Below are 288,358 nucleotides of genomic sequence, written 5' to 3' on the forward strand. Positions count from 1 at the left end.
CGTGCTGGCGTTTGCTGCCTGTGGCAGCCCCCAGCGTGGCTGTTTTGGGCAAGGGCTGGCAGCCATGCGGGCTGGAAGCGTCCTGGGCACTGCTGGTGCCACAGGGAAGGGCTGCAGGGAGTAGGATGTGGCAGTGGGCAGGCACAGGGTGAGCACTGACATCACTTCTCCTCTCTCCCCATTATTTGAAGCCTGCAGAGAGGGCACCCAACCAGAGGCGTTGCTTTGAAGCTTTAGGCTAGTTTTACAGTATCTGAACGAATCTACCCGCCTCCCACACATGGCCTAGTGAACACCCAGAGGGGTTTAGCCCGTTCCTCAGGCGTCCATCATCATTTCGAGACATTTGAGGTCTCATTTAGAGAGGTGGATCTCCTGTAACCTTCTTGCAGCCAGCCTGCATGCTGACCAATCGACATTTTGTGGGGTGAGCCAGAGTGTATGCATTAAATCCTACATTAAAGCTCTGCTGATAGCATTATGCTTATTAAATAATACAAACATTTTTCCTGTTTGCCAAACAGTGGGGATCCCTAGTGCACACTGGGGAGGTATGAACTATAAAAGCCTCTATTCTTTTTTAATTAGACCATATCTAATTAAAATGATTGCCTGCCATTACTAGCATTTATAAAGTATTTTCCAAATCAGCATGACTCATGGGTCTGTATGGAGACAGATTGCACCGCAGCCTATTTGGGATGTGTTTGCCTTTGCCATGCAATTGTCCTTTATCATCACAGGCAGGCAGTGTTTGTCTGAATTATCACGTAGCGTGCGTTGCTAGCCTTCCTGGCCTCCGTGGTTTCTCTTTGTAACGAACTGATTAGCATATTTTGCATACATATGAAATCTGGGTTTGAGATCCAGTCTGGGGCTCTGAACGGACAAGTTAAGGCACAAGTGGAAGCAGGACTGTCTTTAGAAGATGCTGGTGGGGAATTTAACAGATGGAGATGACAGGGTACTTCAGTAGTCAGCTACCGAAATCAATTTGGAGACATTTTCTGCCCTTCTATTACTGTGAGTGGGAACAGGAGCCATTGCCTGTCCTTCAAGCAGCCCACTCCAGCTCAACCCTGGCTGAAGCAGAGACTGCTTCAGAGCGAAGAGAGGCCCCTGGCCATCACATGGCATAGGCTGCCATGCAGAAAGCCAGCCTGGAGGGATGGGCCATGGCCGTGGGCCGTGGTAGGCATCGCATCTCACGCTATGGAGAAATTAGGGAGGGGAACCAGCTGCTGGTGTCCGCAGGCAGCCGCTGCCTCCTGGCTTAGCCAGGCGAGGGACGTGGCACTGCTGGAGCCAGGATGGCCACCGGTGGCCGTCATGAGGACATAGGGTTCAGAGCAGCACTTCCAAAGGGGTCAGACACCCTTCTCCCGGGAGGTACACCTGCATCAAAGGATGGCGTGGGATGGAGCAGGATAAGGCCCGTGAGCATCTCTGCTCCCCACGGGAGGCAGGCAGCAGAGCAGGGCTTCAGCTGGGGGTCGGGCAGCTGCTCCCCTTCCCTGCAGACCCTGTGCATTCCCTCCCGTGTGCCCCTTGTCTGTCGGCTCCCGACACGTTGCTGCAGGGCTCTGGGTGCACAAGGTGGTGGGGGTCTGAGGGAAGAGGTGCAAGAGCAGGGTGCTGCATGGGGAGAAGGAACGGCAGTGGGAACTGCTCACTGAGCAAAGGGCTCAGCTCTGCAGGCGGGGAGTTGATGCTGGTGCTGGTGTCAGTGCAAGTTTTGCAATCACACTTGAGCTCCTGCTCTCTTTCGCTTTCACAGCTTGTAATTTTGGTGAGTTTTTCTTCCAAGGGTTATTACAGTATGTGAAACAGAGGTCTTTTGCTATTATTGCTTTTCCTTTAAGTCAATACAGCTGAAGTGATGCGTGAGAAGACAGAATTAGGTTAAAATTAAAATCTTACCATACAAATGTAAGTTTTTAATATAGGCTGCCCATTTGAGATTATTGCATCTTTATTCTGAATGCTGAACCTGATACAGAGTAAGATGTAATAGCTGCTCTGTGATCTGGTAATCTAAAAGGCGGTGTCTTAAAAAATAAGCAGTATTTTCAGCCTTATTTTGTAGGTGAGGAACTGGGACACAGAATCAAATTACTCCAATGTCATGCAGACTAGAAATTAAAATGTGTCTTGAATTTCCAGTTTCGTCTTAACCACAAAAACAAATTTTCTCTCTGAGTGGGGTAGTTTGTTCTGGATTTTAGAACATTTCTCAAACAGTCCCAAAATATCTTAAAGCTCTTGCTGTGGGTGCTCAGACAGCTAGCTTTATGGCTGCAGCTTCTTCTTCTCCCATCGCAGATCACAATATAAATTCTCTTGCCTCATGCAGGACAGTCTTGGCGAAGAGTACTTATTTTCTTCACTGTACCTTGAATTGCATTTGCATGCATAATCTAAATACTATAGTACTATTTCTGGTGCTACAACAATAACAAAAACGCCCTGCTTTTTCTCCTGCCAGCAAACACCTTGGTAATTAATGTGAATGCAATTATTTGTCAACTGCCACTTACACGGGCTTTTATGGGTCACTCTTGTGCTCTTTTTCTTTCCCTTTAATTACACGGTAAGGAAAGGAGAAGCTGAGGTTGTACTTGGGACAGGGCTGGCAGCGCCAGCTAACAAGGATGAGCTCTGGAGTCATGTTTTCCTGTTGCAGAAAACAAAACCAGTCGGTGATCTCATCGCTAGGCTGGGTCTTGCTGCCGTGACTGACAGCGCGGTCATCTCGGATCTGCTGCTCGAGCCGAGACCTCGCCAGGACTGTCGTAATGAAGCTGTGGATGAGCCACCTGGGCTGGCATTTCTGCTGTCTCCCACTGGAAGTTAGATTTACCTTCAGATTTAGGAACGCATTAATTGCACCTCTAGAGCTGAACACAGCATCCTTGGCAGACTGGGGCATGGGCAGCTCTTTTCACCCAGTTACTACAGCAGAAGGCATGGGGTTAGATTGCCCCCGTGCTATTTCAATTTCAGTAATTTGTTTCTAATTTCTTAATACAACAGCATTACTCTGGGCACCCTAAGTTCTCACAGGGAAAGAAATGGGAGGAGAGTGTTAAAATGAAATGAGCAGATAACAAGTTTATACTCGTTTCTTGTGCTCTTTCCCTCGAGCAATTGCAAGAGACAGGAAATTGAGCTAGACGGCCCTTCGGTCTGATCTGAAAAGGTCATTCGCCTGCTTGCATTTCACAAAAGCGAGCTACCTCACACAGGAGGCAGGGGTAGCACAGCTTCGTCCTGAGCTGAGCATGTGAACCCGCAGAGAACTCACACGCCAAAACACAAAAGCAAACGGAAAACCTGATTGTTTGGTGCAAGCTGGTCTCACCAGTTTTCAGGCTGCCCGAGCACCGTTTCCAGAACGAGCGTGCCCCTGATGGCAGAGGATTTCTCTCTCTCTCGGTGCCTGGTGCCCAGGCAGGGCGGTGGGCGCAGCGCTTCCAAAGGCAGGCGGCTCGCCTGGCACCGCTCCGCTGCTTCCCGGCAGCGCTGCAAACATGGAGCTGCCCGAGATCGAGCGGGCTTTGGCAAAACTGAGCCGCATCTGAAAGGGAAACGCTGCCAGAGCAGTTAAATATAGCCATATTCATTATTTCTGGCAGCTCCTGCAGCGTCAATTAAACAAGGATTTACATTCCCCAACGATTTTAGCATAATTTTTGCTTTCAATCTTCTTTAAGTCCTAACTATGCAATCTATTAGAAAATGGTTGCTTCCCCAAGTCATTTAAATTAATAGGTAGTAAAAATGAGTAAAAAAAAAAAGTTTCTGAAATATTTTTTTTCCCTTATGCTATGTGCTTTTAGCAAGTTCTTTTTAACTGGAATTGCACGTGCTACGTTTAATTTGGTTGCTTTTATTTACTGGCTGTTGGATTCTAGAGCAGCTTTCACCCTAGCTCTTTATTGTTCAGAACTAAGGTAGGAAAAAATGTGCTTTTTTATTGTTTTTGTTTTCCCAAGCCAGGGGCACGGCTGGACCACGGGTGGATGTTGCTGTGTGACCATCCATTGGCAGTGCCTGAGAAGCACAGCAGCAATTCAGTTTCCCGGAGGCAGACACGAGCTAGGCAGAGGTGCCTCACTGCGCTCACTTGCTAGTGCCATGGGCACTGCAGTGACAACTTTGCAGCAGTGGAGCTGGATTTTCACTTTTGTCCTCATGAATGCTGCAGCTCCCCAGCGTGTCATCGTCACTGCCCTGCACGGGCAGAAGTTGTACCGGTGTTACAGCCAAGCAGTGCCATTGTCTGTGCGTGAAAACCTTGTAAGCATTTCCATGGTGGAAAGAAATTGTGTCCAGCACCGGGACTGAAGGGATTTCCGTACTAGCATCCACCAGGGAATTCAGGATGGGGGAGCAAAGAAGGTGTTGAAAGCAAAAGGGCTGCTATGTTGTAGCATCGTTACGTTATACCGACACTGGAAGGTGATGTGGTGATCAATAAACACAGCCGAGGCGGCTCATTCTCTTTCCTTCCACGCGCTGTCTGCACTGAGCTGGCATTAATAGCAGCGAGCTTCCGATCTGGTCGGTGAGGAAAGCACGTCTCTGCAAGCAGGTCCAGCCGTGCAAAGGGCAGAGTAACTGAGCCGATGAGCGAAAGGAGCCCTCGAGCTGGCAGCCCAGTGATAGTGTTTGAGACAGTCTGACAGAGGTCACGGGGCAGAGCAGCACTGCTCCTGCCCCTGACGTTCTGCACTCACAAACACTTGTGTCTGTCAGCGTGCCAGGGGAAGGACAGGGCAGCCTTCCTGTGAAAAGCACCGCATCCTATGTACAATTGTACAAAACTTACATCTCCTGTGACTATGCAAAGTGTGTGTCCGCAGGTAAAAGCAGGTGTTTCACACTGGCTAATAAACACATTCCCAAGCTGTTACTTCATTGTCGTCTACACTGACCCCCCAAAATTCACACGGATGATAACATGCTTGTAAAAATGATCATGTTTGAGTCAGTAAAAGGAAAAGGATGCTGTGTGACATTGTAAAGTGCGCATTTGTGTGCTCTCACACCATAATAAACTAAATCTTCAAAGAATTTGTGCTACAGAAATAGTCACAATATCTTAGGAAGGGGCATCACATGCCTCTCCCCTGCTCACTAAGCACCAACATGCTCCTGGGTTATTTCTTTGTGGAAAATCTACAAACACAGCACTCATTTCCTTTGCAGGTATGCCTGCCACCCTTTGTTCTTACACAGCTTCTGCCGGCATCTAATGTGCTGCTGTCTCCTGAGGTGCACCTCCTTTATCTTTGTCAATAGATTCACTGAAATCTAGATGGCCGTTTCTTTATGTGCACCACGGGCTTTGCTTCATGAGTTTAGCTCTTGAGGGTGAGAGGCGTGGGCAGCCCGGGAGGTCTGGCTGCGCGCTGGCGTGACCACACTCAGTCCCTGCAGCCCCACAGCCAAAGGGCAGCACCCGGGGACCAGGTACAGCCCCGGCTTGGTCCTGAGTGACAATTGTCCCGACCTTGTGTCCTGCAGGTCTCCTCCTGCTGTGGGTTCAGGCCAGGCTGGCAAGCGGCAGCCCGTGCGCGTCCTGGGAAAGGTGTGGGAACCCGCGGGCAACGCGCAGGGGACACCCCGCCAAGGAGGATCTCACTGAGAAACGCTGCCTGTCCACAGCGTGTCCTCCTTCTGTAGAGCTGGGGCATGGCAATGTCGGGAGATTGGCCTTCTGAGAAAGCTGAAGGCAGTCAGCCTGTAAGACAGACGCCAGCATTTCCCCAGGACCCATGCAGCTACACGTTATGTGCCTGCGTTGTTCACTCACCTCTACCAGCTGTCTCTTGTTGATCTGGCCGTGCCTTTTTGGGAATGCTGATTGTCAGCGTGGAGATTTCTCTGGAGAAGATTTGCTGTGATTGTAGGACATCAGGAAACCTTTTTATTTTTTTATTTTTTTTCCTGTGGAAAGATGAGGAAATTTGGCAAACACTGAATAGCATGCTCCGATCATTTGGGAGTGCGACTTTGGGTTTGTTTCCTTTCCCTAAGCTATTTATGCAGCACACGTTTGAAAGCAAGCTGTGAGCATTATGTAAAGAAATCTGCTAGCAGGCAAGCTCCAGGAGGAGATCTAATATCTAATTTCAGGCAGGATCTGGCTGAAAGCAGATCACGGGAGGAATTGTTATACTACCCTGATTGACCCGAACCTGAAGCTTCCCAAGTCACAAAAAATTAGCGTTTAATGCTTGCATTTTCATGCTACATTTCTGCCGTGCTGAAAGGCATTTGCATGCATGGCACCAGACGAAACCCCCACTGTGTGATCTGAAATCATTTTTGTCATCAGCTGAGGAAACCCAGGTGAACATAAGGAGGGGCGAGGAGGCTGCCTGGAGCCTGCCAGCGCATTAATTGCCACGAACCGGGCTGCCCCGTCCTGCTGCTGGGCTGTGGCGAGGCAGAGGGAGAGGAGAGGGAGAGGAGAGGGGTCTGGTCACGTCTGCCCACTGCGGGGAACAGCAGTGAGTTTAAGTTCTGTGTCTCTGGCTGCAAATGCTTCACGTAGCCAGAGCATGAGCTTAACGCGGGGGGTGGGCAGCACGGTGCCCCGATGTCCCCCCGTGTCCTTGGGCTCGCTGCACGCTGCTCAGCTCTCGTGGTCCAGCAAAGTCAAAAGAAGTGAATGGTGAGGGCTGCTGTCACCTGCCTCATGTTCGCGTTGGCTCTGACGCTGTGAATAATGCATCCCCGCAGGCTGCCGTAGCCATCTCTCACAGCTAATGAAAAGCAACAGTGTCTCGTTTCAAAGAAATCAATATTTTTGCATAAACACTTAATTGTGACCTCAGCTGCGGTAAAGAAATTGGTCGTCCTCACGAGGCGTCCCCTCTCCACCCGGCAGGCAGGACGATCTGTCCCCAGGCTGCAGTTACATCCCCTGAGCCCGGGGGCTGCAGCCGGTGGTGACAAAGCCTCCGATGGCCTGCGCCGTGCCGACAGCTCCACGCTGGGAGCAGACCTGCAGGAATCGCTGTCCTGCCCGTGGAGACAGGGGGACTTGTGCTGTCTCCAAATACGCAGAGAATTTGACAACTGCTCGGGGTTTGCCTCAGCACTGGGGCTGGACAAAATTCAGTACTTTGTGCTTTCTCTGAGTGGATGCACTTTGGGAGATTTCTCACAAAGTCGCAGCTTTTATCTACCCGACTCAGAGCTGGCCCCGAGCTCTTTTCTCTCTGTCCCCTGCTGCTCGCCGTGTGTTGTGCTCGCTCCCCTCCCTGCAGCCAGGCGCCGACCCACTGCTTTGGCATCCCCCTTCGCTTTGGCCTCAGGAGAGCCTTGCAGCGTGTGACAAGTCAGAGGGTAATCCCCTGTGCCTATCTCTGACACCAGCTTTTGCTTCTCAGTTTTTGGAAAGTCCTTTTTGCATCTCACTTACTTCTTTTTTTGCCCAGCTTCTTGGACTCCCAGAGCTCTGGAAGAGCTGCAATGTCCTGCCCTGGAGCTCTCCTGGCCACGCGCCGCTGGGGCTGGGGACAGGTGGCAGGATCCTGTGGGACAGACATGGGGACAGGCGCCCTGAGCCCACATCCACCCGGCCTTACTGAGCAGAGGGCAGGCACACAGGTAGGGTGGCTGTAACCAGGAAGGAGGTTTTCATTCAGCAGCAGGGAGAGCTGGATTTCGCCTCAGACCGACACTTTTACCCATCTGCTTAAAACCTTGCTGTTTCCTAACAGCTGTTTCCAACATGTTTTTTTTTTTTTTTTCCCCTTTTAGAGTACTCATTATGTCGATCTTCCAGATTGTTTAAGGTGTCAAATGCAAGCGTGCTGTTCCAATAGCTAACACTTGCTATACGTTTGTGCTTGTTGGGTTGCTGGCTGGTTAGCAAGTTTGTTTTTCTTAGCTGTAATTGCAACCCGTCAGTGGCTTTATAGTCTCACCACAGCGTTATATCTGAGCTTAACTGCATTCCTGTCACTAATCCCAAATGGCCAGTTCTAAAGGGATATAGTGACTTAAACTCACGCCTAGTGTAACTACACAAATTGGCACTTTTCACCAGGGCTGAAGGTATCTCAGCATTCAGAGTGCCCCCAGCACACGCAGAGCAGGACAGGGACACAGCGGATGCAGGGCTGAGCAGCCACGGAGCTGCCTGTCCTCGAAGGTGTTGTGGGGATGCGCTCCCCCACCGGCCTCCCACATCCCCTCCTCGGCAGGAAAAACCTCCAAGAAACCCAGAGGAGTCCAAGAAACCCAGAGCTGGGGGAGGTTGCTGAGGGGGAACCGAGATTTCAGTAAAATGCCATGAGCAGCTTATCCTGAAAACGGGGAGAAAGTTCAGACCCTTGCTTTCGCAGGCGCTGAAATTCCAACACAAACTTAAACAAAGACACCTATTATACCCCAAGGAGTATTCTGGAGGTGTAGTTAATTCTAAATTAAACAGAAATGCGGGCCTCTTGCATGGGGAATGCTGCAACAGACTCACAGGCTCTACCAGCCTCTCCAGCCCTGCATTTTTGAGAGCTACCCATTGAAAAATGTGACATCCGAAAGGCCGCTGTGGCTCAGCAGTGGGCTAATCCGTTATCTCCTCAAATACCATCCAGCAGTTTGCAGTGAAGACAAGGAAGAGCCTTCAGACTATCACACTGTGCAATTTGAGGCTGACATCTGCTTAATTCTTTCCCTAAGTGCTTGCAATGGCTGGCGGAGAGCAGCAGAGAGGAGCCGCTCCTGGGCACGGCTGCTGGCCCCGGACCCGGCTGTTGCTGCAGGATTTGTATGCAGGGGCAGCAAAAGAAATGCTTTAAAGGGCAGTGAAAGGCCGTGCCAAACGTTTCCAGTCTTATTCCAATCCAGAAAGGGAGCTTTCTCACTGAGATCTGTGCAATCCAACTTTTCCACGCTCTAGTTTTGGAGAAAATTGTGTTAATGTGGTCATACTACTGGTTCTTTATTTTTAATTGCAGAGGAGAATGACACTGTAAGCATGGCATTGTACATGCCCATTTATTTTGTGCCCTTTCCTCTAAAATAAGTGAGTTTCTAAGTTCTCTCTCTTGCCTTTGGCCACCCAGAGGGGTTTCTCAGACTTGGGTTGGGATCTCAGAAACAGAAACTGCAGTCCAAGGCAGCCTTTGGGCAATTGAACAGCAGCCAAATAGGAGGTTATCCTTATCAGCTGTGCTAACAGGACAACGCATTTCAGTGCCCTGTACTCCTGCCTTTTCAGATTCATGTCAGACTCTTTGCATACTCGCCACCTGCAAATAGCAACTGGTGAATGATCAGAAGATCGCCAGCATCATTTGTGCTGTCTCCCACTGCAGGGAATGTCACAACCAGTGAAGGTAAGGGCACTGCTTATCAGTGTGCCACACACAGTGCAGAGTGATGCTGGATCAGTCAGTACAAACCATGTGTAGCAGCATTTATAACACAAGAATCATTTGGAGAAAAAACAAACAAAAAAAACCACTTTATTTTTCTATGAAGATGATGTGTTAAGCTAACAACTTTGCCTGCATCTGCCCTTTGGTGCCTCCCTGGGAAAAAGGGAAATAGGGAAAAGCCAACAACTCAAGTGCTGTAATCCTGCCTGTGTTTGTTTCTGAAACTTCACTGTAAATCCAAGGAAGCAGGTGATGTAGCTGCAGATACTTGTGAAAGCAATTAGCAGGTACAACTCTGCAGAATTTGGGCTTGGAGGGAAGGAGAACAGTATGTGATGGTAGCATTGGCTTCTGCTGCAGCTCTGGCAGCTTTTGCAGAGGACTGGTTCCTGCTGGCTGTACCTGTGTCCTTCTGTCGCTTGCTGGCACGTTGTTATTCCTTTGCTTTGTAATAGTTGGCATGAGTTCATCTAATTTGGATATGTAACCTTTTGATATCATATCATGGATTTTTTTAATTGCAATTAAAATTGTGCCAAGGTCCCGAGCAACAGGCATCCATGGAGGCTGAGGGAAGTGCTGGTACCCGGGTGCTGCGAGCTTTCCCTGTCTGAGCATTGTGTGCAAGATGTGGTGTCAGAAGAAGGGCTGGCTGCAGGAAATGTGGAAGAACAGAAACAGGAGGAAGGCTCGGTGGTGCCTGGGGAGAGCATTTTCTCAATTTTGTCTACTAAATCAACTCTGCAGTAGACAGAGCTGTTACGCCTCTGTCACTGGGCGGCCATACCTTTGTCTTTGGCTGATGTTTGTATTACCTTGTCATGCTCTTTAAGGCAGCTTGTGTTTATATGTTATTCCCTGTGCCTTCAGAATAACCTGTGTTGCTCCTTTTGGGGACAGTAATGGACCTTCACTCCTGCCTGAGTCCTGGTGCAGTGCTGAGGGCACTATAGTTTTATAGTGTAATAGTTTTACAGCTTGCCAGGCTTCAGTTGGACTTCAGGCGGGTAAATCCCAAATGCTTGATGTTGGCAGATGCCTGCCACTATTTCTAAGATGGTGAGAGCAGCACGTCGTGGTTCTGATGCTGTTCCACGTGGCAGTCCTGAACTGAAAGCTTTGTTTCTAAATCACCACTTCACATGGATAGCTTTATCTTGAGCAATATTTTTCAGCTGGGGTTGGGGAAGTTTTGATATCAGTGTAGTGGGTGGGAGTCGATGGCCGTGAGATAAAAGCCACTTTTTGGCTGGTGTTGGCACCGTGGGAGCGGGGTCTAACACTGATCTTGCGGAAATGGAAGCTCAACGCATTCAGAGGCCAGTTTTCAAGATGTGTATCTTGTTCTTGTGGTGGCTTATTCTTCTGAACTGTAGGCCAGGGTTAATGGCATCGATAAGGTGCAGGCCCTGGCCTCGTGCCCTTGTCCCAGGCAGTGCAAATGCAACCCCTAGGGACTGAACGAAGAGCCCCCGAATCCTTCAGCCTCTGCTGATCTGCAGTCTAGCACTGGCCCTGCTTCATTAGACGAGCGATGCCCAAGTACACTCGTTATGAGAGACTAACAAAGTAGGTAGCAGCGTGTCCTGAAATATTGATGCTCTTTATTCCTGAGGAGAGACAAGCACAGGAAACATTAGAGGTGAAGCTGCGCTGCCTACTGAAGTGTTTAGAAATACTTTGCCTGCTGACATCTCTAAAAATAAATTCTGCAGTTTTGCAGTTAAAAATCATTAATAATTTTGACTTGTGAGCATAAAAGGAAACTTTCATTTGCCAAACATAGATTAGTATGTAAATAAAGGTCTAACACGGTAGGTGGAATAACTGGAATACTGTCTTCGAGATGACACGTGACTGCCCTATTTACTAGAGCTGTTAGCACAGCATGAGATTAGACTAGTGGTAAATTTTGACTGCAGGATATGAAAAATTCAATTGCCTAATACTGTTAACTTTGAAATAATGTTCTATTAGCAATAGAGTTATAAACATTGCTTCAAATATTCTCTCGCTCTTTGAGTAGACATTTCATGCGTGGTGCTTTTCAGATTTTACCCAGCTTTAGGTAGAGATTTCTGTTTTCCTGGATCTTGTTGTATTCAGATGTCTTCCAGCAATTGATGCCTTCATCCAAAGCTGCAGGAAAATCTTTCTGGATTTGGGGTTCTGAATAAACTATGGAAACAAACCAAAACTATTTTTCCTTGCGTTAGGGCTTACTTCCTGGCAATCTGTGCACTCATACCTCAGTTATATGTACCTGAACACCTTGACCTTTCATAAAAATATCACTTTGTTTTCATCTGGGACTGTGAAAAGTACATTTGTCTACATCTCCTGCTATCTTTAGTGAAAAGAGGTGTTTTCACCATCCAGTAACCCTGTCATCTGATCTGATTTTGCATTTAAAAACATCATCAGACTGCTGAGAACAATTTATGGAAGATGAGCAATGGAGGTAAAATAGGGGGAGGGGTAAGAAATGGGAATATTGCTTAGAGGCATCAGTGAAGTCAGAGGAGATTGAGATGGACCTACTAAGACATAGGGAAGGTGACAACTTTCTTTACTGCTTCAAGTTGTTTGGATTCTTAAGACACCAGCCTTTTGATATTTTGGTTAAAAATGTTGTGAAGTATTACACAACGTATTTTTTTTTTCCAACTTTGTTTTCCTTATAGAGTTCATGACTGCATGTTGACAGTTACATTCCACCTTTTTCAGCTCAAACAGATGATGTATCATTGGTCCTTTTGTATGAATGGCTTTTAGAGAGGTGAAGTTTTGGTTTCTATAAATCAAATATTGTATATTAGGAATAGAACAACAGGTTCTGGGCCCATCGAAATCAAGCTTCTGTTGACTTCAGTGGAAAGCAGATCTCTGGCAGGGGAAGTAGAGTTGAAGGCAATGTCTCCAGATGATTGTTTGGTAGGTAGCTGTCAGGTCTAGGCAGCCCGTGTGACTCCTTTAACACTTCAACACTGACTGGTTTACATGGACCTTCCCTTGCATACTCATAGGTTTCTCAAACTTTCACATGCATTTAGAGTATCCAGGCAATTTTGTAATAAAACCAGTATCTCGGTGTTCATCTGGTGTCAGATGGCACTGACAATTCCTCCTAGTTCATAACTATCTACACGTTTACACATGTTGACTGACTGCATCTTTCAGGTCTCTACTGAGAAGTGAATTCAATACCAGCTCTTGTTCTGCTCAGCTCCACGCATCTCAGCTTATTGTTTTATTTGTTATTGGCTTTTGTTTTCAGCATTTCATTTAGTTTTCAAGTCACTCCGATTCTTTCCATGCAAACTTGAAATGGTCTTTGTAAAGCAATGTGTAGTGCTTTGCTGAAATTCAGATACTGATTTAGAATGCTTATTTTTCTGAATGTCTCTGATTACTGTAAGACTTCTCATGCTAACACAATTAATTAACAATCAATTAAAAGCAGCCCTGCTTTTCTTTCTGCCACAAAGTTTCCGCAGTAGTTCTGAGGCTGGAGCCGGTCACAGTTGGATACAGCCTGGTGCACCTGGGAGATCCTGATCCACATTCACATTCATTTAAGTGGCAGGCAAATTATTGAAGAGTGCTGGTCAGCGATCTTACCCTCGTTTACTTTTACTGCAAGATGAGCAGGCTACTTAAGAAACGCTGGACTCTGTCCACCTCCTGATTATTCACTTCCAGCCAAAAAGAGCGCGGTTCAAGGGAAGCTCCTGGCCAGGAGCCACGTTAGCCCGGCGCGTTTTCAAGCAGGATAACGATACAAGCGTCTGGGACAAAGGCTGTATATTTCTGTTCTCTTGCAAACTGCATGTAACTGAATTTTCTTACTAGTATAATTAAGTGGGTCTAATTGAGACATGCTGAGCATGAGCTCAGTGCTGGCTCAGCTGGCACGCCGGCATTTAGTACCCACAAACGAGGGCAGTGCTTCACTTCAGCTTGCCCAGCTTGCTCTGGGTTATTTAAAAATGCACTTGAGCTATCGTCAGAGGACAGGAAAACTTTAAGAGCCAGAAATGATAAAGCTTATAAAATTAATTGAGTTTCTCTCAATGAAGTAACAAGAAAGGAGCTGGAAAGTCGCCACCTTCACCGGATGCAGCACAGGGTAAAGAGTAAAAGCAACAAATGTATGATGTCTCCAGCAAGGAGACAGTTGTCTCTTGGAAGGAGAGAAAAAACATGCACGAGTTCTTTCTGGGTGCATTTTGTTGTACCAATCTTCAGACTTGCTGTTCTTTTAATAGAGTTTTTTTTTTTTTTTTTTTTTATTATTTTTATGTAGTTGACTGGAAGTGTTTTGAATGCAGGAATGCAAGTCCTTAATGTTGCTGGTTTTAAGAATCCGAAGATGAACTAATTCAGTGAGTGGTTTCCTGATGTGTTAAGGGGGGGAGGAGGGTATGTAAAATAACTTGAGCTTTTTTGAGCAATCTGAACTGAGACCTCCATGATAGGTTTGAGCATCAGTCTGTTCTAGTAGAGGGAATGGGCTGAGGTGACTTTTAAACTGGCCCCTCTATCCATCTGGAGCACCCTCCACCTGGGCAATTTTTGGAGTATGAGGAGAAAAACAGGATGCAAATAAGTCAAATTTCCAGTATGTCTTCAGCAGGTGGTTCACCTGAAGTACTTGATATTTTAGCTATGGTGTTGTTGTTTTTGCATATGTTAACAGCAAAAATTGTCAACGTAAAAGTAGCTCTTGGACCCAAACAAATGCAGGATTAATTCAAAAATCAAACACCCTTCAATAAATAATTGTGGGCAGTGTAGGATGGTGAGGAAGGTTGGGAGAAGTACTACAAGAGGAAAGGGAATGTGTACCTATCCCTCCACTTTGGTAGAGTGAGCCTCTGCTCTATCAAGGCTGTGCTGACCATGAATTTCACCTGTTTGCCCCTTTGCTCCTTTCAACCATGTAACTTTTGCAGAGAGATGGTTTTCTGGAGTTTATATGGAGACATGGATTCTTCTCCATGTGAGTCTCCAGTAAGTTTCAAGGTGTCATGATGGGTAAGCTAATGCTCAGTGCAGGACAGCCAGACACTAAACACAAATGCGTTTCCTCTGCTTCTGCACAGAAGTGGTTACCTGAGTGATGATTTTTATTATTCCCCTTTCAGTGCGTTCTTGTTGCCATTACTAAGCATGGCCAGCTACATAACCTTAATATATCTGGAGGAATGGCACTTGGTCGATATGTTTTTGTTCCTCTGCTGTGTGTTGTATTTTGAATGTAATTCAGTTCTTACGCTTCAGTATAACAGCCTATGACCTACAAACAATTTAAAACCCCAGAATAGGTTTATAAGACGTCTGCTTCCACATACTGCTTTTAAAGCCTACAAACTCTAGTGATAGGAAGCTCGGATTAAGGAGTGGTGGATTGCTCCTAATAAACCATGTAAAATGATTTTATCAATTTGATAAACTTGCCTGAAGTGTGCTTTTTTTTTTTTTTTTTTTCTGTTTATAAATCAGGATGGTGCTTGCTTTTCTGTATTTCTGCAAAAGCGTCCCAACAGCTTATGCTGCCTTGAGTGTGGTGCTGATCCTGGCTGCAGGCAGCTGATGTGGGGGTGTAGATAATGCAGATGTTTTTCTGTTTCTTTTATTTTTTTTTACTTTGCTGCCTTTTGTGTTGGCTTCAGGGTTACGAATGTCCTCAGACTGAGTGGGGATAGCTCCTGGGCACCACCAAATTTTTTATTCACGTGCCATTTTGTGTTTAACTTGTTGCAGATTAAAAAAAATAATAATCTTATTACGAGACAGTCCTTTGCTGTATTCTTGACCAAACTGCTCTGATGTTCATTCAGTTGGGCGGTGATAACCAAATGATCTCGGGTAGTTAACTTCAGTCCCTTTTGATGTCAGTGAGGAACTGAGTTGTCTCTAATTCTGCCTGGCTGTGGGCGGTCCGGCTCCGTGCCTCCTGTTGATGATTTGGGAGCTCACCTGCTGCCCAGGAGCTGCGGCACAGGCAGGCCTGGCTGAGGGAGCCACAGGAATCGGGGCAGGGGAGCTGCAGACACCACCCAGACTGGGGTCGTGCTCTCCAGGGTGTGGGTTACTCTGAAGGTTTGAAGCCCAGCTGCACCGCCACTGATACTTTGGATTGAAGATCCCTCTTCTTGCTCACACAAAACCCTCTTATTGCTACATCGGGTTTGTGTTGTGCTGAAGGGGGTTCCTGCTCTGACCAGCCTGTGTGGAGCAGCGGGGTGAGCTCCCTGTGCCCTGTCAGCGCTGGGGACATCTTTGGGAGCAGGTTGATGGCTCTGTGCCTCCTTCGTGAGGAACCAAACACTCCAAACCGGCCGTTGTGCCTCCTAATTAGCGGCAAGTCACACCTAGCTGATGTGTTGTCTGCTGGGTGACTGCGCAGGTGTCGTGGGTGGGGGATCCCACTGGTTCCTGTGCTTCTGGGGGGGAGGCTATGGCCTGGTGGGCAGACCTCCATGCCTGATCCTGGGTTTACAGCATGTTCTACTGGGGAAAACCACAGGATCATTAAGGTCAGAAAAGACCTCCAAGACCATCTGATCCAACCATCACCCTACCACCACTGTCCCTAAAAAGCATGTCCCTAAATACTACCTCTAACCTTTCCTTGAACACCCCCAGGGACAGTGACACCACCACCTCCCTGGGCAACCCGTCCCAATGCCTGACTGCTCTTTCTGAGAAGAAATGCCTCCTAATTTCCAACCTGAACCTCCCCTGGTGCAACTTGAGGCCATTCCCTCTAGTCCTGTCACTAGTGACTTGTGAGAAGAGGCCGACCCCCAGCTCCCACAGCTTCCTCTCAGGCAGTTGCAGAGAGCAATGAGGCCTCCCCTGAGCCTCCTCTTCTCCAGACTGAACACCCCCAGTTCCCTCAGCCGCCCCTCACAGGATTTATGTTCCAGAACCTTCCCCAGCTTCGTAGCCCTCCTCTGGACATACTCCAGGGCCTTGATTCTTGTAGTGAGGGGCCCAAAGCTGAAAAATGTACTGGAGGTGCAGCCTCCCCAGAGCTGGGTGCAGGGGGCTGATCCCCTCCCTGGCCCTGCTATTCCTGACACAAGCCAGGGTCCTGATGGAAATGCCTGAAGGACAGGGCTGTCACTCGCAGGAATGGTGAAGCAGCGTTTCAAAACACTGGAAACATGTGGATGGGCTGTTAGGCCTCAGCTTGTGAAATCCATTCCCAGAAATTGTACATTAATTCTTGGAGAAATTAAGAGCTTTTGTGGGGTTAGTTTTCTCAGAAAGCGCTGTCGGGCTCTTCAGGGAGGAAACACGAAAATGAGGGATAGCTGTGGATAATCACGGCTGTGTCGTGCTGTCGGAAGGTGTTCTCATACTGGATTGTTTTTTCCCTCAGAGCGGCACGTTAATAACACTTCAAGTGTTTTCTGGTTACGAAAAACAGCCTTTTTAACAGAAAAGGGAAGGTGCTTTGTACCCTGCTGACAGGCTCCTTTCGCAGAAGCCGCCCCCGGCGCTGCTGGCGGGGGGCAGCGCTGCCTTTTCCCCCGGGGCTGTGGGGGGGACCTGACCCCGTTTGGGGCCGCTCCCGGCCGCTGCCGAGCCCCGGCGCTGCCCCAGCGCCTCCCGCAGCCCGTGGGGGCGGCGGGGCCCGGGGCCGGGTGGGCTCCGCCCGGCGGGGGCGGCACCGGGGCGGAGCGGGGCGGCGGCAGCGGGCCGGCAGCGGGCCGGCAGCGGCGGGGTGGCCGCGGGGCGGCCGCAGCATGGCCGGGATGGAGCCGTGGAAGCAGTGCGGGCAGTGGCTGATCAGCTGCAAGGTGCTGCCGCCCAACCACCGGGTGACCTGGGACACGGCGCAGGTCTTCGACCTGGCGCAGACGCTGCGCGACGGCGTGCTGCTCTGCCAGCTGCTCAACAACCTGCGCGGCCACTCCATCAACCTCAAGGAGATCAACCTGCGCCCGCAGATGTCCCAGGTGCGGCCGGGGAGGGTTTTTTTTTGGGTGTGGGGGGAGCATCCCTGCTTCCTGTCCCCCCCCCCCCGATCCCTGGGGGCTGGCCCCGGGCTGTGCGCGCTGGGGGCGGCGGGGACGGGGCTCGGGGCTGCGGCACCGCGGGGGCGGCCTCGGGGCCTCCCCGGCACCGGCGGAGCGGATCCGAGCCGGGGGGCCCTGCCCTGGCTTTGGGCGCAGGGAGAGCCCCCGGGGAGCCTCGGTGAGGTAGCAGCGGTGCTGGGTCTGGGTGTCAGGACGGGCATCCCGGCTCCACGGGGAGCTGCTGGGCTTGGGCACACGGGGCTGGTACCCGAGCAGGGCGATGGGCGTGCAGGGGGTGAATCTGGGGAGTTCTCACCTGCCGTGAGCTGCTCCAGCCCCGGGAGGGAACCAGCGCTCGCTGAACGGTGCCAGAGCCTTGGGTTGTGTCTCTGTTATGGTGAGGCTGCTGCCGAAGTGACCCTTCTTCACCTGAGCTTGCAGAGCTATAACCTCCATATGAACTCTTGGAGGTGGCTTCCTGCCCTGTTTCTAAGGGACAAAAGGTGGCCTCACGGTATTACCCAGCGTTATTTGGATAGCTGATTGAATCCGCTGCAGTTAGAGCTTAATGCTCCTTGCCTGGGCCAACATCACTTAATTTTATTTTTGATGAATAAAAGCTGTGCCAGGCTGCTTCTGAGTATCGAAACGTTTTGTCTTCCTTGATTGGAGCAGGTTGAGAATTGTTAAGGTTCATATCTACTTCTCTGAGCTTGTAGTTGGAGATCTTGGATGATTTATGAGCTCGAACTTGAGCTCTGTATGTGCCCAGCGTGGACACTGACACTTCCCAGCCCCAACCACTGCTGCCTTGCCCGCTCAGTGCCCGAGGAACCTGCGGTGCTGCCAGCTGCTCTCACTGGGGTGCGTTTCTGCCCTGCGCTGCTTCCACCCTTGCAAACAGGGAGCTGTTGCTGGGTCAAAACCTGTAGTGGCTAAACCTACCCTCCTGTTACCTTCATCTTCTGTGAGATCGAGGTTTGTTGGTCTTTGTGAGGTTCTGGGGGGTTTAATGGAAGTCTCTTGGAGGAGGTACTTCTTGCTGGAAAGGATCATTCTGTGAGGATTTCAGATATTGTCATTAAAAATGCAGTAAGGCAAAATTCGGCAGGCTGCTTCTAGTTTGCTGCTGAGACTGTGAAGGCAGCTTAGCAATAACTTAGGCTGACTCTCAGAGGCTTTCAGATGATTAGTCTTGAGCTAGTTGGGGTGCGCAGAGCTGAGCCTTAGTGACTTTTGTCAGAATAACACCTGCCAATAGACTGACGTGTTTGGTGTACTGTAGGGTCTCAGGGGCACATAAAAACACTAGGTGATGCTCCACTGCTTGTGAGGCAGTGATTTATGGGCACACAGTGATTTATGGGCATGGGGTGCCAGGGCAGACGTGGCATTGGGATGCCGGTGGTCCCAGCCCCTGGTCGGGTAGCCTGCTCCAATGTCCTGCTGCGTCTGTGCTGCCTAGCTGAGCTGTTTGAGCCTCACGTGGCCCTTCTGTGCTGTCTTCTAAAATTGAGCTGTGGCTCCCCTCTGTCATGATCCGACGCTGTTTGTGCTGCGCAGCCTTCGAACGGTCAGGGGGTTCTTGCAGCAGTCCTTGGGCGATAAACCCAGAGAATGAGAGGTGGATGAGAGCTCCACGAATGGGTCTGGTGGGAGGTGGGCTGCCTGATTTGTGTCTCAGCTTGTGCTGCTGCTGCCGTTTATCAGGCCTGTCCCTGTGAACCAAGTTTTGGTGGCTCGGGGGCTGGTTCTGAGGCCGCCAGCACTGAAGGACAGGACGGCGCGGTGCTGCCCCGGGCAGGCCGGGAAGCAGGCGCCAGCTCTGCCGGGAGAGCCGAGTCTCCTCCGTTTCGTTACACGTTTATTTTGTTCCTGAGTGAATGTGGCAGATCAAATGTCTGTAATGCTCATCCGTGCTGCCCTGTACATCCTGGTAACGCATTAAAAGCTACACCAGGAGTGTGGAGGGGTTGTGCTTGCTGTCACTTCTGCAGAGGCTGCTTCTCGCCAGGGGGGCCTCGTGCGCTGGACCAGGAGCCCTGCTCAGCTGCTGTCGGTGCTCGGGGCAGGGGCAGAAACAGACTCCTGGTGCCCAGTATTGCTGCACAGACTCGTGCCTGACCTAAAGGCAGTGGGTATGGTCTGCTTTACGGGCTGGCCAACACGGGAACTGCATGTCTTGGTGCCACCACCAGCCATGCACTTTGTCACAGCTGTCCTCAGGGGTGGGCTGTTCGGTGCACCTGAAAGCCGTGGATTCAGCCCCTCTGCCTGCCTGGAGATAATGCCTGGGTGACAGGAGTGTCTGTGCTTCTAGATGGCAAAACAAGGGATTCGGGCGCTATTTGGATGTTGGCTGTTGCTGCCTGCGTTTCTGTGCTTGTGACAGTACGTTCGGTTCCTGCAAGTTGTCCTCTGAAGAACAAAGCTGATGGAGTCAGTTATGCAGAAAGCAAGCCCCAGATGCGAAAGCCTGAACCTTGCCTTCGTGAAGGACAGCAGGGTTGTTGCTGTGCTAATGAATCTCCCAGCGCTGGGTCTCCAGCTGAGCGCTGCCTTCTGCCTGAGACGCTGCCGTGGCACAGTGCGAGGTCGTGTGTGAAAAATGCCACGTGGGCTGTGTGTGGGAATGGGAGCTGCTGCCTTCAGGGACTTTCTCGTCCAGGTTTTTCACCACAACTGTGAAGAACGGCAGTGTGTGGCCTCTGGCAAGAGCTCTTGTGTCAGGGCTGCAGAGCACTTCACTGCCTGACCTCTGAAGGGCTGTAGCACCACGAGTTGTCATTTCCACCCAGTGTGCGCACAGTCAGCGAAGGGAATTCTGAAGACAGATCACAGAGTGTCTCCTGGGCTTGGAAACCAATTACAGGGGGGTCTGAGAGCTGGTAGTGGCATTGTGAAAGCCGTCTTACTGCAGGCATGCTCTTTACCATGTGAAGAGGGTTGAAACAGGTTGCTGAGATGTGAGCTGCTGCGTGTCGAAGCCCCGCACGAGTGCTGGGTGGCGGTGAGACGAGGATGGAGCTGTTCACTGCCGCCAGTCACTGTGCCCAGATGCCTCTTCGTGGGTAACGTGGGCTGGGGAAAACAGCAAAAATAGAAGTGATCCATAACAGAGAGCACTAATCCTAATGTTTCATCTTGATCATACAAGAACTTGAATAATTTATCAACAGAAATTTAAAACCTAAATCAGCGGATTACAGTGGATTTGCAGATGTCATCTGTTCAATGCTTATCTACTATCTTTAATACTTTGTAAACTCGTTTTGAAATGGTTTTTGCAAGGCATTTAGTTAGCTTATGAGAGATTGCTCAACAGGAAAACTGCACTTAGTGCAATACTGGCGAGGGAGTTCGCTAAAGGAGATGTTGACATAGGTTAAATATTAAAAATAACTATTTCCTATTATTCTAATAAAAATAAACAGAACATCCCTCGGTTTGTATTACAAGTTCAAATGTCTTCTAATTTTAGGGAGTTATTTGGTGTGACCGTGTGGCGCAGGGAAGTTCGCGATCCTTGTATCCGTGTGATGTTTTTGGGTGGCATCTGAGCATCGAGAAAAAGCCACTTGCTTTTTATTCCAAATGTTGGCATAGGAGAGCATGTCAAGTGTCGGGTATCAAACGTCGCTTACCACGTGTGGAGGAGCAAACTGGAAGCATCTCTTGACTCTGTGCCACCGGTTTGAGAGTTGTTCTGAAACTGCCAAACCTCTTGGGCTTGAGCTGGTTCCGTTTTTATGGGCGTAATAAGAGTGTGAGTAAAACAAAATAAACACCTTGGAGCTATTTAAAGCTGAATGTTCAGTGCAATTGGTTTCATTTTTTGAACTTTTCAACCTTGTCAATCTGTTCGCTTCCTTGCTGGTACCTCAGCCCACGTAATGCCTCTAACAGTTGACCTTATGTCAGTGATTCATCTGAAGGAGAGCTGTTATCCGTGGGGGATGTATGTTACACACATGATACACACGTGTGTCTTCTGCAGGTTGGACTTGGGAAATAAGCTATTTTAAACAAATACCTCCTCAAAGCAAAACCTTAACACGACCTCTGCTTCGTGCTAAGAAAAGCGACTGACAGCAAGCGAGTGACCCAGTTTTTGTAGGTGGTTCTGCTTACCTTGAGATGGAGAAAATAACATTGGAGAACTGCCACAGTATTTCTTGGTTCAGGTTGATTAGTTTTGGTTGCAGGGGGAAGGGAAGACTGCAGTTGTGCTATATTTGTGTTGTAAAGCTTATTTTGCATGCTATATTTATCGAAGAGGTATTACATGCAGAATATGCATCTCGCCAAGAGTTGCCTGAAATGTCACCTCCCGCACGAAGCTGTGGTGGGCTGGGAGCTGTGCAGTGCGTTCACAGGAACCATGTTCCTACTGGTTCCTCGGAGATGCCGTGGTGTTGGTTATCAGCAGGTAACTACTCAGTGTCGGTGGGGTGCTGCTCTGTCGGGGAGAAGCCAGGTTATTCCCTTGTGCGACAAAGGTGGGGTGCCTGTGGCAGTGGGAAGGGCTGTGTCGGAGACAGAAAGAGGAGAGGGAAGGGGCCTGTAAGAAGTAGGGGGAAAAAAATCAGAAGAAACTAGTATGCACTGGAGAGAAGGGTCAGGAAAAGCTGGGAGGTGGATCTGAAGGGGCATCAGCCTGTGGGATGCGTTGGGATGTTGAGAGAAGACTGAAGATAGGATTTAAGTTTTCTGCCTCGTTAAATACAGCTCCTGTGTGCAGGGACAGGGGGCTCGTGGCCGCACGCAGGCAGGGAGGTCCTGGCTCGTGCCCTGCGTTGCGTGGGGGCCTCTGAGTGCAGAGGAAGATGTGCTGGTTTGTTCGGTCACTGGCAGGCTTACCTTGAAGTGTATTTATTGCCTGATACTCCGCAAGGGGTCAGTTTTTGAACTGGCTCCTCCCAATGCTAAGTTTGTAGTTCTTTAAACAGAACACAACCAACACTTCCCCCCTGCACCAAAAACCTTTGATTTTTTTCTTAAATTTCCCTTCCTATTGCTCCAAAGCAGCATCGTAGTACTTCCATATTATTCCATAATATTCCACAATAGTGTTTCCCATTACCCTATACTGTGTTATTTCAGCACTTCAGAAATTGTTTCACAAGGAAAAGTATGAATTGATGTATACTTTGGCAAAATGTCTAGTATTTTTTTGTGCTTTCCAGTTTACTCAGCGTCATCTGGAGCTACCTTTCCTTTCCTCTTACTTGTCTTTGACAAGTTTAAGACTTCAGGCATTGTAAAATACCAGCTGTTTGTAACGGCTTGCAATATATAAAGTGTAATCTAAACTGTTATCTTTATCGTAATGTTCTGAATTTTTATGTTTCTGAGAAAGATATTCCCTCAAAGCTCAGTGAATGCTGCCGACTCCGGTTCAGTATCAGGTGAGAACATGCACTGCAGGCAAATGGAAGGGAACGACCCTTTCTTTCATCCTGTATTAAATGACAGCAGTGAATGTGTTGGTGACATGAAACACAGAAGGATTATTAACAGGATATTTGATTCTCTGTGTTTTCAGAACATGAAGCCTTAGTCACAAATTGTGTAATAGAGCAGTATCATCACAATTTGTATGAGAGCCACTCATTTAAAACGCTTGCAGACCTGCAAGTATGAACTAATGGAATTGGGGAAGTGACATTCAGCTGTCTTGTTTTATGATACAGGGATTTCAGACCTGGAAGTTACTGCTACTTCTAATCAGAATTTTGTTTTATATTTGGTTAGTCTGCCATTACCTATTTTTCTGCTACTTTTATCTTCTCTAAATATCACTTGAAAGATATTTCAGGTGATAGAGGGAACATGGTTTGGTGTCCTAAAGAAACAAACAACATGCGTATTTGAGGTAGGTGCTATAATAAGGTGTTATCTGAAAAACAAAACAAAAACCCAGCTCCACAACCAAAATGAAGTGTTTTTAAGGCATGTTTTTAACTGGTGAAGCTTAACACAGGATAAGTTGACTTGTATTGCCAAAATCCTTAGATATGCCATTTAATCCTTGATACGACCACATTTATTCATCCGTTTCAGTTCTGCAAGGCCATGCACGGAGTAATCTGTGCGTAGGGCACCGTGTGCCACTGGTGGCTTTCACATTCACATCACTTCGAGGCGAGAAGCAGCCTTACAGCCAGCTACAGCAGTCATTAGAGCTTGGCCCTGGCATCCTTTGGCTGTTGGAGCAGCCTGGTTTCACTGTCAGGTAGGAAACCTGGTGCTAAAACACTGCCCACACTCTAAGTTAATACAGTAATAACGCACAGGCTGTGAGGACGCTGTCAGTTTCTTCTGTTTGCTTAGTCTAGAAGTAAATTACACTTAAATACTCCAGGGATTGGCAGTGAATCCCCCCAGCTATTGCTCTCCATAGCCGTGGTGCCTTGTATCAGCGAAGGATGGCCGTGTTGCTTTTCCCCCTGAATTCCTCAGGGTGTGAGTGCCTCTGACTGTGGTGTGGGGTGGTTCAAGCAGGTAGAGGAGCACAGCGCTGCTGCACGGATGTGCCTGGCAGACTTCAGGCCTCTCTGGGTGGAGGTGCAGTGGTGACGTAGCCCTACTGTGAGCTGTAACTCGGGGTGAGCGCTGAGCGTCCTACTCAAATCTGTAGGAATTAGCTCAAGCTTTGAATGCCTTCATCTGGGAGAACAAGGGGGAAGCAGAGAACACCAGTGGGAACGTTGAAGCTGCTGCCTGCAGCTCCTTCAGCTCTCGGGCCAGCAGACAGGCTGGGAAGTGCCCCTGCATGCTGCTGCCTTTGGGCACCCGGTCAGTTGCTGTCTGCTTGGCTGAAGAAGAATTTCCTGCAGGCTTTGAGAACCTGATTTGTATTTAGGCAGATATTTTGAAAACCGCTTGGTGCTTCTTTGAGGCTTAAGTTCTGCATTTTGGAGAGCAGTGTTGGTTTTGCTAAATTGCACCCAGTTGAGTGAGGGAACATTTAAGTTTCACTTTCTTTTAGTGGTTTACCCTCTGGACAGAGTGAGGTGGTATTTCAGGTTGCATAGTGTACTTCTGAACTGGCAATTGCTTATTTAAAAAAATTTTTTTTTGAACAATCCTGTTGAGCCTTGATTTCCCACCTATTTCTCCTCTTGTCTTGCTTGTTGTGGGTCACTCCCAGGTTTTGGGAAGCTTGGCATGAAGTTACAGTGCTGGGCCTTGCCCAGGGAGCTTGCTGGGGATGGATGTCCTCACAGGGCTGGCTGTTCCAGGGTGTTCCTAGGGCATTTTAAGAAGCAGAGGCTACGTTCAGACATCAGGTGGGCTCTGACAGCTGTGTAGATGTCAGGAGATGTGATGGAGGCTGGGAGCCCTGAATGGGGCTCACCTGAGCCATTTTTGAGCACTATCTGGTCCCTCTTATGTCCTGCTGTGCTTTGTGTCCACCAGAAAGATGTGAACTGATGTCAGTTGCTGCAGGCAGCCATGAGCAAGTTATTCAGGGCCCGTGCTCAGTCGCGTTGCTGCTGTGCCTGGCAGCACTGCCTACGGTGGCGTGTTTCCTGTGGGCTGTGCCGAGGCCACAAGACTTCACCATGAAGTACTCTGAGCAGGTGGCAGCCTTTGTGAAAGCTGAGGTTTGACTCCACACTTCTTCCCTGCAGCGTCTTTGGGTGGTACTGCTGGTGAGATGGGCTCTGTCTTACGGCGTGCCGGCACCTACAGGCTGCAGGATTCACCAAAGCATTACAGAAGTGGCTCCAGTAATCCTGCTGTAATGCCTCTGCGCTTGTATCAGTCCTGTAGGTTCCCCTTCCTGCAGAAGAGCCTCCTAAGTTGATTGGCAGAGATGAAAGCCTTCAATGAGGACCTGAGCAGACATAAGGGGAGAGGGCACGGGCAGAGGCAGGAGCAGCTGAGCCGTGCTCCTGTGCCGGGCATCACCCAGAGCAGCAGCCTGGAGAGAGCCTCGGATCCGGCCCTGCCGAGCCGTAATTGAGCAGCTTCGCAGACCCCTGGGAAATCTGGTTAATTTATATGATCTATGGCTGCTTCTCTGAGAATTTAGGCTTCTGTAGCTTGCAAGCCCCATAGTGCATCATGTTGTTTCAAGGGCACAAAGCGTTAGCAATAGTAAATGGAACACGACTTGCTGCCTAGTGTTAGAAATATTTATTAAGGAATAAAAAAGCACTCTTGCAGTTCTGTGTGGGATTCCCAATTACAATGGCATAGGATTCCTGGATTTTTTTAAAGAAATGGTAAGTTGTTTGCCTTCTCCGAATGAGAGAAATATAAGAAAATAGCTGCTAAAAACAAAACAAACAAACCATCACACAACTGAAACGAGGAGTGCGTTTTGTACTGTTCTCCCTTAGCACCCCTTGATAGGCATGGGCTGGGAGGAGTAGGTCCTTTTTCTATCAGCAGCGTAATGATGGCCATGAAATCGTGTGGCCTGGGGTTAGCGGTGACCGAAGGGTGAAATGTTCCCCTTTAGGGCACAGCTGGTGTGCGGTAGGGTTTTTCTTGCACACCCACTGATGGTGGCTGCCGGTAGTTAAGGTCTTGGTCTTTCCTTCTCAGACCTCGGTTGCCATTTCTGTGCTGTGGGAGTTCAGGCCTGGGGAATTGTTCCCAAAAATTTTTGTTTGGAAATCCAGCTCCTGGGTGATGCATCATCTTAATTCTAGCGAGGAGTCGTGGTTTCGTTTCATGTTGTCTGTGAAACCCGTAGTGGAGCAGTTCTGCAAGAAAATTAAACCTCAGAAGGTTTTGCAGGAATGTCATCCCTGAGAGATGTTCTCTAAGCTATTTGGAAAAGAAATGCAGTACTCAGTTTTTCCTGTTTCATGCTGAGTATCATTAGAGTTTGACCTTAAAATTCAGTGTTTCAGTGAAGTCACATTGAAATTTGCACTTGAACATGCCTTTCATCTTGATCTGAAATAGCAGCAGATTTTGAAGTGTTAGGATTACTGTAGGATATCTCATTTCCCTGTCAGCTCTGCTAGTGATAACCTCTCCTCAATTTGCCTTGCTTTTCACGTTTTTCTCCGTTGACTCAGGCGGCTTGATCTCACTTATTGGAACCGGGTGCCCTGGCTGCTCTGTGATTACTAAGAGGCATTGCTCCGACAGGTCTGGTTGCTTTAGGGGGGGGATTTTTCCTTTCCTCTTGTCTCTGCTTCTCCCTCGCTTTGAGTCATCTCAGTCCTGCAGCTTTTTCTGCTCCCTCCGCCCTCGTGCTGGGCTGGTGCCTTCACCTTCTTCATTCGCCTTGCCCCCACCCGCCCGGGTGTTTTCTCGTCTCTCCGGTGCATCTGTTTCCTCTTTAGCTTCTTTCCTGATGCTTTTTCTTCCTTTCAGCTGGTTTCCCTGCCCTGTTGTCCTGCTGGCCTCATCTCCCCGCAGATCCTCCACAACCTGTTTCCTGCGTGCCCTCCGGATGCCGCTTCCCGCGTGGCTGCCGGGTGGGAGGGCTCGTGGCGGAGCCGAGCTCCTCTGTGAGCACAGGCGGGGTGTCCAACACACCAACACCAGGCCATACTTGAACAGAAGTCCCACGTTAGGCTGTTTGCAACTACTTTTCAGCAATTAGTTTTCATAAATGGTGATAACTGGTAAAAGGATAGCAATTTTCAACATTGCTGCTTCCTTCCCGTTGCAGCCAGAGGCTCCACCACATGAGTGTGTCCCCAAAATTGCTTCGTTTTTCCCACTTGCTCCAGACAATGGGGCAGAGCACTCCAGTGGGGGGTGATGAGGATGGAAGCCGGGGCTGGGAGTCTGCAAGGTGAATCGGGCACTGCTGCTGGGAGCTGTTCCTTCTGAAGGCAGCACCACGTGGCTCCTGCCGTCCCACCACGCTCGGGAGGTTTGTGCCACTGCAGCAGTGCTTGGGTCTTTTTTTTTTTTCTGGGTTTGTGTCCTGAGGGAGCAGTTGGGGCTGGGAACGATGGTTATTTTTAACCACTTTTCTTTTTTCAGATTGATTTTCTGTGTTGCTTGCAAGGCAGAAATTGCCAGTCCTGCTGGCCGGCATGCTCATCGCGCAGCTCTCGTGTTGGGCATCCATCTCCAGGGTTTCTTTTCCTTTCCCAGTAAGCTCTACTCACTCTTCAGGTGCTGGTAGAGGTGACAATTTTAGTTCTGCTTCCCAGGTTGGAGCTGGGAGCACTACTTGGAAAAATAAACAATAGAAAATAGTTTGAGGACTTTAATTGGCCTCCCTCTGGCTGAGGACTTTCTGAGCTGTCAAAGGATTTCCAACAGGGTGGTGTCCCTGAGGGATTACCTCGATGACTAATGGTAACTGTAAATCAGTAAACGGAGAAATCAGGTTAGATGGAAAGTTAAAAATAACTTCATTGGAGATCACTTAGAAGCTATATTCAGACCTCCGTTTGTTTCTTCAGGTTCGAAGCTTTTGTGGTAGTGATTTTTAACTAAGGAAGTTCCTTTAAAAATTGAAGTACTCTTTAATTTAATCCTGTTAGTTCCCAGCCATTATCGTGTCTCTGTAGTCACTTACCAATGTGTTTAGTCTCATAAGTTTCCGCCTGTGCATAAAGGCAGCGATGATGCTAATTGCCTTGTCTTGGGGGGATGCTATCGTGCGTGTCATCTACACTTTGACCTGTTCCACTGAATTCCTGATGCTGCTTCTGTGGGGTTTTCTCGGGTTTTCTGTCGAATACCCTTTTTCCTGTCTACAGAATGTTAAGAGTTGGCTATGAATTCATGAAGGTGTTTCTGTGCTTTGGGAAGTAACGCTGCACCTCGGCCTGTGCCTGAGCCTTTTGTGAAATAATGTGGATTTCAAGGTTGCTTATGTTTGCAGGCAGAAGTAAACTGAAGAACTCGAGTGACTGCAGGTGTGCTGTAGAGGTGCATCATTACCAGATACATGGTAGGTCTGCCCAGCAGGCAGACTGGGCAGTAACCTGACTTGGTGAAACAGAACTGGAGGTAGGACGATGCATTTGTTTACTGGTTCTCTGCAGGAGTCAAAAAGAAATCAGAAATCGGCCGCAGTGGCAAGGCATACAGGTGTTAACAGGGAACATCATTTGAATCAGAAGATGTAAGACTTGCTCTCTACTCTAGAGCTTGGATTGCCCTCAACTACTCACTTTCATAGCTCTGCTCTCAAGTAGCAGTCATGCTAATTGATCTCCCTATAAACGTGCTTTGAATGTTTCTCCAAGTCTTTAATAGGTTTAAAACTATTTCCTGCTACATAGGTCTTGTGATTCACAAAAAAGAAGTGCAATCATCTAGTGTTACACTTACTGTATTATTGCTTACATAGGCTCATAAATATTACCCCTACAATCCAATTGTTGTTTTAACTTGTGTTTTTGGTTTAAAAAAAAAAAAGTGTGAGAAGTTGCATGTCCTAGCTGTGGTAATGCTGCTGAAAATGGATGGGTGGATAAGAACTGCATGGACACTTTGTAAGCCCCCTGTTATCCTTAGAATAACTTTCCTGGTGAATTACAGAGAATGGACTTAGAGTAAATTCAGTTAGCTCATTGCTGGCAGCGTGTAACTTGACTGGGGTTCAGCATGTGAGGTGAACTTGTTTCCTTGAGCTGCAAAGGTTTTTAGAGCCTGCGGGAGAGCTTGTCGCGGAGACGTACCGAGATGCTGCGGCTTGTGACGGAGCTGCTAAGCCTGGGGTGTGCATCTCGAGCTGGGTTCTGGTAGACCCGTGAGTCACGTTTGGAGATCAGTCAGCACGGTCAGTTGTGTGTGGCACAGCACTGAGTCACAGCCTTGTGAGTTTCCAGTCCTTGGTGTAGAAAATACCCACGTGGCTGCCCCTATGGCTTCACTTAGAAATGAATGAGTGGTATAAATGTTCAATAACTAAGCTATATACTTCAGGTCCCTACCCTATTTTTGCCTTGTTTAAAAAAAAATAATAAAAAAAGAGCTGATGTGCTCTTTCTTAAACAGATGTTCAGAAGTAACACGTAACTGTTACAAATGGAGAAAGGCTAGTTTCTGAAAAAACACACACCACAATTGGGATTTCAATAAAAACTATGATACTGACACAGAACTAGCTGCAAGGGTCTATTCTAATTGTCTCGCCTCTTCACTGCCCGTGTTTCACATAGCCTCACTCCTGATTCATTCAAAACGATGTTACTAAATCACTTTTCTGTCTCATTGTTCACACTGTTTTCTTCACCGAACAGACAGGTTTGTTGCTACAAGGACTCCTCGCTGCTGCCCTGCTTATCTGGCTTCAGAGGGGAGAATTGGCCTTGCAGTTTTATCATGTCCACAGGTCTGAAAATAACTCTTACTCTCTCCCCTGTGCCGAGAACTATCTCCATACAGAGGCAGAGGAAAATCTGTCCTTGTTATAAATTCCCAGTTCCAAACTACCGATGCATTGATTTTGGCATTCTTTCTAATCTCCACCTGCTTGGTTGGCTCACCAACCTATCGTGCCTTTCAGAGGACAGGAGCTGGTCCAGGACCGTGCTGTATTTTATTTACTTTTTCTTCTATTTTGCTGACTAGTCTGTAGAATAGAACAACACCAAACAATCAGTTGCAAGCTTAGGCTTTCTGGACATTGTTATAGCTTAGCTCCAGTACTTGTTTTTAGTGTTAGATAAAAAGCAAACATCCAAAGGAATCACTTGTGTTTAAGTGATGTTCTGGTAGGCATTTAGTGAAGTGGTGCTGTTCAGAGGTCTGAAAGTATGTTACAGCAGCTGCTTGTATTGGATTTGAATGTGTTCTTTTGTGTAATAGCTAAAGAAAAAAACACACAAAACTGCCTACAGCTTGCAGGCAGGCAAATGCTTTCACTGACTCTACAATATGTTGCTGTGTTTTCCTTTTTGTATGCATCAGTGCCAAAACTAGTTACAGATTACGGCTCATGCAAACATTTTTTTAGCCATGACAAGAGTGACTGTTGGTGTTTGTGTGGTTCTGTGCAAATATGCAGTGTCTTCTCTGATTTTAGTGTGCTTTTTAAACTTAATTTTATTGATGTTATTAAGTTCAGGATGATGGGGATGCTTCTGGTTAAAAAAAAAAAGTTGATTTCTGCATCCTCCAAGCATATGTTGCTGCTAAAATAGTAAGTGGATTTGTTCTATCCATATAAGTGCCTTATGATTTTAATAGGCTTAATTAACTGAGTGCAGTAGGCAGGGTTCAGCCCCTTCGCCAGGTTCAGTAGAGCAGCAGCACGCTGCAAAGCGATTTCCTACAGTAGGACTTCTCAACTCCCCTCTGAGCAAGAAGGCTTCCAGCACCCATCTGCATATTCTTTGTAAATTGGAGGGAGAAAAATATAGGCAGGAAACTAATGGCAAGTGTTTATGCAGGCCTTCATTCGGGGATGGAGAATACCTACTGCAGGTGTTCCCGAGGAGGTCTCAGGAGCTTATTTTTTGGGAGGTCACCAGGACACCTGCAGCGACTGGGAGCCATTCAGCGGGAAGTCAATAGCTTGGAGGCTGGGATGGGTTCTGCAAATTGCTTTAGGGTGATCCTTAGCACAGTTCACCATCCCGTGACCCTGCAAGTACTGTGGCAGAACTCAAAGTGTGCTGTACATCTGTAACTGGGATTAGGGTTTGGGTGGAGTACTCTGTAGTTCTTCTCCTGAGATGGCTGCATAGCAGGAGTGAAGGCTGTCACTGCAGGCTGCCTGGGCCTACAAGGAGTTACTATTACGGTCACATTTGGCATGGAGCAGGGGCAGGTAAAGCAGGCTGCTCGCTGCCACTGATGTGCTCCACTTAAACTCCTGCTGTGGTGTAGCAAAGGGCTTGGGGTGACAGCCCAGGTAACCTTAGAGTGCACTCTGCTGCATGGATTTCGCTATATTTGCCCTGTTTTAGGTGATCTAACACCATTTTGTGCCCTGGAATTTTGATTTCAAATTCTTTGTTTTCATAAATATGCTTCGTCATGAAGCCATGCTTGTGGCTGTTTTACTTAGAGATGCTGGACTGCCATCCTTTGAAGAAGCCGTGGGCTGTTCATCAGTGGGTTTCGAAGGCTGCTGCCAGCGTGGTTCAGCCCTGAGATCAGATGGGCCGCATGTGGAAGTGACGGTTGAATTTCCATGACCGTTCACCCGTTTGCTGCTGCTGAGATTATCACAGCTGCTAATTCATCGTAGTGAAGTAGGTGTTTACGTGATCGATACATCTCCCACACAAGTTTGGGCTGCTTCAGTGATGCCTTTCACTTTGGCAGGCAGCTGGGGTAAGTTAAGCGGAGGCAGCCTGTTGGACAGCAGAGACCTCTGCCAGGACTTGGCTGAAGCATCTTACGCCAGGTTTACCTCTCGCTGCTTACCAGCATACTGAAGGAAGGAAACCTGCTGCTGGTTCGTAAGGGGTCAGCATATTTTAAGCTGGTTTTGTGATTGAATGTTGCCAATGGTAGAATTTGATCTAAACTTTATCAGTTCTCGCATGATAACTACTTTATATATATATATATATATTTTATATATATATGTATATATATATATATAAAAATATATATAAATTATATTTCACTTGGAATTCCTGAATTAAGAGGTTCACGTGTCACTGAAGAAGCAGAGCACAGTTTACGTAACACTGGCTGGATTTGAGAGTGACTCCACATGAAGAACATGGGTATAAATGCATTAGTTTCTACATTGTTAACGTCATATTTTAATTGACTTCTCTCGTTTTCTGGAAGCAGAGAACTATGAATGTGTTTGTGTCCTGTTTATGTCAATATCACAAGAACTGCAGCTGTGGACCAAACCACTGTTTTGTCTTGCTTGGTATCTTGTGATCATCTGGACCTGATTCTTCAGAGCAATAATCTGTTTTGGTAGACATCTGTGGAGGATGTAGCACCCCAGGGTTTTTGCAAAATGCATTTGTAGCAGCTTGTTTTGTGCCCAAAACATTCATTATGCTATTATGCATCATGGCCCATTATGCCACTGCAGTCTTCTGCTTAACCCGCAGCGTGCCTGCGTTGTGCAGTTGTGGCCTCCTGCTTTAACAAGGGCATAACATGACGGGAGCGGGGTGGAGAAGGGCAGCAGGGGTTTTGAAGGTATGAAATGCTTTCTGGTGAGGAACAGCTCAATAGAGAAGGAAGTTTTTTTTCAGCTTTGAGAAGTATCAAGGTAAGAGGAGATCGTGATGGATGTCTGAGGGAGGAAAGACAAAACTGTTTGTTGTCCCTTCCAGTATGGAAGGGGGAATCCAGTGGAAGCAGTAGGTAGCAAGTTCAAAACAAGCACTGGGAGATGCTTCTTCAGCAAACGGAGGTAGAATGTGTGGTCTGCTGGATCTTTCCTTTTTAGACTTCGGGTTGTGTGGTCTATGTAATGGCTTTTAAGTATTTCGGAAAAGCTCTGTCATTAACACTGCAAGTGTCTCTTAATGCTCGTCGGAGGTAATGCAGTACTATAAATGATCAGATTGAATAAGTCAGAAATCGCCCAAATGCCTTCTGTCCTCTCGAAGACTTTCTGTGGTGTTTTAAGATAAAGTATCAGAGTTTTAGATCGCTGTAATTATTTATGGAATAGATGGTATTATACATTTTTCCTCAGCGTAGGTTGAAATAAATATGTAATTTACTTAAATATCTGTGTTTCTGTAGTTAGTGCAGGCCATGAAGGCCCTGGGGTGACAAGGCCTGCCTGAGAACGTGTTCTGGGAGGCAGAGTGCGCTGGTTAACCACATGGGCTGCGCGCGGGGTGTGCTGCAGTCGTGTTGATGAAGAAGAGGAATTGGTGTGCAGTATTTCTGCTTCTAAAACCACTTTACCTGTCTGTGATATCTCAAGACGTTCGATGTAGAGTCTTACTGCCTCAGGCTTCCTGCTTTCCTGGTGCGATCAATTCAGCCTCGTCAGGTGTACGCTGACCCTGGCAGCAAGTTCTGCATTTGCTTGAGCTGTTGGGCTGTGGCAACCCCTAACGAGAGGGGATGGACAGTCCTGCACCTCCACTCGCTGGGGAAATGGCAGGGCAGGCTGCAAGTAAATGCAGGCTTGAGCTTGGTTCCCGTCTTGGTTCAAGGCTGGGTGTTGAGGCACTGGTACGGCACAGTGATGCTCAGTGTCCCTGCTGGGGGCAGAACCACAGCTGGAGCGTTTGGTGAATGAAGGCCACCTGTCTGCAGTCTTCTCATCTCACTAGAGAGTGGGAAGATTGGACGCATCTGGTGCCCATTGAAAAGCGTGTGTGAATCTGGGAATAGGAAAGCAGACTGGATTTGCTTTTAATAGATAACGCATTGCTACTGGGAAATGCTCAACTGCAATGCACGAGGTAATAGAGATTGCAGAAGGATCAGAACCACTCAGCCTGCTAAGTACAATGGTCAATATGTTAAAGCTCCAGAGAACATCACACAGGTGTACAAATGCAGTCAGTTTACTCAGTGAACACTGAGTTTTCACCTCCAATCCTGTAAGTTCACTGCTGGAATTTGTTTCTCAGAGATGCCTATTCCCACGGGTTTGTGGTTTGGGCTTCTCGACGTAGCTGTTCCACTTACGGGGCTGGCAGTCCGTGAAGTGCTCCCTGAGTATGTCAGAAAAGCCTGTCCGTGCTACAGAGAGCAGTAATAGACTACAAACCTGAAATGCTACACTAGCAAAAATAGAAAAGTGGATTCCTAAAATAGAGGACAGCCATGCTTGTTTTGGGGCATTTGTAGAGAGCTGTACTACACCTTTAAGGTCTGGCTAGGAGTTGATCCCGTTACCACAAGAGCTTGGAAAAGCGTACTCAGGCAATTCAAGAAAACACCGTATTTCACAAATCTCATGCCTTAACATGATTGACAGTGAGAATGTTGTTCTTCTGTATTGAAAATCATAGAATATGAGCTTATGTGGTCCGCCAGTAAGAAATGGAAGAGGGTAGGAGTTCTTTGGATTAGGTTCACCTCGAATAGACGCGCCCTAATTTAGGGAAGGTTGTTCAGTTGGGTCAAATTTCCGTGACCAATTCAGTATTGACAGTTTGAGACCTTTCAAAATAAACGTTGAATCCGTCATGTATAAAGTTTGGAAACAGTACTTAAAAGAGCACAAGCAAGTACATACTAATTTTAAAAATTATTAAAAAAAAAATAATAAATAAAAAATCTATACCTTGAGCCTTTCTAAAGGAATTTTGGTGACTGAGATCCAGGTATGGCCTTGTAGGCATGTCCAGGACAGGGGGGCCACAACTTTATCCTTAAAAGTAGACCCAATTCAGATGATGAGTTGAGTTGAACGAGGCTGATTCTTAGGAGTGTGGAAAGGCATAGATAGGTAAAGGGATTATTTTTCTGTAACGAAGCTGAAGTTAAGTGTAGATCTTCTTTGTGAATTCTGGGTGGGGACTTCTATATGAAAATCTTTTGCCACACCTTCTCAGGGCTTCTCACACCCCAAATTAATTTCCCTTCCACAAATAGAGGCAAAAAACCTCTTCTCGTGTTGTTATACTAATGCCAGAGACTTGTAAAAACAAAACAGTCATGAATAAAAGATATAAAGATGCAACGGAAACAGTATCTCAGTGTGCCAGGCCAGCAGTATGAAATGTGTTGGGGGCTCTCTTTACCCTCAGTGTGAAGATCTGTACTTCATACTGAGCTGTAAGCTTTTTCATGGGTTGTGTGGATGTTTTTTTTTTTTTTTTTTTTTTTATCATGAAAACATTGGTGGCAATTTGTTTGAGATGTTCCATCTGTTTTGCAGTTTTCCCATTTCAGGTAGGCTGTAGGTGACATATGTTTCTTCAACTAAGCTGAAGAGTGAATGATCAGAAACCTCATGTTAGAACCCAAAAAAAGGCATCTTAGCAGAAAGTAAGCACCCTTTGCAGTTCTGCCTCCACCAGAAGTGTTTCCCATGGCACGGTTTGAAATAAAATTCCCAGCACAGTGACCGCTATCTCACTGACAATGGCAGTTTTATAAATAGGTTTGCCTGAAGCATTTTAACACCAAAAAGTTAACATGCTGTTCCCTTATGTTAGGCTTTTATTTATTTTTTTCTCCCGTGGTTTAATTATTAGAGTCAAATCTCTTATACAGTGGGAACAACCACTTCACTCTTTTTTTTTTTTTTCAGTCTGTTTTGATTTCTTTTTTAACCTTTGTTTTCAGTGTGGCTCTTCCTTTCCTGTTCCTTTTCCTGTGGTACTCTCTTCATTTCCTTGCTGCTGTTTTTCTCCTATTCCTGTTCTTCTCAGGACAGTTCCGTGTTTCCTTTGTATTCCTGCCTTTTGGATTTGTTCATATAACACCGAGATACTTAGAGGAAGACATCTTAGGGATGCAGCTTCAGGACATTAGACGGATAGGGCTAGTCACTTGGAAAGGTAACTGAGCACAGAAAGCCCCTAGCTAACTGGTGTGCTTTGCATACTTAATACAGTATTCTAATTACTGCTCTTTTTGACAAGATACTGCAGGATAGACTTGTTAAGTCTTGCTAGCAGGGCGCAAAGGGCTCCCCCAAAATTGTTCTTTGCAACAGGATGCTGTCCTGAGCTCCCACCCCTGCCTCTCGCTAATTACACTGATTACTTGGGGAATTCCTGTATGTAGGGCTCTATGCTCAACAAATTGCTCTCTGCTTAGTGACTGTGTGCTTTCCCCAAGCTCTGTTATATTCCTCACCTTGCAACGGGCAAAAGAAAAGGCTTCTTTCTTCCCCCAGCCTGGTGATGCCTGTTCCAGTGTATGTGGTGGGACGTGGAAACTGTTGGCTGAATGGGATTCCGTGACCGTTTACTAGAAGTTGCCAATTTCATGGCTTGTAGGAGAGCTTGATTTAAAAAGCACAGATAATTTAAATGCTTCTTTGGCCTTGCTTTCAATCGGTGCTGTAGTGCCAGCATAGCTGAGGAGAGAGTCAGGAGTACAAGTCCTGATTTTTTTTTTTTCTTTTCCTGACCTCCCTTCACCCCATATCAGTACGAACAAAAGCTCAGCATCCTTTGTGCTTCCTCAGCTTTTTCAAGTTTCAATTTCCATTTTCCTTCTTTGAAGCACAGAGAAGAGCAAATGTACATTAAAAAAAATAAAAATCCTCCATACTCAAGCCAAAATGCAATAGACACAATTGAATAGTAGTCAGTTAGGAATTTTAAGGAGAGCTTTGCCATGAATATTTAATTACTACATTAACTGGGCAAATAAAGAACATGCTATTAATATTCATACTGTGTTAGCAGTGGTTCAAAGGAATTTAATATGTTTTATAGTTCATACAGCATCCTGTGTGTTGTGTAGGCCTTCAAAGAAAGCCTGCATCCAGTAAGGAGTAATGCTACAGATCTCCCTAGCTGCTCTGCCTGTAGGATTTCACACTGAAGCATCCTCTCCGAATTAAGGAATGCCTGCTGTTCTCTGCAAAGCACAACTCTAAGCAAAATTCTTCACCGTTACGTCGTGGCACCAGTCCTGCATGTTCTGCTACCCAGAAAATGATTCCTGCCTTAAGGGGCTATGTGAGCAGCTAATGCACAGGCTGTAAGCAGCTGAGATGCTGCTAACGAGCCTGCCTCTTCCAGAACTCCGTGTGCTGATTCCTGCAGCCTTATTAGCGTGTCTGCTTTGTAACAGAAATAAAAATATTTCTGAACAGTCCCTTCTGGAGGATGAAGGTTAGGAGTATTTAATACTTGGCTCGTTTGCTCCTGTTTACAGCTTTAAAAATATCGAATATCTGAACGATGGAGATGGTTTGCAAATCAAGAGGCCAAATGCAGAACTTAAAATTGAATTCCTTTGGTGTGAGTTGTGTGTTCTTCCTGTGTTTGTTGTTTTTCTTTTTTTTTTTTTTTTTTTTAAAGGTCATTTACAAGTTAATATTTTATCTAAGAGTCAGAGTAATACTCACTTATTACGTGGTTTTGTCGCACTCAAACCCAAGAAGCTCATGAGATGACCTTTTAGTTTTCATTAGCATACTGAAAGTAGGAGCACTCATCCTCTCCCATTGACATGGTCTTCACATTCCTTACGGCCCTGTGCATCACCTGCCTCAGCAGGACTTCAGCTCTAAAAGATCTGTGCAAGAAAAGTTGCACACAGACAATACAAATGTTAAACCTCTGTTCGTGACTTTAATATTGCTTTTCCTTCTTGCTGGCTCAGGAGAAGACATTAATAGATGCTGAATTAAGACTTCATCATTGGGTCCGTACTTCATTCACTGAGAATCCTTACAGCTATTTTTACTGCATATAGTGATAATTACCCCTGTTGGCAGAGCAGAACTAATCTAATCTGCTTTGGCTGCTGAAATCCGTGAAGGAGCCAGGAATGATTTCTGTGATGAATTGTTAACCCTGAGCATGCAGTTCTGCCAGTATCACAGCGGGCCACTGCTTTGTCTGAGTACCCAGTCATCGGATGGTGACAATGGTTTAAAAAAAAAAAAAAAAAGACATTTAATAGAGGTATAGCGTGCAGCTGTTTCGGTAACCCTGCTTTTGGGATGGGTCTGTCAGATGGCATCTGCTGGGAGACTGTCCAGCCTGGCTTGCAAAGAGCCTTTGCTATCAAAGATCAAATCTAGCTGTAAGTACCCAATTTTCTTCCTTTATTGGATACGGCTGAAAGAATTTTACTTTCTGTGTATATTCTCTGCAACAGGGTGGAAATAAAAATGAGATCTTTCTAGTTAATCTTTTCTCATCAGCATCCCCAAAAGTGGGCAGGAAAGGTGAGGAGCCTGTGCTCTGCGCTAAGCGCTGGGGTCTGGGAAGGGCATGGAGGTGTTCCAGCAGGGGTCTGGTCTGTTCCTCTGCTTTTCTGCTGCCTTCTCTTTTTGCTTAATTCTGCTTTCTCTAAGGCCATAAATAAGGACTGACAAAAAAAAGTCTCCCATCTTCACAAGCCTGTATGTGCTTTCTTGCACGCACCATTAGAATTGCACCAAATCAAAAACCAAAAGAAAAGACTGTTCCTTCTGAGGTGCAGGAGCTGAGGCCACATTTGCTCACCTGATTACTTCCCTTTTATATGCTTGCTTTGAATGTCTGGCCTTTCCTCAGCTGTTTTTGTAACTAATGGTTGCTGTTACCCAAGCTGTTGCCCTTTTGGGCTGCATGGCTGATGTGGCTGTATAGGCACAGGCCAGTAGCTGCAGCCATGCAGTTCATCACGTAGTGCTGACGGGCTGGAGGGGAAGCGTTCAGAAGTCTCTCTCATTGACAGGCCCCGCTCTTCCCAAAGGAAGAGTGGTAAGGTGGTTTGAGAGGGCGACTGGCTACCCCAAAATCCTCTTTTCCTGTGCTTTTACTTCTTTCATAGCTCCTACAGGGCCGCTGCTGAGTGAGTGGCCGCAGTGCTGGCGGTTATGGGGAGCCTCCTGCAGCCTGCGTAGAGCTGGGACTGCGGCATCACAAGGCCTGCAAAGTGTGGTGATGGAGGGGTAGCTGCGGGATGTCTGGAAGAGTAATGGTGCCTGTTTAAGAAGCAGTGGAATCTAGTTTGCCAGCTTATTTTTAAAAGGAGAGGAAAAAAAACACCTTCCCCCTGACATAGAGTAACAGTGGGCTGCTTTGTATTCCTGCCCGTTTGTAGCCGAGCGCCTCTTCAGGCTGTCTGAGGTGCTCGGACTTCTGTTGGGTCTGTGCTTAGTGTTTGGTCCTGGCTTGTCCTGCATGCTATGAATGGCTGTTGGTACGGGTACAAATATGAGGAAAGCTTGCTTCCTTGCTTATGGCAAAAGCCCTATAATAAAAGGAGAAATAAAGATGAATTTCTGTGTTTTCCACTCTTAGCAATTAAAAAAAGAAGTCGTAAGTGTGGATTAGAATTCTGCCCGCTCTAAATACTTGTCGTTTCTGGACCTGGGTTTTCACTTGCCTGACTGGTGTTGCTATGTTGGAATTTCATATAAATGTCTAACGGCAGAATTTGATCTTCAGAGCTCTTTGTGTTGGTCTCTGAACTCCCTTAGGAATACTTTTAGTACAAAAGGTATGTCTGGGTATGAATATGGTCTCTACCAACAGACCTTCCTTCCATTGAAGTACTTCATTGCTAAAACATATTTTCTGAGAAATACCTCTACCTCTATAGAAATAGAGGGAATAGGAAATTGATTTTTTTTCTTTTGCATTTCGTGTTTCACTTCATTAGAGGACTGGCTAGAGAAATCAGTCTTCCCTCTGGGCAGCTATAGTCCTGCCTGTGCTTTTTGTGTCTAATAAGTCATTTCTATTCAATTCCCTTTGTAAAGTCTTTCTATACATTTCTGTCAGCACCCATAACCATGCGCTGTGTTGGAAAGCCTGAAATAAATGCTGCTTTTTGTGTCGAGTAGCAAGCGTTACAGTAGCAAACAGCATGCTTTTTCTGTGGAACTAAGTATAATTTGGTTTGCCCACTCTTATCCAATTTAAGTTCTTACAAATACAGTACCAATTACATAAATCATATCTGTTGCTTTTTTTTTTTCTGGGTGGTAGATTTTTTTTGCAAACTTGTTCTTTGTTTCTTCAGTTCTATACATATTACCTTAATACCTCTTGCAAAATTAAATGCAGTGCAGAGCAGACCAGAGGCCGCTAAAACTGATCTGTTGCCTTAAATAACACAAGGGCTTATCAAAGGAGTGGTAACATCTCAGCAGCCCTGACAATGACAACATCACCCGTTTGTAGAAGTGTAAGTACCTGTGTGGTGGCGCACCCAGGGTGCTTTAGAAATATCTTGATAATCTGCACACATTTTGAAAGGAATTTTTTCCCCCTTGTCATATTAAACATATCTCGTGGCAATATTTCTCCAGCCTTGCTGCCAGATGAACATCCATTTCTGTGCGGGGGGTGGTGGGGTTGGCTGGAGCTATCCCCCGTTTCCACCTGTTTGCAGGGTCCTGGCCATCCCTATGGATGGTGATTTTTGATGGTGCGTCTCTGTGTGCACTCTTCTCTTGTGCTACACCTGAAGAAGAGACAGACGAGCTTTATTTTTCACTGGTGTACGTGTTTTGGGACTTGTGGCTTGAACCATCCTACTGCAATAATTTTGTTTAGCAATCCACATATTAAGATTCCTAGGTTGTGGTGTCCTAACATAGCAATGAACCCTTTGCAATGAACCCCTTTTTTAAAACAAACAAACAAACAAAAAACCGCTTTTTTTATAAGTATGTTTTTAAGTTACCTTCTACTGAAGAGGCACCAGTTCTTGAACTGAAAGACAACATTTCCTGTGGAGGAGACTTTCAGAGATGAGCGATGTCTAGCTCTCCTTGCATCTGTATGAGAACTGCTCGTCATGCCTTTGATCTCCCTGTGGTGTACCAAAGCATAATGTTTTTGTTTGAAAATGAAACACAAAAATGTAGTAGGTATCCAAATATCCTGAGGACTGTACATATAAGTGAGAGACTGCAGACTGATGCTGCCTTTTATTGCCAGCGTGAAGGGTTGTCTTCTGTAGAGCTTCCTCAGTTTTACGTGTGTGCACTTTTTTTTTTTAATTTGGAGGTTTCTTTTACTAATTTGCACTTCTTCATACAATAACCACAGTGATAAAAATCTTTGTTTTCATTGAGAAAATTGTTTCTGTAGATGATTGCAATATAACATTCTGGAAAATTTTCTGAAAGCTTTCTGAATAGTATAATTAAGTGACTTTTGGAAAATATAAGTAGCATATAACATGCTTTGTAAATATTTTATTTTCTCATATGCTTTATTCAAAAATATGTGCATATAATATGAACATAGCTTTAGTAGTCTGAGGTGCATTCAGGTAGCTACTGTGGTTAGCTTAATAGTTCAGAAATAAGCCTTTCATTTTCAGTTTTGCAAGAGCTAATTGATGGCTCATGAATCATGAGATGCTCAGCTAAACCCACTGAGGTTTCTTTGGACTAGCAGAGGTTGGTCTGTGTTGTCCGGAGGCCTGTTCTGGTGAAGGCACCGTTTGGCACGCTGTAATTGATGATGTGGTCCCATCCCAAGTGCAGGTAGATTTGACAAACGCGCAGTCTGTGGTTTCTGGATCCTACAAGAAATGCAATGTAACTGCCGTGTTGTCTTGGGGTTATTGAATATTAGATTAAAATTATGTCAAGCCTGTTTAACATATGATACATGATAAATGCAATTTGCCACCTAATGAATTGGTGAGTATTGAATACAAAACAAAATGGGGGGGTGGGAGGAGGACTGGAATCTTTTTTGGTTTTTCTGTTAGAACATACCTAAGGATTTCATTTCTTACTTGCAACGTAGGTGCTTTAACATTACCTAGCCCACTGTTTTTAAAGGCAAACTTTATTTCATGTAATTTGCTTTCCCATCTGTCTTCTGTTATAGGAGGCCTCTGTTAGGGAAACTTGAAGAAGTTTTGCAGGGTGGGAAGAGCATTTTGTTTGTGTGTACCTGCTGATGCGTTGAGCACTTCTTAGCTACAATAAAAGGCCAAATGCAGCTCCTGGAAATACCTGTGGTGAATCTAGGCCAGATTTCAGGCCCATGACAGCTCCCGTCTTTCCCTTAACTTTAGGTTTTCTTTAGAGGTAAACAACTTAATACAGCTGTGAGCTTTTTGTTGGGAAATGGCATCGCTAATGATCCTAAATTCAAAAATTTCTAGGTGCTAAAAAGGCAGCTGGGTGTTTTCAGTGAGGAGAGAAATTAGCAGCTGTGAGAATTTCACTGCAAGTAAATCAGTATTTAGGCTGAATCAGTACTCTGCATGGAGAAACCTCGTAGCCTTTGGCTTGTAAGAACGATAATAATAACAAAAAGAAAAGGATTGCTGTTCTGTACTCATCCTCTGGCACTTTCTGACAGGGCTAGGGTGGAAGGAGTGCAATGCCTTGTATCTGTTAGCAGGCTGTATCTCCTAACTGTGTAATTGTGACTTGGAAACTGTAATTCGTGTGAAAGCAGAGACACTGGTGATACTGACTGAGCAATCTAGGCACGTTTCCTCAAATTTTGGCAGGTGTCACTCAGGCCAGTGTGACTGCAGTGTGCTGACTGGGCAGCCGTGGCCGCAGCCCGGCACCAGCTGCCTGGAGCAGGTGTGGGCCTGTGGACGGCGCTGAGGGGAGCCCGGGCCGAGGTCCCAGCTCTGGTGGCCCTTTAGGCCCTGTGTGGATGTCATCAGTCTCACCAGGGCTCATCCTGCTTGCCTTCCTGTGAGCTCCAGCTCGTGTGGTGATGGCTTCTGTGGCACTTTGTGGGGAGCTTGGCTGTAGCCTTGTCCTCAGCCCCTGGAGTTGTCCACTCTTCGGGTTTCTCCTGTTGATCGGTGCTTTTACATGTATAATTTCTGAATCGGTCTGATCCACCAGGTGCCCTGCTTTTCCTGTACCTGGTGGGTTAGCTCCGTCTCAGACGTGAAGTCAGGCTCCCTGTTGCGTTGGTGTTTCGTTGTCTCAGGCTGAAGGCAAAGCAGTGACCCGTTTCGTATGACTGAGCAGTCTGGGTACTGCTTTGCACTCCGGATGTGTATGGTTGTGACACTTGTTCTGTATTAATTCCAAAAATACTGTTTTTATGTAAACAATGTGAAGTCGGAACTTGCAGCAATGCTATGATCAGTCGTAATGTAAACAATCCACATGTTACCAATCCACTACAATGTGGAGAGCTCCAGGAACTCCGCTCTAATAGCGAGCTGCTCTATAGGTACCTACCAAATGCATATTCACAGCACAGTGCTGTGTTATTTGAACTGCCATTGCTTATAAATACTGTGTTTTGCTTTGTACTCTACTGCATACAGGATCTGAAGGACTGGGCAATGACAGCTTTGTGGTGCTAATGCCCTTGTAAGCAGACAAAGGGGGAAACAGCCCTTGGTTCAGTACAGAAATCCAGGTGGTTTGAGGATATTACATTTCCAGTAGATAAATTGTAGAGTACTTTCAACTACAAATTTCATCTCCTCTTGTGGTCCACATGGAGAGTGTGTATTCATAATGTCTTTACTGTACTAAATTTGTATGTGTGATCAGTAGACATTCAAACTAGACTCTCACCTTAACAACTGAAGATACTGGATGTGTATGTAGAACAACTTCTTTGTATGAATAGCTTTATTAAGGTATAGCTTTATTTGAAACCCTGCAGTCTTACTTTCGTTCTACATTTTCTTGTCTGTCTAAAACTGAAAAGTAAGTCTGCTTGTAAAGTAACTTGTATCTAGTAGCATATTGCCATTTCTTTGTTTACGTAAAAAGAAAATTCTCCATTCAGAATTTGGTTAACACTTCTGAGTCTGAAGGGAATATTTGACTGAATTATGAAGTTCATAGCATAGTGGAAGTGCTGACTTAAAACAAACCAAACTAAAAATAATTGAGTTCATGCATTTTATAATATATTTGTGACCAAAGAGAGCATACACGTTTCTGATTGATTCACTTCATACTTAGCATTTTTATTTTCTTTCCCCTAGTTTCTTTGCTTGAAGAACATAAGGACCTTCCTTTCAGCATGTTGTGAAATATTTGGGATGAAGAAAAGTGAGCTTTTTGAAGCATTCGATTTGTTTGATGTAAGAGACTTTGGAAAGGTAAGCATTCTTTTATCATTATATCCTGAGTGGCACCCATGTTCTGCTGCTTGAGGATGGAAGACTTTTTTGGTAGATGTGGGGCAGAAATTGTAACTAAGGGATGGGCGTTCACTGGGGGAAGAACCACAGTGGGGAAGAATTAAGAAAGCAGAGGAATTAAATTGAAATTGGAGGTCTAATAAAGAGTAGAGGAAAATCCGTGGTGGAAATTTTTGAAGGTGTGAAAAGTAGAGAGAAATTAAACATGATTGAAAGATGCTGAGTTAAAAGTGGATGTGAAAAGTATGTGAAGATGGCAAAATGTGGGTGAGCACTACGTGGTGAAATCACTTCTGATTTAAAAAAAAAAAAAAAAAAAAAAAAAAGTGGAATCAAACCCTGGGCCTTTTCATTGTAAGACCATGTGATACACAGCATGTTTCTTCTGTCTCAAGCCCTTGAAATTTGTTCATGTATCTTCCCTTGCAATTTTGTTTGCTGCCAGTTGTTTTTTCAAGCTATTGGGTTTTCTAGCCGGCTGTAAAGCTCATGTACAGCTGTGGTAGGTTAATGTGACTATTCTAATTTACACAGCCATAAGTATAGTCTTCTCTAAACCTGTCACTAGTTATTCTATATATATATAAGATTTTTCCAGTATATTGTTCACAGCCTCCCACGTATCTGTTTGATCTGTCGTTGCCAGCATATGTTCAGTTCAACTTCGGTTTCTGCTTTTGAGTCATACGGTATCATTACCCTATTTCCACAGAAAATGATCTAGAATTTACCTGAGGTAGTAGCAAAAATAGTTATGTATTCAAATTTGTTATATTTCAAGCATTATTTCATTTTTTTTAAGGTATGGTACTTTCACTAACTTTTATGTGCTGCCCTTTTTGTAAGTAGATGCAGAGGTAAATCTGATCTAAGAGTGCTGGCATGAATCAGGGCTGCAGTGTGACTGAGTGTTTGACAAGGCTCAGTGAATAGTATTAACCCAAATATCCTTTTCTGAATCTTTTGTCAGGTTTTTGGTCCTTTTTCATTTTTTTTTTAAACAGATAAAGCTGGTAATCTCACTTGTTACTTCTGGATGTTGAATGTCTTTTGTCATAAATTATATTTAAAATAAAACATTTGTTAAAACGGTCTTTTTACAAATTTAGTACGTTTCTTATTTTAGAAAAAAAAGTCCTTTTGTGCAAGTAGCAGAGGAAATAGCTGGTTTTGACTGTCTTTGTGCAGTATCAATGCTTCATTCAGGTATTTAGTAAATCAGATATCTTAACGTTTGCATCAAATCTTTGACGTGTATGCCTAATGTCTTTTATTATTGTAGTTTCTAATTCATTGATTGTTTTCATGTTTCCTGCTACATGAATGTACCCAGCCTGTTTTTAAGCAGTCTGATTTTGAAGAAATATTTTGCAGTACAAATTATTGCTGTATAATTGAATACAAGTAAACAAGTTCTGAATTAAGGCTGAATTTAGCCCAGCACAAATGTTTCTGACACTCTTTACTTGTAGTTGTAACAGAGTTTATTTTAGAACATGTTTTTATGTAAGTAGAATAACTTGTTTAAAACAACAACAACAAAAAACAAGTCTTCCATCCAAGATATTTACCATTTCCAATCCCAAAGTAAAATTAGATCCAGAGACTTGAAGTTGTTCTGCTTCTGCTGCCACAATACAGCTTAAATGGACTTAGTATTCCTGGTACTGTTATTTTAGTATTATGGGTGGTGATGTGCTTGCTTGCAAGCAGTGTTTTTTGTAGTCTTGGCCTGTTCAGTGGCCATTGTCACCTTTCGTGCAGAGCTGCCAGGTAAAACTACAGCAACAAATTTGGAAGACATGGGTCTGTGGGATTCTTTAGCGAGATGAACTGTGTGTGAAGTAACAGCTGCTTGTGCAGAGGTGGAGATGACGAACTGAACAAGCCTGTGCAATCCTTCCAAAAGCTGTGCAGGGCACACCTCTGGGCGCATAATGGCTCTGCTGTTCAGCTGCTGGCATTACACGCTTGTGTGACTGCTTGCATGCAGGTGAAGGTTGCAGTGTGCAACAGGTCTGTTGATCTGTATTTTTTTTACTAGCCTCTGCAATAGCATTATGCTGAGTGAGTTCTATAATTTAAGTTACATGTTTGCACGGTTAGCTTGAGAGCATTTGAAGTGGCATGGGATTTCATTTCTCATAAAGTACCTCTTTGGAAATTCTGATTTGCCATTGCTAGTGTTGGGAATAAGCAAACTTAGTTTTCCAGTTGTTTTTTGCTTCTGAACTTTCCCCTTAATTATTATTTATTCCTGTGAATAACTGCTCAAATGTAGTCCTAAATCTCCAGCTTGCTTGAATTCGAGTTGCATATTGTACATATACAAAAGGCCAAAAAAGCAGCGCCCCAGATTCTTCCTGCTACTGCATGCAGCTAGCTAACTTTGCTGTTTCTAAAAATAATTCTTCAAACTGCTCTCCCTAACTATGCCCAAAATATGAATGATTACAGGCAAAAACAAATAACATAGGAAGGCTTAGAAAGCCTCTGAGACACAAGTTTCTCAGACTGTTGACCCAAATGGGTGTTGTTTGTGTGATTTCCACAGCTTCTGAAACATCTGAATACCCAGGGAGCCAGACAGGAGCTGTCTTGAGTTGTCAGAAGTTGGCAAGTACTTTTCAGTGCTGAGATGTAAATAAACTGTTGCTGAGGTGATGCGAAGCCTTACATAGTTGGTACTTTTAAAATTTCCAGTTAAATTTAAGTAGTTTTTTTTTAAACCCAGACACCTGAGTTTGTGATCTTAGGATAAAATTCTGCTTTATGACAGATTTTAATGAGTAAGCACACTAATGGGGGGAAGATGAGAAATGTGTCAACTGTAAATGAGCAATATGCTTTCAAGGAACTAAGGTTGAAATGGAAAAAACATGCCCTAGTGATCAAAATCATCTGTTTTTGAAATATATTTGTCAATTTTTTTTTTTTAAAACAGTGGAGCAAAGCCCTGTGCCATGGCGGTAGTAGCTGTATGCTGTCAATATAGTCATAGGCCTCTTACCAGCCTTGGGAAACACTGGTTACAAAATGTTTGACTATAATGGTGAAACTTATATTTAATAGCTCAGGGTAAATGAATTGCTTTCAGATATTATGTCAAAACATACGAAAATTTGACTTGAACTTTGTGCTCTGCTTTGGAGAGACTTTGATCTCTATGATTAGAGTGAAGGAAGGGTGTATGCAGTTACTTTTATGGAAAGTAGGGCTGAAGCAGCAGCATGTACAGAGTGAGGGACAGGTGAAGAAAGAGGGAAGCAGGCAATCCCACGAGGGTGACTTCAGTGCGTAAGTGCTGTGTAAGTATTGGCATCAGCTGTTTCAGCTGTTAAAGGATGAGGGTTTTCTTCTGTTTCAAATCTAGCACAGAATTTCTGTTTTGTAGACTGACAACTTGAAAAAGAGAGGGGATAAATCACATGGAAATGGAAAGGTTCTCAAACCATGCTTTCTGAGCGTAAAACCCCCATGTTTTGCCTTCAGTTCTGCATTGTTCATCTGTTCCCACTCAGTCACCTTTCTTTCAGTAAATCTCATTGTTGCTGCATTAAGTTCCTGACGGAGCACGAAATGCCCTCCCACGCATGCGGGGTGCCAGACAGTGTTTTCATTGCAAATTCCATGCTGGAGAGTCATTTTTCACTAGTACAGGGCTGTCAGGTTCTTCCTTTCTACCTGTGTGCCAGAATCAACAACCAAGGTTGGTGCCTGTTCTTTGGGCTCTGAGCCCTGCACGCCCCTCGAACAGTGTCTGCACTGTTGGGTGTGCCTCAACAAATTGTTGCTATCCCCGATGTCTGAAGGAAATTTCAGACTCATGCGTTGCAGAAATGGGAATTGGGATTAGATTTGGAGCTTGTTGATGTCAATAGGCGCTCGCTGGGCTCAGGAGCAGTATTGGAAGTCCTGTGGGGAAAAGGCTGTCCGGATATTGTCAGAAAAACAACTTTGTTCACTCTGCTTTTAAATAATCGAAGCGGTGTGCCTGTGCATGGTGTTCTGTATGATACAAGTAATCTCATATGAACATAACTTTGTTTTTAATTTTTGAATCCTGTCAGTAAAGAATAAATACACCTCATTTCAAAATTGGTTAAATAGCAGCAGTGGGGCACTGTAATAGATATCTAGAAATAATACGCAATAATAATGATTTGAAAAAATCAACAGGATCAGGTATCAGCTCCCACCAATCAAACAAGTACCTAATTTTAAAAAAGCATGTTTAAAAAGGATTTAAGATAGTATCTAGTGTAGCCAGCTCTCCAGTAATGCTTGAAAAGCATGTTTATTTAAAAGAAGAAACTGCTGTGAAAACACTGAACGCATATATTAAGGTCATGTAGTCTGTGATCATTTTCGTCACTCTGTTAGCGCAAAGGAAATCCGGGCAATGATGCAGCAGAAAGTCATGCTGAAGTTGAGGATCCTGGTGTGTTAGTATTCCCTCAGGTTTAACAGATTCCAGGAAGATCAGGCAGATGTGCGTGAGATGCACACACCAAAATCAACACAACAAAGAGCAACAGTTGTTATAACAACTTAATGTACCTTTCCAGGAAGAGAGAAGAGGAAAAAACTCTTAGGAGATTTTCAGTAAAACTGAGATATTTGAGATCAACTTCAGTTGTTTTGCATTTTAAGCTGTGAATTTACAGAGCAAGATAAAAGAGTAAAAATTTTCCAGAGTAAAATTTGAGCACTTCAACAAATAGTCAAAATAAAGCTGCAGAATGTTGGGGACATGTCAAGGCATAGCGTATTTTTGTAAAGATACTAAAGCCTAGAGTGGGGAAGGAGAAAGGAGCTGGTAAAAATGCAATGGTCATTAAAACCAGAGGTTTGTACCTTCACTCTGAGATCCCAGTGGTAGAATTAAAAAAAAAAAAGAAAAAAGAAAAAAAAAAGACTGTAGTTGTTTGCCTAAGAAACCAGCTGTACGGTTGCTTTCAGGGGTAGCGTTTTAATGTGAGATGGATTGTTTTGGGATGAATGGCACTCGATAAACTCCTTCTTCGTTCTCCCACATTCTGAAGTACACCCTGAAACAGACAAAGATATAGTCAGGTTTCAGCTTTCTTCTCTACAGAATTGCCATGGACAAAACAAGTAAGAAAATACTACCTGTTTTGTAAAACTGATGAAATGTTTGGCATATATGGAAAGCCTTAGCTGTTAGGTCCTATTCCTGTTTGTATAGATTTACGTAAAGGTCGAGCACTCAGTAGCCTCCCTAAAAGCCTCTCTTAAAATAACAAAAAAACCTTTCAGCCCCAAAGAACATAAATCATACTTTTGGGATAAGTGGTGAGTGGAGAGAATCAATAGGATGAATGATGTTGTAGCTTGTCAATAACCTTATTGAAAAGTCCTTGAAAAATTTTAGAAAGACATTGCCATGGTGTGACAATGCAAACAGTTACAAACACTAGATAAATTCTGTGTTTTGGTCAGTAATAATGACTATTGCATTGGTCATCCCCATACAACTTGCTAGGCATGAAATGTCAAGAACTCTAAAACTGTTAGCATGAGCTTATAGCTTCTATATGAGTGTATACATTTAAGTGTGAATATTTCAGGATTATGCTTTTGAACGTTCTTGTGGCAGAATACAAGTGGACAGCTGTCTTCCCAAATGAGCTTTTATAAGTTTCTTAGGTTTGTCATAACTTTTTCGAGCCGTAATATTTGCTTCCAGTTGATGAAAATGATAATGGTAATCTTTGTTTTTGACCACATCACAAAGTGTTAAAAGTACCACAAGTATGTGATTAATGAAAAATTCTCATCTAGGGAGTGCTCAAATTTTTTTGCAAGTATCAGAAGACATCAAGTCTTTATTTAGTGTAGACTTCATTATATTTTTCAGCAAACATGAGCGGGCTTGGGAAAGTCAAGATTAATGAGCAACTGCTGATGTGAAAAAATGAGTTTGTGAGCACATCTCCCTGTTGCTATGATGATCTTATCCGAACAATATGTGGATCCAAATGTTACGTGTAATGTTATTCACATATCCAGCAGATGTTGGACTTGCAGCGTTGAATTCTGGTAGCATGCCTTCCTCTGAGGTGGAAGAAGACAATTGGAGCTTGAGTAGGTTTGATAGTGTTTAAGACGTGTGTGAGAAGACTTATTTATTCATAGAAATATTTTTAGACCTTACTTTTAAACAGGGAATTCCTTCTCTGTGGTACTTGCAAAACAAACTTACCAGATAAGTAAATGGAAGTTGATGCTGGAAGAGACAACTAAAACCAACACTTAATTTATCAATGTTGGTCACACAAACACTATTATAAACCAAGTAAAAACAGAAGGCAAAGGAGTAGCTTCCAGATTTAGTCCAGATGGACTTGAAAGAGTCTTTTGTACATCTTGTTTTCTTAGAGAGTGACATTGTTCACCCTCTAAGAAGGATAGGAAACATTTTGTTTGTTTGCCTTTCCCTCTTTTGCAAAGCCTGGAAAGCGTGGCAGTTTTCTGCAACTAGAGCAAAGCAAATGGAAAAGGGATAGGAAAAGACAAGTTGAAGTACCGTTTGTATAAGCTGTTCCATACTGTCTCATGTTTGAGTTTAGTTAATTTCTAGGAGAATCTCTCTCCCATTTTGACCTAGATTCTTCCATTTGTTGTCTAGGTTCTCCCCTTGCGCCTCTTACTGCTCTGGGATTTTGATATTCAAATTATGTAAATATAAAATTGTAACGACCCTAGAAACAGATAGAATAGGGTTATTGCGGTGACCTGGGAATGCTGATCATTCCGTTTTTTCCAGTTACGCCACGAAATGGGCTTGACATCGAATTAAAAACCCTGTTGCAAGTGTTTGAATTTCAGATCATGTTAAGATGGAAGAGGGATTTGCTGCTGAACATGAAAAGGCTTGGACCTTGACTTTGTGATTTTATATTTGTCATCAGTGGTGCAAATTAAATGTTCAAATTGGACACTGATGTAAGGTACTGTTTTAAACCTAAAGGATTTGCCATTTTTAATATTTTTAATCAATGATTCCCTGCCTCTTCTGATCTGTGGCATGTTTGCTTTCAGTTGATATTCCTTGTGTTTGCTTGTAGGTGTTAATTTGGAGTCCAAGTGCCATCACTGTGTAATAAAGGAGATGTTCCATTTGATGTCCAAATTTTTCTTTTTTTTCTTCTTTAGTACATTGTTCGTTCTGTTTATATTTTGGGAGTGATGAAAAGGAGAAAGAACTTGATATGGCTCCCTCAGTTCTGAGGGATTCTGTCTGTTGCACATCAGCCTTTTATTTCCCTACTCAGGAATTGGGAAAACCCGTTGTAGTCATTTATTCTAGTTTCCTAGGTAATTCCCCCCAGCCTCTGTAGGAAAGACTTGATCTGTCAGAGCTATGAGATTTAAGACTCACAGCGAAGTCACATTAACATTTGTGGTAAAAATTAATGTTTTACCATTAGCATTAATTGCTACCAAAACTACCTGGATGTTTTTCTGTTTTAATTTCTTTTACCTTGTGGTAGTCTCAGGCTGGGCTTTGCATTGAGTTCAGGGTTTGTTTTCTGAGTGGGTATGTTTAAGGTGCTGTCTATTTCAGATCTAAATCTGTGTTCATTTATACACTTTTTTCCATCACACTAGGTTCTGACATGGTTTACTGCACACCCTTTTTAGATCTTGAGACAAGGCTTGTGCCATTGCACGTCATGTTCAGGCTTCGTTTCACCTCCTCTTGAGATTTGCATTAATATTTCTAGACATCTTTGAGTGGCTTGGACTACGCTTTGCTTGCTTGTAACAGCCATGTTAAAGTCAAATGTTTCATTAGTCCACATGGACTCAAGTGTAGTCTATTTGCAGAGTTGGGTGGGTTGTTTGGAGCACTTGGTTGTTCTTGTATCTGAAGTAGTAAGCCACTATTACTATTAGATGCTGGTAAAAGATGAAGCAACCGAACAGTTTTGGGTATGGTATCTAAATAAGGTGGTTAGGGACAAGCATGTGTGCTTGCCTGCTGTACTCAAAGTATCTCCAGGATTTTAGGTAACAGCAGGCTGTATGAGGTGCCTTAGTGTTGATGCACTTCAGCAGGCTTAATCCTTATGTAAAAAGTTCTGTTATTCTTGTTGATATGTGCTGCTACTTTCTTTTGGCTTTAATGAATATATATTCATGATTTACTTACGCTGTTTTTTATTGTAGCGGTGCATTCAGCTCTTTAACGTACCATTTATCACTTCTCATGTTGTCTGGGCCTTATGTTCCCTCCTGGTGTTACTACACCTGTATCTACCCAATTTTCTTCTGCTAGTGTTTTCTAGCTGTGGATCTATCTGGATCAACCCATTTGATGTATTTTAGATGTACCTGACTTCTTGAGAAGATTTTAATACAGGTTGTAGAAGAGAATATGAGAGATTAAAAAGTCTGTTTAAATAAGCTTTGCAAGGTTAAGTTCAAGATACTGTAAGATGCATATTCAAAAGTAATACTAAATTGGGCATCTTCTTAAAGACGGGAAGTGATTTTGTGTAGGACTTGAATAAGAAAGCATTCAGTTTGTTACTGTTGCATCCTTGAAGAGTTCTGATTACAACACTTGGCTTAATTACTGTGATACTGGTCAACTGTTCTTCCTAATGTACTGTTCCTTTGTGCCTAACCTTTTGTCTGAGCGAGAGATTGACGAGCAGCACTAGGGATTACCTAGGGCACCTTTTGCACTACTGTTGTCCTTTTTTTGTGTTTCTTACAGCTTAACTTGAATTTTAGCTGACTTCATCTCAATAAAAGTTAAAGCTTGAGGGAAAGCAGCAGAAACGAACAGAGGAGGTTATTCAGAAGTGAGCAACTTGGCGTAGTTACCAGTCCCTATACAGCTTGCCAAAATGTCCTGGTTGTATGCATAAATGATGACAACAGTTCAATTAAACTGGTATGTTGTCTATGCGTGGATTTAAAAGAACAAAGATGATGCTTTTCTTGCTGCATTCCACTGTAAAAAACAAACAAAAAAGTGTAATAAAGTATATTTTTCTCCTATTATTTCTTTTTGGAATGATTTGAAATAGCTAAAGTTTTTCTTTTGCTGAAAGATGTCCTGGCCTCTGGATCTACATGTGTGTTTAAAAAATATTTTTGAAGAGCATCTGTGCTAAATCTTCACCAGAGATATTTGGGCCATGGTCTTGGTCACTACCTGAGTGGCAGAAATTACAAGCTAGAGTGAAAGTGAAATGCTGGCCTCGACCATCTGCAGTGCAGCGTTGGGGTTTCCTGTGAAGAGTTAGTCAAGCAAGTGCAAGCGTCCTACGAGCCTAAGTGCAGATGCCATGGTGAGACCAAACCCAGAGATGGCAGTGTGTGTGGGGTAGCAGAGTGGGTTTCTGCTCCCTCTGTGGGAGCCCCGCTTTTCTGTAGGTGCTCATCTCCTCCCCTGCACTCTCTTCCGATAGTTTGTAGTTGGTAGGTTTATTATCACAGAATCACAGAATTGAAGAGGTTGGATGTAAAGCAGAAGCGTATTCCAGTGTTCAGTCCCAAATGATAGCCTGTTTTCAAAGATGATAGTGTTTGTTTCTTTGTGAGTATTAAAACTTAAACGCTTGTTTGGCCTGAAGGATGCTTTGCTAGTCATATTGGTTGTAGTTTCATTCACTGCTTTTTCTGTACAGTTTCAAGAGAAAGTGAAACCTGTAGTGAATGGCTTGCAGCCGGAAACACTGTTTCATAAAAAGGAAATAGGTGTGAGTTAATGAGAAATGCTTACAAAATGCATCAGAGGGCTCTTACTTAACGTGTTGGTGACGGGACTAGGGAGGTGTGGGATTAAAAATTGTTCTGTTTTTCATTCTGACAGTAATGGTTGTGAATTAATGTCTGATGCGCAGTGTTCTGTGCCTTTGGAAAGCAGCACGAATACTTGAAGTAGTTTGGAAACAGAAATGTCCGAGCATACAAGTGTATTTATGAACTTAAAAGTACTTGATTTGCTGTAGTTGATTGGGATCATAAAGACTACCTTGCTGTGAAAAGTATTAAGTCTTCCTGTGCAAAACATGAGGTGTATTTAGGGAGATGGTGTGCCTGGCACGGTCTGTCCCTCCTTGGTGATCAGATCAGTGGGAAGGGCCTTGTGGTTCTCGCGGAAGTTGATAGAGGTTTGAGAGGGAGATTTTTCAAAATGGATGATTTTGGAGCTGAGAAAATGAAGGATGTGGAATAGCTGCTGGGCCTGTGTTGGCCAGCAAGGTGCTGCCACTTGTTCTGCGCAGTCCTGCGAGGCCCTAACGCGGCTGGGTGGCAGAGGCAGGAGGAGGTGGCTCGGGAGGTGAGCCTCGGCTGCTCAGGAGGTGGTGAGCGCCTGGGAGCGGCCATGGCCTCGCTGCAGCAGGGCTCCTCTCCCTGTCAGCCCCAGGCCCAACAGCAATCCTGCTGCTGCCTTGGAAAGCCTCTGCTGGGCCCCTGCCCCTCTGGAGGCCCAGCCGTGTTGTGCCAGCACCCGAGGGGTGAGCTGTGGGCTGGGGAAGTGTCTGGCTCGTGGTGCTGCAGGGCTGGCGGGCTCGTTGTCACTGCCACCACCACAGGGTTTGTCTGCAGGCTGAGTGAGCTGGAGCTGTGGCTGCCTCTGCTGTGGCGAGGAGGTGGTTTGGGACTTGGATTTTGGGTCCTAAGTGTTTGTAACCATATCCTGGTAGTACTTTAGCAATGAGGAACAGCAGGAGAGTGAAGGGGGCACCTCTGAGGGGGAGTGGAAGAAAGTAAAAGGCTGCTGAGACAGGGAGACCAGGGTGACAGTACCTCGGAGACGATAAAAGTTATTGAGTCTTATGCAGAAACTATGGTTGTGTGTTCAGACAGAAATGATAAATTTAAGTACTTGATATTCCAGCATGATTCACGAGGTTTATCTGGACAGGTTCCACTGAGCAGGCTGCTTGCACTTTCAAGGCTTTCTGCGTGAGGTATCTAAGGTGAAACACAAGTGATTGAAAAATGGGCATGCCATTTCCAAAATAACCATTCGGTAGCAAATTATTCATCATAACGTTTTTGCACTGAGTGTATTTGTTGATCAACTTAAGAACCTGTTTAAAAACTGTTGTGGAAAGCAACAGCAGCTAAGTGGAAAGTGACATTACAGAAGAAATTAGAAGTACTGCTAACAAATTAAATGATTCACTGCAGCTCGTGCTAACTCTGCAAGTGAATCAGTTCCTGAATTTCACCTTATTGTTTAGAAGTGTAATTTGCTGACGTAAGTCTTAAGATCTGTCTTTAAAGAGCCTTTGATATGAAGTAGCAACATGGGCACGTTGTATAAATGCGCTGCCATGCGGAGGTAGCTGACAGAAGCATATCTGAGTTTTTGGAATGTGCTATTCCAGGCATGTTTTATGTATAACTGTTAACCTTGGAAATAAAGTAAAATAAAATTCCTGAATTAAACAGTGTTACTTACAGGTCTGGATATATCTTCAACTGAAAGCCATTTTGTTCAATGGACACATCAAGGACACTTGGCAGAATTACACAGCAAAGCCAGCTGAGGGTTAGTGCTCATGAATATATCCCATTCTCCACAATTCTACTTCATGGTTAATTTAAAATGCTGAAAGGCGCAGAGTGCTTCTGAGTTTGAACTGATTTGTGCCAAAATACATCGGTGGTGTTGTGCAAGCAGCATGATGTGTGTTTCCTGCAGCTAATTGATAGGAGCTGAGTAATTCAGTGCACTCTGTAATCCACTTTTTTTACCAAAATATGTAAATGGCTTTTGAGGGAGGATTTACTGCCTGTGCCCTTGCAGGGAGTAGAGGGAAAATGGGAATGTAGGTCAGTGGTGGCTGGGGGCAGGGAGTTTTCCCTTTTCCCATTCAGCCTTCGCTGGGGTAAGCTGTTGTCCAAAACTCACGGTGTGGTTTCAAGTGTGGAGCAGAGATGCTGCTGATTTCACAGTGACTCACTGGCCTTCTGTAGCTTTTTCCTCTGTGTTGCTAGGTCGATAGAGAATAGTCTTCCTGTGGCTGGTACGGGGTACCTCCACGTGATACCGCAAGTCGCAGTACCCACTGTGTTGGGCTGTGTTTGCCAGCTCCGGATGTGCTGTAAGGTGATGAGATATCATGGAACAAGCACACCGGGGTGCTTAGCTGACATATCTAAAGCTGTATTTTGAGAAGGGCCCTTCTCTCCAGAGGAGAGGGAGGGGTGTTAAATGCCTGCTCCGTGCGGGGCAAGGGGGTGTCAGGGCGGGCAAGCAGGGATGATGCAGGGAAAGACCTCCCTAGTGTTTCTCTTCCGATGTGTCCCTTTCCTTTGTGGACTAAACAAAGCCAACTGTGCCAGCAGAGCCTTGGGTACATGCTGGGAATAAGCATCCCCTGCAGCTGCTGCACTGGGGGCGCCTTGGGGCTGGCTCCTGGGCTGGGGAAGGCGGCCGGCAGGCAACATCACCAGCTCCTTGCACAACGTGGCTCCCGAGGATTAGCTGGGTGCAGTGTGGCATAAGGGAAGGAAATAATGCCACGCTTGTGGCAGTCACACTCGAAACAGCTGGCTCTATGTACTGTCTGAATGTTAGTGCTGTCAAAGTCCTGGTTGTAGTTGGCACGTTGTGTAGTGATCCCCTGGAATGAACTCCTGCCTTCAAAAGCTGTCCCTTCAAAAGCAGCGAGTTAAGGAATTAGACCAACTTCTTCATGTTTATATATTTTATCTGCAGCTTTTCCTTGAAACTTCCTTGTCTTGGGTAGGTAATGATTACGAAATCCTGTAGCTGTTAGAAATGGACAGCTTTGTGAAGGAATTAGCTGTGCGTGTGCCTCTTAAGAGTGCTTTCTTTTGCATTTAAGATACTTACTTGGCTCTTGTGGCTTCTCATGATTTTAAATAATCTCCTCGTCACCACCAGTGCAAAATATATGCATGTGTACATACATACCTATATATACACACACCATCTTTTGAGACTCAAGCACTTACCCTTTGTTAAAATTTATACTAAATACTGTTGGCTGACAGAATTCTGAATTTATTTTTGAGGCTGTGTTTTAATGTGTTGTGACTTTTTTTTTTTCCCCGGGGGAAATGCCCCTTAAAATCTTTCAGCTAGCAAAAAAAGGTTAGCTTGAGCACCCAACTTAGTGGATGGATGCAGCTGCTCTGCTTGATTTGTGGGGGAAACGAGTCAAGGAAGAAAGCTTCATTATGAGTCTTGAAGTATCAGCTTGGTAGAGTTAATGAAAGCTCTTAAACCACCTCATTAGAAATGTCAGCATGCTATTTTCCAAGTGGTGAGGTCTGTTTTTTGTTTATGCTAACTCAGAGGCTGAATGTAGTCTTGAAGAGAGATGATGGTTTTGCTCAGTTGCATATTTTGTGGCAGAAAACGTTAAAATCATGATTGTGCCTTAAAAACAGGTTTTTACTGTCCAAATTAGTAGAAACTTTGCTTTGGTGGAGGAAGATGAAGCTTTGGCAGGGAGTCCGGGGTACCTCACCTGGTGAATGCAGAACTGGGTGCCTGTGGTGCAGCACCTGCAGCTGGGTATTTTAAAGGAAATAGAAGATAATTTTTTTTTTTTTTGGAATGCAGGAAAGACATACCTAGCAAGCATTAGGTAATATCCAAAACTCAGTGAAAGAGCTCAAATACTAGGAACATAAGCATAACATGCACTTTTATAAGGTAAGTTTTACAAAGTAATTCACACTTACTTTTTTTTTTTTTTTTTTGATGGAGATTTGCCACCCACAGGTGGGTGGCATAAATTCAGAATCTGTAGAAACCACAACCAGACTGCTTCTAATGCATACAAGGGCAAGATTTATTAATTAGATTAACTAGCAGTTCATCAGTGCAAGCATGCTGATGCTGGATGCCAAATTAAGTGGGAGTGCATGAGAACCTTTCTATTCAAATTGCAGAACTTCTGCAGATTTCCTTATGTCTATTTCAGCTGTGGAAGTGTTTTTTTCTCTCTAGTCAGCATAGTCCACCTGTGTGCCTGTAGCAGTGTCCTAAACCTTAGGAAAAAGTGCCGCTTACCAACTTCATGTTAACAAACAAAGAAATAATTGTACCAAAATAGCAGTGTCCCCCACCGTGGCACTGGTTCAGAAATAAAGGATAAAATCTTTTGATGCTCTCCTGTTTATAGCTTCACTGTGGATATGCTGGGACTAGTTGGTTTTGAAGTCCTACAGACACTTTTTATCCCTCCAAATTAAGAGGAGGAGAGCTGGCCCGTCTCCTTCTTCCATGCGGGGCTCTTAGCACTGTCTTGTGTTCTTGTTGCCCTAGCCTTACCCCTAATGAGCACAGCCCGTGTGACTCTTTCTACTTAATTATACTCTCATCACATTTTTAAACTCATTTTCCCTGTTTAGTTACTGTTGGATCTTGATCATTGCCCTGTCTCCTTTGCCTTCATGCTTAGCCCCTCTCTCATCTCTTTGCTTTGAAGTCTGCTGTAGTCCTTCTCCCTGAAGTGCTTTTTGGGCCTTTCTTGTTTCTGCATTTCAGGTTTGTTTCGGCAGTCTCATTTTGTCTCTTGCTTTTGGCCAGGAGACTGGTCCTGTTATGCCTGTGTTCATTTTAATACATCTCCAAATTTTTCTGCCTACCAGATAAGTCCTCACTACGTGTAAGAGAATTATATATAACTATTGGAAATCCTGCACTTCAGCTTTCTCTCCTGTTGGACATTTGCTAGAGCCTGTGTATCATGCTGTCTTCTCTCACTTCGCTCACGTAAAAAGGAATTTTCAAGTGTGGTTTTGCTTGCTTCCTCTCGCATCTGATTCAGAGTCTATTTAATATGTTGGCTGGCAGGTAAATGAAGACCCGTGGTCTTTGCTGTCTGACACCAGCAAGCCTCTGAAAAGGAAAGAATTCTTAGCACTGATGTTCTGATAAAGTTTTATTTCCTCCCTCGTAGCTGAGGGGGGGATGATGACACTAGCCCTCTCCAAGGTGAAGGAGTAACTTACAATTTGGAGACCAATACATCGTTTAAAAAAGTTCTTTAAAATTTGCAAGCAGCAAAATAAGCTTTCATTTATTTGGAGTGATTGATTCACAAGATGCTTTGACTGAGTAAATCGTGTAAAAGTGATGTAAATCCTGTAAAACTGATTGAGAGAATACTGAATCTGGGAGGATGGCAGAGCTTTCTTTTTCTAGTCAGCTCACTGCTACAAACAGGACTGAAATCTGCTGCTGGGGCTCAGCGCAGAAAGCAAGGCGTGTGTCACAAGGCAGTAAGGCGTACCAGGGTAGCAGAGCTTCTTAGGAGCCCTGACTAGAAACGCCAGAAGCCGATTAAGGTCTTTCCAGAGGAAATGCTGTGTAGAAACAGCATGTCTTGTGCCAGGGCACAGCTGCGGGCTGAAGGGAGAGCGCGGGGCGAGGCGGGAGGTGGAGGCCGGGCCTCTGTGGCGCTGCTGCTTGAGGGCCTGTTGGCGGGGCAGGCGCCATGGAGCCGGCGGCCTGTGCGGTGTGTGAGGGAAAAAGGCACACAAAGGGGTGGGATAAAGGAGGCTGCCACGCAGTTACTGATGGCCCAACTTCCTTGCAGTCTGGTTGTGGTGGTGCCAGTTCTCCCTTTGCATGTGGGAGGCCGCAGCCTGGCTGTTCTGCCCCACTGAACCCCAAATCCTCCCACTGCCGCTTGGTGCACGGCTCCTGCTGCTGCTGGGGGATGCAGGGGGTGCACCGGGTCTGTGGGCCACTGACCAGGGACTGAGCAGTTACAAGTCTCTGCTTATCTCAGGGGGGGAAAAGGACTATCTAAGATGATGTTACTTGCTCGTTTGTGCAGAAGATGGTTTGGTTAGCTTCCAGGAGGATGCTGATACGTTGCTTTAATTCTTTTGTTGGGGCTTCTGTACATGATCTCATATACAGACACTGGGAGACACCTTCAGCTCCTACTGCTGAGGTAGACGTAGCACGTGGAAGTAAGTCAGCTGGGAATGCTCTGCATGTTCCTGGCTAAGAAGAAAAAAAAAAAAGTGCATCCCATTTAGGAGAGTGAATAAAGTTAGTAAGCTTTCTTTCTCCTTAAAAGTACTTTATCCAAGCAGCGTAAAGCATCTTTCATGACTGCCAGAGTAATAACCTAAAACATTTTCAAAGTGCTTTCCCTGAAATGGTAAGTGATGATGAATTCTGGAGCTGGTTTAGCGAAGGCAGATGTTCCCATAAACATCTGAAAGTACTGCTTTCACCGCTTTGGAGTAATGTAAACCTCTGTGGAAGTCAAGCTGCTGGCTACGCTAAATCATGAGATTCTTTTTGAAATGCTTCCATTCCTCTAACATTAGGAAAAAATTACACTGATTAATAGATAGACAGTAGACAAAGCCACTCAATTTACTGTAGTAACACTAGGCCTTGCTCTGCTATTTGCACGCATGTTGAAAACAATTTGACACAGTGAAATTTGGTTGTTCCCATAGGTATAGTATCTGACTTGTTTTTCCTTTGATGCATGTTTACAAGTGCAGACCTCTGGACATCGAGGGGAATTGAGCTATAAATTTGGCTTGTTAGCTAAAATGTTAAAAGCAAGGTCTGCATTTCCCCAATGTTATGACTTGGTACAGTTGTATCAGAGCTGCCTGGCTGATACAAAAGAATTGGTCTGACAGTGTGCCACAGACCTCATGATGGCTTTAAATTGATCCATGTTAGTTCACTTGGCAGATGAAATCCTCACGGGAAAAATCTTGCCGTGAAGCTTGTAATATCCAGCAGAGCCTTGAGCTGGGCAGGCAGGAGATCCCACTGGCAGCCCCAGCCTTGCTTGCTCCGTTGGTGTGTCAGCTGCAGTAGTCGAAGGCTGCCCGAGGAGTCTCGCTGGAACTGTCACAGACAGTGGGCAAAGTAAGTGTCTCAGCGCCTAAACATCCACTGACAGATTTACCTTGCATTGCAGTAGCCTGGCCTATTGTGTGCGTAATACTCCATTTGACTGAGAACTGCCTACAGCAAGAAACGAACAATGTTAATACAGCTAACGAAGATTCACGGGATGTGCATGCATCCTGATAATTTTGTTCCTTTTTGTGGAAAACATGCAGCATCTTTTTTGAAACAAGTTACGGTTGAGGGAACTATGATTTTTTGTTCTCATTTTATATCGTTTGCTTTTCAGGTTTGGTTTCAGTTTTCTCATCCTGTTTTCTAGTTTTTGAGGTGACATTTTTGTCATCTTAAACCCTGTCAGAGGCTGGCAACACGACTTTTTTTAAAACAAGATTGCCACTTTTCCCTTGCCTCACCCTCCCTCCTTTGACTTTCTTACTTGCTGTTGTTGACATCTCTCATCTTTCCAAAAATCAAGCTCTTGCCAAGCTCTCTGACTTGACTGCTGTCTGAGGATTACTTTTCGCACATCTGCCTCAGTTGAATATTGCTCTATTTCACTGTTTTTGATGCTGTCTCATCCCTGAAGCTGTTATTTTTGGTCTATGTGTAACAAGGGAATTCGTGTTGTTGGAAATGGCTGTGAGTGGTATAATTAGTGCTTGCCAAGTAAAAAGGGAAATATATGGAAAGACATACTTTTAAGAAGCATATTGTGATCAACATGGGGTAAAGCTGTAAGTGCTAATGTTTAACAGCTTCTTTGAGATCTTGGCATTGAGGCTGTTTGTCTCTGGCATCCATGAGCCTGCGTACCTTTTGACTGATTGTTGTTTGTTCTCCAATTTTTTCATATGAAATCGAATAAGGGAGAAGCATAAGTCAAGTTAGGTTGCTGCTGGACGGACACGGACTATAACTTCAAAATGTTTGCTCCCAACCGGAGCTTGTAGTGAAGTCTGAAGAAAGGCTTAGATACTTGAAATTTTTCTTTCCCCAGGGCAGTTGTCCCATAAAAATCTAAGCTTTTTTCTGTGAACATTGCCTCTCAATGAGACCATTGTATATCTGACAATGCTGCTATTAGAACGTTAAATGCTTGTTAACACATGAGGTTTTTATTTCATATTACATGCTAGACAAATCCAGGGAGCTTAAATAAGGCTATTGATTGCAATATGTTTTCCAGCTCTATCTCCCAGAAATGACTTCGTGCATTGACTACAGAAGATGTGGTACCTTTACATCCATAAGGCATGGCCACTTGCATTAGCTTATTCTTGTCTAGGACAGAACAGTTTCTAAAATTAGTCGTGGTGTGTTACCCGGGTGCACCTACTTGCCTTGCAGTTAATTTTGCATTGATTCCCTCTTAGACTTCCCTGCTGAGGTGGTGTTACTCAGTCGCCCTGCAGTCACTGGGTACCGTGCTTGCTGTGGGTGCTTTGTATTGGACTGAAATTCCCAATTCATTTGAAGCATTTCCCTGAACTCCTGGGTGCTGCTCGTGGTTGCCATGCATGGGGGTAGGACTGAAGTTGACCTTAGATGAAGCTTTATCTGCTGCCAACCCAGGATATGTTCAGCCCTGTTCCCTTTCACAACAGCTCTTACATGTACGTGCAATTTCACATAAAATATTTGGAAGTGCCTATAAACACGAGAGTAGAAGTGAGCTATAGCCCTCTGTGCTCTAACAGGCAGGATTAATGGCAGCAGTCGCTGCCTCAGTGTCGCTCCTTTCCCTTTGCCATGCTGGAATACCTGTCAGTGTGGCTGAGGTGGGAAACAAGCTAAGAGCTCATCTGCCCTTCAGAATTGGGTTTTAAGAAATCAGGCTTGCTCACTCTCTCCATATCCATTCTCTGATGTGATTTCTGCCCCAAAGCTGTAAACAGCTGGGTTAGCCTGGCTAGGACAGCAGTCAACTGAGGCGCAGGGCAGAATCGAGGGGCAGAGGGCAGAAGTTTCCCAGGTCAGTAGTGCTACTGAAATCCCGTGATGCATCTTAGTGCTAAACACAACTACAAGGTTAGTGATAGACATCTGCGGCTTGCTGTTGTTTATCACAGTATCAGCATCTAAGATGCATGGTATGATCCCTATCGTGGACCTGAAAAACTTCTAAATATACAGCCAAGTGAAAACTGAAGAACAACTCCCTATCTGAAGGACATCGTGTGAGTGGCTTAACTTGTAGATACCTTATAAGCAAATCCGATTCCTCTGCAGGGTAACTCTGGTGCTGCAGTTCCGAGACGAGTATGAGACGGGGTGGCTGCTGTGTCTTCTGATACCGGGGTGGCACAATAAAGCATGCCTTGAAATAATACTCAAAACACTTTCTTCCTGTGCCTGAAACCCCACAGCTTTACTGGAATTGTACTGCAGTGTCCATGAACACCAGTGCATCCCCCCTGCCATGTGAAAATGACAAGGAGACTTGAAGCAAGTATTGTTTTCCTTAACCAGAGATGGCACCACATCCTAGCATAGTGCCCAAAGTAGTCCCAGTTCATACTGGGGGAATCAGGCATGTAGAGCTGGTTAGAGTTGTGGTTCTGACTGCTGATATGGGCACAGTGCCTAATGCGGTCCTATGCTTGGTACAGCGATGAGAAATTTTTGATCTTCTGCTGTTGTTCTTGTCTTCAGATATTTTTGTTCTTTGTATTCTTGTGTTCAAACACTTTTGTGTTTTACAGTGTTAATATACAGGTGGCTTGGGAAAAATAACTGACCCAAATAGATGCATGTGGTACATGATTATTATTTCTTACATGTGCTGCCCTTCAATGTACTGTTTGTCTGAGAGTTGTGTCTTCTAGCTGATCTCACTGATGGGAAGCTCTCGGAGATCTCTCTGGCTTAATTCTGCTGCAGGCAGCAGAGGGACGGTGTCGGCGTAAATAAGGATACAATGTCATTCGGACACTGAAGGCACAGAGGTTGTATTTTGTAGGTTGTCATCGTTATTTGCAAATGTATTCCAAATTTTTTAAGAATTGAAAATAGAGGAGTCCCCCTTTGCCTTGGCGGAGCAGTTCCGCAGCAGCATTTTGGAAATGCAGTGCTCTTACTGCAGTGTGAGAGGGGATGCATGTGTACGTGAGTAACGCTACAACTGACAAGCTGCTGCCTGTTCAGGGGAACAAAATGAGAAATGAAGCCGTAGCAAATAAAATGAGTAACCTAGTTTCTCACTCAATTTGTAATTTTCAGAGTACAGATTGAGGTAAAGGAGAGTGAGGTACAAGCATGAGAATGTCAATCTTGGTTTGTATTTTCTTTCACTGTATGAAGTGCAGTTTTGTTCGTTATCTAAATGAACAGACAAATAGGGAGAAAAGCAAACCACACCTCTTTCCAAGTTTCTATAAAGGGGGTCGATAGGATTGCCATTCCCATTGCAGAATGTCTTTGGGTGTATCTTTTATTGTCCAGTACCCATGGTGATGATTTAAAGTGAGATGGGAAGAAGGTGAGAGTAAAAGTGAGTTGAATCTTTTTGTAGCATTGAGGGCAGGTGCAATGCTTTTCCTATGGGCTGATTTAGACCCTCATCTCTTCTTGTTGAGAAGAGAGAGATCCAGAGCACAAGACTTGAAGACAACTGGGGGCTTTTGAAAAATTACAGTGCAGGTGTGTGATGATAATTGTATCAAAAAGAACAACTCACTTCCCTGTGCACTGCCCACTGTAGCAGGGGGATTTTTTTTCTAATAGAGAATGGAAGTGTATAGAACGTGCATTTACCCCAATAAATACTCTTACTGTCGATGACTGTGCACTGGCATATATTCAAGTGGGACTAGATACCGTTCAACAATCTCGGTTGAAATTGTAGTCAGCGGTTAAAGTGAATTTAGGAAAGGGAGAAGTGTGGCGGTGCGCGCTTCGCTCGAGACAGGAAGCGAAAGACCTTCCTCTGCTTTTAGCAGAAGAGAGGAAGAGACGCTCCTTCATGCAGCCTCCTCCTAATATCCTTCTTGCTGATACCAAGGTTGACAAGGAATAGGTTGAAATATAAAAAAATAACACGGTGGGAGTGTAGAAACCGCATGCCAATTAAACTCTAGGATGCATACCTAAAGTAGCATTTGTTTGAGGTGCAATCAATACTGAATACGACAGCACTTGTTTCTTTCTAGAACATGTTAGTGCTAATATCGATCATCCAAGGTCAAGCAGACCCAAAATGTATACAAAGTGTGCAAATGCCACAGCCGGTGTTTCCAATTTAGACAAATTGCTTGTTGTTTTCAAATTAAAAACAAAACAAAACAACAACAACAAAAGTCATTTGAAATTTGTTCAAGGACAGTAGCAAAAGAAATGTGTTTTTTTTTTTTTTTTTTTCAAGACACGACATTGATTTACATCCATTCATTAAAGAAAAATAAATCTGTGTTTCAAACTCTGAACACATCTGAAAATCCTACTTGATAAGGATTTAAAAAGGATGCTTGTATTTAGGAAGAAATTAGGACTATATTAAAAAGTGCAGTTCAATGTGTAGGGAAAAAACTATTTGGTCCTTTATTGTTTAGTGTTACCTTATTTTATAAGTTAAAAAAAATGATATTGTCAATAAGAGTATTTAGAAAGCCCTGGGAGAGAACATTGGATCAAAGCCTGGATATAATTTGCTAATGCTGTTTGTAAGTATTGGTTACCCTAATAAAGATGATTGTGAAGGGAACTGGAACGATTCAACAGCAGACAGATGTTACAGAACTGTCCTGGGCATATCGTTTTATATTCCTTTGCCTTTTATGCAAAACCTGAAACATAATAAATGCACCAGAAGGACAAAATCCTACTTTATTCTCTAGCTTTTACACGGCAGTCTGCACTCGTGCTAAGTGCTCTGGCTGTTAAAGCAGTGCTTGAAGGAAGGAAGGCTGTCATTCTTCAGGCAACATCATCTTAGGAAACAAACAAAAAAACCCCACCAAAAACAAAACAAAACCTTCAACCCCTGAAGGCATGGGGAGGGCTCGAAGGTATTCATAGAACCAAAACCACAAGCTGCAGGCAGGAAGCAGCTGCTGGGGCTCCCTTCCCCCACTGCTCTCTTGGGTTAGTGTCTGGGCCTGCTGGACAAACCCACCCGAGAGCTGAGGAGGAATATGCTGCTTGTGCAATTCGGATTTTCTCAGTTCCTCGTAAGAGCAGAACTGTCTAGGGAAGCTTTCATGCTTTTGGACTAGGAACTGTAGCTTCGTCATAGACTGAACTTGAAAATGGGCTTTTAAGCACAACTCTTGTTTAATGGCTATAGATTTGTCCATAATCGGATACTAGTTGTTAAAGACTTGCTCATTATATTCCTAATAATATGACCTTGTGTCTTAAAAATTCCCGGAGAACACTCGGTTTTGCTTCTCCCTTTTCTTTTAAGTGATGTTGAGGAGCTGTGTGTGCTGCATCCGTCTGCCAGTCCTGCTGCTCCCGCTCAGCAGTTGGGGTGGTCTGAGGTATTGCTCCCTGCAAAAGGGATAAATGTTAAAAATGTTCAGTGAGCCACAGGCATGTGAGAAGGGGTTGGTTAGCGTGGGGTTTGACCTGTCCTTTGATATTTCTTGAAACTACATTTAGGTTCTATTTCCACTACTATCCGAGAGAGAAGTGCTATGGATACTTCACATCTGTGCTGTAAGTACATGAAATCAGGTGTTGCTTGGTGTAAGTTAGAGCTCTTAGGAGAGAGATCCCATAGCAAGGAATGAAATGCTTCTGTCTAGCCGTGAAACAAGATAAAAATGTTTGGAATACATACATAAACGTGTTAAAAAACAGCACAACAGAACTCTTCTGTTTTTTTTTTTTCTATGTATTTTTTTTTTCTAAAAGTGGAAAATACACCCAGCCTTGGACTGTTCTTTTAGACATCAGGTTCTCTTTTCTCTCACATCTTTCAGAGTGTTTTTTTTTTTTTTTTTTTTTTTTTTTAATATGATTCACTTCTCTCTTCGGCTCTGCCTTCCTTATGCCAAACTGCCTGCCTTACCTCTTCTTTTTACAAGGCTTTGGAGAAAATGTTGCATCTTTTGTTGATTCCCCAGAGTGTTTGAAGTCCCAGTAGTTTGCAACTCTGTACTTAGCTTATCTACAAACAGGAGGAGACAACACCCAGGAGGATTTCTTTTTTCTCAGCTATTTCTTTTATTCAGTCTGGAGAAAGACTTTCCTGTTACTTTGTTATCTATGAAGACACTGGAGACACACTGGAGAAAATTGATGCAAGATGAGACTTCCCCGAGGCAATGCATTGCACATAGCATCCCCTGCCTAGGAGGGAAGGAGGAGGTCTGCATGCCCTGACATCCCTGCCGAAGCCCACACGTCCCTGCCGAAGCCCACCATGCTTTCCCCAACCAGCACAGCAGCGCTGTGGAGGTCTCTTCTTGCAGCTGGAGCTGTTTTCAGAGGAAACGTGCGTGACTGCCAAGAACAGCTTTTACAGCAGTCGCTCTGCCCTTGCTCCCTGTGCAGAAAAGCATTTGGCACCTGGTTTCAAACTGTGTTTTCGAGTTGCTGGCGGGCTACTGTCAGTCACAAAAAAACCTTGGCTTGCGGTTGTAAATTTCTCTACGGTGACTCACTGGAATGGTTGGGCTATTTACTACTGCTGTGCCGGTGCTAAGCCTGCATGGGAAAGAACGGTGGAGGATTCCTCAGGTATATTTCTAGAGGTTGTATTTCAGGGGAAATGGCAGAACGGACGGTGAGAGACACCAGGACTAGGATAGCTGAAGGTCATCTCGGTGAGGAAGCGGCGTCCCGTGGCTGGTGGTCACCTTTGCGGAAATGAATGACTTCAATGTGCTCTTCCTTTAGATTGCACTTCTACACCTAAAGTTTATAATTCATTATTTGAATGAGAGGGAAATCAGTGTTTAGCTGTATGTGAAGCTTTGAATCAAAACCAGGCTGTTAGGTTTCTATGTGCTGGATGTCTGCAGGCCAAGATGTGCCTAATGAGATGTTGGTGAGGGTGCAAGGGCTGTATGTTTTCTTTGCTGTGTTTGTGTCTGTATAACTTCGACACCTCATTGTATGTCATGGCAGTATTTAATAGAGGCATATATAATAGAAGCTGGAGATGAAAATTGACTATTTATTTTTAAGGGCCTGGTAGAGGTGCGAAGCTAAGGGTTTGCTTTTAGGGCATTTTTTAATGTTTTCATTCTGCCTTCTTTGAAAAGACTTCATTCTTTGCTAGAGGCTTGTGGTTTAATTAAAACTAATGTGCACCAATACAGAGTAATAACACTTTAAACACCAAGTCAGATGGAGAGAAAATGTTCAATTTTATTAACGCCCTTTACTTGGAATAATCTGCTTGTTAGATGTGTTAGGTGTGTGATAGCCCTGGAGTTGTCTGGCTGCATGTCGTTTTTCACATCTGTCAGCCAGGTTAAATGAAAATGTCAATGTAGCAGTTCCTGGAGGTCTTTTGGTTCAAAAGTTAATGATGGATTACGGTAAAATAATACAATGTGCTCCCCTCTTCAGTGCCAAATGAAGTATTGATCCAGGATTGTCCAGGGGCCTGGTAAACTAAGGATGCTTTCCTCAGAGTAGCAAATAATAAAACTTCATTATTAATATAAGTCATTTGAGAACATATTTTTGTATAGCAATTTCATCTTATCCATGAGTGACAGGTATGTGAAGTGAAGACTTCTTGCTATTTTTCTATCTCTACAATGTGATGCTTGTGTGAAAACAGCTTGGTGAAAACCCCCTCAGCCTGTGGCAGTATGGCTCTCAAGCGTGCTCAATACAATAGACTTGGAATTAGCCTTGTATGAATATTATCTATGTCCCAAGTAATTTGTAGTTGATTTAGCTTTTTATTTTGCATAATCTGCCCTTAACTGTGGTAAATGTGTGTGTGTATATATATATATATATATATGCAGATAATTAATACTTAGATGCACAAGTCTCAAGAATCTGTACTTCAGAATACTCTTCCTTTATGCTTCCAAAAGATTCTAATCCATTTCACATTCAGCGTTATGTATTGCTGACCAATTTTGCTTGGAAACTGGTTGGAAGCTCATGTACGCTTTCAGAATGGAGTATTTTTCATGTTACCCTATCAAATGAGCAGGTGCCTTCATTGTCAACAGATATTTGAGTGTCCTTGAGATGGGCTTTGAATAGATTCTTGAAGAAACAAGGGGTCAGTATGCTGGTATTGCGTACAAAAGTGAAAGATGCTTAAGACTTGGTCAAGTCTTGACAGAAACGGTCTGAATAACAAACTACAGGTATGCCTGCTTCTCTGAGGAAGTAAGTAGCAGCTCTGTAGTCTCTTTTGAGTTGGTGGTACCTAAGGTACATAAAGCTGTCTTATGCAGCTATGAGATTATCTTCATGATTAGACTTGAGCCTGAGAGTAGTTACAACTACTTGTAAAAGGGGCATTATTTCAAGTTAGTTGATAGTGGGCATGTTAGACATGTAGTTACTAACCTCTGAAGTTTTCTTGAAGTGAGATGGCTTCAGATCACTATTCCAACCCAGAGGCTGGAATTGGGGGCACATTGTATCCAGAGACGATTAACACTGAGCAATTAATTTTCCTGTATAACTGTTTTTTTTTTTTTTTTCTATCCCCAAAATTCGATGTCAGAAAATAAATCCTGGTTGGTAAGAAACCAACATGCATTTTTCAAAACAGCATGTAGAGAAGTATGTTGGTATTAGAAGTATTTTTCACTGGTAAATGTAACTGCTTTATTTCTTTTTATATGTATCTGCTAAATTTACTTTATGGGAGGGAATAAGGCTAAGTTGTCAACAAAGTGTGGCACTCTTATACTGAACTGGATGCCCAGATTTTGAAGAGAAAACAAAAGAACCAAAAAAACTTCAAATATGATATAGTTACATATTCTTAGTGACTTTTGCTCTATTAGAAGAACCTCTTGTAAGTGCATACATGGGAATTGAACTGCTTCAGTCAGCACCATGTGTGAGTGCTCTTTGTAAGCTTCATTGGCACAAACTCTGAAGCTGTTGCCATCACCATTTGCTGATCACTTCATGTCTTCAGTTCAGCTAAATTCAGAAATTGAAATATGGGTCTAGTACTGAAAGCAGCTGTCAGCAGCGAAGAAATGTTGCCTGTCTGGGGCGACGGGAAGCTGCAAAATGATGTATTTTTGTTTATTCTAAAAGTAGAAAAGCACTTCTAAAAGGTATTTTGTCTGCTATTGAACTGCAGGACTTTTAAGCTGCTTTTTCAGAAACAAGATGGAAAACTCACCCCACCAAAATACTTAGGCCCATTCTAAATTCAGATTCATGGATGGCATGGCTACGGAAAGAAGTAAAGTAGTCCCTCTAGTGTACTGCTGCGGTAGGTATGTGTAGGAACACCTGAGGTGATTTACTGAAGGGTATGGCTGCAGGGAATTACAAAGTTACTGTGATAAGAGATATGCAAGCCCTTACATAAACTGGAGAGCCTGACCTCTGACAGCAAGTCAAGTGAAACAATATCAAGCCAAAAAAATTAGCTGTTGGAGTAATTCAAGAGGTAAAAAGCCAATGGTTTGCACAAGGCCGTGGCTGCTGCTGGCCGTGTGTGAGACAAGGCTGAGGAGCAGTGTCCCTCCCTGGTGAGCAGGCCGAGGTACGCTTCCTCTTGCAGGGCCGTAGTTTTGAATTTCACATTGTTTTGCATAAACTGGCTGTACACTGAGAAACAGACTTGGATGTTCACGTCATCTTGAAGTGAACGTGGCTTTGATGTGACTTCTGAAGAGTCGCTCCACCTCTGTCTGACAGAATTAGTCAGTGGGAAGCGGCCATGTTGAGCCAAGCACCGGGGGCATCTCCTCATGTGCCTCCTGCTAACGCTCCAAATTTATGTTTTGCTGTAGGAGAGTCAGAGTTAGTGAGCCTTCTATTTTGACTATGTGAATGGATGTAGTTGTTGCAGGATGTTTTGGAATATAAAGCTTTTATTTTTAATGTGTCATAGCTCGCAAAAGCATAAATGTGAATCCTTACTCAGCGTCTAATTTTCAGTGCCTATTCCTGGTCACGTTGTGTGTGGACAGGCCGCGCAGCCCTTTGTACAGTTATTTGTTGTAGAGCAGTCCCAGCCATAGAAACTTCATTCTGGATTTTGTATGAGCAAGGAGTGCTAATTTTGTGCTTGAAGCTAGGATCCAGTTTAGCCTCATTCAGAGGTGCAGAAGCACCTGAGTGATGTGTTTGAGTCCTTGCTGTGGGAGAGAATGGGGAACACATCTAGGGTTAAATGGGTAAAATGGGTGAAGCTCCTCTGAGTGCAAAAGAGCAAGGCAAAAAATGCTGTTCTTGTGCCTTTTCAAATTGAATGTTATGGACATTCATATGCATGGGTACACTGTAATTTTGGAGCTCAGAATGGCTCTATATTATAGGTTCCCAAGTTGTATTGGGCATGAAACTAGAGCTGTTAGGAAACTCCCATTTTTTTCTCGGTCATTTTGTTGAAAACCAGACATTTTACTGGGGATAGTTTGATTATTTTGATGAACTTGTTTCAAAATTTGGATCGTGTTTCTGACAACTCAGCCTGTCCATAACTCAGACCTTCCCTATGGAGTCAGAAATAAGCCACGTCTGAAGAATTTCTGCAGTGCATTAGAAACAAAGAACTGAGATTTCATGTGGGAGAAGTAGAAAATCTTCCTCTGTCCCTACAAAATGTTGAAGCAAATGAATTTACACGTGATGGTAAATCAATTCTAGTGTGACCAGAAGTGTTAGTTTCATATATTTGTTTGCACAATTGTGGTGTGTATCCTGACATTTTCTAAGAATGCTTTTAAAACAGAACCAACACACAAACAAAACCCAGCAACAACAAAATCCTTCAGTAGAAACCATAATATTTACAGACAGTGAAGTTTTAAGTTGTGCTTTAATAGGGGTGTTCAATGAGCAAGCATCAATTTGTATTTTGTAGAAGTTGCATCTGTTTTCAGGTATTTTAACCTTAAAAACATTGTGTGGTTAATGGTTTTTGGTTCTTAATTGTTTTCAGGTAGAAGAATAGCAGCCTCTGCCCAGTGTTTTCTTTTATGATGCTAGTGTGACCGCTCTTCATCACCTACTTCTGCACAACACAGTATTTCTGTTGAGATATTGACAGCTGTTGCAGTGATGTCCATTTCCTTGTTAATGGGTTATCTGTTTTTTGTATTTTGATAGAAATCTGCTTTTTGGCTTTCTGTCACATGAGTTTTCTCTTCCTGGAATGCCAGACCCTCTCTCTTCCCGGAGCAGTGAAAATGACTGGTTGCCTTCCGTTTTCTCTCGTTATGGTTCCTTTTTGGCATGTTCCTTTAAACACTTCTCTGGCTTCTTCAGCTTTGTGTTTTTTTCTTTAGGGAGATTTTACATTGGTTCTTGAAAATCTTTTCCTCACAATTTCTAACACTTGCTTTTGTTTCTGTTGTATTGATAGCTGCAAAATACAATTTGGCAGTAAATTTGGGAATACCATTTGCTAGTACCTTAATAAAATTCATATTTTTGTCCAGATTTTCATTCTATGTTCTTCAAACAACCATAACTAGTTATAAAGAGTAAGCCATACTTTGGAGTGATTACACTAGATAAGCGAGAATCCCTCTAAGGAAAAGGGTTTGCGTGGGTGTAGTAGTTTGATGTTGTGTGTGCTGAGAAATAACACGTTGAAACAGGAAAGGGATATTTAGTTCACCAGACTTGCCTCTCTCTTTTTTCAATAATCATTAAACCTCTTTTCCTGTTATTTTGCCAGTCAATATTCACCCATCTGTCAGGAGAGATCACCTTGTCAGCTATTGAATTTCCAGTGAACTTCCCGTAGAGCCTTGTCTCGTACAACTCAGCATTCCTTGCCCGGGTCAGTGCTGAGACAGTCAGATTTGTGGAGGCAGGTCGTTCCTTTGTATATAAACCACAACTCACCTGCTTTAAATAAGCAATATATTTTAAAAATCTTTTTCCTTTCTGACCTTTTGGCTAATGTAAAATAATTTTAAGGTTTTTATTCTCTTGAATTTTGAAAACTTTTGTCTAGTTTATATTGCAATATTTATTTTTTAGGAGAATTACAATGCCTGAACCTTTAATTACGGACATGACAGATTTATTTGTATTCAATATTTTTTGCCTTTTCTATTAAACAAAACCAGGTTTTCCACAGTGTAAACTTTTACAGTAACTTAAACGAACCCCAAACATGTCTTCAACTGGGGCAGTATAACCTATTTCACTTTTGAAATTGTTTTTTAACAAATGAAACTTGATTCACTTTGGAAGCATTTCTACTTCCATTTAGGCTCTGTAGTTTGCAATTCTTTTGTGTGGTTTTACTTTGTCATTTTCCTGTGTGAACATCTCATTGTCCTCCCTCTGAGAGATGTACTTTTAACTCTGTGAGCTTTATGATCAGTCTAGTCTTGTAATTAGAACTTCAAAAATAAATGATTTTAATTGTAAACTTTATTCACAATGTCCATGGCACAGTCATTGCTATACCTGAATTTTAATCCTACTGGTACAAACTTTCTCAGGAAATTTTACTTCAGTTTGAGAATTTGAAGTTGTAAAGACCCATCCTGAAACTCTTGGGAAGTTCCGGGGACATTGTTGCTGCGGGTATGGAAATTGCTACGGGGTCTCATTTTGGCTTCTTTTTTTTTTTTCTTTTTTTTTCTTTTTTCCCTTTCTCTTGCAAATAAGACTTGCCAATCTGAAAGTGCTCAAAAAAAAAAAAAAAAAAAAGAGGAAATCATTTGTGACATAGAGGATGTGCTAGGTAGGGTACTAGTTGGTTCTTGTACTGACAACAAAATCTCTACGTGTACGTGACCAAATGCTCTCCTCTACCCTCCCTAATGTTCTCCTTCTATTGTACATAACCTTGGGTCCTTATGTGAAGGATTATCTTAGAACGGGATCTCCTAGACTGATGCTATCAGCTAAAATTAAAAAAAGCTTATGAGTTCAAATTCGTAGCTTCTTTTCCTATTTGTCTAATAAAGATGACCTTTACTTCGCGAGCAAGTCCTGAAAAGGGCGCTTTCGTTTGTCATTTGGCTCCCTCTTCTGGTCAGCGTTTGGAAAAGTTCTAATGAAAACTAGATTAAAAAAAACTTTCAGAGCAGTATGCAAGAAAATCTGATTACAATTGCATCCAGGTCCAACTTAAAACTACCACATGACCTTATTTTAAGTCTGATTTAATTGTTTTTAACGTGTGCTGAAACTTGTAAATAAGAAATTTACCTGTGCTTTCTTTGTGCTCCCATTACCTCCATCAATACACAAGAACTGAAGACCACATCATGGGAAATTTGTGCAAGTCAGCACTCAGTATGTGGCACGGCCAGAATTTGTGTCTACCTGTATCATTTGCTGTGATCAAAGTAGGATTATTTTAATGCTTTCATTCTTAGAACTAATCACAGTTTTTCTTTTTTTTTTTTTTCAGGTGATAGAAACACTCTCAAAACTTTCCCGCACACCTATTGCAATAGCAACAGGAATAAGGTATGTTGTTGGCCTAGTGAGTGGTGGGAATAATGCCTCTTGCATGGTGTTCCTTCGAGTAGCTGTTGGAGGCCATATAGGTAGACTAAGCATTTTAACAAGAGTTGGGATGTTCAGGCAAAAGAAGTAGAAATCTGTCTCCCAGTTTATCTGGAAGTGGATGATACGTGAAAGCTCTGAAGGTTATCTTCTGTTTCTGGTACATTTACTGAAGTGCCTGAAGCCTTCTCGTGATGAAACATGGCGTAGACAAATAAGCAGTTATAGAATATCCTGAGTTGGAAGGGACCCTTAAGGATCATCAAGTCCAAAGTTACTATTACAGAACCCGTCCGATAATTGTGCCGTGGATTGTAAGTTGGACTCATAATCAGTGTGAAGGAAGAATGGACTTTTTCCTGTTTCTGCATTATAGAAAACAGCAAAGCTGCCCAGTTGGTGCAATTGTTGTTTTCAAAACAAACAAGAACAAACACAACCAAACAACAACAACAAAAAAAAACAACAGACAAATGCAACTAAACGTAACCTCATGAATGTAAACACGGGCTGTGAGAGAAGGTGAAAGAATGCATGCTTTAACTTGGGGATTCTCCATCCTTTTTGAGTGCTTTGATTCAGCAATCTTATATGTGAATGGATGGTGTTTCTAAAACAAAACAGCTCCTCTTACTCCCAATTTCCAGCCAGTCCTGTAATCCACTTACTACGTTAAAAATTCAGAATTCACAGTAAAAACTGTCAATAATATGTGTTAGTGATGATATATAACCCCACTATGCAGTAAGGTTTTTATCAAGTATCAATACATACAACCAAGACTAAATATATATGTTTACTGCCCATCAGAGAAAGAAAACAATATATAACATGGTAACCTTAACAGTAATTTGTGTGAAAATATTAGAAACCAGACCAGAACTGCTTTGCCACTAGACAAATGCTGTCTATAACTTAAAATATTTTTCTTTCTATAGACCTTTCCCTACGGAAGAAAGTGTTGATGATGAAGATGTCTACAAAGGTCTTCCGGATTTAATAGAGTATGTCATAAATAATTTAGTTAAATGAAAGATTTTTTTTTCAGTTGCACACTGTTTTAATGGTGTTGCAGAACAGTTTTGATGAGAATGGGGAATTTATTTCTTTTAAAAACATTTGGTTAGTCATTATGATGACCAGGAAGAACTAATGATGAAGGCTTATCTGAATGATTGTGATAAATTTGTATATATAAAGAAGCATGTTTTATGGAGGGTTCTGGTAACAAAGTGAATCGTGAATTTGTGTTTCAATAATTTGTCTGAACTGTGAGAATGCTTTCATAGAATTCTCAGTTGTGAGGAACCCAAGGAGAAGGTCTTGATCTTGCAAAAAAAAAAAAAAAAAAAAAAAAAAAAGCAATGAAATTCTCTGTATAAATACATTTGACTTTTTGGGTAAGTGCTTGCAAGATTATTAATTGCCGATTTTTTTTAATTGGTTTTGAGGCACACATGAGATAGACGTGAACAGTCTGTATAGCATTAGCTAGCACCTTTAAAGATCTGTTAGGAATCGTGATGGATAAGCACACTGTTAGTGCATACTGTCCCAAAACTCAAAGTTCACTAGTGCTCAAATCACTGGTCTATCTCTTTCCACACAGTATGTTGCTTGCTGTGATGTTGTGAAGTAGCTGGTGGTCACACCATGGTTTCCTTTCTTTTCTGGGAAAGGGAAAACCCCACCACGCTCTGTGTTAGTTGACCTACCACCTCTACAAAAAGTTCTCCTCTCTTGCAGCTGACTGGCTGTCTCAGCTGCTTTTCACTTGGTGTAGCTAAAAGTGTAGCATCTACCTTCCAGTGATGTCCTCAGTTATTAGATGTGGTGGTGTTAGTGTTATCAGCAAATATTTTTAACAGTTCTTAAATAGGTATACAAATTTGCTACTGAGGTGGTCTTTCATTAAAAAAAAAAAAAAAAAAAAGTCAACAGGTAATACCAAAGAAATTTAGATAGGTAGGTCATCTTTTTAATCAATAACAAGTATGTCTTGCTGAAGTTTGATACTTATAGGCTGTCACAATTGTGGAGGAGGCAATTTCAGAGGTACCCTCTTCATAAAAAGAAATAAGTGCTAGTGAATGATGCAAGAGGTCTACATTTCTTTTTTTTTAGTTCCACTTAATTAGTGAAGTGTATTTGACGGAAATAGTTGTCTCCGAGTCTAAATGGTGTCTAAGGAATTTAGAATGGATCTAAGGCCTTCAATCAGGGCTGTAATGGTTAAATGTTTCTATCCCCTTTTGACCTTTTTACCAGCTTTTGTTCTCCAGAGCCTATGTGGTAAAATGGAGTATGTCTGTGCTGCACCTAAAACAGCTGCTAATGCTTAATGGGAAATGCTAGTGCACCTTCATCGCTGCTGTACGCTGCAATGCCAGGCTAACCTGGAGCACCTGGGTGCCAAGGGCATGGTATCCCTTGGAAAAGGAAGGGGTGTGTGCAGTGTCTCTGTCTGTTGGATCCTATCAATATTTTTTATCATTCTGTTCATTGGAGCTTCCAATGCTATTTCATTATCCTCCAGATGTCCTGTATGGAAAAAAAAAAACACATTCATGATGTATTTGATGAGAAATAAGGAACTTGCTTAGTTTGTGTTTATTACCCTGGCCACAGACATGATGATTTGGTCTAGAATTTCTGAGTTGTCTGAGTGGAAGCTGCGTTGGTACCAATTCTGATTTATGTTGACTTGTTGGAAATCACGGGTCTCTGCCAGCAGAGCTTCTGATGTACTTGAGCACCGACCATCCGCCAACAGAAATGGTCATCCTTCCTAATTCTAGCTTTGCATCTGAGTGATCCAATCCTGATTTTTTTTTTTTTTCACTCTGAAAGATTTCAATGTTCTTTTAAAGCAACAAAAAAATCCCCAAATTAGCTGCACATCTGATCGATTTTCTGTATTACTATGACCAGACTACCTGGAGTATCTTTTTTTTGTAGAAATACTGTAAGAAATATGGGGACAGGACATTTTATGGAGTAGGTACAGTCTTAGTATGAAGCAGGCAAAACTCCTACAGGACTGACTCTAATGAAGCTGAATTAGCTGAGGGTAGAGTTGAGGATTGATTTTTATGCTGAAGTATTTCTGTAGTCTGTGTAATAGAAGAACACTACTTCTGATTACCCTATTTTGTTAAACTGATTTTTCAATTTGAAAGGTTGCTTTTAATTTTGGGTAGCTGAAGGCTGCTATGTGATGATAAAAAGCACTAGGTTATGGCACGGAGGTGCAGGCTCTCAGCTGCTTGCTCCACAGCATGCATTTTAGCCCAGGTAATTTTTTCTCTAGGCAGGAGGGATGCTGTGCCACTGTCCCACATTGTGGCAGGATGCCAGGCAGTCAGGAGAGGCTGCTCCTTGCCTCTGGATGTGGTGGGAAAAGGGCTGAAGCCAAGAGTGTGGTTGGGTGGTACCTCCTGACAAAACTGTCCTGACAAGCTGCTTTTCGTGCCTGGTTGAGCTTCTGTGCAGTTATAAATTGATTCAGTCTTCAGTGTTGTGTTGATTTCATACAATCATATTTTAAATGCATTGAGAAAAGACAATTAATGGACTTAATTTATTGTAATGGATTCTTTTCATTAGATAATTTTATTAATTAATCTGTTTACTGTAGAAATTTTCCTATAAGAAATGTTCCCTTGCAGAGCTGACATGGTAATTAGCCTGTGCTGCACAGCTGCTTTTCCTTTTTCAAATTATTTTCTTTTTCAGTGAAACGGGTGTTGATGAAGATGAGGAGCTGTACGACTGTGTCTATGGAGAAGATGAAGGCGGAGAGGTTTATGAAGACCTAATGAAAGATGAAGCAGCACAACAACCTGTATGTTTTCAAATTCCTAGCTATTTTGAACAACAGTAGTTTTATTTTTTTAAGTTTGACGTGTGAAATTACCTCTTCATAGCTAGTTTTACTGAAACTTTGCTCATGCTTAGCTGTATATGGAGCTGTAATGTGCAGTGCATTATCTCCTACATTGCAGTCTCTTTTTGCAAAGGCCTGAACAGTAACTGTGGCAATTTTTTGAAAGAAATGTAACTTCTTACTGGAAATGACTTATTGTAAGATTGCCGTTATGAATAGTAAGATTTACCAGATACTTCAATTAAGACCAGTTACATTAACTGCTTACTTCTTTAAGTGTCTTTAAAGTGTCTTACTTTAAAAAAAAAAAAAAAAAAAAAAAAAAAAAAAAAGGTACGATGGCGTGAAACACTGTTGTTTCAGCCGTAATTCATATGACTAATCTTAAAAAATGACAACTGGTAATTGTTTCATACCAGCATGAAATGTTTATTCAACCACATGCTTTTGTTGATAATCAGATTGGCCTTACTGGGAATGGTAGCTTCTTTGTTTTCCAGACTGTCATAAAAAAAAAAATAATAAAAAAATCTAAACTTGAGCAATGAAATGTACTCCCTAATTGAGGGAAGCTCTAATGCTGTTGTCTGCCCTTCCTCAGAGATGTACTTACTTCTTTCTGATCTGGGAAATGTTAGTCTGTGTCCATGGCAATATGTGCTTTTTACAGTACTTCAGATCTTTTTCTTTCTCCTTCATACTCTGCTTCATGTTTCCTTACATTGGAAGCTTGCTTCTAGTTTTCCAAATAGCTTCTCTTTAATACAGTTACCTGAAGAAGTGAAAATTTCTCAAGATCCTGCTCTTTTTTTTCCTCTTTGTGTATCCTTTCAATACAAGTATAGAAGATGGCTAATGCAATTTGGATTTTGTGCTTTTACAGTTACTGCTATCTGTTTTAAAAACAAAACAAAAACAAGTTTGGGAAGAGCACTGGCTTGTTTTCATCTCTATTGTAATAACAGGATAGTTTTGAGTATAAAATGTTTTCAAGTCTGTTTTTGTGCTAATACAGTATCCTTCAACTACTGAACATAAATCAAGGATAAGGGAAACGTGTTAGTTTTTCACGTTTTGCTGAATTCTATTTAATTGCAAAATTTGAGGCTTTTCAATGAAAGCCAAATAAAAATTGAGCTGAAAAAAATGTATCTAATGAAGTCGCATTCACTTGCAAGTACGATGTTTTAGAGAACTGTTTGAATTGCAGGAAATGTTTACTATGATGTTGTTTTTATTTTATACTGAAGCTCGATGGCAGTAAGATTTGGATTTTGTGTAGTGGGTGTGGGTTTTTTCTACAGTTGGTCATGTCTGACAGTTGGCAGTTTGTACACTTGGATTCTTTCTCCCCTGTGACAAATGTTACTCTTGCCTATCTGTGTTTCTAGCAAATTATTATATAGAAATCAGAACTTTCATGCTCTAATTGGGTTGCATCTTAGCCTAGATACTTCCGATTGAACAGACTTGTATTTGTTTCTAATAGGAAGTAGATGAAAAATGAAAACATGGTACAGCTAAATATTTTTGCACAACATATGAGGAATGGAGATGTTAAAATTGCTTTGCTCTGGCAGCTTTCTCGAGTGGTAATTATTTCTGGTCTGTGATAACTTCATCTCAGGTTTTTAAATGTACTGCATGCTAACATGATTTAGAGCAGTTCATTCATTTGAATCCTATGCAAGAATTTCTTGCATACGAAAAAGATAAGCACAGGACAGTCTTCAAGTACATCTTTAGAATAACCCCAAACTTTTACAAGTCCATAATAGCAGCCAAAATGCTCTGCATCTCCCTCATCCTTGATTTATCACTGTTATCTTCCAAAGCAAACTGTTCCTTATACTTTCTTTGGCAGTAAATGACCTTCAAAGGCATTTTTTGCCTTTCACTTGTACTGCTGTTAGCACAATTTTTTCCTTTCACCTTTGATTTACTACATTCAAATTCGAGAAGTTTGTGGTGTGAATAGAAAATTGGTGTGTTAATTTCTGCCACAAGTACATATGGGGATGACCTGTTCAGGTTAGGTCTGAACCAAAGTCAGTCCTTTTAAGTGGAATCCTAGGATTTCGTTTGCATTTCTCATGTGAGTTGTTGAACAACAAATACCCACATTTTGCCAATGGATTTATGCTCCTTTTGGGTATAATGAATTTTGTATTGATGCAAATACTGCAAGGGTGAAGGTGAAAAATAACTGGAAGCCTCGGTAGTGTCAAGTTTCAGAACTTGATTGAGATTGTTTAACTGGAACTATAACCCCCCCCTTTCCTTACCAAAGAATTTGGGAATAAATAAATGATAGCTTTTGAGATGTGGTTAATCAGAGAATGCTCACGAAGTATGTTTCTGGTAGTAATGATGGACTGCTTTTTTATTTTGTACAAAATGGTTATTTCTATATCCATCCAATAAGGACAGCACTTGTTTGGTGTGGGAAAACTGATAACTGCAACAGTTCAGTTTCAAAGATTAATTTGAGAGAACACAGCACCTGGTAGAGCGAGGAGCATGTTCAAGTTGCAGGAGTTACTTGTAGAGTCACAGAGACAAGCCCAGAAGGGTAAAGGAGACAAGTCAAAATAGCAAATGGAATAGCAAGAATTACCAGACGAAACTTCATGTGCCTGTATGACTCGATAATTGGTATGGAGCTAACATATATTTCCTTCTCTTCATTGGTAGCCAGATATCAGGCGAGCTGTGTGGGGTTGATGGGCAGTTTAATAGTGTTTAGCTATTTGCCATGATGTGCTCAAATTGGCTGACAGTGCAGAGAGGGAGTGAAAGGACTATAGCTCTTGGCCATTTTAAGAGATAATTTTTATTATTTCATAGTCCAGAAGTTTTGCCATTGCTGGAAGAGAAAGTCATTTGCTCAAATGTTGAAAGTCTTCTTTTGGAGTGGAAAGGACTGTAATATTAAATTGTTAAATTCTTTCGGACTTCCTTTGTGCGTGAGTAATAGCAGGTCTTCAGGTCTCTTCTATGTAGGGTGTGGATTCCCCTCCCTACACAGGGTGAGAAAAGGTAAGAAAGGCACCTGCTTTCTTGCAGCTTGGAAGGATGTTGTAACTGGTAGTTAGGCTTCAGGAAGGATGTCACATTGCTATTACTTGTTATGCCATTGCTTTTTCTTTTTTTTTTTTTTTTTGGGAAAACATTTTGGTTCAATTATTACTTCTGAGACAGGTCAGGTCTGTGCTGTGTCAGGTCTCGAGGCAGACCTGTTTGTCTCCAGGTATTTTTAAGGCTTGCGTGACATGAATGCTTCCATACCTGCTTCAAAGTATCTAATTTTTTTTACTGGAAATGAGATTTACAAGTTACTGAAGCTGTATTGCTGTAAATCTGAACTTCAGTAAGAGTGCTTGTAAACTACTTTTATGGTATCCTGTGCTGGTAATTACTTGAATTTCCTATCAGTCTGATTTACACAGAAAAATCCCAGTCTCATTCAAGACAAGCACATAGACATGCAAGAGCTGGACTTAGAGGTCTCTATTTCCTGGTTCGAAGGCACGCTCACATTGTGTCTGAAGAGAAAGCTCCCCTTGAAAACTAAAAGGGAAAAACTGTAAATGAGCGCAGGGATTACCCTGAACATTTCTATAATGTAAAGTTACTTACAGGAGTTAGTCCCATTAAGTTTAAAAGAACTACTAACTGCTCAGTATTTTAAATAAGATTTCTTAGTCTGGATGTAAGTTAAATGCGACCTTACATTTCAATTTCTGAAGTGTATGCAGACAGCTGAGCTCTCTGTCTAAACATTAACTTTTCATAATATTCCTTTGATGTGGAATTTTAGTAAAACTCTTCAAGTCATCAGCTAATTGAACATTAAAATATTCTTGGTTATTACTATCATCTTCGGAGGCTGCAGTACTCAGAAAATTTCAGGAAGCAGTTATCCTAATTGCTTAATTTTAAACAAATAAATACATTTGTTATCCATTAGGTGCCTGTTAATGTATTCGACTTGTATTTGTAAGTATTTGACTTCATTGTAATTGCAGAAATACACTGAAAATGATATAAGAAGCTGTTGTCTCGCTGAAATAAAACAAACTGAAGAGAAATACACGGAAACTCTGGAATCAATAGAGAAAGTAAGATACTACTAACTTACGGTATTGTTGCATATGTGTTTCTATAGCATTCTAGAATATGTAACAACATAGCCAATGTGTGTATGTATGTTTTTCCCTTGCAGTTTTTCATGGTGCCATTGAAAAGGTTTCTGTCAGCATCAGAGTTTGATACTGTTTTCATCAACATTCCTGTGAGTAATTACACATTTAAAGAAGAGTTATAAGATGCTTATCTGATCACGTTAGTGTTACATGTTACGGCATAAACTGATTATTTGAAACAGTGCAAAATACATTTTGTAGCTATTAGGTTACTTAAAAAAGCATATGCAAAATATTTTTCACTGTTTCACAGAATAGGCCAAGAGAACAGTAATACAGCACCAGATAGCGAGTGGTTAAAAGTTGCAGTATTTTTGTCTTGTAGAGGATAATTTATAGAAGATGGGTTGACTTCTAAAACATGCCAGTATTTTTGTGACTGTACGAAGCTTTGACTATTAGATTGCCTACCACCGGATGTTGCAGAGGACTTTCAATAGGATTTCTGTAGGTACTCTGCAAATCCTTGTATCTAGCCTGGATCTGTCATCATTGAAGCTGTTTTAAAGTTAAAATAACTTAATTCTGGATTCTGAATCTGGAACTGGACAGGATAAGCAAATCCTCTGTGAAGTATATAGGAGATATCTTGACTGAAATCTGAAAGGTTTCCTGTGATTATTACTTTGTCCCACTTATTTCTGGCCTACTCACAATAGTGTGACAATTTTTACATACCTTTTTTATAGTTGATATAAGTATCCAGCAGATATCTTTCCTTTATCTGACTTGAAAGGAAGACATCAGACACGGTCTGAAGCTTCTCTTAACACAGACAAATGAAAGGACTGTTCTTTTATGAGGCAGACTGTAAAGGAAGGATCCCCAAAGTGAGGCCCACAGACCACATCAAACCTTTATCGCCTGTAAAAGATCATCTTTGTGTTGGCTGTCTCTGGCATATCCTGCAGCCTCGCTGGGATGTGGGAGGGGGTGCTGGGGATTTTTATTCAGTGGAATCCGGATTGCAAAAATGTTTTTAATTGCTGTGCTAACATCAACCTGACAGCAGCTAAATTATGACAGTTGTTAAACTGATGAATTACAGGATGGTACCTGACATCTTGCTGTATTTGTTCCTGTGTTAAAGTTTCTGCCACAAACCTGAACTGCTAAAAATTCCTCCTCTTTTAATGCTAGTCCAAAATACTGCCATGGCTATTAGTAACCTACTTGTTTTCTTGGAGTATGTCAGTCAGCTGCCTTTAGAGAACCCTTGGCTTTCAAAACCAAATTGACATTCCATCCTACGCTAATGGTTTTTCCTATTTATTGTAAATGAAGCCCTGTTGCAGCCTACCTAACTTCTTGTAAATCTCTTTGCTAAGGCTTCAGAAAGCCACAAAGCTAGCCAATGTGATATGCCGCACCGCACTGGGATGTAAAAAAAAAAAAAAAAAAAAAAAAAAAAAGGGGCTTATGCATTGCACACACACACCGAAAGGTCAGCCTACTCGCTGCTTCTTAAATCAGCGAGATTTAAGCTCAGCTTAAATCAGATGAGAGGAGGAAAAAGGTCAAAAGCTGTTCAAATGAAATTAGGAAGATGTAAATGGCTGTATTCAGGTTGTTTTACTTTTTCATTATCATGATTAAGTATTCTGCTCTTACAAGACCATGGTTATTTCTAACTCCAGTAACATTTCATAGGCACCTAACAACCTTAAATGTAGGGCTTGCCTAAGCCAAAACCACGTGCGAGTGCTTTCTGTGCTCAGACCTTATCTCTGCAGCAGTTCCTCAGCAGGAAGGCTGGAGGGCAGTGGAAGCTTGTTTTAGAGTAAAAATAGCTGTTACAGAGCTCTACAGCAAACTGTGATGTGGAGAGCAGAGGTGGTGGTCTCAGAACAGGACGGATTTGCTTCTGTTTAAAGGTTGTACCTTACAACCTTCAAATTAAGGATTGGTACTTTAGCGTGGTGCTGTGTTCCTTATATAGACTGTGAGAGATGCTTGCTGGATAAAATTATCTGCTGGTGTCAAAAGGTACTTTATTTTTAAGGATAAAAACAAAACCACCAAAACTCACTGCTGTAAAGTGAGTGCTTTTCATCAGGGCTCAGAATTGGAAGATTTGTCCTATAAAACGTGTGTACAGCTCTGTACTTGTGCGTTACCTGTGCATATCCATCTCTCTATAATAGAAGCATTTATATATATGTCTCTGCATGAATTTGAATTGAGACATATGCAGACTTACCGAGGGAGAGAGAGGGAGGTATTTATAACATACTGAAGTACTGATGCTTTCATTAACTTCTAATGATGTTAACATTGGTTTAATTTTAAAAGTTAAATATTTTCAGTGTAGATATAGGAACAAAACGTCTTTGAGCTTCTAACATTTATATTTCATGGCCATTGCTTAGCTGAGTCCCTGTGCACTCCTGAAAAAATGTGCTGTTGTAATATATTCATCTGGAAGCATTTCTGTGATAACATTTTTGTATGCTGCAACGTAAGGTTATGAGGGATATGGCTGTACAATTGCTGGCAACTGAATGTGATTGGTTTTTAGTTTCTGCTACCTCAACTGTGATGTTGTGATTGACCTTATACGTACTCACAGTTGACATCAGTGTGAAGTGAAATGCTTTCACTTCATTCAGAACTCACTGTTGTGTGTTCTTGTTATGTATCATTTACTGCATTAACTGTTTTTAGTGGTTTTTTTTTTAATCCTCCTTTATTTTTAATTGCATTGGCTTTCATGCCACTTAATTATTCTGATTTCAGAACTTCTTAACCTGTTTTGACTTTCTTTCTTGTGACTTCTCTGACAGTATCCACATAGTATTAAGGGTGATGTAATCTACAGTAGCATACAGATTTTTATGATAGTGAACTCCTCTACCATACTTAGGGAGAAAATTTTTTGCAGTGTTCTTGCCTTTCTCTCAGCCATTAGTTACTTGCTGTATTGGGAAACTCATTATGATTGCAGTTAACTTAGCATTAGAACATCACTAATTGACCAATGTAATGTACAAAACTAATTTTTCACAGCTCAGGGACATGAATCATTACTTTATCTTGTCACTAAAGCATTTACTTGACTTGCTTAATTTTAAAATTATCATTATAAAATGAAGATGAATTAACAGTGCATGTTCCAAGCTAGAATAAATTAGTCTTTAATAGGTAGTTCTTGGAGTTGAGTTTTTCTAGTTTCCCTATATGGAAGATGTGGCAAACCTTGAAATTAGGTTCTAATCTCAAATGATCTGTTTACCAATTTATTCAATTAATGGATCTAACACAAAGCCATTTATTTTTATATTCAAAGCTTTAGTTGTTCTATTTTTTAAAATACATTTTTCTCCTCGTTGTTTTTAAGGATTTGGTGAAAATTCACAGGAGTCTAACACAGGACATCAATGATGCTATTATTAACAAAAATGACCAGAACCTGTATCAAATTTTTATTAACTACAAGGAAAGGTAAGAATTATGCACTAATCTTACTAACTGTGACAATCAGTGTCTAATCCATTAAAGCATTTTACTATATTTTTATTTGAATGTTTCTAAAACAGAATTGAATTCAATATCGGGGATACTTACCAAGCTAGTATTTTGTGTTTGCCCTGAAGTCAAAATGTAACTTATTGCTCAATGAGCTTTCCTTTTTTTCTTTTTACACGCAGTTTTGACCATTATGTCAAATGACATACTTACCCTCTCAAGTTGTGCCAGCGGAGGTTTAGATTGAACATGAAGAATTTATTGATGGAGAAGGGTGGTCAGGCATTGGAATGGGCTGCCCAGGGAAGTGGGGGAGTTCCCATACCTGGAGATATTAGAGACGTGTGGACGTGGCACTAAATGATGTTGTTCAGTGGTGGGACTCGGTAGGTCAGGTTGACGGTCAGGTTGACTTGTTGCACAGTGCTTTTTTCCCCATGCAAATAACCCTAGATATTTTATAGCATGCACCTGTATTGTTTAACAGGTAAAATGTTATAAAATGGGCAAAATAAAATGAAAATGTATATTAAGGCCATTTCAGGTTAAAGAAAACAGAAGAGGTGGTAACTTGGAAGAAGATAAGGCAGGTGTGAAAGGAGAGAAGAGGCTAGAGTCTTACTGTGACCTGCAGTCAAATGTGTGATGGTAAAGTAGACATGCTTTACCTTAAAACTGTGAAAAACAGTCAGACTGATAAGATAGCCGTGGGAGCGTGCCGTGCCCTGTAGGGTAGTTATCATTTTTTTACCCACTTTTTCAATTCTTTTTTTGCCAGCGCCGAACAGCTGTTGGGCTGTATGATGAAGTGGTATGCCTGTAATACTTAGCTGAAAAGCTGTACTGCGGGCTATAGTGCTGGTTTACTGTGAAGTAACCCTTGGGTTATGGTTAAAAATGAGTTTCTTCTGGGACCAGAGTGCAAAAGACCAGTGGGAGCTAATTGGACTTGCTTGAGGGTGATGGGGAAGAAGAGCTGTTGGAATAATAATGAGCTTGTGAAGAACTGGGCAGCATCATCTGGAAAACGCTTGACAGGAGAGTTGTTTTCTGAGGAAGGAGGGTGTCCCAGGCTGCACATAAACAATCTGGCCTTTGGAGGCTCTGTATCTCAGCTTTTGTGTCAGAGCAGGACATACATGTAGTTATTTCCCAGGCTGTTAGACTTTCAGCTGCAGTAGGAGGGTATTAGGGAACAAGGAGTTGTTCTGGAAAATGCTTATTTTTGAAAAGCAGCTGTGAGATGTGTGCTAAAAGGGGAACAAAGGACACCAAGAAGAAACCTCAAGCTCATATTTATTTTGCAAAAGGGAAGCAGTTGGAGGTAGGCCTGGTGTCTTACCACATAGTTACTAAAAGTAATCAGAAGTGGTGTTACATCAGTGTCGTTGTTCTAGTTCTGTAGCAAGAACAAAAGATGAATGGTAAAGATTACATCGGGGAAAAAGAAATTTAGGAGATGCCAGTGGAAAGTCATGGGAATCCCCCAGAAATGAAGTATACAGGAACAACCACCTGAAGAAACATGGAAAAAGTGAAAGGAAATAGCAGTCTGCGGGGAGACTAGCAGAAACACTTCAAGCAGGGGCAAGAAACTTCTGTAATAAAAACAGGCTCTTGAGAAGTACAAGTGCTGTTGACAACTACTGAATATGTCTTGAACTTACATGAACTGTTACTTGGATCAGAAGGTTCACAGGATGTGTTACCTGGTGGAAACTGTTGGAGATGGTGCAGTTTGAGTAACCTTTAGATTCTTTTAAGGGAAGATTCAATTAATCCTGTTGAGCCTCTAACAAAATTTGTTAGCTACAGTCTTGGAAATCTACAGTTTTGTACATACAGACTGTTGGTCCTGTAATGAGTCCTGCGTTTATCACAACAGCCACTTGTGAAAGTTAAAGGAAATTGCTACGATTTTACAGTATCTTGAAGTTAGCTTAAAATTTTATTTTTTTCTGCGTATTTGTCTTTATGTTCAAGTTGCCCATTGAAATCTAGCTAAACCTGATTCTTGCATATTTAGGCACTGTTCCCATTGAAAGGTGGATTGTTACCAATTTGTGAAAAACGGTCAAGGCTTGTCCTTAAATAACAAACGTTCCCTTTATTCTTTATCTCCTGCTTTGGTTTAGATTGGTTATTTATGGACAGTACTGCAGTCAAGTGGAGATAGCCATATCATGCTTAGACAACATCTCGAAGACAAAAGAAGATGTTAAACTGAAGTTAGAGGTATCAGTATTTTCTTGTGTGTATGTATTACACGTGTTTTGATGAATATGCTCTGCTTTCATCCAAGTCAAAAACCGTGTTAATTAAAACTGTCTAGACTGACACGTGAGTGTGTGCTTTTCTCATCTCTTTTCATTTCCTGGAGTCTCTGATCAAATGAATGCGTTAGCTATGCAGAGTCTGGCATCCTGAAGAGAAGAAGTGAACGTGTTTTGCCCCTGACAGCAGTAGGGTTAGGATGCTTTTCAGGAAACAGTAACCTTCTGTTTGTGATATCTCTGCTGAGAACATAGAATCACAGGAAGGCTCAAGGTGGGAGGGACCTCCAGGCCAAATAAGCCCCAGTCCCACAGCCTCGCAGGGCTTGCTACCTACCAAGAACATCACGTCCTTTCCAGCAGGGCTACTGGCCAGCCCTTAGGGTTGATGTGTCCTTGGCTGGTGTGTCCCAGGTGCAGGACTCTACTTTTTTCTTGTTGGCATCATGAGATTCCTGTTGGGCGTGTCCTGAGGAGCATCACCTGCACCTCCAATCTGGTGTTATCTGTGGATGTGCTGTGGATATCCTCCCTGTCCTCTTTCACATCATTGCTAAAGATATTAACTGGGAGCGATTCCAGGACAGACGCTCGAGGAGCTGTACTTGCAGCTGTCCCCCAGGTTGTGTGGGCTCGTCGAGCCTCATAATCTAGCTAGTTTTTCCATGCATGTAGTAGTTCATTCATCCGAACCATAACACACCAGCTTGGATATATTAGGGTGCTTTGGGAGATGATGCTAAAAGCCTTGGAAAAGTTGAGGTAGACTCTCCCCATCCACTCACAGATGTAGCCATTTCATCACAGAAATCTGTGAGGTAGATCAAGCGTTGACTTACCTGTAGCAGGTTGGTGCTGGATGTTCCCAGGTACTTTTTTCTTCGTGTGCCTAGAAATGGCTTCCAAGAGCACTTGATCCATAACTTCTTGAGGCCTGAAGGGAGGCTGGCTGGCCTGTAGCTTCTAAAATTCTCTTTTGCTTTTTTGAAGATGGATGCAGTGCTTGCCTGCTTTGCTGTGCTGATAAGCAATGTCTTTTTTTAGTTCAATTGAATGCTTAATTTCTGTCACGATGTTTATTCCATAGCCTTTCTCATGTTCTTGAAATACCTAAGAACAAATGCATAGACACAGTATTTCTTAGTTTAGCTTTTATTGCCATATCAACTATTCCAGTATGTTGATGTTCTTTATTTCAAGTTTACTACAGTTGGTTGGCCAGTGTATCACTTGGAATTACCATATATGTCATTTGAATACATGTTATTTATCATCTATATACATATAAATAAATGTACATGGAGTTGATATAACTCAAATCTTTAATCTGTTAATGTGCTTTGAACTAGGAATGTTCCAAGAGGGCCAATAATGGGAAATTTACGTTGCGGGATCTTTTAGTGGTTCCAATGCAAAGAGTACTGAAATATCACCTACTGCTCCAGGTATGTGTATGTAAACATATGTATATATATTTTTTTGAGTTTTAAGGGACTGAGAACAAAACAGTGATTTGTTTATGATCAGTGGTTTATAAGAATGAGAGCTAAAAACCTTTATCCAGGGGAGGTGGCTGACATTTCCATAGATCCGAGGCTTATTTGCTATGAAATAAAATCCAGTCAAGTGCAGATTTCCTTATGGAGATTGTTCTTCAGAGCTGAAGCACATCTGGGAAAGATGAATACACCAGAATTGTTTCCCTAGTATCTGAACCTTTCATTCTTGGTATGTTTAAAATGGTTAGTAGCACCAAACTATAATCATTGTGCTTTTAAATGTGGACCATTATCCCTAAAAAGGAAGCTGAAACCATACTTACAGCATACTTTTAAGATGCTTCTTTGCTGTCATAAATTACAATAAAGCCATATTTATTTTGAAATGCTTGTTGTTATAACCCACAAAGCGTTAGCTTTCACAGTTAGTCCTGTAATAAGGGTGGAGAGTCTTATAAATTTAATTTGATAGCTGTGCCAGGAGACTCATTAGTTCAGCTGCAAAGAAATATATTACTATATTAGACTGTCAACCCTGCTGATGCTTGTAAAATGTCCTTTTAAAAAGATCTACTACTTGCATGTGAAGCATAATTTTGACTCTGTGGAGCAACATACATTTTGTATATTAAATTTTTGAAATATTTCTAAGTCATCAATGTTTAGATCAACAGCAAGTTGGAACAAAATGAATGGTAAAACTGCTTTTTGAAAAACTTAGCTCTGTGTCATAAATTTATCAGCCTGTGTATTATGAAATGATGATGTACAATATGTCACTATGTCCTAATGTTTGAGATAACACGAAATAAGTTTGCATTGTACAAGAAATATTTTATAGACTTTGAAAGAAAAAAAAAAACAGTAATTCTGTTGGAAATGTAATACGACGTATAAATACATATTCCTTTTTTTTCTAGGATTTTAGCAAGTTATTTTGTTACCTAGAATGTAAAATTTTCTTAAATTATAACGAAAAAAAATCTGTTTCCCTAAGAGATTACCTTTTCACTTCAGAAAAAAAAAAAATCAAATGGTAGGCAGCTAAAAAAAATCTTTAAACATTTGCATGTGATGTAAATGTGTCTTTTGAGTCAGCTTTATCTGAGTTACAATGAAACAGTAGCTTCTTTTAAGTAGCTGCACAGCTTCTCTGAGATCTTAATGCCAGCATACATCTTTGTCTGCAGACAGGTGTGTGCACTGGACAGGGATTATGTGCTGTATGGCAGTCAGCAGATGAACTTGCGTGTTTACATGTGCTTTCAGCATGCACATGCTTTAATGATCCGATTGGCAAGTTCTAAGTGACACACAGACCAAATTAACTTCAAAAGATTGTTCGTTAACACCACGATCAGTGTTTAGGCTATGCCATTCTTAAACCTTGCTAGTTATCTCTGCAGCAGTCTCCACTCAGTTATAGGTGGTCAGTATGGAGAAGAAAATGTGAATTCTTGGGCTGTGTTTCCTGTTTCTTGGTTTCTTTGGGTGGTTAGGAGGGATGGGGCAAGCAGTAATAGCTTCAGTTGTTGTTCAAACTGTCAGACAGCAGGCAAAAAGCTGTAATTACTCTTGTCAACAGGAGCTGGTAAAGCACACTACTGATCCCATGGAGAAGGCAAATCTCAAACTGGCACTTGATGCAATGAAGGTAAGCATTCCTGTCAATGAAGTATTTATGTCCATGTTGGCAGTTAAAATGCTAGTTCACAACTGATTTCCTGGAAGAGATGATCTTCACAGCAGGTCAAATAGATGTTTTCTCAAGTCGCTGTGAACTTCGTGAGTACGTTCGGGCAAGTATACAGTTGAAAGCTTTGCTGAAGTCTTTGAACAAATTCAGTAACTTTCTGAAGTAGAGTGTTTATGAATGGAGCTTCCTCATTTGAAAGTTTGGCACAAACAAATGGTTTCTAGAATAGCGGTGCTGCCTTAATATTACCTTGTGTTCCTCTGCACAGTGTGATTTCTGCTTTATTTAACTTTACTACATGAATTGTGAAATTCAGGTGGTGAAATTGAGTTTTTCTTCCCTCCCTTGGAGGGGGAAGCTAACACAGCAAAGGGTATGCCTCCTGTTGTAGTCTGTATGGTTCATAGAAGATGCTGAAGTCAGAATAAGTGTTGAGTTCCACATTTTTGGGTCTTATTATGTCAATGTCTGAATGCCCGGAATACAGACTAGCTCACAAAAGAGGTTTTTGGCTCCCCTTTTTGTCATTCAGTTCTGTGGAGTGAATGCAGAGAGAGCCACCACGATAATCTCCCAGGTAGATGCCTGAAGTGGGGGTGGTATAACATTGCTTCCATCTAGTGGCGACCCATGCATGCATCTTGATTACTGGTAATTGGTTAGGAGGAAAAAAACAAACAAACAAACTTGTTTTTTTCCCTCTCTTTTCTTTCCCTTTTGTGTGTGTGATTGTTTTTGGCGATTGGACTCAAAATAAGATTAAGAAACCTCATTTCAGAGTGGTTGTGGCAGTTGTGTCCTGGCTGGCAGAAGATAACCAGCCAATAATAGTAAAAAACAGTACAGGAATTAGCATCTCTCATTAAGGTCGCAACATTGTTTCCCTTCTCATTTTACTGTATTGTCTCTTAGTAAACTGTCAGAGCAGTAACTGTGCAGTGTAGGTGTGTTGCTTCTAAACGCCCTGGTGTGTCTGCTTGAAAGTAATCTTTGGAAAAAATATCCTGCTAACAAGGTGGTACTGCCACCCTGGAAAGAAAATTCTGGGAGGAAATCTGGCTCTCGGTTTCTTTTTAGCTGCAAGAAGGAGGTTACTTAATTCCTGTACCAACTCTTTTAAGACTGATGTGCTGTATCCTGTCTGGTGTCATTTGGGAAAGCAGCATAATGATTGCAGCTATTCTTGGATTCTGATTAAAAATGTCTTCGCAAGATGCAGCATTTTTCCACCTTCCAAATTTGTGACCATATTGAAGGATACTGTAAAAGCACGTTGTGAAGATCAGAATACCTTTTCTAACTGCTGCTCTCGGCATCCCTGACCTCACCAATTACCACTGCTGCTTGTTCCTTATCTCTAGCAGTAAACAGAGAAACCCCAGTAAATTGTCACCATTACTCAAGCATGTTCAGAGGTTTTTAAAGGCTTTAGTGAAATGCGTACAACATATGTTCTGGTAAGGGGGACCATAATGATCTCAACCTGTGACTTCAGGTAGTATATCCGATTAAAACCCTCCTAAAATGTGTGTAATACCTTCCCTCTGCTGTACAGCACTATTACTGTACAGTAGCTTCTTTTCTCCATCCTAATAAGCACACAGACACGTGTTTATACCTTACATGCTGCTTTTGAGCAGCATTACATATGTTTTCTACTATATGCTATTTTTTACCTTCTGTCTTATTCTCAGGTATTGGATGTTGTTGATTGCTTTTTCAGACCATAAGTGTGCTGCGTAAATTACATTTCTATCTTTAGTTTTGAAAACAGGACGTTAACAAAATACAGAAAATTGGCCCTTTTCTAATACTCCGTATGTTTTCCTCTCTCTTGCTACAAGATTTGGGTTTGAACAGATACAATGAAGAAAGTCGTAAATATGATTTAAGATAAGCAGAGGCTTTTTTCCTTCTATATCTAGGCATACAGATCGGTAACTCTTGAACATGGAAGATGTATATATTTTAAAATAACTAAATGTGCATATTAATATGCTTTGGCAAATTTATTTTTAATTCTGCCTTTGGCTTAAGTGGACTGTTTTGGATTTTTTCTTCCCTTTTCCTGTTGATGCTCTAGGACTTGGCTCAATATGTAAATGAAGTGAAGAGAGATAATGAAACACTCCGTGAAATTAGACAATTTCAACTATCAATAGAGAATTTGGTATGTGATAGTTTGCATTTATACAATTTTTAATAACTTCTGATCAAATACAATGAAGTACTTAATTTTTTTTCCAATTTCATATGAGATTATAGTACTCTTGGTGAAATTCAAATGCAAGTATGATTTCCTTGGCCTAGAATGATATATTCACAGAAATACCTGCAGGGATTCTGTAAAATTCCAGTGAATCCAAGCTGGAGGCCTATATGTGTTTAAATGTATTTGTGTAGTTAAATGTTTGTATTTGTACAGTGATTCAGGTGTTTTTGTAATGCAGAAAACGTATCTGTTTGAAGAAATATAGAATGGACTGATGCTTACAGTAATTAGTTCTGATGATAATGAGGAAAAGATGCTTTTTTTTTTTTTTTTTTTTTAAATGGACCTTAAAAGCCCTTTTGTGGGGTGAAAGGAGGGAGTGGTCTAAGATTGGAATGTGCTGTTTTACTGCTGTTGCTCTACTGAATCATACATTCTCTTTGTTTCAGAATCACTCCCTCTTACAGTATGGAAGGCCTCAAGGTGATGGGGAAATAAGGATCACTACATTAGACAAACGTGCAAGGCAAGACAGGTGATGGCATGGCTTCTGGTGTTTGTTATTAAAATACTTGTAAAGTGATGCTCTCGTTTCAGACTGGAGGTCAGCTTAGTGATCCGTGAGAGCACTCTCATTTCAGTGTGCAATCTTAGAGCTCATCACTGTTTAGCAAGTGAATTTGCAAGGTGATTCATGGGAAGCTAGCTATTACGTTATCATGTAAGATCATCTAAGTCCTTTACAAGTAGCAAGTCTGTAGCAAGAGTACTTCTAGTGTTTCTTCTTTTGGTATTCAGTAGTTTAATTGTTCACCTTGAAAATTTTAAGTGCAACACGAAAAGGTTTATAAGATAAGACTTAGGGTGTTGTCTGTCAATAGTGTTTTTAACCCTTTTCATGTTGTATTTTTGTAGGCATATCTTTTTGTTTGATCTAGCTGTAATTGTTTGCAAACGGAGAGGTGATAATTATGAGATGAAGGAAATAATAGATCTTCAGAAATACAAAATTACGAATAATCCCACTACTGATAAAGAAAATAAAAAGGTAAATATTTAATAGTAATTCATGCAAAATGCATATCTTCAGCAGCAGTTCAAACCTTTTAATAAGAGTTAGGAATGTATATATACATTTAATTTCCAAACTTTTATGTATTAATTGCAAGCAAAAATGAATATTCAAGGATTTTAACTTTGCTTGTTCTGATGTTACTAAAACATTTGAGTAAGCCATTCTCAAGTGAACAGAACAGTATGGTGTTTCCAAAATCAGGATTTTTATTACAAAGTGTAGAGATGATTTTTTTTCTCCATAATTGACCCGTTTATTGCTATTGTTTTCATGCAGTGGTCTTATGGCTTCTACCTCATTCATATCCAAGGTCAAAATGGTTTAGAAGTTTATTGCAAAACTAAAGATTTGAAGAAAAAGTGGCTTGAACAATTTCAGATGGCTCTGTAAGTATATATATATATACATATATTTTAAGTAAACTTGTGTTCCTCTCAAGTCTAAGGACGTCACTTAAATTAAGCTGATCTACTTACGTATTTTACTTTTTTTATACAGACTAGTTGCCAGTTTTATTTGACTTTTTTGAAATCAGTAGTGCTGACTGACATCTTCATGAACAGAGTATTTCCCTGAAACTCCTCTTGGAAAAGAAAGAGGGCACTCTAGCCTACGTATTACTTCACAAATTTTCTGCAAAGACTGTTTCAGGAATACTGTCTTAAGCAACCAGGGAAAAACATTAATTATTTTAGCAATAAATATCTAACGTAGTGGTGACTCTTTTCCCCTTACGTTAGTGTTTTGATTAATTGAAATATATTTTTAAGAAGTGATGCTGATGATTTAAGGGAGAGGATTCTGCCATTTTTCCTAGTGGCTTTTAACTAATCTATTCTTTAGTATTTGGAATAAGTCGCTCAGCTTATTACATCTTGTTTCAAAAGGCTGATTTTCTTTGTATATTTTGAACTGAAAGAAGCAGTCTGCTTTAGACTTCTTGAGAAGTTGCTCACGTGTAGCGCTGCAGATTGTATTATTGTTATGCAGCATGAGCTTCATTTCCATTTCTGATTCTTGTTGGAAAGACAAACGTGATTATTGACACCTCAGGTATTCTGATTAAATTTAAAACATATAAACAAGGGATGACAAGGTGATGCTTGCCTTACTAAAAAAAAAAAAAAAAAAAGTGCGAGGGGGGAGTGAGATATACTGAGTGAAAACAACAGAATTAATAAAGACTGTTTCGGATGTGATTGCAAAGGTATGTGGAGTGGTGGAGTGGGATCGAAAGGCTGCTATGAACTGACACAACTGAAACTTGCTTACAAGCTAAATGTATTTATTTAAAACCTTAGTAGGATGACTGTTAATGATGTAAATGTGAATAGAAGGGGGGAGAGCCCAGGCTGGACAGATATGATGAGGCCCTCTAACCGAAGTTCCCATCTTGCTGATTTTAGCAAAGACAAAAATGGCATATTTTGGCAAAAAAAAAAAAAAAAAAAAAAAAAAAAAAGGATAGCATAGTGGGGAATGGGAAGAGGCTTTATTTGTATGTGTGCAGAAAGCCAAGTACTTCAGCTTTTCCTGTCTTTCTGACTGCTCTCTCTGCTGCACTTTTTAAAATGTCGTTATTGATATTTACTTAAACACAGATAGAACATGTATGAAAGGCATGGGGAACTTAGGTTTAGCAGCTTTAGCATTGCAGCTATTGATCACTCTTCAGGCTTCCCGTTTCTGACCTGCGTGCAAAAAATCCCACCCAATACAGCAACAAAAGTCAGTTACGGAGAGCAGTAAGAGTGATGTTTTTTCCCCATGAGTATGTCCTCAGATATTCCCAAATATCATTATGGTTGTGTGCAGGTTGCGTGTCTATTTTCACGCCCTCTGCTCTTTGCTCTCTGGTCTCCAGTGCTCTCAGGTGCTTTCCATCACTCTGCATGCAGGGGATGTGCAGCTCCTCCACCACTCCTGGCTGGAGACTCTGAGTCTCCCTCGCATGTGCCTCATCCACCTTCCCTCAGTGCTGGTTGCAGCCGGTGGTTTGGGACCTGCAGGGCTGACAAGTTAATGTCCTACTCTTTCTTCTTGGGCAGGTGGAGTTTCTCACTGAAAAAGAGCATCGTGGTGCCAGCCTTGTGCTGTGTGGATGTTTGTCCCTCTCGTAAACCCATGCCTCTGGGTTAGCGTCTTCCCGTGGGATTCAAGGCTGTAACACAGAGGCAAGGGAACTGGAGCAGCAGGGTTGTTGTGGGTCAGGGCTGAGGTGTAACGTGATATAGGGCCGTGATTTGCTTTAGCCAATTCTTCTGTTCCATTTTATTTTACAACCACCTGGATTAAAAAGAATTTGGAGCTTCGGTCCTTCCTGAAGGTTTTATACGTTCCCCCAGTCTGTTATGGGTTTTTCTTTGACGTGATAGTGTACTTCCCACTGCAGCTCTCCCAAAACATACCTGGGTGTACATAGCAATAATTATATTCCTATATGTACCGAGGCACAGGAGTTTGTATGTGGGAATAAACAACACGACGTATTTTGTTTTGCAGGTTGCTTTGATCTGTTGTTTTCAGGGCTCTCATGGCCTAGTGTGTAGGACAACTGTTCCAATGGGAATCTGTTCTGAAAAGTAGCCGTGGTTAGAACCATGCTATTATTCATCATACTCAATTAGCATTGGTACTTTTATAGGCAAGATACTTCTTGTTACTTGAAAATTTTACTGAGACTGCAGAAATGGCACAGTTGAGAGGGGATGGATTGTTAGATACTTGCTTGATTATTAAAAATGATGTTGTTTACTGAGCTCCAGACAGAAATCTCAACGCAGTTTTGTTGCCTTCTTGATAGCATTCTGTATGAAATCAGGTCTCTGTAAGTGTTGATTCAAGAACATAACAAGAGAACAAATTGGGATCTCGTTTTTAAATTAAAAATGAGCCTTGTTTCCACTAGAATGCTTTTTTTTTTTTTTGCATAACTGTTAAATAGTATGCCATTTTACTTTTTTTGTAGGTTAGATGTTTGTATCAGTGTACGAGCAACTGTGATTATAGTTATATTGCTGAAAAGGCACTTACTGTACAGATACCTTACTTCAGTTCCTGAACCTGTAAATGTATTTCAAGAAAAGCACTGTTTAAAAATCTTTTCAGTGTAGACGAGCCCTAAATCCAGTGAAATGTGTTGAATTATTCTTTTGCTGCTCTGGTGTAACTGAGATGAGAATTTGTCTCTGGGTACGGAAAGCCTCTGTTATTGATGAAGTATGAAATAGAGGAGAACACCGCTTTGCAGCCTGGGCTTCGTTTCAGCGAGGAGGGCAGGAATACATTAGGCACATTTGATATGGAAAATCTTTTGAAGGAAAGATGAAATCCCTGTGCAATTTTTGAGTGCTATTTTTCAGACAAGCTAACTACTAACTTTATAAGAAAACTATTTTCACAAACCTATGGAAAATACTCTACCTCTTGGCTTGCTTTGTTGTTGCTGTAGTATGTGGTGAGGTGTTCCTCACGGGGGAGGTTGGGTGTACAGCTGGTTACTGCCTGTAAGAAACTGAGTGAGTTTTTATTAACATGGCAGTTCTACTGTATGCATATATTGGCTGTTTTCCCGAGACTTCATTGCTTTATTTAGAAAATACATAAGACCACAAACCCATAATTATTATTTTTCCTAAGACTTTCATAAAGACGATTAATGGAGCCACTACTTACACTACATTCTCAGCAGCAGTGGCACTGTAACACAGCAGCACTGGTGCTGTTGGCCTAAGGTGAGGCTGGGTCTCCTCCCCGCCCCCCCCCCCCCCTTTTTTTTGATGTATATATAATTTGTACAACCTTCAAAATTGCCAGTTAGCTGGAAGCACTAGATCATTGTGAAGTGAAGCAGGATATTGAGGCAGCACAGTCAACATTGTAGTGGAGCTCCTGAATCTAAAGCTTTGGATTCTGAATTTGAGAGGTTTTCATAAAGTTAGCAGAGACCAGTGGAGTGATTTGTAGCAGTAGCCTGGGTACTGCGAATGGATTAGCTCGCTCCTGGTGTGTCTGTGCCCTCTCGTTTGTGTGAGTGGAAGTTCGGCGTGCACAGCGAGAGCGTAACTGCTCATTGCCTCAGAGCAGCTGCTTGGCAGCAGCAGTGGTTAATTCAAGCAGTAGCTACTTTGTTCTTGGAGCTCTATTAATAATAATAGATGAGCTTATAGCTGTATGGGTAAATAAGCACCTTTTTATAGATAGTACTGCAAAGACTTGTTGCACAAGATGTGGAGTCTTTGTTTAATCTAGCATGTCAAATAGCATTGGTTTAAATGCAGAGTCTTTCCATATTCAAGATAATAATAATAGAATTGTACAGCTAAATTACTGCACCAAATTACTGAGCCACACTAGAGATGACATGTATTAAGAGAAAGTTTGTCAGCAGTGTGATAGTGCATGGTTTATTTGCTGTAGCCAAGCCACTGAAACCTCAGAAACAGGTTGCAACTATCAGACACAACTTTGATAGATTGTTCTAGTAACATGTCCCATCTAATCTGTTCTTTTCTTCTGCATTAAAAGAAATAAACAAAACGCACACAAAACCCAGAAGAATCAGTACGAATGTGTCTCATAAATAAAAATTACATACAATATTTGACATTTCAGTGTTACTCAGCTGATAGGAAAAGATAGGAGCACTGGTTGGTATTGCTTTTTCCTAGGAAGTTCTCCTACAGATGCTTTTTTTTATTAAAAAAAAAAAAAGAAAAGAAAAGAAAAAAGACTGATATCTTTATTAACGAATTTCATGCTAATTGTTCTTTATTAAAATAAATATTTGAAAGTTGAAGTTCTCTTCCTGTATTGTATGAGCATACGTACCTCAGCTCTACTACTTTGTCTTTGGAACTACCTACCAGACTAATTATCAGGGTTAATTCCTTATGTGGCAACTGCTTTTCTTGTCATTGCTGTGATGAGATTCATTCTTTTTTATTTCATTATAAGATGAAAGAAAATACTGAAACGAGAGATGTGAATTATGTCTCATGGGGACACTGAACAGTTTCTTCAACCCACTGAAATTTCTTTGTGCCTATTTGGTTAACGCTTCTTGATCACCCTAGAGCACGGAGCCAGGTGGATGAGGTCGTCCTCACAATGGCATTAGAGACCTTTTTCTTGAAAGGCCATGTGTTAAATTTTCTCACTGACTTCTTATCTGAATCCATTAGTGTAATACAGCATGCCGTATCTTATGCTGGTTTGTACTGAATTCAGTTTGTAATCATGATGTCTAGTTTCCTAATTTAATTAAGTCTTTCTCTGGTTTCTCGTGCTTTGTAATCCGCTCTAAAAATGGCCATCAGCATATTTGGCTTGAGTATATTTTACTAGATAGGAACATCTTATGCAGAAATGCACTTTAAAATGAAACCAAAGAAGAACTTAGGTTGGAAGGGGTGTGTGGAGATGGGCTACTTCAGTCTCTAGCCCGTAGCAGGGCTTAGGTTGCTTGGGGCCTTCTCTACTTGAGTTTAGTACTGCTGGATTTCAAGATGCACTGAACCAATATTGCAAAGCCTCATGCAACAGTGTTGCAACATGCCTTTTAATTAGGCTTTACTCAACATCTTTCACAAACTAAAAAGTGTGTGAAACATCTTGCAGACAAACAGGCCTTTTAAAAAGTAACTAGTTCAAATTTCACCTTCAGAAGTACCATGATTGTAGCTTCTGCTTTGACATTGTTAGTGAAATCACAATATTAACATCATCCCTGAAACATCAGTGGGAAACCCAACATCATTATAGTGATTAGTGCACACATTAATTGCATGGAGTTAATGAATCTGATTTTTTTCAGTTTTACATTCCTATAGAAGCTTTTTCACGTTTGACAGCTGTATGGTCTTAAAAAAACAAAACAAACAGAAAACACAGAACCTCCACAAAAAAAGTGGCTTTTAATTTTAACTGTTATATTAAATTTTTACATCACGTAGAGTTTGTGCAGCAGGTCAGGTAACATCTAATATATTCTTGAAAAATTGTTTCAATTAGACATCAATTCACCCTGTTTAACTCAAGGGAAGCAGAACAGATCATCTGATTGAAAGGAAATAATCCTGAGATGCAGTGATTCTCAAACCCGATAGGTGTGTGTACAACGTTTTAGATTAGGCAAGCTACATAAATTGTAGATAGAGCTCATTGGTTTTCTAGATTTTATAGAAAAGTAATATAAAACACAGAGTAGGTGAAAATTGTTCTCTTACCTATTATTTCCAAATTTGCTTTGCACTCTGTGACTAATGACATTGGTCAGATTCAGCTCAAACAGATCTGTTCCCTCAGATAGAGCATTAATAATGCATATGCATTAAGACTCCTTCTGAGAGAATATTTGAGCTCTGACATATTGAACACTGACACATTAAATTAAAGCTTGCTTATCAGGGTACTTCAAAAACCTAAGATACCAGTTGCATTTTCCAAATAGCCTGGAAAGGTGTTTCACTTACACCAACCTCACATAGGTGGCTACCAAAGCAATAAACAAACATTTGCCATTCTTCTCCATCAGTATAAATATTTCAGTACTGCAAAAATGAATACAAAGTTCTTGTCTGCCGAAGAAGAAGGGCTGCCTGTTCTTTGCTGAGATTCCAGTTGTTTGTGATCAAATGTTTTTCAGGGTTACAAGCAACCATTCACAATGTATTTATAGCTATGTGATTTGTTTAGATTATTCTGGGCACAGCAAAAACCGTGTGAAGATTCTGCATATGATTAAGAGTGCAGTGTAAGGATAGCACAGAATGTGAAAGCAAAACAATTTATGAAAACAGTGTGTAAACACTTGGAGATAAATATACTTTGATACTGTGTCTTCTGGTTCAAAAAAATAGATTTTCCTGTCCTTATGTTTCCACAAATTACCTTATAACATGTGAGTTATACTGCTATGAAAATTAGTAAGCATTTCATAAACTTGAATATCAGCATGAGTTAAGGCTGCAGTGATACCACATGATAAAATTTAAGTACCACTGTCTAAATACTGCTTTTGTGCAAGGTGTTATTTTTTTTCAGTCTCTAAACATGTAATGCTGATTTTGTCCTGATATTTTGACCATGTGAACAAATGTGCTAGTTCCTCCCTGCAAACCCATGCTATCCTTTTTGCCTACTTAGCAGATTTAGGTGTTTGTCCAGCAATTCACAGATTTATGGTCCCATACGGCTTGTAGTTTTACGCTTTCTATGCCAAAACAGAAGCTTGTATTCATTAAACGTGAGTTTGTGATAGAACATTTGACGTTTATCACAGTGAGCAACTAAAGTTTACAAATCCAAATTTACGTAATGCTCTCGTAAGGCTCAGCCAGTGAACATTTAAAGTATATGAAGTACTTACACTTTTGATTACAAATAGTCGAGTGTGACAGAGTTCTTATCAGGTGGTGGTGTCCATGCACGTTACATGAGAATGGATTAGCTCAAAGCAGTCCATCTCCCATACTTTTCAGGGAAGAAGCTTGATAAGGACAAAGGAGAGCCATTATCTTGTTTGAAACAATGCATTACAGTTCTAAAAAGTTAACATGATGATTCCTTTGATCTCAGAAAAGCCACTCATCATATGATCAAATAAGTAAATTTCCTTGCAAGGTCTTAGAAGTTGTACGTTCTTGATCAAAAGCACAATTTACTTGTGATATGGTTAATTTAATTATATAACATGTATTCTCGATGGAGACTCTTTGATGTGACAAACCAGAATGTCTGAGTATTAACATACGGAGAATTGATTGATTGATTAATTCAGTAAATATCTTCTTCAAAGATGGTTCTGAAATATAACAGCCTATCTGGAACAGGGAAAATGAATTAGCTGTAAATAATCAGTGTTGCTCCTTGAGGAGAGAAGGTGGAAAAGAAGCTGAAAATCATCCTTTGGAAAAAGGCTGTCTCACCCTTGTCTAGTGAGAACACCCTTTAAGAACACTATTTCCTCTCTTCATCTTTTTACAGTTAATTATAAAATCCTTGTAAATACCCAAATGATTTATTTGTATTTGTGTCTCTTCCCTTTTGCTTGGTTACTTGATTACACAGGTGCCTTTCTGTTAGATGCTAGCAGCTTGTACGAAGTGGTCAGTTGAAATGGTGATAATAGCTCAGCCACCAAGTTTCACGTGGAAAGAGAGGATGTGAAGTGGCTCTGCCGTTTGTGGGCAATGGGATGCTTAGGGAAGTCTGTGTGACAGAGTAGAAACTTTTAATGAAATTGTTCACAGGAGGTTTTGCTGAAAGCTCTGTTTTCTTTGACAGTAACATACATGGTTTTCTGATTCATAAAAAATAACATGGATAGAAATTAAAACACTTGGAAAAAGTAGCTAACATCTGCCATATTTATTGGCTTACTAAATTTTCTAAAATTTTCTAAGATGCATCCAGTTGACGTGGCTAACTTGTAAGGTGCATAAAATTTTGAAAGTTGGTCATTTGAGCAACTAAGCAGGAATTTTAGGCTGAGTCCTTCAGATGAGTAACTTCAGATGGCAGTTAATAACTTTGATCTAGTTTTGATGCATTTTCTGTGGTGATGTCAACTATTAGTTTAAGTGAAAACAGAACGAAAACTTTAAGCATCTGTAGCTGTTAATCTGTGCCACTGTCTTGGTAGGCTATATTGCATGATTACAGCATCAGATTTCTTGTCACATATGCTTGAAAATGTTCTTTAGCAGTTTGTGCTTAGGGTGTCCATAATCCTGAACTGTTCTGTTTGGAGCATTTTAAATTCTTATAAGCATAACATGGAGTGCAGAATAATAACAGCTCCAAAATGCAAAGGTCTGAATCAGGGTTGAGAGTCCAAGAGAGTTCAAGGTATTGAGTTTTATCTGAGCTCCCTGTAGTATTTCTTCTTTTAATACTTAAAACAGTTTTGATTCAGTGCAGACTCTTTACCTGATACTTGATGCACCTGCTTATTTGTTATGCCTCAGGGCTCACGGCTGGGCATACAGACATTTAATGATTTTTCTAAAGCCACATTTTAATTGAATGGAAGGGCTACTCGTTTTCAAATATAATACACTTTTGAATGATGGGATATTCTGCAAACATTGCATACAGTCAAATCCTGTGTAACTTCTTCTGATAAGACTGCATTTCTTGAAGTGACCGATATGGGAAAAGGAGCTTCACAACCTGACCTAAATAGCATTAATGTTTAAAAACAAAATACAACAAAAACCTGGCCCCTCTCCCCCTGATTAAGATGTACCATCTTTTTCCCTTTTTGGGGAAAACTGAAAGTTGTTAGTCTGAGAACCTGTGGCTCTGCTGGACAGCGTGTTCCCAAACCAAGAGCACCCATAGAGGTGTGTTTGCTGCTTTTCTCCGTCACACAGAGACGTGCTTGTGGGATTGCTGCTCTGGGAGGAGAAGGTGCCTCTTCTATCCAGGTTGTCTGTCCCACTTAGTTATGATCATCTGGAGCAAAGTATTTGGACTTGAATCATGGAATGGCTTGGGTTGGAATGGACCTTAAAAATCATCTCTTTTCCCTGCTCTGCCATGGCCAGGGATGCCACCCACTAGATCAGGTTACCCAGAGCCTCATCCAGCCTGGCCTTGAACACCTCCAGGGATGGGGCATCCACAACCTCTCTGGGCAACTTGTTCCAGTGCCTCACCAACCCGAGAGTGAAGAATTTCCCCCTAACATCCTCCTGAGAGAAGTGGCTCCATTCAGGCAGTGTTTACAATGCTTTTGCTTTCTCTGTGTCTTGTAAGAGAAGAAATGATCTACTCGACGGCATCTAGGTCAGCACCTGCTCTTGTTGTTACCCTGTCTTGTTTTGCTGCTAATTCACTTTTGAAAGGATCTTGCTCCATCCATTTGCAAAGGGGCACTTACTCGTTTGTCTGAGTTTGATGTATTTTTCTTTTTTACTCTTCTATATATGCTGCAATTCTTGCAATGAATCATATCTATGCTTTGCATGGTAGAAAGGTGATGTGGAAAAATCTGAGGAATATCAAATTTCTCTATTTTTTTCTGTAATAGTTATTTTTTGCTTTCCAATTTAAGAAAAATAAATTTAGATTAAAATTACTTGGAGTCTGGAAGGGGAAGTTGAGTTGTTAATTAAGTACTCCAGAGAAGCAATTTTTCAACTTTAATTGAAATGTTTGTAATGAGTATAAGCAACACCTTCCTAGAGGCCTTGACCCAGGGAAGAAGGGGGGAGGATCTGTACAGGTCTTAATTGCCGAAATCTAGCTAGTATTGAAAAGCTGCCAAGGAAGCAATTAGAAGAAACGGCCCTCAAAATGCAGTGAAAGAGACAGAAGAACCAGTCACTGGTGGAGAACAGCAGCAGACCTCGCAGCCAGATGGCTTAAACCACCATTTTCAGCTGGTAGTGTTAGAGGTAATAGTGAATACATTTAGAATAAAAGAGATTTGCTTTATGTTGTTCCTAGATGGCTTCGTTTAACTCCCTGTGCCTGCAGAATATGCTTCACGATGCTAGACTTGGTGCTTGCTCTGCTGCCGTGTGACTTCTGGTCACGAGGGCTGCATGAAGAGTGTGGTACCCATAACCAAGAGGCCAAAGACCCCAAATCCTAGTTGCTTCTGCTCTTTACATTTTATAATATCTGTCTCTTGTATGCTCTTTTTCAGAAGAAGTCATGTTATTTGCATTTCATTAATTTCTTATTTAAAATTTAAACCTTCTATAAGAATTTAATTAGTCTAATCAACGTAATACTTCAAATTATTCCTTTCCTATATTTCTGTTAATTTGTTGGCAGCCAATTTGTTGGCTTTCAGAATTATGCTCATGAAAAAGAAACTTCAGACAATAGTTCTTAAAGTCTCTGAGGTTAAAACTGAAATATCCGAAGGCCAGATCTTCCTTGAAGGATCTCCAACAGAAGTACAACATCCAAGGGAAGATCCAGTCAGTATGTCAGAATTGGTGAAGTAAGGATTTTTCATGGTGTGTCTTCAGAAATGTCAGCTTGTCAGGGACAAGCTACACCAAGCTGTTTTAGCCTTCCTTTATTTAATCTCTTGGGTTATGTTGTCCATTGCAATTATATGTTTAATAATTGCATACATTTAATTTTAGGGAGTGATATAAGAGAGTTTGGGGGGCTGAAATTTTAGTACTTTTCTTGGTGTATTTTATTTTATAAGCCTTAACTGGGTAGAGAAAATTAAATTGATGGTAAAAAGAAAGCATATTTGTGCCTAACCCACTGAAGAAATCAGCTTGTTTGTTTAGCCTGACCTCCTGTTGTGAAAGGTATTTTTGTATAGTTCTTGTTGAAAACAAACAAATGTCAGAAGGCTGATAAAAATTAAACTGTTGCTACATATTAGCCAAATGCCTGCTGTATGCTGTTGGTATTCAGGCACATTCTGATCTTTCTTTTCTCAACAGAAAATGATTCTTATTAAGCAAGGAAATACCAGCAAAACATCCCATCTAACTTGCTTGGTATTGATGTTGTACTCTTTCCACTGTGTTGCGCATCTTGGAAACACATCAGAGCCAAGATGGTCAAAATTCAGTTTTGTAAAATGAGGCAGAGTTGATGTTGTTAGCTATTTTAAGATTGCCAAGATTCATTGCTTTACTTGGACTTCAGTATCAGTGCTTTGTTCATGATGTGTTTGTCATGAAGGTTTGGAGTTACTTCGGGTTTTTGAGCTGATATCCCAACTGCTGTAGGAAAGTAATAAAAACATGGTTTCAACTGTTGCATTTTATTTGTGTGCGCAATATTATAGTAATTTGAGATAGGATAGCACAGAATTTATTCCTTATCCTTTAGGTATGGGTATGGGCACATAGATACCTGTATGTGTGGCAAGATAGTCTTGGACTGTCAATGACAGTATTCTGTGGTCAGTTGTGCCACTAAATCAGGTGAAGGTGATTCCCAGAACGAATTCCCTCTGCAAAAGCTTGGGGGGACTGTTAATAACGTGACGCTTTCTGACGCTGTTTATAAAGGTGTTGTGTTATGTGGGTGGCTGAAGGAAGGGCGGTCTGTGCATCGATTTACTTCCCTGAGAAGTAAGAGTCAACTGCATCACTGCAAATTTGGGGCCTTTTAAAAAGGGGAATATTTCATAGGCACGAGGTCAGCAAAAATGAAGTGCTTACAAGTCTGATATCGGGTGTGATTGTGTAAGACCCATGGTAACTCTTTTCTGCCCTGTGCTCTCCAAACTTTGCAGCTGAGATCTGCCCAGAGCTGCGGGGCTGGCTGAAGCAGGTGGTCAGTCCTTTCCTGCAGTGGTGGCTCTGATGGCTTGTGCAGGGATAAGAATCAAGTGCCCAAATGACGAAGGGGACTAGCAAGACAAGCATCTGCAGGTCTCTGGGTTGGTGCTGTAGCAGTGAATTGGTCCCAGTGGGACTAATATTCTGCAGGTTACTTGAAAAGAGAAAGCTTTACTAAAAAGGCTCAGGGGCAGCCCAAGGACGTTGCTGTAGTGACTGGAGTAAATCTGGATATAGTGCTGTACAGGAGAGGGCACTCATGGTTGTCCCTTGCAAAAATTCTGCTGCTGAATTAAGGAGAGAATTGGTAAAAAATTCTTAATTACAGATTGACTCTGTTTCTGTATTCTGACATTTTGTCCCTGCTAGAGTGTAGGAGTTATAACAGCTGGGGGAAAAAGTAGAAGAGAAACAGGGAAGCCACTTTTGACTCCCTGTAATGTCTGTAAGAAAAAGAGGCAGTTTTACAATGAAATAAGGGACGAATTCTCTGTCACTACTTACCTCAGATTAAGTATTGCTGGTGTAGGGGTGACTTCCTGCTCCAGATGCTTATCAAGATTTTTCAAAAGCAGCGCTGGAGGATATGTTCACTGGGATGAGTACAGGGCACCCCGTGATAGAAGTTGAGAAGGCTGGACTGGTGACTCCAGCCCACCCTGCCTAATGGGGAAGGGACCAAGTTTAGGTCCTAAATCAGATTTTTATAATACTGGTCACAGAAATTGTTTCAAGTCTATGAGTGAATTTTTGTAACAGTTGTGTGTGAGTTCCTCTTCATTTTCCTGGCAACAAATACTACTTTGCAAGACAATATTCTTAGTTCTGAGTTTAAAATTAATACTGGCTTAATATTAATTTTCTTCTGTATCGTGGAACATGCCTGCATATTGGGAAGTAAGTTTTTTTGGTACCGTGTCGTAACAGCTCTCATCTGTGCTCTCAGAGTATCAGTGTAGGGCTTGAATGCTAAGTCCTCCTTTATGGTTGGAGGTGACTATGAAAAGTTGTGTGCTGTGCCATGGCTGATGTTTTCCCTTTGAAGTTGCCAGATTTATTTGCTATTTTTTAAAACTGAAAAAATAGTATATGCTGTTCAGAGTGAAAGGTTGTATGGAAAAAAATATCCCGTGGTTCTTGTGGTATGGGCCATGGACAGAAGATGAGTTGGTTTTGATCTCTAGTTTGTAACTTTTGTGTGGTATCACAGAAGAGGTATTAGATTTATAACATAAAAACATATGTTGATATGTAGGTACGCTACATGTATATAATGTTTAAAAGTAAGATACTGAAAATGAAAATACCAAACCCCCAGATTTCTTAAGCTTCAGACTTGATGTTAAGAGACATGTAACTTGATATATCCTGCTACAGTGCATCATCGCAGGCTACGTCAGACTTGGCTGGTGTGACAGAGTGTGACTACAGAGCTGGGTTTGCCATAATGCAGCATGACTGAAAGGTGCTAAATATGAAAGTCTTCCTGTCCACAGTTAGCAGGGAAATATATGTATTTAGATAAACCTTTCCTTATTCTACCTCTACATTTACAGTTGTTCAATGTTTCTTAATGTCAGTATTAATCTCACTGTATTTTCATTCGCTTTACATTACTCTGCATTCAGAGTAAACATTTTTGGTTTTGTACTGTTCTTTTCTACTGTTTTTGTCAGAATATTGACAACTGGAAACTGCTTTCATATAAATGTGACAGGTTTTTTTGAGGGCTAAGGAAACGCGTTCTTGTCTAATGTGAAAAAATGATGCAACTAAGTAATAAATATTTTTAATAGACTTATCTCTTTAAATAGAGAATCCTAAGAAAAGATGTGTATAAAACCAAAGTTTTTGAAATGCAACATTCTCAAATTCAAGAATACATTTTGCTGATATGTGCCCATTCCCATTTTACCTCAAATTGTAGACTACTAGGAGGAATAATCACAAAGAAAACAGGAATGATGCTCTTCTCAGTGAATATAATGGCATGGTTTGTTTTGAGGCTACCGTTTGAAAGTATATTTAAATCTAATCCTCTGCCCAATCTTGCTTTTTGTGCAGACTTTTGATTCCTGCTCTTTCTTGCACAGGATCCTCTGCGATATTCTGAGGCTTTAGTCCCTTCAAGATTCATTTAATGTGTGACTGACGTACTTCAGTGGCATCTCTTTTGCTTTTTTGTTTGTTGTTGCTTTTCTTTCTGGCTTTGGGGTGAGGGGGGGGAATGATATGTTCTGAGTGGTGGAAGGGACAGCGAAATTTAAAAGGCTCTTCAGTTTATGAAGACTTGTTGCATACCCCTAAAAGAGCTGCTCAGATGTAGGTCTTTTAAAAACAGCAGTTCTAAAGGATCTTTGTGCAAGTTTTACTTGCTGGCTAAAGCCAATACGTGAAGCTCAACGGCAGTGAATTTACAGGGAGTATGAAAGGCTTGTAGGTGGTGAAGAAAATGGGTGTTTAGAAAGAAAATCTGTTGAAGCAGTCTTCAGAGTAGAATCACTCAACTAAAACCTGGTGGGATTTACAGAACCTTTGAGAAATGATGCACTTACATAATCCTTAAGAACTGCGGAGTATTTGGATCTGAGCTATGCCCTCCTGTAGGCCATGATGGACAACTTAAACTTAAGTTCGAATTGCATTCTGCAGTTTGTATTGTATTACACCTTTCCAGTTTATATTTTTCTACTTATACAAACAGGACACACGAACAAATTTTGGCATACAGTAGAAAGCTGAAGGACTAAGTTTGTTCATTGGGATAAACCTTGTCTTGGTTAGGACCTGGTAAGCTGGTAGTTTAGTCCATGGGTGAAATAAAAACAACTTACTATGTTATCGGAAGGCCTTGTGGCAGCTACTCTGTGAAGGGACAGCTTCATTCTTTGCCATTTTAGGACTATGCTTCATTTTTTCTCTCAGTAATTTTTTCTAATAGGAGTTGTAAAATAAAACTGAATGGCTTACAAAAGATGAAGAAACTCAAATGTTCCTTTTAGTAAAAGTATGAACCCAGTGCATTGCTATTGTTGTGTTAATAGGAGGGATATTTTCAGTAGTTTACAAGTATTTCGGTCTTTGTGGAAGAGTCCTAGGGAAGAGTGGAAGAGAACTTTTATGTACGACAGAAGCTTAGTCACAGAGTTGCGTTAAGCAATGGCATGCAATTCTTTGGTTCGTACTTGAAAAATGGTCACGATGTTAGGATTAATTTTATATGCTTTGAAACGTGATGAGTCTCTGCACGAGGTGGGTGCTTGTGACATGGTTTTGCAAGCTATGCTGGTCTGAATCAAAGGTTTGAAGACAAAACTGGTTTAAAAACAGCTTTTGTTGCAAGTGTAAGTATTGTGACTCATTCTAGAGTTTTCAGCATTGTCTGTAGTGAACTGTGTGGCCTCAGAGGTTTTATCAGACCCTTGGCAAATGTGTTGTACAACACAAGCCTTGCTCTGCAGAGTTAAGAACCCTAAAATAGTGCATTGTTTTTCTGGTTTTAAAAGTTCTTCTGTTTTTGAAGATTAATTGAGCCTGATACCTGTACCTTCCTGCTCTGAATAGGTAGTATCTGTGCCTTTTTGAGTAGGTCTTGTAGTGTTGACATCTTGCGTAGCACAGCAAGAAGAGACACCAGTGAGCGAGTTAAAACAGTACTGTGTGAAAGGCTATTCTCGAGCATAAAAGCAAAATCCCATTTGCTTTCTGAGTATGGTTTCATTTTCAGCACGTTCATTTTCAGCAGGCAGATTAGAAGTCTGACCTTTCTGACACTGGGTACTTAAACAGATTCTCTGAATGTTTTTTTCATAAGCCTTTTCATTCAGTCCTGGAGAGATTGATGCTTGCATGCTTACTTATATTTGTTTCGTTGCAATTTGTGGCTGTTCTGTGTTATAGTCCAAAAGTTATTTATAATACATAAAAATGAAACTTGCCCAATAAGTACCTCCAACTTTAATGCCTGAATTTATAATTATGTGTGTCAGGAAAGCTTCTTATCTTTCCTTTTGAGTATTGTAGATTATTCCATTCTTATCCTCTGTTGTTTCCCTGTTTTAATTCCTATGCATCCCGCGTTCCTTTGTTTTTGCAAGAAATACCAGAATTCTATGGAGTCCTAAACGTTCCAAGATAAATAATCTTTAAAAATACATTAATGCATCCTACATATATTCTTTTTGTCTAGGATAGTCTAGCTTAATGTCATCGAGTATTAAATTATGCACCTAGCACTTCAGTGGTTCTGTTTTTGTTAGTGTAAGGTAGTTGCATTTTTGTAATTTAAGGGTATCATTGAATTAAAGGAAAAGACGTGACAAATCACTTAAAACTTCGTGTCCTTTCTTTCCTCACGGAAATGTGGAAAATGACAGAAAAAAATGGATTACTTAATAAAATTTAAGTAAGCCTGCAAACAGTCACCAGTGCAACAAAATGAGTGGGTCATATTTAACTTAAACTCCTGCTTTTAAATGGGATCGGTAGGGAGGATAAACAAGAGACAGGAATGGATTAGTGCTTAGGCAAATTAGATGTATGGAAATAAGTCTGCAACTACTGTGTTGTGGTGTTTTAGCAGTATAAATAGTGATCTTCTGCTTCCTTGTTAAATCAAGGTTGTGTAGCAACAGCTGTAGGCATTGAAGAAGCTCATTTAAGAAACACTAACAGAACCCCCAAATATTTTCTAACTGCTTTTGAATTCGCTCGTTATCCAGTGCATTGTTGCATACTTGTGACCTAATTGTCCCAGATTTGCTGCTTATGTTTTTCTAGTGGTGTGGTTCTGAAACTGTGAGCTGCTCTTCTTTGTAGATACACATAACAAAATGTTCGAGAATGAAGAAGCGAGTGTTCTTTGGGTCTGTAAAATGAACCTACTCAATGAGGATTAAAAAGCAGACTTGTATTTTCATAGAATCGCAGAATATCCTGAGGTAGAAGGGACCCACAAGGATCCAACTCCTGCTCCATACAGGACCAACCAAAGTTTTTTGATGTATAGTAACTGTTTTCTAGTTACTGTGATAGCTAAAACAGTTTGGATGTATTTTAAGGATCGTTTATGCAAGATACAATGACTCAGACTTCATTTAAAGGTGTGTGATAAAGTCCATGTTTCGAGTTCACCTCAGTGATAATCATTGAAGTGTAAATAGAATTAGTTGTTCATGGATTCAGATTTCCTGCTGTGAATAGTGTATTATGTTCTAAATCTCCTTGGTTTAAAACAGATTTTCAAATAATTTTTATTTTAGGTCAAATATACGACCAGACTATGCGGATACAAGCTTTCATGAGTTCAAAATGCATACTTTCAGTCGTGTGACGTCTTGCAAGGTCTGTCAAATGCTTCTGAGGTAAGAATTTTAAGCCCCCCCCCCCCCCCAGTAATATTTGAGTGAAAGTGTGATGAAATACATGGCTAGCTGGTTACCTCTACAGGATGGACAAGCCATAAAGCCAGTCATACACAGCATGAGTGAGATTTTATAATTAAGTACCAAATATTAGCAGCAGTGCTGTTCAGAGATCAAAACCTGAAGGTACTACCCCATTTCCCATTTGTCAGAAGGCTGCTTTGTCATAGTTACCTTCTTTAAGAATTCCCTTATTAAGGAAAGTCATGCTCATAAGAGTAAACGATGGCCATTTTATACAGTGTTGACCAGCATGGCTGGTCCACGGGCCCCATAGCTGTAGGCCATCGGTCCCAAGAACAGATGGAATATTTTTTCAGAAAGGCAGATCATGACGATGCTTATAAACGTTTGATATGGGGAGATTGCTTTGTGAAACAGAAAATAATTGTCTCACAAAAGCTCTGCTGAACTAGATATAAGTCGGCAAATTAAAGACAGATGTTACAAAGCTAAATAAATGCTAGTAGACCACAAATTCTTCCATGAGCGAGGATTTGTAAGACTAACTTGAGCTGAAAAAACCTTGTTTTCTTTCTTTCCTATGAAGTACGTGCATGTACATGCACATCTGTGGTTTCACATGGATTACTTGAGCTATCTTTAAGCTACCTGTATTTCTGTAAACACAGAATGTCTAATGCTCCAGATGTATATATTGAACCTAAGTTTCATAGTGGAAGCTGAAGTTGCAAAAGCTCTGTAAACTTGGCCGGTTCAGGTGTTTATGTTGCATATTGTTGATGCTAAAAAATAAAATGTAGCCATAGCCTTTTATAAAGGGTGTTCAGAGCATAGGTTGTGTTTTTGTTAAGCACAGGTGTGGAGGAATACAATAACCTCATGTATGTTCCTTCTTGCCTTTTTTCCCTTCAGCAACCTTTGTTCTGAACAGTTTTATTGACTTGGATTCTGAGATTTTTTTTTAGATGATGCTTTGCTCAATGCAATAAGGTTTAAGTGACTATGAAGACTGCTGCGGACATCCTGAACTGAGAGATGGCATGCCTAATTTTTGAATTTGAAGCAGAATAGTTGAGTCATTGTCTCTGTTCCTGCACTGGCTGCTGTTGCTGAGAAACGGTTGTCTTGCTTTCAGGACACAGGCTGCATGATCCTGCACGGTTCTGCACAGGCATGCCAATTTGCTCCAAGACAGCTTAGGTACCCCTAGGTGCTATTTCGTGATATGTAGACATGTTCCTGGGTAACTAAGTAGTACTGAAAGCGTACTGGGTTTGTGGTCCTAAAATGGCTAAATATTTTTGAAAGGAGATTGTCATTTTAATCTTCAAAATGCTAAACAGAATAGCATGCAAATACTTGAAGTGAGGTTTGAACCTTTGTGCCTGATCTTTCTGAAGTGGGGATAAAATGTCGGCCTTAAAAGCATCTGTAGGGATGGATGATTTTGTCCTATGCTCTTACGTAGAGTCTTGTATTCCTGTGTAGCAATAAGAAAAAACAAAAATGGAACAAAGTGGATTAAAATATTTTTATATTTGTCTCTAAGCTTCTGTATTCTGATACTTAAAATATTAATGTGATTCTGAGTTTAATAAAATAAAGGCAATTAATTGAAGTCTAATACCTGTTGTAGTAAATAGCAGTTGCTGTATGTTGCATTCAGGTTAAACCTGTCCAGTCCCGTGTTCCATACATGAAACTTGATTTTCCTTTGAAGCTGAAGATGTCATGTTAGACTAGGGTGTGTAATCACTCCAAACTGGTCAGGATAATCTCAGAGACAGCCAAGTCTAGTGTAAAGATTAAGCAGACACATCAATAGATGGAACTCATGTAATTGCTCAGAGTTACATGTAAAAGACTGTTAGCCCTTTTGTGGATTGTACCTGGGAGAAAAGCAACGCACAAATCTGAAAATAAATGTGTTCTCAGACTCAAATTCGGATTTTAATTCATTAAGGGGAATTGGAGAACATTTAGAGTAAGGAAAGTTACTCCTTAGCAGGTCTGAATGTTAACCGAAGTGTACCCAAACAGCTTATTTTTGTATTTATTTAATGGACATTTTTAAAGTCGAGAATATTTGCGTTGGAGCCTATAAAATCCTTAGTACTTACACATATATTCGTACTTAGGGCTTTCCCAAAATGGATCTATTCTACATGTTGTCTGAGCGAATTCCCATTGCAATGAAGCAGTGTAGCTGTATGGTAGGATAGATAATGCTACAATTTCAATTGTGCTGTGTCAGGGTTGCTTTGGGCTAAATAGGAATGAAGATTGTTATTCTATCAGTAGTTCAGAGGAACTCTCTGGTTGTTATTTTGAAATGGCTAGCAGTGACGAAAAGCTGATGAGCTGCTTGTCAGTTGTTGTCGCTGGTTCTTGGGTCTTTAAGGACTACCATTATGCAACAAGGCAAATGGCATCTAATGCCTTCTGCCATGTCTCTTACTTCTTTATGCATGGAATTTATCACTTCTAATGTATCACTACCTAATTTTATTTTACAGGGGAACATTTTATCAAGGCTATTTATGCTCTAAGTGTGGAGCTGGAGCACACAAAGAATGCTTAGGAAGATTAGACAATTGTGGCAGAGCTAATTCAGGTGGTAAGTCATTTTTATTGTTAGAATACCATTTTTAATTAGGACATAAAACTTGCTAGATATAATTAAGGTTTAATTTACCCCTAATTTGTGTTTATTGTAACATACATGCTTGTGAAACTACCATTTATAAGTACAATTAGAATTGCATTTAGAATTCATGGGGACTTTTATTTGTACTAAACTGAGTTGTTAAAAAGCGCAAGAGAGTGAACTGTTATAGGTCAAACACAATTTCTTTGTTGGTGTCCTATATATACAACAAGAAGTAGATCTGGTTTTAATCATAGACGGCTCACAGGTAACACTTAGTGTATGGCATATTGTCTAGCATCCCTTGTTCTCCCTTGATGTGTGTATAAGTTTTGATATTTTACTCTTAGCTCCTGAAACTGTGTTGCCTCAGCATCCTTTTTAATCTTGTTGTTTTCCAACATTTCTGGCCACTCACAATATTCAGAAAAAAGGTGATTGGCTTCTTACTGCCAGCATCTAAGGACCTTTTTTTTTTTTTTTTTTTCCTTCTCTTTTAGTAAGCTGCCATTCTCATTCTGCCCTTCAAGAGAATCCTTAAAGTCCCAATTTCAGCTACTGTTCAGTCTCCCTGTTAGGGTGCTTTCTCCAAATTTGACCCCTTCCTCCTCTGCTCAGTAGTGTTTCTGTAATTCTCCAGCACCTCCCGCTTATAATGCCAAATATTAGTGCTCATCATTTGCACATTTTCCCTTCCCTGTACCTGTTCAGTCAGTGGCAGTGACTCTGTGCACTCCAGACACCTTGTCACATAACAGTACCATTTTTGACTCCTACCTCTGTCCAGGTTGTCCTATTCTTTCTAGAGCTGATGGGTTGGTGGAGCAGGAAGAACATGTGTCCTCCAAATATGATCTTGCCCCACCATTAATACATTTGGATTTCTTTTGCTTGTGTTTGAAAGAGAAAAAGCATTGGAACACATTGTGATTACTGCGAAGTGTAGCTGTATCTTTTGGGGAAGCTTTTTCAGAAATTGTCCTACTTGCTTCACTAAAACCTGTATGTTCTTTTTTTCAGGAACATTTTATAACTGTGTGAAATTGCTTGCATATCTCACACGGGCTTCTGCAACCTCTTAATTTTTTTTTGATATTGTCATCTATAATCTTTGAAAAATGCTTTGAGATAATCTCTCTCCCGCTGTTTGAATTACATCATTACCTCATCTTCTCCCCTTCACTAAGCTTCTGCTTCAAGTTTTTGGTTCTAGCTTTTTGTTCCTTTCAAAGCTATATGAGCTTGCTTCTGTCTTTGCCTCTGTTTGTGTTACTTCCTGACTTTTGCTTGGTTTTTGACTGTGTGTTATTTGCCTGCTTCCTCCTTTCACAAAACCATTAGGATGTCGGATGCTGACTTCTGCTGCAGCCAATGAACTTTGATCTTAGTTGTTTTCCTGTCTGTACTGGAACTCTACTATGTTATTATCCTAGTCTGTGTTTTTTTTTTTTTTTTTTTTTTAAATCACCTCTTGTAGATCCAAAAACCATACAAGCAACCAGAGTATTGTTCATTCAATTTTTTTTTTTTCTATTTTTCTTCTTTTCTGGAGGATAGGTTTTTCACAGAATCTCCTAAGAATATATGGGAGAAAAATAAACTTAGATAAAATATTTTAAAGCAATCACATTTGAATTAATAGAGTGTAAAAGCAAAGGCATACTGTCCTTCACAAGAAAGATATCTTCTCCAGTATAAACCACCCCTACTACTTTTTCCTTTATTTCCTGCCTTCTGTTCCAATCACTTCTGTAGTTTTTATTTTAATTGGATATCTGGCATCCTGGAAGGCAGCAACTTACCTTTCAATTTTTCTCTAAAGATCTGTGGACACATACGATGCAGCATGAATCGGTAAGAATGACCATAAATCCCAAGATAACACAAGGTCTGATATCTTGCAGTTTTCCTGCCATATATATTTCAGTAATACTGTACATTTGCTTGGGGCAAAATAAAACCAAACAACAACAAAAAAACCCACCCCCCTTCCCACCCAAACAAAGCAAATGAAACATTTAAGGTATCTCACGGCTATAAGAAACTATTTCACAACTTCAAAGGAGCAGAATTTTTCTTTAGATTTTATTTAAAATGCATATATATTTGGTAAAATAATGCTGTATGAATCTGAAGTGAAGTTGGAAGCAAATGAGTTGTTTTTTGTTGCATGTTCAACTTACATCTAGGTGTACACTACTTGGTCCTCTCTGTAAACTTCTTTCTCTTTCCAGTCTATTTTTCCTCTATGCAAAGGCTCCCAGATTTCCTGGTGCTAGTTCTCTAGTACAAGACACGAGCAAAATTGCAAGTCCTCTTTGGAGGTAGACGGTGCCCAGGAATGATGCTACTTTCTAGTCTTGTTTTATTTTCTTTTACCTTTTTGGGGTTCTAAGGGCTTTTACATCTTGGTGATGTTTTCAGGTAGCTTCCCTATTTTTGTTTATAGAAATATATGTTTGTGGTTCAGTTTTTGAAACATTTTGCTCTGTAAAGCTTTTCCCTCTGCCTCACCTAGGTTACATACCTTATCCTGGTTATGTTTGGCCTTGTTAACTTTTTAATTTAACTTGTGGCTTTTTTTGTGAAAAGTGTAAATGGAAGTTTTTACCGACTGCTTCTAGATAAGTTAGGTTCTCATAATCTGTGTTAGTATCCTCTCTGAACTGAATAGTCTTAATTTATCATCTCTTCATCAGTGGAACTTTTTCCATACTGCAAACCATTTTCATTATTATTCCTCTTATTACTAGACCTTTATTTGCAAAGAGATGATTAGAATTAAAAAAAAAAAAAAAAAAAAAGGCCCAAAACAGAAAATATCGGTGGGCTTCATAAAGGCATTTGCAGAGCATTTTCTTCTGTACTGTTTTTCCTTTTTTAATACAGTTTAACATTGCTCTTTTTAGACCACTGAGCAGATGTTTCTGCTAAGCTTTCTGAAATTATGCTTAGAACACCCCATGAGTAGATTAAAACTTTTTGTCTTTTATTCCAAGTCAGTTTTTGAAAATTCAAAAGGCAGACATGCAAAGACAGATGAAGCCTTTAGAATGACAAATCTAATAAGTGTCAGATTAGGATGATAAATTTACGAGAAAAACACTGACAAAATCTGAAGATAAATTGCTGTATTTCATGCTATACCATATTCAAAAACATATGCCAGTTCTTCAGATGTTTTGCTTCAAAGACGGCTAGTTCATCAGACTAAGAAGTTGCAGTGATAAAAGATACAGACTTAATCAGTTGAATTAATAAATAGAATGAGATGTCTGCATTTAGTCCTTGTTTTTTATTGTTATTGTTCCTATGTTGTGCTAAATGTTCAGTGGTGATTGAAGTTTTCTGTGCTCACTTCTGTCTTTTGTTTCGCTTCCTTTCCCCTGAAATGCTGCCCTGTACATGCTCAAATATTTTCATATATTTATGCATTATCACTTCATTTTTCTGTGACTTGAAATTCTCCGTTATTCCTCTGTGTTGCTGATGTTCAGGTGAACTCCTTCAGGCTGCACAGACTTGGATAGAAGACTCTATGAAGCCATTATCCTTAAACATAAGGATTAGGAAATGGATGCATGTATTTCTTTTACAAGGTCATTTATATAGGCACATGTGCTATGTTTTATCTCCAGTGGCTGACATAGAGATGTCCTGGTTTCTCAATGGCACTCCTATGCCTTATTTCAAGGCGGAGTACAATTCGTACATGGTGATGCTCCCCCACCAGTTGGAAGGGTTTATATTTGGTAATCGTTAAGAGTGGGACCACTGTTAACTAAGCATCAGTAAAGGCACACATTTATCAGTTCATAGGCACACTATAAAAGGCACACTTTATATCACATATCCCAGAAAATAGTGCAGAACTTCAGTCCATTTCCTAGTCTAAAACAGCAGAATTAACAGTCCACATCCATTGCCAGACTGGAATTTTACCAACTTCATCCAATTATATTGAATTAAGTATTCTCAAGCAAATGTTTGCTGGTTACACAGGCTATTGAATATTTCAATTAGATGAACCTCCAGTGATGGATCTAGAATCTGAAAGTATTTGAATATTTTAAATACAGTGCCAAACCATGAAATTCTCATTCTACCTCTGTTCCCAGGGAATGCTAGAAGCATCTGTCATCAGGGCATAAATCGATCAGAAAAACATTAACCGGGCATTTTTATATTAACTTTTAGTTATTGCATGCATGATTTTTTTTTTTTCCTCCTTCGGACTATTCCATTTGAAACCCCCCTGCTTTTCCCTAGGTGGAGAAGTATTTCTTCAAACGTATGAAGAAAGTTTAAGAAAATATTACCATACGAATGGGTTAATTGTGGGGCTGCTTTCATATGCTAATGTGCATGCCCAATAATACAGTCCATATTGTTGATGTAACAATTTCTTGCTACAGCATGTTAGAGAGTATTTATAAAAAACATGCATTTTTGACATCTAAAAGGAAAACAGCAGCTTTCCCTGTTTACCTTGTTGCTGGCTTGATCAACAGTTGCAAAATTGCTGGCTATTCTCCAAACCTACCATGTCAACAGCATTGATGAGTAAATGTTCAAGTCCCAGAATGTTCACTGGAGTTATGCCACTTGTTTAACTGCAACAAAGGTTGAGCTGTGTTATTTAACTAACCGTCTGACTGAACAAAAGTCGCTTATGGGGCTTGGTATGTTGTGCAGAGGCCAACACCATGGTATTTCTATGTTACTATTTGCTTTTCTTCTGATTATTCAATGTCTGGCTAAGTGACTGGAAAGCTGCAGGTAGTCCCACAGCTCTTTTAAGGTGGTTTACTTTATAGTTCCTACTTCTAAAATATTTTTTAGAAAAAATATTTAGAATAGTAAGTTGAATAATTTACTACATTTTATATTTAATGTGATTAATTTGTTTACTCTCCATTGCGTTATCATGCAAATCCAGCAGCTCCGTTGCATCCCGGAGGAGAGTGGCCTAAACCTGTTTTCTGATCTGAGTTTTCTTACTTATTGAGGCCAGCTGTTGTTCATGTTGTTTTTGAACTAAAATGCGATTACCAAATTTGACCCAGTAGTATCATGGCTTCACTGAATAAACAAAACCCAAAAATTGTGATGAACCGTGGTAGTAGAAGTACCTTGCTGTTGTAACTAAGAACTCATTTGCTCCTTAACTTCATAGGTATGTTGATGATGAGCAGAAACTTGAATTAAAGTTGTCACATGTAAAATATCTACTGGTGGATATCCTCAAACATTTATTTTCCACCTTCAGTATTGAAGTAGATAGAAATTTATTTTTATTTTTTTGCTCTTGTGCTAATGGAACGTTGTGGAAAAAAAAAATTGAACTCCTGATGAAGCAATTGACATAATTCAGTACAAAATGCCCTGAACTACAGGAATATTGAAATAAGACAAGCATAAGCCTTAATTTTTAATAGGTCTTTATATGGAAATAGATATATATATTTTTTGCATGTTAATAGTGAAATAACTAATCACATTGCAGTCTGTCAGTGTTGGCTACGTTTTGGGGTTTTTAAGGGTTAATGTGAAGTGGAGACGGCTTAAAGAAAGTGCTCTTCTTGGAGTTGCTATTGTTTTTTTCTGAGTTTGAATTTGTCCATTAGGCTTTAATGACAAATGCCCTCCTGGCCTTGGTTAATGGAGCAGTTTACTTTTTTAACCTGTGTACCAAAACAAAAACCCCATACACTTCTCATGAAACTCATTTTATGCAAATTATTGGGTTTATTTATAACCTTCCTATGTAGTGATTCCTTGAATATTGATACTGGAAGTTAATGAGTTTCTTAATTATTCATTGTGAAGAGTGTTTGGATGCTGAAATCGTCAAATGGAGCTCATTCATGTAGTTGTTTGGGATATTTGCTAGAGTGGGAGAAAACCCACAACTCAACAGCAACTATTAAGAGTCAGATTGATTGATTCCTGTTGGAGGATAGAAAGACATGTCCGTTTCTGCTTTGTGATAAGAGATCTTCAGACCTAAATAAGGTCATTCTTAACAAAACGGACCCCTTAAGTCTGGGTTTGAAGTTCGTTTTTTTCCCCTCTGAAACTACTTACCAAAATCACTTTACTTTGAAGTCATACATAACACTGAGATGAAACATTAAAAAGAGTGATTTTATTTAGATTTTGGCAAAATTTCTGAAAGGCATATGAAACTGTGAAAGTAAACACCAAAATTGAATTGATTTCAGCAGCACTTAGGCAACTAATTCCCTCAGGCTCCTTTGAAAACCTCCATACCTGCATTTCCTCCTTTGGGACTGGCTTATATTTCTTCTGTTTGCTTGCTGCTGAAATGCAAATTAACACTTTTGGAAAGGGTATAATGATGATAATATTTTCTGAGAATGATGGGAAGATGCATCTTTGGCATATGGTATGAGAAGAAACAATGACTAAAATGATACGTGAGAAGTTCTGTTGGTGGTAAATAGGCTGGGCCTCGCGTGCCTGGCCCTGAGTCCCCAGCCAGCATGCTGGGTCTTGGCATGCCTGCTTATCTTTGCATAAAATGCTAGAAAGCCAAAAGTTTTTTTTCCCACACTTTACTGGTTCATGTAATTTTTTTTTTTTTTTGGTGGAACAAAATCAGCCTGCAGTTAAAGCTTTTTATTTGATTTATTGCAAATGTTGGCTCACTGAGTACAAAAAATTACAGTAAAAGTGTTCAAATGTGACAAACTAAAAACTGGGCATGGGTAGTTTGTACTCTTCCTCAGCAGCATGTGTAGTCCTAGAGAACACACACAGGTAAATACAGTTGTCCTTTGATAAGGCACTTGAACCATAGCCATCTAGTGTACACGGAAGTATTGGTTATCAGATTAGACACAAAGAAAAAATACATATAAAAAATGCAACTTTTATTGTCTCTGTAGTTACGTCTGGTGTTCTGTGTGTGCAAGTATTACTGTCTTGATGCCATCTGATCACCCACAAGACTATGTTTTTTAATATCATTTTTAAGCAGTATAAGAAATGCATAGCAAAAAAGCACATAAAAACCCACAGGCTTTAAATTCCATTGCTTACTAATGCAAGGGTAAACCAAAGTACGAGAAATGTAGAAAATGTTTCAGCTGAAGATACACATCTTATCTTGCTACAACTCGGCATACTCTGAAAAGACAGGTGAGAAGAGGTGCAAACGCTTTGTGCAATGAAGAGCAGTACCTTTCAATTCCCAACAAGCTGATACTTAGCAAGCACACTCGGGAGGTTGGCAAAGTTTGTGCAGGGTGTTGGATCAGGCTGTCCTGTACCTGCGGGCAGCTGGCGGGTGCGAGCCCTGTGCAATGAGCCAATGAGCGAGGCGAGCACGGCGCTGCCCGGGCGTGCTGCAGGTCTCAGGTAGCGCAGGGCGCAGCGGTGCTTCTCGGCATGCAGCGCAGCACGGGCTGAGGAAGCTACATAAGCAGCATAAACTCACAGTTAACAATAATGCCAATTTTTACTTACCTTTCAGAGCACGGGAACCTGAAACATGAGGTAAGGATTTGTTTTCGTGTGATTTTTGCATTGTTGATGACATTTACTTTGTGCACGTGCTGTTGGAACATGTATGCTTTCTTCTGCATTTACTAACATATTTCTTTAGAATGGTGGAAAGTAGTTATTAAATACAAATGTACTGTGCTCCAAGTGTGTGTCAAGTTTCAGTTGATATTGCTTAATGCTGAGAACTGGAAGGGGTGGAGATATGTTTTTTTTTTTTTTTTTTTTTTTAAGTTCCAGAAAAACAAAACAAAACACACAAAAAAACAACTTTTACCTCACGACTGATGTCTAGTTTTTCAGTGTTGCTAGACCAAACTTGGCAGTGGAATTAAGTCTATTTTTTTTTTTTAAACAGTAGCCAGTCCTGCGGCAGTGAAGTGCTAGTGTCCAAGTCTGCTTCTCCACAGACCTCTGGGCAGTGAAGAACTGGCAGGGCAATTTTTGCCTCTTTATTTAAACATGTGTTTGTCAGAGTTATTCAGTGGCTGTGGAATTTATGTCATCTTGAGAGAACATTAAAATGGACACAGTGGTATATGTAGCGTACCTCAACTTAAATTCAAGAACGCTACTAGTTTTACTGGGTTATGTTCTTGCCGGTACTTGTACCTCTCCACTGAAGCACAGAAGGGCGTAGCAGTTACTTTGTGTCAGCCAATTCTGACAAAAGAAAGTCAGCACTGTAAGTCTTAGGGTATAAGAGTTCCTAGCATCTATTTTACATCAGAAGTTTATGGTAATTTAACTGCTTAAGTGACACGCTGGTTATGAACAATGTATGAGGGTGTGTGTTCTTTTTCTCCATTAACGCTGGTGTTTTGGTGCTATCTCTAAGATCAGTAACGGAATTGAAAGGATGTTATGGCTGACGTGACTGGCGCAGAAGGGTTCATGGTTGGTCACACACAGGGCTGACTCCCCTCATGCCCGCCTACGCTCGAGCTGCTGCAGTGTTGCTGGGGAGGGGAGCCCCGGCATCTGGCACATTTAGGGGCTGGGGGGCTGCAGCAGGCCAGGGGCTGCAGCGAGCACCAGCCTTTACAGCTGGGCTTGCTGGGGTTCCTGGGGTCTGTCAGGGTGAGGACAGCATGGCCAGGAGGAGCCCGGAGTGAGGAGAGCTGGGGCTGTGTTACCACAAGAGCCAGTGCTTGCGGCCCTGCAGCCTGCCTGTATGCCCCGAAATGGCTGCCGCCTGCCTCACGGTTCCCTCAGCCGGTGTCTCGCCAGCTGTACTTCCAGCCACCTGCTGCCATGTCTTTAATGTTGCTGTCTAGAGATGCCTGCTAAGTAAGGACACTTTTAAATATGAAAATTACGGCATGGTCTGTTAGCTTAAGTCTCCTGGTACTGCAGCTGACAGACAGCACTGGGAAGCCATGAACAGATTGCTTACTGCACCTTGTGGGCCATGTTGCCAAGTATGTAAAGCTAAATAAGGTGAACACAGGTGGCCAGATGAAGAAAATATGTATACTAATTGTAGCCAAGCCCCCAAGGCCCAAAGCTTCTCACCCCCAGCGTGATTCTGAAATCTCTTCTTTTGTGAAAAGAGACAGCTTCCTTTCGAGAGCTATTGATTTGGTATTGGCTATTGATTTGAGCCAAAATGTTTGAATTACTTTCATTCTTAAATAAGAATGTTTAATTTTTCAACAAGAGGTAATTTAAGTATAAGTTAGAATTCATGATTCTGGGACAGATGGATTTTTTCCCTACCAGTAATTAAGTTTGTTGGTACTGCAACTTATTTAAGGGTATAGAGCATCATTTTCTATCTGGTGCTTTGGTATGTTTGACTTGTGTTGTCACATAATTACTGTATTTTTTCAGTTCAGTTAAATACATCTTCCTTTGCATTTGCTTTTTCTTTTTACCTCTCAGGTGCAAATCTGCATTTATCCTGAAAAATAATGCTGCCTCAATTTCTAAAAAGTGGAGTCAGATGACTGAGCCATTTATTTATTTATTTTTTTTTAACTTTACCTTCACTTCTTGTAGCAGCAATTCACAATTTTCTTCTTTCTACTGCAGCTGAAAAAAAAAGTGCATCCTTTCTTTGATTAGAATGTGAGGTATAGGCCAAAAGACCAAATAAGTCCCAAGACTCAAGAGTCTGAAAGCTGTTTTTAAATCAAGCTTTTCCTTTTTACCAGCTTGCTATAGGGCTTAGTAATTTGGTTGTGCCTCAGGTTACTGCTTTCTGGCTCACCTTGGTTGTGCATCCTGCATCAGCTTATATCAACTGCAAGTAAATCGGAGCAACCTAATTGTTCCCTTTGTTATGCAATGTGCTTTCCCCTGCTTGGTTTGATTAAAAAAATAAATAAAAATGCATGAACCTCCATGCAAGCTAGCAGTTAAAACAAGGTTGCAAAAGCAGATAGTAGTTCATAGATGTGCCTTATTTCACAGTGATGCTTTCAGGGACCCATATTATATGTCCTGGAGAATAAAGTGTATAGAAAAACAAAACACACAAAAACAAAACAACAGCAATAACAACATCAAAAAATCAACCTCATCATTAAAAAAAAGTCTTATTCTTGTTAGTGTTTCTGATTTTATGCAGCTCTACTTAACCAAATTTAAAAGAAAGAGGGAGTGGAGTTACTAAACACGTTTAAGTACTTGCCCGGAAAATTAAGAATTTTCTAGGAAATTCCACATACCTGAAGTACAGAGTAGAAACGGTGAAAGTTTCTACCTTATTAAAGCAAGACAAGAGGAGAAGCAGCCTCACGACTACTGTGTTTGCGGATGTTATCTGGGTCAGATGTTACCAAACTGTGTATTTTTCTATTATCATATTTGTAAATGATTTTTTTTTAAAGTGCTTAGTATCCAAGAAATTGATATATGAATAAACCCTCTGTGGACTAAGAATCTTCTGAGCATCGTGTCAGGAAAAAATAGGATGTATGAATAAACTTTCTGTATTGCTAAGAATAATTTTCAAAGTATGATATTTCTACCAGATAAAGATAATTGTGGTGATGGTGGTGGGGGGAAATAACTTAAGATAACCATCTTTGCCTAGTAGATTGTGGGAATGAAAGGAGTTTAATATGCCTTCATGAAAACAAGTTTATTCATATCCTTAATTTGTGTTTTTGCTATTTAGAAACGAACAAATGGAATTAGAAGAAACTCCAGACACGTGGACCCAGGTTTGTGTCATGGCTTTTTAATAGTTAAACATTAAATAAAAAGAGCAAGAAAACTGTAACTCACTTCATCAAGTTGCATTATGATTGCTATTGTAGTGTATGCAATGTTGACAACCTGCTTCATTGCTAAAGTGAAGGTATAAAGCAATTTCTGGGTTAGCGATTTCAAAGATCTGGCCTATTTTTTTCTTGTTTTCTTGAAGCAGTGCTGCACTTCTGCCTGAACAATGAAATGCCTCTGGGCTTTTGGTTAACTTGACACACCTACTGTACTCTGCAATTAAAAGAAGTGATGAAAAGGAGACAGTTGCTTACAAAGCTTGGGTTCTGATCTGCAGAGTTGTGGGTATTCTCAACTCTTTACTGTATTGGTGCTCAGTGTTTAGCTCTATTGAATATGAGTTGCTCTTCTAAAAGACATAAACCAATTGTAGTTTAATGTAGAATTTAAGTGATTTTAGTTTTTGTTAGTATAGAATAGATATTTTTGTGGAATCATGGCAGCAGCAACCCTTAAGAAAATTAAATGCTTGCTTATAGATTGTGTACTCAAGCGGGTGAATGTTTCCTCCGGAGACCCATTATGTGCCTGAATGAAATACGCAATGTTTTTTGGTGTAACTGTGTGATATTTTCAGTATCATTTTTTTTACAGTAATTACATTTTTGTCCTTTATAGGTTTCTTGTATAGTGTAATTACAGGAGATTTGTTATGCAGATACTATTTGGAAAGAACCTAAGCTGTAGATTATTAAAGATTTCTGGGTCTGGACACTTGAGAATAGTTGAGTCAAATATTAAACAGAACGGCAACTTGATAACACATTATAGCCTGGCAGAGCTAAGCAGTTTTGAAAAAGTAAGAATGCTACTTGTGCCACCAGCATTGCAGCTGCCTTGGCTTGGGAAGTCTAAATGCTCTAACTAGCTGAATCAGACCACACCTTTCTTATGCATGTACCTTTGAGGTGTTTTGGACTGTGTATTGTCACTTTGTTCCCTCTAGTTTAAAAACAACAACAACAACAACAACAAAAAAAACTTCATGATGCCCCTAACTTGTTCTTTGTGTTATTGGGTGCTCACTTTTTCTTCTTTAAGAATTTCAACAAACAGCTCTAAAACTTAGTGTTTCCTCTGCTGGCTATACAAAGAATATCATGAAATCAAGAAAACAATTTGGAAGATGAAAACGCTTGTTCCAAATGGGACTGAGTTCTTTAATTCAGTCATATATAGTGCTGTCAACTACAGTGTATGCTTGCAGAATCGTCCGTACAGGTCTAGATCTTTAAACATGTCTAATATTAGGCTTTGAAAAGGTTAGGTAATTTTGTCTTGGAGAAGTTTTCAAATATACTGGCGGTTTTACTTCTTGTTGAAGTCTGGTAGAAATATTTACATGATCTTTATATACAAAGATACTTTTTAATTAGCTTTTATGGAAGACTAAGTACCATTCAAATCACTGGGGTCATTGAATTAAACAGATTCTTAAGAGCTTTATGAAACTAATGTCTAAATAATGCCTCCCTGTCCCTTTACCTGTACAGAATAGTACTGTGAGTTCCTGAGGGTAGTCTTAATGAGTAAAGTTCTTGGTCCCGAGTTTATTTCTGAAAGCCCATAGAAATGCAGAACATGTGCATTGTTTACTTCATTTAGAGATACTATTGCAGAAGACTATTACAGAATTGCTTCTGACATTATTAATTTTTAATGAAAAAAATTACATACTAACACTCCATATGTATACTTTGACAGTTTTCAAATTAAGTGAACTTTTTAATTTGTATTCTGTCAGCATATGTGTTCTGAGTCCTGCTGTAACTTGGTAGAGATAACAGACATTAATGTCTTGGGTAATCTCTTGGCAACTCCTTTGAATATTCTAAATAATACTGCTCATCAGATATCATGTTGTCTTGAGAGACAGAAGGTGCCATCCAGAGAGCAGCACTCTTAAAAGATCAGTTATTTTGGGCATACATTGCTGCATAGACCCTAAGATCTTTTCAAGACAACTGTCACATAAATCTCTGGAAATCATAGCACCATGGTGATCTTCTTGCTGAGAGCAGTAGTCAGTTATAGATACTGTTTAAGGTCTTAATGTACTGCCTTATTGTTGTTGTTACCATTTCATATATATTTAAAGAGAAAAGTTTGTTGCCTGGACTGGTGTCTGTGTAAGAGGTCTAACATGCTGCTGCTAACCATATTTCATGTCAATGCTATTGAAGCATCGGTACTAATTTAGGAAAGCAGACATTTGCTGTGAATCAATTGCAGGCACCTGCAGTGCCTTAATATGATGGAGTTTATCAGCAGTAAATAAAATTACTGTGGGCAGCAAGTATTTAATACAATCTTTTCAGCATCGTGTTCTTGCCTAGTGTCTTTGACTAGTTTAGTAATGAATAATGAATGCAAGGAGGCTTGGCATAGTCAAGTGTGTGTGTTATGGTTGTCTTTTTAGCTTTGTTACAGACAAATTCAACTTCTACTGACACCATTTAGCCCTGAATGGAGGGGAAAAAAATTGAGAAGTACTGTGAGTGAAGATAGTCTAAAAGAAGCAGTTGTTAATATGAGGGTAGTGGGTTAAAATAGCTTCTGCTGATAGTTTCAACTAACTAGCTGAAGTACCCTAAAAGCAGTAAATTGTTCATGGCTGTATCATTTTTTTTGATGTTTGGTTATAAGTGGCAGTTTCCTCTTTGAGATTTGCTTTTTCTTCTTCTTTGTGTTGGGTAATAAGGAAACATAGAAGGAAAAGTGATTAATAATGGGAAAGCACAGAATTTCCTGGGAAATGAAAAAGGTGTGAGAAAAGAAATAAGTGCAGAAACAGTGCTGATAGATATTTTCTTTTGCTTTCTGATTTGTTCTCTGTCTCTTCTGTATGGCATGTGTTGTGACTTCACCATGTGGTCCATTTGTACATGCCCATCTGAACAGGTCCATCTACATTTTAGGGGAGCCAGATTTTGGAGAGACTTCCTTTGGATTAATTGGCAGATAATAAAAGCCAATGGGTGAATGAACCTGTAAATGCATCTGCATCTCTAAAACTAGGAAGAACTTAGTCCTGCATTTGCATTTTACTGTGGAACTACACAATTCTGCATAAATATGTTTGAGAAATGATTAGATTGATGTCAGATTTTGCCTGGAATAGGCGTGTGGAATGATAATTATATATAAGGTTTTCCTAATGTAAGGGGTCTCATGAAAGCTTCTGTATATGTTTAATTTTAAGCATGTGATTTGCACTGCTGACCTGAATGACAAATGGACCATTCATATGTATATTCATAAGCATAAATCTAAGGTTTTGTGTGTTTTTCTTGAGAAGGATGATGCAACCTGGCATGTTTTTAATAGCAATCATTTTGTATGCATTTTAATAAGAGCAGATTTTTTTCTCAGCTATTGAAATAATATACTGTATGTTTGCTGTCTTTTTATTTTTAAGGGTGTAAAGAGTCTAAATATAATAGGTTCACAGTTTGTTGATTTTAAAACTAGCTTTACCCTAAACACTTGTGCTAATATAAACATTGGAACTTTAATCTCTAAAAGTGTGAAAGCATATTTCATATCAGAAGGATAAACGTGGTAAAAATAGAACGCTATAGAAGCCTTGCACTCAAGATTCAGTGCAGATTAAACTCAAAATCTGATCTGTGAAAGAATGTCATTGAGCATGTTCTGACATCCTAAATAGCTAATTTCTTTGTAAGCATGGATTAAAACGTAGAAAACCTCAGTTCTGAACTAAGGGACAGAAGCAGCAGGCCTCTTGACTTGAAATAAGCTGAAATGCTGACTGAATCTTGTGGGGTGGAGACTGTGTTAACAAGTAATATATGCAAGGACATGTATATTGCTGTTGGGTGAAGCTAGTGTTCAGTCTGAGAGTTCAAAGTTCAAGCAGTAATTTTAAAAAGGGGTATTTATATTTCTGGTTGGTGTCTGGTCTGTACTTGCTTTGTGAAGCAATCCTTTATTATTGATTTTACACAGATCATAATGAAAAGAATCTGAAGGGAATAGCTGGGTTTATGGCCTAGAGCATATATATTATACAAACAAAAAAAAAATACAGCAAGCAGTACAGCAGTGGAGATTTTAATTAGCTGTGGTGGGAAGTGAGCTACTGTGTGCCTCGTACTTGGTTGCAGTTGGGTTGTGAAACCTTCTAACTAGGTTGTATCACTGTTATGTGTTTGATTACTAAACAACGAAACAACATTCAGACATTTGTGTGTTGTGATAATGATTATATCTAGTCTTCATTGTAAAAAGCTAGTAGTAAAATACAGGTGGGTTAAACTTACTTCCTAGCTAAGAATATTGGATCATGAGATATTTCAACTGATGCTGCGTGCTCTGTGACAGTCAAGTTTAACTCTGATTTTGGTTTCAGTGCCAGTCCAAGCATATGTCCAGCCTAAAGCAAAATCTGGTCCAAATTCAAGTGCCAGAATATCCCAACCTGCGGGTAATTCTTTGCCAAGCATGTAGCTGTTGCATACAAACCTACCCTTTTTAACTGAAAATGTGAAGCAGATCTCTGATTTTCTGAAGAGCTATCCAGACAAGGCTTTGGTAGTCCTGATCGATTGTTGCCTTTCCTTGTTCAGCCCAAACACACAGAGAATATCCAGCTTCATAAATAAGAAAAATAGCCTTCTGCAACATTAAGCTCAGTGCTGAAAAATTGGTGCTCAGGAATTTATTTATTCTTCTCAGCAACGAGGGTAGTTCCCTGTGATCCTGGCCAGATCTCTCGTGGCCTATTGCTGACTGACCATTAATATCGTTTTTGAGGAGAGCAATTTATGCTGGTTTTAAGCCACAGTAAAAGGGCTCCCCAAACCACAAGCCAGCATTAAACAAGCCCCCAGTGTTGAGCTTTCTCATGAGCAAGTGAGGAGCTGACCGTAGTCACTAAAAGTATCTCTGTATTACCGCTGTCTTCATCAAGATGGATTACACCAAGGCCGTGTTTGTCTTTACTACAGGAGTTCCTATGTATAGAGTCAAGAAATATATTGATAGGTATGAGGTGTTTGATAATGAATGTTAACAATTATTCTCCCATCAATAGAATGTGGGCGTGGATACCAGCCCCCTTGTTAACAGTTCTTGCCTCTCCTTTCAGACTGAGCAGAGCAAACCATTACAGGCGATACGTTTCTGCATCTTCCTTCAGGACCTTACTCAGAGTCCTGCAGGCTTCTTTCTTTCTGTATTACACATCTTCAAAAAGGTTGTGGGACGGTCTTCCTGACAGCGTAGGCTGAAGCGCTCCAGTGTACGTGAGACATTCTTTTCAGCTTTAGATATTGTGTACATTGAACATAAACGTGAGTTGTGATGGCCAGTTCAAGTACAGGTGTGTATGAAGGAGCAGCTGACTGTAAATGAACTCGGGGGAAGCCTGAAGGAATACTGAAGGAAAGATGTTTGAAAAAACTTGCTTTGGTGATGGAGTTGGTGGTTTGACAAGTCTGAGGTCTTTTGTACTGCTTACTGTTAAGAGAAACTGTAAGGTTCACGATAAAGAAACATTTATTGCATCCTGTAACTGAGGAGGAGACTTGGACGTTGCTGCATGCAGACCAGCCATGAGGACCTGTTTGCTAGGTCCTTTTGATTTAGCTTTGGAATTTCCATATTATAGGTGAAAACATAGCTTAGATGGCTTATAAAAATAAAGGAAAAACAAGCAGCACACCAATAACTAGTTTAGACTTGAAGGAACTCAAACTTTTACTTCTCTGGGAGCTAGTGTCCAGTAACTAACAATTACGTCCAAGTATGTAGAGTTCTGCACGATTTCCCTAGAGATAATTCTGCAGTGTTTGCGGAGTGTCATATTGCCTGAGTTGCTAAAAACTTCTCTGAAATGCTCTATTGTAATGTAAGCTATAAAACCTAAAATGAACTTTGATTATATATATGTAAGACATGCTTAACTATTACGGGTGTTTTATTGGGTTTTGGATGCTTCTCCTTTCCATACGCAGCACCCAAACGTTTTGTTCAAGGTGCATTAAAGTGCACAGTGTGTGTCTCTAGGAATCTGTGTGAACCAGAGCCTCAGGTAAGGATGGGTTAAGTAGGGCAGCCAGGAGTTCTCTTGCTGCAGAAGAAGGGCTCCATGCTCCAGGAAGGCAGGCAGGCAGTGCTTCTTGCCAACACAAGTGTAATTCTGCAAGTTCTGGAGTGGTTCAAGGAGTTGGATTGCAGCTGTAATTTGAGCAACTCTTAGTGTTGACGGCTGTGTTTTGACATGTTCTGCATCATGTGGCTGGGACAGCATGGGGGGTTCAACACCAGATTGAGCTCATTTCCTTGAGGTCACCAGATTCGTAGGAGCAGTTAAGGGAACAGCCCCCTGCAGGTGCATCTCAGCAGCAGTGAATGCAGAGGTTCCCTGAACTCTTGACTTGATTTGTGAGATCGAATTAAGTCTTTATGCCACATCTTAAAGAATGTATCTTACGTTTGGGTGCTCTGCCTTTGTGCTGCAGCACTAATGCCATTTGCTGAGCTATTGTTGTTTCCCAAGATAATGTATTCATCTCTGTTGTGATACAAGAAAGAACATGTCTAATGTTTTGCACCAAGAAATTTTCCACTAATGCATTTCTGGGAGGTGAAGTAGAGTTTTGTCTTCCAATGAAGCATTTCAAATGCAGTTTAATGAATTTTATTTGGGTTGTTATATTTTAAATTGAAATGATTTTTACATTCCTGTTGGGGCAAGGTATTTTGAAAGGTGCCTGTCCCTTTGGCATCTCAGCAGTGTGCTAACATTCAGAGAAGAACATAGCCTTTAGCCTTTTCTTTTAATTAAACATCAGAAGACCCAGATGCCAAAGGGTGAAATATATTTATTTTTTGAACTCTTTCATCCTTGCCCAGTTGGATTGCAAGATGAGTTTGTAGTTGAGTAATTTAGGCTCTTCTGTCTTATTGGATGTGTTTTGGGGACAGTCTCTAGATCTTGAGCAACTAACACTTTATTTTTCTCTTGAGTAATATGGTGTTTCGTACATGCTGAGCATGTATAAATATAACTTTTAAAGTGAGGTCAGTTAACAATTCTATAGCATCGTTTTTTCTACATAAGGAACTATCAGCTTGGAGCGTTCTGGGAAAAATGTCACTGTGTGGAGGGAGCTGGCAGGCACAGAAGATAAGATTGGGATGAAAGTGGACAAAACAGGCATTGTATGATCAGTAAAACCAAAATGATACTGTTTTGCATTTTAATAAACAATACAGCAGAATTTTAAAAAAGTAAAAATAAGAGGGGAAAAAGACGTGTGCAGACCTGAAGTTGCCTTTAGTTACCATGGCAAGTAGAAAGGAATTGCACAGTATTTTGCTAATGTTTATTGGGACTTGTAAATCTCTTATTCATCCTCAAGAGAAATACTGCGTTTACCCATGTATTTCCATATCTGATTTTAATCTTCAGGGTACTGTTGTTCTCAGAAGGCAAAACAAAGTAAGGCAATGATTGATTAAAAATAGTCAAAAGTTACTGAATTTTAACATACTCTAAAGCATATGGTTTCTTTTTTTGTGGCTCGCTCATTTAACTAAATCAGTATTTGATCGCTACTTCAAAGTAATTCTCACACAAAGAATTTGGGAAACAGTGTAAAACTAAAAGCATCCATCCCATGGGAGAAAAAAGATTGCTGAAAATTCACAGAAGAGAGGCTCACAGAACTGCCTCAGCCTTCTGCCTAAGGAAGATTTTGCAGCTTGGTAGAAGGGGCCAGAGGCAAGACCCTGAGAAACTGATGTAGCTCTTCAGAAGAGTTTTTAATCTGCTCACCTCTTTGAGCTTCCAAGAGAAGAGAACAATGAGGCTGAGCTGGGCTGCGGGCCAAGCTTGCCCAGGTTCGATTCTTGAATGGTAACCAATTAAATGGATGCTTAGGGATAGAATATGGAGTGAGATGTTGTGGTAGTTCCCCCCTGGAAGCTCTTGGTTTTGTTTCTTAGCTCTTAAGAAAAATATGTAGAAACTCTTGTTTTTCTCTTTTTGAGCCAATCTAAAGTCTTGATATTCACAGCATCCTTTCACTATTAGTATCGTAATTAGTCGTGTGAATAAAGTAGTTGTTTTAAAGCTGCTGACTGTTACTACTACTACTTTCTTGGTTTAAAAAAAAAAAAAAAAGAGAAAGTGAATAGTAATTGGATATTTTCTCTTTTCACGCTGTGCCACTCTTGAGTTATGTCTGTCATATCCCTTCTAGTCATCTCTTCCATCCCTTATCTGCTTAATTATTCTGATACAGAAACTTTTTGGTTTCTGACCATACTTTTTGCTTGTCTGCATGCTCATAGATCCAAGAATGATCTTTCTCACCAAAACTGCATGCATCCTATTGTACAGACACTTCGGTTCATGAAATCTCCATTTCTTTCTAAGTAGCGTTCTTCTCAAAGAAACAATTTTGTATCTTCTGCAAGCCTTATTAACCCGCTGTTTACTCAATTTCAATACTGCTTATCATTTTTTTTGAACAATAAAAACCAAGTATTTATAAGGGGAAGACCTTCTTGGAAATGTATTTCAGAAAAACAAACAAACACTACAATCTTCCACATCCTATGCTTTTGCTGCTTCTTTTTCTGTGGGAACTGTCTCATGATGAAAACTGGAGGAGAATCTGATAGTGAATCCTGTTAAAAGTGCTTTGCTGATCTGTTAGCGTATCTATCACCTTGATGCTCATGTTTGTTGTCTGCTTCTAAAGTATGTGCCCCGTTTTTCTTCATTGTTTTATTTGTTGCGTTAGTTATCTACGCTTATCTATATATTTGCAAATTGTGGTTTAGTAGTAGACTTTACCAGGCTGCCTGGTACAAACATGAGATATTCATATGAGGGCATCTACTGATATCAACTGAATTACTGTAAAGCACTGCTTTCACACTCAAAGTCATTTATTTCTCTGGTACTGAGGCTGTTTTAAGAAATAGGTTACAGATCATGATTAACAATTCAGCAATTTCATATTTGAATTCATTTAGCACTGAAGAGTCATTCCTAGTAGTGACAGTACAAAAGTGATCTGATTTTTTTTTTTTTTAGTGGAATCAATTAGTTCAACTCTCTTGTTTTAATTCTTTGATGTTGTTCATCCAGGGAAAAAAAAGGTAAGGTAACTTTATAAGGAATTCAAAGAAAGTACTTGAGTTCAGCTCTCTTTACTGCTCCTGCTGACCTGCAAATAAACAGAAGACTTGTTCAGTCTTGCACTATTCATAGCTTGCATTTCTTAATCTATAGTGCGTAACAGGGAATTAAATAGTAACTTTATTATCTGGTACCTTGAAAACTGCCCTGGTTCATAACCTTAGAGGTTATTCTTTAACCAACTCACTTGGAGTGGCAGATGTGGGGAGAGGAGAGAACATGAAGCTCTGTCTTTTAGTTCACATGGTAAGCAGCATGTTTACTCTTCTTGGATTTTTTTCCCCTTAATTGGTTTTGACAGCAGCAAATCGTATGAATTATGAAACAGTAACAAAAGGTGCAGATGTGGATCCCAGCTTTTCTTCCAGAGTAACGGGTCATCTCTGGCAATAGCAGTTGTCTTGCAAGTATCACTGGTAATTTTAGTAGAGTGAAATTTGCATAATGCCAGTAAATCTTCTACAGTTTATTTTTTTCTCCTGTAAGATCCTACAATTTGCCTTACAGTTTTCACCTTTTTTTTTTTTTTTTTTTTTTTTCTTGATCACGGAGAGAAGAGGATAAATGGGGAGAGACTCAAAAGGATGAGTAAAAGAATTACGGAGATTTAAATCTGACTGCTCTTGGGTGTTTTACGCTGCTTTTGTTAGCTCTCTGTTTCTGATGCATTGACATATGTAGCTGTACGTAGCTCTGCACGTGGCTCAGGCATCTGAGAAATACTGAGTGAGCAACTAAGCTCGAAGTGCTGATGCTGGGATTTAAATGCATAAAGGGCGTTCGTTGTCAGAGCGGGATTTTTGGGAGGAAGAACCAACTCCATGAGCTCTGCTGATGTCAGTTTGATCTCTGGTGGTTCTTCGATGTAACTACAGGCTGCTGCCACAAGGTGTGGTCTTCCTTCCCCACCTGGGTATTCCCTCACTCTATTTTTTTTAAACTATAATGGTTGTCTGGTTATAGGACTAAGTAGCTTCAGAAAGTTGATGAAAACCTGGTCATGAGAGGAGGTGATGGTGACGAGGGCATGATAAGTGATTTCCTCTGAGATCGGGTTGCTGAAGCAGTGCAGTCCTGTGGCTGCACATTTCGGGAGGGGGGTGCAGCAGAAACCGTTCACACTGGCTTCTGTGGAACATTAACTCTCGTCCTTTGCTGTTTTGTGACATGATTTGTGTCCTAACAAATTTCCCAGCATTTCCTGGAGCACACAATCCATGTTCATGCTGCAAATAGAGCACAGGAGGTCTCTCGCTCATGGCAAGATGTAGATGAGGGGTATACATGTGTTTATTTTATTTTCTTATGTAGGAATTGGGAAGGAAAGAGGCCAAAAAGTCTTAAGATGTAGCCTGATTGTTATGACAAGACTGACATCTAGACAGAGGACTAGATGTGGTTCTGATCTCTGCCTGTGATAATTTAGCAGTAACAATTTATTTCAACAAAAAAGTGACCGTTGATCACTTTATTGTACACTTGGGTTTATATCTTTATGGGGAACACCCTTTTACTGCTTGTTTATTTATCATGTGATCCGTGTTCAAGTAAAGTACGTAAATGATAACAGAAAATCAAGCTATTTATTTTTTATACAATTTTTGCATTTGTACTGAAATTGCAAATAGTTTTCTTTGTTAAAAAGGGAGAGACTTTACAGAAATTAGGGCATCAGAGTTGGGTGTAGACTGTGATATGCCAGTCATGCCAGAAGAGAGAGGGTACTTTATAAATGAAGAGAGTGAGATGAAATAATATGTAGGACATGCATGTATGTACAGAGTTTGTTACATTCATTGGATACTTGAAACATGGCCTGAGTTTGTGTACAGGTATGTCGACTGAATGAGGCCAGGGATACTACAAATGCATGGAGAAGCTGGGCATATCACAAAACACCATGCCCTTTGCACTTCTTCCAAGTTACTTGCACAGGCTGCCGGTGCTTCAAATGTGCAAAGTATGCAGGATAAAAATGAAATCACAAGGACGTATTGGGGATAAACAATTTCATCTACAGTGTGGTAACAGTGAAATCATAATTCTTGACAGTGCTCGTCTATATAGAAGTTTCCATGCAAAGAATCTTTATTCTGTGCTGAGGTTTTTTTTGTATGTAGGGTAAGAGCTGCCGATTAAGAAGTGAAAGATACCTGCCACAAGAAGGGTAGAGGCTAACAAGAATAAATATTGCTTGAGGAGGAAGACCACAAGAGTGTTTAACTTGGAATGCTGAAGGATTACGCAGCATTATGAAGAGGGTGCGTGCAAGCGAGTTTAATCCGTCATTTGCTGGAACCTGCCTGCTTTGTCAGGCATCTGCCACTTCCTGCTCGTCTTATGTAATCAGTTAAAGCAACTCTTTTGCCAGAGAGTTTGTTTCTTGTAATTAGCAGAAACTGAGAGGAAGGTCTTTTATCTTAGAGTCAGATGCTATTAGTCAATACAGAGCACAAAAGAAATGTGAAAGATAATTTCTGTTTTTGCAGCGTCTGATGAACAAAATCTCAGCACATTTCCCGTAATGCATATTTTTAAGTTCTATTTGAGACCTGCAAAAGATGCTAGCTGGCTCAAGTCTGCCTTTTTATGGATTATAATACGTACAGTTACCACCTTGCTGTCCACAGATTACTTAAGTGTACAGATAGCACAGTCAGCAGGATGACTAATTCCATTTGTGCTGATTAGACTTGTTGAGAGGTAGGGTTGCCTCCCATCATGCTGTGCTTTCAGGTACACTGCAAGAGAGACTGGACTATCGTACTGTTACTGCAGTGCATATATTTTTTAGAAAGCACAATTTTCTGTTGTTACTAAGCTCTCCAACTTTTGTTCAAAATTAGTCACTGAACGTGCTACAGCTTACTCAACAGAAAATGCTGAGGTCCTGTTCAAGGTTCAGGACATTTCACTGTATTAAATTTAGCTCACAAAGTTGGCTCTTGTTCTCCAGCCTTTTTCTTCTGACTCCTTGCCACAGGATTATCTGTGGGCCTGCAGAAGACAGTATGAAAAATCAGCTTGAGGTAATTATTTCTCCAAAGTCATGGATTATTACTATTTTTATTTCCAAGATTTGTCCCTTTTTTTCAGAGGCTTTTGCTGCACACAGTCTCCTTCTGTCCGGGCACACCTTCATAGCTCGTCTATAGTATCTGCCCAGTGAAAGTTGTTCGCTCCTCAGGGCATAAACTTGTTGGAACAAATACACCTTTTAGAATGCCCTACCTGTCTTTGGGACCACATTAAAAGACATGGTAGTTAACTATGGCTAATCTTCATACCTTGTACCTTTATATAAAGCAGCACCTTACTTACCACTATTTTAAATTCATATGATAAAACTCTGGTTTGCTCAGTTTTTAAGAAAATAATGAGGATTCTTAATTTTGAAGCAGTATTATTTTTAAAATTCATATTCCCGAATCACTCAGTAGATTACACTAAAATAAAATGTCATTTATTTGTCAGCAGAAGCAAAACCAGTGTATTTTTGAAACCTGGTTGTTATTTGTTGATTCACATAACAATATTTTAGCACTAGGGCATTTCTAATGCTTGTTCAGAGTACTGGGATAAGTTTCAATCTAGACAATTCCAAAATCCCTTACTCTGCCAAAGATACCTGCTTACATCACTGAAAGTAAGGACCAGTTGCCTGCAGAAGTTTTTGAAAAAAACATGAGAGATTATACAAAACATTTGTTTGAAAGAAGACATGCCATGAAACAGAAAAGAAGTGTTTCAGTGAAAGAAAAGTAGTTTTCAGTCCAGTTTATCACAAAATAAACGTGATTGTGACCCTTGTAAAGTTAGTGACCTTCCTAGCTCTCTGCCCCTTTCTTTCAGTGCAATCTTTTCAAAACTGTCTTTTTGGAAAGGATAAACTGCAGGCATCAAAGTTTTAAATAGTAAATGCAAATTTCTGGGTATAAATAATAAGCTGTGAAGGGCACAACCAGGTCTTCCAGAGCAGTGCACTGAAGTTTTCAGTGTCAAGCTTGAAGTACAACTGGAGTTTAGTGGAGAGGTCTCGTGTACTGGTGATGTTTGAAAATGGGATTCTTCATTGCTGCAGTTACACAGGGATGTACGAGACCTAAGTGTGCGTGTCTGTCAAGAAATAAGGCGAAGCAAAGCATTAAGTTCAGCCTGGACTTGGCAGCCCCTACTGAGGGAGGAGTATCCATCGCAGTGAATGTCAATGCACCCGTGCTGCTGATGTTCCTAATGCTGCTCTCAGTGTCAGCATTAAAAAGAGCTATTCTCAAATATCTTTGCTGAAAAAAACCCACTACCAAAACCACTAGCTAACTAGCGCTTTTGTTCAGAGCGAGGGAAGATGTCTCTGTGCATTGTTCTTAAACCAAACTACTTCAATCTTAAATACTTCTACACAGATTTATTTTTATTTTTACTTTTTTACAAGTTGCATAGTTTCAATAATTCAATCATGTAACTTGAATAACACAGCTAGCCTCATTCCTTTTCCATGGAGGGAAATCTTGCTATGATCTGCAGTGTAACGCCAAGTTTTGTGTGGGTTTTCTCTGGAAATGGAGCTACAGCTGCTTACCGGGAGAATTCTTGCTGCTGCTCAGGTCTACAAAACCCAAAGAAGCAAAAGGACTTCCGAAGCTGTAGTGTTTTTCTGTTTCTGATAACAAGTTGTTGATCAGACTGTTAGCAGACAGATTTTTTCCTCCCACACAGCATCATTTTAATTGATGGTTGACCATTTTTGCAGAGGTCTTTGCCAAGAATACAGCTTACATACACAGCGTTAAAGAGAAATGGTGGAAAAAGTCTTTGAATAATTACAGGAAAGGAGATTTGATGAGCAGTAAAGGACTGGAGAGAAATCTTGAGTTGAGGAAGAAAATTTGTTGAGAACAGGTTAGAGAGCTTTGATCTCTTTGGTAGTTCTGTTTGTCCTGTGGGATGGCAGTCCTATCTCCTAAATCTCCTGTCTTGAAGTGAAGGAGAAATATGAACGTGGTTTGGAGTGTGTTACAAATTCGTCATCTGAATCATGAGGCAGTGAAGATTTCCTCCATCTCTGCTAGGGAGTTCTCTGTGGAAGGGAGTTCTGGCTGGGCTGCATAAGCAGAAATTTAAACAGTTGAGCAAGGCTCATGGCAACCATGAATTTTTTAAGAATCAGCCTTCTGAAGTCTTCTGACTTAAATTTGAGTGAAACAGCAAAACCATTGTTTGTGGTTAGTCATGTGAAAAACACGGAGTCTGTACTGAATGTTACTCAAAGACAAACTAGTACTCAGAAGACAAGCAGAAGTGAAACATTAAAAGCTGTCTTGGGTACCCCCAACGTTTCAGTCATCTTGCCTGGATGTAAGATTTATGTGCAACATCTAAAATTAGAACTTTAATTATGATGACATTCAAAAATAATGACTTAAGATGGGGAGAATAATAAGTTCAATTAAATTATCTTTTGAGGTATGTCTGTGTACTTATTCACTGAATTAATTTTGTCCAATAGTAATTATTTAAATTATTGCCTCTCTGAAAAGGGCACTTTAAAGACTGCGCTGGCATGTTCCATGTTCCGTCAGTTCTGTAACTGGGCAGAAGTCACTCAGCTTAAAAGTAAAAAAGCAAACAAACAAACAAACAAAAAAAACAACTGCAGCTATTGTCTTTCATGTCTTCAGCAGACAGTCCTGTAAGCTGCGTGGTGGTGTTGCTGTGCTTGGGTCCTCTCCCCAGCTACGAAGTCTTTCTGGAAAGCTTTTCCCTTTGGCAGTAGCTGTATAATGCTGTTGACTTCCCCGGTTGCAGAAGTAGATGCCACTGGTAATGAATTAAGAAGCAGTTCTCTCGATAAAATGCAAGAGAAAAATGCTTTTAATTCTGCAAGGCAGTCATTAGGAACAGGGATTTGAAGCAATGATTGACCTAAAGCTAGAAGGGCTGATTTGGAGGACGTACAGAGGACTTTGTTTTTATGTACTCCATGCTCAGAGTAGAACGTCTCTTTAATTAGCTTTTCATAATAGTAGTGTTGAACTAAGACAGATAGTACCAAGAAAGATGGTAAAGGTTTGGTTTTTTGTATGTGTATAAAATCAACAAATTGTCATGGATGCTCAGTGTGTAAGTCTAACTCTGTCCACCTGCTCTTCACACTCCTGTCCCTAAGAACCCATCTATTTTCCTCTCTAAGTGATTTTTTAAGCTCCTTATTACTTTATTATCTGCAGTTATGCTTGATCTGAAATCTTCACAGCCTAACTTGACTGACTGCAGTATAAATGCTAATTTTGGGTTCCTTTGCTTTTACTTAAATGTGGGGTTTACTTTGCCTGTCAGTCTTCGGTTTGTGCTGTTAATACATTTGCTACACTGTGGGTCACTGTTCAGATATTTAATCTGATGACACAACGAGGTGCTGCCATGAGTTGCTTTGCCCTTATTTCCTTGTTGAAGGGTGAAGGTGGCTGGAGATGTGTCTGCTCGGAGAACTGAGACAGTATTTCTTCTTGTCTTTGCTATGGGAGGCTTATCAATCACAGGATGTCAGTCTGCTCCTTGTCCTTGATGCACTGCCTGTTTTTCTTTTTCTTTTTTTTTTTTTCCAGCTATAAAAATAAGTAACAAAGGTTTGGAACAAGTTCCGAGTTTCCAAATAGACACCTAGCATGCTCTTTTGGGGAAAGAAAGAACAGAATCAGTGAGACTTCATGTCATTTCCTGTAAGAAAGGCAGCTCTCTTTGTGTTGAGGTTCTGCAGACATCAAGACGTGGCCCTGGCAGATGGTCTGAAATTCTTTCAAATTCAAAGCTTCTTGAAGTCAGGAGGCTTCCTTCAATTATGTTAGTGGCTTTTGGATCAGCTTATAAATACTTGGGAACTGGGATGCATTTTCCTAGAGAAAAACCAAGTCTTTCTTCCTTCAAGACTCACGTTAACTAGGAGTGCATGTTCGGTGCAGATAAAGCTGCTTTATGCCTTTATGCTCCCAGTACATAGTGTATCCACCAATTCACCCTTGTATCCTGGTCTCCCAACCTCTGTCATTATTCTGTATGTTAAAATGATTCCTGCCCGAAGTAGAAACCACGTTCTGCATTGTTTGGAAATAACAGATGCTGGCATCAATTCTGACAGATAGAGGTTATTGTAGGGCATACATTATGCATGTTGTTGGCAAAAAAAAAAAAAAAAAAAAAAAAGTCAGCATTTTGAAATCTGCACGAAACTGAGGGTCATTCAGTGCCTTTCATAAATGGAGAGCTGCTGTAAGGGATGTAAGTAGTTTATATGAAACGATGAGCACATACATGATGGGTATCCTAACTTACTCTGTGCTGCTCCAGTTCTGAAATGTAACCTTCCGTGACTCTGGGTGCCATCCAGAGGGACCTGCACAGGCTTGAGCGGTGGGCCTGTGCCAACCTCCTGAACTTCAACAAGACCAAGTGCAAGTCCTCCACTTGGGGCAATCCCAAACACAAATCCAGGCTGGGAGGAGCATGGGCTGAGAGCAGCTCTGAGGGGAGGTGTTGGAGGTGCTGGTTGATGAGAAGCGCACCGTGAGCTGGCCATGGGCGCTTGCAGCCCAGAAAGCCACCTGCATCCTGGGCTGCATCCAGAGCAGCGTGGCCAGCAGGGTGAGGATGGAGATTGTCTTGCTCTGCTCTGCTCTTGTGAGACCCCACCTGGAGCCCGGTGTTCAGCTCCAGGGTGTGGGCCCATCAGAGTGAGCTCATCCAGCGGAGGCCATGAGGATGATGAGAGGGCTGGGGCACCTCTCCTGTGAGGTCCCTTCCAACCCCAACCCGTAGCTATAAGATTAAAGCTCTCAAAGGTGTGGTGTGTTTTATGAAAGCTATTCTTTTTCTATAATGCAGCTAAACTAGTACTTATTTAACTCCTACTCTAGCATGCTTTCTGCTTTTCTCACAAGGTTTGCTTCAGATAATCAATTTGCTTAGATCTGTGACCCACAGCTTGGCTATGAAGACATTTCTAGAAATCTTGATGTTTTTCTGCTTTTCAAGTGAAGCAAGATTTAGGAATTTATTTATAGAATAACTGGGCCAGTTTGCTCCTTGATTTGAAGGTCAGAAACTGCAAAGCTGGTTTAGCATCTTAAAATTAGGCAGGAAGCTTCCTGACAGAAGCTTTCAGTTATGTGGAAATGTGACGTCGTGGAAATCAATGAGATTTTGGTTGGAATGTTATCTGCTTTTAAACATAATCGTGAAAAAAAATAACTTTTTGCCAGGTATTTTTCCAGAAGTTTTCTGGAGTTGCCAGATACACTTGATACTGCAGCTATGTACATGGTGATGGCAGTCTCTAATGTTAATTGCATTTTACATTCTAGTCTTCGTTTATTTGTGATAAATTTGTGGTTACACTCAAAGCAGTTCTGTAACATGCCACTTTTTCCCGTCTGTGTTGTTTTCCAGCAGGTACTCAGGTTTGTTAACAAGTATATTTGTGATGAATCCATGTGCAAATTAAGAAAATAACCTCCAGAATATTTTTCTTGTCTATCTTGATTTTGTCTGAGCTTCATTCAAACACTTGATATAGAGGCTCAGAGGAATTGATCTGTTACGAGAGGAGGCTAGAAACCTGGCTCATTTAGACTAGCAGAATGAAAGTTAGCAGGGGTGTGATTGCTGTCTGTAACAAATGCAGGCAGGGAGAAGAAGTATTCAGCCTGTACCCACTAGGTGAAATGGATCTAAGTTGGCCATGAACTGATTTATGTCGGACGGCAGAAAGTGCTGAAATAGAAGTTTTGAAATGAACAGCAGCAACAAACAAATTAGTTTTAGGATAAGCTTGCTAAACAGATAAAATTGAATGAGCTGGTTGCTCTGGTAAGAATGGATGGGATTAGATCCATCACACCTCTCTGTTCTGTAATTAACATTGCTGTAGGATTTTACAGAATTAAGCATATTGAATTATATGCGAGTATTCTAGGCATAGTATATTCCAACATGATTAATTCTTCATTATATCTTAAATACTTCTGCTAGTTCACACCCTGCGTTTTTTCAAATTCTATTGGCCTGGTTTTCAGAGATGCCAAAAATCATAATTACCAGTGAAATACCAGTAAATAAAAATTACAAGTAATTTTACGCATTTATGATTAACTTAGTTTCAGAAATGTATTGTCTTAAAGGAAAATAAACCACTGCAAACAACAGGATTTGCACTGAAAAATGTACGAGAATTTCTTCATTCTCACCTGAGATTAATATGAAGGTGGCGTTTTACGTATGCTGTTTCTGTACATTAGGAATGTGATAAACTAAATCACCTGATACAGCGTTTCATAAAGCAAATAATGCTTTGGTAGGTTTGGGTAGACTTCCATGTCTGTCTGTAAGATGAAGGCATGCTCGCAGCTAATCATGTATGCAGAGCTATCATCTGTATTGTGATGAGGGATTTTGCTTGCATTAGGATGAAGTTGTCAGCTTTGAGTCGCTGCTTGCATGCAGCGTTGCCTTCGTTTGCCACACAATAGGTGCAGTGTTCCTTGATGCTCGGTCAGAATTGCAAAGCGTGACAGCGTTAAGCTGAGAAATAAAGCAAGGCCTGGTATTTACCTAAGTAGAATAATGGCCTGGTGGTAATTAGGTGCCCATTTTGGGTATACCAGTAACCTGAAGAAATAGTAAAAGTTATGATGTAATTTGGGTTGAGTAATGTAGGAACTGGTATTATTTCGCTTAATGTTTCATCAGCACTTGGGAGTATTATTTATCCTTAACTACAGAGTAGTAATTATTGAATGTGATTTCTTTCATGTTTCATACAATTTAGAGGAGATCACGCAAGAGATGACAAATAATTGTGCTTCTTGCCACCTGAATTGCAGCAATGATCTTGCAGCACAATTAGGTCTTTTCCAGACGGACCAATCCTTTCTGTTAGCAGTTAGTCACTAACCTGGTCTCCTACGACAGGACGACCTGCTTCACAGATGAAGGAAAGGGAGGTTGTTTAAATGGCTTTTAGTAGAGCATTTCACGCTTTTCCACAGTATTTTTTCTGGGGAAACTGTCTGCTTGTGGCTTGCACAGGTGAACAGTTTGCTGGGTGAATCTCTGGAGTGGGCCCTTGGTGTGTTTGTGGGCAGCACCACGTGGGGTGGGATTGTCGATCTGCTGGAGGCTTTGCGGAGGGATCTGGACAGGTGGGATCAGTGAGCTGAGTCCAACCACATCGCACTTGAGAAGGTGAAGTGCCAGTTCTGCTTTTGGGTCGTAACCCCATGCAGTGGTACAGGCTTGGGGAAGAGTGGCTGGAAAGTTGCCCAGCAGAAAAGGACCTGGGGGAGCTGGTCGACAGCCGACTGAGCGTGAGCCAGCAGTGTGTCCAGGTGGCCAACACACCTATGGCATCCTGGCCTGCATCAGGAATAGTGTGGCCAACAGGACCTCGGGAGGTGATGATCCTCTTGACTGCAGCACTGGTGAGACCACAGGTGGAGATTGTGTTCTGTTTTGGGTCTCAAGTTGCAACAGGAGAGGTTTAGACTGAACATGAGGAAGAAATCCTCTTGGAGAAGGGTGGTCATGGCTGGGATGGGCTGCCCAGAGAAGTGAGGGAGTCACTGTCCACGGAGGTATTTTAGAGATGTGTGTGTGGCACTAAGGGACATGGTTTAGTGATGGGACATGGTAGGTCAGGTTGGTGGCTGGACTTGATGTTGAAAGTCAAACCCAGGTGACCCTGATTGTATTACTTTACAATAAGAAACTGTTTAAACAGGGCTGCCCAGTGACCTTGACTTTGTGTGCCTTCACTCTTATTTGTACTATTAGTATACATTCTTACACAATCTTACTTAACCAAGAAAGCTTGAGGTTAAGATTATAAATGGATATGCCCACTTAATTATAGTAATCTTGAAAATTCAATTTGGAGGGAAATTATTACACAAAGTATAATTTAAAGGTAGAGGGAGAGTGATCAACAGTAGACCTGTTCAACTGAAATGATGCTTTCCTTGGTAATATAAAGACTGGAAAAAATGTTATCATAACATCTTTTAAGTCTTCGCTATGTTTCTTATGGAGCTGGCACTTCTTCACTTGATTTCAAGTATTCGTGTAATATCACAGGACAGTGTTTCACTGCAATACACTAGCTGTCCATAATGCTTTAAGTATTTTTGTAAAAGTGCAGTTATAGTTATAAGAACATGGAGTTAGAGTACCCACAATATTCTCTTCCTGCTGAATTCTCCCTCCCCCTTATTTCATATCTACTGGGGAGGGCTCTTGAACTAAGTCAGAAACAATGGCTTAATTATAGAGGTAGTGAGAATAATCTTTGAGTGAAATATTTTGTTTCTCTAGGGGTGGATATGTAACCTTTGTTATGGATGTGCACCCTTTAAATACAGAAATAAATGTGGTTCAGCTGTCTAAATGCAGCTGGTATTCATTTAGAAGTAGTAGTGTGCAACCAGAGTTCTTGTCTTGAAAATGAAACATGAAATTGATCTAAGCTTCACTACATGTAACCCAAAATATTGTCAAAAAATGAAGGAATGTCAGCCTTATTCTCTTGAACATGTTCACTAGAGCAGTGGGCTCTTCGGTAATATTGATCTAAAAGCTATGAAATTGTCCATATTGGTGTTTTTAATACCTGTTCATCACAATTCTTTGCTGAAAATTACAGAGATAACATTGAGATTTGAACCTTACATAGATCCAGGGATCTCTGCACTTATAAAAGGAAGAGGAGGGAAAGCAATGAAGGAGGAGGCTCTTCTAGGAAGAGTCTTCGTGAAAATGAAACAAACTTTGCCCTAAGAAGAAGGAAGGACAAATTACTTTTTTTCTTGCCCTTTTTTTTTTTTTTTTTAACAATTTTTAAATAAAAAAGTGAGGTGGTATGTGATCGTATACTTTCATGAGGTAATAATCAGGTGAAAGAAATAGTCTGCCTTTGTGCCATAGTCAGATACCTATTATCTTTTGGATGCTTTTATGATCTTCGTACTTCATAAATTGTTGCTAACTAAAATATATTTGTTTTTTGTTTGCTTGTTTTTGTTTCAGGTTTACCAAAAATGCAAGTAATTCGAAACTACAATGGAATACCACAACCAGCGCCACAAGATGGTCCACCGTTGCATATCCAGATCGGGGACACTATTGAACTTATTACTGGCGATGCACATAGCTTATTTTGGCAGGTACTGTATGGTTTACCAAATAGTCATTAATCCCAGATAACAAATGTGTTGATATTTTGCTTTTGTAACTTCCTTTTTTTCTTGAACAAGGAAAATCTGATTTGTTTTAACCAAAATAAATATCTAATACAGCTGTTCTTACTTTTGAAGTACCAACAGTACCTATATTGTGTAAAGCTTGAATGTTGCAGCTTAGAGTAAAACTTGTAGTGAGTAAATCTGCAAGACCAGGACATAGGTAGCAATCCTTCTATTGAAATTATTGGAGATAAGGAGAGTGTTTGACACATAAATGGCAAAGTCCTATGTATTTTCACTCATTGCTTCTCTGGCATGGCAGAACTCGAATTTGTATTGGCAAAACTCAGTTACAGGTAGTAGATTTATAGGGGAGAGAAATTGCTCTGCAAAACAGAACCACACCTAAGCATCCTGATTACCTCTCAAGTCATTCGAGGGTAGTTTTTATGTACAGAGGACAAGTATAATCTATTGACGGCAACATCAGTTACCCTGATAGAAATTGAGTATCACATAATACATATCACTACTGTTAATTAAATTTATTTTTAGTTGAGCACTATAAAGGAGAATTAAAAATGCTGGAAGGTTTACTTACTTTAAAGATAGATGTACGAAAATGTCTCATTTTCTTTTTTTTTTTTTTTTTTTATACTGGAATCCTGCATACTACTGATGTTATTGGATTATAGATTATTGGATTGAAAATAGAGCAAAGTAGAAGAACATTCAGGGTATTAATAGAACAATAACAGGGAAGCATCGGCTGTCTTCAATTGTTGTAGATGTTTGATTTTTTTTGTTTGATTTTATTTTTTCTTTATGGCTATATTAAATTAATAAATGTAGTTGTAACAGCTTGGTCTGTAACATGAATTAAGACACAATTGTTTTTTCCTGGCTTCAGTGAGGATGATCTTCTCCAAACTACTCAGGACAGAACCAGTGAACTCTGTTCCTATACTTCTGGGTGATTCCGAATAACTTTTAACCTGGGGAGGTCATAACCAATAGAATTACCTTATCTATTAAATGATAGGTAAACAATAGTAAAAGAAAAAAAAAATTGCTATGTAGTAGACCGTTGATATTTCACATTGTGAAAAATAAATTTTGTCAAATGTTGGTAGTCAGATTTCTGCCTATATGGATTTATATTTAGGGCTTTGTTCTTCAATTCTGATTCAGAGAAGTTCTTAAGCATGCTCTTGATTTGGGATCAATTGACCAAGTAGATTATCAGACTAATACATTTCATACAACCAAAATTATTGTGATCTTGTGGGACCATTTCTATTGTTATGTCCATATCCATCCATACATCAACTCAATCTACTGGAATTATCGTCTATGTTATTTGTACCTATCATGTTAAATAATTTAGCTAGAATCAAATTGTGTTCAGCTAGCAGAAACTGGGAAGTGGGCGAGGCTTTTTCCTCAGAAGCCTTAGTAACAGGTTTGAATCTTAGTAAAAATTCTCCTGTTCAGTAGAATCACTCAGGAAATCTTTTCCTTAACAAGTGGTCTCGTCACAGGCTGCTCAATAAAGGTTTTCATAAGACTTGTGACAACATCTGTATTTTAAAATGCATGTTAAGAAAACTTCAAAACATATTTTTATGCAAATCTAAATTTTATTCAAGGGGTGTTTTAGAATAACTTGTAGCTGACCTGCAAAACAGTAATATAGGAATGGATTTTTAAGCGCACCATTGCTCATTTTAGAAATTCAAATTCTTGTAATAGAGAAGTATTTGTGGTTTAATTTTTTCATTCTTTACAGTATATCAAACACCCCAAGTTATTAAGCAATACTTACCTTAAACTGCAGCTGGAAAGCAATACTATCAAATGTGTTTTGACAGATATCAAAATTCTGTGAAGTTAATGTTTGCATGAATGACTGTATAGCAGTTACTGTGGTAATTCTGCAGTCAGTCAAGGCCATACACAAACATGAATCTTCCTGTTGCACAGCCTGGAAAACAGAAGCAGGATTTTTTTCTGTGATGGCCTTCTCAGAGACCATCTGACCGATCAAAGAGACAATAAGATGGTTGGGGGGTATATTTCTGTATTCTGTGCATTTGCTTTCTGCCTCCCCACTAGTATCATTCAAACCTGAGCTTTCTTTGAAGAGAAGGTGCAAGGGGATTGCTGCTATCACAAGTAATCTTACTGTTCTCAGTAAACACTTGTGTAGAAAAAGGATGGTCCTGTGCTGATCCTCTTGTATCCCATTTTGCATGACTGCTTTTCTTTCCTGTCAAGGTGCAGAACTGGAAGAGCCATGCTCTTTGCCTAGGTGTTGCTTGTTTATCCTCACTTACAGAATGAAATTAAAAATAAAAAAGGGGTGGGGGAGATCGAGAGTGGGTGGGTGGAGAGAAATTTTGACATTTTAAACGGAAATTTCAGACCCTTAACCAGAGCACTACTAGGTGCTTCAGCTGCAATAGTGTACCTTTTGACGTAGTCTTGTTTTTATTGTGGACATGAGCATTTCTCTCCTCTCCAGAGTTTGCTCTGAGTAAACTGGTAGCTGCTTAACCTGAGGGCAGGCTTTTAGGGATGCCCCGATGCCTGCCATAAGATATAACGTAATTCTAGCTTTGCTGGTTTCCACTGTAATTACCCACCATCCTCAGGCAGTCGTCGTTCTGAAGTATGCCAAAAGAGTACAGGTAATTCCTGAGCTGATTCTTGCCATTCTCAAAACCAGCTTTTCTTTAATGCAAATTAAACCCATATCAAGTAATTGCTAATACAGATGTCCTTCCTAATGCTTCAGTAGTTAGTAGTCCTGCTGTAAACATCCAGAAGACATTAAGTATGTTGTAAATACACTTATGATATAAAACTGGAAATTGTGTTTGAGAGAGAATTAATTTTTCTATGTTGCAATGTAATGACAGCCCGCTGGGACAATGGAAAATGATGCTACTGTGTGAAAAAAGTCAGAATGTGGAGAGGAACTAGCATGAGCTCTTTATCTTTTCCATATAAATATGGAGCATAATTCTCATTTGGGAAGATATTTGCAGAAAACTAGGAGTTACTGTGTGATTGCTGCTAAAAGAGTGAAATATGAATCTGATGTCTTTGCTCAAAGTAGTTTTCTCAAGCTAAACTGACAATATTCATTTTAAGGCTTTTCAGATAGTCAGGTGATGTACCCCAAAACACGATGGGTGTTGGCTTCGATAAAGTATTTTAAAGGCTCAATGTGTAGCAGGTAGAAGGAGGTAAGCTTTCTGATCCTGAAAGGGCATGCTTTGAGACGGAGCAGCTCAGAGCTAGCTAACAGCAACTGTTCTGCCCAGAGAGCATGCAGAACAAAACTTGGTTTTGCTGGGAAAGGAGCAGATCTGGAATATGGTTCCTACTTATACATGTTAAAATGTTGCATTTGTGTATATTTTTTTGGGGGGGGAAGAGCAAAACAAACAAACAAGGGAAGTAAGGACTGGAAGTTGAGAGAGAACATAGACTTCAGCTTCTTCAGTCTGAGGTGGGAGCTAAGTAGGAGGGAAAGAGGAAGAGCTTGAAGCACTTCTTTGCTCAGATGAAACGATGATAGAATATAAGGGCCTTAATTTATACATCAGAAAACTTCTCTTAAATTGTTCCTAAGTCTTCCCTGAGCTCCTGAGTAGATGTGCTGTGTGTCTGGTTTTTCCTTTATTTGCAATTTTTGTCTGTTCAGGGAATTTCTCATAAATGAGCCGAACTTGGATGGATGTTTTTAAGCATCCTCTAGAATTGTGCTGCTTTGCCTTGAATTTAAATGAAAGGAATTCAACAGAGGGCTACCCTGAATTAGGTCTGAAAACTGCTTTTATCCTGGTTTCGTGTTTTCCATGTAGTGCTGATGCTGGTTCAAAAATGTTTTTAAAGGGATAGATTTTTAATTACTTTCATTTAAAATACCAATAATTTTTGAGTTCCTAATATATATATAGAATCTGTATATTGCTAGACTATATTGGAAAAGTGAGTGATTTTACTGTGCAGCTTTGTAGGCTGTAGCAGTTCATTAATAGGAGATGATGTTAATAATTTCACATTGTGGTATCATAGCTGTATATTGGGTAAAGATTTTCAGTGTATGTTACAATGCCCCTTGTTTGGTAGGCAGTTTAAAACCCTTATCTTGAAGGGTCTCTTTGAAAAGTCGCTTTCTCATATTAATGGTAGTTTGTATTTCTTACTGAACACATTTTTCTGTTTGTTGCATGTATATCATGTAATCTGTCCCGCACAGCATTTCCCTCTCTGGCTGTGGGATAAGTTCATGCATGTGTAAGTCATGCACAAGTACTGCAGCAGCAAGGACTTCCACAAGAGAGGCTTGTTTCTCTCCTGTCATGCAACTTGTAGGGTATAAGCAGGTGTACTGTATTGAATTTTCCTAATTTTAGTCTTCCAGTGTAAAGTAGAGTTGACAGTAAATGTGCTCTGATACTCTGCTGCATACAGACAGCATTCGTTCGTTGTGGTTCTTACAACATGCTTACCTGTAGCCATGATGCTTATGATACACACAAATGAACTGGTATTGAACTCACAGGTACCCAATGTCTTCTGAAATGCTGGGGAGGCAGCACTGTAGAAGTGCTGTCTGAAAGAGAAAACTGGGCTCTTTTCTTTCAGTTTGTGATTTTTCCATCCAACTCATGTCTTTCTTCACCAGATTCTTTGCAGTAACCAAAAAAAAAAAAAAAAAGGGGGGCTAAGGACACAATAATTAATAATTTTTTAGGTGTCCTGGAATGTGTAAGTGTGCAAGCCCACTGAAGTTGCTGCACGTTGCATAGCTAAATAGCAGGGAGGAGTCTGCAAATAGCAGAAGTGTCATTTGACTTGGGAATGCCTCTGCCATTAACACAGGCACAAGAGCAGCGAGGCAGCCTCTAGTCATGCTGAGAGTGTCATTGGAAGAAATGGACTGAAGGGCTTCATTGGCCCTTATATATATAAATATATATGAATACATGTACCCACATGCACATATATATTAAACCTGAAGTACAGTGTAATAGTAAATAAAAATATATATATATTAAAAACAGTTCTGTCCAGTCAGTTGCTTTTGCTTTTATGATGACCCTAAGTCTTTACAGTGAGTGTTCAAAGGAAATGAAATGCTTACTCATCAAACAGTAAGCAATTAGCAAGCAGGAAACGTAAACTAGAAAGAAGTGATTAGTAGAAGTGAAGCATGGTGGCATGATGCTGTTAATCATGAGCAGTTGATGGATAGATCTTAAATTTTAAAACCATCATCTGACAAGTCAGTTTCTTGTCTGAATGACACCAAGCCTTGATGAGTTTAGCTAGGATTTCTGAAGGTAAATAAATTAACCTACTATCCGAAGAACATTACCAAATGACTTATATCAGTTCATTATCTGCAGAACATTTTCTAGTGAGCACTTTCCTTGAGCAATGTGTGATAAATCAAAGCCTGTTCTGTTTTAGGGGTTGGTTTTGTTTAACTAGCAAAGACATCTGAAGTTACCCAATGTAAAGCTTTTCCTCAGAAGGCAAAGCCTTTCTTGGGGTTCTCTCAGCATTTATTACATTTGTGGTACTGTTCAAAATGTAAAGGCAGAGTTTTGTACCAGTTGTAGTACTTGGGGAATTGGTGTCCCAGTGGTGGTAGTGATGTTTTGTATGAGGAGAGAGTCTGTCCACATGATGACTGCTGCTTTCACTTTGGGTTTGGTATAGGTCCATGGAATGCATGCTACACTTACAGCCTCTCCCTGCCCAACAAAATGACACATTTAGACACAAAATGTCCCACAGCATCTTCTGACAAGTGGGAGTATTCCTTAATGCTCTACCTTTCAAGTTAGTTTGTCCACTGATGATAGTTTCTTGCCACTTTTCATTTCAATGAATGTTCTCTTAGGTGTGTCAAGTGAATCTTCACATGATTCATTTTCTGCTGCAAGTGTGGTTGACTTGCTACCTGCAGGATACTTAATGAAAGTGTACATACGTGTTAAAATGTACTCCAGCCTATGGATTACAGCTCAGTTCCTTTATTCTGAGTGTGTCTATATTGTAACATCTGCATTGTGGTGATAATGATTTAATGTGTGGAGCACAGCTGATCTCATGATTTTTGCAGCTTTGCTGGATTTTTTAAGCTGTGATTCATGGCACTGTGTGCTCCTAACAGCAGCTAAACCAGGTAGTATAATGCTGGCTCTGCATCTTAACTGTCTCGTGGTTGGGTCTTTATGTGCTGCAGTTCATTTAGTGGCTGCAATGTGGCTTTTCTGTTCCCCCCCAACCTTCTACCTGAGGGCACGAAACAGCCATGTTCTTGTTGCAGTGTGGTGCAGATTGAAGCATTTAAGTGCCTGCAAGCTAAAATGAGCTTTCATTCTAGACTTGTGGGTGGACAAAAAAAAAAAAAAAAATCTGGAGGAGAAAGTATCCAGACTGTATTTCTGATTTGAAGGATGTGGCACTTCGATCATGTCCATGGTGTTGCAAACACTATTGAACATCTGAAAAGATGTCCCTTCTTGCACTGTCAGAACATAGTGGAGATCTCTGTCCCTGAGCTCATCAGATTTTGATCTTTGGCTGTTTTCTAGATGTGGACATACATTGCAAGACGTCATCTATTTCAGCTTCTTTCACCTTATATAAATGATTCATATATTTAACATATATTAATGTGTGTGGGCACATACAAACTTATTGTTTAATTGTGCTGCTTAGAATGCCTTTTCTCATTAATAAATTTTTTCTAGTGGCTGGCTGTGTTGACTTTGATGTCACTGTTCAGATGAGATTAGTATGGTAAATAGGGATCATTAGGATGGGAGACTGTCGGAGGTATGTAAGTCAAACCTGTAATTCAGAGGTATTCACACCGGGGGGTAAATACAGTATAAGGATGCAAATTCAGGCAGACAGAAGGAAAGTGTTTCTGAAGCATTTTTCCCCTGACACTTTGTGGTGCAGGTATGTGGTCAAAATAATAAATGTTGCTTTCAAGATTACATTGCTAACAAAATACTTGCTCTTATTGCAAAGTGCTGATAGTATGTTACATCAGCATATTAAACTTAATGGAGCTTAAGCATTTATGTGCTCTCTAAAATCTGTTAAATGACAACATTTATTTGCCAAAATGCAACTTTTGATGCCTTCATTTTAGATACCTGTTTGGAAACTTTAGCCATGTGTTCTATGCTGCTCTGAGTGATCTGGTTGGCATGGTCAGAGCTGAATGTTTGCTAGCACTAGAAAGGTGTGGTTTCCTTTTTTCCTTTTTTTTTTTTTTTTTTTTTTTTTTCTTTTCTGTTCTGACTGGCTGAGAAAGCTCTTCAGGAAGGCTTGGTGGTGAATTTAGAGCTGCATGGGCATGGCTCTGTAATGATCAGGTCACATTCGGCACTGAGAAGCCCAGAGGAAACTGGTGGTCCTGCAACTTCGATGGAACCCAAGGGGTACCCCAAGGGCTCAGTTCAGGCCTTGGTGAATTGAACACACTGCTGCAGCTCGTCTCCCAGCTGCGTGCCCACATCAGCAATGTTTCTGTGACTATGGCACAGACAGTAAATCCTGACTTCTGTTGGTGTTCTTGTGCCCACACAATTTCCAGTGATTTGTATAATTTAGGGAAAATCTTAACTGTAGAATTTGGTGATTAATTATTAGCTCTAAGTTCCTATTGGAGTTGGCATGATTTCCTGGGTGCTGCAACCGTTACTGCATGGTGGTGCTGGCTGGGGGTTCTGTGGTGTTGTAGTGTGGCAGCTCTTGCTAGAGTGAGGCCAGCTCAGGTGGAAGTGATTTGAAAGGAGATAATTGGAATCACCTTTAGTGAAGACTTCAGATACTGCAGACATTAACAGGACTGGGAATTACAACATAGGCTTGGGGTACACCTTGTGTTTTATTTCCCAGAACTCTCATCTATGTCATCTATAATTACTACTTAATTGCATATTTTTTAAAAAATACCATTGAGTAACTCTTTATTAGAGTAGCATTTTTATTCTGAGGGCTCTCTTTGGTAAACTCTTACGGTCCTAAACTGCTGTGCATGTATTAATTATTATTAACCATCATAATGTCTCAAAAATGGGATTTTTTTTTTCTAGGGCAGAAATCTAACAACGGGAGAGCTTGGCTTCTTCCCAAGTGATGCAGTAAAGCCTAGCCCATGTGTAAGTACAGTTGTTCATTTCCGTTTGTCAATTTATAGGAAATTTTCCTAGTTCATACCAGCACTTTATTAGTCTTACCTTACCAAAATCCTATTATTTCTAGTTCCTTTGTGTTTTTGTGGCGTTCTATATTGCTTAAAATATAGCATTGTGGTACTTTAATTTACTGGATTTAAGTTGCACATGTTAAGAAAACATGTTTCAGAGGTAGGTTTAACTTTTGGGATTATTAATAAATTGAATTGTCTAAAGAGTTTCCAGAATATAGAACATTTTATGTGCAAGTATACTTTCTTCCTTCCCCCACAGCAACGTGAGAATGCTATGGTTCTAATCTATTACCCAGTCACTTTGGGTTAGAGAGAGAGATTACACTGAGTAGTGAGCTTAAAAACACATGGAACTAAAATAAAACTTTGAATTCAGAGTATGTGATAAATCTCATCTCTGCACATTCTTACCTGCCTTTATTTAACTCAATGATTTTCTTAAGAAAAATGCAAGATAAAAAAAATAAATTAACAATGTGTGCTCATGATTTTTGTGTACAGATATGATGACTGCATTAAAAGGCTGCGTGCTTGGTCCTTCGTTCTGTCCTCTGTGATGATGTGCATCAGATCACTGTTTGTCCTTTTATTGAGATAGTTCATGTAAACCCATAACAACAGTGACAAATTATATTCCTCACTTTGCTGTGACAGCTTTAACTTTTTAACTTGATTCACAACAGTTTGACTTATTAATGGAATTACTTTCATTACAGCAGTCAAGATGCCACTTAATCATTTATAAGTAGATGGAACCAGCTGTTACTGACTACATTTTGATATGCCTTTAAGGCTTACATTATCCTGTAGTTTCTCAAACAAATACATGATCCTAAAGAATAAACACGTTGTTATATCTTGAGACATCTCGACTGTATATTTTGAGAGTTTTGTTTGAAGGATGGCACAGAATTTCTGTAAGCACAAGGTATGCTAGACTGAGTGACAGAACAGCTCTGTGATGATGATGAAAATGTTACGAGCTTAGCTTCCTTCTCCAGATACCTTGCTTATTATAAAATTGTGGATTTCTTGTGCCCTGGTGTCATCACAAGTGCTGCTGGACACAGGCAATACATGCTGTGGATTGGCTTTGGGTTCCTGAAGCCACACAGTCAGTCATACCTTAGCATTGCTGACAGCAACTGCAGCAACATTTCAGGAACCAGCACTATACTTCAAAGCAGAGGAAGTGGGATATCCAGACGTATGAAAAATGCTGTTTGGGGGTGTTGTGAAGGTTGTGTTCCAGTGATAAAACTTGCTGCGAAGTTGAGAAATAAACTATTAAAAGGAGTATTGAAAATAATACAATTTTACAGAGTGAATAAATATTATTCATGAAATGTTACCAACCGATGTCGTGATCAGACCAAAAAGAAAAATTGATGCTTCACCACTGTTAACCTGGAAGGATGAAATATAAACATGTTGTTATGACAAATGACGCAGTTAAAGATACTGAAGCATCGATCAGGTTTTTTAACATGCTATAACTTTTACTATTATTATTAAGTCTAACAGTCTTTACAACCAGCTGATATAAAAATGCCCAGAAACAGCATAAAATACATATTTCAAAATACTTTAGGAATGAATATTGAATGAAAAACTGCTGAGCTCCAGAATATCTATATTCCAGACTTTTCACAGATGTACCTATAAACAATTTCTTCCTGTTTGCCGTAAATAGTATATGTCATTAGATATTTTCTACACTAAAAGAGTAATGTCTGGTCCTTCCTAGCTTTCCTACAGTTTCCTCATTTCTCTTGAGGCATTGTGTACATATAGCACAATGTGAGCCAAGAGCTTCAGGAATAATATTTGATTTTAGTCTATTTCTTGACAGTGAACAAGGGTTGTTGTATATCTTGGTCTATTGAAAATAAATGAAAAGGACTAATCATCTGTGGTTTAACTGCTCTGAAGCATGGCCTTAAAACCATCTTCAAATTTGTATGTTCTTTCCAACATACCAGGGATACTTGACACATGAAGGGTGTTTGTTTTTAAACTATTTTTTTCTGCTGCTGTTGATAATGTGTTAATTCATCTTACGGGGGATAATGCAAATCATTTGTAGTGCATTTTTTCTGTAGATGAAATTTATTATTTGAGATATCTTGCAACATGTAAAGAGTCTGTAAATGCCCCCTTGGCTTTGAAATACCCCCATTTGATTGCTTCATTAAAACATTTCTCATGGAAATTCTTTCTCAGGATGTTTGTAGGGTGTTACTTTTTTACTGAAGTCTCGCCATTAGAGGCAGAAGTGCTTTAGTAACCCCATCAGTAGTTGTGGCAATACCTAGTGCCATTGCTGCTGGCAGTGGTAGGACCTAGCTGTGTTAGGCCCTCACATGTCCGAGGGGTTTGCATACCACCAGCACTACAGCACTGCTGGTTGAGGGCCCTTTGCCTGTGCTGGTAGGGAGTAAAGTATTTTTGTCTCTTGTTCCCCTTTTCTCCCAAGAACTAGACTAATGTAGGAACTGTTTTAACACCTGGATAGATGTACTGCTGTGCAAACTTGAGCATGTGGCCATGCTTTTTTATCGCAAAGAACTTCAATCTGTTCCATATTAGTACCTGTCTTCTTATTTAAATAAAATGTACATTTGGGACTGTCCTGTGTAATTGACAATTTTATGATAGACATCTTGGATGGAGAGGCATTCGAGTAAGTGGTTATATCTTCGTTTGCTTGCTGCCTTTGGACAGTTGCTGCTGTAACTGCAGAATAGTGCTTAAACATGCAGTGGTATGTAGGGTTTGTTTTTTTTTCACTTTAAGGTCAGGTCTAGTGACCTCATGGGAAAGACTTGGTTGATACCCAAGGTCATCTGTATATAGCTACATGTTATTCAGCATACAAGCTAGTGGGAGTTATAATTAATTTAAACTTCAAGTATTTTATATTATTGGGCCTGTATAGTACTGTCTTCCTGAGTTAATCTGTATTTGGAAGTCTCTGATGAATACAGTCTGTATATCATTAAAAATTGTAAGAAGAATGATACTGTAATTTTTACCTTCTTAGGTTCCAGAAAATAATAGAACGTTCGTTGGTTTTACTGGGGGGAAAAAAAGCACAACTACTTATTTCAGAATACATGACAGTAGGTTATACGTCTGCAAAATGTGTGCTAAGCTTCCACTAAAATAAATTTTTCAGCACCTTGCAAGTTTCTCACAAATTATTTTAGAGAAGGATAATGCTGATGTATCAGACAACAGTAGGGAGATGGTCAAGATAAGATAAAATGCTGAGTTTTGTGAGGACTGCTATATTGTGCTTTTTGCATGTATTAAAATTATCTAAACATTCTTATATATGTATATAACATCCATTTTACAAACTGATTATAGTTCACTTCATTTTAAAAATTTAATTCCATAGTGCAAGAGTAAAACAAAGTACAAAGGTATGAATGAAGTCATAGAATACACTCCATGTATTAGTGTTACCTCTCTGAGATTATGTACTATGTTTCCTAGTAGACAGTCTTTCTAGGGCTCACGTAATCTTGGAAACACGGAGTGAAATCTGTATATGTTAATGTATATTTGTTGCAAATTTTAAAGTATTTTTCGACAACGTACCATGAGGCTATTGTAAGTACTAATTTTAATATAGGCTTTGTCAAAAGAAAAAGTATGACAGTTCTGTTAACAAATGAACATAAAAACAGTAAAAAAAAAAAAAAAAAAAAAAAAAAGTTAAAATATTCTGTGGTATTCCAGAGGAGTACAGAATATTTAATTTTTAAGTTTCTTAAAATGAAAATAGAATTCCAGACTAATTAGATTGTCCATTTCTGTTCTCTTGTTTTATGTGAATAAAGTATTAGATCAATACTGTTTAATTTATGTGCTGAATAGAAAAAAAACATCTTGATCTCCATTCTCTTGTATTTCCTCTGTCTTAGGTTCCTAAACCGGTAGACTATTCGTCACAGCTGTGGTGAGTCATTGTCTAATCTTATAAGAAGCATCTCTTTGACAAAAGTGGTCATAGAAAGATAATTGCTTATTACAAATTAATTTACGAAAGCAGCACCATGCATTGCCTAAAAGTGTTTCTGATGTAATAATGTGCTTAATGATTTTGATATTTTGTTTACAAGTTTGTAGCCTTAGTCCCAGAGGACTGAAATGGAATTGTAAGAGATGGTTTTAATATGAAGCATGCAAGTACATCTTACATGCTAAGGAACTAAAGAGAAGGATTAACGTTAAATACATTTGGTCTTGTGAATAATTCTGCTTTTCTTTAAAAACAAACATGCATGTCTAAGCAGTGTAAGAGGACACTGTATCAGATCTACAATTACTGCTGGTCTGGGGTATGTGTAGTGTTGTGAATGATCTCTTTACTGGAATTCAGCCCGCTGCCAGAATAGATACATGTACATGCTGATTCTGAGAGAACAGATTAATCATCACTTGTGTTCTTTGACTGGTTTTATAGTTGATCATTTAGAGATGAATTCTGAGTTCCTCTAGCTTGCCTAAAGTGAAATCAGAATCAGATGAAAACATTGATTTTTCACAACAAGCCAAATAGAATGTTTAACATCTCAAATTTTGTATTTGTAATTCAATTCTAACACTTGCTGTGTTTCTAATTGGGCATCACTGTGATCAGTCTTGGTTTTCTAAGATTTTGTAAAACTTAGCTGAAAAATTACTTCAGGCTGCAAAAGTCCTGTATTGTGTGATAAACTTCAAAATGCATTCTTCCTGGTGTGTTTGATAAAATAACTTCAAGATCTTTTTTAACTGATACTGATATATTAGCAGGAAATTTTTCAGAGCAGTGGTCTCTGACATTGACTGCTTTTAGATTATTTTCTAAAATGGTAAAATCAGCATTGTTTTCCTGTAAGGTAGGTCATCTTCCCCCTCTTCAGTTACCAGCTTAGCCTCTAGTTTTGCAGTGTCTACAGACAGCCTCTTATGAAGTCCCTCCCAAACTGGCAAGGCGTGGAGCAAGGGCACAAATCTACTTATGTAGTCAGACTGCAGAATCGGTGACTTATTTGTCTTCCCTTCTGTGGTGATTTTACCCTGCTGGACAGCTGAACTCCACCACACTGCTCTGTCACTCCCCCTCCTCAAAGAAAAAGACTTTTTCTAACTAAGGATTTCCCCACCCCCATTGCATAGCTTCTTTGCACTTCATTGGAAGTCCTGGAATTAGCATTCAATCCCAATTGATGTGTTTGTAGATCACCATCTCGTGCAGAATATCGTGACTCTGCACTGCATGTTTGGTAGCTATCTTCGCACCTTCAGGAGGACTCAGACAATTTTACTTTTCTGTGTTGCAGGTTTGCAGGAGCAATGGAAAGATTACAAGCAGAGAGTGAACTTATTAACAGAGTAAACAGCACTTACCTGGTGCGGCACAGAACCAAAGAGTCGGGAGAATATGCGATTAGTATTAAGTAAGTGGGATAAGGTCTACAGAAAGTTTTTCTGTTTTCATTTGTGTTTAAATAACTCAATATTTGAAATTGATAAGGAAAGAAATAAAGTTTTTCAATTTATATGACCATACACTATCTTTAAGAGTCAATTTAGGAAAACTGAGTTTGCTGACAAATGCATGGACTTAAAGTAAGAAGTAGTAGTTTTATAATGTTAGTATAGCAAACAGGTATACAAAAATGATGGTATAATATGTTGGGTAAAACTAAGCTAGTGTTTGAAGTGTGGTAAGATCTGCTTCTTTTAAGCAATTGTCTTCAGTAGGAATTTGTTAAAACTCTGCATTTCAGAAAAACATGTTCATAAAATTCTATGGACAGAAGTTATCACGAAGGTCTTGTTTGCTTCCATATTGATTATCAGCATGAATTTAAAAGCAAGCAAAATGTGGGAATTCCAGATTAGAACAATTAGTTGCAACTTCTTTTCTGAATATAGATTACCTCTTCAGCTGTACTTTAATAAATATATTTGGTTAATTAGATGTCAACTTTGTTTTGGCACGGATATACATTTTGTCCCAAGAATTTATTTGTATAGTGTTACTGGGACAGGCCCTCAGGTAACTATTGATTGCCTCTGATTAAAAACACATTTATATTCATAAGTTATTCATTGCCCACAGGTACAATAACGAAGTGAAACACATCAAGATTTTAACAAGAGATGGCTTTTTCCACATTGCAGAAAATAGAAAATTTAAAAATTTAATGGTAAGCATTGATTAGGTTTTTAACAAGGTGTGATTTCTCTGTAACTTGATGTTAAAGTGTCTGCTGCTTTGGTCTGTAGAATTGCAGAAGGTTGTGAGAGTGAGAGATTTGAATCATGTCCTGCAAATAGGATTTTTTTAGATGTTTATGTTTTAAACTTTAAGTGATGGTGACAAGTGCTTAATGTTATGTATTTAGGGCTGGCTTGTGTACCTTGCAGTGGTGTATGGATGAGAGGAGGAATTTGAATCCCATACATCAGCACACTATAGCATTATGATAAATATTGAAAGCAGAATTTGATATTTTTCAGTATGTTTATATAACAATGATCCTCAGAAGTAGTTAGGTGAAGGTTCCTTGCCCCCACCCCCCATGTGTCCTGAGGAGCAGAACGATGCCTACTGATGTGTGAGTTCAGAGGGAGAAGGACAGAAGTTGGAGCTGTGTCAGAGAGCCCAGAAAAACTCTTGAGAGCTAATCTTCCTGGTCATGGTACACCAGAGAGAGAGTAAAGAAGCTGGATATCTGGAGAATGAGGCTGTCTAAACCGCTGATAGCTTAGAAATCCATTTTGGAATAGTCATCTGGGGTCAGTACCAACTAGTCTAAATTCCAGCAATGTGTGGCTGCTTATTCACTGTAAGCTTATTCACTATATTATGTTTAGTCCAATCAGTTAGTTTGCACTTATACTGCAGCCTTCCTGCATGTATATCCAAATTCTCTAAAGCAGTAAAGTAAAATGAAAGACAGTGCAACCTAAGAGCAGGGAGACAAGCTTTAAAACTAGGAGGTCTTAGAAATTATTTTGTTTGAATCACTGACACTCTGTAAAACAAGAACAGTCTACAAGTGGTTTAAAAAAAAGAGGGCAAATCTATGTTTTGCGTGACCCCGATTCAAATAAGTGCCCATTAGAATGAAAAGAATATAAAATTCCTGATGAAAAATGCACCAACCTGTTTCCACAATCTGATATCATTTGGCACTTAAAATCCAGGAAGTGTTTAGTGTTAGGGCTGTGGATGCTAGGGGCCTACCACTGGTTACAACAAAGAAGTGGTGGCATTTCTCAAATGCATGAAGGAGGTAGCTACTTTGTCTACGAACACTATAAATAATTGCCTGGAAACTGATGAAAACATACGACCACACTAAGATCTTGACAAAGCATGTGAGCTGGAGTTGTCCTCCTGGATAACTACTTCTGACGACGCTGTTTTATGCAGTGATGGAAATTTCAAAATAGAACTGAAGGATCAGAAATAAGTACAGTACGCAACCCCCTGGTAAAAAGGCAAAAGAAGAACGTGCATTCCATCAGAGATCTGAGAGGACAAAGTAAACTTGTAGTGTTTACACTGGAGGCCTTAAGGCCTCATTGCTACCTGTTCAGCCTTACTAACATTCAATTAGGAAAAAGTAATTTCATAACTCAGTTTTAGGATATTATAAAGGATGCCCTTGAGAGTTGAATTGACAAGTGATAGTGTAAGTACTGTTTGTGTATGCTGTGGAACCATCTGCTTTGTCCTGGATAGATGCAAGAGGAAAAAGTAATCATGGCTGGAAATAGAGAGGAACAAAAGCAGTTTGAGTAGAATTGGGAGTGGAAGAGACACAAGCCAGCAGGCATGGAAACCATGGAAAGCCATGGAAGCCATGGATTTGCAGTGACAGAATTCAGTATTGCTTTGGAAAAAATGAAGCAGAACAGCTCTTGCTTGTAGTTTTCATAGTACATTTGAAAAACTTTCATGGGAGTAATTAAAATATGCCGAGAGTGTAAAGCACACCTAAGGACATACAGTGAAAAGTCAGCTTAGAGGCTGGTGTGTGGATTACAGGGGTGTGACAAACTTCTTAGAAGCTTGTCCACAAAGGTAGGGGCTGTGGCTACTTACCTGTTTGCAAGTTTGCTACTTTAATTTGTGTAATGAGTGTGTAAGACACCAGTTGTTTCTTGACTGTTGCTAGTGTTAAAAGGAAAGGTTTTAAAAGCAACTGAATCATCAAGACCCGAATTTATTCTCAATTTTAAATTATTTTATGTACTTTGCCAATTAATAGAATCTGTCTAGTTGATATTCTTGCTATCTTTCCCAGTCCACATAATTTTCAAACTTGTGGTGCAAAAAAGGTAATAAAATAAGTTTCATACTAACTGTTTTTCCATTTATCTGGAAACCTTAATGTAAGTGCTGCTTCTTACAAATCACCCTCTTCGTTGCCTTGGTAATTTCAATGTCTTTCGTACCTGGTGTTAAGTGAAAGAAAATTTGGTTGCTGACATTGTGGCTTGCCTGCTATGCTAATGTCAAAGTAACAAAGCGCAAACAGTTCTTATTCTCCTGGCCTTCCTGCTTACTTGTAGTGTCTGGCAGTCTGATTATGAACTGTTTAAAGCAGGTGTAGATTTTACTTAGCTTTAGACTGTTTTAGAAGCATTTCCAGAGATATACAACAGCTCACAGCATGGGAAGCAAAATGTTCCAGAGTTCAGTTCAGAAGATAAGCCTCAGTCTGTTATCACAAACATATGATTTAGGCACTAATCTTGGACTAAATCATTTGGGAGTAATTTTGTTTGCTGCAATTAATATATTGCTGAACTGATGTGGGTTATTTATTTAGTTGGTTTTTTTTTTTTTTGAACTATAAGGAGTTGATTGAATACAGTACAATTTCCTTATTTTGACCCAAGTTTGGCTTGGTCAACTCTTGATTTTAGAAATCTAAACGTAAGAATGGAATGATTGAGGGAGTTAGTGGTAGGAGTGAAGGGTTTGCAGTAAATACACTGCTTTGAGATTGCATTTCTGAAGAGTGAAATCTCACAGTTGAAGTAACATTAATCAAATTAAATATGTTTGCTTATAATTGTCTGGTACTTCTAATCTTATTCCAGGCTCCTAGTACAAACTGTATGATATTGTCATTATTAGAACTGATTCAAATCTAAGCCAGTGACAGGGGTTGAAGGTTGCAAAGAAAGAACATGAGTTGTCAGTATTTTGATGTGTGCTGCCTTCTTTAGAATAGAAACTTAAGTAATTTATCTCCTTGGTTACATAAACTATGTGATCCAATTCAATGTGTATATGAAGAAATGTGGAAGTTTTTGGATTGGGCCCAAGGAAAATGTGAAATGCTGTGTTTTTTTATTATTTTTTTTAATGCAATGTGCACTATGAGAGAAAAATAATAATGACAGAGCCTTGAAACTTTCATATGGGCCATGTATCTGCACATCAAGTTGTTGCCTTATAGGCAAGCCTTACATGCCTGTTTGGGGTCTTTGTGCTTATAAATTCATTTGTGGATGAGTACCACATATTGCAAAATAAATTTGGGAAAACAGACAATTGCCATTATATACTTAACGAACATTGCCTTCAGCCTGACTGCAGAGTAGCAAATACATGCTCAGCATGGCTCAAAGGAGCAGTAAGTGTTGACTCGACTATAAAGTTCTATTAAAAAAAAAAAAGCATATATGTATCATTTTAGTGAAAAATAAGTGTTCACTGTATAAATGTGTTCCTTACTCCAGGGTAAGGATTAAATGACACGGTATTGAATGAGTTGAAGTATAAAATGAACCAACATTTAGGATACTTGATTTTTTAATATATGTGCTCTGTGGGATGTTGTATATACAAGTAAACTTATTTTATAAAACTGACATTGACTGTGCACCAGAATCTTGAAAAGGATGTGATTTCAGTTTCCAATGATGTTGTTTTTCCTTTCTGGAAGGAACTTGTAGAGTACTATAAGCACCACTCTCTCAAAGAAGGCTTTCGAAGTCTGGATACTACTCTGCAGTTTCCATATAAAGAACCTGAAAACTCATCGGGTCAAAGGAGTAGCAGAACAGGTGGCAACTGTAAGTATTTTAAATTTAAGTACTACTTTCTGTCATAAATATTACAAGGGAAAGGTACCCTTAAATATCTTCATTTTCCATTTTTGACATATAACCAATTAATATGGTAATGCCTTTAGTTAGGATTTTTTTAAGCTAAGCAGATTCAGATCTGTCAAGAGGTTTATAAACATGTCTAGCAAGTTTGTCTTGCTGCCAAACATTAAATCTCCTTGATATTCAAAAATCTATTAGGAATTCTGGTGAGAGAATAAATCACATCCTGCCTATTTTTTTCAGATATTTGCTGAAGTGTTAATAAGTATCTGTGACAATTTCTAATCCTTACAAAAGGATTTAAATAAATCAGTCTTGTAGTGCAGCTGTATGAACTAGGATCTCAATAACACCACAAATTTTGTAGATAAACCCACCCCTATTAGATTTACCGTATCATAATTACTTCTGTGCTTTCCCTTTAACCTTAGATGTTTGTTTACAGGCCTGTGTGCTTCTAAAAGTAAATGAACTACTGTACAACGTAAATAGCAATTAAAAAGTTTTGAAATTTAGAAGTAAATTTAAGAGATTTACAATGCACATGGTATCCTTTTTTCTAACACATTACATCTTAAGTGGAAGCTGGCTTGATTCCTAGAATACATGCAAGTTCAGTGTTAATGATAAAAATTACCACATGGCCCACCTCTGGAAAATATATAACATTTCTGTCGAAGAGCAAATATTGCAGTTCTGCAGACAGTGGCTGTAGCTTTGTACCGTACTACATAATACCAGGGAAATAAGAATTGATGGTGATTTTAACAATACGAAGACTCTTGTGAAAGACCATAGAGTCCAGTCTAGTCTTAGTGATGATGAAGCTGGTGGAATTATTTTCATCTGCTGCGTTTGTAAGCTTTTGTTTACTTGCTTGCTTCTCTCTGTTCTATAACATTTCTGTAGCTTCAGAGATTTTCTTCCTCCCCTAATTAAAGTGAAGATAATTTAGGATAGGTAATTGTAAGAAACCATTGTGTCTCTGTGCATTTCATTTACTCTGTCTCTGTATCCTAATTCCTCTTTATTCCTTTTGTTTCTGTTTTCTTTCACTGCTTCCTAGGAGTTCTGTCTGTTTTCTCCCTGCTGTGCTGTGTCTCAGTATATATCTGTTCTTGGTGGATTTCTGTCCCATTTTTTTCTCCCTTTACCTTGTGATCTCTGTTTGCTTTTCTCTTCCTCTTGCCATCGCCTGTGCTTTCTTCATCCATTGCTGGCTCATAGCATTGAGGCTTAAATTGTTGAGACAATAAGCCTTGTTTGGTTTTGTTTGCATTTGGTTGGTTGTTACTGAATGTGAGCAAAAACAGTTTTTTTTTCCCTTTCTTAGACCAGTTAGCGTATATCTATATTGTCCACCAACTTACTACTCTGTAGGAGCATGAGCTCAATTGTTTCATGCTTCACAGGATTCAATGGAAATGAACGTGGGATGCTCTCATTTTAGTCAAGGGGATGAAAAAGTGCATCTCTGCTACAGTAAATTTCAGCCATTTAATATTGCAAAGCGTACTGCTGAGGAAAGGCAGGTTTTCTCTTAAGCCAAACTGACCAAAAACCTCAGATGTGTGTAAAACCTAATAGATGTCCACGGTTCTCTAGCCTACCTAGATTTACTCTGGATGACACTTCAATTAATGGATTTGACAGTTTTCTTTTAAGTGTCAGCATGTCCCTGTAAACTTTTCTTAAAGCAAAATTTCCCTGATTAGCAGCCCATCTGTGAGTCATGTTGCTCAGTTTTACAACCATCCTGTTAGTTTTTACGAAGCTGATATTAAAATAACCATGTATTGAGGCTGTGTGAACCCTGCAGGACTGAAGTTGAAAAGGTGTTGATAAACTTCGGGATGCAGTTTTGTTTAAGGAAGGAAACAAGTCATAGGGCAGCAGTTGGACATTAGGGTTCACTTTGTTTTGGCCCTGAGTGTCAACCTCCACATGGATGTTTTCTTTGACCTCTTCCCATCTAATTGCAATGCAAAAAAACCCCTAGCTGTTGAAAGTGAGAGGGGCACTTCCACATTTTTCGGATGGGTAATTACTCAATATTATACTTAACACATTTTAACAAGCATGAAGTTGAAGCTAATGAATGCCATGGACTTCCTTGGCTTGAAGCTGAATTCAAGTGGGTTTTGGACTACACTACTCACGAGACAGTGTATCTGGATGTTTTAATGAGGACATGTTTTGAAAAGGCATCAGCTTATTCAAAGCAGCTGGTCTTTAGCATGTATAATTGACAGAATAAGTGGGAAAGTATTTCTGAAAAATATCAGATAAAGTACTGTAGGCTTTGGAGGAGTTGTATCATTTTCTGCAGATAAAGTCTTTGAGCTGTCCTGAAGCTGAATGGCCATAACAAATTAACTTCGCTTTCCACAGAATCACAGAACAATGTGAGAAAGGATTGAATTCATTTTTGGTAATTGTCAAGTTTTCACTTGCTCACTGAAGGAAAGAATCAAGTGGCATTTCAGTTTATTTGTAATTTCTGATATGAATCCTAACGAATAACTTTGTAACATCATATATTTTCAAGGAATTTGCTTTTCCTTTTAGAATCTTTTTTAGAATCTTTGTTCTTAGAAAAAAAAAAAAGTTTTCATTTTGTGGAAACAGCTAATTCTGCTTCCCATTTTAATTAGAAGTTCTTCTGGTCTTAGATAAGTCATCCACTCTATTCTGATACTTAATGCACACTTCTAATGTGGTTGTAAATGCTGTTAGACATTTCCTTTTCTCAATATAGAAATTCAAGTTAATTAAGATGACTTTTAATTTTTCAGTTCCAGGCTTTTCTAGGTGTACTATGATCATTTTTTTTTTTTTTCTACACAGAAATGTTAATTCTTGCATTAGGTTTGAGGAGTGATTGACCTTTTAATGAAACGAAGGCAAACATGGAAAAGAACAGTTGACATTCCTTCTGCTAAAAGAGTTCTTGGCATTTTATTCTAATCTGCTGATGCAGAGCACAACTGAGAAATCTGCATCTTTGTGAAACTTAGTTTTAAATGTACCTAAATTATCATGCCAAATGTTGAATGACTGTTTTTTATCAACTGTAGACTAGGAAGGAGGTACATTAATTACATCATTCTATGTGCATTAAATGTGTAAATGTGACATCTGTTGAAAAAGTAAAATAAAACAAATGTCACCTTAGACCATACACGGAGGCCAACACCAAAACTTTTACCAGTGACATCTAGGAAAAGGCTGGCTATCTGTAGAAGTCTTATAGGAGTTCCTTGCCCACACAGGTTTAGTGGACTAGAATTTTGCAGAAAATCAAACTGTCAGTTATATCACAGAGAGAAGGTCTGAAAAATGAAGATGTGTATGGGCAGGAAAGGACCAGCTACCCCCCCCGTGTAGTATCTAGCATGTAGTAATGTGATAGTTTTGCTCAGTGTCATCACGCTACTGTAGCAATAAGGCAGTTATCCTGAAGAATGGATGCACTGCTTGAGCAAAGGTGTCTTTTTGGTTTGCATAATGCATTTCCACACAGAGTTGTCACCTGGGGTTACTGGGTCCAGTATAAAGATGTTCCTCAGATAACCTCATGCGTTCTCAGATAATCCATTTAGTTTTAGAGGCAGAGAAAGGTTTGTTACTGTAAATGATCAGAAGGCAGTTTTTTAGTGTGCAAGAGGCCCTGAGGTATGTTTCTTTTGTATTTATTGCTTTCAGGTACTAACCCGTAGATTATGTACATGAAAATATATTTTAAATATTGGGTGTTATTTAAAGGCTAGACTCTTTATCCAGTTGAGGACAGACTTTCCAAGTGCACAGCTGGGAGCAAATATCCCAACTTATTTAGGTTTTGCATGTTATACGATGATACGGATCTGCATTGCTTCTTCAAAGGAATGACAAAATGAGAGAACAGGGCAACAAAATATAGTTCCACTTGTGGCCATTTAACTCCATTTCAACTAGTTCTGCATTTAAAAATGTGGTGACAGGTCATCCTGGGTTTGTTGGCAGTAGTGCAAATACATCTCTAACGTTCACCCGTGGAAGCTGTTACAGTAGGGATGGTTTGCTGGCTCTGCCTGGTTCAAACTCAGGCCTGTTTCGTTTGCTTGAGGTTTTTCACCCAAGTATGGGAGAACTGCAAAAATGAGAAACCCTGTTTGGTCCTTAGACAGTACCATTGAGGAATTGCTATTGATCTTAATTGTTATCAGGGCAAAAGGCTTATTTTTTTTTCCACATGCATATTATTTAGACCCCATTTCAACTGTTGCATTGACTATATTCCTACTTACTTAAGGGCATGTGACTCTACTCTTTTTGGGCTCGAGAGGAATTCTTTTATATGCATGAGTGTCTGCTTTTGTACTCTTACGAAGTGGGGCACAAAAAATTAAAAAGAAAAAAGTTATATTTGCAAGAGTCTGCAGTTTTAATTTGCTTCTCTGAAACCCTGAATGAGTGTCTTCTTTCTACCTTATTCTTTGAAAAATGCAATTGTTAAAAATTAAATCATAGATCCAAATTTTCTAGTTATTATAGTCAATTTCCTTCCAGACATCCTTAGTAGGGAACCTTAGTTTCCTTATTATCAATGAATTATATAGTTAAAAAGCTATTATTTAAATCTTGTGCCAATATTTCAATGTTCTTTTGCTTGTCTCTTTTTCTCTTTCTTTCTCTAAGCCCCCTCTTTGTTCTGTGGGTTTTCTTTTGTAACTCCTCCAGACTACAGCTTTGTTCCCCCTTCCTCCACTCCTTTCTGGTCAGGTACTGCTTTACTGCTTTTATATTCTGAATTTGTTTCTGTTTATTTCTGTGTGTCATGCGAGGGAAGGGACGAATTTAATATTTTAGTTCTTCGGAGTCCAAAACCAGCGTTATTGCATGTTACTCCTGAAGTGAAACAAAAATCAAACTCTAAAACTTCTGAAAAAGTGTTACAGTAAAGGAGTTTGAATAGCTGTTGCAAAGCTCACTAGTTGCGCCAGATTCAACCAGTGATCAATTAATTGACTATTAATTTGCTGTGTAACTGTGGCATTTATAAATTTTGTATTTTAATGTGTTGGTTCACTTGCACAAATTTAAAAATTTCAGTGCTTGTAGGTAAATATTTTCGTCCCATCCCTGCAGCAAATTGTACTGCAGAAATGTTTTAGAGCATAGTAGTCTTTTTTTGTAGAAAGTGTTTTCTTTAAATTCGGCGTTAACACGGCTATTAATTTTATCCATCTGTTTCCAAATATTGTTTTCTTGATTCTTATTTAACCTTCTTTGGCTTTAAGAAATGCAAACATTTTAAAATGGGAGTGCATAGAAATGCTTGAATTAGTAGCAGTAGCAGCACTAGTCTCAATTAATGTACCAGAGCAATTATGACCTGTTCTGGTCTCTAAGACACAGTCTTCAAAGATGTGAACTGAACTGCTGGACAATTCGAATGGGATTTTGCTAGTGGGAAGGTAAATGCCTTTGAGGAACATCCAGCAGGAGGTACTTATATAATGTAGCAGCATTCACTCCCATTCCGTGTCCTGCCTTTCATGTGCACAGGACAGAGGGACTGTGAGCTCTCCAAACCTGGACTGAGGCCAGCTCTTGCACTGGGAAAGGGAGGTGGCTGCCATGCACGAATCCAGATGCAGTTCTAATCAAAGTCTGGCTAGAAGATGTGAATTGGCGTGTTTTATTTTTGTCCCACCAAGGTGGTCTAAATTGCTTAGGGCTCTGAGGAGGATTCTCAAGGTGCGCTGTAGTTTCTAGAGGGAAGCCCATGTAGGTGGCAGCTCAGGAGTAGAGTGGTTAGTGTGTTCAGTTGTGTTGGCAGTGCCTCCAGCGAGCCCTCCCTTGATTCATGCCAGGCTCTTCAGTCACAGTGTCCTTGGCTGCTTTGAATGTTTTGGCTCTCAGGCTCACTGTTCTTTGAGTTCGTTTCTTCAGTTCCTATCTGTAAGGATGTGTCCTTATATTATAGTTCTTTTTGGAGGACAGATACTTACTCCCTTGCAGTAGTCACAGCATTGACTGAGAATACAGGCTGTAAGGCACTCTTCCAGTTAACATTTATTTACGTAAAGGGACACATCTGTAGAAAAGATGAATAGAAAGCTGTTTTGGCAGAGCTCTTTATCCTATGGTCATAATATTCAGCTAGAATGTCTGAAGCTCTTGAGTCCTATTTTAGTCACAAAGGAGTTAAGTTTTGGTACTTTATTGCAGGTGAGTACTGTGAGCATGTGGCAATCACCTTCAGGGCTGGGATAAAAGATGACCTGTCTCTCCTTCAGTTGCATGATGCTTAATCACAAAGGCACTCTTACTGGGTCTGTGTTCCATGGAGTGGGGGGGAAGTCATGAATTGGCCCACAATGACAGACCAGCAATCAAGAAATCAAGGCTCGGGGTTACTTTGAGCCTATCACACAATCCTGTGTATTCCCACATATGATTTCAACAAATAATAATATTTCTTTTTTCCCCTATGAAAAACGACTTGTTTGGAAAATTCATAAATAACTAAAAATAAGTCAGGATTCCATGTCTTGTATATCACAATGTGCTTCATGAAGTATTTCTTTACACAAGTGCAGAGTAATAAGGGAAAACACTAAGCAGTAATTCTTAATTTAAGCTTATATACCTGTTTGAGTGGTATTTCATGTCTTGATAGGCTACAATACTTTGTGTGTTCTTAGTAATGCTCTTAAAATACGCAAAAAAAAATGCTTACATTAAATAAATACTTTTTTTATAATATTTTTTTTTCCAAAAATGTATCTTCAGAACTGACCTACTTCTGCTGAGATGTGGAAGTTGGTAGCACACAAGAAGAGTTTAGCTGGCTGTTGAGCAGTACTGGAGGTGCTGCCCATGCCTGCATAATAGAGCTGAGGTTTGGTTAAACAGTTCAAGAAAATGTACGTGGCTTCAAGGTGCATGGAAGCTAATAAAAAGAGCAACCCTTGGGTGCTATGGCAGTGACCCTTGTGGAATTTAAGCACAGGCAGAAATGTGAGCTAATCCCATGGAGCCTCTTCTGTTTGCATCCTAGTGGCTTCAACATTGGACCAAGCTAGTATTAAAATTTGTTGGCAGCCCATCTATCTCATTGTCAGTGTGAAACTTGTCCAGTATGCTCCAGTGTGAGGCAAAGCTGACTGCATTTCCCTGTCTTCTCTTTCTGTTGCCTGAAGGGAAGGCTGGATTAAGCAAAACTGTATTTTTCCCATTTACAGATGTACCTTTTATTCACTTCCCTTGGATTTCTCCAGTCTGTTTTCTATTCATTCTCCCAGTATCTCCCTCCTAATATACGAGGTGTTTTTTTATGACTCCTTCCTTGATAGCTTTGTTTTTTATTGGTATTTCTTTTTTTTCTTTATATTCTCCTGTTGGGCCCTTTCTTTCCATCAATCTCTGCTGCTAATCCTTTCTCTCCTTCCTTATTCTCCCTGTACCCACGTCCTGTACCTACTTCTGTACTTGACTCAGTGTTTCTACTCCTTCCAATCCGTATGGGTGTCCTTTCTGCATGCTGTCGTCTCTCAAGATTTACCCAGGGACAGCTTGGATTGGGATTTCAGGACTGATATCTCTGTTCAAGTTTTTTGTGACTGTCACCAGAGAGATAGGGTTAATAGTTTTCCAAAAGAAACACTGGGACTTCTCCTGTATTCCCTAATTGACTGGCTTCCCTTCATATATTTCCTGTAACAAACATCTGTTATTTGAAAATCTAGATATTGGATTCTAAATTAATCTAAATTCTGCTACTTCCTGTCTCAAGGCTTTATGCTTTTGATTTTTATTGCTTTTGTCATGTTTTCCTCGCTGGAGTCACAACTTGAATAAGAGTTCTCCTCCTCCTTCTCCCCAGATCTGCCCTACTTTATTTTTCTACCCTAGTTCTCCTTGGTATTTTCCCTCTTCTCTGTTTGTCCACGCATTTCTTCCATCTGTCATTTTTTCCTTTTGTGTTTTCCCAAATTTGTTCATCTTTGCCTCGTGTTGCCTTTGTTCTTGCCCATTTTCCTCCTTTCTAGCACAAGTAGTGATACGCTGTTGCCCAGAATCACTCCCTGCTTCTGCAAATCTGACAGTGATGTTGCTGCGCTTGTAAATGGTTACTGACACTACAACCAGTAGCTCCTTTCTTATTTTCCTTTTCAAAACAATTTCTGCCTGTGCTGTGCCCTTTCCCTTCAAAATTGATTATTGAAATCCTGATAAGATATAGGACATAATATTGATGTCAGGATCTAAACAAATAATGTCTACAGCTGACTTGCGTAGAGGGGGAAAAGTATGTTTGAACTTTAACACACCTAATACATGGCCTAGATTTTTACGATAGCTTCATGCTGTAAACATGAGCACTGTGAGAACTAGATTCTTACTGGTATTTCCTGAGGACAATTGGGAGATTTTAAGAAATTGGAAATGGTTCTGAGGGGGGAAAACCATGATTTTACGTATAGTATAATGAAGCTGTCCCTCGTGACTATACAAAAAATTATTTTGAAATCTTTTCAGATGGAAGCTGGCTTGTGCATATAAATTTCTACCTACAAAGGTGTGCAGTGGAAAACTGCAAAATAAAAGGCATTAATATATGTGTGTGTGTGTTTTTTATATATCAATCCTTTGGCCAAATATTCAAATGTTAAAGTGTGAGAGTAGTAGATGTTTTTTCTAGGCTGATCATTATCTCCTAGCTGCCTCTGAGGAGGTTGAGGGGTTATTAGGACATTCTACAAGAGGGTAAAGATTTTGGCGGAGGATGTCTTCAGATGAGATTTTTTTTCCCCCTACGTTTGTTACTTTAAAATATTCTACAACTCTTTGTTGCTTAAAATATCTGTGCTTGACATTGGCAAAATCCTTACATACTGATGTAGGCTGAATATTGTAGGTAATAATTTCACTGAAACTTTGGAAAATTTTTACAAGCGTTGTTTTGTTCTTGAGAAATTTGTAGAGCAGATTCACTGGTGATTTACAGAATAAAGTCCTGAAAAGAGTGAGATTATATTAGCTGGTGTTCATGCAGGTTGTAACGAATGATCTATACAAATTCGCTGTGGACACTTTAATTTTTTTTCTCATGCTGATGTTAACTTCCAATTTGATGTGCATTAATATTTAACTGGGGAATTGTTTCTGAAGGAACAGCACCTTATTCTGTTTTGCTTCATTAGAGGGGTAAATGTAAACCAACAGTAGCTGCTAATAATTCGTTTGGAAAGAAACTAGTGACCAGTAAAATATGTTGATGCATGTAACTGGCAGCAAGTTTTATTATGAAACACAAAAATACAATAATTTCAAATGTATTTAGCAATTTGGGGGATGAAAGTTATTTTCTTATGGTTTATTAAATTTGATTTTTTTCTAATAATAGCAAACTATAACAAATCATTAATCCCTTCAACTTTTACCATTCACCGACAATGAAACCTTCTTGATATCTTTAGTGCAGATGCTTTCATATTTCCGTAAAGTTAATGTCAGTGTATGTTGTCATGAAATCATGGTCTTATATTTTACAGTAATGTTATTTACCTTATTTAGCTGTCAATTAACAAACCCTAATAATACCAACTTCTGTTTTGTTTCAGTGTTAAGCCCAAAGGTGATAGGCATTGCCATAGCCAGGTATGACTTCTGTGCACGAGACATGAGAGAGCTGTCCTTATTGAAAGGGGACGTTGTAAAAATTTATACAAAGATGAGTGCGAATGGCTGGTGGAGAGGTGAAGTAAATGGAAGGGTATGTTGTTTTTGTCTTATTTGTCTTATTTGTATTGCCTTCACTGGGGGTGATTTTGTAAAAAGGTGTGTTCCTATATTGTTGCACCTCGTGTATTTAAGAGACAAAAAAGGTTTGCATGTTCTCATCTGCTTCATAGTAGCCAGGCAGCACTCCTGCCAGCTAGCTTTCCCAGCATCTAAATTAATTGGTTATTTAATGTAACCTGCCAGGCTGAATATTTGGACAAGATTATTTGGTTGGAAAATAACAAGGATTAATAGTACAGCTACTGCTGACTTTTCTTGAAATGTTGCACATGGATTTGGGGGAGGGGAGGTCAGAACCTCAGGATCTCTTTGAGCTCCTGGTGCTGGGAGTCTGGTTTGCAGTTTCGTGCAGGAGGATTGCCACCTCTTTACTAGACTATAATGCTGTGGAATCAGCCATGGATTTTTAAGAGGCTTCTGCTTTTGATCTCTTAAAAAGAAAAAGGAAAAAAAAAAAGAAAAAAAAAAAAGGTTCCGATTAAAAAAAGGTTCCGATTAAGTGGTGTATACATTCTAGTAGTGTTTTTTACAAAGTCACTTCATGCTGCACTCTGAGACTTACCTGGCTTTGAATGTATGGAAATAAGGTTTCAGTTCTGACCTACAAAGACTATATTGTTTCAATCTTGTTGGATTGCTCCTTAATGCATATTAGTCAGGAGAATTCGGGGCTGCTGTTTACTTGTCTAAAGAGCTGAGAGGCAAGGTCAAGGAATGCCTTTTTTCTCTCCTGTTTTATAAGTGGACTGGAGGAAAGCGAACTGTATGGACACTGGAAATGAAAGTTGCAAGTCCAGTAGGAGAAGATGAGGGAGCATACATCCAGATGTAGTGCTTTAAGCAATGTAGAGATTTTTTTTTAAATGTACGTGGAACTGGTTATGATCTTAAAGTGAAAACAGGCAAAAAGAAATAAGGAAGAGGAAGTGATCACCCCATATCCTTAATGTGTCAAAGAAAATGGAGCATCCCATTCCAATGTGGCTACCTGCTTCCTAAAATACACCCTGTTGTACACTAGAATTCCTTCTGATGGCTTTCACAGCCCGGCCTTGAGATTATAAGATCTAAGATCACTGCTGTAGATACTTTGGTAATGTAGTCTCAAAAAATGCTTATGCAATCACTTGTTCCAGTTGTGTTCTAGGTTTGGTTTTGAGGTCTTTCACCAGTGTTAAATTAACTTAAGAATAAAGTCTGAATGAAAAAACAAAGTGAATAGATAAGACAATAATACGACATTGCTTCTCTGTATGTCTAATATAATCCTTATTTGACACATCATTAATTTCAGAATAGAGATAACTTTGTAAGTTATGAAGTGTAAAACAGTGATCTCTGCCTTCCGGTTCTGTTTAATCTAAAAGTCCCATTGTCAGCAGCGGGACCCAACTCCATGTAATGCAATGGAATCGGTCGCTATTTCCTTTGTAAGGTGATTCTCTCGACCTGGCCAAAGCCTGTGAAATACTTAACTTCCCATCTGCATGTTCTAAAGGTAGCAGCATCCTGTCTATAGTAAAAGCTACTTCTGCTCTTGACTTTTCTAGCTGTTTTCTTCCTAAATGCAAAGACCTACAATTTGGGCAAAGGTGTTTTTTTTCTTTCTTTTTTTTTTTTTTTTTTCCAAGTGAGGAGGCATTTAGTCTTGAAATCATCATATCTATAAGTTACTCTTTTAAAATGATTTTAGAATAATCAATCTAACTGTGGCAGGTCAGTCATGTTTAACTTTGTAATGTTATTCTTATATTTACTGAACAGATCCATTCTTTTACCTAGTTTGGCTATTAAAAAGTGTATTTTTTTGTGCTTTTTTCTTTTTAGGTGGGCTGGTTTCCATCTACTTATGTTGAAGAGGACGAATGAATTAAATTTTCCTCTGCTGACCAGCAATTTCAGGGATTGTAAAATTTAATAACTTTAAAGTGTTACTGGTCTTGTTAAGTATTTAAGCAGCAGCGTTTTTGTCTGTCTGAACCTTCCAGTCTTAATGTTGGGATTTATAATGAAATTTGTGCTGACAGAACATTACCTTGCCCAGAGCTGTGCAAGAAACAACCTGACACTTTGCCATCACTGGGGATCAGTACAAAGTCCAACCTTCGCCTTCCCAGAAGATCTCTGGAAAACAAATTTCTTTATTCTTATTTCTCCCTGTAGTACACCATGAATACTAGCTATGGCTGAATACTAGGTCTTTAGACCTTTAGAATAATAGACTTTAATAAGTCTGTTTTCTTCTAGCTAACATCTGTGATGGTACAAGGAGACGAAGGCTTACTATTCTTTATCTCTGCATGCAGAAAACAGAGTTCAGTCATTCCAGTAGGCATAGACTTGTCTTGAAACATCAAACTACCTTACTTATCACCTTCTAAACAGTTTTACACTCAAAAACAAAAAACACCTGAAGGAAACAAATGTAGTGAATATGAATAGCATTCATGCATATATAATTATAACTGAATTCTTTGAGGCCCTGCCTAAATGTTCTAACAATTTGTTTAAAGAGAGCATTTTAAAAAGGAGTATCTACAAGGTGTTGCCTGAAAAATCAATGAAGCTGGAATTCTGGAATCTTTGTCTTATTCCAGCTGTTTTGTGTGTTTTTCATTTAAGCAGCTGACCGTAAAAGTGCAACCGACAAGATTCATTTTAAAGTTCTGAGCATTAGCATTAAATATTGTAGTGCAAGATCCTGTAGCAGGATATACTGATGCAAGATGATTTTACTTTTCAAGAACAAAATTGTTTATTTTAATATCATGGTTGATTCAGTTAAACTTTTTGATGCTTCCAACAATAAATGTTTTTTTCATGGTTAGACAGGAGCTTCTGTTCCTAATTAGGAGATGGAGATGGACACCTTTTGTGCTCGTCCATGGTAACGCAGAGGGGACTCGCAGTGTGCCTGTTCCTCTCTTGTCCCCTAGGATGTTAATGGCAAGGCAGCGAGTGGTCTTGTTGCGGTATTGTGAATATCCCCCATGTATACAGAGCAGTTAGCTCGAAACATCAGGCCTCAAAGTGGTGTCTACCCCTTGGGTGAGGCAGTCATTTGAGGTATTTGTAGTGTTAGAAGGGCTGTAAATTAAAAGAAGTGTGGATGATGCCTTCAGATGTGCAATTTCTAATGTTTACGTAATTTCTAACCCAGTTTGAAAACTTCCGAGTAAGTAAAGCTCTTAAATATGTTTTTCTTCTAAGATGACATTGTCTAATCAAGGAAGTTAATTCATTCTGTTCCACATTCTCTTCGTTTTTCCCTGTCCCCTTCTCACACAGGCATCGTGCAATTAGTGTGCACTGCACAATTGAACACTGCAAGTTTTCCCACTGTACAAGCAGCATCGTGTCCACTGTCCATCCACAGAACAGAATCCGTGCTAGTATGTGTTTTAGATTCCTGGGCTGCCCCCAGTGTTCCCTGCTTCTTTCTGGCCTCCTTCTGGCCATCACGAAGAACCAAGCACAGCACAAAGGATGACAGAAATCCCCTCCTCTCTGCAACCATCTAATCCATGTGCTACACCTAGCATACACTGCTGTGACCAGGTGTAAGTGAGGATCTGCAAATTAGAAATCTTCCACTTGTGAGATTCAGCCTTGCTGGTGAAACTCTGCTCTTAACTTTTCAAGGATTTACCTCAAAATTATGTAAACTGTGATTATGTTAATTACTTGATGGAACAATTCAGAGCATTTGTAAATATGTACATTGTGCACAAAACATTTTGTAAATTATCTGTACAGCAGTGTAGTCTAGGGTATACTCTTTGATCATGTTTTGCCATACAGTTTTATTGTCTGTTGTGAGCCTGATCCTATATTCCTTAAGTAGACAAAACTGATCTTTCACAGTTTTGTCTGCTCAAAGGGTAGAGGAATAGGCTCTAGATCTGTGAAGTGTTCAGTGCTTTGCTGTTGTATAGTCCTGAGAAGAAGCAGTTTAATTCAGTGAGTTAAAAAATACATCAGTCATTTTTGACAGCTTGATTTTAGAATTATTTTGAGTAGTCTCTTCATCCTAAAGTTGCTGTAAAGCTTCTAAGCAATTCGTGAATCCAGTAATCGGCCTAGGAGAAGAATGAAAGCCATAGCTCAACTTACTTTTGTGGCATAAATCTACACATTGTCTGTGTTTAATGCCCTGTGTTAATTGAGTTAATGCTGCAACTTAAACTGTATTTTGAGTACCAAAGACTTCCTAAATACTCTGGAGTGTCTCTTTCATGTGCTGCTTTTGCTTGTATGGAGGTTTTGTTGTCATGCAACGATGGAGTTACAGTACTTTGTAATATTTTGTAAATATGTTAAATATAATAAACTGGTTAATTTTTTGTTTAATGTTATGTGTCAAAATATGTAGTTGGCTAGTATGAAGGTTGCTCTTGGTTTGTCAAACTTCTTCCTTATTGTGAGTGAAGGCTGATAATGTTTTGGTTTCTCAGATCTGTATAATCCCTGTTTGACTATAAGACTGAGGTTTTTGGGAGCTTTTTGTAGTTGGAATAATTTGTCTTTTGCCACATCCAGGCAAGTGGTGGTTTTTGTTTGTGTGTTAGTTCTAGAGAACACCATGCAATCAGTCATATACTATTGATCTTATCTGTCGAAGATGATAACTTGTAGTCGTTGAGGAAAAAAATGGTTGTAAAAAGTTTTCTTTTTCTGTCGTGTTTCATAGGAGTGTCCTTCCTCATCCACCTTCTGCTTCGTCTCTTTGTCATATGTAAATTATCGTACAAATTCAGGTTGAATTGAGCTAAAATCTCAAAATACAGTATGTCTAATTTCATGGGCTACCTGATAGCATTTTCATGGCGTAACCCATTCATACATTTTTTACAATGTAGAATTCATTATTAATATGTTTATAAAAATATTTCTGGACAGGTGAATTAATTCAGCAAGGTCAGTGATGATGCAGTTGCAGTGTTGTTTCATTATGTCACTTCTGTTTTCCAGTGGCAAAGTTTTTCTTGTGGAACTACCCTTCTAACAGATAATTATTAAACTTAATGAGGCATTTACACGTCTGTACAGATGTAAGGCATAATTTTCCTGTCAGCCGTGAACATACCAGATAACGAAGAGACACACCTAATGTGAGATGCAAAAATGTTTCTCAATTAAATTCTGTTGTTAACAGTATCACACTCAGTCACAGATGTTCTCCTTCCCCTTTTATGTGAGAAGAGATATGTGTCCTCTGATGGGTGAGAAATTGAGAAAGCAGTGAGTACTGTAATTAGGGCATAAGAACCACCTGTGACTGGGTTTCTGAATAATTTCTTCAGTTTTAAGGCTTGGAGACCTATTTGAAAATCTCAGCTTGAAAAGCAACAACAAAGAAATAACGCACACACAAAAGACTTGAACAATGAAAGTTATGCCTACCAGAACACCTTTCTCCTCTGCCTCATAGGCAAACTCTAGATACTCTATGAAGGAGAAGATAAGGTTGATTCTAAAGGTTTTAATAGCTCATAGGAGTAAGAAAGATATGCTGTCTATAAAGAGATGGGCTTGTTTATACAGAATATCCAGCTGTGCACCCAGGCTTTGTTCTGTTGACTTTGATGTTCAGTACAAAAATGCTTGTTTCTAATTCACAATCAATATTTCCAACACTTTAGGAAAAGAAGCTGCAACTACAAGTACAATTTACACAGTAGTGCTGTCATGCAGATTCAGCAAGTGTACTGACACTGCTAGAATCATAGAATATCTGGAGGTAGAAGGGACCCGCAAGGATCGTGGAGTCCAACTCCTGGCTCTGCTTCAAACTGAGCTGCTGAGAGCTTCACGTTGCCACTTTCTTTGGAATTCAGATTCTTCTGTTCATAGAGCACTGCTGCTTCTACTTGAGCAAAAGAGTAAACACTGAAAGCTGATTTGTAATACAGGATTCAAACAGTCTTACTTTCATCTCTAACATGGTGGTGATCATCATGAAACAGGTAAAATCTTGTCAGCCAGGTTACACCAGTTGTAGCACCCTAGGAGCTGCTATGAAAATGTCAGCTCTCTCTAAGCCGGACCCAGTGTAGCAGGTATAAAAGTAAAATAATAGGTAAAACAGGAGATGCTGTGTATACGTAGAATCCATGGTACTTCAGCAAGCCACAAGAGTATCTTTACATCAGATTCAGTGAGGGCCATCGCTGATGCACAGTGTTGAATCTTTGAATCTATACGTTTCAGAGAAAGAAGTTGATACATGTCCTAGCCTTTCCTCAAACAAGTAATAGAATTTTAGCCTTTACCTATGTGGGGGAAGGGTAATTTTGAGTAATTTTGACTTCATAAAACTGTGGGATGAGATGTTAATGGTACGTACTTCTTCACAAAGTGCTGAAGTGTATGATGCATATATAATTAGATAATAGAAGGTATAGAAAGGATTAAGCATCAGAAATTGACTGCAGAAGGGTGATTCATTGCATTAGCTTAGCAACTTCCTTTTCAAGAACAAAGAATCATTTGTTTTCATAGCAAATGAGATTTGAGTTTCTAATTTAGTTTTATAATTTCTGATCTGCAGTAGTTTATTCTGTCCATTCATTATAAGGATCTCTACTGCTTTACATGACAGTGAAGTTAGATTTTAATTAGTCACCTGTAACATCAGAGCTATTGGTGACTTTTTCTGTGTTACAGTTTATCTGGTAATGTGCTTTTCAGAAAATATGCAAGTTCATTTAAAAATGTTGCAATCTGACCTGAAGCATATAGTTACAACAAATGGCAGGTTTGGAGGTGGCTGTTGGCCAAGGGGCGTGAGGCTGTTTTGTTTCTTTCAAAACTCTTTTTTTTTTTTTTTTTTTTTTTTTTTTTTAATAGGGTAAAATGTGTGGCTTTAGGAAGAACAGAAATAGAGATCAGAGAACAAGAAGTAGAAAGTTGATACCATACCATATGTGCTAGAAACAGCCTGCTACTAAATTCTTATAAATGATTGCTCAAAATATTAAATATTTAATGTTAGCATTGGATTGAAAAGAAATTCATCAATGCTTTTGTATTGAAAAACTTTGCTAATGCAGTAGAGGGATCGAGCACACTTGGACTTGGTCCCAGTCATACTAGAGAACTCTATAAATTTGTCTCCAATTAGTTTTATTTTTTCCCAAAGCAATTAAAAGGCTTCCTCAAGGAGATGCAATATTGTTCCTAGGATTCAAGTTCTTACTCATGCATAAGGCTAATGGAGATATGTATAATTGAAGGAACATTTTCTTTAGTAATTTTACAATCTGTGTCCTGGTAGCTTGTCAGCTGTTTGTAAAGGGTAATGTGGCAGGAAGCCCCACTAAGTCGCTAGATAATGTAAAAACAGCTTCCTTACCTGTACTCCTAGAAATTTGTCTTTTTGAATCTTGAATTTACTTTTCCCCTTCCTGTCAAGTGTTATTTAAAGCAGGTGACACAGAAAGCCATTTAGCTGAACACAGTTTGAACACGGGGCCGGGAGCTTTCTCTCCTTCCTGTTCCTTTGGTTCCCTACTGCTTAAGATGGACTTCAGGTGGCTGTAAAGAAGGTATAGAAAACCTTTTGTTTTAGTGCAAGAGAAGGGAATACCAGACCCAGATGGATCTGTAGGCCTGTTTTATTCACTTGATTTGGTGTTTCTGAATATAGCTTCATTAAACTTGAGTTGTGATGGATGAGAGATTGGCCTCCTTGGAACTGTGCCTACTGTCATGTTCTGGGTGTGGCTCTTTGGTGTCATCAAATTTGGGTGGCTTGGCTGAAAGAACGCTTGGATGTGCTTCTGCACTCTGAAAGGGAGGTACCAGTTCACGTGCCCATATGTTGTTTGTCATCAGGAATATTAATGTGGAGAGAGGAAAAATATAGGTAGATCAGAAAAACAATCATGCCTTATTTTTTTGTGTAACATTTTTATTGCTGAGGGTGTGTGGGATATTCATTACTTAATATATCAACTGTTAATATTCCCAAGGATAATTCCAACTGGAGGATGTAGTAGCAGGTTTTCTATTCTTTAAAAAGAAGTATTGATTGTTTTTAAAATTGCTTAGCAAAGAAAGCATATCCAGTTGGATCAGGTAGACACGGGAACCTACTGCTCTCTGAATCAGTACATCATCATGACCTTTTCCAGATAGTGAGTGTGGAAAATCAAGCTCCAGAACAAAACCTAGATAGTTTTTCAGTCTTTGCAACTTTCATTCACACTGAAGGGGAAGGTTCACTTTTTTTCCAAACGTTGTCCTGAATGTGGGAACACAGGCTTAGTCTTCCTGTCACTGGGAAGAAACAGAATTTGATTTACAATTTCTCAGATTATACAGGACTTAAAAAGACCAGCTGCACAAGAGCCTTTTTATATTGGATCTTTGGGGGGATGCCAGTAAGCATACGTACAAGTACACAAAGGATTTATATGGAAAATGTTTCCAATCACATTATCTCTTTTGCCTCTTACCCCAAAGAGTTGTACAGCTTTAGGAAAAACAAACAGCTTCCAGTGGTAACGGTTCCCTGCTTGCACATTCTTGAGTCTCTGAGGGTCGCAGTCTATTTTTACTGCATTAGGATTTATCTTGTGCTCAGGGATGTCTATTTGAAAGGTGACCTTCCCCCAGCAAACAAATTCTTCACAAACAAATGCTGCCTTTTCTTGTCTAGAGCATAAAAATATTTGCAGGTGATGTCATGCAAGCATAGATTGTGAATGGGCTGGAGGATAGGGTTGTAACACACATACTGATAAATTGGTTATATATTGGTTATATATTAAAAAAAAATGCAATTAAATTAACATCTACGAAGTTACATTTACAGGTGGACTGAATTTTGTACAACAGTTCAGGCTGGGGAACTTCTGGTTAAGCTGCAGTAGTGCATTAATGGGTTGAGGGAGAAAAGGAAAAGTGAATGATGGAGAGAACAAAAGTTACAGGATTGTACTGTGAAGAAGGTAAATGCTGTCTTGGTCTATAATAATGGGAATATCTTCTATAAAATGCTCATTTCTGGAAAGGTTTGTGCTGGAGTACTCGGTGCAGTTTTGGGCACTAAACTTGATGTAAGGTAAGGCTCATAGAAAACATTCCTGAAGAGACCAACAAGGAAGGGTGAAGAAATGAGCTGTTTGATGGAGTTACAGAAGAGCAGGCTAAGGGTGGTGGCGGTAATAGTGTTCAAATAAGTGAAAGGCTTTGCTTACCGTAATGAGACTAAGCACGGTCAGTGTAATTAGTACCAGGGGGAAAACGAACAAACAAAAACAAACAAAAAACTTGAACTGCAGCAAGGAGATGTAGACTACAGTGAGGTTTCCCAAATACCAAGCTGCCCGGATTTGAAATTTTCCAGGGAAATTGTGGAACCTCCATCATTAGAAGTTTTTGAAGTATGGTTAGCTAAGCAATATATTGGGGATAATTTATAGATATCTAGACATAAACATGGAAGTGGTGTTGGAACTAGGTGAACTTTAAGGTCGCTTCCAACCCAAACTGTTCTGTGGTTCTGTTTGTAGTTAAAGATGCTAAAGATACTGACCACATGTTTCCTTGGAGCTCCTGCTGTACTACCTTTCTGTAATTGCCTTTCAGCTGTACAGTGCTTCAATCAACTTGGTGTTTGCCAAAAAAACCTGCAGAGATGTTAAGCCAGCATAGAGAGGAAAAGATCTATGACAGGTAATAAGCTGAACATCCAATTTAGAGCTAGCAGGTCGCTCAATATACACAGAGTTTGAATCTTCACAAATTGAAACAATTTCTCAAGAGGTGCAACTGGATCATATTTAGCTCAAGTAGCAGTATAAAACTTCTTTTTTTTTTTACATAAAACTTTTTTTTTTTTTTTACAGGTGTAAAAAAAAAAAAAAAGAAAGTCTTTGGTTAACAGTAGGAAGGCAGAGCTTAAACAACATTATTTCCATTTATAAGTTTATTTTTGAATGTACTGTTCCTGCAGCATATGCAGTGTTGTCAAAATCGAAACTTTTTTCTTAGATATGCATTTATTTCAGGGATGGTTAATAGCGAAGGCTTCTCAGGTACTATGTCTTTCTACTCAATTCCAAACAAAAAATACAAGATTTGAGAAGAAGGTAATTTTGCTTGAAACATCTTCACCTCAAATCAACAGAAAATGTGCTTTTATAAAACAAAAAGGTGAGTCTGTTCTTGTGCTGAATTTGTATAAGTACTGTAATACTACAGCTTGTCCATAAGAGAGCAATAAACCAGCTATCAGCATGATTGGAATCTTTTAAAATATCAAAGGATTGAATACTAGAGCTAAAATTAATTCTACCTGGTGACTGAACACATCATCTTTTTTGACTTTATAGATTAATAACAACTAAGTGTTAGCTTTTGGCATGGCATCTTTTCTCTGTGTTTTAACTATGCATACACAGGTACAATGGTTTATCTCCTAAACACATTTGAATTGAGTCTCAGTTTTTGGATTGTCGTAAATATTTGGTAGTTATCAATGAAATAAATCAACAAGCACAGAAAAGAAATATGGTCCAAAAAGAATGCATCTATTCAGTAAGATTAAAACAGAAAAGAAATATGGTCCAAAAAGAATGCATCTATTCAGTAAGATTAAAACAAGGCATCTTCTCTTTCTGTTTCTTCATCAGGAGTGCCCTGTGAAGAGCAAGAAGCTTTATTTGAATGTCACTCCGTGTACAGTTCTAATTACTATTAGAATTCAGGAAAAAAGAAGTAGTAAATTATTGTTAACTAATCATTAAAGACCATGTGATGTATGGCTGGATGAAATGACAATGATTAACCTGTGATATAAGTGAAGGTGCATGTGGAGTAACTGGCACGTGATGTGTGTTCGTATTTCCCAGTGTCACTGGAGTTTGAGCTGTGTCTGTTCTCCAAATCCACAGCGTGTTCTTGGCTTGTGCTTAGAGCGTGCACAATGGCTGTTGTGTAGCGAGCCATGTAGTGGCTGAAACCAAATAAGTGACTGCTTATTTTGGAGAAGGTGTTGATGGGTCCTTGTGTAGCTTTATCCTGCCTTCAGAGAGTTGGCAAAATGTCAGCATTTGCTCTACTGATGTTTTAACTTAACAGAGTTTTTAGAAGTTATTAAAAATTATCTAGACACTGATTACAGCGGTATCTGTTTGATAAGACCACCTTCAGATTCAAATATACATACAGGATGTTCTTTTCTTTCTGTTCCTTGTACTTAGCCACGCTTTGGAACCTTGCTTCTCTTAGGAGAACAAAAAGGAGTAAAAAATAGTGTATTTCCTTAGTGCAGCCACTAAAATTACAAAAGGTATACAGAGCTGTCTGTTTGCCAGTCCAAGCATTTATCTCCAGAATCTGAGGTTTTTGGTGAATACTTGGTTAAAAAAATCCACCCTTTTAAATCTCATTTGTGACTTTCTTCTCTGCTTGCATTCCTTCCCTGTTTTTTACACCTTCTTTGTTTCCTTTCTATCGCTCCCTCTCCTCTGTGCACATGAGCAGAAGAGACCACTCAACTCCTCATACCTGTTTCAGGAGGCACTAACTGGAGGAGAGAGGTCTTTGCCAGCCTGTATTAAGTTTTCACAAGGAGTTACCTTGCCTTTGGGTAGTGGTTTCTTATTATACTTACTTAGTGGTGCAAGGAACATTTAACTGCTTTTTTTTTTTTTTTTTTTTTTCTTGTATAGCTAGTGTGAAAAGTGCTTAGTAGAGCATTAACTTCAACTTGCTGGAGTATACATATTAAAGCAGCTACAAACACTTCCCAGCATAGTAACACAGCAGTGTGTGAGTGCATGTATATATAAAAACTAAAAGAAGCCCTGTGGAACACAGGTAGGATTGAATTCAGTGGCAAAACGCACACTTGATCAGGTACGGTCAAAATTCCATCTTTTTTTCTTATTTTAAAATTGAGCATTTCCTGTAGACATGGATTTTAATTAACTTATTTTTTTTTTTTTTTTTTTTTGGAAATCATGTTCTATTCTGAATATTTTGATGAGAACAGAACCCTAAAGAGGATCACCATATCACCTAGTCAATAGGAGCATTTTGTTACAAAGGAGCTTACAGAGCCATCTCTTTTATTTTATTTTTATTTCTGTGGGGTTTGGAGGGAGTTTTCTACAAGAGGGAACTGAATGCTCATTTTAACAATATTCTATTAAGTAACGGAACTTTCCAGAGATTTTATATAATTTCAAAATATTTTGTACAGTTCTGCTTAGGTAATCGATTGTGCCTCTAATTACAATAGCTTGTTATGAAGAGGGGGAAAACCCAAACTGAGATACCCTTTGAATTTTATCAGGTTACTTTCAAGGTAAGAATTCGCCAATATACTTTGTAGCACATAAAGCTAGGATCCTGTAATATTTGCCTTAACTTTCTGTGATGGAAAACACGTCTTAAGCACAGGCCATGGTGATGTAGAATATAGTCAACTTCCTCTGAATCAGCTCAAGCTTGACCAGAACTGAGAAGTTCTGTTTTACCATGGACCTTTCATTGTCAAAAGGACACAGAGAAGTACAAACTGAAGCCAGATGGATCAGTTGAGATGCAAGCTCTTGAGAATTACTCAGCTGCTTGAGTTTTAGCCGTGGTGGTGCCTGCAGATGTGTCAGTGTAAGTCAGTTATCTGGTAATCACATATAAATAATTGTCCAGAAAATTACATTACATCTTAAGCAAACTGATCTTCAGTGCACAGGGAGGAACATGTTTGAGAAAACTCTTTATGTTGAAGAATCTGCTGAAAACAGTTTGAGAGGCATCGTTTGCTCCCTCCCTGCTTAGTTTGACTTTGCTGGGATTTGTGATTCCAACAGTAAATGCAGAGAAAGCCCAGGCGTTTTTACATTCGCTGGGTTCAGCTACAAATGAGCCACAGGGCAGGAAATATGTTAGCTGAAAATGGACTGCTCTGTCTCACTGTTCTTAAGACTGAGAAACTAATGTCATGCTTACTAAACATGTTAGTATTATGATTTTTTAAAATCCTCCTTCTATCTGCTTTTGAAATAATAAAAGATAGTCGAAAACTGTCTTACATGACAAAACTGACAAAGCCAGGAGTTTCAAATTAAGTTCACACCTCAGTCTAGACATAGTAAGATGAAAAAACATTCAGTGGCCAGTACTAAAGAGCTGTAAGTCCGTTCATAGGAAAGTTAGGCAGTAACCAGGTGAACAGAAGTATGAAACTTGATGGTTGAAATCTACAGAAGTCTATTTGCTGACGTGAATGGAAGCAGGAATTCATTATGATACTACAGTTACTGTAGTCTGAGACTTGATGATGTTCATTTTTAAAGATACTAAATGTTGTGGGGTACTTATAATTTATGGGTTTTACAGAAATGGTGAACAGGGACTGTCTAAATCCCATGGATAAGAAAGAAAATTGTAAACTGTTCAGAGCTGTTCAACTTTTGGCTAGCGTGAGTGGGGCTGTTGAAGGGCAGATTATTTTTGCTGTAGTGGCAAAACCCTTTTGACCAGGGAATGCTGCTCATTGCAGTGCTTTGGACCAGTGGGTGCTCACTGGTTAGTAGTTAGTCATTACGAGCTAGATAAGCTTTCATATTTTTTAAATTCTGTATATATTTATATATATCAAGTAGGTATAAAGAAAGGGAAAAATAGTGGAAAGCTGCCTGAATAGTAAATAGTCATATTTTTCACATTTTATCCTACCATTATCTTCCCCTTTGGAGCTGTTGAAAAGCACGAGTTCTTTTGTGCTGTTCATATCATCAGACTTGGAAAGTTTCTTACCTGACAAAGAAGGCGGTGTAGTGGCTCCTTACGTGATGTGAACTGCTGATTTGTTAAGCTTGCTTGCTTTGAGGCATGCTGGTGTGTTGCACTGGAGTTGGGTGACTTTACAGACACTGCTCACAGCAGCTTTGAGTCGCTGTAAACAGCCAGTATTTTGTGCCTGACTTTACATACAAATCAATAATCTTTTTGCAGCTGAAGAGATAGTGTAATTTCTAATATAACCAAGCAAGCAGTAGCATGAAGATATTATTGCCTAAAAACAGGTGCTAGAACTAAACAAATGGTTTTATTGATTCTCCCAGGGTTAATTAAAATTTCAAAGAATCCCCACCCAGCCTCTTTCTGTGGCCTTGTGAATTATCAATACTGTGTAGGAATGATTTCCTTATTAGTTGTTGATATTTTAAGAGCAAGGAACATCAGACTTAAGGATATATACTGCAATATTTATACGGGGAAAACAAATATACTTGTAAGAAGGAGATTACTATCCCAAGGGATCTTTCCTTTTTTCCTTTCCTTCCTTTTCTCAAGCAAAAAATGTTTGTGAAGGGTAGGTGAGGGTTGTGTGTGCGAGAAAAATGTTATATGTGGATAACCATGACAAAGCAGTGGACCTGAATGACAGAATATTTTGGAGCCTTGGTACATAGCAAAGTGATACTTTAAATTCACTTCAAGGAAAGAAAAAAACAAAACAAAACAAAAACACAAACACTTAAGATTCCACCTCCTGCAATACAAGTTCTAGTTGATCAATAAGTGCTTAGGTTTAGTGAGTTGTGAGGAGCTGCTGTAGTATTGGCTAGTGCAAGGATCTTCTGACTTGGTTACCCACAGGGTTGGCAATGATTAGTGGCCAGTATAAGAAGAATAATTCCAAAGTCTGGACTGCCTGGCAGCACAGATACGTGGGCAAAACCCACTCTGATTTGCCTCTGTTATTCCTCAGAGGGAGACAAGGACTGCAACCAGTGCATTTGAAGGTAGGAAATCAAACACTGCTATGTTATAAATGTATGCTGGAAGACGTTTTAAGTCTGTTAGCTTGTTAGTGCAGTCCTATAGAGACAGGATTCAGGGGAAGCTTTTAATCAATATTCTAATCGTTGTGGTGGGAAAAGCTGCTAGCCAGAGAAGCAGAGATCCCTGCAAGCACTGAGGAGAGAAGAGATTAGTTCAGGGGCACCCTACAGGGTACAGCCTAAACTTGCACTGGAAGGAAAGAAGACATTTTTAAAAGAATGACGTTCTTTGCCATATAATTCTAGCACATGACGCCCCCTTAGGAAATGCAAGTCAAGTGTACCAATAAATGAAAGAGGAAAATGCCATGGAAGGCAGTAAATCAAAAAGTAATTGATTGGAATATTTAGTGAGCTTAATTTATAATGCGGAAAGTGTGACAATAGCATACTGCAGAAGGCTGAGGTCTGGAAGGAGAGATGTGCAGTACTTACTCTTCAGCCCTCTACATCACTTTCCAGAAAGGGTGTGCTGGAGCAGCAGAGCAGCTGATGCTGGAGGATGTGGCCTTCATCCTCATTTAAGTACACTGTATAGCTTCAGTGTTTTCAGTAGCTTGAGAGTTGAAAATTAGTGTAAAACTGAAGAATTTGGTCATTAAACCTTAGGTTAGGTGGAAACGGGAATCAGAATCACAGAATCCTCTAGGTTGGAAGAGACCTCCAAGATCACCCAGTCCAACTCTGACCTAACACTAACCAGTCCTCCACTAAACCATGTCACTAAGCTCTACACCTAAACGTCTTTTGAAGTCCTCCAGGGATGGTGACTCCACCACTTCCCTGGGCAGCCCATTCCAATGCCTCACAACTCTCTGTAAAGAAGTTTTCCTAAAATCCAACCTAACTCCCTAGAAGCACTCCTCTCCTCTGGTTGGTGCTGAAGCTCCTTGGGCACTGAGGGCACCCTAATCTCGAAGTGCTGCAGCTGCCATTTTCATTTACTTTTTTTAGCTTGTACTGCATTGAATGCTTATTAGAGGTAAATTAAGGTCAATCTGTATTTGCCTAAATTAAGCTGCTGCTAATTCCAGCCAAGTTACACAGTTCTGTCTGCTCCCTTACATTTTTCACTAATAATTTCATGTTTGATTTTGGTTATATTTTAACGTTTTTCAATTGAGATGACAATTATTCTTTGTCAGAACCCAGCCATTCCTCTTGTCAAAAAGACATATGATGCATTAGCTTAAGGGCAATTGCTAATAACTATGTAGGTGACATTTGGTTATATAGGATGGGCAAGTCTACATACATCTTAGTCAAGTGATCAGGGTTTGCACACCCTGCAGTTTACACTATTTGGAAGTGCTGCTGAACTAATCATGCAAAACCAAACCAAAACAAATTTTTGTTTGGCTTCGATACCATTTTGCTATAATTAACATCTGCTGTCTCCTGGGTTCATTGAAGAAATCTTTGTGTTTATAACTGCAGCTGAAATGAGCTTGCTGAAGGGGGTGAGGGAAGCATTTGGTTGCCATATAGTCTGCCTAAGTATTTGTGATGACAAAGCTTTCTGACTCTGGGAAGGAAGGGTCCAAATGGTATTTTTTGTGTACTCCTTCAGCTTGTGCAAGATGTCCTTTACTAGGCCATGCTATCTTGCTCTATTACATTTGCTTTTATTTGTCACCTCTCAAGGTTGTATTGGAAAATGATAAAAACATCCTGTGCCTTGTTTCAGTGTCAGTGGACCTGGGGGACAGATTTTAGGGTGTTGAGATGCATTTGAAAATCCCTTGTCATATCTTCATCTTTAGGGTTTTAAAAATCAGGTTCTGATAACGCAGCCAAAACAGGCCTGGGTGCTTTCTCTGTTATAATAAAAACAGTGGGAGTTTGCATCAGCTGTGTGTGTGGGAGGGGAACATGGCCACTATGCTGGTAGGATAAAATTATGCAAGTATATCCTATTTCCCTATGAATAGAAACACAAAAGTTACAGCAAAGTGCCCCCCACTCCCTCAGGCAGGTATGCAATGTCCTCACATCTTGATACACTGGTAGGCCTCCATTTTCTCTCAGAGTTTGACTCAAGACATTTTCAGGATAAAATTGTGGCTACGTTGCAGTCAGCAGCACAACTCCAGCAAAGGTCAGGAAGCAAAGTTCCACATACTAGATCCTGATGTCTGTTAATATTACTTTCAATGATCAGAATCATATAAGCCATGTAATTTGCCTCTAATTCTGTGCTGCTTTTGCCTTCACCTCATTCAACACGAAGGAAAACAGTGAATTCTCTTACTTTACTTTGTGGCCCCTTTTTTATTTTCTCCCTGGGATTACACAAGTCTGTGCTAGAGTAGCAGCCACCACAAGAGTGTTTAAATTTAGTGACATCTCAAGTCCAAAACAATGAACACCGATCATTTACATCTAATTTTCTGTGCAAGGTATCAGTACAACTTCAAATCTTTAGGAGACCCAAATGATGTCTCCCTCTTTCTTCTGAAGAGATCCTCTGCTTATTAGCCTGGCCCTTTCAGAGTACGACTGGCTTTTTTATCCTTGAGTCCTTTTGTATGTGCTGTGCCACTAGCAGTGATGCTTGCCTGTGCCATGCTGTCCTTGGCCAATCTTCTGTCAGTGTTCACCCAATCTTGCTGTATTGGCATAACGCAGTGCCACGTTGTCTCTTTACAGGGACTTCAGTGCTGGGTACTGTCCATTCTTTCTTCCCAAATCACATCTTACTGACCAGTTCCTGCAGTCCCTTGCCTCCTGAAAGCTGCATGAGTTTATGCTTTTAGATAGCTAAGGTCATCTAGCTAACCTGGCACATCTAAACATTTAAAATGCCCCTTTTGGAGAGTAGCGGCTTTCAGCTGATAACCAACTTTCATCATCTTTAATGTTATCTCTCAAGTCATCATCCACATGGACAAGACTTGTTGTCAGATGCATGCACGGAGAACCTACTGGTAAAACATCCTCATGGACATGACTGTTGGTATGCAGGATGACTTCTTCCCAGTTGTTGTTGCAGTGCTTTCACCAGCATGTTTCTGCCTCAGATCACCGTCAGTTCGCATCAAGAAAGCATAAATCCTTCATGAAAGAATCCCATGTGTTTGTCTTCTGCAACAAGATGCAGCAGTTATGAAGACAAACTGACTGCAGCATTTGCACCGATACCGAGTTCCTAGAAATGAAAAGGTGCATAACCCTAGTTCCTTCTGCATCAGCAGGAAACCTCCCACCTGCATCCAGAGCAATTTGAACCAAACCCAAAGCTCCAAGGCTATAGAAGCATTCCTGTCAGTATTAAGTAAAAAACTTTTTTTTTTTTTTTTTTTTTTAATAAAGAATTTAAAACTTCACGTAATGTGGCCAATTTCTTCGTAATGGATTTCCAGCCAGTACTTGCTGTAGCGGAGTTTGCCAGAAACTGTGAATATCTTCATCTGGTAGTACTTGTACCATTTTTTAAGGTTTATTCAGTCACCAGTATGTTCATGAGATGCAACTTTGTAGTTGCTGTTTCTTTAAATCCATGGACGTTAAAACTTAAAATTAGCAAACAAGCACAAGTTCTTATGCTTTGTGATTCTTTTTAAAATAGTTTGTCATTGGAACCCACTTGACAAAGAATGGAAACCTAGAGCTGGTCAGCAGAACAGCTGCAGTGCTTTGTGGCGCCAGCAAGAAAGCTGAGGGAGTGAGAGTGAGATGGAAATCAGGCTGGAGGAGTTGAAAGTGCAGGTGCATATCAGCAGCAAAAGTTTTTTCCAACAACCTTTTCTGGCACTCCCTGAAGACAATGAGCACAATGATGCCTTAATTTCACTGGAAACGGGAGCAGGCCCCCAGAGAAGTGGTGGGATCCGTAATGTAACCCCCCTGCTAATAGCTCTGTGAAATAGCTTTGGTGTTGACTATAGAGGCAGCAGCTGCGCACACTCTTGGCTAGAGAGAGAGAGTTGGGGAGATGTGAATATATGTGGGAACATCTGGTGTGGAAACTAATCAAACTGCACAAATTATTTTCTCTGCTCGATTGTTTTTCTCTGTGCCAAAAAGGAGAACAGGAGGTGAGTGTCAGGCCTCTTCAGACAGTGCAGCAAATGCTCCTAAAAGAAATCTTCTTTTCCTTCCCCTGAGAGTCCAGTTATTTTTCTTTAACAGGAATCAATAAGACACCTTTTTAGGAAAAGCAAAAGCAGCTACCCTTTGTAGGTTGGTTGATTTCTCCCCCTTTCCCCTGTCACTCACACACCCTTGCTAATCCCAAGCGTGTAAGCAGAACCACTTTCCTTTTTAGTCATTCATCTTCCTGCCTGGGAAGCCTTTTCTCTTGTAGGCTGCTGCGTGGAAGTGCTGGTCCTGCAGCAGGGATGGTGGTGGCCCAGTGGCAAAAATCAAACTAATAGTGAACATGAAAATTCCAGAAAAACAACTACAGAAATCCTTGCACTTCTGATGTCAGATTAGATAGATAGATAGTTTTGAGCAAAATATTATCTATTGTAGTCTGGTCTCTTTTAACCAAAGCTCTGCATTTTTTGTAACAGTAGTTGGCCTTTACCATGCAATACCAGCTTGTCTCATCAGCATCCAACACGGAGATCCCACCGTATCTAATTTAGTGAAGTAATCGTCTTGCATCGCTCAAGAGCTGTTTAGTATTTGCCTAGGTTGTGATACAGGCAGCATGCCTGTGCGCATGAGGTTGGTATTTAGGTGCTGGGTTAAATGGGGTGTTATGTTCCCTGCAGACACAAGATGGCAGGCTAATCTGAATATGGAGGAGCGCACCGGGGCGACGAGTACTGTTCGTCTAAGTGTGCGTGTGTATTTATGCTTATGCATATATACGTGTACACAGAAATAAAAGTGACAAAGAGTGTAATGATTAAACCGTAGATTTTCAAAGATGTCTAAAGAAGCCCAACAATCACTTCATTCTAAAGCCCGAAGATTTTTGCACTCAGTTTCTTAAAATGATTTGAAACTCTCAGCCCTTGCTGTTTTGTTGTAAGATACAATTAGGTAGAAAGTCTTCATACAATCAAGTTCTGTGCACTGTAAGTTCAAGGTTTCTGAGTTTGGCCTCTTGTCTAATGAGTCACTGGCCTCAGTGACTTCAGTGGGAATGGAGTTACGCGAATAATGACTCTGAAAACCCAACCAACACATGGCTTTAAGCAGGTTTTATAAACGCTACTTCCTTACTTGCTCATCATTGTTAGAAACAGAGAAAGTTGTGGTGTGCGTTAGAAACAAGATGTGTTTTTCGAGATTGTGCTGTGGGGAGCTTTTCTTTTTAATACCCGCTCCACATATCCTCCAATTTAGTGGAGAAACATTAGGCAGGTGAGACTCAATCAGCAACCTGACCTCCTTGAAGTAGTGGTGTGCAGCAAAAAAAAAAAAAAAAAAAAAAAAAAAAAATATATATATATATATATATATATATATGTATATATAAAAATAGGGACTAAGCTAAAATGTTTCTACATTAGTCAATGTTCTGATGTTTTTGAAAAATACACCAGTTCCTCCCCTTGACCTGCCAGGAACCATTATTTCTGCTGTCCATGTTACTGACCCCTTCACTTGCCCTCTGTCTGCATGATCACTCTCTGTGCTGTGTTCTCTGCCTCACGGCTGGTGGCAATCCCCCCTGTGGTCCCTGGCTGAAAGGTGACGTGATGGGTGTTTTGCACTATACAATCCCATACAAGGGATTCCAGAAGGTCTATAAATCTTCTGTGCTAATAAGCCAATAATGGGCTGAGAAATATCCTTTAGTTGAGAGTACAGAGAAAAAGGATGATGTAACTTAGAAAGTGAATTGCAAATGAGCAGGTGGGTAGGTGATCAAACACAGTTATTATTTGTGTATGTTCACATAATATGGAGATGCTTCCCTACATAACAAAATTGAAATATTTGATAAGCCCTATAAAATCTTCAGGTAGAAAATAAAACTAAAATAAGAATATTTATGTATATATAATATAAGTAATATTGCCTGTATAATTTCAGTGCATCTAAGCTTATATAAATAATATTCATAGAGGTTAGTCCATCTTTGTTACCTTTGCCCTGCTGTCAATAGTCAATGCATTCTATCTCTTCCAGTTGCCTCTTTGCTCCTGCTCCCTTTGATTTGTACCTTTTTGCAGAAACCATTACTTGTCTGAGCTCAGTGTTAGAAGATTCAAGAATGCCAGTTAATAATAATTGAGGATAAGTGCTACGTCTTCAGCTGTGTCACACAGTGTGTAGACATGGATGTGCTAAAGAAACCTGCACTTTGAGACAAAGATCATAAAGAACCAAGAGTGGGGAACCTAAAGTTAGGCACACTAAAATCTTTACATGTGGATAAAAGTACCGATCCTGGGTGGACCAGGATCTTCACGGATGCAGGAAATTGCTAGTGTCAGTCTGGGGCAGAGCTGTGATTCAAATTGATGACCAATTTCCATGGCATTCATGAGAAAGATGTAGAACTTACTGTTCTTTTGTAAACGGATATGCATTTCTGTCATCCCAAATCCAACGTGTGGTACCAGTTGTTGAAGTGAGAGCGAATTTACTTGAGGGGATTTGCTTCTCAGGCACTTTAGAAATTTTGAATTATGCTATCTCTTCCTCCTTAATTCAGTCTCAGTCATGAAGCAGCCTGGGGGGCACTGTGACCTCAAACACAAATTATTTGGTGTTAACTCACTTTGTTTGCTGGGCACTGGTTCCCTAATAATGCGGTAGTTAGTTCCTGCATTGGCAAAGATACAGAGAATGTGAATGAAAGCAGCTTTTGATTTGAGTCATTTTAAATTGGGCCCATTTAGTTCATTTAGTCATAGTCATGACAAATTGGGCCAGAAGGGAGAAAGTTTCATCTATCAACCTAACAACCTGAGATGTCATTATTTTTCTCCTGTTCTCCTGAACTCTTGCTGATTTTGTATTGCTGCATGTGTCGGTGTCTGTTCCTTGTTCTCAGTGGATACCGAAGACATGCTAGGAAGCCTTTTACCAAGTTTTAGATGTTTCTGTAAGAAAAATGATGCAGGTTTAACAGCATGTGCAGGTATTTGTAGAAAAGCAAATGTGTTTCCCTCTTGGCTGTTTAGTTGTCTGTAACAATAATGTCATAAATAAATAATGTTTCCGTGAGGGAAAAGAAGAGATGTTTATCAGATAGAATACATGCCAGTTAGGATAACTCTGAACAAAATGTTAACACGGATTAAACAGGAAAACATGCTGCTGGCAAACAAATTGTTGGTGAAAACAGCTTCAGCTAGGGAGTTCCTTTCTCAGTTGGATAGAAATAGTGCCTGCCATGCAGACCAGCTTTTAAAATTAAGATGTTTGCCATGAATTGCTGGGTCTGCGGAAACATTCAAATGAGAATAACTTAAGTGCTGCAATAGAATAATGCACAACAAATAGTGCAAGGAATTGTACGAATGTTGCAGATTATGCTGGGATCACGGAGATAATGCCTGAGGGGATTACCTTTTCCTTTACTGAAATTGTTTTTCAAGGTGATTTAAAACCTGCCTCTGTTTTGCTGAAATCAAGTTAAGGCTTTCCTTCGCATTTAGTGGCTCTGGACTAGGTCATTAATGAATGCAAATGGTCAGTCTATGGAGAATGAATCTGAATTGTCCACAGAACAGGTGCATCGTGTCCACTGAAGTTCTACATGGTCTGATGCTATTTCCTCAGCCTGTTTCCTTATTCGAGGCCTGGTTAAGGATGCAAGGTTAGCTTGTCTTCATTCCAGTTCCATTAGGCTTCCTTTGCAAAGATTGACAGGTAGTGAGAGAGCATTGATAGCTTTTGCTGTACATCTCCATTAGTCAATGTACTAATTGCCTCACAAGATTTAGCATTTAGAAGCTTAAGTCAGCAGAAATAATGACAAAGCCATGTCTCTTTTGCTGTTTTTTTTTTTTTTTTTTTAAACTTTACAGTTGTGGAGAGCTGAATGTCTACTTCCTCAGAACTACCTACGTTGTCTTAGCCATTAAAAGCCATTTAAAAAATAAAATAGGCATATATATTAGGAAGAAAAAAGAGCTTCAATGCTATTGAAATAGATGCTTCAAGTTCAGCAAATGCTTAGTTTTTTTCTTAATTTTTTTTGAATGTTTGCTATCCTGAATTGAGTTCTAAATTAGTCTTTGACATCTGTTACAGGAATTTTACATTTGTAGTTTTCCTCTTTACTCTTAGAGGCATGTTTATGCTTGAGAGTTGCCACATTTTTAATATCAATAAATGGCCTTAATAAATAATGTGAAGATGGAAAGCGTGTAAGAATTCCTACTACAGAATCACAGTGATTAATCTGTGATTATCTGGTTATTGTTTATTTATGTACTGCGTCAACCTGCTGCACTTGGTACAAAACACAGGAAAAATCTGGTGGTTAATAGAAAGTGTGCGTATTGGTTAAGCTGGTGTTTATATTTGAAGAATGGGAAGAGGAAAAAAAGACAATGTTTGAAAGCAGCAGAAGAAAATGCAGAGACATTAGAGATAGATGAGTTATGAAGAAGGTAAGTATATTCAATCAGTTGCTCTCTATTGGCTTGAGGGTAATCTCTGTCATATTACAATGTACTGATTTATGGACTAATTAGTTGTACAAAACAAAAATATTTATAGAAAATATTTCTCTCAAGCAGCCACCAAACCAGCCAAACAAAAGGAAAATGGATTTTGTGTATTAAAAAATTAAATTCAATATATATTTATGAGCCCATTCAAAATGTAGAGTCGTTTTGCTACCAGATTTCCAGTAAGCAGAAATACCCATGCATCATAACCTAATTGTGTCAGTATCTAGGCATTTATGGAGGAAATTAAATGCCTAAGTTATAGGCATTTCCAGCTATTAAAAATATTGTATAATAATTTATAAAGTCATAATAGAATTATTATATGTGCCTTAATAAATCCAATAAAGTAAAATTCAGACAAGGAGGGGGGAAAAACAGATAGCCAATGTCTTCCTTTTGGAAGAGGATTTTAGTGTTTTACTGTTTTTTTGTTTATGCGTGTCTTCTAATTTCTCAAACTGCTTTGATGCCTCCAACTGTTTTGACTCATATATAACATCCCTTCAAAAAACTGTGGCTGTTCCTTCTATCCTTAGACTGGAGTGCAAAAGAGAAAAACCCAACACAGTGCAATCGAATGTGTAAGGTATGTAGCACAATATTCAAACTCCAAGCATGGATGGCAAAGACAATGTTTTGGGAGGTGTAATGTAAAATAGACTTAGATAAGATAATTTGAAGTAAGTGGGTGGCAAATACATGCAGATGGAAGACTATTTAACTTCAGGCTTGTATAATTTGGATGGAGTAGGAAATTGTAGGTCTTAGTACTTAATGCGGTGGACGAGGTGTCAGAATTAATCTCTCTCGCTTTAATTGACTTTGCAAGGCTCTCAACATCTTCAAGCTTCAGTCTGCATGAATAAAATGGAAAGACTATGCCTCCCTGCTTTGCAGTAGTGTCATGAGGCTAACCTCAGTGAAGTCTGAGAGATACTCAGATGCTAGATATCATCAGTAAGCGAGAAACCTGTCAAAAATTGTTCACCAGTAAATCTACATAGTTTAGTCATCATTCCTTACATCCTACTCAATGAGAGGATTGTAAAAGTAGTTGTGACTCGGTACCAGATCTAGAGAGGCAAAAGAGCACTGCCAAGACTAATTCATAAGTACCAATCCACCTACTTTTTGCCTGTGGGAGATCTCTAGAGCAAAGTCATAAATATATTTTATGAGGGCATAGAAAAAAACTCTGAAATTAAGGAGGAAAGCAAGCTGTAGGATGGCAAAAGAAAGCAGTATAATAAATGTAATTACTGGAGTGTTCTACCTGCCAGTTCTCTCATCCTACCAACCAACAGTAATTAGAGGCAAGAGATGTTAACGAGAAATGTATTGAATGAGTCAGTGTAGCCGTTCAGAGCCTAGTTCAGTCCAGTGTTGAACGTGGTGACAGCAGATGCCAAAAGAAGGCCTGGAGGGAACATGTTCTCTTTTGAACACATTTCATTTTCTGTATGCTTCTGAGAATTACATTCCATGGTTTTGGAGGTGCCTGACAAAAAGCAGATGTAACCACTGCTGTGCTTTGCCCGCAGGGAGGCTTGTGACTTGGTTTCTTGAAAGGTGCTGAAAGCCAGCTGCTTTGTGAACATCTGCACTAGATGACCAGACTAGAGCTGCTAAATTCACGGCTGGTGCCAGCAAAGAGTCAGACAGAGTGGTGCGGATGGGCCTAGAGTCTGCCAGCAGATAAGTCGGCAGTATTTCACCTAGACCAGGAGGTGAAAGCCTTACCTGGAGAGCATCTTGTGTAAGCGAGGATCAAGTCCTGCAGTATCCAAATGAGGGATTAGAATGACAAATGCTGTGTCTGTGGAACTATTAAGTCTGTATAGTATCTAAATCTGTCCTTTTCCTGAGATCCTAGCATACTTCTCTTCTGGGGGCAACTTAAATTCTCTTTCTTTTTACTCTGCAAGTGCTGTGCTTTCTCCAAATATTGTAACTCTTGAAAACGGTGGACTTTTTGGCCTTTTTCCCTCCTTTGAATTTAAGCTTTGCATAACTCAACTACGTATTAAAAATTGCAATGATATATAAATCATTGTATATGTGGCTTTGCAAATTACAGTTGAATGATGTTGAAAGACTTTTATTTCCTGTTCCACAAGAATTGAGAAAAGTTCACTTCGCTGTACATTTATTGTAATAAACACTTAGTAAGGGACAGACTCTAGGGATTGTGAATGTGGAGTACTCGTGAAAATCAGGCAGTTTCTGTTTCGAATACAAAGCCATCCAAATTATTGAGGTTTTGTCTTCCGTGTTACATATTTTTCTTAAACTTTAAACACGTACATGTAGGAATACACAAGTTCCTTTCACCCTAATCGATGCCTCTTTTTCTACTTTTTGCGGAATAGTACTCTGGTACTCTGTCTTGAGCCTCTCTTGCAGACTTGAGCTGTAAAGGCTGTCAGTATACAGTATTGCAGTGACATCATCATTCTTGGAAGGCCTTGTTCAGACATACAAATGTCAGAATTAAGTTCTTAGTAATGGACTTCTTGGATGTCACAAAGACCTGCACTGAGAACTCAAGTGAAAATGTGAGAAGCAGTACTCATCTGAATTTGGTTTTGTGTTCACAAAACAAACATACCTCAAAACACACTCATCATCCTCTTTCCCCAGAATAACTGTTATTACTTCAGTTTCTCAACAAGGGTTTATCTAGTATAGGAATTGTATTACCAGTGCTAACAGTAAGCTTGAGCACGTGTATAGCAACTCCATTCAGCAGCATAGTGCAGGGAATTTAGGAAATGTAACGGGCACGTGCACACATGGGCTTGCACGTACAAAGGTTTTGACAGGGGAATGATGACCTTGGGTGAGATGTAGCTGTCTCCAGGTGGATGCAGGGCTGATGTCATCCTGTTGTGCTTTCTGTAGCTAGACTGTTGCTTAGTTCAACTGACTGCTGTGAACTCTGATTCAGTGCGCTTCCATGATGTGATCTTTATTCCGGTCCTTCTCAGAAATGGCAGCAACACATGCACAAATTCAATCCCGAAGCCCTTAGAGTCTGTTAGTTCTGCTGATTGCATAATATTAGTCTTTGCTGTATTCTCTGAGACCGTACAATTTCTCAAGTGCTATTTCATCATGTATATGTTTGGTTCTGCACACATAAAAATGGTCAGAAAAACCAAGAAGGGAAACATATGCTTTGTACTGGAATTTTGTCTGTTGCACATTGTGGCAAAAATGGTGCGTCTTAGTGAACATGCTGTACTGGTGATGAACCTTCATTTCATTAACTGAAATGCACCATATGGTGCAAAATGCTGCTGTTCTGCTTGTCTGTTTTGCATACACTTTTTACATTTTTCTTTTTCTGATACTGGATGATGGTAGGAAAGGTATTAAGTCGGTTAATATAAACATTTCTGTTTTATCATGTCAGATTTGGGTTTTGGTGGATAAATATTTGCATTCATAAATAATTAAACATACGATTTTTCTTAGCAATAAATTGATTGACCGTGTCTTAATATTTACGTCTGTAACTTTGCATTTCTAAGGACAAACATGAAGGCAGGGCTGGAGGCTGGCTGAAAATCTGGTCTTGCATATTTTATGAAAAATATTACTCAAATTTCTCACAGGTGAATAAACTGCATGCATGAATGAATCTAGTTAATTCAATAGTTTAATAAACCTAGAATCCCAATGAGGCTATAACAAATCCCCCTGGTGTCTTGGAGTTATGAAAAAGATGTATAAAATTATATGGAAGCAGAAGAGCTCTTTCTAAATATGAGGAGTCTTTTGCACATTACTTTTTTCTTCTATTCACAACATGAAATAACTTCTTATCTGTGGCTAAGTCATGATAAAATATTACATCAATTATTGTTTGAGGGCAATATCTCAGTTTAATGTGAGTCCAACTAGATTTTCTTTCTTTGAATAGTTTTTGAAACAGTTACGCAGCACTGTGATAGATGTCTTCATCTTAAAGTCCTTTCGAGAAAGATGGCTATAGCTTCATGTGGACGTTTCTGTTGCTCCCTCATCAGGGAGCAAGACCTTGTCTCAAGCTGCACTGTCGTCAGATGTTAAACATGGGGATCCCAGATCAGAACGAATTCTGCGGCTAGAAACACAGCAATTGCAAGTGGACCAGGACTGACAGATTTATCAAAATAACTGAAACCAATTTAACTGCCTAAGTTTAATTATGAATGTTAGGATTAAGGTCATTGTACTCTGAACCATGATCTAGACAACTAAATGATGTGGAGTTCTTGGATGGTAAGTCTTCTAGGACTGAGAATTATAACTTTACGGTAGGGTCCTTTTGCTACTGTCTGATACAGAACCAAAATCCCAGGTTAGTGATCAAGTTTTTTGTCTGTGTGTGTTGTGTATGTGTTTGCTATTTTACAGGCTGTCACAGGGACAAGATTACCCCCCTTCCAAGAAACCCATAATATGTTTGAAGGGGCATATGTTGCCAGGTGAAAAATAAAGCAACATTCCACATTATCATCGGAAGATCCCACTATATCTTCAGCAACAGGAATCTTGTTTCTTTTACAGTTTTTCTGAAATGGGAAACAGGTTCTGTCTTCATTTTCCACTGAATTCAATGAAGAAGCAGGTAAAGCAATGCCATGCAGTGTAAATCTCCTCTCTCTCAAGACGTACAAATTTTTGCAACTGTATTTGGCATAAAATAGCAGAGGCTTGCATTCAAAAATTTCACTTAGTGAAGTTTTGTGATGTTCAGAGGAAAAAATAATGAAGCTGAAGAAAATGATTGATAAGAAAACTTACCAGTGAATGTACTCCTAAAATCATGATTTTATTAATTAGGTGAGGGAGGATAAAACACACAAAAAGAAAGACATATACTCTGCACTGGTTTAGAAGATCATAACCACATGAAATTGGAATGCAGCTGAATTGATTATGATCTGACATTCATTATACTTCAGTACTGCTGGCAGAATGTCTTCTAACCAAATGTGCATAACATGCTTTCTTAGCACTTTCACAAAGCCTTAAGTTTATGACAGCTTAAGTGCATCTTTTCCAATAATTGCACAATCTGAGTTTAGTCTGTGTTAATAAGCATTAAGGAAACTTAAATTCCACATCTTAATATCAGAAATCCACTTAATTATAAGTGTCTGGCTTTGCATGTCACGTATACTAGCGTTTATATTCCTCATTAAGTCTGCTGTATAAGTTTCTGCTTATTGTCATGAATGTCCTTTCAATGTATACCTGCAATCTAATGCAGACCAGCATTGGTAACCACCCAAGGTCTACATTTTTCTTTGCCTTATCTTAGCCCAGGGAAACAAAGTGCTGATGTAAACAGCAGATATTCTACATGAAGGGCCAATGTTGACAGCCTGAAGAAATACCAGCATGTTATCTTCATCGTCATCTTCATATGAATCTTTAAAGAAATGAAGACCCAATGTGCCTACCTGTTTCTGGAGGGTGGGCACACAAAAGTTCCCTCAGCAGAAAGAGCTTAGCCAAGAAGGCAGTGCCCTAAATTGTGCTCTGTTCACCATTTGGAAGAGGCAGCCAGGTAGAATTTATTTCTCTCAGGAATTTTTCTTTTGCTGATTAACAGTTTTCCATACTAGGCTATTATGTTGGTAAAATATTTACAGCCATTATGATAAAAATTGCCAGGAAATGAATTCATACAGTCTTGCTACCTTTTGATCCAATCCCCCACTTTCCCCCCCGGACTTGGAAACACTGCTGTGGTTTTTCCTTGCCTCTCTATTCTTGCTATTCATTTCTGTCACACTCAGTAATTGGCCTAATAAAAGGCAGAAACAAGAATTTATTACACCTTGGGCAATACTTAAAACAAACTTTATTTGCTGGAGCAGCACTTTTTATCTACTTGCTGCTGTATATTTTGACACTCCTTCTAAATATTAAATTTGACTTTATTAAAAGTTAAATCTTATTTTTTTGATTGCTGCTGTTTTTGCAGTTTCATAGGCAGACTAGTACACATATAAACATCATTTTAATGACGCTTTTGGAGAAACAGTTTAAGCTGTGGCTATATCTACTTCATTACTGCCAAAATCCACAAAAATTGTATGATTTAAAGACTAGTTTCTGAAATACCTTGTGAATTAGTTTGGAATAATTTCTGTGATGTCTTGAGAGAAGAAAGTTGAGAACTATTCAACTTCTCACACCTCTTCCATGCTTAGGATTTGATGATTAGGACTTTGGTTTCCTCGAGCAAATGATATGCTTTGTTTCAAATTGTTTGCAAAAACAATGCCAGTAGTAAAAAATATAAGTAGGTTAGATTGTTATGATGTAATTCCTACTGTTGAATCTGTTCTTTCATATACGAGGTGGTAAAATGATTTTTTTTTTTTTTTTTTTCCTAAAAGGTCTTAAGAAATAGCAATACATAATCCTGGAATTGTTTATGCAGGAATTTTTATTCTTTGAAATCTTCCAGTGTTAAAGCAACAAGAAAACATTTAGAATGTCCTTTGGTGGAATCTTATTACACTTGTTATATATGTAAACTGATATTCTTTGATGCCAGCACGTTGCCCATACAGAGAAATCTCTGCACAATTAAATGAAAGGTAAAAGAAAAGGACTAAATAAAAAGTAATATTTTTCTCTTATCTGATTAGAATTAAATACGTTAACAAATTGTCTGGTAACACAAATAGGCAATAATACAAAAAATCTACATTGTACATTATTTCAAGAAAAATAACTTCATTTGAATACAAAAGGATAAATACACTTTGTCCTATAGCCACTCTTGTACAGTAGGTGAACACAGCATCTTACTGATGCAGTGCTGCTAAGGTATACAAGGATATGACTGGCTTGAGTTTTATTGAGGGGGCTGTTACACATGTGCATCACTAACATCAGACAAAGAAATCTTTCAACCAACAAGGGTTACAGAGCAACGTTCACTAAAGCACAGGTTGGAAAGGATTCAGGGACTGAAGCAGGCCAATATGGCAGCTTTTACAGATTTCCTTATACCCACAATGCACTGACAGCAAAGAATGCCTTTATTTGGTCGGTCCACACACCGGGCGGAGGTACAGTAGCGCACCAGAGAGGAGTAGCAAACATTTCTTAAATTCAGTTTCCATGTCTGGGGCTGTCGAAGCCCTTTGTCCTGTGTGAGCTCGGCAGCTAGCGCTGACTTGACGGAATAGGCCGCTGCCAACCCGTCTCGGGTCGCGGGGAACAGTCTTGACTCAGAGCACTGTCCGTAACTGATTAATATGGCTTAGTTCAGTTAGGCCTTCCTAGTTTGTATGTGGTAATTTTTTTGTTTTCCTTTTTTAAATTTCAGTAGCAAACGCTTGGGTTGTGTTTTGTTTTCATGTGGCACATTCTTTTGAAGCAGTCTGAATATGATGCCATCAACCATACGGAGCCTAGCATGTGCAGAGCCCAGTTGCTCCTAGTAGGGCAGTCAGCAGTAATAGGGGACCGTGAGATACTGCCCCCTGGCCGGAGTTTTGGCTGCAGCCTCCTGGATCCCTTTCGCACTTCAGCTTCTCACATAAAATGCCAGTGTAGGCTGGAGGGCACTGGCACCGCACGTTGTTGATGCATGTTCCTCCGTTCTGGCAATGCAGGAGCTCATTGTCACATACATTTGCTGCAAGATAGCAGGGGAGGGAGGGAGAGAAAAGCAGAATAAATATAAGTTCAGCTACAGAAGAAAGTCTGCACTAAAATCAGAGCTAAAACACTAGTGGCTCATCTCACGCCTCCCTCCTCTTCCTGAGACATATAAGCAGGGGACATGTTCTAGTTTTTAAAAACTTCAAGTCTGAATTTGGTTTATTTGCTATTTTCTCTTCATTATTGTTTTTAAGCTGTAGTCTTGGAGAATCTTATCCACTTCAGACTGCTGAATATTAATTAACGAATTAATATTAGTAATGAATTAATAATGAAATACGAAGATTAATGCCCACTTTGTGCCATTGGCTGCAATTTTATAGTTAGTACTGAACTGGAACTATAGGTGGGTTTGTTGTTACTTGAAAGAGGCAAGGTGCTTAAGGCTTTTGGACAACATGAGCAGTGGTTAAAAATGCAATGTGGCTTTGCTGAAGTAAAAAGATCTGTGTGAGAAGACAGGATTTTATAATCAAGAATTGCACATATCAGTGATCTGAAAAAATATGCAAAAAAATAAGGCAAGCACAGGCAGGAATATCAGCATGCTATTTGATGGGGATTTTATGCTATGTACAAATGGAAATAAAGGATCACGTTGTTATTTCCATTACAGATCAAATATTTATTTTTAACTAAGTTTGTTGCTTTGGTACAAAGGTATCTGACAAAACTATCTTAGTTAGACATTGTAGCCTGATATAACAACTTCAGAAATCAGATTTGACAAAAGATTTGAGAGAAAGTAACACAAGCAGTGGTTTTAGAGACGTGCATCACACTTTGTATATAAAAATTTGGCAGCTTTTTATTTTTTAACTGCTAAATATCAGTCAAAATATTTCACTCGGTAACTATATAGAAACAAGAGGAATGTACTACTTGAATGTGTCAATCTGTGTTTTATTCCAGAGGAAAACACTAGTAGAATATGTGTTAGCTTACAGCTCTGTCTTACATGAGAGTGGTGATTTTAGTAAATATTTTGCACCTAATATTTAGGCAGGATGTAACAGAAGAAATTTTCCCTTAAGGAATTAAGGAATGGTTTGGTTGAGACAAACTTAACGTTATATGTTGTTTATACAAATATTAGCCTGGAAATAACCTTATTCAGGATAGGAAGAAAATATTCCTCCTTTTACTTTAAACATATTGCTATTTAGTTCTACAAAAAGTACAGTTTTATAAGTGTTAACTTGTTCTTAAAACCAACCCAAATATTATGAAAACTAAAATCCAAACAGTGTATGTCCTTAAGTGATAGAGGTCTACATAAATATATACAATTTTGCATACCAAGAATGTTACTGGCAATCTTATCTGTCCTGGCTTGCTTTCAGAAAAGACATTTTCTCACTTTGGAAGGGCTCAGACAACTGCTTTCTAATGTTACGCATCCTAGTGGGCCAAATACTAATGCAGTGTTAGAAACTCACACAGATGTACTTGAGAGGGAGCAGCTAAATGCTTTTTTTTAGTGATAACTTCATTAATCAAAGCTCCATACTAATGCTCTGGAATTGGAATTGTCCAGTTTATGAACTGTGACATCAAAACTTGAATATTAAGGTGCAACAGACAATACATGGGGGGCATCCATACATCTGAATTTGATGTTCTGTATATTTGTTATAACAAAGTGTTTATTATGCACAAGGAACAGTAAATCACAACCAAATAAATGTGGTGAGCTTAACAACCCAGAAAAGTATATTGGCAACAGGAGGAAAAAATGAACTGGATTTTAAGTCAATATTTGAGTTATATAGCCTCAGTTATAACAGATAATTAAAACTGACCTTATTATTCATATTGTATATATTTAGGCATATCAAATGTAAAATCAAAATAATTTGCCTGATAGTACAGCCGTTGTACCTATTTGTTCAGGACTACTCATTGCTGGGATGCTTCCTACAATTCAGGCAATGAAAATGGTGAAATACGCGTCCCATCAATACTGACTGTTTGCCTTGAATAATTGGGTGGAAATCAATAGTGAATTAAGTACCACTTTTTAAACAGCAGATCAGATATTTCACTTTATGTTTGGCCCTGAATATATTGTCCCAAATTTTCCAAGTATTTAGTAATACAAATTTGTTTACCAATAGCTGTACCATTTTTAAACTTATTTTGACAACGATAGCCTGTTATTTTGGGAGGACATCAACCCAGATGCTGATTGTATTGTTACAGACTGCTGGATATGGGTGGCTGTACTGTCTGACACACTGATGCAGGCTGCTATCAAATGCCTCTAATTATCATTGTCTACAAAATTTTGGATATAATGTTACAGACACAAGTTTTAAATCAGAGTATTTCTTAAACTTTTTCTTTAAGGCACTTAAGGGATGGAACAAAAGCTTCTCTTCGGTATTTCCTGTGTACTGTTTTTACCCACAGAAATGCAGAAAAGTAAATACAGTAGAGTTTAATATTCTTAGCAAAGTACTTGCAGCTGGAAATTATTGAATTGTTAATTTTGTGTTATCAAAGCTTTTTTCCCTTAGTTTAATCCTGTGTTTCCTTCTCTTGCACCCACATACATACACAAATCTTTGTATTATGTAGATAGCAATTGTGGTGATTTGGAAGCAAAACAGTTGTGGAATGAAATCTCTTTATTTTTTGCCACTTTTGTTTTAATTTTATTCTGACCAACTCTAATACCATTCTCAGCTTTAAGAGGGCATGGCAAGGCTGACTTTTAAAACTTAAGTATTAACTAATTGTTAGCTAACCATTATTACATTTTTTCAGTTTGGATTTGGATTTGCTGTAGCTAATGAGTGTAGCACATCAGCAACATAGAAAGACGTATGTTCACTGGAGCGTTTTCACTGAAGTTTAGAACAAAATTTATTCCTTAAGTACAACTAGTCCCCATTCTGCCAAGACAAAAGAAAGGCAAGTATATTGTTTGGTGTTTTGAAAATTAGTAATGTTTCTAATGTTAATGTGATATTTTGCTAGGATACATATTATAACACATTTTAGAAGTGGCTTCTCTGTTTCGCTCTGAGAAGGCAGCTGCTGAATGGGGCCAGGAGGGCCAGGAAGTTGGAGACCCCTTGCTCTGTGTTGAAGTCCAAGGAGAACTGTTTTAACTCATGCTGGAGGGTGCATGTAGGTCGGTGGAGTCCAGCATGTGCCTGGCAGGGTTTCCTGCCCATTGCACCCTTTCTGCCTTCTACCTAGCATGCTCTGGCCTACTCTTATACACCAAGCAGTGAAATACTGCCTCCAGTGCTGAGAGATGTCGAACTAACTTTGCTTTAGCTCTGTCATTGGCTATTAAAAGTTAACAATTAACGAAAAGCCCTTTTTTTCAGCCTATCAAAATAAATGCAAGTGGAAAGGGAGCATTTGCATCGTCTGCTTAGTGCCTCTGAATTAACTGTGAAAGAGTTACTCTCTGTTGACTGTTTAGGCAAGAGGATTAACTGATGTATTTAGAACTGCATTCAAGTCTAAAGATGCCTAGGTTGCCTTTTACAGGCAGGAGTGAGTTGTCTTTTTTTTTTTTTTTTTTTTTTTTCTATGAACCAATACATTGGGAGCATTGCTAGGAACAAAGGTCAGCTCTGCCATCCTCCTTCTCTTCATGTTATTGGCAGGACTCTGATAACCAGCTGTGAATCACAGAAGACTTATGTGTTGATTATTCTTGTTCAGCATTTGGTGTCCAAAACTGTGCTTGGACAACTCCTTTTTTAAAAATATTTTCATAATTGGAAAGGTGTCAGGTATCAAATTCAGATCAAAGAGTGAAACACTGAAGAAACAAAACAATGAAAATAAAAACTAATTCTGAATTAGTCACACTTGACTCCTAAGACTTGTGTGGCTAAACTAGCTGTGAGTTTGCTGACAGATCTTCATGAATTAGAAGACAATGCATCAAATCGATTATTTAAGAAACAAAAGAGACATCTGACTTGCTGTGGAGAGCTTCATGGGCTTTTTGAGGGGTATTTCTGAGCACAGTCTCCAGATCATCTAGTGCTACTGTGGGAAGTGAAATATTTAATCTAACATAGAGGAAAATTTTATTTTTTTCATAACTAATCAATTTATGATCTAAGCTGTAGTTTGATTATGAAACACTATGGAAATGAGAAAGAAAAAAGCTATGTGTAAAGATGGTTAGTCATCTGAAGCTTTTGTCTTCTTGGGGGAAAACCCCTGTAAACTAACAAGTGCTTGCAATTAGTTAAGAGGTTGTTAATATTTTTTATTTAAAACTTAAGCGTGTTTTCCAAAGTAATCATTGGTAAGATATTGAAGCCTCTTTTTATAGGATAAGACCTTCTTAAATATCAAATGATACCTTGCTTCAAAATACAAAAATATTCACAAGTAGCTATTTGGTTTGTAATTCCATTGACATTAAATTTGTAAATGGAATATAAAAGGAGAACAAGGGGAAAAAAGTCTAGTCTTTCAACCAGCTCAAGCAGTTCAAGGGGTAAGTGATATGTGAGTGTTTCACAGAATTTATATTAGGTATTTAATGAACTATATTGAGAGTAGTGTAGATGTTTGACAAATGTCTACTTTCTTCTTAACTGTTCAAGCCTGAATAATACATGGAAATTTCTGAGTCTGTCCAAAACTCATCCTTAATACTTTTGCAGCTTCTTGAAAGAAAATAGATTGAGATTATATTAGGGGTGGCTTTAGCTATGAAGCAGAAATGTAGACACATTAACACAAATGCAAGTCTTGTTCTTTTTCATCACCTCAGACACAGCACTGTGCTGTTGGCTTATGTTCTTTCTGGCTGCTGTGTCTGGGCATCTTCAAAGAATATGCAAAGAGCTTTTGGTCTGTCTACTGCTCAGACAGGAAATATCATATCGGATTTAAACCCAATTTCTTTTAGCCTCCTATCCTTCCTGAGGACCATACAAGATGGGAGAAAATACATGTCGCACCTTTCTTCATGCTACCTTCATTTTTGTACAGCTTGCCTACAGAAGCTTCTTATTCAGCTGGGTTAGGCACATGAACGTGAGAAAGGATGGGCAATTAATTTATAAAAACAAACAAACAAAACCCAAATATGTTCAAAAAGCCTTTTTTTTTTTTTTTTTTTTTTAATCTGAGAGGTGGTTTTCCCTTTCTGCATCAAAATCTGTGTTGATTTTGAAATGTTCATTATTTATGGAAACAGCACACAGATCATTAACAATGAAGTCACAGAAAAACAAAAAAAAAGAACACTTTTTATTAGAGGTCCTTTTTTTTTTTTTCTTTCTTGAGTTCTTAAGCCTTTCATTTCAAGCAAAGTTTAGTATGAGCTCTCCCATCGCTATTTTTCTTCCATGTGCTCTTTTTGTGATAACATTTGTTACAGCTCACTCTCTCACAACTATTTCTTCACTTATCTCTTTTTTGTCTCCCGGATCCTGAGTATTATAGTCCCCGGACAGGTTGGTGGCTTGACAGCTCTGAATATATTACACACCATTTTGGTCTATTCTAAAGGACTGAAGCAAGTTTTGGCCCTATTTCTGCTGCAGTGAAATTTCTGTACTGTTCCTTAGTAGTTTGTATGAATGACACTACTGAAATAATGAGAATTTTTGACCTTGGATTCCAGCCATTGTTAGTAGCTTTGAAAGCATGCAGGTCACAGGTCTAGTGGCTGAAGAAATTATTCTTGGCTGATTTTTTTTTCTAATGCATCTGTTTCCTTGCTGCTTCCTATCTAGCAAAGAATGTGATGTGAATTCATTTATGGATAGATTTTTAGCACACATGCTAATCAAATAATACTGTTTCAGAACAATGAACCCATGTGTTTGGTAATTACGTTCATAGGAAGTTTCAATATATGCAGTGGTTGTCTATGTAGAGAGATCTGTGAACAGCACATTGAATTGCAATGCTCTGGAAAAATCGGGAGATTTCATCTTGCTACATAAGTTCAGTAAATTGAGGCCAAGCACAAGTGATTTCTTGTCAAATACAGAATTACTTCCTATGAATGTTATAAAAATTCTGTAACTAGTGGGCATTATTTTGTAAAAATGTAATAACTTAAACAGTTTAAAACAAAACCATTCTGTTCTATGAGAACACCCCCCCCCCCCCAAAAAAAAAAAAAAAAAAAAAAAAGCAAGCATAGAATATAAAAGACATTGGAACAAATAAGAAAGCTTGTGTGTATGCCTATTAAGGGTACAGTCTATACATATAGCAAATGTGCAATAGAAAACCTCTGCAGTCACCAAGGAAAGGTATGAATAATATTTTTCCTACAATTTGTTAAATAGACATTAATAAAGTTGGGGCATGCAAAACAGTCTCCTTCAAATGCAGAGGTTTGAAATTGTTTCCAATGGTTTCAGAACAGGTGACCGCAATCAAAATATTTTCAACTTGCCAAAGTTAGCAACAATAACTAGCAACAATAACTTTCCCCATTATTTGGAAACAATCCTAAGTTTTATTTTTGTGCAGTATAAAAGGACCTCAATTCTGCTATTGTTATGTTTCAAGGATTTCTACCTGGAGCTCTAGTGACTCTCATGAGATTTCACACATACAAAGTAAATATTAGGAGTGAGGACATAAGGGCATGGGAAAACTTTAAGTAGTCAGGCTTCTTCTGAAATATTCACAATTGCTGTTACAATTACTGTTGCACACTGTATGATAAAAACCTCCAACTTGTACAACTTAAGCATCTTACTAATTTGAATAACCAGTGTCTAGTAATGACTTAAAGATTTTGTCACTAAGATTTCTCCCTCTGCCTTTCTCCCAATTAAATCTACTACTAGATGATTATTAGAATTTATTAGTTTTTATTTTTTTTATTGTTACCAGTTACATTTACTCCTGAATGTTTTTTTAAATGTTTAGCTACTATGAATATATGTCGAAGTGTTGATCAGACTTATTGTTTCTGAACCAGAGATACCTGATATTGAAAACAGCTATTGCTCTTTTAAACCAAAGATATCCATAATGATTTAATTTTGTCAAGTGACACTAACTAACCTTTTTCTGCAGTGGGATTAGTAAAACTACCTCATGACACTGCCTAATGCTTTGATAGCATGGGAAGAGAAATGGTTTGTACTTATCCACCAAGGTGCAGTCTGAAGTTGAGACAAAATAAATTAGTGTAGACAAGCCTAAGGCATACCTTACTGTGTCACAATTATTGTCTTAAAGTGACAGACGTTAATACAAAGATCTCTGGTGCAAATTTGAAACAATGTTGTGTTTAATTAAATTGTAAACAATACAAGGAAATCAACACTGGCCAAGTGAGAATAGTTTCTAAAGGAAGACATCTCCATCTTGTATTGTCTTAGAATTGTCAATTACAGGCACAATTGAAATGACACTTTTAAAAATAAAACCCGTTTTATTAAGTCATAGGAGAATGATAGGTGGGTAATGAAGAAACTGTGTTTGCTGGAAGTTTCTAGTAGAGTTTTTTGATTGTTTTTCTACATGGAATTTCTTGTCTCTGTGCACAATTTTCACTACAAAACTATTTCTAATCAAATTGCAGGAAATGTCTTCAGAGTTTCTACTTAGAAGATTCAGCTTCTATTCAGAGCTGTCTCCTGTGTGCAGCCACAGAACGGATGGTGATTCCTCTCTCCTGAAAATAGGTACCAATTTATCCTGGCATTCACATGGGTAACCACAGTTCATTGCTTTGCTACTGAAAATGCAAAATCCTCTAAAGAACAAACTTAATTTTAAGCATGGTACAAAAACAGTGGAGGTAGAAAATTATTCTATTTCACAGGCTATGTCTGTGCTTTCTCATTTTCCATCTGTATTTTTTAATCTAAAATTCCTGGATTTAAGTAATAAAAGATATTGAGAAGAAATGCATCAAATCTGTCAAAAGGATGAGGAGAAAGACGAATTTTGGATTTCATACTCTTGCATGATAGGGAAGTCATAATAGCCTTGTCTGAAACAACACCAAATAGCTTGTTAAAATGACTGAAAACAAATGCAGATTTCTTCGTCTAAGAATTACTGTTGAGATAAACCTCTCCATCTTCCTTGGTTTTAGGAAATGGTTAGCTAACCTTTCAGTTGTATGATTTAGATAGTTTTGATTTTATACTTCTCCAAAGAGGATGATTCTCAAAAAATCCCCATGCTTTTTATTGCTTTGCTAATGGAGGACTACCACTGACTTGGTATGACCCTCACCATATTTTAGGATAATCTCAGGAGAGCAATAAGCTTCAACATAATTTTAGTTACTCAAAAGGGACACTAAATGCCACTATCATTCATATTCCACTTAAAAAGCTGTAAGCAGTGGTGCCACTATTTCTGTCTTAGAACATTCTTAAACCACCTGCCTTCTCTTTCCTGAAGTAGGAAGAGAAGCAATTGAAACTACTTTTTTTTTTTTTCTCTTTTTTTTTTCTCTCTCTTTTTTTTTTTTTTTTTTTTTTTTTTTTTTTTTTCTCCTAGTGCCAACAGCAAGGTCAAGGTTTGGATATAACCACTATCAATAAAAATTGGATAAGTACTATAACCCCTCAGATACAGAAGATGCAGTCAGTGGTCATCAAAAGGCCCTGAGCAGCTGGTAGGTGGGATATGGTTCTCCAAATACATGCAGGTACTGCTATTAAAGGTGCCAGAGGGTATTTCAGGTGCTTGCACAGGGCTGGTAGATATGTAGTGAGAGGTATGGGAGTTTCAAGCTTGTGGGAATGGTGCCAGGAGACCAGCTGGGTCAAGATGCCTGTGGGTCTCTAGTGGCCTTTGGGTTCTTTGGTGTGCCAACAGGCTGTGACTTTCCTGGGTAGCCTGCAACCCTCTTACCTGAAGGCTCTCTGTGGCTCCCCTGCCTGTGTTTGACATCTGCTCTGACATGGTGCTGCTATGTAAGAAACACTGAAGGCTGCTGCTGTAGAAATTCTGAAGTTGTGAGTAAGAGCTGTGGAAAGTTTTGCCTGTGGCCTCCACCCAAGTGCCCTCTGCCCACCGGTGCATTTGAACTCAGGCCCTTGCCTTGGTCCTCATCTGCATGACCTGGCAGGCTCAGCTGCTCCCGGTTGATTCTGCCCCTGCCTGTTATGTTTGATTTCTCAGCATGATCCCAGACCCAACCCACTACAAGGGACATGTCTGGCAACCTGCAGCCAGTGGCCTTGCTGCCACTGAAGCTGCTCTGCTCACCTTGCTCAGGCACTGCAGCAGGACCTCGTGCTAGGGAGCGTCTCTCCTTGGTCTCCCCAGGTCCTCGCTTTCCAGCATTGTGGAGCTGCCCACTTCCCCTGCACCTGAGCAGTGCCATCAGACACCTACAGTCAGGCAATTAATTCAGTCCTGTCTGGAAAGCTAGCAGGATGGCTTTGCTATATATTTTCAGCTTCATGCATAACAGTATTTCCTTAAAATACAACAAGTATCACTTCTACGAGCACCAAAAAAGCAGAAGGCAAAGTCTTGAAGAGCAAACCGAAGCAGAAGCATCCAAAGGTCAGCAATTTGAATATGTGATTATAAATATGCCTCAGCCTTTACTTGCTAGGGTTTTTGACTTGCAAGAATGTTTTGAACACAAACAGAACTCTAATTTGCTTACAAAGCTTTTCTTCCTGCTGTCCATCGCAGAGAATGCTGGATTGAAGACTTCCAAAACTCACAGAATGTCCCCCCACACTTACTCCTTTTTGGCAGTAAAATCAGAGAAGGCAATCACAACTTAAAATATTTCCTAATGTTTTAGGAGATGAGTATCCTAATAATTATTTTCCTATTTTTTAATGGAAGAATAGAGAAAGAAAGACAAAGTTGGTGGCTTTTTCTAACAATGACATGAATTCCCCAATAGTACTTATCTGAAGATACATATTTGTAATGGTATTCCTCAAAACAGCTGCATGGCCTTGGATCCTGACGTTCTTAGTAGACAAAACTTAAAATACTTTCAGTGTTCCTTGGTAAGAAGTTTAATATTAAATTATAATTTTGTTATTTAATGATAGTATTTTTGTTGTATTCACTTCTAGTTTTTTTTTTTGTTTGTTTGTTTGTTTTGACAACTACATTTTTATTGATGAGGTTAGTATCACTCAGATGCAATAAGGTTGGTTCTTCCGATTTTTTTATGCCGCTTGCAGCACATGGGAAAAATGGTGTAGGAAATTTCTCTGAGATAATAGTAATAATTCTGCATTTCAATGGATGTTTTTTCTTTTTAAATGATCTAGTTGAATTTATATATATATATGTACATATATATATATATATATTTTTTTTTTACACAAAAGAGGTGTTATATAAATGCTAAATTAATTTTTAAATACTGCTATTCTAAAGTTTTTTTGTGATCTATAATCCATTTCAACTTTCTTATTTTTGCTCCTTCGGAATAAAGCCAATTGCATGGAGCATTTTGAAAAATTAGTAACAATCTAATGGAAATATATGTTTATGATGAAGTAAACTACATAAAATGGAGTTTGTAATGGAAATATCAGTAATTTAAAATGACACTGTCATAAATAACAATGATATTAACATGGGATGCATATGTAAATATTAAAGGGAAAGGAAGCTCTGAAGCAACTGATAGATAAATAAATATTTCTGTATTAAGCATGATTTATCAGCTATGTTACGGGAACCATAGGTCAGAGTAAAGCCAAGTTGATATTTATATGATTGCTATATGTTCCTCTTAAATGTGGTTTTCAAAATAGAGGCATTTAAGACACAAACAAAATACTCTAGAAGATCAAAACACAAGTGTGCAATGTAAATGGCCTAGGATCTCTCAGCAGATGAACGTTCAGAGTTTATGTGAAGATTAGTTACAATGTAAAGGTAAAACATTTATAAAGTTCTTACAAAACATATGAAATTTGAGGGATATATATATATATATTTTTGTTAAAGCAACAATTATCAGCAGATAGTCTGCATCTATGTTGACATGTTGTGTTGAATGTAGATGAAAGGTTTCAGAGTGCTTTTGTTGAGCTAGCTCTGGAATGGGGATAAAAACATGGCCCGGTAGGTCTCACAAAGCTCTTCAGAATGAGTAACAGTTATTACTGCCAGTGAACAATGGAGAGGTTGATGCCAAGGAAAGCCTGTGCTAACAAAAGAAGGGTAAAAACATAGGTCCTGTGAACTCCAGTTCTATTTACTACATTGCACTGTTTTTTAGATAAATGCAACAACAGAGTTGTTTACTATTTCCAAGGGAATTTGCACAGTTTCAGGTCGAAAAATGCTTACAAACTATCAAGTTAAAAAAGGAATATGCAATCTTGTCCATTTACATGTGGTGTGTGCAATTGCATAAGATGTTTAAATATTCTTACAGTTAGAAACACTGATGTCATGTATGTACCTTCTTTTAATCTGACTGGTCAGAGCTTTAGAAACTTCATATTTATATATCAGAAACATGGATTTGCAAATCTTTTTTTTGTCTCCTGTGCTTTTGTCTCTTGGCATTTAAAAAAATCGTATCTGTTATTATTATTTTTTTTAATTGCAGTGAAATTGAAAAATGAGACTCAACAGGAAGATTCTTACGTCGTGTGTCCTTCTGAAATATACCGGATGATAATATCCTCTCCTGTAGGTGGGATTTTAATTGGTGTAATGATTTACTTTCCTACTCTTTTCACTGGCTTAAACAGATGGCATGTAGCACTCAGCAAAAATGAGAACTAGTATATTAATGCATCAAATAATTAAAACTATTAGCTGTTTCATGATAGTTTTCATCAACAGTATTTATTGTTACACATGGACTTGCTCTAGGTATCAGTATGCATTTATCTTCATGACAGAGCAGCCACTAGATGGGAAAGCATGGATAATAGACATTTTCATTCTAAGACAGTCCTTTCAGGTGCACGAGTCTTTCTGCAATATGCTGTGCAGGTGTAAACAATGTGATCAACTCAGCTAGTGTTGCTGAAAACACCTTTTATTTTTTCTAACTGACTTACATTACCACATTATTCAATGTGAAGTCCAAAGGACTCCTGTACTAAAGCACACTACGAAATAACTGTCTTTGATTATACCGCCTCTTAAAATTTCAAAGGCTCCTGTTATTTATTTGTCTTTCCAAAAGTGATGTTTTGGTAACTACACGGTTAAAAATGCACAGTTTGTTTTGACAGATTGATATGACAGGCGGATCTATATATTTTCCACAATATTATTATGCAGGCTATTAATAATAAGTTATTGCAAAATTAAAACAATGGCACTAATCTCATTTTTATCAACTACAGAATTTCACTACAGTTTAGAAAACATCTGAGTAACAACAGGTGTGGCTTAGACTTGGAAAGAGAGCACTCAATGCATATATATTTAGTTAATGTCAGAAAAGTTCATTATACACTCAAATGAACTAAAGATAGTGTGTTTAAACATATGTATTGATAGTGCTTACTATGACAAAATGTTAAGATAATTCACACACAAAAAAGTTTATAGTTAAAATCCTCTAAGAGTAAAAGCTCTTTCCCTCTGTGCTTAACAGAGGGGAAAGTTCTTGCACAACTTCTGATGCACAAATGTGTTAGAATTTAATTATTAGCGAAGACTGAAATAACCGGAGATCCTCAAGGAACAGAGAATTGCAATGTATGATTTCACTTAGAAGCAATTGCTTTATTGTATTTAAAATTTTATCCAATTTTTAGTTTATTGGGCTAGAATGTGCTAGTTTATTGTGCTATTATTTAGTTTATTAGGCTAGAATAGAAAAATAATAGGAGACTCCATTATTCTGGACACAGGTAAAATATGTTGCTTTATAATCAGTGTTATATATTTTGATGCATATATTGTATCAATACATTCAAGCTTCATGTTGAAAAGAATTACTGCTTTACTCAACAAGTCCTCCACTCATGTGTAAGACTGAACAGCCAGTCTTCTTTCTCATGCTGCGTATATAATGTTTCTAACTCATACACTCACCTTAAGGAAGAGTTGCACACAATGAAAATGTACTTCTAAAATGTAGATTATTTAAAAGAGTTTTAGTATTTTTCCTTGAGGGATTTTTAGAGAAGAGTTCTGCTAAATACTATTTGGATAATGAAGCTGTATTTCCTGACAAGCTTGTCTCCTCCAGTCCAGTCTTGTACTGTGTCCCAAGCCATCCTTTCATGTGTGCCCCTACCTTACAGAAGCTGAATGCCCATAGCTCCTATCATGTTCATCCTTCTCTTTCAGCAGATTTGGCAAGGACTGCAATGGAAATCTGCCTCCTCTGCTCACAAATCTCCTCCAGAACTGTATTACACCCCCCTCTTATGGTGAGAACCAGCGCTTACGGCATGCCTTTGTAGAGTCCCAGGTGATGGATGCATGCATACACAAGATGTTGGAAGATGAGAAAAGGCTCTAATTCCAGGTAGGATGACTTTTTGTAGGACTGCTCTATGCCGGGACTCTTATGAAGGATCAAACACTGAGGCTAAACACTGAGTTTCCTCCTCCTCCATGGAGGCACGTGGCAAACACAGCTAGCCATCATGTCACAGGTAAGGCCAACCTTTGCATAGATACATGGTCTTGGGGCAGGAGAGACTCCAGCACAGTTTCCTGATCAGGTTTGAAAGACAGGCACAGTGAAGTAAGAGCATGAGTGGAGTGTGAAATGCAGAGGTTTTATGTTGCTTGTGTGAGACAGCATTTTTTAAGTGGTAACATGGCAGATCTGAGTGGGATGATGGCTTTCTGAAGACTGCAAGAAAGCTATGGAATGAGTATCTGCTAGACTCAAAGAAAGATGAATGCTGAAAGGAAGAGGCTGGAACTGAAAGAGAGGTATTTGGGCCAAAGCCAGGATGGGTGGGAGAAGGTGAGGGAGGTGCACAACACATCTTGGCTGGCTCAGTGTTTTCTATCTGCAACACAGTCAAGGTCTCTAATACTGCAGAGCAGGCGTGGGCTGCAGCATCGTTAAGCCGTCATAGTGCCACTGAATAAAAGAAAAGATAAAAACAGAGGACGCTTCTCTAAGCATCTTTTAATTTGTGTTTTAAATCAGTAAGGGTTTTGCATGAACTAGCAGGTCATTGCACAAAAATTATAGCACTGTATGGCTTTACTCTGATAGGTGGTGTAAATCTGGATCCAAATTTCCAGACCCTTGCAGATATTATGCTGTGTACATGCCTGTGTTTCATGATGTCTACCCAGTGTACCAACTGGCATGTGTGCGTATGTCATGTTAGTCATTTCAAAACACCTGGCTCTTTTTAAAGACATTTCCATTGCAATACAATTTTGTAATCTGTCTATAAAGATACATGGAATGATTTTTTTTCTGAGAACTGAAAGTCTTTTTGCAGAGAGCTGCAGTTTGCTGCATAATGTCGACACAATGGGGCTGATTTAAGGATGCTATGTTTGCCCTCATTATGAATTTCCTTGCACTAATGCCCCCAGTTTAAATCTTATTGTGGGATTTTCCTGTTCTTGAAATCAGTAGGAAGTAAGCCAGTTTTCTGAACCTTGTGAGAGTAACTTGTTCTCTCTGGATTCTAGTCAGTGCTTATTGCCTCACTATCAAAATGCAGCTTCAGTTCTTTAAAGAAAGAGCTACATGTGGTGAAACTCTTTACTCTCCTTGGAAATGAAATTTTCAACTCCTCAAAGTAGGAGTCCTATTTCAAGATATTCTCGCTTTAAAGGAAAGTTCATTTCCCATTTAAAGTATTTATAATATTCAGAGATCAATGGTTAAGCATTTCATTAACAGAACACCCAGATGAATTGTCTGCAATGGGCAGCTATTTCTGTACAGAGAATACTAGAGATGTGGGTTGCTCCCACGCCTGTCAGCGTGTATGGGAGCTGAAAATGGTTGGTGTATATGGGTAAAAGTGGCCTAGCAGTTTTGAAGTGCAAGAATAGATTTTTGGGTCCATTGGAAAAGCCTTTAAATTTAAGTATGAAATACTGTAAGAAATGAGGCTAGCAGCTAAGAGTCCTAGAAAGATAATGATGGCTTTCTGTTCAGCAATTCAGAGATACTCAGTACACAGCTCCACCCCTAGCTCCATAAGCTGGAGTAATATTTTGGTTTATCAGCAGACTTTTTTTTATACTTTTTCTACATCTGGAAAACACATGCCATCTGTGTATGTCTGAAAAGCATGAAAGATTTGCAAAGTTACTCCACTAACTCTAGGAGGGAATGGAATGGGTGAAGTAATAGGCAAAGACAAGTACAAATCAAAATATTGTCTTTAGATTCAGCCAGTGACATCAGCGCAGTTGTTTTTATGTAGCTTTCCACTTCTATCTGAATAAAAAGGCATAGTCATTAAAAAGAAAAAAAAAAAAAAAGGAAGAAAATAGCATATAAAGAAGTACTTGTTCAAGCTGCAGTTGTAAAAAAACACAAAATAGTTTTGGGTGTAATGCTTTAATAATCATATGCCTGAACTGTAAATTGTAATAAGCTATGTTAATGAACATGGCCCCTTTAATGTAATTTGCCAAGTTGATAGACTTTCTACATACGTTAATTACCAACATCTGAATTATGATCATACTCATTCCTATTCTCTGTAGAAATCTTTAAACTTCTAGCACTGTCACAGCTTTCTCTTCTCACCTGATGATTATAGGTAAAAGTTTTATTAATGATTTAATTATTCTCTTTAGAAGCCAACATAATTACAATGGGCTTGACTCTGCTCCCATTAAAAGTCTTTTTAAATGATTTTGCCATTAAATGTAGTCCAATGTGAGAGAAGAGCAGTTTGAAATCAACAAAATCGTGCCTCAAAATTGCAGTGATGAAAGAGATTGAAAGGAATAATACCATTAACATTTTACAGAACATCAGAGGACTTGTGTAGGGGCTATCAGCCCCGTCTAAATACATATTGGCTAAATCCTGCAAAACTTTATTCACTTTCAAAGTTCTTACTCATATGAACAGCTTGACTAAATCATCTGCAGTAAAGAGGAATAGTCTGACTAAGAAGTTCTGACTAAAGAGTTCTGACTAAAAAGCTGGAAGGATGTTTATGAGACCAAGCTTTTGTTTCTAATTTTATCATTCTCATGTTCCCTGTCAAAATATTTACTTGCACGTTTAACTTGAAGGTGAATATGAAGTCACTGCAAGGTTACATGTCTCAAGGGTAAAGATCCAGGTTAAGAGGATATCATCATGCATGCACTTATAAGAAATAAATGCTAGGAGAAGCTAAAGGGGCATAATGCTTGCAGATGATTTGGTGAATCGGTCACATTATAGATGCAGCATAAAGTGAGTATCAAAACCAAGACCACTATTGAAAAGTATAGTTATAAAAATTGCCTTGTTAGCAGCAGAGTAAATGAAAACTTTTTATAAAAAGATTTATTTACAAACAGTAAAGAAAGAATAACAATTCTGAAATTATAATGAAATGAAGGAAAAAAGAAAAGAGTATCAACACTAGTACTTCAGCTCTAAGAACATGTTAAGGTAGAAAGGAAGTCCAGAAATAATTTAAAGTGATGCATTAAATTCACAAAATTAGTAGTTCTTTTTTATCATTATTATTTTTGAAACACAGCAGAAGTAGAAGCTTCCCAGGAAGTCTCTATAACAAGTGAATGGTAAACGATACATTCATGGAAAAAAAAATCCGTCAAGTATTCAGTATGTGGAAGAGCTTCAGGAAGTTACTATGTCACTGCCTCTCTTGATGGGAGCAAACCCTGGAGGCACCTCAAAGTACATACAAACCATTCTTAAAAAATGGAGAACAGTGTGTCCTATCAGATGACAGGAAACAAGTAATATTGATCCAATTTAAAACAAAAAGGAAACAAATTTCTCTTACCTGTGGTTTTACTAATTTAATTGCCAAGACTGGCTTCCTTAACTATAAGAAGGGACTTTTACAGACAGGATTTTTAGAAAGAGCCCCAAGGAGAGTTAGAGGAACTACAGACTAGGAAGTACTTCTGCAGCAAGCGAATTGATGGGAACTGTAATGAAGAACAGAATTAGCAAATAGATGAGTAAGCATGATAAGCAGGGAAGAACAATTTTTTTTTTTTTTTTTGGTAGAGGGAAATCATAGGAAATAATTGCTTACAGATCTAGTAGATAACTTTTTGAAGGAATTGGTAAGCAGTATGTGGACACAGGTGATCAAGTTGATAACATGAATCTCCAAAAGCATTTCATGAGATCCCTCAGTAACATTTTTCAAAGAAACCAGGCTGTCATGCATGGATTAAATAATGGGAAAAAGGGTAAGAATAAATGTCAATTATTTCAACTGAAAAGAGACTACTACTTAGTCCTGTAAGAATCACATCAGGAATTACACATGCAGAACTGCACTAGAAAAGTGAGTGAAAAGTAACGCAATAAAGTTTGTTCATATTACAAAAGTATTGGGGCTGTAACGATCTTAAGAAGAATTTCTAAAATGCTGGGTGATAGTACAATAAAACGGTAGATGAAATTGTTTTTTGACAAGTAACGTATAGCAAAATCCTCTATCTCTATAGATATTTGGCTTTTTACCATTTAAGAAAGAGACTTTAAGAGTAGTTCTGTGTAATTTACTGACAATTTTGACTTAATGCTCTGTATCAGTCAAAATGCGAATAGAATCTTGAAATTTTTAGGACAGGAAAAAAGAATGAAACAGAAAACACCACAATGCCACCATATGAGTTCATGATGTACCGATCTTTTTAAGTTTGAAGTCCTGCATATTGAGAAAGTATATACTGCTACCAAAAACGGTAGGGTGAAGTCTGATCATAGGTATAAACTGTTGCAGGTAAAGGGGGGATTAAACAGATTAGTATTCCTCAGCATAAAAAAGGGAAGATAGATTGAAGGAAAATGCGACAGACATCTATAAAATCATAAATGCTATGGCAAAGGTGAACTAGACATGATCATTCATTTATTCTTGTTACCTCTTCTGTCCAAGAACTAGGAAATACCAAATGAAATTGTCAGTCAGCCAGTTAAAACAAAGACACTTGGTATAATGAAACGGTGAATTTAATGGCTATTTCGTATAATGGAACAGTGAATTTTGTTATCCAAACAGGATGTTTGGAATGAATGAATGTCTCCAGGAGTGATTAGACAGATCAGTGGATAAAAGTCATATTGAGACCAACTAAGTATGAAGATATTGATGAATTCTTTGGCTAAGAAAGTACCTAAGCAGTAGCTTTCTAGAGTTTGAATACTTGTGGTGAATGAAATACCACTCAATACTACTGTCAAATAGAGAAAACTGGATTAAATTGATCCCTGTGCAGACTTTGGTGCAGACTTCCTCAGGTTTCTACTGTAAGGTGTTCTAGTGGCTATAAGCATGCAAACATGAAGATAAACACATGACTCACAGGAGTGAGAGGTTTTAAAGACCAGCTTTACCATAGATAGGTAAAATGCTCAGAAAACAATAGAGTGAAGTGAGAATAAATTGAAGTGGGAATAATATATATATATATTTTAGAAAAAGCACTTCTGTTAAGTGTTAAAAGCTCACATCTTGAAAGGTCCTGATTATTTTCAGAAATTCATTGCTGAATTACTCAACCTGTTGGTACTAAACTCTTAGCTCAACTAAATTTCTTTAAAATGTTGTCTGATGAGAGTTTTGTTCACCTCTGTAGATTACTCGTTAAAAATATTGCCAATGACAAAAGCCAAAATCTTTTGGAAAGTACCTCAAATAGTTGCACTACGTCATTAAACGCATGTCATCAGCTGGTAGATACTACAGTACTCAGCTCTGTAGAAATACAAACCTAGGAGTTGGACTTGATGATCCTTGTTGGGTCCCTTCCAACTCAGGATATTCTATGATTCTATGAAACCTGAAGACAGAAATTGCTGATTACTTTAGGATTAAATCCTTTCAGCATATTAAAATGCAGGGCAGAAATGCACCTTAACATCAGATGTGCCCCCTGTACCTAGAAGAACTCTGAAATCCACTGAAGGTGGAAGCTAGGCAAGATTTATTTATTTTTATTTACCTTTAATAGCAAAATAGCACCGTGGGAGGCTAGCTCCTGTTGTGGAGGGCAGTCAGTACCTTGCAGGTTCACACCTATCAGCTGAACTTTGATTTGAACTAAACTGAACTTTGATTTTCATATTGCTATCAGCATGAACAGAAAGATCTCTTGGAGGAGTTGTAATTGGACGCATGTAAAGGAAGTTAAAGCTTCTAAATCCTGAAGCCTTAATAATTAGCATGTGCTGTTGTCAGCATTGCTATCAGTTACATTGATGGCAAGATAGCAAGTGTCGACTATCTTTAATTGCATCAGGTCAGTAGTTTTTATCTCCAGTCAAGTAGAATAGAGATTGTTTTATGTACTCCTAAATGATCCTTTTAAGGCCCCTTTATAAAAATGTCCCATCTGGGTGTGTCTGTGGTGGTATAGATCTTTTTATTTCAGTCCTCATAAAAAGGTAGTGAGCAGGCCAATTATAGTTATGGCCACAGAGCAGGCTTGAAAGGAAAGCATGACATTTTCAGAGGAGAAGTAGTCCTGCGCATCACTGTTCAAATGAACACTTAATAATTCATAACAATTAACTGCTTTATAAATTTCCTCTTCAATACGTTTCCAAACGTGAATAGATTAAACAGTAATTGCTATCAAGCTTTATGTTCTATTTCATGTTCCTAATAAAAGTTTATCTCATGGAGCTTACTTTGTATATTTTTGATCTACTCCTAACTGAGTGCAATATACTGTATTAAAATATTTATCATTGTGCTATCAAATATTAACCATTTTAAAATAATCTGACTAAAGAAAACAAATAATGCTACTTGTTTAACTTTTTATGAATTTCCTAGTATTTAGTTATTCAGAATGCTCCCATGACACGGCACCAAAAACACTGAAGTAACTGCAAATCATATTCCCTCTTACTGTTGTGAATTGGGCTCTGATCATGTCTATCACTATTGTTTATTTTGGCTCTACACATAGAAAAACAGTTCTTCAGTCTGTAAAAAGTTACTATACCACCTCAGTACAAGCAGATCTTAGAGGTTTGTGTTATTCTATAGGTTAGGTGTTTTTCTGGGAGGAGTACAGGATAGTTTTGATTTGTTTTTAAGGAAATTTCCCTAATTATCCACCTGCTTGTTCTTAAATTGTGTAGCTTTGTCTGGTACAAACGCCAACAGCTTGCTAGAGTATAATGTGAATGATCTAATGAGGGAAAGAGGGGATGCTGATCCCCCATTTCCCCAGCATGTGCTGTACTGCAGGGCCACCTAGTGCAGCCCCACCTGGCTGCAGGATCACATCATGCCCCAGCCCAGGGGCCGATGCCCTCCCTGGGTGCTCCTGCTTGTTCAACTCTTGGCTGTCGTGTCACAGAGGAAAATTTTCTTGTCTGTTTAGTGTCCTGCTGAGTTAGTTCTGAGGTGGTTCGGGGATGGGTCCAACAAGTGCCTGAGATGTTACTGGGGATGTGGGATTAAATAGCTGGTAACTGGGAGATGGGGGATTGCAGCACCTGCAATTAAAGTAATTTAGGCAGCTGTGGAATAGCACCTTTGAAGCTGATACCTTGGCAAGATCACCAGGAGAACAACCTCTTTGCTCCAGTCCAAGCCTTTACCTTGCTGGGGAAGAATTGTTCTTTTAAGGGTTACGTGTGTCAGTGTTGCTTCTGAACAATTCATTTTCATGTTGGAGAAAGCAAATCTGATCACCAGGTTATCAGAATAAATCTCCTGAATTGAAGAGCTGGAGTCTGTTAGGAACCTAGTGCCTCTTAATAAGATGCTAACTTAGGCTAGCAAACCCCCTACCCTATGCCTCATTCTCTGTTTGTTTTATGATCCGCTATCCCTAGGGGCTTCCCCACACACAGGTGTTACCTAGCTCACAATCCTGATCCTTTTGTAGAAGCCTTCCTTCCAGCTCAGAGGCACTGAGATAGCCTGCTTGAGCACTCCTGGTGTCACTCTAGTCTATTCCCTTTGTAGGCTGCTCTCTTTTCACAACATTTGACAGGTTTTGAAGCAGCAGTACTAAAAGCAGCTTGAGGCTTGATCCCCAGTCTAGCCATTTTATGGTAACTCTGTAGATCTCTAAAATACCTATATGTAGACAGCATCCCATGCTTTTATTTTCTTCTCTATGCTCTTCACAGAGGAAAGGTGTTTGATTTAATTCGTTTTGTTAAATACAGTATTTGTGGTGTGGCATTTATTTATTTTTAAATATCCTCTCTGCAGGGAGATATCAGCCTTCTTTTTCTCCAAGTCCAGTATCTCATTAAAAAAATATAATTCCATGATATTCATACTTGGATAGTAAAAACATTTTCTATGTATTGGTTTCTATGTATTGGTTGATCTGTATGGTTATTCTGTGGGCCGTGTGCTTTGGAATTAATGTGGATGTGCTTATTAACACATTGTTTCCACAGGTTTAAAAGGCTCAGGCTCTCAGTATGGTGTTACGTGTATGGTAAGTCAGCGTGCTTCCACTGAGGGTAATGGAATCGACGTTTTGAATCATCTGAGAATCAGGCTTGATAACACTGTAATTTTATTTGTAATTTTGCCTTGCTTGTCCTTACACCCATGAGCTGTACTTTGCCTTGAGCTGAAGCAGAGGGATTCTGAATTGGTTTAAGGAGAATTATTCTGCATTTAAATTGGGAGTAGTTTGAAGCAGAGTCTGTTCCTCTGACATCCAAATCCCTATACACACACAATTTCTTTAGTCTGCATAACAATCATGTACAACAGGTATTGGGAAAACAGCATTTTATGTGTCGAGTCCAAGGGCAAATTGTTCCTTAGGGACTGCCATGTTCAACCCCATCAGAACTTCATATTTTTCAATAAATTCTTTCTGTTTTATTTTATTTCCCTCTGGCACCAAGGGTGGCAGTGCACTTGCTAGCACCAGTCCTGGCACCAAAACAGACCAGAAGTAGAAGTCTATACTGCACCTGTGCAGAGGGGAGATCCCTTTTGTGGCCTGGTCACTGGTAAAAGGATGGAAAAAGGTATAAATGGATTGTCTGTGGCCCCATGCACAGGTGGTTGCAAAGGTGAATTGGAAAGCAGGGCTTTCTGGTTTTGAATTTGTTTCTTTTTACAGAATATAGTTCCCCACACGCAAATTCAATGTGTAGGAATCAAAGGACAGCTGCACCTGCATACAAACAAGTATAAAAGCTCACTAAGCTTCCAGGGGAGAGAGAATGGGAAGAGAACATCACATTTACATACTTCATCTATCTAGAAAGAAGAATATGATGCATTTTAAGAAATGGAAGGTAATGCATCTTTTCTTGCTGAACTGTGAATGCAAACTTCCACAAGCAAATGTTACTGTAATTTGCAGGATCACAATTTCAGGTTTGATTTTCTTTGGAAATTCAATCTGCATGATTTTGATCAAATGCCTTGGGTTCTCACATTTGTAACATCACAAAATGCAGAAAAAATGTATTTAATCATATAAGTCAAATGCACACTGTAACAGAATATGAGCTATCTAACAGGCTGCAGAGCGATAAAAGTTCAGTCCAGATACAAGCACTGAGTGCAGCTTGAGCATTGAAGATAAGAGTGTAATTGTAATCCTCTGCCTGCTTTAATAATAATAAAAAAAAAAAAAAGGAAAAAAAAAAAAAAGATGGTAAAATAAAAGAAACTATTCAGAGCTTGACATAAGGCATCTGACTGAAAACTTACTTGCTAATTGTTTAACATTTACACCGTTGAAACAAGATGATTTAAAACAATGATTCACAGGAAATAACGTGCTGAATTTAACTGGGGTGCAAGCTACTGTTGGTAACTCTTGTTCTCAGCCTAGGCTTTGTGGGGCTGCAGGACTGAAGGTTCAAGCTCTGTATTTGCTCATTAACAATATGAAGGGAGCTAGTGAGTCATTGGACTTTCCCTCACTCTTTTCCCCTGTGGATAATCATGCATAATGAAAATTAGAGCCATGCTGCTAAGCTGAGTTTGGCAAGAGTGGCACTTGCTCTTTGTCAGATTGGGTAAATATGTGGCTGTTTTTGTAATCAACTGTTGTGCAAGTGAAATTAAAAGGTGTTATTTTCAAACACTCCTGCATGTATAGAGCAGAGTTCAGTCACCAGAAATATCATGGACAAGAAATATGAAAGATCCAATACTTTGACTTGTACGCTTAGAAAATTGAATGAACGCTCTTGCATAATATTTTATCTTCATTTTTCAAACTCAGGCAGTTCTTATGTGTAAATGCTTCTACTTTTTTTTTTTTTTTTTTTTTTTTTTTTTTCCACAGGTTCACCTTATCACAGAGCACTGTGTACAGTTCAGGACTGGCCCAGAACAGCTGTAGTTGCTGGTTAAGTCTCTTCCTGGTTTTGGACCTGTGTTTTCTGTTTCTACATTCATTTCTAAAGGAAATCGTTTAATTACTATAGCGTAGAAAAATGAAATACAGCTACCGAGTTCCTCCTGTTTCTGGAATTCTGAAAGAGTTTCAGAACCAGACTGCTCAGTTCCTAATACACTCCTTATGCTTTGATCTCTGTATGTGTGCTGGTGAGAAAACCATTGTGGGTGTCTGGAAGGGAGGTGGAGAGCTAAACCCCAGCTGCTTCCCCTGCGTGCTCGGTGCCTGCGGTGTGGATGGGTCCAGGGGGAGGGCTTAGAGGCACAGTTGCATCCATTCTGCCTCTTTTTCCTGAGGGCAGCAAACCTTCCTGTACCAACCAAACCCTGCTGACCACTATGCCTGTGCAGCACAAACCCTGAATTCAGTAAGATAACAGCTGTTATCATGGTGCTTTTTATCTGGGAGGCGAAGTCTAAAATTGCATCTGACCTCTGAATGCACAGAGACGCAAGTGATGAGCGCTCTGCCTAGATCCTCAAAGGTTTTAGATGAAATCAGTACGAGTGCAGTACCTAAATGAATACTTCTGAGGATAATAGCTTCTGTCTCTTTTGCCCAAGTGTGGTACAAGGTAGACTTTGAACAGTAATTTATCAAATGATATATTGTGAGCCTTCGAACACAACTGGACTTCCAGCATTGTTTTTCCCAAATGGGATTAGTAATACTGTAAACTAAGCCACTCCATTTACTAATGCAATCATACAAGTAATTAAACTAGCTATGGTATAGATTTAACTTACTTATTTATAGGTCAAGCTTCTGGTTGCCCTAGGTCAATGACGTTTAGCAACAAAGCTCCATAAAAATAGATTTTCTTAATAATGCCGATAGGCTTTGTATGGCACCAAGTAAACAACCACACACTGATGTGCTTTGTGAGAATCCGTCTTTGCATATATATATTTCTGGACAGCGCAAGCTCAAGGGAAACAAATCACAACCATACACTACATGTCCAGACAAATAATCTTTTTGTGCTTTGCTAAGGCAGAAGAATAAATTCTTATTTTTTCCTGTATATATCAGGGTTTGCTTGTTTGTCCAGTCATTTGTTTAGATTTCAACGAAAAGATAACAGAGGTAAAATTGCTGTGCTACAAAATTAAATGAATTGGAATACCATTCCTTCATGGAAAGACTTGAAGCAAGATTTAAATCTGTGTGTGCTTGGTAAAACACGGCAATTTGGGGTCTGTTCCATAGAACTGACAACTGCATCTTGTTGTTTTTCTTCTAAATTTGATCAGATAATTTGATGGAACTTGGAGAATATCTGACAGTTACACAATCACATCGAGATTTGTTCATAAAATAACAACACAGGGACACTTAATTAGTTTTGTCAGCAAATAAAAAGGCACTAGCTTGCATTTCCAGGAACCGTCTAAAGGTTTTTCAAATACACTGATTCAGCTAAAATCAGGCTTTTTATATGTTGGGCTCAAAAAATCCTAATTAGAAAAACATTATTGAGCTTATAACATCCAAACCTGAGAAGACAGGAAACAGTTAATAAGTAATTACTTACTTTTACAAATTTAACAACCTGGTGTGTGTGTGTGTATAATATTTTATGACCGTACAATTCACTCCACGAATCTCCAGGCCTGTTCAATATCTCAGCTACTTAATATTTTATTTAAACTCATGATGCAGACATAAATGTTTGCTATGTTTTATTCAAATTCTGCTGCAGAGAATCATGTTGATTCCCTTCTTTTCAGTTTTTTGTTTTTTCTTTTTCCTTCCTGTTACTACCCGATCTCGATGTTTCGCAAATTCTAATGCTTATTTTGCTGATACCTAGGGTAAGGTGCAGGGGAGGTGACAATCTCCTCCTACATAAGGGGTGCACAGGCAAAGCAAGATTCTGTGATTTCAGATGCTGTTTTGGGGATATATAGGGTCTGATTTTTCAAAATATAGAGGACTTGATAGAGGACTTGGAGGTTTGAAAAGTACTTCACCTGCTTTCTGTTGGAACTGTATGTGCTCTGTGTTTTGTGAAACACAACTCAAGGGCAGGCACCCAGCAAATGGGAATGAAGTTAGCAACCACACACAAAAAATGCGGTTTAAACAACCTGCCCAAATACAGACAGGAGCTTTCTGGCAGAGGCAGAGAGAGTCCAATTTTCTCAGGTAACATTTAGCTGCCTTGCCAATGCAACCTTCCTTTCTATTCATGTAGGAGTTTAATGATAATTGATTAATTATTACAGTCTTTCTTGAAATTCTGCATTTGTTGGTTTTCAGATGTTTACTGAACTGTCACAAGCCCAGGTTTTCTATTTCAGACTATTCATTGTTTAGAGAGGAAGGGGTAATCTCCATCTTTATTGTTTCTTTAACTTATGTTTTAAAATTTACATTTATTTTAGGGCATTTAGAGCATTTGCACGGCTCTCTGGTCAATTTTATGTTTGGCTAATCGGTGTCAGTAATTACATCCTCTTGTGTTTCTCAGCCTTACGAATCTAAAGCAAGCTGTTAGAGGAATCTGTTTCACGCGTCTATGTGGAAGCATACAGAGAGGCAGGAAGAAAAAGGTTAAAGAATGTGAGAGGACTCTTCAGAATTTCTCCAAGTAGGTGATCAAAGCAGTTATAAAGAATAAATCAGAATCTATTACAAAAGAAATTGGCGATAAAAACCTAATCCTATATGTGCTGGTGTGCTATTTCCACTCTTTTACAAGACCTGTTAACCAGAAAAGAATCTAAATATACAACTAAGCATTGAAACATCTGCTTCTAATAATATTTATACCAAATTTCAGCACCTATTTTTAAAGAAGTATACTTTAAAAAAATTATCTTTAGCTTTTATCTGGTTTTCACTAATTGTAACAAGTAATGAGGTAGTGTGTTGCAGTTTTATTGTTCAGAGACATAGTTCTAATGTATGAAAGCATAGTTCAGTTACTCAAATAGGCTGAAGTTTAGTATAGAAAAAGGAAACATGCAGAGAAATTACCTTCTGTCTTTCAGTAAGATTTTTCAAGTTAGAGTTAATATGCTGATGTTTTAGTACACAAAGGCTACTTCACATGTGGCAAGGCACGCATATTTATGTATTTCAGTGGGAGCTCCTGCAGGTGTTATCAAGAGCAAGAGAGAGGACACCGAAAGTACATTAAAATTAATGGATGGAACAGTCAATCTACTGTCCTCATCTGGGAACCTCCATAAAGATTGGCAGTATGGCATTCTTACGGCTTGGAGAGGTTTTGCTCATTTTCTGCCCTTAGGTAGCTGCACATGATAGCATACAGACGCAGATGCAGCAAAGCTGCAGGAAAGGGGCAACTCTGAGTTACTTACGTTGACAGCCCAAGCTGTGCCAGATATATCCCGGCAGACATTTATCACATTTAGGCCCTGATGTTCCCTCCTTACACTCACAAAATCCTCTGTCATTACAGCGATCATGGACTGAACCAAAAGGGTTACAATAACAGTCTGCAGAAACAAGACAACACACACACACACTGGATTCAGGTCTACATAAGGTGATAATTCATTTAATACCAATAAAGGCTGCATTTCCAGTGTTAAAGGTAAAGGAAGACTGTCTATTAATGATATCTAAAGTAGTGAATATAATTACTATAGTCCATTTATTTGTTTGCATATATCATTTCAGGAAGAGACGTTTTATGATATGAAGAGATAAAGTAAACACAAAAGATGTGAAGGCAGAAGATACCGTGCTCTTTGAGAATAAGTGATTGTACCAGATTCTCTTCTGGTAAGAATGTTTTTGACAATTTAGTGAATGTTAGGAAAGCTTTGTATATCAATACATCATTAGGGTGAAATGTCTCACATCATTAAAATAGGCTTATTTATATTACTCAATATTTTTCTGAGTGCTGAATTGCTTTAGAGGGCTATATAAATGCACTTTACTTATTTCCAAGATAGTCTTCCTTTATAGTGAGGAGAAGTATAACCATTTATGTGGATATTTGCCATTAAACTGATGAGATTGTATTTAGCAGTGACATTAATAAACCTTTTACATATTCCACAATGATAAACTTGAGGTGAGCAGTAATGCAAAACTTATCAGAACTCGCTTTATGTTGCCATTTTCATTTCTCTCACCTCCCAGTGGGCAGATGGAAGATGTAACGAGGCTCTTTCCCTGATACTTATTTCCACATGTGTGTTGACCTAATTAAAGAATGACTGGGGTAACCCATTTCCTCCCAGAACAGGTACTGTAAGGGAACGTGTTGTCTTCTTCAATTACAACCCTTTTCTTTAACATGATTATAATATTCATGTTCAGTTTTGGCTAACTAAACAAAGAAGACAAGACAGTAGCAAGCAGAGTTTAATTTCTGGCATTCCTATTCATTTTTTTAATTTAAGTAGCCATATCTTATTTGTATATAAACCCATGTAGACCCAGAGTAACTCCACTGTCAACTGAGACTGCAGACATGCTTACATTTTGGCAGCGTCTGATCTCTGCTGTTGTTGAAGGCAAAAGATAAATAAATCAATTCCTGATCTGGGCAACCTGCTGAGAATCTGGCTTTGTATGTCTGTGAATTGGTGCGGCTTTGACTACCTTTGGAAATTGTTCTGTAGCATCAGGTTAAGCATTAGGTTAAAATTCAGTGATATTGTAAATGACAAAATGTAGTTGAACTTGGAAGTAAAATATCAAAAAATACAATGGAAAAACTGTAACAGGAAAAAACATTATCAGAAAGACATTTGTCATCTGTTGTGTCAGTGTTTATTACCCATAAATTACAGATGACACTTTGAACATTTGGCATGCTGACGAAGAGTAGTTACCTTTGGCAAACAGAGTTCCACAATAATAATAGAGTCAATTAGATAGCAACATTCATTAATGAAGTTGAACGTTGACATGCCAAAAAGACTGTGCAAAATTGAGCATGATTATACCGCAGTGTGTGCCATTTGAAAAGCTGGCAATTCAGACGCGAATTGGATATATGAAATGTTTATGTAAATATGCATAGAGCAGAGAGACGTACTGAATGCAGGAAGTCAGATTTGCTTAGAGTGTTCATAGAAAATCTTGAAAGGCAAAAAGTCTGGAATTGCATTAGAAACAGCCAGTTCTAATCAAAATCAAAATCAAAAATAATTGGATATAATAGACCTACAATGATTTAAACAAGTGTTTATGAAGAAATGTATGGCCTGTGGCATTGAATGCTATAGATGCATGATGTGACATTGGTCACAGAACAAGGACCTGACCCTGAGTCAGTGAGAACTTTCCCAATGAACTCCATCATCTAAAAACATTGCAAGTACCAGGCCCCTAGTGTGCTGTTTAAGGGAACATAGATACTTTAAGTAAAACCCTTTTTGTAGAAGTGGTAGGTCAAACCAGGACACTACAGAGACCTGGTAACCTTTAGTAACTGAATCTAGCCTCTGTCTTTCCCAATGCACAGTTGATACCACAGCTATATAACCTAGACAAGCCAACAGAGCATCCAAGCTCATTGTCCAACACACTATCACAGGCTATAGAACACTTCCCAACACCTGTCAAATACCTAAGACATCAGAAGGATCAAAAGCTATGATTCCAGTATGTTACTGCGGTTATGAGACAGTGGTTCTCATTAATGGCCTTGCAACAGCAAAGCATTAAATAACATTTCCAGATCATCCTAGCAAGTAGACCACACACCAGGTTCCAAGGTAGGCAAAAACTAGTCTCTGCTGATTTAACTGGGCAGGAGTTTTTCCTCCTGACCTGAATCTGGTGACTGTAAAGGCTGGGAATATGATAGTAGTAGTAATCTTTTCACTGAGGTGCAATGTATTGATGCTGTAACAAAATACAATGAAAATAAATAAAAAAGGTTGGGAATATGGGCTGAAGCTTGCAGGCTTGCCGCAGTCAGTCTGGGTTGACAGTGGCTACAGGACAACCCTTAAGGTTCACTTAATTAGTTACCATTAGAGTTTATAAAAAGTTCTCACAGTTGATAACTGAAGCTTAAGCCTAAGTGACTGCAAGGTTGGCTTTGTGAGACAGTAATGTTTGGTGAGACAGTAATTACTATTTCAGTGTTTATGTCATAAAGCAAAGGAAGAAATGATTTATTACTCTGGGTCTACTTGGTGGTGTAAATGCTATTCGTGCTTGCCAGTGTGTGTATTCACTGGAAGAAAGAATTATTAGGACTTTGTCAAGAGCTTGTAAAAAATAAGAATGCTCTTCAAATTCTATTCAATTCTTTTTCACTGCAAGCATGTCAAGTGCATTTTTTTTTTTCTTTAAACTACCTCGATTTATTTAGAAATTGCTGTTGCCCATTGGAGGTAATCTTGCAGTCAATTGACAAATCCACAAATCTTTGATGATTCATTTTAGGAAATGAATTTCTTTAGAAGCAAAATAAATTTTAATACATAATGAAATTAGATTTTAGTCCTCTGTATAGAGTGTTACACTGTGCTTCACTGTTAAAACAAACAAACAAACAAACAAAAAAAACCTCACCCCCTCCAAAAAAAAACAACAAAATAAAAAAAAAACCCACAACCCTCTCAATATTTAAATTCTTTGTAACTTTGTCAGTTTTAAAGATCAAACATTTTCATTAGTTAAGATTCACGTTATCTATATACTTACCATATATATTTTTTAAGATTGTGTAAGTAGTTCTGCTAAATCAGAGACAAACCCTTGTTTGCTGCCATTAAACTAGCTTATCCAAACATTTCTGACTTTAAGTATGTGGCTGAAGAGGAAAGAATTAACCTGGAAAAGTAAGACTTTCATACGGGAATAAGATTTGCATGTGTCACTGGAAATCTGCTTATTAAAATGTTAATGCCAAAATTCCACTCATACTTAAAATCCAAAACACTGCTCTTAGAAAAAAAGAGAAATGAGCGTTTCCAATAGAGAAAGACTCCTTGTGCTTGACCCAGAAGGATGGTGAATCCATTTACTCTCTGAGATGCAAATACATCACACTTTGCAGGATTAAATCTGAGCAGCCCCAGTTCAGGAAAGCACTTTAAGCACAAACTATTATTATTTTTTTTTTTCCTCTGAGAAGTTCTTAGGTATCTGCTGCACTCCACTGGCTCTACACCAGAAGTATTACAAAAGTTACTTCTGGTCTTCAGTCTTCAGTCTTAAGTTGGTGAATCAGCTGCGATATCACAGATTTTGTATGCAGTATGATCACTGTGATCCTCAAAATCCAGTCCAAAGAGAATATTATTTAAATAAATTACCTTATATGTAGCAAAACAAGGTTGATCCTATAGTCAACTCACATAGTATGGTTCTCATGGGAGTCCACACTGAGGTGGGAAAGCCTGCAAATGGACCACCACTTTGTGCTTTTATTTTTTATTTTTTTTGAAGACTCTTGTTAAATGAAAGTTTATTTTATTTCTGTAGTGTCTGAGCAATTATGAAGTACACGGTTGTTTTACTAAGACATTCTAAATGTATCACTTGCATATTAATTAAAAATCTACTTATTTTTGACTCCTGGCTTATTAACTTCCTGGTCTTAATGACATGGCTACAGATGCTGTCTTAGCATTTCAGTGTACATGGGAAAACAATTTACTGCAGAAGCTGGTGAAAAATCCTAAATAGAGTAATTTAGTATCACACTCATTAGGCCTATTTAGACAGCTGAAATTATATAGCCCTGGCGGTCACACCATTGATGTCCTTCATCTACATCAAACAAATATGAGGGACAGTACTTCTTACTGAGAACATTGAATTGGGTTAACCTCCTCATAAGAAATCATGACTTGCCTACTAAAGTTCATATTAGCTCAGACTAATTAATGTCAAAGGAAATCATGCATTTTCTGAATGTGTTGCCAAGCAAAGTTAAAAGAAGGACGTGTAAAATGCAGTGCGTGGATGGATTTGGGTGTTTATCACAAAATAGAATGTAAATCTGACAAGCTGTAAACTGAAACAAATAATAGCAAACTAAATAATTTCTGGTTTGAATTTCAGGAATTAATTATTAAAAAAAATTAAAGTATAATCTATTCACCTATAGTCTGTTTTGGCATGAAAATCTTAGTTACTTTTTTCTTTCATTTTTCTTTTCCTTCTTGGAAAGAAAAAGCAATCACAATGGAAATCAAGGAAGTGTTCTGATGCTTATGTCTATGAGCAACGTTACAGAATGAAGTTGTTTGAATAGTGCCTTTTATGGTTACCTGTTAACTACTGGCCATTGTATGAAGCTATCTTTTATTCAGTATCCTCAGTCTGCACCTAGGGCCCTGTGCCTTTTGCTGTGTTCTGTCTGTGGTGATAAGATGCATCTTCTAGTGTGACGTTTTTTCAGTTTTTTGTGTTCTGATATTTTCTTGACTTCTGCATTTTGGATATTTATATCGGATGCTAGGTTTAAAGCACTGTTTTCATCTAGGAGTCCAACTTCTAAATTTACATAATGCCAAACAGCTTTTACAAATGCAACTCCTAATCACATAGGCAAAATTTCAGTTTCCTCTATAAGGAAGAGAGGAGTTAAGACTGCATTTTACAGCCCTGTGCCTGAGAGCAGAATTTGATGCTACATTTAGTTTTAGAATTGGAATGCGTTAAAAGGAGTTAATAAACACCAGTTCCCATGTTCTGTGCATACACCTGGCAACTTTGATAGGTCTACATGCCAGTATTCAATAGTGTACTAATAATTCCAAAAGTTAGACTGGGAACAGGGATTTAAGACTCAACCCTACCATGTTTACGTGTGTGCAACCCCGGTGTAGCTCCCTCCTGCAGGACAGCACAGTCAATTTCTCAGGGGCTTCCTGGGAGAGTCTTCCCTGGACTCTCAGCCAGGGGGATCTTCATTGTGTACAGATTCAAAATACTTCCTTGGGGCGACAATGGCAACTATGGCAACGAGGTGGAAAGTCTACACAGATGTTCTTATCCATTGAAAAAGCTCATTCTGGCTCATCTGGCAAGTAAGCAGCAGTGGTCCCTAGCAGCTGCCGGTAGCTTAAAAGGCACAGAAAAAAAGCCGCAGTTACCCCCGGGACTGACCTATGCATACATTTTCATCGTCCAGCTCTGCAGAAGCATTTCTGAAGTAGCCCAGCCTGCATAACTCACAGTGCTGACCTCTAGTGTTGTGCTTACAGCTCACGCAAATGACCGTATTGAGCAGCTCGATGTAACTGCACCGGTTGGAGTGCCCGAAGCATTCACAGTCTTTTAAGGAAGAACAGAAATGTATACAAAATGTATACAGCAGCAGAGTAATAGCACATTACATGCTTAGTAAAAATGAACTATGGAAAGAAATATGAATGAATGGCACGTACATGTTAATCAATGTAACATGGACAACAGCAGATGTTTATCTGCAATGAAAGTGAGGGTTGTTTCAGGCAGGTTAGTGTGACCCGACCACCATGGCATGACGTCAAAGACTGACTGCTGTTGGCAGACCTGATGGAACTGAAGCATTTGCAGTTGTAAACCTTTCAGGGGTACTGGAGGCTCAGTTTCCACTGATAGAAGTGCATGTCTTTTTTTTTTTTTTCTTTCTTTCTCATATTTGAGATGAATATAGATCAAGACACAGGAAAAACTTCCTCATATTAAAAATATTAAATGCAGTGGACAAAACTGTCAAACTTAAGCATGCTTAAATCCACAATGAATGAAAGATAAAATAAAAAAGCTTTGTTCTGACATAAGTAGTGAGTATTCAAAATTACTTCTGAACTTGGCTCAGGGTACTGTAACTGGTAGGCACCTTGGGAAAAGGACTATATTAATTCAAGACTAAACAAATCTCCAGTTTGACAATTTTGGCTAGCACCTCCTAAAACAATTAACAGAGAAGTGGAAGGAAGAAAGATTACTATTCAAGAGTTATTTTCAGTACATTTCTGAGGTAAGCATTAACCTATTTTTAAAATTTGAGATGAAAAACCATTGGGCCAGAATACATCTTGAAAACTCTGAAAATGTATACTGAATAGAAAACATGCTTATTGCAGCCACGTGGACTGCAGCTGACATGACAATCACTTCTTAAAAAAAAGCACCTTGTTAAACATAGAATCCTATTGCCTCTGAGTACTTAATGACAAGGAGTATGTGGTTTTATCCAGAAAAATGTAGAAATTAGGAAAGCATCAATATCACTATACAAGGCACAGCTATGCTTTGTGTAGAAACCTTGTGTAGGTCTGACTGCTCAGCTTTGAGGCTGAGCCCAGAATGAATGCAGGAAAGGTTATTAGGATGATCAAAGAAGTAGAGAGCCTATTTAAAAAGTGTTCTATGATAATTTGGCCTGTTTAGTCTAGGAAACTGAAGAAGGGATATCACTGGGCTATAAATACATCAAGGAAATAGCCTTGTGCCATCCTAAGTGAGTATCTGTGCTAATGGACAACACTGGCACAAGAACAAGTGGGTGTTAACTGGTCATAGAGAAATTTCAGCTGCAAATTAGTAGATGGTGTCTCACCGTTAGGGCACTGAGGTTCTCAAACACTTCCAATCTGTAGCAAAACCACTCATGCTTTAGAGTTGCAGTGTATTAACGTGGTGAAAGAGATTATGATATGTTTCCTGCCGTAATGGAATGCAGTGACTTGAGGGCTTTGAGGTCTTAAAGTTAACTTAGGCTATAATTAGATAAAGCTGTAGCAGAGGATGTAAAATGTTAATTTTGGAAATACATGGAAGGGACCAAGTCCCTTGTTTATTTTCTAAAGTACACTGCTGATTGTGGTGGGGCACGCCACGAGCCCACTGGTTGTTGATGTAGGGCATCAGATACAAACTTTGTTCCTGTTTATATTTTTATTAAAAAAAAAAAAAGTTAGTACATATTCATGAGTATGTTAAGTAAAAATACATATCTACTTTTGCTGTTGTCTGATCTAGCAGACTATAAATAGATTGCATCTTTTCTTTTATCTACATTGCTTAACATAACATAAGTTTCAATCTTGAGAGCTGTTTTTTGGCTGCCAGGAAACATTAATTCAATTTACATATACATAGTTAACAGATACACACTCTCATTCTCTTTGATATTACATTGATAAAGTAATGTTCACAGTTCATGTCAGTCTAATAATTTTGATGCCTCTAACTGCTGGAGTACAGTAAAACATTTGGTTTTTCAGTCTTAATATGCTACCACTTGACATATTAGAGTAGGAAGGAAAAAAGTGTTAATGTTTCTCTTCTGCAACTGGTCAGTGAGATTGAGCATTTTAGCCAGCTGCCCAGCACCATTTCTCCACTAGCATATCCATCTTACCTGAGTAAAAACTGCACAGGGAAGGGGCAACTGACCTAAAAGTGCTAGCAAAAAGGATCACAGTGAAAATTGTTACAATGCTAAATTTTAATGTGTTTTATTTCTAAAATAAGAAAGATTGGTTGGAGATAGGCATTATGATCCGTCTGAAGCTCAGATTAAGCAGCAATGCTGTCTTAGTCTCTGCTTTGAGAAAGAACCTGTCTTCTGCCCCCATTACACAACTTGTTTCAGCGAGAAGATACCGTGCTGTTATGTTCCTTAGACTCGTGGCTAAATGTAATCACACTGCAGGTGAATTTAGAGGAAAGAATTTACATCGGTTTGTGAAACAGTAATGGGCAGCAGAATAATAATACATTTTTATGTTATAAAAATATGCAGGCTGTAAATAAGTGACAGTAAATCAGACTATACTACCTCATCTTGTGTGTTTAAAATAGCATTCTGTGAATGAATGACTGCGCTACTTCCACTCTGAAACTGTGATATGACCTTTAGTAATACTACTACAACACATAATTGGCTATTACAAAAGCACAAGAAACAAAACTGCACATAAAATAATTCACTGCTTTAACAGGGCTTGCTACAAGTTATGAACTTGACTAAAGAAGCATTAATAATTATGAAAGGCTCAGTTTGATGTACACATACACTCTTTAATATATTCAGAGGGACTACAAAAGTTCATATGTGTCTTATCAATATTAAGGGTAATTAATGAGACCAATTCTTGACCTCATTGCAGTCTCCAACTGCCTCAGCAGTGGGGGGCAGGGAAGTGCTGATTTCTTCGCTGGTGACCAGTGATAGAATGGAGGGAATGGTAAAAGCTGCATCAGGGGAAGTTCAGACTGAATATTTGGAAAAAAACGTTTTCACTGAGAGGGTGGTCAGCCCCTGGAACAAGCTCTCCTGGTAAGTGGTTATGGCCCCAAGCCTGTCAGTGTTAAAGATGCTTTTTGAAAATGCTCTTAGTTATGATTTAACTGTTAGGTTGCTCTGTGTTGAGTCAGGAGTTGGACATGATGATCCTTGTGGGTCTTTTCCAATTCATGTAATTCTGTGAGTTGAGTGGATACTCTGTTTTGTGACAGTTGTGCGGAAAAGCTCTATGAATCTTCATTTTTATGGCACGGTAAATGCCATGTGGTATACTAAAAAAACGTGGGTTAACTGAAATGGTCTAACATCTGATCAAATATTAGTAATGGCAGAGAGGAAAAAAATAAAAAGCCAGGATAAGTTAACTAAAGTCCCTTTATTATTATAACCATTTTTTTCTGATTTTTGATTGTTTCAATTTTGCTAATGCAATCATATGAACTTATTCTTTTATTGCTGTTGGCCTGATCAGTGATCATTTATACATTCCTGGGTTTATTAAAAATAAATAATAGTAATAACAAGCTATATAAAGGGTCTGCATGTGACTGAAAGGGAAGTGATCTCTCCATGAGTTTCATGAGGTACTTCCCTGAATTACTCATACAAAACGTACAATTGCATTCAGCATCATGGCAGCTGGGAGTCTGATAGCTGTCAGTGCTGTATGGCCTTCTAGCTTATCATGTGATTCACCTAAACCAGCACAAAAACCAGAAAGTAGCCAGCATATTAGAAATGTCAAAAGCACAATTTTAAGGTTTTTAGCAAGTGTCTGGCTAGCAGCCCCACGACTTTCATGCACTGGTCAAGCCACATAGTCACTGAAAGAGATAAGGGGGAAAGTACCAAAATCAGGCTGCAATGTTTACCAACGTTGAAATGATACGAGCTTACTGTGCTAGAAAATGCTGCATTCAGTTCTGAGCACCATATGTAAGAAAAGACATACAAGCTTAGAGATAGTATAAGGCTGAATAACAACAAGGAGTAAATGGTTTGGAAAATAAAACCTTGGAGAGGTAAAGCTAGCTAGGTGTGTTCAATGTGAAGGAAAAAGGAAGATGGGAGATGAGATAGCCATGTTAGATTTGATAATTATCTTTGGATGATTCAGAATTGTCAAATTCCTTGGTATCTCACAAAAGAATTGACTGTATGAACCTTTAAAGATGATTCCCAATGGAATGATTCTACTGTGACAACCCCGCTCCTGTTGTATAAAACATAATAAAATTACCTATTGAAGGAAGCTCATGAAAAGGTTGATCGTTTAATTGTTTTGTTTCTATAAACTGAATAGTCATTTTTCTTCACTGTTATAATGCTATGGTTTTACATCTTTGAGATGTAAAATATTGTTGTGCTATCAGGACTAGGTTCAGCTCAAGGTTCAGCTGGGACTGGTAAAACATGAAATGTCATCACATGAAACAACGGTAAACACACATGGAAGGGAAGCATAATTTTAAAACTAAGACTGGTAATGCATGAGACAGCTATCAGTGTCATTTTCTAATCAAAAGAACAAAAAGTATTTCAAGAAAAGTGCTTTCAGAAATCATTTAAATATTTTTTCTTCTTCATTTTCCCGTAACCGACTTCATCCTTTGTATGCTATGAAATACAAAGGAGATTTCCTTGTAACCTTAGAAATTACCTGATTTGTAACAGTTATGATCTCATCAAATGGATCAAACCTAAGTTCAAACACTTGTTGATTTCTCAAATCCTTACTTGTGTGCATTTCATGAATAATGAGATATTCACAGCAGCTACAGAAAGACAAAGCATCTTTATATGTACTCTTTACAGATAAATTGATGAAGAAAACCAATGAGAAGATCTCAGAGTTGACTATGGATGATAGAGATGCAAACAAAACAGGTTGCCTGGACGTCACTGAGAGAATATTGGCATCTTTCATTATGTCCGTATAATTCCATTATTTTGATAAAACACTTAAATATCATTTCAAAATGTAATGCCTACACTCTCAATTTGTGCACTGTTACAATAAAATGAAGATGTAAGGCACACTTACAATGCATTAGAAGACATAAGTATGTACTACACTCCATGGCATTTACAGATGCGTCTTGATGATATGGACAATTGACATTTTATGTATTGTATGACCTCAACTAATCTATTTGTTTCCTAATTTGTTTCCTTTTCACAATTTATGCGGATTGGTGAGGAAAAGAATCTCTACCAACAATTTGCTCTCTAGGCAATAATCTGAATGGTAATATTCTTATATTTAATCCTTTAAAAACAAATGACATGTCACTTTATATGCCACAGTACCACGAAAGCATATTTATTTTTTCTCTGGATAGCTTATGTTTATGTGACTTAATGTTTCTGTTGTCATCAACGAAGATGCCTCACCAGTAAGCTGATGGGTACACTTCACAGATATTCCAGATTCATACAGTGCAATGTTTTCACAACACATAGCACTATGAAATCACTGTATGAATCCAAGAATTCCTACCTCTCTTGTGGTTTGCAACTTGAACAGAAGAAACAGTTGTCATAGTTAATTTGGGAGCAACTGTATAGGTAATAAAACGAACAATAAATTAGAAAAGATTTTCTGTAGGAACAAATCAAAAGATTAAAATATACTTTAATTTTTTTTTTTTAGATTAACTTTTACAGTGTTAAATTTAACATTAAGAATGGTTACTGTTTTGTTAGGAAAGGGTGAAACTTGGTCAAAATGAATTATAAGTACCAACTATTGAATCATTTGAGCTTTTGATCCAAGATAAGGGGAAAGTTATCTGCACACTTTGGCAATTTTGTGTTAGTGGTTATATGATAATTTCTCTCAATCCATGACCAACGACTGTATGGTAACCACTGTGGGCTGCGAATGGTTTTATTAAATTTATTCTGGCCTAATAACATAAACAAAGAACACACAATAAAATAAAATAAACTGTAGGCAGATTTTTGTAATTATTCTCATTATACGCTATACTTGACTGAAGTATTAATTTAAAATAATTGTGAAACACTGTAACAATATGCTGCAAACACATAACTGGAGTATAAATACTTTTTATTTTTTGTGTTTTGTGCTCCATAACAAAATGTCAAAATTATATTTACTAAAGCTGGCTCTTATTTACTAGGGAAGAAACAATGAGTTATTTTGTTCTGTTCAAGACGTATTGTGCAATGAAGTTAAGTCTGAGAACACAAGCAGTACAATTGATTAAGCTATAAAATCCATTAGAAATGCTGAGTTATTTCATCAGGAATATTTAGATCTAAAATTCCTGTGAATAATGTAGACTAATCTTTGCAGAGAGCAGAGAAGCAGAGATGTACTCTGTATTTGTTTGTTTGTTTAATTAAGGAACACGGACAAAATTCTGAAAAAGAAAATAAAAAATGGCCAAGTGAAATTATTAGAATGCTAAGTGTCACTTCATCATGTCTATTTAATTCAAAACACGTGAATAATGCAAACTGAAATATATTGCTAATCTTTATGGAGAGTACAGGTCAATTGGGATTTTCTATTTTTTTGTGGGAAGCACATATAGTACATTAGGTTTTATACCTCTTTATGTCTCAGTTTGGTCACTGTGATCAACAGATATAAAACTACAGCGCTTCTAAAGTAACTTCCCCAATAATCCCTAATACGTTTTGTTCAGATTAGTAGCTATTTTCTACATTGCCTTTTCATTCTTCATCTGCATGTGTTATAGGCAAGAAGAGACACTCTGAACTGTCAGAGCAAGCCACAGGCCAAATTTTTACAGGGATTTCTTGGGAGTGAATGGTTACTGGGACAGTAAATAAGAAGAACAAAAGGACATTGTTTTTTACATTGAACAATAATTATGATTTAATTTAATAATTATAGTATATAGCTGAATACAACTTCAAATAACAAATAATCTTACTTTTATTTTATTACTAATCTTTAAAAGTTGTTCTGTCACTTTCAATGCTAATCATTGTGCCAAAGTCTGCAAATAATATTTTGTGTGGCACTTGAATTGTGGAGAACTGAGAGTCTATTCTGCAGAGAATGTGCTTGTATTGTGAATTTCACACAAGCTAGGAATTCCCAGCTCACTTGGGGAAAAAAAACAAACAGACGTGGAAATAAGACGTTAACGCATGGGTTTGATGTAGACAATGACAATCTTTCGCACTCAAAAATCTAAAAACTTAGTCATAATATAGACTATAGTTTACACAAGTCCAGCATTATCCTGGAACTTCTGTTCAACCTAATGTATATTGGTACTTATAAACCTGTGTTTCTACTTTTCCAGACTTTATGCAGTGATGTTGTGTGTGATCTTATTGTTGGAAAATGCTCTTTTCAGGTAAGGCTTGCTTTATGGTTAAATTCTGTAGATATTTTCTCACAGAATAGCATTACTCAGCACTGAAAGAAAAATGAGTTGGATTATCATTGTTACTACTTTTTTTGCCATGTGGGACTCTTAGGAAGCAATTTCAGTAATTTTAGACCACTAGGAATTTTACAGCATCCTACCTTGATTTGGTTTAGAAACCTCAAGGGAAGAAATATTCGGCCATATCCTATCAAACTTTGGAGGATCTGCATGCATCAGGAAAAATCAGGTTTTGTTATTTACATCTGTGATATTGTTCTAAACAGGCAAGCATATGGACAAAGACATAGACTACAAACATCCATTTCTGTACTAGTCTAAGTTGCACTTGAACAGTACATGACTCCACATTAAACAAGAAAACAAGCAATTGATGATTCCCAAAACACCAAATGGACATAAAATACTGTGCATAACAATTTATCTTCCATGGTTTAAAATAATGTTCTTGATAAGAGGATATCCAAGACCGATATATTTGGTTCTAACACCAGGAACAAAATAGAAATGTGTTCTGTTAATCTGCTCTGTAGAGATAAAATGACATATCAGACAAATATGAATTTCTTACCAAAGACACATATCTTACCGTAGCATCCTGATTTAAGGCCTTATTGAGTGAATTATACTTCTGCTATTGAAATATATTTACCAGTAGAATGAACCTTTTCTTTGCTCTCACATTTTTGTGTGTTGTGTCTGTTTCCTATCACCTCTACTAACCTATTTCCCAGATTATTATTATTTTCTGGGGGGTAAAAACAAAAAGTATAAATTTCTTAAGGGCCCTAAATGTTACCTCCATATAGTGGCATTTTGCCTCTGAACAAAAGTATTAGTTATGTCTTTTCAGAGTTTCATTTCCTTTAGTTCAATGTGTTTTGGGGCTGGGGTAGGGCAGAGTTCTAACCCTTAACAGGAATGGTGCTGGTACTGGACCAAGTAAAGGGTGTGAGCTGGGTGGTTGAAAGCCTCTTTGATTCTGATGTGGGACATGATATTCATGTTCTACTTCTTTTTCCGTTCTCTGTCTTCATTAGCAGCTCCCATCTGCCTAGCTTTGGATATCAGATTTGGACATTTTTATCTTCTGTGAGTACTGCAGCTGTTACTTCCTTTCTGAGCTGAATAGAAAACTTCTTAATGGTCACATCAGCCTACATAGCAGTGATAAAAATGGGGAGATGGCTGTTTTATTTCTACATACAAGGAATTCACTTGAATAGTGAATGGATTGCAGTCGTTACATCTTTTTGGCATCAAGGGTCTATGCTTGTAGATCTTTTTTGAAGCATGTGTTTTTCACTGGTATGTCATTCTTAGTGGAAGACCTTCAGGGAATCTAAGAGAAAAAGACTGATGCTTCAACATCTGATGTGGAAGGAGGGCTATATTTGTTTTCTGTTGTATCCTCTGACCCATTTGTTAAAGGTGAAGTGAATTTGGCTGGATGTGGATGAATGTCCCAAAACTCCTCCAGGAGAGAACAATTCAAGGAAAGGATAATGGCCTGTACTGTGCCATTTACTGTTAGGTAGTCTTCTGCAATTGAATCAAAGTGTTGACCTAATTATTTGTCTACATCATCTATATGATCTCTATATATAAATCTACATCATAATCTTACGTTTTTGTGCTTTTCCCTTATCAGTCAAGAAAACGGAAGAAAGGAAAACCAAGTCGGTTTAGTAGATTCTCGAACAGTCTATGTCTTGATTAAAAATAAACTTCCTCTACTAATCAGATCCACCAATTCACACACATAGGAAGTGCAAACAGAGTAGTCAGTGCATGAAAAAAGCTATCTAAAAGCCATGCTTACTGAGGTGGCATAACCCTGGCACACTAAAATGATTCTGATTCCACATACCTTCCTCCTCCTCCTGAAATACTGGCTGACTAGTTACAGTAAAGAAGTTTGAAATGCTGACAAATTGCTTGCACAGTTAATTCACCGTTAAAGTTTTGGTAAAATTTTAGGAACACTTAGGCTTGACCAAAGTGTTTGAATAGACTGGATGTTAAGGAATATGCATGAAAATTGGGAGTTGAAAAGGAAAATGAATCTTTGATTACATTTTCTTTCTGTCTCCTGAGCCTTTTTCTCTTTTAACCATCATCCAACATCACAGTTGTTGCAGAAAACCCATCACATTTCAGACAGGAACTTATAATACCCTACTTCGGTTGCTGAACGTTGAATGGCATCCCTACTTCAAAAATTCACATGCAAAATGGCCTAGATAGTAACAGATATAAAAGTAATAGCATCAAAGCTTTGTAATGCCTTAGGACTAACCCTCTGGTATATCTGTCACTTAGTAAACTGCAGGTCCTATATATGATATCAGATAAGCTTTTATTCTGATAATGATTTCCCCAAGGAATCTCGTCTTGTCCAAATAATATCATTACTTGTGTGACAGAGAATCAGGGTTACATATTTCTAAGTAATCCCATAAATGCTATAGATCTGTGCTCATTTTAGCAAACAATGGAGACTGTGATTTGCTACAAAATAATTAAAACTTCCCTGATCCTTTAAATTAGATTATATTCAGCTGAGTTTCTTAATGGGCATCCAAAATAATTAAGAGCATATTTACTTTTCCTGAAGATGAAAAATTAAGATTTTTTACAAGTGATTATTACTAGTTATTAGTGATAATTATAACCATCTTAGAAGGGACTTGTGGAGGTCATTTGTTCCATCCTGTGCTCACTGCAGGGTCAACTTCAAAGTCAGATGATAGTGCTCAGGGTCATATCCAGTTGAAACCAGATGCTTTCTTCAGTGGCTCTGGGCTGCTTGTTAATGCTCCAGGAGGCTTAATGCTTCTGTTATGCACTCTATTACTCACTTTATTTTTTTAATCTTTGGTAAAGATAATTTTTTCCCATGTCCTTACTCATGAAATGTATTATCACTGAGATTGTTTCCTGATAAAAGTCAGTTGTCTTCTCCATTGGAAAAAAAAATCAAAGATATGATTTTAAATGCTTTATCTAAAAATGTATGTGAAACTTCCAAGTCAAAGAAGGTTGACGATCATTCCCACAAGTATATTGGAGCAGATGAGTCATTCTTTGAACAGACATCAGTACGATTCATTTAGCAGCTAGTTATTCTTTTATAGCAATTTGTGAAAATATTTCTAGTCCTCAGTGATCACCACAAAACATCCTATTTATAGAGAAGCTGACTAGATAAACTAAGCTCTTCCAGAACAGTTTTGTGTTTGCATGCTATGTTCTGTTACTCAAGTACTTATTTTCCAGAATAATTAATTTTGGCATACGTATTCTGGAACATGCACTGGATAAATCTAGAATATTACTCTATTGCAATATGTTACAAGATAATCATTCTGGGCAAACAAGGCTACAGATATGTGAAAAAGAGCTTCTAAAAATCCATTTTAGTGTATTATTTAAATATACTGTGCGCACATATAAGAGTAAAGGTATGTGAGATATGAGTGATATGTGAGTGAGCAGAAAATCAGCCATTTCATTTTAAATTTGCATTGGAAAATTCTGTGGTTTTAGGTCCTATTGTTTGAAAGACAATTATACGCAGAAAGTAACTCTTGGAAAATCTTGTTTTCATGAAGTAAGGAAAAGCTGGTTGTCTATTTACTAGGTGTATGATCATTTCCTGCCTCCCAAACTCAAATGCCTGTTTTGGATACATAGTATTAGAATTACCTGTGATATTAAATAAAGGAAATATGTTTCAAATATTCCCTGGAAATGCAATCTGCACCACATGCCACATCATGGTTTTGAATTGGGGAAATAACAGAAATGAAACAGGTCATTTCAGCCTTATTTCAGCCTTATTCCAGCCAGACGGCTGCACATGAAAAAACTTGTCATGATGTTGGCAGAAATTAATCAGTATTTTGCTTGCTTCTCACTTCAACCAAGTCCTGAGCTGAAACTAAAATTAAAATGTATTTTAAGCCCTCCAACTGAGAGGGGCTTATCCTTCCTAGGGGATGGAGAAAAGAGGGCAGGTGATGCAGCATGTGAAGACGACCCTGCTACCTGGGCAACTGCTCTGCAGCAGACTAGGGTGTTTTCACCTCCTATACTGTTCAAGCTGACCTGTCCACAAGCAATGCATTTGCTGAAAATTACTGTTATTAAATCAGTAAGTCTTAAGTAACACTCACTCAAATGGTGGACAGGGAGCACTTGTGTTGACTTGTGTTCACTACTGTCATTACTTATTTACGTTACCATTGGGAACCTTAGTGAGAGAAACTGTTTAAGTGTTTATTAATGGTTGTGAAACTTTTACTTAAAACGTAAAAAGGAATAAAAACTTGTCAATGTAAGTTTAGTCATTCTAGTAGAAGTCCAAGTCATTGAAAACTGACCTTGCCACTGCCTGTTTTAAACAATAAGTAACAAAGTAAAGATTGTTTCTTCCACAGTATACATTTCTGTTGAGCACAGTGGAATTAGATGTATGACAGCAGTTTTTGGTTTCATATTAAACAAAATAAACAAACAAACAATAAAAATAACAAAATAAAAGCTCATTCAAATCTGTGGCAGTGGCAATTTAGTAACTGCTGGAATAATTTAATGTGTTTAGACAGATGGCATGCCATCGCTTCTTGCAGAGATCACACGATCATTATTACGGAATTTCTAGGTCTGTTTGAAGTCATGATAACATACCTCATGAGAATTTGCCTTTCAGCGCTTCTGTAATACTGGAAATCTATCTCCTCAAAAGGGAAGAAATGCTGATACTATTTTTTTTAAATCACCCAATATTAAATTAAAAAAAAAAAAATACTGGGCCAATGTTAGGCACTCTTTTTTGGAGCAATGTAGGAAGTTTCATACCTGTTCCTTTGAAGAAAGGAGAATTCTGCATAAATGTGAAGATGTGGTTGTTTTATGGCAGCTCCTCAGCCATAACATCTTTTATAACTGTTGGAAGAATTTAAATGCAATTAGTCCTTTACGTGTCCAGTTGTTGTCTTAGACTAAAAGAAAGCGAACTTTTTTGAGTCTTTAAAAATCCAGTGATTCAGTTCTGGAAATTCTTAGAGCTGCTATCAGAAAAAAAAAATCCACTGCTTTTTAACAAAAGCATTGGCTAGTTCTCACACTAATGAGGTGTGAAGGAGTATTCTTCAATTGTAAGTATTTCCAGTGAAGTATCACAAATGCACAATGAATTCAGGTATTTTTAAATGCAGTATTTTATGTAATTTCTCATGAAAAAAGGACTAATTCTGTTGATAGTTTGTGGGAGTGGTTCTTTTTTATTTTGAATGGTTCTGCTTTTTTCCTACAAAGGTGCTGGAATTCACTGTTGGACTGGGACTATTGTACTGTAATTCACAACTGATGAAGAACAGTAAATCAAGACCTGTTTTAAAAATCAGAATGCTGATTTCAAGACTCATTCTGCCCCTATACTCTACAAAATAAACTGATTACATGTCTAAGGGAGAAAAAGAAAGAGGAGAAAAGATACAGAGGTGCATTTTTTCCACAGTAATTTCTTCCTAAGCTTTAATGATACTGTATTTTTAAATATCTTTATGGATCTAAGTTTTCTGAGTAACTGCAGCAAAACTTGCATATTGAAAGTGCAATATTTCTTCCTCAGGTACTACTGTTCTTGTTGAAATGTTGCTACCTCTAGCATCTCCATAGAGCCCTATCACTTGATTGTTCATTAACAGCTAAAACAATATAGCAGGAAAATGAATAATCTCCTGCATATTACAGCAAATCATAAAAGCCCTGAAAAGATAATTTGATACGCTGACTTTTAACTAACTCAGAACAATGAATGTAAATCAGGATGAAGAATGAGAAACAATACCGAACTGCCTCTAAACTGGCCATGTCTACTAAACTGGAGAGAATGGCTCTTCTTATCTGTTAAAATTGGTGGATCTGGCAAAACAAAACAAACTAAAACAAAGACTCCCCCAAATCCCAACTCAGCAATTCATCGGCGCTTCCCCAAAGAGTGTTGGTAGTTTCTGACATGCCACTAGAAATCACTCCATAAAGAGTGGATTTCTGTTCAGTGCTGGGGTCAGCAAAGGCATTCTGCTTAGAGAACTTCAAGGCTAAAATCCTACTTATACAGAAGGAAAAATAGCTTTGTTATGAATCCTATCAGGTAAATAAGCTACTTGCTTTTTTTTTTTTTTTTTTAAACTACTTGGAATGTTAAATTCTCTTTCAGATCTGGTGTTCAAATTAATGCATTATACCACACAGGATGTCCGTATCTTTTTGCCAGCCTCTTTTCTATTTATCTATCACAGAAACTTAATTGTTGAAGTGGAAAATTCTGGGCTCTTGGAGGTACTGAAGTAAAGGAGGGAAAAACAGATAGTGATATTGTCTTGATATAATCTGTTACTCAGATAAGGTGATTGCCTTAGGCTGATCAGTGTCTGATCAACACTGATATTTATTTGAAAGTTGGATTTGCATAAAATTGAATTGAAATAAGAACATTTTGCTAGTATGTCCAAAATAATACACACACCGTCTGAAGACAATATTTACATGTTCTGAAGGAGATAAACATCTTAATGGGTCTCTTAACTGTAGAGTTATCTCTGTAGAACTTGACCTCAAGTAACAGAGAAATAACTACAGCCTAGTTATGTTCATATCCTACTGACATATACGTATGTTAGTGTGCTACGTATATACTCTAGTCCAGAGTTTGGCACTGTAATGGTTTTGATCTCGTGACTGTAAATTTAATGAGACAACTTCTCAGTTGGTGCCAGGGTGCGAAATCAGGTCCACAGTACTCCCAGTATGGTTAAAAAAATGCAAACAAAAAAACCCTCTAGTATTTGCTCTCAAAACCTTTTACTATTTATATTTACCACTTTAAAACTTCATAACAAAGATGTAAAACAAATAAAACTACATTCATATTAATGCTATTTTAAATGCAAAAACATATCTATCAGATCTTTCAAGGTTAAGAAACCAGGAAAATAAGAGTGCCCATTCAATCTCTATTTTACTTTTGTGTCTCACGTTCATTATCATTCAAAAAAAAAAAGTTCAAAAAAAGTTCTCTTAATTTGAAATTGGCTATAAAGAAGAACAGAAATATAGTGAACAAAGCTGAGAATACCATTCGATTGTCTTGATTGCACCTTGCACTTGGGTGCATGGTTTGTCTCTAAATTCTGACTCATCTGCCACCAGCAGGCTTTAAGGTGATAATCACCCACACAGAGCTATTTGCACATCATGTCTATCTTATCCTGTATCTAATTATACCCTTTATAACAAACTGTTTAGCATAATTAGTGGAGTTATGCTTTACAGGAATAAAGGTAGAAGCTATAGGTTAGAAGATTCAAGTTTTTGAAGGCATACATGTACAAATTAGTTACTTTGGTATGTGGTCACAATAACGAATACTTTGATGTGTTGGTCTATGTGAAATTATACAATGATTACTTTAGCAAGTAAAACAATGCAGTTCTCAGAATATTAAAATACTGTATATAAGCACTGTTGATCATAAAAGCTTAAATTATGAAGTGGTTTTGGGACTCATTAATTGCTAACACTCTCACCAGTATTTTTTCAAACATGGCTGAAAAATGCTGAAAGGGCCAGCACTAGAATCAAAAATGCTGGAAATGACAGGAGAACCTATTACTCAATTGATAGACAACAGCAGGTACAAATGACCTTAATGGGAAAGCTCGGATTTATTTTTTTCTAGATGATCAGAAAGGATGTTTACTTAATGACCACTCTTTCTTTGTGCTCAAACTTTAAAAATGAGCTGCTTTAATACAAGATCCTGTGTATTCACAATGATTTTTTGATCCAGAATGATATGCATATATGCACGCAGTTAAATATATTTTATTTCTCTTGGGCATGCTTTCATTGCAGTCTTAAGAGTGTCTAATGAATATAGGTTGCAGTGGCATGTTATTTGTATGCTGGTAGTTTAGTGTTTTTTCCTTCCCTCCTTCCTGTCCCTGTCTTACATATGAGGAAAAGCTTGAAGCACACAAAAGCCAATACCCCCACAGTACTGTTTGCAGTCAGGCAAAATAAAACCTTAACTCTATCTCCTGAGAATAATTTCCTGTCCTCAGGTGGGGAGGAGCACTGCTGATATGAACATAAATATTGTATTAATATAGACAAAAGAAAAAAATAATGCAGAATCCATTAAAGCAGCCACAACTAATTAATCTTGTTTGGTTTTATGTATTAATGGTACTTTTGTTAAATTCTTCTAGAGACCAGGATAAATTCATGGCTTCTATCCTTGTTTAACTGATAATTCTGCTATTTCTATTCTATAGGAAAGATATTCAAAGCATTTTGTGAGAAGAGCTATTTTTCCCCTGAGCTATTTAAGAAATAAAGCATGAAAAAAAAAACAAGCAGATTATCAGTATTTACTTGTGCTCATGAAGAGATGCTCATGCTTCATCCTTTCCAGGTAGGCAAATAAATTTGTTGAATTCTACCACATATTACTCCAAGATGTTTACAGAGTATTTAAGTTAAAGCATAGACTTGAAGTAATTCTTGTATTTCCTATGGCATATTAAACAGGATTTTCTCCATTATTAATAGATAAACGGTACTAATCACCCCAGTGTAAAACACAAAGAGGTCAACATTGCATCCTTTCAGGTCACCATTGTTTAAAAGGCATTTGAGTTTCCCTATTAAGTTTTCAAAGGCCAACATCTGCTGATGCTCAGAAATGGTAGATGTGGTGACAAAGGCTGTATGGAGCGTGAAGTGAAAACAACCATATAGTCCATGCAACAAGATACTGAGAAACTATAGCACAACCATACTTCAAAGACCTATTTTCCCATTCATCCCATTTCTGTTATTCGTAGCAGGATATTCCTGATAACACTGACATAAGCTTTTCTCTAATTTAGTTCATTGTTTTTAGTTGTAAAATATGTACATAAACTCAAGGTTTTGCAAATAGCCTATCTTTATGCATTTGCATTCATGCTAATGGCAAAGGAGATACTGAAGCAGGAAGATTATTAAAATTGAAGGCTTTCATTTGCAGGTTCTTGTCATTGATACTGTTTTGCTATTTAAAGCTACAAAACATATGTCATGGCATTCAGCTGTTAGCACTGTTCTTATTTATAAGCAGGATAGTTTTGACGACCTTTAACTTGCTGTCTAGAGTTTAACAAATCAGTGCTGTTCATGAGCTTCAGTAAACTGAGTTGATTTACAAATTGACAGACCTGACCGTGCATCATAAGAAGCAAGGCACTTTTACCCAAATTAGTGGAAGCTTTTCAGCTGGATATCAGGTATGGCAAATTGTATTTTACTATTGTGGTATTTTATCATTGGGATAGTCCTGCGTCACACACAAGTTCTGTCTAAAGTCTCTGCAAAGCTGAGGGGAATATTTTGTCAGCCTCATCAGGATACCATTTTTACCTCCGTGCTTTATTTGTAAGCAGCTAACGTGCTATGTGCACTTCTCTGCTATGGAACTCAGCTGAGTTACCATGCTCTTCCTTTGTGTTCTTGCATAATGAATAACCTATTTCATTGATATACCAGTTCTTTACAGCATTATGGTTTTGTCATAGTTGAAGTGCAAATTTTGTTGCTTTAAAAGCATACAGAAAAGCAGTGTTATTGCAAGTGTTTTTCCTGCACTTCTATTTGCTCTGTGCAGGAAAGCTCAGTTCAAAGGGCACTGGAGGTAATGCAAAGATTCCAACAGGTACACTACAATTGCTAAGCTACTGCATAAAAATTAGAAGTGTTTTTATAAATTCTTCTATTTGCTCTTTGAATTTAAGCATACATATACACATGACAATTAATGATCCTATACTTCTCTGTTATTAGCAAGCACTTTTTTTTTTTTTAATGCAAAATGTATTCAGCAAATGTTTTCTGTAGAATAGAGTCTTAATTCTCTGTATAGCACTCAGCTTTATAGCACTCAACTTTCATCTGCTGATCAGAACAGATCAGAAAATCTGTGCCTGAAAGCATATGTGCTGTCAGGAGTGACATTCTCTCTGACCACATAATATGGTTATGTGTTAATGTAAACCAATACATAGCCCCTTCACCGTGGAGCATGTTTCAGAGAAACATTATCTACAACAGAAATGGATGTTGGGAAATAAGATCCAAGAAGCTGAATGACAATGCAAAACAATACTGTTTTTATTACTTACTACCAATACTGGAAATACTGGGTATACCTGTAAAGAAAAAAAAATAATGAAAAGGTGTTGTTAGCTGCTTGCTGTAGTCAGCAATACTATTGCACCTAAAATTCTGAAAGCAATTTTCTCCTAATTTTCAGAATATTGTATCAATGGATAGTTAAAACCAAGCATACCAATATGCATCCAGCCCTTTCAAAATGCAGAGTCTTTAGATTTTTCAGTATGAGAGTGCAGGGACCACTAAAATGTCTTGACAGATGGGTATTTCTGGGACCCATACCAGCTCTCTGAACTTCATGAATTTGTTCAGAACAGTTTTGTATTTGAACTAACCAGCCATTAGGTTTAATGCTTTAGATAAAAATATCAGTCATGCATGTATTATGCAGATCTAGGAAAATAATTTAACCAAGGGATAAATGCATTGCTAACTGCTTTGGCCAGCTGCTTAAATCAGTTGATACCTTCTGTTGCATTAACTGTATATAGCTATTTTTTTCATCTTTTACCTGATGGTTACTTAAATTAAGTTATGGAAAAGAAATGTAATCGAGCAAAACAATCTAATGCATTAAGTTGGTCCTATTGACTAAGCCTATCATTGATTTTCTTCCCCCTGCTTTCATTTCAATTCCTAAGCTGAATTAATGCAAGGAAACCATTCCACAGGCAGGGTGAGATTTACCAGAAGAGGTGGGACTGCTGAGGAGTAAACTCCTCTGCTAAATTAGCAATATGGGATCTCATGTTGCTTGATGTAGTCCAGACGTGTAGCTTGAGGTCATATCTGCCCTGAAAGGTGTCTAGCTTCATGTCCAAAAATGTGGACATGGAATATTTTCTGAAATGCTATTTTCTTTAGATTAAATGATATTGCTACTGGTGTTATTCCTAGTTTCCAGGGTTAAATTGCAGATCAGTATTTAAGCCCTGGATGTTTACATCCTCTCAGTTAAATACAGTTTTCCTTTGGTAAGTTTCACTGACTTTAATGATATGCATTTTACTGCAGAAATCTGTGTGTTTCTCCATTAAACATCTGCTATACTTCTTTCAAAATCTATCCTGAAGTTCTGTCTCAGAGATGGTATGGACCTTGTTCTGCAGTTAGGCATGCTGGAGCAAAGCCATGTCTTACGGATAAATGATACTCAGTGTAAGCAAGGAGCTGGAGTCAAGCTGGGATCATTTTGAAACTGTGGCATGGCAAGGACAATGCTTGAGCAATTGCATATGCAGAATGGTGGACATAAATAGATCTCTGGTGTTTCACCACATCGGTCCCAGGGCATGCGTTGGATTGGCAGCGCCTTGGTTTTACACCCAGGCGCTGCACTGAGGGTAGCACCTAGTGCTGGCTGACTGAGCCCCACATTCAGAGGCTGTTTCTAAACTTTGTCTATTTCTGCTGAGATTAACTTGTATTTTGCAGAATATTAAAATCATGCAGTAAGTATTAGAAGCTAAATAAGGATGCCATCATAATAGAACAACATGGGTTTTGTTCTAAATGCAACAAAAAGTGCTTATTTCATTATTGTCATTTTCAGTTAGATTAATGTAAGAGAACTTCTGTCCCTTTGCCCTAATTGTCAGAAAGACAATCAATTTTCAAACATTTTTCTCCAAAGTTTCAACAGCAACTTGTTTCATTTTTTTTTACAAGTCATTATAGCTGTTTTAAATTAGCAGGATTCGTTTTCCTTTATACACTGATGGAAACTGCAAAAATATTAGATGAAGTACAGATCCTGTGTTCTCACACTTCCACTTCCACTGTGAATTTGTATTTGTATTTCCTTCGGGTATACTCCCCCGCCTCAAACCTCTTTTTCTCCTACACACATTCACAAATACCCTTTCCTTTCTGTCCTGAACAGACTGTAGCAAAAGGAGAGGTTTTCCTGCAAGTCTGCTCTCCTCCTTTTACTCTATTTGAAAATTTTCAATGAATTCATAGTGGTAAATGCTTCCTGGGCAGAGAAAAATGAGAATAAGAAGCCTGCTTGCCTGAAGGGCGCTGTATTAACCTTGCTAAGTTGTCTTCAGGTTCTTTTTGAAAAGCTCTTTTGCTATTTCTGTACAGAGTTTCCATGTTTGTGTGATCTGCTGTAACCTGCTTGATTTTTGTTAACACCAGTTACCCCTCCCTGCGGAGACTAACCTTGAAGAGCATGCTGCTTTGTGGTGGGAGCACATTACAGAGAGCTGAACCGGGCACACACTGCTAAATAAATAAAACTGAGTGACTGCATTTACATATCTTGAGTATACCCAAACCAAAGCAACGTTCAATCTAAATTTTCTTCCACGTGGAATCACCAGGATGGTTATTAATTGTAATGGAGTCCTATACTGCGGAAAGAGTGAGTAAAGCACGCTAAGTTCAAGGGTAGCTCCTGCCCCTGAAATGGCAAACATTTCAGGGTGAACATGTCTTCAGTACTATTTATTATTTTTAACTTGACTTGGGGGTGGTAGTTCGGTATATTACATGTTCACTGTAAGTGCATCTAAATATGTACGCTTTACTTGAGAGAAAAAAAATGGTGTTTTCCTTGCATATGGTCTTCTGCATCTGCCTTGTAATTTTCTTGTTTCCCCTTTTTCAAGAGAGGGGTTGTTTTAGCTATTAGTCATCCTGTAGATGACTCTATTGAGAAAGGAGGAAAAAACCCCCACCACAAATTGGATGCTTGCAAAGAAAGCAGGTTTTTGATTTCTTGTGCAGATCACATCAGTATGAAATGCATAACACAAAGGAGTGGTGTCAGTGAGAAGGGCCACACTGCTTTCTGTCTGATGGCATGTCATGTGCTGCAGCTCCTCTTACTGCCTCGGTCTTCAACGTGTGTGCATGCTTCCTGCCAGTGGAGCAGTTAATGCAGCCAGGCTGCATGCCTTCCTGGGCACAGAGAGTGTTTGGGATGGAATTATTCTGGTAACTTGATCTTGGCTACTGTCTTTCCCATGGGCTCCTCTGCCTCTTCTCCATCACAAGCTGTATGTGCACCTGCCATACGACAGGGAGCCAGGGACAGGCTCTTGCTGCTATCAAAGCACTACACCTGGCTTGCAGCTCATGTTTGCAGGGAATGAGTGTCACCAAGAGCTCAGTGAATTACCCAGGCGAGGTGAACGCAGCCTGGAGACTGAGAATTAAGGCTGCCTGTTATGGAGGCATGGCAGGATACAATGGTAGGTAATGCAGTGCAAGCTTAGACTCATTAACTGGACTCACAGCTGATCAAAGCTGTGTAAGAGCTTTTCTGACAAAAGAGATGTTCTTGTAAATGCATTCTGCAATCACACATTTTGACTCTTAAACAGGAGCAAAATCCAGAGTTGGAATCCATAGGAAATAGAGCAGGGCTGTTAATGCCATCTCTGATTCTTTTTGCTGGAGTATCTGTCTGTGCTGCAGCATGACAGCACTCCCTGCAGTGAGTCTTCCTTCCCTTTGCAAATCTTCCGCTGAGGCATGATTGCAATATTAGATCGTCAGCATCAATTTTAGAAGTTCTGAATTCTGTAGCAATTTAAAGCCCTGAGCAGCTGGAGGAACCTAGCATCTTGTAATCCCTCAAAGGGAGTGATTATGATCAACTTCTTGTGTGCAGTCAAACTTGTCTTCAGGCAAAGGGCCGTATGCAGCTATAGACACAATTCTTACGAAATTTTGCATGAATTTTGTTGTGCATTGTGTTTTAGGTATATACCTGCAATGTTCTGCTGACTGTTGCAGTGGATGCATAGCAGGAGGCAAGTCATTTTATCAGTTGCAGGTTTTCTTGACACTTCTGTCTTCCTCAGTTTTTCTACCCAAACATACTACAGTTTTGCCCCCACTGGCAAATTTCCCAGCCTCATGCAGCTTGTGTGTGACATCTTCCTGTGGCTGTACACCTTCTATAAGCTTCATGAGCCAAAATTAATAAGCAATATGAGAATAGCAAGAGGCTTTGCGGTTTTGAAACTTATTACATTCCTGACTTCCATCTTCTGTCTGAAAGATGCTTTCAAAATTGTCAAGGAGCAACATTTTACCTCTTAAGTATGTCCCATTCCTCTAAATTGGGATCTCGTGGGACCACCTCCTCTCCCTCTTTCATGAAAGTGGGCACTGAAAAGGTGCTGCCAATTGCTTGAGAGAATGGGATGCTTAGAAAATGGGACTGAACTACATTGTGAGTCTGCTTTCAAAAGACAGCTGGATGCATGAACCTTTCAGTTATAGGGATACATGTTGTGGAGACTTCTGATTAGCAAGCCTGCCATCACGCAATCTCCTCGCCAACTTCATTTACGCTCGTCCTTCAAGATGGCTTTGTGTCATCGAATATTCATGGAGAAAACTACAAACACAGATGAGGGTAATCAGTGCAATAATTCAAGTGGCTTTTTTTTTGGCCAGAAACTGTTTCTGTGGCAGCTGTGCTGCAGTGGTGCCTCGTAAGTCTTTTTCCATTCAGGGAGGATTAAGGCCATGCTGCTGAGACAGCGGCTGTGCTATCAGAGGGGGGGACCTGCTGCAGGAGAAATTCAGTTATCTGATTGAGACTATCTGCCTAACTGTTGACTGAAAAAAAACCACACCAATGTTCCTTATGTCCTGGTCAATCCTTTGTTTCGTGTTGAACTACGTGTTAGGAAAGTCATGTAGCAGCTGGGAGGCATTTTTTAGCTCCGTGTCAGGCACTTCTGGTACAGGTTATTGGTTGTGGAGGGACTGACAAAAAGCGAGCAGGCATTGATGGATGGGAGCCCAGCACGGTCTTGGACAGCTCTGTCTGATGGAGCAAAGAACATAAGTGCCAGAGATGATCTAAACAACAGGAGGAAGAAAAGGGCTAGTGCTGTCAGACACATATGACTGCTGAGGAGAAAAGCTATCCTGTAATACCAAGCACAGAGAAATTCAATAAGTTCACTTTGAGTGTCAAAACATATTGCCGAACAAACTATCCGTAGAATGTGGCAGCACAAGGGAATAAATGTAATCACAAAATAGTCAATAAGATAGAGTGAAAAATATAAAATAAATGCTATGCAGTAGACAAATGTGGAAATATTGTTAGTACCAGTAAACAACAAAGTATTTGATGTCTTCCACAAGCAAAGCAGAGAAAGAGTGTTTTGCATTCTTCTGTATAACTTGTGTTGACTGAAAATGAGAAGGATATAGATAACAGCTTTATATCAAGGTTTAGACTATGACTAGAATATAATCTAGAATGATCTTATATTTCATGAGCTGTAGCTTGAAGAGGTATGATGAACTCTTATTGGCAGAAGCAGAACAGTGGAAAAAAGATCCAATTTGGAAAGATTTTGCAACTGTCATTAGGCTCCCTGTTGAATGTGAGCAAATTCCTCCAAATCAGCAAACCTCCAGAGAAATGATCTTTTTATCTTGTGAAAACAGAGTTTTCTGACTGTTTCATTTATATACCTACATTTTAACTATATCTTATTTAATTGCTCATACAGAAAACAAACCAAAACAAACAGAAACAACAACCCACCTTTAAATCCATTCAAAATTAAAATATTTTGGTCTTAGAAGAAGAAGGGTGACTCTGAAATTTGCAGGAAGGAAAAGAATCAAAGGGACACTGTAGCACTGGAGCACCAATTATACGGAGTATCCCCAGGGAATTGAAGTACAACATCAAGGGAACTTTAGAGTCAAGACAGATAAGGCAGTTAATTCTACCGATATGTTTCCAAAAATGTTTCCAGAGGTTGTGGCTAACTAGGGAGAGTGTAGTGCTAGGGCTACATCACTGATTACATGATGGGGGTGGTGACATAAACCCAGCAGCATAAATGAAATTACATTGCCTATGCAGAGAGATTACAGAATAATGCAAACATTCATGTACTGCAACTCATGCTGGATTAAGTCAGAAAGTGACAAAAGAAATGCAGCTTTTGCATATCAGGAATGATTGCTGCTTGCAGCGAGTAATCAGAAAACCCACGAGAGAAGCTTATTTAGATCTTAGTAGTGCATGGGACCTGATTCAAGGAGCAGTTATCAGAGAACCACTTCTGGAGTGAGCCAACACAGTTGTTGAGAAGGAAGAAGAACAATAAATAAATAAATAAATCCACTGCAGTAATATTTCACTTTCAGAGAGAGAGCAGATAAAAATGAGGAAGTGAGGTAAAATGAAATTGAAATGAACAGATTAAAAAATGTAATGCAGATAGCATAGATACAAGTAAAAATGTATGAAAGACTCAGAATAATTATGTATAAGCAATTAAAAAAAAAGAATTTATAAAAATGAACTATGCTAAAATCAAAACAAACCCAACCTAACAGGCAGAATAAAGAAGACTTCAGAAAGACACACCTCAAAAGTGTAAGTTAGGTCAATTGAGAAAGATAGGGAAAAATGCATAAACTTATATCAAGTTAAATATAAACCACAGTGTTTTAAGAATAAACTTGCTGCAGACATAAAAGTTATTATTTTTTTTTTTGTGTGTTAAAATAAACACACCAGAAGCAGAAGGCTTCACAAAGAGATGATTGGGTAGATAGGCAATCAAGGTATAAAAATCCTGAATGCAAAATTAATTGTGTGCACTGATGTTTGCAACAAAGGAGGTTAGAGAGATCCTCACAAACTGAGGAAGATTCCAAATGTCTCCCATCACCTGAAGGTGTTTTAGAAGACAAAAGTAATATTGAACAATAGGAATTGGTAGGTGGTAGTGTTCACCCAAACAGTGTTTTGAAGGAACTCAAATATGACATTTCTGAATGAACAACTGTAACACAACCTGTCACTTATGTCAGCCTTGATGCCAGAAGAAATGTTGTCGCCATGACACCAGTTCTTAAAAAGGACTCAAGGGCTGAGCCGTGTCATAACAAAATACAAAGCACACGCATTTTTATGCCACTGTAAAAGATCCATGTTGTGCTCGTGTCTAGAACATGCTGTGCAGTTTTAGCCCCGCCAATTCCAAAAATGACCTCGTAGAATCAGAAGAGAGCAGGAACAGCACAGGTAACCAGGGATGTGGTGTGGCTTTTATATTTGACAAGATCAGACTTTGCCAAGTCTATATAGCTGTAAATGGTATAATGGATGTAAAAATGGTTGTATGATTCCCTGTTTCTTCCTAGGGAGGTACACGTTTAACCAAATAAAAACAATGAAAGCAAACAAAAGGAAATGCACCTCACTCGTGTCTTTAAAAAGTGAAGTGTGTTGCCATAAGATGTCACTGAGATCAAACTTATGACGGCTGTGTCTCTCTTCAGCACCACAGGAGGCTCCAGCTCAGAAAGCCATGTTACAGCTCGGAACTGGGATGGCAAACAGGAAATCCTTCTATCTTCACCTGCTTCTTCCCGTTTTCCATAAATTGCTACTTGTGAGCACTGCTGAAGTCAGTATTTGAGGCATGAGGAGCACTTTGGTCAGCCCAAATAAGGTTACACGTTCATGATGCTATAGTAACAATAACATTCAACAGGAAAAAAACTTCTTTTTATTTGCAACAGGTTTGGATTTTGATGGAACTCAATAGACTTGAAAGTTTTTTTTAAAAAAGCGCCAGGCAGCCTTTCAACGTGCTCTAATCCTACTCTTTCTTTTGGTATAATCTCAGCCGATTTAAAATGATGTAACTGACATAACAAGCTGCATTTAGAAAAATTGTCATTTTCATGTTCAGATGTATTTTGTGCCACGTTTGGATGATTTCTGGGTAGCAACTGCATGATATATACATGTATGTACATGTATGTTTATATATGGTATGTATATGTACATAAACATGTGTATGTATAGAAATACATATAAAAATAAATTCAAGCTAGTAGATCTCCCCATTTTTTCCAAACATAACTTTAAAGGATTAATTCTGTGGGAAATGTTCACTTTTTATAACACGGGGAAAAGTAAATTCTCTTACAAAATGTTTTTCCTCTGCTTTTGAAATTTCATTTTTTTCTACTCAGTAGGAATTTTATCGTAATTTCATACCCCCACACTTCATGGTTTGTTACTTGGTTTATTACTCTCACATTTAACTTGATAAGGTCCTGCTTCCTGTGATACTCATTTTTGAGTCTTGATTCCTCACAGCTGCTGCTTTGAAGTCTTAGATAACATTCTGAGCACTGCCCATTGCTCCTGGTTTTAAAGTTTTCATTCAGGGCAGTACATATCTCTTTCTCCCACATAACTTTTCTGTAAATTTTTATATTCTAATATTCTAGAAATGAATGTTTTGCTTTTAATCAGAGCAAAAATCTGGACTTTTTTCTTAAAAGAAGCTAGTAAGTTCTGTCAAAAGAACTGTTATCTTCTTCAATGCTTTCTTCAAAGGAATTTGAAGAAATCTTACTCAGGCTAGGAGGATCTGAATCACTGTGTATATCATACATGCATGAAGGGAAGAACTGATGCTGATATTTGTCTTCACAACCTCTCTTTCAGCATGGTGTTCTGTTTGACTTAATCTTGTCCAAGATGAGGAAATGCAGCTGCCAATAACTTCCTTTGGATGATATAAAAGAGTTCTGGAATAGTATGTGTGGAATGGTGAGTATGGACATTGTTTAATGGGTATTAGTTGGAAACAGGCAGATATAAAAATCCAGTTTTTGTCCTCGCTTTCCCCCTTAAACACAGAGATTAATAAGATTGCATGTGAATCTGGACTGCAGGTCAACATCAGGGACAAACTTCCTTATCAACCTTTAGATCTAGTTATTAATAGCAAGGATTTAGTCTTTTTTTTTTTTTTTTTTTTTTTTTTTAATTTTCTTCAATGGACAAAATTTCAGTAATGACCTCATCTGATGCTGAGGTTGTTTCGAATCCAGAAGCAATAAGGATGTATGGGTGGAGAGCTGAGTGAGCTCTCAGCTGGAGCAGTACGGCAGATATTCCCACTGTTTTCCCTCCCGTGTGTGCTCTTTATGTGAAAGGTACCCTTTTTCATTCCTTAGCCCTTTCTATGCAGTGCCCAGGGATTTGTCCATGGATGCAAGCAAGCAGTTCTCATGCAAAATATTTACAAGCAGGTAATAGCACAGGTATGCGTGCTTACAATTAATGTGCTCTTAACCTTGTCAAATTATACATATTGTGTCATAAAAGAAGGAAAAACTTTTCCTAAAATTAATCTTCCTTCAGAGTCATGATACGGGCAGAACTTTAATAATGAAATATTCTTATTATACAGAGCTACTTACAGATATTAGCAGTGCCCTTAGGTATAGGCAGATAAGAGCCAGGGCTCCACGGACGGCCCTGGTAATTCTTCTTGCATTTTCCACAGTCTGGGCCAGTTGTGTTATGCTCACATTCACAAAGTAGTCTTTTGTTTTCTTCTTTACAGCCAGTAGCGTGAAGGTTGCACTTACACCTATTTTTAAAAGGCAAAAATAAAAGAAGTAGGATATTATTTAGAGCTGTGTTTAAATTGAGATTAATTTTTACTAAAGCACATTCTATGGCAACCACTCTGCTTCTCGGCATAGGGACTTGTGATTGTTTTAACTTGTTTCACAAGACATTGCTCAAACAGCATGTTATATTATCTTCAACTCACACAGGTCTAACAGCACTAATTTCACCAAGACTCCAAGATGCTGAATCTTTTCTTGTTTTCACTAACGCAGCTCCACTGAGATCAACTAAATTATTCATAATTTTCACTACAGACAGGTCTACAATCTTGCAAAAATTCAGGCGTTACTTGCTACTCATGGATAAAAACAAGTTCTCTGTTTGTGTCCTTAGAGACTCTGGCCCAAATTAAGATCTGAATTAGGCCCTGGGAGTCTGAGAAAACAGGCTTGAATTAAATATCCTCTACAATGGCACACTTCAGTAGAAGGGAACCTTGAGAAATCTAAGCTCAGTGTAATGGTGTTTTGCCAGCACTTGCTGGACAAGAATGTCTTGCTCAGAAAGCAATTTTTTTCCCTGTTCTAATTTGATATAATTGTAGTATCTGAAGGTCGGAGGAAATATTTTAGTAGGTGTATTGTTTTAGTTTAACTCAGGAAATAACAGCTAATCAAACCTTGTGCAAAATCATTAGATAAATGAGATTCTGCATCTGTTCCTTGAACAATTGTATTTCCTTACACTCCTCTCTTTGCCTGAAACTAGGACATGTACAGAATGGGAAAACTAGCTTCATAAACAGCATTTTGTTACTTTTTTTTTTTCCCCCATACCTTTCCAATAAGTGTCAGCTATGGCTAAAATCTGTTTCTGTTTGGGGCTGGAGAGAAAACTGGTATTTAATGACTCCGGCTGTTTGTTTTCCTAATGACTGTACATGTAGTGATTTAAAGGGTTCTCGTGTGGGCATTTGTCACCTGTTCCATACACTGACCAATAATTAGAGCAAAACAACACACGGAATGGCCAAGTGCAAATTAACAGCTGTCAAGCTGACTTTCATTTGCAAGGAATATGACCTGAAGCAACTGGTCACATACATATATATCCCCAGGGTAAAACAAACTTGCAGTTGTCATAAGTGGCTGCTGAAGAAAATCTACAAGAATCTGTAATACAGTAGATGGTGTAATATTCTCTTCGGTGCTAGGAATGAGGCACATGAAACTGCTCCTATTTGAGCAACACTCATTCTAAAGAAAAACAGGATTGGCACTGTTCAAATGGAAATTACCAAAACATATTAGACATGCCAGACATAAGAAAATGTGCTTCATTTTTATATTGTTTCCAAAATGCTGTTGTTTAAAGACTTGCATCAATTGTGAAGTAAATTTTCCATGATTAACCACTGGAGAATGAAAGATACCTGTCTGGAAATCAGTGTATGAGATATGCCCTGCTATACAGAGATCTAAGTTTTTGTTAAATGGCACTGCTATTAAGAAAAGTGATGGGTTGTTTTTCTGTGCATAGGAAGATGAAAATAGAAGACTCCTGAACCGAAGATACACACAATCATGATAACACAAAATAACCTAAGGGCTCAGAGGAGAAGGAAGCAGTGAGTGTGTAACCACTGAAATAAGTGAGAGACGGGAACCAATTTGCTTTCTTGCAGGGGAAGATTTCTGGTTTGTTGGAGGGACATCGCTCTGAGAAAGCAAACTGATCTAGGCAGAAAGAAATGCTGAGGAAAGCTGAAGGAAAGCTGAAGTTGCTAGGGCTCTGGAAGACTGCTGCATACTGGTAAGGAAACAGGTGGAGGAAATAAGTGTAGGTACATCTGCTAATTGGTGTCAATGTACATGGCTCTTTTAACAAGCATGTGAAAGTAAATTGGTTGTATCAGAAAATCCTGTACAGAGTCTGCTTGTTCTGCTTCTACTTTGTTCCTGAGCAGCTGACCCTACTACCCTTGAACAGCTAGGTTACCTACGGGGGGATACAGGCCTTGAGACAGGTGTCTGCCTGAAGGGAATAGTGGCTGCTTGTTAAGGCTGGTGAGTTTTTTCTAGACTTCTTTTTTTTTTATTTATTTATTATTATTTTTTTATTATTTGTGGGAGCTGCTTTGTGCTGAGCTTGTGAAAGTCAACACCAAGTCCCCACAACAGTTCTCTGTTTGGAAACTTTCATCCTGATGTTTCTACAGCTCATCTGATTTCCATCTTTCCAGTTCAACCTGTGAGAATGTTTCCTGCCTAGGCAGCCTGGTTACAGCACACACGAGAACACATTTCCCTCCAACGTGCAAATCCAATTTTGATTCACTGGAGATTGATATTGCTGTCCAACACTATAAACTCTAATTGTGTAGGAGAACAAATTTGTTTTTCTGACCACTCATCTTTGACAGACTCATTATTTTGTCATAAAGCAATTTAAATGATATTTTTGGCAGTTATATAAGGTGTAGGAAGCATTCTGGCGTGTTCAAGGAACAGCTCTGTTTTAGTGGGAGCAGAAGCCCTGGGCGCGCTGCGTTCCTCACAGATTCTATTTACATATAGACAACTGACATTAAAATGCTGTAAATATCGCCAAGGTAATTGCTAATAGCGTGCTGATTCACTTGCATGTGAGTGCCAACCAACAGACTGGGGGGCACATGAGGGGATCGTTTATGTTGAAGGGATCATTCATGAGAAAGAAAGACAAGAGAAGCTCTGATACATTTTTATTTTTTTTTTACAGCTAGCCATATGTTCCTCACTTAGATACATTTTTGGATCATTCTAGGTCATAGCTAAAGTTTAAAAAATAGTCTTAAAACACACTTGCAAGCCCTCTGTATGGATTCTTAATTGTTACATGCCATGGGTCAGCTCTCTGCACCAATTTAAGAACTTGCACAAGGTTTGGCGTGTTTGTTCTTGACTGCCCACACAGGGTGGTATGCACATGACATAAAATACCATCCCCACAGGTTTAATGCTGGGAAGCACTGCCTACAAGAGGCATTTGAAAACAGACTTAGCAATAAAGTCACCTTAGTGAGCTCCTCAGTGCTAGCAGCTACTTCCAGCACCTCGTTGATTGTCCTAAAGGACCCGGCTGTTTTGAGCATGACATCGAAGGTGTTAATGCTGTCACCTACATTATCCCTCTCAAGGTTACTAATGACCTTGAAGCAGCTTCACCAGTGGGATCCAGCTTTCTAATATGATTTAGCCAAAGACAGAAATTCTATGTTGTAAATACATTTTAAGTGATGCCTCAGCAATGAAAGAGGAAGAGATATTGTCCTCTTGATAGGTTAAGAAAGCAGAAGTTAAAATATATGCACCTTTAAAACATCATGAAATAGTTGGGATAAAGACAGCTTTGTATCTGAATTATTTTTCTTCTGAGATTTACATCTAGGGTGTTTTTTATTTAAATATTTTCTTTGTCACTTTATGAGACAAACTTGTCATAACTTGAGAAACTGTCTGTACAGGTAAGTGCCAAAATTCTTGTACTGCTGAATGTAGAAGGAAAACAACATGAAAATACATACATAAAACTGTTTTCCCTTTAAATCTCTCATAACAAGTGGAACATCTTTTTATAGAGGGCTTATTTAGTCTCGACACCTCACATCTATTGAATACTGTTACTCATTATCACCCATTACATCATAGGATTTTTCCATGTCATATCAAAAAAAAACACACAACCCAAAGCATACAAGTCCTTATCCTGATTTCCAAAGCTTAATAAAAGTCTACACGGCTTTACTATTGAAGCAGATTTTGTGGGGATGAAAACAGGTATAAAGGGTGCTATTGTGAAGAAATACAATGATTGCTGGCCAATTTATTTCTGCGAGGATGGAGGAATAGACAGTGAGAACACACACATAAAAGAGGTAACAGATAATTACTGCAATCTAGGCTACCAGTGCTCTCTGCGGGGACTAGCCATCTGAGGGAGTTCTGAGCTAAAAGGGTCAAAACAAGTAAGGCCAGGTGGCAATCAGAAAATGGCCTGGGTTGCCGGCTTTAAGTAGGTCTGCTGAACAAATGTTCCGACTCGTGTGAAGCAGAAAAGTCAATTCTGGTTTTTATTCAGTGTTTTTGAGCCATATGAATATGTCAGGTCCATGATGCTCTGCAGAAAAAAAGACCAAAAAAAGAACTACATCTTTTTTTCTGGAAGTTATGGATAAGGCCTCTGTAGTCTGCTGTTATACTGTAGATGCTTAATGAGAGTAATGAAATGTGTGTCCTTTGTTTCACTTGTTTATTTTTGGAAAGGCATTTGGTTGCCAGTCTTTTTCCATGAATTTATCTACTACGTCATAATCTCCCACTGAAAGTAAGATTCCTTTGTGGAATGGGGCTACATCAATAATAAGGGATAAAAAAATTCAATAATAACAAATATAACTTTGTATAGGTAGATATACTACTTTTTCATTTGCAAATCAAGGACTAATGTTGGATCAGGTTTTTAAGCTTCTTAAATCTGTAAGTAGCTTTGTGGCTGGAAAAGAAGTTTAACCTGTGCTCAGTAATCCTACAGCACCTCGGTACCTAGAATCCAGAGATTTACAGAAGCCTCTTCAACTTTGTTCTTTACTGTTTTCTTTGCTAAATTTGGGAGGAAATTGAATTAGATTCCCACAGGCAGTATGGAAAATTGGGGAAAATAGCTTCTTATTCTCCCTCAGATGAGTTTAATGTATCTAGTGGGGAGCAGCAAAACCCAGACTCAGAGAGCATGTTTGCTTTGCTTTGCTTTCTCAGTGGCCTACTTGCAAGCAGTTTAGAGAGCCTGAAATTAAAAAAGAAACCAAAGTCCAAAAGAGCAGCATAATTCCCTTTCCCATAGGAGTGAGAACTTCCTAAGACACATACAGAAAATATAACGTGCAGGGCATGGAATTGCCCACTGTTTGCGCTGAGCCAGCCCAACAATAAGAGCACGCAAGGGCTGAATTTAAATATTTACGCCTTTATATGATTTATTGTGTTCGCACGCTAGTGACATTTTGGTAAGTTCTGATTATTTAAATAGGAGCTACTGTCAAGTTAAATGCTGGTCAATACGAACACGAACTGCATGATCACTTCTGATCGATCCACGTCTCAGCCTGTAACTGATGAGTTCACGCCTGGTGGATGCTCGCTGCCTTCCTTTTGAAGGCCAGCACTAGTGGGGCCACTGCTTCTGCCCTCGCTGCTCCTTCTCCCAGCCCCTCGTGGACAGATGGCCCCAAGCACTGGAGCCCTGCTCTTCTGAAGAGGCAGAGGCTGCGTCCGGCTCTAATGTCAGCTGAGGGTTCTCCTGCTGTACATTTATTCTCCAGGTGCTTACGATAATCTTAAAATCAAAGATAGCACATTTTCTGCTATTATTGCAACGTATAACTTCATTAACTATAGTAGCTGAGGAACTAATCCCCTAACCTCAGAATCCCAGAATTTTCACTGCTAGAAATACAAAGCCTGCTGCCAAAACTTGAGTCAAATGCCTGGCTTTGGCACAATCTTCCTCCTACCTCAGATAACGTACAATACAGAGACTTTATTTAGGGCAACAGTGAGGGCACAGGATTGAACCTACGGAAGCGTTAGGCGTACTTTTGCCAAGCACTTACTGAAAAAAATCATTTCATTTCTCTCATAGACCATCTAAGCGGTCTGGTAAGTATGGTTAAGGAAATACACTGGCTTTTAGAAAATGTTTAAGATTTATGGCTGACAGAGTCATATAGCTTTACACAGAGCATTCTTTGGTGCTATCATTTTTTGGAGTTTACTGTTACTGTAAATCAAAGTTATCTTGCAGAAAAAAAAAACAAGATTGCAGTAAAACAAAATCAGAATTGGTATTTCTAAAGAACTATGAACAGCAGATAGATCACCAAATGCATTTTTTAACTCATGGGTTTGAAAAGATGTATCTCATTCACAGAACTCAAGTGCATACAGTAAAAGCCCCTGGACATCATGCTAAATAATGTCTTTTAGGTATAAAAAAAGTCGTTTCCTAATGCATTAAAGAGTTCGTGTTATGTTTTAATACACTTGTATGTTGAACAGATTTTATATAGCAGTAAGGATTGCAATGAAATGCTTGCCTTTGTCATTTGCCTTTTCCCCCAGAGTATTTTTACTATATAAATAAAGTAGTTATTTGGCAATATGCTGTCATTTTCTTTTATTTCTCTGCTTTCAGAAGTTTATATCTGGCATTACGTTCAGCATACAAAGTGTTGGCCTGAGAGACAATTTTGCCTCTTTCATCAAACCACAATCCAGTAGATTTTGCTTTATGTAATGTTATCATGTGATAACAGAATTAAATCTGCAGCTTCGGCAGCTGATCAATTCAATTATTAAGCTAAAATAAAAAATAAGAAGCAATTTAGAAAGATCAGAGGCTGGAACATTTAGTTTCTATGAAGGTAAAACATTTATTTAAAAGTTAATTTTTTTTGGGGGGGAATATTTCAGTGTCATCCTCAGAAAACACTTTTACAGAAATTAAAAAAGTGGTCCAAACACTCAAAAATGGTCTCCCTCCTGTTCATCGTTATGTTCTCCTCTGTATCTGCTGTAGAACAGAGAAGTTGTTCTTGTGATATTTAGTCTTGTGCCACAAAATAAACTAAGTGTTCCTGAAATGAGTTAGTTTACTAGATGATGTCCTTCAAAACAGAAAGCAGCAACTGAAAATGTTTACAAGCTAGATTAACTACACTCAGAATGCAAATACAGAAGGGTGGAGGCAGTAATAGTAATCTATTAAATGGCTTAAAAACAACTAAGAACTTAAGCATTTCAAACTTCTGATTCTAGATTAAAAAACAAACGCAAAAACTTAAAGACCAACAGATGTGGAAATGCTCAGTTCCTTCAGTTTCGTAGGTCCACAGTGTAAAAATAATTCAATGATGCTTCTACCCAACAGAACAGACCAATTAATTTAAATTATTTCAGTTTACTGCATTAAAAATACCTATATTTAACATTAGATACATAGATACACCTAGCCTAGTGGAATGGCCAAATGATTTTTCTAATTTTCATTTAAAATTCTCTTGTAAACAGTTGCAAAAAAAAAAAAAAAAAAAAAGATTTTAAGGCATCTGTTGTTTCATAAAGCAATGCAATTTAGGAAAGGGAGTTAGATACTATTTAATTTAGCCCTACCCAAACACCTTAGTAAGGCTGGGAACCCACAAATGTGCTTGAGGACCTTGTTGATCTTAATCTGTAAGAAATTTTTCCAGCAGTAGAACAACAGCAATGCTATTCCTATGTCTCTTTGTGAGTCTGTATGAAAACACTCATTATAGTCTCTAAGTGCTAAAGCTGGAATACATCTGCCTGCAAATGTAGCTGTTGTTAGCTGTTACAGAGACCTAACTTCCATCCCCTTCCCAAATATTCATTTTTTTCTTTTTCTTTGGAGATATTAGTTTTCATGCAAATGTGTCAATAAAGAGAGTGGCTATAAAATCTGCACGAGTTTGCCAGCAGCATGTTCCACAAATAATTTCACCCGTGAACACATTCGTAGCTGATGTAAATCCATCTGGCTGCACTAGAATCAATGAAATTATGTTAGTTCACACTGTCTGAAATGTGCTCTAAATTGTTTCCAGCTTTCATTCATATTATTCTAGGCTCAGTGGCTGTATTTTTAGAGTTGAGTACAAAATAATGGCAGATAATCTTTTTATTTTGAATGGCAGATCTGAGAGCACGGGATGGAAACTGGGGGTGAATGGAAGATAGGAAGCCCAGGTGTGACGTGCTTGTAAGGACGCAGCTGAGGAGAAGGTAGGGTGCTGGTATTTTACACTTTTTCCATGCATCTGTTGTGCTCTAACCTTTAGCCTCAGAAAGGGGAAGTTTTTATTACCTGCTTGGAGGATGCCAAAACTGGGGTGCATTGCAGCCATGCCTCTCCTGGAGAGGAAGCAAAATCTCTCACGAAGATGAAGATGAATAATGACAGTTTCATGCAGTGCTGCCAAGTAAACATTTAATGCTAGTGATTGTTTTGGTAGGTTCCCAGACTACTGCTGAAGAAGGGAGAAAAAACAGCGGATGTAAACTGTTGTTTTCAGTTGTAATCAGTGTTACAATTAGTTCCTCTCTTTCTCTCTCTAGAAATTTTCCTTCTTTCTCAGTGGAATCTCTTTGGTCTCATCTACAAAGTTCCTGTACTTCACACAGCGATCTCTCTCTTGCCTGCGCTGATAGGATGGGACGGGAGCGGGGGAAGCACATCTGTTGCAGAGGTACTACACAGCCTAGATGCTCGGAGTTGTCACGATGTCTCACAAGGGTTTTAATTGGTTTGTTCTAAATATCAAGAACAACTAGGGGAGAGAAAAGACAACAGCTGAAACTTTCCTCAGTAACTGTTAATGTAAAGTAACTTTCCTCAGTACTGTTAAGTAAGCGTTAATGAACCGTGTTAGTGGAAAAGTGCTACTGGGACAAGAAGGCAGCTCTGTCTTCCCCAGCTGGAATAATGTAATCTGCTTGGCAGCACCTTGTCATTGTCTGTCTGATCATGCAAAAATGTTCAGGACTGTGCTGAATGAGATTTGCCTTTTTTTCCCCCCCCCTGCTGTCCAACACTGTGCTTAGCCAGCCTTAGTTTGCCATCCATCCACTGGGCAGAAAGTCATTATCTGCAAGTCAATACAGACGAATAGATATTCTAAACACAGCTTCTCTTTTAATCTCTATAATAAGTGGAACACATCCCACCTATTCCAGGCAGAATTCAAGCACTATGTCATAACAGTTGTTACGTTACCCATAGCAGGTCTGTTCCAGAACCTGCCAAGTTGTTATGAATGCAACACAAAAACCTCAGATGAAAGGTTCAGTAATGTAACACTACAAAGTTTTACAGCTTAACAGACTTAAAAGCGAAAGTTCAGAAGTCTTTAGGAGTCACTGTTTCTCCTCTTTTCCCATTTATCCTGATACAAATCTGAACATTACATTTGAAATTCCTGACATTGCATTAATGTGTATCACCACTTTTAACTTTCTTAAGAAACCACTTTTTTTTTTTTTGTTTGTTTGTTTGTTTTAATTTAATTAATACTGGTCTTACATCTGCTCAGCAGCAATCCCAAGAAAGCTGCTCTAGGATGCTAGTGATTACACCAACCTTCCTCTCTTTATTTGGAAGTAGGATTTCACAGGATCAGCTGCCAGCTGGTACCCTGATTTTTTTTCCCAGCGCACCACTGAAAAGGAACAATTTGTTGTGTAGGAGGTCTAAAATTGTGGACATTAAATTACTGTCCAAGTAGACGTGCTTATGATACCATTCAGAAATGTTACTTAACTCTGCAGTGGGGGGGAAAAAAAACCTTTGTTCTTACAGGCAGAATTATGCAAAGCAAGCTGTTACAAATTTGTGTGACCAATTTATGTTGGACAGACGTCTGAGAAGCAGAAATACCTTTACTTTCTTCAGCATAAGGAAAGACTCATGGTGTAGCACCTATTGTGTCACAGTAGGGAATAAAGTATTTTCATGACCCATTGTCGGGAAGCAGCATTTCTGCTACATGAGAAACAAGCAAGGTTAATTTCATACTGATTGCTGTAACTTTTTGAGGACTATAATAGAGAAAAGCAGCATAAAAATATCCGTGGTGTGCGCAGAATTCCACACCAGGGAAACCAGTTCTGTGAAGCAGTGCATCTGTTGCTCTTTTCAAAAGATTTTAAAGCATTTCTGTTTAAGAGACCTCCTGTGAACTCGTTTAAAGGCTCGAATACGTCCCCGGTAGTTACTGCCGCAGGAATGGTATATATAGAAGGGCGGTGCATGGGCTGGAACGGCTTGCCTCCAAGGGAGAGAAAACATGCCTCGAGGTACTCCTGAGGGAGGAGCCGTCCACACAACCCCTAAATCAGCGACCCTGGGGACTGCCGTCCCTTGCTGGGTGCCCCCTGCAGGAGCGAGTGCTGGCGGGGCTCAGGCTGCCCCCCTGCAGGGCCAGCAGCAATTAGGGCAGGGGCCCTGCGTGCAGGGATATGAGGTGCCTGCAGGGTGCCGAACCCACCCCACGCACTCGTGCCATCGAATGCTGGGCTTCACTTGGCAAAATGAGACCCCTCGGAGAGCTCTGGTGCAAGGAGTAGCTCAGTCTGCATTGCGCCATGGTCAGCAAGAGGAAAGGCCTTCCTGCTGGTCCCGGTACCAGGGTTTTGTGAGGGGTGTTCTCCCCTGGGCTTTCTCTGATAGGCACCTGCTGCGACCAGCTCCACTTCGGAGCTCTTATTTCACGTTCATGTGCGGAGGAGAGAGAATTTTACTCAAGCAACAAAACCCTGAGGAGACTTCTGCCTCCATTTCAAAACCAACACAGAGAACAGTGTTTATATGGAGAAAATGAGTCCTAATTCAGCGAAAAGCAACTGCACAGTCGCATCATTTGCTGGAGGTGACTAATCCTGCCCAGAGAGCTCACAGCGGTGCTCGAGCTGCGTCTGCCTGGCTGGGACAGGAAAGTGGAGCTGGAGCGAGGGCTGGGGGACTGCGGTGAAGCTTAGAGCTCGATCAGGAGACCCCACTTATCTCTTTTTGAAAGCTGCCAGAAAGGAGTCAGACTTGTCTCCAAAAAGAAAAGGAAAGCAATATAGTCTTGTTTCTTATTTTTCTTCTTCCTAAATATTCTGGCCAAGTTTGCTCTGTGTTTACCAACAATGCGCACAAACTAGCAATAAAACACATGTAAAGAGCAAAGGCCATGTTCTCGTTCCAATTAAGTCCTGGTAATAAATATAGTCATGCATAACTTAAAAGTCCTTAAAAAGCCTAGAACTCCAGTGCTTTAAAAAGAAATGTACATCAAAATCAGACTTCCTTCTTTTATCTTTTTATAGGAGGTGTGTGGGGGAAGGTAAAGAAATATCACTAAAAGCAGACTTTAATTTCAATGTCACTATGAGATGTCTGTGCACTGACAGGACATTTGGGAAAGCCACCAGGATAACCGAGAGCTTAGCAGCAATGGAATTTATTTTGTTCTCTTCTGAGACTCCTCAGAGTCCTGACATGACACTTTTGGCATACGACTGGGTGACCTGCACTCTTGGTAGATATTTTAAAATGATAAATATATAAACTATTTTTGTATTGTACATACACAGATTAGCCTAAAACTAACACTTGAATCTGAGAAGTAGCTTCATATTCCTCTTTTTAGGCTTACACCTTCTCTTCCTCTGTACAGAAACCACTGGCCAAGACACAACACTGCAATCACTCTGAAGCACACCTTCTTATACAGGTAACATTTGCCCTGCTGGCCCCCCTGCCCCAGAGTTTTGCTGTTCCGCTTCTGGTCATTGATGTTACTGCTAGGTGTTAGTTGCATTTAAGGATTAAAATTGCATCTCTCCCTCTGCAGTGCTGCCATTGCTGTGCGTTACCAGAAGGAGAAAAGTACCTGGCAGGTTGCTCCGTGCAAGAGCTGCAGCATCCCAACTATTGTTCTCCGCTGTGTTCTGACGGGAGCTCAGTCTGATGCTTCTCATAAAGGGTAAGGAGAAGAAAGAACTTGCTACATGGGCAGGTTAATTGATCTCTTTTTGAAAAATCACGTTGCTGAACTTTAACTTTAGGGATAATTATAAGGCACCTACATTCTTTTCAAAAGCACCTATTCTTTTTCGAAGTACCTATGTTCCTCTGTAGAGTGTGTTCTGAGATATTCATGAATAAACTATCAAAGCAGCAGGCTGTAAAACTAACTGTTCAGAGCAAATGAACCTGACTAAATATTTCAAAAGTGGTTTTGTTCTGGTGTTTTCTTGAGTTACATTAGGGTTGACTTTCAAAATGCTTGGGACTTGCGCCCCATTTAAAATAAATGGGAAGTGGATGCTTCTTACTGTTTCCAAAATGGACACTCCAAATCTACTTGAAAATATAGAGAGATATTTTTTTTCTCCCTCTCTCTTTTTTTTTTTTTTTTTTTTCCTCTTCTTCTTAGTTTCATCGCGATTGGAGGTCACAATTTGAAAGAGAAAAGCGCCCAAACTGAACAGAACATTTCTCCTTGTTTATCATGCTAGCCTCCATTTTCAAACTTTTAAATTCCATACAATATAAGCTCCTTGTCACAGTATAATTCCCTCTGGAATTATTGTGATAAGAATTATTTGCCAGTAGGGCTGTGCGAATAATTGATTATTCAGTTCACTGGCTGAACTGAAAAAAAAACTGGGGGGAAAAAATCACTTGTGTCAAATGAAATGTGTGGTTTTATTTTCAGGTTTAAAATCTCTTTTCAGAAATTATTTTTGACATTTTTTTGAACAAAAACATTTCTAAAGGAAAAATTGTGCCTTTTCTGAGGTTTCAAAAAAAAAAAATAAATAAAATTAGTCAAAAGTATTTATTAATGTGGGTTGAATTCTGAAGATACTTTTAGCCATCCCTGACAGAAGTTGCTCTTGTGAATAATTTCTACTTCCAAATACCTGTTCTTTCTGCTGCTGAAGAAAACTAGATGAGAAGTGAGTGGTTTGTGTCTGTGCATAGTGCTTGAAGTATGCCAAAAGCAACTCAGCCTGCCATGGCTAACTTACTGAAAAAGAGCTACCGGGCCATCTTATCTCTAGCCCTGTTGGTATAAATATAGAGCGCAGTCAAATTAATTTAATGGGACTAATTTTAAACTATTTAGGAAATAAAGTTCTAACTGCATCTTCTGTTTTTGATTTTGGAAAACAATTATTTCACCTACTGTATTTCAGTTGCAAACTCTATATAGCTGAAAGTTTGTTTTCTTTTTCAAAAATACCCTATGATTACTACTTAATTATAGACAATAGTTAGTGTTGTGGTGAAGTCCTTACATTGTCTAGGTTCTGCAAACATTTTATTATGTGTTATTAAAGTCAGTGAGAAAACTACAAATGCTCTTTAGCACTAGAAAGATTGAGATAGATGGTACCATGGGTCAAATTTAATGGCTTTTTACCAATGGTAAACGTGAATGTAGTAGTGTAAGAGGTGGTCTGTGGGTACAGCTCCTAATGGATAACCTGGTCTCCTCACAGGTGGGTGGCCAGAGCTAGGCAGTCCCGTTCATTTATTAGATGCAGCTGGAAAGGAGCGCACAGACCTCAGGTAGGGAATGGGAGAGGAGACCTGGCTTCTGGCGTTGGCCTTGGAGCAATGAGCAGGAGGCTCACGTGGGCACACATGTACACCTGCTGCTTGCAGTACCACCACCAGTGCTGACCGCTTTTCCTCCAGTGCCAGAACAGTTCTGCCCGTGGGTTTAGGACTTGCCCTTGCCCCAGATTCACGTGCCATGGGACAGGAGACAGTGCAGGTCTGTGTGAAATGAGGTTAATGATACTGCTTTGATATTATTCCTGAAATTTAAGTGACAAAGGACCTGTAGTTTCAAAGCAGGGACTTAAGGCTGTGACCTAATGTCAGATTTGAATAAAACAGCGATTGTTTTTGGCCTTCAAGTGCGCTGAAATATTTATTATCCATGTTTGTTTAATAAATTTTGGGTAAATCAAAGAATGTTAAGAAAGAAGCTGGAGCAAAACTGAACTGAAAACAGAGGGGTCAGGAGCACGTTTTGGACAGAGAAGTTTGAATTTGATCCAATGACTGCAATATTTGATATAGTAGAAGAACTAAACAACTTAATTTACATTTTAAATATCTCAAATCAATACTTCCCTTCACATTCTGCACATTCTCTCTCTTCCCCCCTCTCCCCAGGAAACAACTACAACTGAAAAGTTAAGGAATAGATTGCAAGTTATGAGTAATGTAAGTTTGTCATAGGGCAAGCTGAAATACTGCTGACAAAAAACAATCAGTGTGTATTTATACTGAAGAATCAACCATTGCACTTTTATCCTTTTCCCTGAAATGTTATGCAGGCTTCCTCAGCCTCAAACTCCAGTGGAAAATGTATCGGCTGTTTCTGTTCTCACAGTATATTTGAGCTAAACTGGAAGCAAAATGTATGTGTATACATATACGCATAATAAAATAAAATAAACAACACGTAGCTCTAATGAACGGTACCAGAGAACTAGTAGATGTAAGCAGAGGAAGAACCTAGATATGAAGAAAAAAATAATTGTCGTTAATACCGGGATGCCTACCTGCACCCATTTGTAAAGCAGCAGTATATTGTGAGGAGTAGATCTAGAAAGATGTACTAAGGAGAGGATCCTGTTGGGGCATGGTCAAATAGTGAATGATAGCTTCTGGCATTATGGCTTTCTTCAGACCGTAGTGTTAAGAAGACCGCTGTTCATTTTTTGTTTGCACACTGGCAGAAAGCTGCCATCCAGTGAAAAGCAGAAGAGGGATTTGCCCTGAAGACCTGACTAGTGGGAAGAGGCAAGGTGCATTGTGAGGCCCTAACAACAACTCTTGCATTGCAGAGCTTTATCCTTAATGAACGCGGACATAATTATCAGAAAGCTTCTGAATTATGCCAGTAAAAACAAAGAAAAAGAAAAGGATAATAGCCACATTATTAGGAAATATTTTCATAAGCAATCCTCCTGGGGATGAAGGAGTTGGTGTTTGTGTCTGATGTATTCCAGTGCTAGTGTTCTCGCTGCCAAACACTGAGAGCTGCAAAGGAGGAGGAAGGAGACAGTTCCACTGGGATTTAGGATGGTGCTCACAGCAGTCATGACCTCCTGTCACCACCATTACTTCTCCTCGTCTTTCCTCATCTATTCCTGTATGTGCTCAGCATCTCCGCCTAGTGACCTACACGAGCCAGGAGGGGAGGATTACACAGGAGTACACCCAGGTCTTGTTAGAACTATTCTCTGCTTTCACGTTGCGCAGAAAACCTCAGGAGAGGGAAAGGGCAGAACTTTGTGGGTTTTATGCTATATGCAGTTTTATCATGATATACAGCAAATTGGCTGAACCAAATGACTTAGTGGCCATATAATCATATCACAGAGGGAACAAGCTTCTGGCATCTGTCCAAACTTCATGTAAGAGAAGCTGACTGTGTCTTTCAGAATACATCTTAATTCCATTCTTCTTCTATGGAAAACACTTGTGTTTCGTTTCAGTTTTACTCCTCCATGATAATCTCTGGGTTTTTGGGTGCTGAGCCTACCCCTGAAGATTAAGAACTATTATTATTATTTTTTTTTCAAATGGTCTTAGTTTGTAACAGGCTCCTCTCAAGTTAAATGCACTGTAGATTGAGAACCCCAGCAAAACCCATGTCAGAACAGCCATCGCCCGCTCTCTGCTTTATTGGCACCTGCTCGTGTGGATGCGAGGCTGGACGAATGCTCTTGGCTGCTGCCTTTGAGTTTCTTAGGATGAAGCCTCACCTGCTCCTCACACCTGTCCTGCTTGCCTAATGCAATTATAGCAGCTGTTTTTTTTTTTTTTTTTTAATGTGCTAAGTGTATGAGGATATAAAGAAGTACACATGTTGTGTGTTATGAATTATGGTGAAGCGCCTGGGTATGGGGCATTGAGACTGGGCTTTATGTTCCATTAATTACGTTGGTATTGCAGCAATACCTGCACGATTCTCAAAAAGGCTTCTCTTCTGTTACAGCACAGTCAGCCCGCGTTAAATTGCAGAAGCTGTTCCCGGGGAGGAAGCAGAGCATAAATCTCTCCTCTCCACCACTCACAGGCAGGCTGAATGTCAGTTATACATTAACTGCATTTGTTAGTCAAAACCTGCGTATGACCACACAGTGAGGAGACTATGAACTGTGTTAAAAGCGTATCCTTCTGGAATTGACTTGCAACCGTTTGTCATTCTGGTGGTATCACTCTACTGCATCTCTCCTATTTAATGCATGTATATTTTATGAAGCATTAACAGGCAAGCAAACATATATACCACAAAACCCAAAGCCTGCACTATACTCAAAAAGTAGCCATTGAAATGAAGAGAAATTGCAAAATCTGATCTCTCAATATAGTGACTCTGTATCTGTAAAAACAAACAAAGACAAAAATTCTAGAGGTATATTTTAAGATACCAAATCTGAGATGTGATGTTCGTACACATCATTCACATGAAAGGACGAATCCAGGGAAGAATCACCACGTTGAAGGTTACCTCTGCAGTGGCTAACTGATGGGAAGGTAAAATACTGCTATCTGGTCTGGGTGGGGAAGGACTCTGCAGTATTAAAACTCCTTATGAGATATGTACAGTGGAAGCGAAATATAAAGTTGTTATACTTCTCTGTTCTCTTCATTCAACTGTTTCTCTAGTCCCCATTCACGATTCTGAAGAAAAAAAATGGAAAAAGGGGATGAAATCCACTTTTTCACATCTAGCTTGTGGATTGGGTTAAACATTTTCAGTGGCAGAACATTAGCAGTTAATGACGCTCAGATTTTTTGATCTTTAGCTCATTAATAGCTGTAACAAACCATTCTGGAACCCAGCTTCCCATCTTTCAATTCTTTTCCTGTGTTGCAAAGGGGAAAGAGCTGCCCTTGCTGGCAGGCTGCAATTCCTATGGGACATGAGTGATTAAAAATGTAACTGGCTCCTTGCTGTTTTGCTGTCCTGCTGGAAGAATTATTTTAGGAGCATTCAAAGGAAAGAAGGCATGGTTCCATAAGCACAGTGTCTTTAATGATGCCTGTTAAATGACAAGCAATTTTCTGCATTGACAAAGAATAAAAGGTTTATTTATCACTGAAAATTGAGATGTTCCTGTCTTTCCTTCTCTGCTCCTCACGTCTCATTTTTACTTCTCCTGATGAAGGTTTCCACGCCTCTTTTGAGCCACACGGGCAGCGATTTCCCATGTGATACCACTGAAGGAGTGCTGATCACCACAGAGAAAAGTGAAAACGGTTAGAAATGAGCAGCTGGAGCTATGTGTGGTGCGGAAGGAGGGTTTCCCAAAGTGGGTCACCGACAAAACAGATGCCTTCTCATATCGCAGCTCTGTCCCCTGTCCCACCTGCCTTCTCTGCACCTTGTTCCTGCCCGCTCCTCTCCCCCTGCTGTGCTGAAGGGCAGGGGAACTGCTGTGCTGTGCTCTGATGGGGGGAGATGATAACGTTTTGAAATGTTCTTTCAAGTCAATTCCTGATTGTGCTTACGTGGCAAAATCCACAACCCTAGCTCTAAGCAAGGGAGAATCGCCCCACAGTTCAATAAGTATAATGAGAAGATCTAGAGCCAATTAAAATGTGATGAGGCTATAGAAATGCTGCCAAGGTATGCAAGGCTAAAAAAACCTCAGACCTCTCAAATGACCCTCCCTCTTCCCCCAAAACAACAGATGGAAAGCATCCGATTGCCAGGACATTTGTGTCACAGTGAATGCTAGCAGCATACGTCAAATAAAACCTAAAGGCTCGTCTACCGATGGCGTGAATTTAATGTTCCCTCTCTCGCACACAGGGCTACCAGAAGGTTCCTGGAGTCCAGTTCATGTTTGCCTGGCTTGGCCTGGCTGTTCTGAACAGGACTGAACAAAAACGATATAGAAGTATCACCAAATCAAAGAAGTCGAAATTAATATGTTTATAATGACTTTGATAAACACCATCCCCCAAATTAAAGATTCTTAATGCACGAGAGAGTTAAATGGGAAAATGAATAACATCAGTTTTACCAAATATAAAAGTCAGAAACAATAAACAGTCCTGCTACTGTTCTGTCTCTGGTAACTTGCATTAAAATATATATAAAGCATTCTGGGAACTGAAGCAATGCTTCAGTTCAATAAAACTAATGCAATTAAAGAGAAAGAATCCTGTTTTTCCCCTGCTTGCAATTTAAAATGAGAGCTTCCTAAAACTTGTGACCATTGCTGGAATCCAATTGAGGACCCCAGCTTATCAAATTCCCAGCGCTGGCACCATGCCTTTGAGGTATTATAAAGTGCTACTCATCCCACCAGCTCTGTCTATAAATGCTCTAGATAACTTTAAAGTGCAGACACCCCATTTTGAAACAGGCAAGTGTTCATTGTGAATCAAAATGGAGTCACCAAATTCGTGCTGCCTTCAGACAGCTCCTTTTTTCTGCGAGGCAACAAAGGAAAACGTGTTAGCACAGAAACGTCTCCCTTTAACATTTCTTTAAACTTGGGTAGCTTTGCAGGACAGCATACCTACAATAAGCCGCAGGTTTCTGAGACCCTGTAGAGCAAGCATCTTCTTGTGTAATTCATCCAGGGGCTGAGAAACTGCCGGGCTAATGAGCTCTCCTGCAGCCTCTTCCCCTGCAGGTGCTTCCCTAGCAGCACAATCTTAAATCAGACACCTCCATGGCAGACGTAACCCCCGAACAAACAGCAACCCCTCCCTCCCAAAGTGGCTTAAGAAAGCCACGGCAGCACTAGCATCTGACTACGATGAAAGCACAACCTTCTTTTCCATTCAGTCAGTGGGAGCTGAATTAATTCCTCGGCTTCTTTACTGCTGAGAGCCATGTCTTGGGAATTCAGTATGTGAACATATTAATCTCTCTGATAGGCGATAATGCAATATATTACTGATGGGGGAGCCAGCACATAAGCACTGTGATAGTGACCCTGACCAGCAGATGACTGAGCGGGTAAGGAGAGAAGGAGCTGCTCTAGCTTGAAGGCACAGCCTCCACTTTGGCAGGCAGTCCTTCACTCTTGTCCCACTACTAATTTTCCGATGCATTACTTTGTCACTTGGGTATCCAGAAATGCTCATTAAGAAGGTTTGTGACAGCCTCTGATAATACATGTCTGTGGTAAAATAATTGATCCCTCTTTGCAGTGGTGATCTTTAACACTCGTAGGGCATGGTAGATTATTAGATGGAAGGCACTCTTTGATGGTCTCTAGAGTAATACGTTAGCAGACAGCAATGTGCCAACAATCTATCACGTACAAAATCATGTCATCCCTGGAAAAGGGCCTGGCAGAAGGGGTTAGGGGAGGAAGAAAGTTTAATTATATTGGTGGAAGAAGAGGTGTCCTGAGAAGAGTGGGCAGCCTGATTATTTATTGGATGCTCAAAAGCACTCAACGCAATCTAAGAAAAAGATGAGCCTCCGAGATATGGTGGTTCACATTAATGTTACAGGCACTAGCCTTGAAGTCAAGTTCATGCTGAAGAACAAAATTACCTCTTACAATATGTAGTTTACTTCTGAAAATGAAAAGGGCAAGAGATGTATTAGTAATGTTGGCATCAGTGGAGGCAGCTGTTTTTAGATATTTGGTATTTCAGGGATGTGAGTTTAGCATCGTTATTAGAAGTACAGCTTACTACATTCCTCTGCAAACTTTCCAACAGTGAGCAGATGGTTATCCTATTACCAGCCATTTGCATTTAACATATTGTAATGATTTATATACCACATGTCACCGAGCAAAGTGAAAACAGTCAGTGCCAACTAATTAGTTGAGTGTGAAGACGCATATCTCAACGTATAGATCCTTATTGTAATCGGATTTTATCTTTTTGGTTGTTAATAGGTTTAATGTGCAATGTAACAGAAATACTGATGTCAGTTAGACACGAGCCACGGTGTCCCTCCGTCATCAGGACAGCGCTGTTATCATCAACACTTACACTGGTACTCCTGTTATGCTGTTTTATGAGTGATGGGACAGGGAGGACAGATTATAACAATCCTTTGTGCTTCTCTACCCATCCTTCTTAAGTGTATTTCCAAGTACTTTATAAATCCTGGTACATCAGCTACTGGCTCATTTATAGCTCAATGCGTGCCTGCATAGGTGGAAGCGGGAATTCCGCATGGTAGAGAAGAAAGACACTGCACAGCACATCTAAAGACAGAAATGGATTTAAGGGTGAAAATCAAAGCAATTGAGAACTTGATCACAAGGTCTTCCAGGAGGTTTACAAGGAAGAAGCAGACCACTATTGATATCTGCATAATCATCAAGTTGGGTGAAAGACTAAATGGTTCAAAGAAAGAGTATAACTTCAGAAAAATGCTCTCCAGTGCTGGGATACCGGCACGTGTATGTACCGTGTGTATGTACCATGTGTGTTGCACTGCCCATAGAATGTCCCAAGGCCTTCTCAGCCTTAAACCACAGCCTTAGGCGATGGGTTATCAGCCTCTTCCTGGAATGTTTTTGTTTGTCTTGAAGCTTATGTTAAAATAGTGGTCATCACCTGAGAAATGTCAAAATAATCATCAGTGAAGTAGAACTCTGTTACTCCTGAGTATGGCTGTATTTCCAACATAAAGATCATACCAATGAGATATTTCCTTTTATTAATTGCTACTGTTACTTGCCAGAAGTTGGGCTGTAGTGCTGAGTGAATAACCGGGTGCTGTTAGACTAAAACTCCAAAAGCTCCAAAAACTCCACGGACTGCAGTAATTAGAAGTCTGGTTTTGAGTGGTCTCATATGGGAGTGGTAGTACATCGAGACGTTCTCCAGCTCCTGCTCCCTCCTAATGTCATTAGGATGCCTTTTGCCTTTCAGCATCCTTTTATTTTTACCACATCCCACAAAGCTAACCAGAACACGGCCTGCTCTCCTGCAAAGGGCTGCAGCTCACATTATGCTTTCCTGATGCATCAGCAGCCAGACTTTCTCTTGGGAACTCTACCTGCAGTGTAACCCTTTGTCTCCTTTTCCCCTACCACACTGCTGCCTGCTAAATTCAGAGCTTTGCTTTTTACTTTTTTCTTATTTTATTTTTTATTTTTTTTCCCCTGTAGCTCTGTTCATACTTTCGCATATCATGTTCTATGAAATCAGAATTACAGTGCTGTTAAAAACTTCCCGTGTTGTTCAGCCCAGTTAACAAGATGTTTTATCTGTTTTATTGAGGCTCTCTGGTGCTGACTCATTTGCATTACAGCCCTCAGAGATTGTGTAGGAATCACGATGATTCCCTTTGTGCATGGTTCACTGGTACTGCTGAGGTGCATTAATCCTGGAGAAGGACTCGAGAGCGAAGGAGAGGATGGGTGTTCACAGACCCCATGTAACAGTTCAGATGAACAAGACTACAAGCCCTTGGCCTTTATTATTAATTTTCCAGTCTTCTGAATAGGTGTCTCCGTGTGACTGCATCACCAGACTTCCCCTGAAATTAGCAGAACTGTCCTGCCTTATTAGCTAAAGATGGCAGAGAATGAAAAAAGAGGTCTGTTTTTTTTTTTTTCCTTTTTATTTTAAATAGAAGCCACGACAGCCTCCTCACTGGTGTCCTCCCCCTTTCTTTCCTTCTTTCTTTCCTCCCTTCCTTTCCTTCGCTTGTTTTCTCTCACTCCTCCTATGTGAAACTCATTGGGACCTACTCTCATAGTTTCAAACATTTCCCTGAATCACAGGTGAATGGTGTCTCATTTCTGACAACTAACAAAAGAGATTGGCAGAGAAACAGAAATATCACCTGTTTCAAGAAGAAGCACATGGTTATTCTGGGTTCAGCTACTACCTTCTGAGACATTTCATAAGCTGATCAGTGTCCAGGAAAAATCAGCTCCTAAGCATGTGTAATTAAGTACAGAAATAGACAAAAATAACTGCAGGAAATCTCACCTTGGTGATACTGGCAGAAGGGAACAGAATGCTAAATTAAGCAACCAAACCAAAGTGGAAAAAAAAGCAAACACCAACCCAACAAATTGGTAGTTCCTGTTACTCGTGGAACAATTGAGAAATGTAAAACGTTGAACATGATGATATGTTGCACCACTCTAGCTTTACGTTCAAGCTGAAGGACATCTCAGTGCCAGGGACCATTTGTATATGTGATCCAGGAGATCTTTAAGCTTATTTCAGTGTTTGCATTAAATTGAAATCTTTTGAAATGAAAAGCTTAAAGGGAAGAAAGTTTGTGCAAGATTTTGGAATCGGCAAATTTATGCAGAAAGGCTCTTTGGATATCTTTTCAGCATACAAAGTAATACAGAAATAATTCTCATTTCTTTCATCAGGAGTTTCATCTCTACTTCTTTAATGTTCAATGGCAAAATGAATTATACTACAAAAAAAGCTTGGTTCCTCTCCTCAGACACACTGATTCTGCAGGATATGGGGCGTCCTTGAAAGACAGATGAGGGAGATCAGTACAGAAATACTTGACATCTTGCAAAACAGGCCAAAAAAAGATGATCAAATGCAAATGAGGAAAGGTGGTAAGTGAAATCTGGTGATTCAAATCCACTAGTTTCAAAAGTGTATAGCAGAGT

General features: G+C 39.4%; 2 protein-coding genes across 3 annotated transcripts in view; one reads left to right on the top strand and one right to left on the bottom strand.

Annotated features, from left to right (window-relative positions):
• Window positions 1-17,170: 17,170 nt before the first annotated feature.
• On the top strand, window positions 17,171-177,909 carry VAV3 (vav guanine nucleotide exchange factor 3; the record flags this gene model as incomplete). The annotated part of the gene is made up of 27 exons (XM_084290678.1): window positions 17,171-17,374; window positions 43,841-43,957; window positions 74,365-74,423; window positions 75,401-75,466; window positions 78,198-78,306; window positions 82,377-82,469; window positions 82,574-82,642; window positions 85,891-85,994; window positions 88,154-88,253; window positions 89,641-89,736; window positions 91,376-91,444; window positions 93,570-93,656; window positions 94,148-94,233; window positions 94,614-94,746; window positions 95,050-95,159; window positions 112,307-112,408; window positions 114,949-115,049; window positions 122,578-122,600; window positions 125,731-125,776; window positions 147,088-147,224; window positions 155,381-155,446; window positions 159,429-159,463; window positions 160,833-160,949; window positions 161,618-161,705; window positions 165,468-165,597; window positions 175,248-175,399; window positions 177,256-177,909. 27 exons carry the CDS (start codon window positions 17,171-17,173, stop codon window positions 177,295-177,297), a joined length of 2,541 nt encoding a protein of 846 aa, XP_084146804.1. The 3' UTR covers window positions 177,298-177,909.
• A 28,341-nt stretch (window positions 177,910-206,250) lies between these two features.
• The window catches only part of NTNG1 (netrin G1), a gene marked incomplete at both ends in the record, with an annotated part of 148,995 nt that continues 66,887 nt past the window's right edge, over window positions 206,251-288,358 (bottom strand). The window contains 5 exons of one of the 2 annotated variants that reach the window (XM_084290748.1): window positions 206,251-206,477; window positions 233,269-233,406; window positions 239,003-239,170; window positions 256,762-256,788; window positions 265,982-266,154. In XM_084290748.1, coding sequence (XP_084146874.1) covers window positions 206,251-206,477; window positions 233,269-233,406; window positions 239,003-239,170; window positions 256,762-256,788; window positions 265,982-266,154 — 733 coding nt within the window. The remainder of the gene's footprint in view (window positions 206,478-233,268; window positions 233,407-239,002; window positions 239,171-256,761; window positions 256,789-265,981; window positions 266,155-288,358) is intronic. The other variant, XM_084290749.1, reaches the window with a different exon arrangement.

Source organism: Netta rufina (assembly GCF_964035555.1).
Source record: "Netta rufina genome assembly, chromosome: 8".
Lineage (NCBI taxonomy): Eukaryota > Metazoa > Chordata > Aves > Anseriformes > Anatidae > Netta > Netta rufina.